This window comes from Bufo gargarizans, chromosome 3, assembly GCF_014858855.1.
Source record: "Bufo gargarizans isolate SCDJY-AF-19 chromosome 3, ASM1485885v1, whole genome shotgun sequence".
In the NCBI taxonomy this organism is placed as follows: Eukaryota; Metazoa; Chordata; class Amphibia; order Anura; family Bufonidae; genus Bufo; species Bufo gargarizans.
This window is the reverse complement of record NC_058082.1, coordinates 111,479,556-111,766,638: the sequence shown is the minus strand read 5'-3', so window position 1 is coordinate 111,766,638 and position 287,083 is coordinate 111,479,556. Positions and strand designations below refer to the sequence as shown.

The window sequence follows — 287,083 nt, the reverse complement described above, 5'->3', positions numbered from 1 at the left end:
TCTGAGATCCGTTATTTTAGATGAAAGAAAAAGTCCTTCTTGGAGGACTTTTTCTCTCATCTAAAATAACAGCTCTCAGACGGAAATGGCTAAAACAGATGCTCAAAATACAGAATCCATTATTTTCTGTTATTCTGATGGATCGGAAGAATGGAAAATGAAACTGTAATGTGACTGTCCTACCAAGAGGCCATTGAACAGCAGATGCCATGCACGTCGGAGTGAGGAATATTATTTGTAGGTCCTAATCATCCCCAAATGTTTCTAGACAGAGGGTCTGTACTCCAGGATGAGGCTATATTCATGTGGCATGAATGAGTTTATTCTTTTTGTGCAATGTACCTTTTTACAGCAATTTAGGAATTGGTAAGGAACAGCTATACTGTGCACCTATTATAAGACAACATAGCCTTCTATATAGGCATCAACAAGCTGCCCATTGCTTTGATGGGACTATTTTACCCAGACTATTTGCATGAGTTGTACAGGATAAGAAAAAATGTAACAGCACCACTTTTGTCCATGATCTGTGTCTGGTCAGTGAAGCCGAGCAACATTACCAGGTATAGACCATGGAAAACGTGGCGCTGTTTCTAGGGGGGAAAAAGGGGGACAATCCCCATAATGGTTTCTTTGGGACTTTAGGGTATGTTTGTTTAAGGGCTCATGCGCGCGATTGTATCCGTTTTACGGGCCACAAAACCATGGATCCTGGCGGTGTGCCACCATTTTTTTTAAACTGCAAAACTGCTTTAGAAATGTCCTATCTTTGTCCACAAAACAGACAAGAATAGGACATGTTCTGTCTTTTTGCAGGACTGCGGAACAGACATGCGGATGCGGAGAGCATACGATGTACTGTCCGCATCTGATCTGCAAAAAAATGGCCGTGTGCATGGTGGGACCTATAAGGAAAAAGACTGGCTTAGTATACAGTACATATATTACATTTTGCACCTGGCACCAGCTGTGTCCACATGGGATGATGTCCATGGTTACTGGTACAGAGGGCAGTGGCTTTGAATACAAATCTATAATAAAGTGTTTTTCTTTTTGGGTTTCCCCATTATTTTAATTTGGTCCCAGATAACCTCACCTTGTTGATAGTGTTTTTAGCATAGGGCTGTGGAGGACATTTGAACACTAACATTACTTTGCCACGACTACAGGCTTGTTAATATTCCCCTATACATTTTATAAAGATTGCTCCCCTCAGATTACAACTAATGCAGCTGAAATCGTCATGTACGGTTTTTTTTGCAGGTTTTGTATGATACCAGGCACATATGTTAAAGGATCAATCTTGATATTAAAGGGGTTTTCTAGGTTCCAACACACTGCACCCCCACCGATCAGCTGTTCCCTGCAGCCTCCGATACTGGAGCTAGCACTTTGAATGGAACAGGAAGCACAGCTCCGTTCAAAGTGTAGTGGTCATGCCGGGTTACTGCAGCGCAGCTCCCATTCACTTCCGTGGAAAATGAGCTGCATTTAGCACGGCCACTACACTATGAATGGAGCTCTGCTTCCTGTGCCATTCAAAGCACTAACTCCAGTACTATAGGCTTCAGTGAAAAGCCTATTTGTGGGGGTGTGGGTTGTGTGGCCCCCACTGATTGGATATTGATGACCTATCGTGAGGCAGTCTTATTCACACAGGGTGATAGTTGGGGGTGCGTGGGGGGGCTACTCATGCATCCGAAAAATTCTACCCTCCCCACCCATGCTGAGGCTGCAGCTGTGAATAATGCAGTCAGTGTGTAAATGGAAATGTGGTAAATACTGTAAACAGAAATGCCCCATTTCTATGCAATTTAATAAGGCTCTTTCACATTGGCTTCCACGATTGATGGAGCCATCTCGGCTCTGACGGATGTGCTGTGAAGCAATTCCAGATGGATCCCATTACCCTGTAATGAGGTGCGTCCAATACTTGTCATGTTTGAACCATTACCAGCCTCATCTGGTTGGCTGATAATATATCCTCTCTGGCTAGATGGTTTTGGGCATCAGGCCAGCCTCCCACAACATGAACATCCCCAGTTAGTCAGAACAAGCCTCCAATTCTCTTACCTTCCAATGCCGCCCAGATAATGTGAACCAATTTATGTCTAGTGTTCAAGTTTCGATACTAAGATGAGTTTTCACTACACATCCCATTGTAACCTCTAAAATCTCATCTACTCATCATGACTTTACTCAATTAATTTTTGTATGACTATAAATTAAAACATATTTAATGATCCTCTTTTTAAGAGATGCATAAAGCCATATTCTATTTATTTGCCCCATAATGATGGGGCACAGCGTAGCGTGACACACATTGAATCCTGGCACGCTTCATGTCTGTGCATGAATTCTGTCAATGTTTCCAAGATTCTCTTCTCAATGAATGCATTTCAGACCTCTTCAGTGGGGAGGGAGCTAATGTGTACACTCAATTATGCAAATGTATAACCTATTTGTGTGTAAATATTGTATAGTCCCATTGTCTTGTTACTTATGAGACAAAAAAAGAAACAATATGTCAGCAAAAATTCGGATTTTGTATCACTTTTTGCCTTGCCATGTAAAATATTTTCCTCCTTTAAGTTTTTAATATTTTTTTTGTACAAAATAAAAAAGGAAAAACGACAAACTTTTACAATTGTGAATTTTAGCTTTTTATATGGAAGTTGACTTTAATTTAACAGATGAAAATATTTTGAAACATTTTTAGATTTTATGTTTTCTGATCATTGAGGGGTCTTTTTATTTTGTATCAAGTATTAAAATGAAAAGTGTGGTAATGTTTAAATTTAATTTGTGTCTGTGGTTTTTTATTAATCTTGATTGTGTATCTAGACTAGCAGAATGTAATCATGTACTCGCTGGAGATCTCATTCTAAAATTATAGGCATGGAGTTGGCTCCCTCTATTAGGCTGGTTTCACATGGGCGTTGCAGGAACATGGATGATTTTTCCGTGCAAGTGCAAAACAGCATGTTTGGTACCCACACCCGAACCCGGACTTCTTCACAGAAGTTCGGGTTAGGTGTTGTATAGATTGTATTATTTTCCCTTATAACATGGTTATAAGGGAAAATGATAGCATTCTTAATACAGAATGCATAGTATAAAAAAAGTTCATAAATAATGTAACTCGCCTTAATCCACTTGATCGCGCAGCCCGGCTTCTCTTCTGTCTTCATCTTTGCTGTGCACAGGAATAGGACCTTTGATGAAGTCTCTGTGCTCATCACATGATCCATCATCAGTGACGTCACCACAGGTCCTTTTCCTGTGCACAGCAAAGATGAAGACAGAAGAGAAGCCGGGCTGCGCGAACAAGTGGATTAAGGTGAGTTATATTATTTATTTATTTTTTAACCCCTCCAGCCCTATTGTAATATGGATTTTGTATTAAGAATGCTATTATTTCCCCTTATAACCATGTTATAAGGGAAAATAATAATGATCTGGTCTCCATCCCAATCGTCTCCTAGCAACCGTGCATGAAAATCTCACCGCATCCGCACTTTTTCGCATTTTCACGCAGCCCTATTCACTTCTATTGGGTCAACGTTGCGTGAAAAAACGCACAATATAGAGCATGCTGCGATTTTCATGCAACGCACAAGTGATGCGTGAAAATCACCGCTCATGTGCCCGGCCCCATAGCAATGAATGGGTCCGGATTCAGTGCAAGTGCAATGCGTTCACCTCACGCATTGCACACGCGCGGAAATCTCGCTTGTGTGAAAGAGGCCTTACAGCTGTCAGTCTAGTAGTAAACTTTCAACTATTTAATATTTGTGGAGGGATACTAAGGAAGGTATATTTTATTAATAGCATATTCCACTCAGGGCTCATGTACACGACCGCTCCGTGTCTTGTGGTCTGCAAATTGCGGGTGCCGCCAGTGTGCATTCAGCAATTTGCGGAACAGAACAGGCCACCTAGAATAGAAATGTCTATTGTCCACAATACGGCCAAGAATAGGACATGTTCTATTCTTTTTTGCAGCCACATGGAATGGAGCAGCGGATGCGGACAGCACACTGAGTACTGTCCACAACTTGCGGCCCCATTGAAGTGAATGGGTCCGCATCCAATCGGATACGGAACCAAATCACCTTCATGTGCATAAACACTTACACAGTACCCAGAATATCTACCTAATCTCTTAGGTGCATAATTTTCTCATTCATAGGCTGTGCTATGAAAGGAACACTAAAGGTCCCTTTACACAGGATGATCGAGAAGCAGATTGTTGGGAAGGAAGCGTTCTTTACATGCAGCGAGCTCCTTCAGAGTATGGGGAGGAACTATCGCTAATGCCTCGTTGTTTACCGGCAGCAGATGCTGTTAGCACAGCATGATCTGCTGCCGGCAAATGACAATTTGTGTGTCTGCATATACTATCTGATTACCCGATAAATGAGCGTTTCGTTCGTTCATCGGGTAATCGGCAGTACATTAACAGCGCCAAATAATTACTAACAAGTGTTCCTATGAACACTCGTTAGCGATTATCTTTAGGGTTCTCGGCCCATATAAAAAAGGGCCCTTAACCCTAGAAGTGAATGCTAAAAGTAAACTGTCAGAATTTTGTGCATGATTTTGACATATACAAATTCTGCAGAGTACAGAATAGGTCATCAATATCCAATCACTGAGGGTCCAGCACTTCCACCATTCAGCTGTTTCCTGAGCTGTGGGAACAGGAATTTTGGAGCTGTGCTTCCAGCTCATTCAAAGTGCTAGTTCTGGCAGCTGCAAGGAACAGATGATCAGTTGGAGTGTGAGGCGTCGGACCCCCAGCGATCAGATATTGATGGCCTATCCTCAGGATAGATCATCAATAGCAGGAGCTTGGACAATCCTTCTAACTCCAGAAGGTCTACTAATCTTTTCCATCTTCAGCTGCTAGTGGATGAATAAGAGGGTGGATCTTAATTATGTTTTTTTCCTGCTCTACTCAGTTATCTGAAAGCCAGACAATAAGGAGTGGAGGGGGAATGCCTGATCTCCTGGGACACAGAAGATATGTATATAATATTTAGTTTCCAGTCCACTGCATGACTGGAGGATGTCCCCTTACCTATGTTGGGACAGGAAAATATAAAAGTCAACCCACCCACCAGAGTTTTTCCTGTCCCTATAGAGGACAGGTGCAGAGAAGACTTTCAGCCTAGCAGAAGTTGGACTTGCTTTCCAGAGCGGACACTTTTCTGGCCAGGGGTTGATCTGGGTCTTCTGGCTTCACTACTTCTCCCTCGGGCTGGGCATATATTCTGCTTGAGAACCGGTTCTGATTGAGTTCTTGGCTACCTCCCATGGCAAAACCAGCCTGGAATTATATCCTGAAAACTTGCTAGTGTATTCTCGTTGTGTCATGGAGAGGGGGTATATGCAGTTCTAGAGATGTGTTTCTGAAGGCACAGGCACATTTCACATCTCTGGGGTGGACCTGCGTCCATTCCAGGGTGCTGTACATAATATAAAACAATTGCAATAAGCCTGAACAATATAAGTTACACTGGTACAGAAGACCCTGTCTGCACGGGCTTACCATGTACAAGGGATGGGGGAAGGATACAGTAGGTCAGGGATCAGGTGACCATGCCAGGAAGGAACACTGAGATGTGAACCTTTTAGAAATTGTGCATTCCCAGAAATCCCCTTTTAAAGAGGCTCCGTTAGTAGGATGAACCCTATTAAACAAGACCTAAAGCGTGGTAGGGTTGATCTAGCTGAGTAAAACGATACCTGTCTTTTCTTTCTAGGTATTGGTGTTGTGGAGAAATGAAGACTTATTCCTATGCTAATAAGCCATTGGAGCACCAAGAGGCAGGCTTATGCGGTTTGAGCACTGCACCAGTGATGCCTTTGGTGCTCCAAACACGCCCCCCTCCCCTTACATTGACCGCGCTGGACTTCATGTCTAGCGGTAAGTTCTCGTGCCTGCACACTTGTTTGCAAACACCCGGAAGTGGAGGTGCTGTCCTCTACTAAATTCAAAACGAAGTCAATCAGAACAAGAATGCCATTTATAAATCCAGAAGCTCTGATTGTGTACCATCAATGTGAAAGATGCTCCATATCCCAATTCATCCAAAATATCAGAAATACCTGCAACTTGAAATTTAGGAAAAGTCAACTATCCTCCAATTTCTGTGTTTTCTGTTCATGATCTTACAGGCCCACACATTTTCACGGAAGTGGTGATAGCGAGAAAAAGCCTTTTTAAGGAAGCAGGGTGTGAACATTGTCCACTATTTTAAAAGACTTTCTGTTGACTGTGGACTCAGAAGGGAACATAAAATCAGAATCGTAACAATGTCTCTAATGCATGAATTTGGTTGGATCATCAATCTAAACAAATCAGATCTGATTCAAAGTGACAAGGTTTTATTTTTTAAGAGTTCTGCTGGGCTATCTCTAGACACAGGTGGGAGGCCAGAAGAAGCACGGAGTGCGAAACGGTCGTTGCCTGTGGCTGAGTGAGTGCCCGCACCAGCGACCATGTTTTTAACTTTGAATAAACAAGCTGCAAAGAAAATTGGGTGAGTGCTGCAAGTTTTTGTCTTCTACATATTACAATTGAATTGGGCCTACATTTTTGAGCACCGCCTATATATTACACGCAAAGGCGCACAGACTCCAGGTGCACCCCAAAAAGTGGCAGCAGTGCCGACACCGGGATTGCTCTCTTTATATATACAAAGTCAATTTCATACTCATCCTTTCCAAATCCATATTTGATTGTTGTCACAAAAGCCAAGAATCCCTCAGTAGAAAAATTTGTCTACCTCATTGGATCCTCTGCTCTGTAGATTTGTGGCTGCTCTCATCGAATCTCTCCAAAAGTATTTCATGAATTCTATATTTGTCAATTAGAGTCATGATAGTTGCGAGTCCAACAGGGGCTCAAGTCCTTGGTCTTTCCTTCCAAGGGTCTTGGTCTCCACACATAAAGCAAAGATCTTCCAATTATCAGAAGCTGAGAGCAGTGTAGGAAACAATCAGGCCTCATTCACACAACGGCTGTTTTCAGAACCAAAGAAAGCCTATGGTGCTATTCACATGGCCATTTTTTTATGGCTAGTGAATAATTACGGACAACAAAATAGAACATTTCCTATTTTTTCATGCCCAGATGGACCCCATTAAAATAAATCGATCAATTTTTAACCCCTTGACAACCAGTGATGTGTATGAACAGCAGAAGTAGGGGTTTTAAATATGGCGCCCATTCACAAGCTCAACATCTGAAGAGGTATGAGAAAGGTATGTCAGACAACATGACTACAGTAGCCTACTTAAAACAAGGGAGGTCCTTCAATGAAAACGTGTTTATAACCCTCACGCAAATGAAAAGGCAAAAGTACAGACTTACTTCTCCCTCAATCCTAGGGAGGGCACTCGGTAGGGGGATGCTCTATTGCAAAATAGGGCATGGACTTGGGAGTATGCTTTTCCCCTTTTCCTCTAATACTGCTAGTTCTCAGGAAACTTCGGAGCAATAGTTTCAAAAATCATAGTTTCTATATGGTCAAAAAAGAATGAGAGATATGGCCTTGGAGGATCTAGTCCTTATCCCAGCTCATCCATATGTTCTCCTTTGAGGACGAGTCTGGTACCTGAGGGTAGAAGCCCTAACGCTTGTTTTCTTGACCACGAAAGGCAAAAAGCTCTTGAAATGGGCTTTCTCTACCCCAGTGTTTCCCAACCAGTGTGCCTCCAGCTGTTGCAAAACTACACCTCCCAGCATGCCTGCACAGCCAAAGGCTGTCCAGGCATGCTGGGAGTTGTAGTTTTGCAACAGCTGGAGGCTCGGTGGTTGGGAAACACTGCTCTACCCAACCTAAAGTGACAAACAGGTTACTCTTTCGATTTACCTTAAAGTTTGGAGAGTATTTTGTGCCTGGAGTGGAAAAAGTAGTCTAGACCTTCTAGATCCTAATATTCTCTAAATCCTGGATTTCTTACACGGAGGGTTAGCGCTAGCACCATCATTGTGCACATAGCTATTTGTTTATTTTTCTGAAAATAAATGGGTTTAAAGGTTCCCCAAAGCTGCCTCAAGAATAACACCTTCCATTAGGAATTATTTTTTTCCTTTTTAGGATCTTCGTGTGGTTCTTCCAAAATTTATTTCCTCTCTCCCTGAACCCACTGAAGATATTTGTTTAAAAATGTTAACTTTAGAAACGTTTCCTCATAGCTATTACTACAGCTAGGATAATAGCCGAGCCCTTTCTTGTAGGGAGACCCATTTTAAAATTCTGTATAATCGGATTATACTTAAACTGGAATCCTCTTTTTTCCATAACTCTAAAATTGAAAAGTCAAAAGGGGAAAAATCTATCTTAGACCGGACTGGTCAGACATCTGTTGGGCACAGTACCACAACCACAAGAGTGATGATACGAATCTTAAATATGAATGCTGGTAAAACTGACAACTCATTCTGGAGCTCAAGGGCTCCTTTTTCACATCCGATGGAGTTAACCCTTATGATACGGAATGTTTTTTCCGTTTTTGCATTTTCATTTTTCTTCCATCTTTCTGGAGCCATAACTTTTTTATTTTTCCGTTCACATATCCATATGAGGGCTTGTTTTTTTGCAGGACATGTTGTACCATCTAATGCCACCATTTAATATGGCATATAATGTAGTGGGAATTGGAAAAAAAAAATACAATTCCTCCACAGTTTTACGGGTTTTGTCCTTACGGCGTTCCCTATGCAGCAAAACTGACCTGTGCCTTTCATTCTCTAGGTCAGTACAATTACAACAATACCACATATGTATAAGTTTTATATGTTTAAATACTGAAAAAATTATTAAAACTTATAAAAAGTATTTTACATCACCATATTCTAAGACCCCCATAATTTTTTTTTATATAGTTATGTCTCCCAAGCTGTGTGGGGGTTCATTTTTGGCAGGATGATCTGTAGTTTGTATTGATTGGAGTGTCCCTTTTTGATCACATTTTATTAAATTTTGGGGTAAGAGAAGCGATGAAAAAAATGGCGAATTGGCCATTTCGATACTTTTTTTCATTTTGCCTTTCACCGTATTGAAAAAATATTTTTATATTTTAATAGTACAGGTGTTTTCGGACACGGTGATGCCCATTATGTTTATATATTTTTATTATTTATGTACCATATTTTTCACCCTATAAAACGCATAACCCCCCCCCCCCCCCCCAAAAAAAAAATAATCTTTTGGGGCGAATACTAACAAGCGGTTCCATTATGGAAGCGCTCATTAGTACCAGAGGACCAGGAAGTAAATGCAGTGCTCCCCAGGCTCTGTGCTCACCGCTTCCTGGTCCCGTCAGGTCACAGCACAGTGTGTGGCAGGAAGAAAAGAGCTGGATCCTAGGAGCGGCGGCGTCTGGAACAGAAGTTGATTTTTTTAATTTGCTCTGAGGTATGAGGGTCTGAATGGAGGGGGGGGGGGGGGTGCCTTATTCTTATTTATATTGGGGCTCTTATCCGAGGTCTGATTGGGGGTCATTCACATTGGGGTCTGAGCTGAAGTCAATGAAAATTAATTTTTCTTATTCTCTAAAATTTAGTTGCGTCTTATGGGCAGATGCGTCTTATAGGGTGAAAAATATGGTGGTTGTTTTTTTTATCTAAGGAGAGGGGGGGGGTGATTTTTTTTGCGATTATTATTATACTTCCATAAGGAGTATAGTAATTCTCGAATTGCTGATCTCCTATGTTGGCCTGCCACCTGCTGTCTCTTGAGAGACACCAAGCCTATTAGGCTGGGTTCACACCTGAGCGTTTTACAGCGCGTACGATCGCGCTGTAAAACGCCCGACACCCCAAGACATACAGGAGCTTCTTTGGGGCGTCTTGTCACGCGTTCCCGTACATAGACTTAAGCGGGAACGCGCGACAATGCGCGTTGGCTTGTCTCTGTATGCACGATTGCAAACGCCCGTACAATCGCTCATACAGAGCGTACGTTCAGTACGCTCAGGTCTGAACCCAGCGTTAGAAATAATGACTGGCATCCTTAATCGCCACACGGGGATGCCGGTTTTAACCTGAAAGCAAGCTCTTCCGGGATTTTCACCCTTAAGATGCCATGATCACACTTGAACACGGCATCTAAAGGCTGTAAAGTCCAAGATCGGCAAGTTGCAAGTGTCTCTTTTTACACCACCTGTGAGGAATGTGGAATTATGATCTAATGCCAGCCATTTGCTGTCAGATAGCAGAGGGAGTGAACTCCGCAGGGTCCTGGCTTCCAGCAGGCCACGTGTACAAATTCACACCTCACCTGTAGGGGGGTCTCAGCCATTACCCAGATCAATCAAATCCATCAGACGTCATGGAATCGGGGATTCATAAGGAATTATAAATTGCCCATCCATCACAGGCATAAACCAGTTATACATCTGCAACCCTGGGGCCAAGACAGACATGCCCCTGGTTGTAGTTTGGGGGGGGTCAGGTGCTGGGAAGGGGAGATACAGACATCTCCCTGCAGGAACCTAATAACGGTGCCATGTTTGGTCTTCACCTGTAGCCGGAACCCAGGCGGACCCGTTGGTCCCAGAACCATCTCCCTGTGACCTTCTAGTCTGAAGGTATGGGCCCTAATGGGTTTTGTAGGTCTTTGGCTGCCAGGACCAAGAAGTAGTGAACTCTTCCCAGAGGCAGGGAGGGGAGTTGCCGACTACAGGTGAAAAGGCCCATGCAGGCCAGAGGCCACCATCTTTGTCTGAAGGGGTCACATCGAGTAATGTGTTTAGAGGGACTGTGGACAAACTGCTGACATCACTGCCCCCATGTGACTACAGCCAAGCATTACAGCACCCCAGAACTCATCATAACCCAAAGAACTACTCATCCATCTGGTAACTGACCCTTGCTCTGTTTAATTCTGTTGCATCATACCACTGTATGTATTCTCTGTGTATATCGTGTATTGGCTAGTGTACCCTTAAGGCAATTAAATATATGATTTAATCTTGTGCTGTCCTTGTATCTCGATCACGAATCCCCGCGTTCGTGCTTTGGCATAGTTATACACTACTGCGGGTTCGTTTCTCACCCTATATAATCCCGTTAGCAGACCAGGCTTATATCAAATGAGGAACTGGTGGCAGTCTACCGGGCTGAGAAAGCCGTTTCACTGGAGCAATGAAAAGGCTCTCTCAGCTTGTCAGGGTTGTGAGAGTGTGGAGTTACACCAAAGGCCGCGTAGACCACCATCCCTCACCTCCTACCTCTCTGTGCCTGTGTAAACTGTATCAAGCTGACCTTACATGCACCCAGGGAGGGCGTGACGTCATGTCTTGGAAACCAGTGATTAGACCGTATCTGACCCCGAAGTGCGGTATTAATCACACCGCCCTTGCCACTTTTCCAGAAGGGGGTGTGGCAAGGGCAAGAAACTTATGATTTACACCAGTTTTTTGGCACAAATGAAGCCAGAGATCTACAGCAGCTCAGAGCCGCTATAGATTTCTGGTTAGGCGCATGGACTATCGGAGGATGCGCCAAATTATGACGAGGCCTGCGCCTCGGATCCTATTTTTCCCCTTTTGACTCTACATTCCTTCTGTTGGTTGGCTACGGCTCATGGAGAAGACTAAAGACATCAGCTGCAATGACCATAACCACCTCCTTGTTTGCATCTACGAGTGTTGTGAGCATTAATTATCCCACTGGGGAACCGTATTACCTGACATACTTACCCTATGAGCGCCTCTCTCAGTTTTGTTGCCAATATTCCTAAAACTGAAAAATCAGAAGATCTGTATTGTTTAACTTACAAGTGCGTGAACCCAGGACAACTGACTAGAATCTTCAAAAAATTACTGCATTTTGTAATTAAGTACAAGTATTGAGTAAATTTTGACCCCTGCAGCATAACTGCAATATGTGACCCACACCCTGTGCTCACATCCCAGGCAAGACTCGCAGTGATTGTCTGTAGCATCAGGTCTCCGATTCTGCTTCCCCTCCCAGGTCAAATGTCACAAAACCAAGCCTGCTTGAAGTCCTGCTGGGAAAACCTAAGACATTACTGGCATCACGTCTACAGGTCAGGGTCCAGCAGAATGATCAGAACACTGCCCTCAGAGACAACGTCATAAAGACTACCGTGGACATATAAGCTGCACTAATCAAGCTTGTATCCATCTACAGACTTCTGTTCCTCACACTGAATCCGTCAGAGACCTTATCTGATGGCTTGATTTGTAGCCCATCTCTGAACTGGCAGTTCATAAACACTCAATTTAAAAAAATAAAATAAAAAATGTAAAGATTTTTTTAGCCCCAAACTATTAAAATGCATCTGGAGCAGGAGAGCCGAGTTGTCTTTTTTTTGGTCTGATCTGAATAACGTTGGGGGTCCGAGCCGAGTTCTATTTAACATTGGTGGTCTGATCTGAGGTCTAATTAACATTAGGGGTCTGATCTGAGGTCTGAGCTGAGCACTATTTAAATCACGTAGTAATAGATGAAGAAAAGAAGGCGGCACTCACCACTGTTGCAGTTACGCTAGTTTATTCTTTCATATACAAAGAAGTATAAAAAATAGGGCTGGGGCGGACCAGTTTTTTAATACTCGTTTGTATATGGAAGAATAAACAAACGTAACTGCAACAGTGGTGAGTGCTGCCTTCTTTTCTTCATCTATTACTACGTGATTTAATGCATCTATATACATCGGGTTGAGCACCAACTATACTGGGCATTTGACAAGGTACGAAGGAAACCATTACCCGAAAGAGGGACATCTAGCAGTGCTGCCCCCATTCATTTATTCTACTGTTGCATAGCTGGGCACTAATTAACATTGGGGGTGTGATCTGAGGTCTGATTGGGGGATTGAGTTAAAGGGAACCTGTCATTGTGATTTATGTAAAAAAAAATATGATTTGATACATCTGCAAATTAACCTGAGATGAGTCCTGTCCCTGACTCATCTCAGGGACAGGACTCATCTTAGGTTAATTTGCATATGTATAAAAAAAATATATATTTTTTTTTTACACAATTAAAGCACACAGAGCTATGGGGACTGGGTATTGTGGATGTGCTAGCGGCCATCTAGCAACCCATGTCCTCAGCTCTATACACAAAATCCCGGTGACAGGTTCCCTTTAAGGTCTGCTTGCAGCGTTCGGGTGTCCGCCTGGCCGTGCGGAGGCAAATGGATCCGTCCAGACTTACAATGTAAGTCAATGGGGACGGATCCGTTTGAATATGACACACTATGGCTCAATTTTCAAACGGATCCGTCCCCCATTGACTTTCAATGTAAAGTCTGGACGGATCCGTCTGAGGCTACTTTGACACTTAGAATTTTTTTTACAATATAATGCAGACGGATCCGTTCTGAACGGATCCACCGTCTGCATTATATGAGCGGATCCATCTCAGACGGATCCGCTCTGAACGCAAGTGTGAAAGTAGCCTTATAGAGTGAAAAATACAAGAAATAAAAAAATTGCCCCCTAAGTTGTCCATAGCCACGGATCAGACTAATTTTACAGCACCTTCCACAGAAGCGGAATCGGATTGAGATCTGTTGAATTCTGAGGCAAAGTCAAAACCGTCACCCCTTTTGCCATGTTCCTCAAACAGCCCCTAAACAAATTTTACAGGGAGCGTTATCCTGCTGAAAAAGGCCACTGCCATCAGGATATTTAGTTGCCATGAAGAGCTGTAAAATGTCAAAGTAACATCCACATGAATCCCAGGTCTCAAGTTTTTACAGCAGAACATTGCCTAGAGCAGTGATGGTGAACCTTTTATAGACTGAGTGCCCAATCTGCAACCCAAAACCCACTTATCGCAAAGTGCCAACACGGCACGTTAACCTGAATACCAATATAGTATATCTTCCATGTACTTTATCATTTAGCTATAATAGCCTGCCTGCATTCAATGCGCTGCCTGTGCTGTTCATATTGCGCCCTGCGCTGATGAATGGCAGGAAAGGTCTAAGGCATATTGGAACACCATAGACTTTTTCCAGGGTGCGGGTGCCCACAGAGAGGGCTCCACGAGACAGCTCTGGCACCCATGCCATAGGTTCGCCACCACTGGCCTAGAGCATCACACTGCCTGCTCTGACCTGCCGCCTTCCTATAGTGCATTCTAGTGCACCCAGCACTCATGTTGTAAAACAAAATGTGATTCATCAGACCAGACCACCTTCTGCCGTTGTTTCATGGTCCATTTCTGATGATCCCATGCCATTGTCTCTTGTGAGCATGGAAAATGGTTTGCATGGATACTCCGTTCTGCGACTTAACAGTTCTACATGCAGCAAGCTGTGACAGACTGCGCGTTCTGGTTAATTTTAATCATAGCCAGCATTAACTCTTTCAGCAATTTGTGCTAAAGTAGCATATCTGTGGCATCTGACCAGACGAGCTGGACTTTGCTCCTCATGGGCATCAGTGTATCATAGAGCACCCATGACCCTGCCACAGGTTGTGCTCTGCAAATGCTGTTCCAGAGGGTCCAGATTAAATGTCACATCAGCAAGAGTCACTTTATAAAGATTATTTTTTATGTAAGAAAGAGCAAGATATTTCAAGGTGGTTGGTCAGTCTTATAATTTAATTATGTTTATTAGAGGACAATTAGTGTAGAACGGATCTCCTCCAGTCAGCAATGCTGTTATAGTAAACGTGGTGCTTTGTTCAGATATACCTTAATGGACATTCTGCACCAAAGGGCATAAGAACGTACAGATATAAATAAAAAGCCTAAGAAAGTCCTCTCCTCCCCAGAGATTCCCAATCCGCGCCACAAGTACCAGCATGCAAACGCAACACCTTGGAAAATGCTATACTTCCTGAGGGCTTTGCCCATGGTAAAGCACAGGTGGCTTGTCCCTTGCATGGCCAGGTATAGGAGAAGCACTAAGCATAACCAGGAGAAAGAGCAGAGAAATGGCTAAAACTGAAGGCTGACGAGACTAGATATATTTACACAATGGTAAAACTTTCCTTATGAGGCAAAGGGAAATTGGAGGAATATCTTAGTGCGGCGTTTGCAGGAACTCATGTCTTGCACTTTGCGGCATTGAGGGTTGTAAGGATAATCTGACTTTATTTGCCCAGCTTTTTTATTCTTGAGTCAATTCCAGCAAAGTTATCTTCCACTGTGGCAAGGTTCTCCTTCATGGCCTTTTGGACCTGCAGAGAAAGGAGACACATTTATGTAGTGAAATCTAATACTTTTATGGAAGAGGGCACAAAGGAAATCTGCATTTTTCTGTCTTCACCAAGATCTAAAGTGCCACATGACTCATAAACCAGTGACACCTGTTTATTAACCTGCTTATCTGAAAGCCTCATAAGTTCTGGAGGCACGAACTGGACAGCCTGATGAGAAGGTGGCCTGAAGGATACTACAGTGTAGGCTGCAGAAAAAACACTGTACAAAGCAGGTTCCCTGGGGAGAGGCTAGCAGAAACCACTGTAATGTGCACATGTGTGACCACCATAACCAGGAGCCACTGGTGGACACAACCAGGTTTCTAAATAAAATTGTGCACATGGGGCAATGGCAGGCAAATAATTTTCTATACATTTAGACAGTGTTTTAGGAAAATCTCCAGACGGAGTTACTGAGTTCGGCTTGCATTAGTGGAATAACAGAAAAGTGTCCTCCATTAACATAGAAAACAGTTGTGAGGCGCAACTGAACAATGAGAGGTCATTAATACATGTCAGTGCATCAGAGGTGGTTACTGGGAATGTGTAGAAGGAAAACTATCCTAACCATCAACTGTACTTTCCTTAAAGGGGTATTCCAGTTCGATTAAGTTATCCCATATGCACAAGATAGGGGCTAACTATTAGAATGGTGAGGGGACTACTGCTGGGACCCCCATTTATCACAAGAAGGTGGGCCCCATACCCTTTGCAGCCCCCTGAAATGTGTGGCCGCTGCATTAATCTAATCTATGGGAATTCTGGAGATAGCCAAGTGCTCTACTCGGCTATCTCCAGAACTCCCATAGAAATGAATGGGGTGGCCCGACTGGCCACTCTGTTCATTTCAAGGGGCAGTAGGGGGTACGATGCCTCTGTTCTTGTGATCGGTGGGGGTTCCAATGGTAGGACCTTCACCGATCTGATAGTTATCCTCAATCCTGTGGATAGGAGATAACTTAATGGAACCAGAATAACCCCTTTAGAAAGGCTTTTAAGGGAAGGGGCACTTACAGTAGCGTTCTGGAAATTAAACAGACAGAATGGAAAAGAAGAATGATTACATACCATGGCCAAAGCAGTGGTGTTGTCCTTCAGAGAGTTGGAAATCATCTGCTGAGTCGTGTCCAGGTGGGTCAGTAGCTGCCCAAACTGCATGGCTGAAACAGACAGGAATTTTCACATGATAGTTTATACTATGTAAATATCGATTGTTACAATGCTATACAGGGTGATTCAAAAAGGATGGCGCCCGTGGTAAAGGCCTGTAGGTATAGTAGACAAATTGCGCACTTGAAAAATGAAAGCTGCGCTATGATAGGTTTCCATGTGCAACAAAGTCAGTTTTTATGAATCTGCCCCTTTGTGATTATGTTAAACCTGTACACAAAGGGGCAGGTTTAATCCCTTTAGGACCAAGGCATTTTTCACTTTAAAGAAGCACTCCCACAAAATGTTTTATTTTATGACATGTTAGAAAGGTACATGATGTAAACTGAAGGTAATTTTCTTACCAGTGACTATTTGTGAGTTATAACCTTCCTCCTAATCCTCAGCTGTGTCACGTGACCAGCACTCTGCCCTCCAACTGACACAGGACAGGAAGTCAGTTACTTCTCTATTCATTTCTATGAGACCGACATTGAGGCTCCCATAGGAATACATAGAAAAAATGGCTACCTTTTTTATTTGGAAAGTCAAGAGTGCTGGTCACATGACACAGCTGAGGATCAGAACGAAGGGGATAACTCAAACACAGTCACTGCATAGTGTGTCTACTTTATGTTGGCATTTTGTAAATTTCATTTTATTTTTTAGGATGTTAGAAGGCTTTGAAAAGCTATTTTTAAAATGTTCACGAAAATTTCCAAAACTGACTGACTTTTTTAGGCACCAGTTTAGCTCTGAAGTCACTTTGATGGGCTCATATAAAAGAAACTACCGATAAATGACACCATTTTAGAAACTACACCCCTCAACTATTCAAAACTGATTTCAGAAATGTTAACCCTTTATAGGTGCTCCACAGGAATTAGAGCAAAATGAAGGTGAAATATAAAATTTAACTATTATTTTTTTGCGGTGGCATGGCCAAGCCAAGCATGTGAGCGGACGCATAGAGGAGAGCTCCCACACAGCATCCTCATAATATCCTCGGCATCCTGCCCTTTTTCAGCATTCTGACAGATTACAATCTACCAGAGAGCCTCCATATCATCTCTGGTACCAGTATGACCCGCAAAAACAAAAGAGGGAGTTTCGGAAAAAGAGCCCAGGGAGGAGAGCCTTGCTAGGCCTGTGCAGCCACCCGGGAAGCATGGAGCGGAAAAAGCAGTGGAGATGGCATCCAAACTAATGTGTTTTGCCAGGACAACCAGCCAAGAACCCGGTGGTGAGGCTGCTACTGAGGATTGGGGGGTGGCAGGTGATCCTGCAGAGGACTGGCAGCTACAACATGCAGGCCCCAAGCCTAAAATGGCCGCTGACACAGCAACATCAAACTCTCAACAGCATGCAAAACAACCAGCGGAAAGAGATATTATCAGGATCATGCGACACAAGAGGTCAGTACTGTTGATCCTTGCCCCGCGGACCCCACTTTGAAAGATGTCCTTGCAGCGGTGAACCAATGTAATACCACCATTATTTCTTTGAGTAACCTTAAGCATTAATAATTAGACATGACCTACAAAAAGTCTCTGAGCGCATGACCGAAGTGGAAGGGAGGGTTGTGTATCCCTTATGAAAGAAACATGAAAAGAGTTATAACTAACATAGCTATGATTGCTGCAAAGTCTGACGACATGGAGAACAGAATGAGGCGCAATCATATTAAACTGATTGGGGTACCTGAGAAGGTGGAAGGAAGAGACCAGAGCATGGTTTTTGAAAAATGGCTGCTGGAGACTTTTGGAAAGGAGTCGCTCACCCCTCTGTTTGCAGTGGAACGTGCTCACCAAGTACCCACAGGGCAGCTACTCCCGTGACCGGTACTGATTCGGATACTACACTACAGGGACCGGGACATTATTCTGCGTAAAGCACGTGAGAAGGGTCAGATTGCTTTCAACGGCAATAACATTTCCAGATTTTTTTAGCGGAGGTCCAGCGCAGAAGGGCCCAATATGTGGATGTTAAAAAAACGCTTACATGCTTTACAAGTGCCCTATTCCAAGTTTTATTCAGCAAGGCTCCGAGTGGCAGTTAAAAGGGACTACACAGTTCTGTGATTCACCAGTAGAGGCAGTGTCTTGGCTAGACACTAACAAGGCTCACCTAAGGCAGGAGGCACAATGAAGAATGACCCCCGACTGGGAAGCCTGGAAAAGGATATTACCTGGTGAGTCAAGTAGAGAGGACTCAAGTTCAATTATGTTTCTGGCTTTGTTTTATATGTTTCATGTTTAGTGACAGAATGCCTACTGTATGTTCGCTATAGTGCGCTAAAGTGATGACACAAGAGATATTTTTCTAACAAGAAAGCTAGGCCGTATCTTAGGTCCTATATAAGCTCACGTTGCCCACGGCTGTTGGGTAAACTTTAATTCGGAAGCCCTAATCCCCGTGTTACAGTGGGGAATGTGTCTATTTGGTTTGCAAGTTTTGGAGAAACACAGCATGACCACGCCACTCTTTCTTTCTGCTATATTGGGATATTTATCTGCTACAAGTCAGAGCCGGGAAATAATATATGGAGTAGGAAGTGTGGTTTTGATGATGGGTGTTAACGTATTAGCCTGGAATGTGAGGGGCCTTGGGGACGCATCCAAGAGATAACTGGATTTTTGTACTCACCGTAAAATCCTTTTCTCATAGGATGCATTGGGGAACACAGCACCATGGGTATATGCCCAGCTGCCACTAGAAGTAAAACAAGTTGGCTCCTCCTATCTGGGCTATACCCACTGCAGATGCAGGAGCAAACCAGAAGGTATAAAAGCAGTAGGAGCACTATGGTCGGTATGTATGCCTACACTGTTTCAATCAGCATATATATTCCCCCTATGTACACAGGAGAGGTACTGAAACACTTGCTAGCCTTTGTAGCTGCGTCTCCGGGTGCCCCTACACTTCTTGTTGGAGACTTTCATATGGTGCTGGACTATAGCATGGATAGGCTCCGTCAGGTTGCTAATTCGGAGGAGGTGCTGTTGTCAAGTATGGCGAAGGTTCTCATGGAAACAGCACTCAGTGACATCTGGAGGATTCGTAACCCGCATGTTAAACAATTCTCCTGCTATTCTAGTTCCCATAACACATTGTCCTGAATTGACCTAGCAGTGGGTAACCAACAGATGCTGCGGCTTGTACATGCAGTTGAGTATATGCCTAGAAGTATTTCTGATCATTCCTTTATCAGGGTAGAGCTAAGTTTGGACCCTAAATCAGCGAGAGACAGAGGCCTGTGGAAATTAAACCCTTTCTGGCTGACACTACTACAGGACTCTGTGGGGGTTATGGCAGAGATGCAGGAATTTATGTCCTTTAATATTGGATCGGCATCTCGGACATTAGTTTGGAATGCCTTCAAAGCTTTCGTTAGGGGGATATTCCTTAAACATATTCAAGGTCACAAAATCTAAAAGTAGGGAAATATTGCAGGCGTTGTTGCAGTCCAGTCACTGACACTAAATGCAAATATGTAGAAAACCCCACAGAAGTGAACCAGTCTAACTGGACCCAGGCACAAAAGACCTACAGGGATCATCTGTTTGAGGTAGTGGACGGTAAAAGGCTTTTTTGGAAACAGAAATACTTTGAGGGGGGAGAAAGCGCAGGACACATGCTAGCCACCATTATTAGGACCCAACAGGATCCTTCCTACATAGGGTGTATCCAAGACTTGGAGGGTGGTTTGGTAACGGAAATCCCAGACTTCCTTAAGATATTTAGTGACTACTATAAACAACTATATTCCACTAGGCTGCAGCGTAGTGAAGGAGAGATTCAGAATTTTCTTGCCTGTTCTGCTGTCAATACTGACAGCCGTACAGAGAGCAGGTCTTGAAGAACCTCTAAGCTTAGAAGAACTTGAAGAGGCTGTGAAGGGGCTCCTGATTGAGAAGGCTCCTGGGGCAGACGGCCTACCAAGGGAATTCCGAAAGAAATATAAGACCTTCTTGTTACCTCAACTTTTGGCAGTCTTTGAACAGGTAGAATGGCTAGGCAGACTACCCAACTCCATGGAAGAGGCCATAATAATAGTGTTGCCTAAACCTGGTAAGGACCTTACATGTTCAGACTCCTACCGGCCCATATCTCTGTTATGAACAGATATTAAACTTTTGGCCAAAGCTTTGGCTAACAGATTAATGAAGGTCGTTCTTAACTTGGTTCATAGTGATCAGACTGGCTGTATGCCGTGTAAGTCTACTGAAATTAACATTAGGAGACTGTAACTTAATCTGCAGATGTCTAGGAATAAAGTGTGTGTGTAAGTGTGTGTGTAAGTGTGTGTGTGTGTGTAAGTGTGTGTGTGTGTGTTGCTGTATTGCCAACCGAGGGCCCGTATACGGATGAATGGGTTGTTGTCTGATGCATTCGCTTTGGGGAGGGGCACACGTCAGGGCTGTCCCTTGTCACCCCTGCTCTTTGCGTTGGCTATAGAGCCCCTGGCTCAGATGATACACATGGATCCTAGGGTGATAGGTTTAAAATACGGAAGCATCGAGGAGAAAATCATGCTATACGCAGATGATATGCTGCTATTTTTGGGTAAGGTGGAACATTCTCTATGCCCTATGTCATGAAACTAATTAAGGATTTTGGCACATATTCTGGTTTAACCATAAATTGGCACAAACAGTGACGCTCCCTATGGATCCTGTGACGGCATCATTTATGGATAAGATGGCTCCCCTACAAATGTCTACAACATTCAAATATCTAGGGGTTCAGGTGTCATCTAGACCGCAGGATTACATTAATCTGAACTTTTTCCCTCTACTTAATAAGATCACTAAGAAGGTGACCAGTTGGTGTAAGCTACCACTCTCTGTTATTGGACAAGCCAACTTAGTTAAGATGGTGCTGAAGCCACAATCTCTTTATATATTACACAATAGCCCTGTTTGGATACCAATGTGCCACTGTAATAAAATCCAGGGTTTGTTTCAATCCCTAATATAGAACAAGCAGTCTCCAAGAATCCGCTTAGAAACCCTACAAAGAGATAAGGACAATGGGGGGGGGGGGGGGGGGGGATGGCTGTACTTTCCCATGGCTGTACTTTCTGGCAGCACAACCCCAACAATGCAAAACATGGGGTCTAATGGGCAGTTTGGGGCCAGTGGGTGCCCTGGTATCTTACTTAATGGGAGGGAGCTTGGCTCAGTTATACGTCCCCAGACAATGTCCCGAGTGTGCATCTATTCTGTAAAATTTCGCAGAAGCTGAGAGATATTACTAAACTTTCGGGTTGCAGTGCCCTTACCCCACTCTGAAACAATCATAATTTTCCAAAGCTAAAAGGATTAGCTGGTTTTGGTACATGGGAGAGCGAGGGAATGTACTGGGTACATGGAATTAGACTCACTGCTGAACCATTGACATGTATATTGGGCCTACTGCAGGATGACTCCACAGAGGGACCCAACATTGGTATAAATAGATTACTGTATCAAGCCAGGAAACTAATAGCCAAATACTGGATCAATACCACTGTACCAACCAAAGAGGAGTTCATTGCACGTATGAATGTAATAATTGGGCTAGAGAGGGGAGTGTATTATAAGAGAGGCTCTATTAAAAAGAGTTTGATGATATATGGGGACCGTGGATGGCAACACCGGGATTGCCCTCCAGGCGCCTTTTAGCTCTTCAATTGGGGAGGGATATTGCTTTGTTGGACCGATATACTTGTGATAAGAAATGTATCACTATAGAACGGGAGGGAAGAGAGCTGTGGTTTAAGTGCGTTATGGTAGCGTTTAGGGGAGGGAGGGAGGGGGTTGGGCTAGGTAATTAAGTATGTTGTTTATGATTGTGGAAGTACCCAAATTGAGTCTGTATTTGTTTTAGCACATTAATCTGTGTCATCTTTATAAGAAAATGAGAGGTATCGCAGCTGGCACTGCTACACGTGTCTGTATGATCACTTGCTTGACAAAGCGCGGATTAGCGCAAAACAGCTGTTGCCGATTCACACACTAGTGCATTGTTCCATGTCCACCACCTTTTTGTTACAATAAAATAAAACTGCAATTCAAGATTGATGGTGAGTACCGCGGTACTTTTTTCTATTTTTATACTGTGTTATCTTTATGTATAAAAACCAAAGAAAATCAATAAAAAATGATTTGATAAAAAAAAAAAAAAACTTATTTTTTAATGGCGATTTTCCATTTTAATCCATTTTTTCCTGTAACAAAAGCAAGGATTAAAAGCAAAACAAACCTAAATATTTATTAGCCCGATTCTGCAGTTTACAGAAACACTCCATATACAGTCGTTTAATGCTGTTGTACGGGCACACTGCAAGGCTCAGAAGGAAAAGAGCACCATAATATAGCAAGGATATTAATCACATTAATGGGAGTCTGATAACCAGCACCCCAACCGATCAGCTGTTCAAGGAAGGCACCTAAAATTATTCACTGAATAGAGCTGGAAGCAGAAGGCTCAGTCCACTTTGTAGTGGTCATGCCAGGGTACTGCAGCTCAATTTCCCTTCAAGTAAATGGGAGCCGAGCTGCAGTATGCCTTCTGCTTCTAGGTCCATTCAATGTATCGTCTTCAGCCCGAACAGCAGATCAGTGGGGTTGCTGGGTGTTAGACCCCCACTGATCTGATATTGATGATCTATCCTGAGGATAGGCCATCAATACCCAAGTTCTGGAAAATGCCCTTAAGTGAATGGAGCAGGCAAATAAACCTCTATTCCGACAGATACCGCAAGGTATTACCACCCACAAATGTTTAATTTATTTTACGGGGTGCCCAGAAAGACAATAATCCAGTGGCTTTAATTCTGGATGGAAATCGAAGCTTCTAAAAATCAAGCAACACAAATCTAATCCCTACTGTGCCAGGCATCTGTGTTTCGGGACACATACTATGCCATCAGAATTTCCAAACCATCAGACCAATATGGAGCCGCCTGGAAAACATGGATTACCTTGCTCATGAAGCTGCTTTAATGTCACTAGTCTCTGAACAACCTGGGGGAGAGTCCCAGACATGGAATCCCACTTCTGAACAATGTCATAGAGTTGGTGAACCTGGACAGAAGAAATGAGAGCGTTTAGTGAGCTTAGAAGAAGTTTGGAGTGGACCTTTACATACAGAACATACATTCTTTATCTCCAATACACTAGATTGTAGACTATGCAAACACTGACACACTGAATCAATACACACATAGTAAAAGCCTGAGCCAACGTGTGTGTCGGAGGGTGAGGTGCCAGCAGATCATACCCTTCTGAAAAGGTGTATATCACCTAGATTTTTTACCAATTCAAAACAGATTGAGATATTCCTTTTTTTCTAATCTGATGTTATTCTAAGATTGAAGATTTGTTAAATTTTATTTTCTGTACATGACTAAGGGAGCAGCCAGCTTTTCTGTGCAGAGGTCTTTGTGCAGGGAAAGGGATCACCTTTTGTGAATTGTGGAAACTCTGATATCTACATGGGGGTGTTTTGTTGCATTGTAATCATGCCTATGATGATAATGTGGTGACTGCTGAAAGGGAATCTCTACAGAATAGGACATGGAGCCTAATATAAGACTTCGTGGCCAGTGTGAAAATTGCTGAATTTTAAGATTTTTTTTTTTAAATTGATAGTTAAACATAACCAACATTTCTTTAAAAAATATGTTTAACATTAAAACTTGATTTAAACAATAGGTCATGTTCTGGCACAGTCCCCTCGTAACCGATATGGTTTCTCCTTTCTAGCACTACCTTGCTTTCTGTATCTGCATCCTCAACAGCCGACTTCTGCTTTGCAATTTCATTCATCTTTCCGAGGACACTCTACGGAACAAAAAATTCAGATTCATTCCTTAATAGTGACATTATGAAAACAAAGTGAACTGAAGATAAAATGGTCAAAAATGACATTAAAAGGTATTATAAATGACATTTTCTCAAAGGAACTCGCAAATATCAGCAGGGATCTGACTGACTTTTCTAGGATACAGTTTGTGTTAATGGGGTTACCTGTAGCCTGGCTTCCACCTGATCAAGCGATGAAACATCCAGCATGTTCACTTTCACCTGCAAGATTTCCACAGTGTCCTGAAAAGACAAAAACTAATGTCGGCACAAGTGTACACTGCAAGTATAGAAATTATCCAAATTTACCACAGAAGAGATGCAAAATATAATGACTGTGTGCAACATAGAAGTATCAATATAATAGGAGCAGCATCAGTAACTATCTGAAAAGCAGTGACACTAAGTTATAGCATGCTGTAAAAATCTTAAAAGGGTTGTCTGAGATATTTCATAGTCTTGGACAAGACTTACAATAGCAAAAAATAAATAAAAAAAATGCAGCAGTGTAAAGTTGTCCAACGTTGAGGACAGTGACTGGCTGCAGCGGTCCTGTATCAAACAGAACCTCACTGCTGCGGTTGGGAAATAGGCAGGAGGACAGGATCAGCAGCACAGAGAACTGCACTGGAGAAAGGGGCGAGTAGAAGATCATTTTTTTCCCCCAAAAAATAGAAAAAAGCATTGATCGCACAACCACATGCTATGCATTGATCGATTATTGCTTCTCAGCGCAAATATTAATAGTATACCAAGCCCTAATCTACATAGCATACATTTTAATCAAAATGCATAGGCCCACTCACTGTTTTTGAAATAAGATCATTTTTTATTTTAGGTTGTTGCAGGGATTGTTGTAGATTTTAATTATCTTAGAAAAAAAAAACTTTAAAAAAGGTAGCTAAGACATTAGACGGTTGTCACCCAAAGATACTGATTACGGCAAACCTAGCCGACCACCTAATGTGCATTGGAGACTCATCAGGAGTATTGGACTCCCTACTGAGAAAACATGCATGCTCGGCCAAGCTGTCTGCCAAACAACAGCTAAGGTATATGGCTACCCTTACGTCTTCCAACAGATTTCATCAACGATAAGTAATGTAGCGATATGTAATGTTCAGTTTTTTCAAAATCATTTTCCCATGATGACAGCGGAGATGTCTTCTATGGTTCTTAAGCGGTCCTCATACTTAATATAGCCAAATACTCCGCTATTTCCCCGCCATAAACATGCACACTTGGCCGAGCGTGCATGTTTATTTCAGTGGGTGAAGGGAATAAGCTGCTGCCTGTTTATCACCCACAGGAGCAAAGGATCCGGTAAGATTAAATTCATCATGCCCACTCCTCCTCTCCCTCAACACCTAACTCCTAAACAAACTGGACAGACGACGGGTTTGGATGACTTATCTAATGTAAATTGGAACCTTTAAAGGGGTTGTCCAGGGTAAGGAAATCATGGCTTCTTTATTCCAAAAACAACACCACCCCTGTCCATTGGTTGTGTGTGGTACTCCAGCTGAGCTCCACTGAAGTGAATTGACGCGACCAATAGATAGGCCTGGTGCTGTTTTTGGAATAAAGCAGCCATGTTTTTCTTATCCTTTAAGGGGTTTTCCAGGCTCCTAATAAGGATGACCTATTCACAAGATAGGCCATCAATATTAGAATGGTGGGAGTCTGACACCCCCACCAATCAGCTTGCAACCTTCGATGCCGGAACTACCTCTCGAACGGAGCTGGAAGCACAGTTTCGTTCAAAGCGTAGTGGTTGTGCCGGGTTACTACAGCTCAGCTTTACTGACTTGAATGGAAGCTGGGCTGCAGCAACCTGGCATGCCCATTACAGTTTGAACAGAGCTGTGCTTCCAGCTCTGTTTAATGTGCCAGTTCTGGAGGCTGCAGGGAACAGATCATTGGATATTTGTGACCTATCCCGAGGATAGATCATCAATATTAGAAGCTCAGAAACCCCCTTTAATGGTTATACTTATAGGAAGCACAGAATAGCCTTTTCTAGTAACATGTCCACACCTTCAGATTTTGGATCAGCTATACTTACCATCAGATTTGATCCTTGTAATCCAATAGTGAGGGGATTCTACAGAAATAAAGAGAAGAAGGAGGGGGGTTATCCATCGACTGATCTCCAAAAGTCTGACAGACACTCCGGAGGTCCACAACACACCTGTGCATCCTGATCAAAGCGCACGGCAGCTTCCAGTTCACCCAGTCTCTTCTCAAGTTCAGCTATCTGTAATGCAACAAGACTATGGATAATTGTCAAATGCCTTAAAAGGGATTACCCAGGATCAGAAAAAACATGGCTGTTTCCTTCCAGAAACAGAACCACACCTGTCCACACGCTGTGTCTGGTACTGCAGCTCAGCTTCATCGAAGTCAATGGCACTGAGATGTAATAGCACCCAGAACCTGTGGACAGGTGTGCTACATGCAGGCTCTTAGAATCCTATACATCCCGCTTTAAAGAGTGGTTTCGCTATGAGCAATCTCACAATGGTTTATTATCACATAAAAAAATAAAAAATAATAATCTTTAGTTGAAGAAAAACACTTGGCTTCCACTACGCACCTTTGCAGCCTGCGAAAACTTATTTTGTTCAGGTCGGCAGTGTAATTCATAGGTCACTAGGCTTCCAGCGTCTTGGGCCGTACCCTTTGGTGGGCTTTTAGCTTCTGGGCTCTTTTTGGTTTTAGCAGCATCCAACTGCGTCATTAAACGCCTAGAGCAGAAATCAAACTTATTACAAACGTCTTCCTCAAAGCATTTTGTGAAGAATCAAGCTGGCATTATAGAAACGAGAATGTCTGCATGTGTATGGCAGCTTTACAGAGGACCTGTCACTATGACAAACCTGTTAAAATTAGGAAAAGACTATGAAACAATAAGAAACGGTAGTCTAATCACATGATCATTCACAGAGCCGATACTTGTTTGAGGTCACCCGGCACGCTGCAAGTCTATTGCGGCTACACTACTGATCTATTTTAAAAGTTCTGTCATATTTCCAGGCTCTCCACAGTGGAGCAGATAAGGGCGACAGTCCCTCTGTCAATCCCAGCGAGATACCGCAGCTGCTACGGACCGCAACCTCTAGGCGGTTACACGGCTAGAATCGGAGTCATCTCTGAACCTTGGCCGCTGTAGCAAGGTGTCAGCTGTATATTTCAGATGGCACCGACTGTTGATGGCGCCCGTTCAGCTCCTGAGCCTATGCCATTATTGCTTTGTAAATGTACGGGAACTTTTACCCCTTCTTGTCCTGTATGGCGGAGGGCGAGAAGGGGTTAAAAGTTGAATTTACATAAACGTTGAATATAGAGTTATAAAACAGAAAAAGAAACAAAATATGGGGAAAAAAAATCTTTAGGTTAACCCCTTGGCACCAGTAACTATTTTAATTTTATCGCTTAGTTTATTTTCCCCTCCCTGTTTTCCGTGAGCCATAACTTTTTTACCATTACATTCATATTCAAAAGGGGAAAAAATTCTTTCTGGGACGAAATAGAAAAAATAATGCAATTCTGCCACAGTATTTTTTTTTTTTTTTACAACATTCAACGTGCACTAAAACTGACACGTTACTATTTATTCTGCGGTCAAGTTCATATACTTTCTCATTCTTTGAAAGAAGACAAACAAAGCTGCTTTTCATCGCCATATTCGGACAGCCATACATTTCCAGCTAGAGAGCCGAGGGTGGGCTGCAGTTTTTATTGGTGCCATTTGGGAGTACATACAAATCTTCACTTTTCATTAAATTTCTTTCTAGAGGCAGAGTGACCAAAAAACAGCGATTTGGGCATTCTGACCTTTTACTGCTATGCTGGTCACCGTACACAGTAGATAGGATATATCTTAATAGGTTGGTTATTTTTGGACTCTGCGATACCAAATAAGTTTCGTTTTTATTTGTTCACATATTTTTATATGTAAAATTGGTAAAGGAGGTAATCTGAATTTTGTAATATTGTTTAATATTTTTTAGTACCCCTAGGAATACTTTATTACTGCAGTCTATTGAGATAGTGTCGCCTTCCTACTATAATAGGAAACTTTACGTGGCAAGCCTGGGAGCAGTTCACAACTAAATGGCACCCCGCAATTTTGCTGGTGGGGCCACTGGGGGTCTGTCTGACTGACCGCTCAGATGCATTGGTCGCGATTGGCTGCATGACCAGAGTTATCTCCAAACATGAACACTGCTTGTGGATGTCAGCTGTGTACCGTAGCAGTTATCCGTCAGCTATGGTTCTGATGTACAGCATATGCTGCAAAGGGGTTAAACAAGGTCCAATCAGAAATGTGTAAAGAAAAGGAGTAAATTGTTCTTAGCAAAACTTTTCCAGCTTAAAACAAGGCAGCAGTATTTTTTTTGTGGTCATCTATTATCATGCAATTTGGATTGCTTGGTTCAGACCTTGCTCTAGAGGTAAGGTGGTTATGTGGGCTCTGATGTATGCCATGGCCTAGGCATAGGCGGAGTCAAGTTTTATTATATGGCAAAAAGTTATACTGAGATATACCAGCCCTACAAAGTAGAACGAATGGGACCAATAGCTACATCTGGCATATCGCTGCTCTCCTGCCACATATGACAAATTTGCTGCCGCATGAATGTGATGTGAAAACAGCCTGAAAAGAACGTTCCTATCACCAAACAAAAACTGATGAACTGCTAGGTTCTGAAATGTAAAAAAAAAAGGCACGTTACAATAAGAACGCAGCCCAATCCATCTCACAATCCTGAGTAAGTGAAGACAAAGAGGACAACTTACTTTGCAAGTGCTCCATCGGGATCCGTCAAGTTGATGGTAGCATCAGGACCTAACAACTTCTCTAAGTGGTTGGACACCAACTGCTGTTTCAAAGCAGCTACCTGTTTAGCCAATGCGACTGGCGTCAGCTTCTCTTCCGCCTCAGATTCCTTGACTGTGCTCTGTTTGGTTACAGAAAGCAAAAAATATATATACACTGTATAAATTATGTACATTGCTCAACAGCCATATATATATATATATATACATACAGCATACATATCTTGTTTTCCCTTTCATGTGTTTTATGTAAATATTAACTTTTTATGGTTTTGGTTACAGCGCCTTTACACATTGCTGGTGGCGTGGAAGTCACAAACTGCGTGTCTCCAACATTTTTAATGCCATTTTCACAAAATATATTTTCAGCAAGTAGCACTTATCTGCCGCCCTTGGCACTTTCCAGAAAATGGGGCGTAGCGAAGGTGAGGCCAGTGGCCCAGCCTTTTTTACCTTCTGCACCCGTTTTTAGGCTAGCGTAATTTAATTTGAGGCACAAGGATTGCCGAATGCTGTGCCTGGTTTTCATAGAGTACGCCGCCAGGCTATGATAAACACCCCCCCCCCCCCCACCACTGTTTTCAGCACAGTTATTAGTATAGGAATTTCTGACAAACTTTGATAACTGAAAACCACTTCTTCAGAAAATAAAAAAAAATAAAAATAAAAAAAAGGGTGTATGTCAAGCGTCCCGCTTACCTGTATTTTTTCCACTTCTTGAGTCAGTTCCTGGACTTCATTCAGGAGCCTTTGATACTTCTGCTGCGGAGTTTCTTTAATTCCATTTCCTTCCCCCAGCTACATAAGAAGGAGATACAACCACATGAGAGAACGATGACTGCAAGCCAGTCAGAATATTGGGAACCGACTGACTTTTGATGGACAAGACTTAGGCCTCTTGCACACGACCATGTGCTGGCCGGGCCCGTGCTGCAGCCGCATGCGGACCCATTCAGTTGAATGGGGCCCGCGATCCGTCCATTCCGCAAAAAGTTCTAACCCCATGGAAGCGCTCCGTTATGCTTCCATTCCGTTCTGCACTGCATCTCTGGATTTCCCATCCGTAATGGGAAATGCACACGGCCGATGCCCCGTGTATTGCGGACCCGCCGTATGTGGGCCGCAATATGTCCACGGCAGGGCAACGGAAAAATGCGGAAAAATCCTTTTAATATATTGTTGTGCAATACAATAATTATTTAACAGACAACCCATATGAACCAGTGTGCAGTTCTAACATTAATGCCGATGACATCACTGCAGACAACTGAGAATTTAACGTATACTACCCATGTATATAAGCAAATAATATATAAAGCTTTACTTTAAAAGGACGTCGGTCAGCAGTTTTGATCATGCTAAACTAAGGACGGCACTAGTTAGGCGCTGTGGAGAGCAGGACAAACATAACTTTTGTGAAGCTTTTATTATCAGTAGTAGTATCAATATGAACTTTTATAATGCCGGATTCCCCTCTTGGAAGTGCCAAGTTGTGCTTCACTGCGACATGTTCTCTGCTTTCAGCCTGCTTCACAGCCTCTCCCTCCTGCGTGACAGATGTAGTGGTCTCCTGGTCGGATGCTACAGCTGTCCCTCAGAGCAGAAAGCTAGGGCCTGTGAAGCAGCATAAGGCCACTTTCAGACTGAGCGTATTGAAATCCGTCAGTATCCTGGCTCCAGATCCTGATGATATACCGTCAGTATTGTCATCAGGATTTACATGCGGATTTCTTCCTTCCGTAATTATTTATGCACTGCACAGACTGTAATGTGTATTTGGAAACAAATCTGCACAAAACTTGGACATGCTGCGTATTTTAAATACTGACGGAAATTATACGCCCATGTGAATAGCTCCATTAATTAACATTAGCAGCGGATTCTGGTACATTAAATACGTATTGCAAATACGCTCATCTGAAAGCGGCCTAACCCTGGGTTCACACCTGAGCGTTCTGAAAGGAGCGCTCTGTATGCACGATTGTACCGGCGTTTACAATCGCGCATACAGAGACAGGCGTGGCCACATTGTCGCGCGTTCCCGAATATCAATGTGCGGGAACGCGCGACAAACGCCCCCAAAAAAGCTCAAGAACTTGTTTGAGCGTCGGGCGTTTTACAGCGCGATCGTACGCGCTGTAAAACGCCTAGGTGAGAACCATTCCCATAGGGAAGCATTGGTTTCTCCTTGTTGAGCGTAGGAACGCGCTGTAAAACGCTCAGGTGTGAACTTAGGGTAAAGCAAAGAGCACTTCACAGTGAAGCTTTGCCTCCTAAGTAATTGCAGGTGAACAACCTGGCAGAATAAAAGTTCATATGCACACTACTCTGCACTGATCTGCTTGACATCCACTCCCCTATAGCATATAAACCAGGATCTAATGTTACTTATATCCGTGATCTCCAACCTGTGGCTGTAGTTTTCCTGGAGAACCACAGGTTGGGGAATATTGTCTTATATCAACAATAAGAATAATCTTTGAGAACAAAGTACATCTAAAAAAAAACAACAACTGTTATCTAGTAAACTTGCAAGTCACACCATAATAATTTTTGGAAACCTTAGCAAATGACAATATCAAATAATGCAATTTATCCTAAAACTCACAATTTCATATTCCCCCGATTCATATCCTGTCCTCTTTGCCTTGCTGATACGGTCAGAGAAATCTGTAACAAGGAAAATGATGTCACTTGACATAACAGTGAAATTATTGAAATACTATACATTTCTTTAAAATGGTGCGATACATGTAATTCCAGAATCTGACAGAACTACGATAGCACTCTGGGTGGACCGTTCATATCCACCATTGTACATTACCACCGTTCGTCAACTAATGGCAGGCTGTGACGGAGACGAGCCTCCCTAGCGTCACCCGCCCGCCATTGGACCACATGTAGTAACAAGACAATTGTTAGTAATATATTATGCTGAAGAGGTGTACCGAACTACAGAGTGGCCCACGAAAAAGTAGCCCGCCTCCAGCTATAGTATGACCAGATGAACGAGACAGTGAATACATTATTATAATGCTATGCGGACTCTGAATACAACGTTTAGCTGGGGGCTTTCGGCTTTGCACATGGCCTTCCACAATCAGTATTCGCCGTCTCCGGGAGAACGTCATCTTTCTAACACAATAGGCCACTTATCAAACTGCATAATAAATCAGTCTTAGTTGCCCATAGCAACCAATCAGGGCTCAGCTTTCACTTCCTACAGGGCTCTTAAAAAAATGAAAGCTGGGCTCTGATTGGTTGCTATGGACAACAAAGACAGACTTCCTGTTAGGCAGTGTGATTTGGAGATCTTGGGCCACCCTGTACACACTGTTCATTCAAGATATGAGGTCAGATACTGCGGGTACCCGAATAGAAGAATCTCACACTTACCGAGCCCTTTAGTGCCGATCTTCTTGTCTTTAAATTTGTCGTAAGCAGCATTGGGGTTGACGATAATGTGCTCGACACTGGTGCTGGTTAGCTCCTCCTACATAAGAAATGGGGATACAGTTAGAGGACTCCTTTAAGGACAACCTCCAGGTCCTTACACCGAACACATTTTACAGAGAGGGGGAAATACAGCAAAATGAATACAGGAGCAGAAAGATCAATTAAACATTTGGAAGAGAAATCAATAGTGATGCTTCACGTTAGACAACGTATGGGATTCGTCTTTTTAGGATAAATCAGGAAGATATGAAATGTTATCAGATGACCAAAAAGGCAGGATATAATCCAATAAAACAAAAAATGTACCCAGAAAGAGACTGGAATATAACTGTACTAGAGAAAACGCAATCATCAGGGGGAGCAAGACAAGGAATTCTCCGGGGGTACACAGAGGAAAGGGGGCACATCAACAAATCACAAAGTACAGCACTCCTTAATCTGGACTGCTTGCTTTGCTTGGCAAGGATGGGGGGGCTACACAGCAGCCAATTTTCTTGGTAAAAACACTGAATTTACTGTGATTACACTGAAAACTAAGGCTCTGTTCACACGAGCATCCTGGTATCTATTTACGACAGAGATTATAGCCCTACTGGATCCATGACCAAATCCAGAGGAACCCTCCCCCCCCCTCCCCCCAACTTTAATGAGGACTGACAGGGTTCTGGGATCATTCAACAAGAATAGCTCTACATACAGGCTATTCTTTGCTGAAAAGATGCTCTGAAAGCAAATGCAAAGAGACTCTTGGGCCATTTATTTATTTTAGACAGAAAAAAATCCTGCATGCAACTGCAGTTATCCTATGCGTAACGGTTCCGTTTTTTACAGGACACAATAAGGCCCTGCGCTGGTCTTAATAAATGTGCCCCACAGTATTTATCATGTTTGGGGAATGCCATAACGGAAAAGGAAATCAAAATGGCCTATTTGATGTTTTTTTAGTTGCTTCATTTCTCCAAAAAAGTGATAAAAATAAAAAAAAGACGCCCCCTAACATGGTATCAATAAGAACTACAGATTGCAATAAACGAGCCCTCACACAGCACCGTAGACACATATGTAAAAAAGTTATGGGAGTCAGAATATGGCGGGCAGTTTTACCGCAGGTGATGCTAGGGAGGCTTGTCCCCGTCCCAGTCTGTCATTGGCTGCTCCCCCCGCGACACCGGATGTTTTCATCGGCGGATGGGGAGAAGCAGCAGTGGCAGTGCGGGGAGCCAAGTAAGTATATTCCCTGTGAGGGGCCCGGCACATGGGGGGGCAGTTATTGACATTAGATAACCCCTTTAAAGGGATTGGCTACATATGTACCTTTAGTACATGAAAAACTATTATGTTAAAAAAATATATAAAATGATGCAAAAAAAATAAATAAATAGGTTGGCATCATTGCTGGAACATGGGCCACTATTAATAAAACATCCAATGACACATGCAAAACGCATATTCTGGATCATTTACAGGGCAATAAATTCTAGGCTTGCACACAATTTTCTCTTAAGGGTGAGGCCAGATGACACGCTGCCAAGCCACCCCCAACTACAGCCGCCTAAGGGCTGTACAACCTTGCAGTAAAACTGTGCAGTGATTGGGTGGGGTGCTGAACGCATGCGGTGGCGGCGTCGGGCCTCATGTGGCCTCCCCCTTAAGGGCTCATGCACACGACTGTATGTATTTTGCAGTCAGCAAAAAACGGATCTGCAAAAAATAAAAATAAAAAAAAAAATACGGATAACATTACATATTTTGCGGAACGGAACAGCTGGCCTCTAATAGAACAGTCCTATCCTTGTCCGCAATGCGGACAATAATAAGACGTGTTCTATTTTTTTGCGGAACGGACATGCGGTCATACGGAGACTGAACGCACAGAGTACCTTCCGTTTGTTTTGCAGACCCGTTAAAATGAATGGTTCCGCATACGGTCCACAAAAAACAAAAACAAAACACAAACGGACATTGAAAGAAGATCCCTGAGGCTCATGCACACGACTAATTTTCTTCAAGGTGTTATCCACATTTTTTGCAGATAGCACACTGACCCATTCATTTCTAGGGGACATGCACACACACCTGGACATGCACACAGCCGTGTGCATGAGCCCTCACAAGGAAACCTTCAGTTCTCACTACAATGTTATGCTATAGATACATATCAGCAGAGGGATGAAAGTCTCTAGGGTTAGTAGAGCGCGGACGAATGGAGTGAAGAGACAAGCAGCTACGCACAGCACAGAGAGGCAGAGGAATTACAGGCTTCTTACCAGCTCCTTGCAGGTTTCCCAAGAGGTGAATGACAAGTAAAATAAATAGTTAAAAGAAAAAAAAAAAAAGAAAAAAAAAAAAAAAAAAAAAAAAAAAGATTTGGCATTAGACAAGAACACAAGCGACAACTTCTAGGTGTACAGAACCAGAATCACGAAAAGATTTGGTTTTACAAGCTGCTGAAATTCATTCCGATCATTTATTTTACCAATTACCAGTCACAAATGGTTAAACCGCTGAATTACTACAGGTGACCGGGCCAACAAGTTACATACAATCCTATTCATCAGTGTCTTAGTCAAAAACTGGTTAACAACCATCATGGTCGCCATTACAGCCACCAAACACAATGGTAATCCAGCTTTCCCAGACTCCTGTATGGGTGGTTGCACACCTAGACTGGCGTTGATCCAGAGAACTGGTGTAAATGATAATATATGTGCTGGGACTGATGGTCCTGGCCACACCGCACCCCTTTTAAATTCCAATTTCCAACTGCACAAAGAATTTAGCGCAAATGGCGTTTAAAAAGTCACAAACCATGGATTGTGCGTTTTTAACATCCGTTTTCTGGTGTATAATGATAAGAAATCTTCCCCATGAGGCTATTTTTTTAGGAGCAAAAAAGAAAAAAAGGGCAGATGTTACATGTTGGACGGTAGGAAACTATAAAAAAAAAACTATTTTTTACAGTATTTTTTTATTTTTTATTGCAGCATGCTCTGGGTGTGGCAATTTCCCATAGATTACTCTACAGGAAAAATGTCTGGGGCAAAAAAAAAAAATTTGAAGTAAGACCCTGTGTGACAAAAATAAAAAATGCATGAATGTCAAGTAATCATTTACAAGCCCAAAAATGCCCAAAAAGAAAAAAAAAAGTCTGGAAGCACCCAATATTCTGGGAAAGCTGGGTGACAAAGTGTGAGACTGGGGTTAACATTGGTGGTCACCAGTGCTGATGAATAGCATTTCTTAAAGGGATATTCCAGTTTTTTTTTTATGCATTTGTTTATATAATAGGAAATCATACAATTTTCTAATATATATGCATTTAAAATTCTACATACATATCTTTCCAATATCAGCCAGTTGACCCCTACATGCACAGTAGAATGGAATAACCCATGTATCAGTTCTATGTAATGCATCCATGGCCTAACTGAAACATGGCATTAGTCATGCGACACTCTTTAAACCCTGACATACATGTGCTGGGTCAGCACACCTCTATGTGATAAGTAAACAGGACTCCGCTGAATCATGATTATGGAGGGTGACGACATCGCTGTGTGTAGTCACACGGCTGCTTGTCTCTAAGTGATTCGTAAAAAGGGCTGTCTCTAGGTGATGTTGTCACATGATTAATAAAGTTTAGTGGGAAAAACAAACAATACACAGACATCCGTTTCTACACAGACAATGAAAGCCATGCGGAGGTGCTGCAGGTCGTAATACCGTACATGTTCTGCTCCTCAATACACTACTATTCCTATTAGATACCTGGACAGTCAACTTCAAGCCAAAGGTCACATGACATGTGATGGTCACGTGACTAACGCCATGTTTAGTAATATCCAGCTCTCCTACTAATGCATCTGACAGGAAATGGGGCGTACCATTTTTTTTTCTTTAGAAAGAGGTTACTGGGCAGATATAATAAAGGTCTGCAGGCGATATTTTAAATAGATGTACTGTATATTAGGAAACTGTTCAACATCCTGTTCTCTAAACAAATGACTGTAATCATTAAAACCGGAATACCTCGTTAACAACTTGATGGAGGTAAATTTTTAGACGTTAACATGATCTAGCAACCTGGGGGGTCGTATTAAGAGTTCACCTGGTAAGTAATGGTATGATGCGGTAGATGATCAGACAAGCGCTCAGGGAAAGCATAGTGTTAGTGCAATGTCATGAAATCCACGTACAGACTGGTTACTACAGCTTTATGAAAGAAGCTATGGCGCAGAAAAATAACCAAAAACAGGCAGCGACTCGTAGCCCGAGATCTCAATACAAGACCGCGTCCTTTCCCGAGTACCCTGACTAGCGTTAATAAAACGGCGGTACTGACTGCCCCCCCCCCCCCCACTGCAACCTCACTTTTCTCACACAGCTCCTGGTGGTATTATACTTCGCACAGAGGTTCAGCTCAGAGTTGGGTCAGTATGATATTATTCTCCATCCTAAGGCTTTCTTCACACAATTTATGATTTTGGTAAAAAAAAAAAAAAAAAACGTTTGGAATAATCTGTCGAAAATAATTTGTGAATTTACCAAATACACAGTCGAGTCACATTATTATGACCACCGGCTAATATCCAGAGGGCTTAGGGTACTTTCACACTTGCGGCAGAGGATTCCGGCAGGCAGTTCCGTCGCCAGAACTGCCTGCCGCATCCGTCAAAAACTGATGGCCTTTGTCAGACAGATCAGGATCCTGATCCATATGACAAATGCATTGAAATGCTGTCTCCGTCTCTCCGGTGTCATCCGGAAAAACGGATCCAGCATTTATTTTTTTCACATTTTTTGCGGTCTGAGCATGCGCATGTCAATGGGGAAAAAATGCGTTCTGGCAAGTGTTTCAGAATTTTGGACGGAGATAAAACCGCAGCATGCTGCGGTATTACCGGTATCTCCGTCCTGAAAAGGCAAAAAGACTGGAACTGAAGACATCCTGAACGGAATGCTTTCCAGAACTCAATGCCGGAAAAGAATAACGCTAGTGTGAAAGTGCCCTTAGTGCAGAGGGACGAGGCTTTGTGGAGTAAAGTCTGGATCCAGCGAGTAAAAATCACAAATCTTCTTTATTCCATATAAAATATTAAAAACACCCAGTCAATAAGCAGTAGCTGACGCGTTTTGGTCAACCAAGAACCTTACTCAGTCTTCAGTCTGTGTAAGGTCTTTGGTTGACCGAAACGCGCCAGTTTACTGCTCATTGACTAGGTGTTCTTTAACTGCTTCCCGACTGCCAAATGGCTATATACGTGCCCCGTGCAGCTAGCACGTGTATAAACGTTATGGCAGCTCTTTAATCCAAGCGCTGCAAAACGCTTGGATTAAAGCTTCTGCCCCTGGACTGCTGCAGTCAGGAACAGCATACAGTCCAGTAATGCCGGCAAGGGACCAATCAGAGTGGTCCCTTACCAGCAATTGCTCCAATTTGGTTAGTCTGCACAGGCTAACCAATCGGATCACGGCAGTGATAAAATGCCGGATTCAGGCTCTGATCTGTACTCTGCACTGGCTGCTGTGTGCCCCCAATATGTTTACCCCGATCTGTGCCCCCTAATGTCTTCCTGTGGGCCGTCAGCCCCTTGATGTCTTCCCTGGTGTCCTTAAGTTGTGGCTGTCTTTACTCCATGCCCTGCGCAGGCCCCGCCCCCTAAAAACCAGTCCAGCAAAATCTGCCCTCCAAAAACCATATGGCGTTCCTTTTCTTCTGCGCCCTGCCGTATGCCCTTACATCAGTTTACGACCACATGTGGGGCGTTTCTGTTAACCGCAGAATCAGGGTAATAAATATTGAGTTTTGTTTGGCTGTTAGCCCTCAATGTGTTAAAGAAAAAAAATGGATTGAAATGGAAAATCTGACAAAAAAAGTGAAATTTAGAAATTTCATCTCCATTTTCCTTTAATTCTTGTATAACACCTAAAGGGTTAACAAAGTTTGTAAAATCAGTTTAGGAGTAACTTGAGGGGTGTAGTTTCTACAATGGGGTCATTTATGGGGGGTTTCCACTATGTAAGCCCAACAAACTGACTTCAGATCTGAACTGGTCCTTAAAAAGTAGGTTTTGGAAATTTTCTTAAAAAAAAAAAAAAAAAAAAAAAAAAAAATCGGAAGAATTGCTTCTAAACTTCGAAGCATTCTACCATCCTAAAAAAATCTAATGAAATTTACAAAATGATGCCAACATAAAGTAGACATATGGGGAATGTTAAGTAATAAATATTTTATGAGGTATCACTTTCTGTTTTAAAAGCAGAGAAATTGAAATTTTGAAAATTGCAAAATTTTTCTACATTTTTGATAAATTTGGGATTTTTTTCCATAAATAAAAGGTGAAATATATTGACTCAAATTTATGACTATCATGAAGTACAATGTGTCACGAGAGAAAACAAACAGAATGGTTTGGATAAGTAAAAGTGTTCCAAAGTGATTACCACATAAAGTGACACGTCAGATTTGCAAAATTAGACGTGGTCACAGGGGTATCAATGACCCTTGGTCATGAAAGGGTTAATATGGAATAAGGAAGATTTGTGATCTTTATTCGCTGGATCCAGTCTTTCCTTGGTTGGATTACTTTGGGTGTAAACTCACCGTGGATCCGGGCTGGCGTGCTTTGCCATCTGTGAGCTGGATTTTATTCACATCATATTTTGTTGGAATAGAGGCGAGACCCAACATGAATGATTTTTCTTCACAATTCTGGCACCACAGTTCTCTTCCAGCCTGAACCCCTGTGATAAGCCTGGTGCAGGTCTAGACAGCCTTTCTAAGCTTACTCCATCTTTAGGATTAGTAAATATGGGCCACAGCGTGAGCCCAGAAAAGCACCCGTGCAGTCCCCTGCAGCTTCATACTATGAGGCCAAAAGGGAATCTATATTCTTCGTTGTTGTTGTTTAAAGACTATGGAAACCAGTGCCTGACCACCCGTTGTCCTTCCAACACTCATCTGATCATTTTAAAGATGGCTACGCTGGGGTGTGGCCAGGCACCGGAGGGAGATGGCCACATAACTTTGATGCTCCTGCACCCAGCGATGACCTAAAGCCAGCAGCCCAGCATTCTTGCCCCGAAAAAGGGCACACACAGCAGCGATTCCTCCCCTACCTACCAGCGGTCCGACCGGGATGGGGGAAGACCCGCAGGACGCAGCACAAGCCCGACTCTGACCTGCAGCAGTATTTTGAGCCGGAGAGATGCAAAGATAGAGGCTCCATGTGCTCCTTGCTCCGCTCTCCTCCCCCGACTCCATCAGACCCAGAGCGCTCCTCGCCGGGTCCCATACAGCCAGCAACAGTGAGCGCAGCCCCAGGTATGCAGGGCCACCAGACCACATCCCCACCCCCTACTAACTGGGAGCGCTGAATATGGCTCCCAAGGAAATTGTACAAGGCACACGCCTGGCACGCCTCAACGATTCATGCCAGACCCTCACAGCCTGGGACAAGGCAAAGGACACTGACGATCTCCAGAGCCTAGCAAATGAAGAGGACATTTCCTCACCAGACGAAAGGTCAGTTGGCCATACACAAGACGCCCTAACAGCCCTGCCTGCATCTCACTGTCCTGTGTCTGAACACGCACTTAAACGCATGTTCCTAGCTTTGAAATCTTCCCTCCATGAGGACATTACTACATTACTAGCACCTATATCGGAGTCTGTACAAGCCTTGGATGCTAGAGTATCACATACTGAACCAAAAATGGGAGAATATGCAGAATCTCAAAATAATGTAATTGACGTTCATAATGACAGGCGGCAGAGCTGGAGCGGGTAAAATCTAAGCTAGCAGACCTAGAGGACCGCTCACGGCGCAATAATATTAAACTGCGGGGCATCCCAGAAACGGTTCCCCAGTCCAACATCACCTCTTATATGCAGAAGCTATTCCGGTCATTAATTCCTAATTTATCAGCTCGAGATGTAATTATAGACCGAGCTCAAGGAGTTCCCAAACCCGCACATTTAGCAGACACGGTGCCCAGAGACCCGCTAGCTAGAGGGCACTTCTTCCATGTTAAAGAGGCCATATTATCTGCCGCCCGGAAAACGTCAATCTTACCGGAGCCTTTTCAAACCGTCAAGCTGCTCTACACGGATCTCTCAGCGACTACCCTCCGGCCCAATTACAGCCACGTTGAGACAAAGCAATATCCCATATCGCTGGGGATTCCCAGTCAAGATCTTGGTAAATAAAGACGGCACTGCGCATATAATCAAAACCTTGGAAGAAGGCAGAAAGCTGCCGTTCTCATGGAACCTGAGCCTGGCAACCGCCTCAGCATCCGAAATGTTCCCGGCGCAACGGAATTCACAAACATCTTTTACACCGAGCTGACTCTATGCTACACCGCCAAGAATAATTGGTGCAGAAAGCTGCAAACCTTCCGTCTGGTAATACGCCGGGACTATATCCCCAGATTGAACTGCGTTCAGTACCCTTTAACTTTTCAAGTTTTTGGGACTCTTCTTCAATGATTCCCTTTCTTGTTTTGTTCACTCTATTTTTTATGTTTATTTGCATTCATGTATACTGTCCTGAGTCGGAGTACTCTGTATTCCTATGACAGTTAAACGGTGCTCCACTTTATGTCACTTAATGTGAAGGGTCTTAATTGTCCACAGAAACTAACTTATTTGTGGAGGGAAGCGTCGCTGCAGCATGCCGATGTATTATGCGCGCAAGGAACACATATATTGGAAAAAGACGCACAGAGAGTGAAGCACCGTTCCTTCCCAATTATTCTCCAGTCACACGTCGAAAAGAAAACAAAGGGAAATTTAATTGCCATTAAAAACACAGTTGCTTTCACAAATAACGGATACGCAAGGCCGATATGTAATGTTGGTGTGTTCCCTAAATAACATTACTTACACCATTGTCAATCTATATACAGCTAACCATAGACAACTCTCGTTCCTGCGTAAGGTAATGAAAAAAGTCAAAGTCATACAGGGCCGCCTACTTATTTGTGGGGATTTTTAAAGCATTTTAGGATCCACCTACGGATTTTAGCAACCTGCTAGGCTAGTTGACACGGGCCTATCTTCTCTTGTACACTCAAAGGAACTCGATGTATGGAGGGCACATCATAGTACAGAGAAAGATTTCACCTTTTCAGAAAGCCACAGGACGTACTCCCGTATTGCTATGTTTTTAGTTGCTTGCCCATTACTATATAAGGGGCGTGTTGGTGAAGATAAGCCATAAGGACAGGAAAGGTGGCTACATCGTCCGAGGTCATCATGGTTAGATATAACATGACTTCATGTATTTATTTAATCACAATGGTTTTCATGATCCGTGAAATTCCACACATCAAACTCTTCCGAATCCCAAAAATGATTGGTCTCAATCAGAGGCGCACGCATTTTGACACAATTCATCATTGTAAGATTTACAAGATTATGAGGCTCATAGATGAATCAGTTGAGATTAATTTTTTTTTAAATAAAAATCACAATCCATTGCATGCATTTACCATCATTAAATACACAAAACGCATGCACGAAAAGAAGCATGGGTGGTCTTACTTGTGCAAACTAGTGTCCAGGCAAGGTGGTCAAAAAGGGAGGGTGAGAGTGTTAGGAACATTTGGTGCAAGTTTCTCTACAATTAAACAGGTGGATGATTTCCCAAAGCATGAAAGTATGAAAGACTTCACTCAAAGGGTCAATCAGAAAATAAAATGGCTGCTAAAATGGCTATAGGTTTTTTCACGGTTTATAGGTGGGGTTCACAAGTAAAAAGGAGATAATCCCGTCCCAACCAGGATTTTCTGAAACAGTGTTATAGAAAACCTGTAGAGGACACGGGTTCATTTCCTGACAAGTTATCCGGGAACTTGATATTGATGACCTATCCTCAGTATAGGTCATCCATATCAGATAAGCGGGGGTCCGGCACCCAGGACCCCTGCTGATCAGCTGTTAGAAGAGGCTGCTGCGCTCAGTGAGTGCTTAGGCTTCTTCATAGGCCAGTGACCTCACCGTACATTAGTCACGTGGTCTAGGTGCAGCTTAGCCCATTCAAGTGAATGGGGCTGAGTTGCAATGCCAAGCACAGCCACTATCAAAAGGATGTGTTTGTTGAGCTGTGAGGAGGCCACAGCACTTAGCGCCTTGGCTTCCTCAAACTGCCAATCTCATATGGATGACCTATCCTAAGGATAGAACATCAATATTAAAATCCAAGAAAACCTCTTTAAAGTGAACCTGTCAAGCTCATATATATCTGTGATATCCAAGTTTATATCAGGGATGCTCAACTTGCGGCCCTCCAGCTGTTGCAAAACTACAATTCCCAGCATGCCTGCACAGCCTACAGCTATTAGAGCATGCTGGAAGTGGTAGTTTTGCAACAGCTGGAGGGCCGCAGGTTAAGCATCACTGGTTTATATCATTTGGAGCAAGATTTCTGAGTAAAAAGCACAGTAAATCCTGGCAGGACTCCTAAAAAAGACAGCGAGTCCTGCATACCCTGCCCACACAGAGATTGACAGGTCTCCCTATACCAGTGTGTGTACACAGAGGTCTGTCAATCATCCTGTGCCGATGGGTTAATCGGGAGTCTGTGTCTCCCCGAGGAGTCCTGTCAGGAATCCCGCTTAAATCCTATAATCGTATATATGAGCTTCTCTCCCTCCATCATATCCTGCTCTCGGGTTCCCTCTAACAGTCCTTGTGTCCTTCTGCAGGCAGGGCAGAGGAGGGAGGCTCCTGATGCAGGCATTTATCTGAACCCTAAGGGTCCATTCACATGTCCGTAGTGTATTACGGATCCGCAATACACCCGGCGGCACCCCCATAGAACTGCCTATTCTTGCAATTGCGGACCGGAAGATCGGGGCCGGGCTCCGGAAATGCGGATGCGGACAGCACACTGTGTGCTTTGCGCATCCATTCCTGCCCCATTGAGAATGAATGGGTCCGCACCCGTTCCAGATATAGCGGAAAAGGATGCGGACCCATTCCACGGACGTGTGAATGGACCCTTAGTCCGTGTCCCCACACAGAAGACAGGGTGGAGGCTCCAGATGCAGCCAGTTATCCTTAGCCTGGAGTCCCACACAGATTTTCTGGAAAAACATTTTAAACTCGAGGCGCGGCCGCCGTTCAAAGCAATACAGTCGCATGCATCATAGCGCCAAGTAGCAGGCGACGAGCAGACAATTTTGGCATTCATAGTTTTTGCTTTGGGATATCATAACCAGTATTAATAACACAATTCAGCAGGTTATATGGACTCTCTTCTCTGTCAGGGGAAAAAAGTCAAGAACATTACTGAACAGTATATCCAACGTAGCTTAGTCTATCTTGTGAGTAGTGTTGAGCGAACTTGTGTTTTACGTTCGGCGTCTAAAGTTCGGGTTATCGAAGTATCCCGTTATGGATTCCGCAACCACGGACCATAATGGAATTTAGAATCCATAACGGGATACTTCGATAACCCGAACTTTAGACGCCGAACTTAAAACACAAGTTCGCTCAACACGACTTGTGAGATTACGTGGCACAACTAAAACAGCAAAGTGGATTTCATTTTCAGAACTTCTACATGCATGCTGCGCTAGGATACGATGTCTTTCTGTCCTTTGTCTAAGTCCCTGTCACCACAGTGGAAACATTTGAAGAAGAAAATAGATTTAACTGGTCCCATTGGCAATTTAAGATCTCTAGGAGTATGGATGGTCTAGACCAGGGATCAGCAACCTTCAGCACTCCAGCTGCTGTGAAACTACAACTCCCAGCATGCAAACTTTCTTGGCTGTTCCTGTAACGCCCTTGGAAGTGAAAGGAGGATTCTGGGAGTTGTAGTTTCATAACAGCTAGAGTGCCGGAGGTTGCTGATCCCTGGTCTAGACATTCATCACTCACATGGCCTAGGCGCCGCTCAGTTCCTTTCAAGTGAATGGGCCTGGGTTGCAATACCAAGAACAGACGCTATACAATGAACGGCGCTGTGCTTGGTATTGCAGCCCAGGCCCGTTCACTTTAAAAGCAGTGCAACCAATGAAAGCGACGTCCCTGCGCTCATCAAGGCCTCCTCAAACAGCCAACTGGTGGGAGTCCCAGGAAAAGGACACCCACTGGTCAGATATTGATGACCTATCCTGAGGATACAAAATCAATATTCTTGTCCCAGAAAACCCCTTTAAATAATATCTAGTTCACTGGATTTTACAGTGCATTGAAAAAGTATTCATACCCCTTGAGAAGTTTTTCACATTTGTTCACATTACACCCACAAACTTGAACGTATTTTATTGAGATTTTATTTGATAGATTCATACAAAATAGCAAGTATGAGTGAAGGGAAAAGAAAATGATACATGGATTTCAAAATTTGTAATAAAAATAAAAATCTGGAAAGTGTGGTGTGCATTTGTATTCAGCCCACCTTTCGCTGCAATTACAGCTGCAAGACTTTGTGGGGGTCATGTCTCTCTTTGCACATCTAAAGGCTGAAATTTAGCTCAAGTGCAGTCAGATTGGATGGAGAGCATCTGTGGTCAGCAATATTAAAGTCTTGCCACAGATTCTCAATGGAATTTAGGTCTGGACTTTGACTAGGCCATTTTAACACATGAATATGTTTTGATCTAAACCATTCCATTGTAGCGCTGTCTGTATGTTCAGGGTCACTGTCCTGATGGAAGGTGAACCTCCGCCCCAGTCTCAAGTCTTTTGCAGCCTCTACCAGGTTTTCCTCCAGGATTGCCCTGTATTTAGCTCCATCCATCTTCCCATCAACTCTGACCAGCTTCCCTGTCCTTGCTGAAGTAAAGCATCCCCACAGCATGATGCTGCCACCACCAAATTCCAATTTGGTCTCATCTGACTAGAGGACATTCTTCCATATGTTTGCCGTCTCCCCTACATGGCTTGTGGCAAACGGGACTTCTTATGGCTTGCTTTCAAAAATGGCTTTATTCCTGCCACTCTTCCATAAAGACCAGATTTGTGGAGTACAAAACTAATAGTTGTCCTGTGGACAGATTCTCCAACCTGAGCTGAGGATCTCTGCAGCTCCTTCAGAGTAATCATGGGCCTCTTGGCTGCTTCTCTAATTAGTGCTCTCCTTGCCTGGGCTGTCAGTTCAGGTGGACGGACATGCCTTGTTAGGTTAGAAGTTGTGCCATACTCCTTGCATTTTTGGATGATGGATAGTAGTTTAGCTCTCTCATTAAGAGAAACAAAATAAGAGTATTGCAGGTTTGATACCGGCAATACTTATATTTTGTTTCTCTTAATGAGAGCACTAAACTATTTTTCTATTGGCTAACACGGTACCAGACTTTTTCCTTTTTCTTTTGACTGAATGATGGATTGAACAGTGCTCCGTCAGATGTTCAGAGCTTGGGATATTTTTTATAACCTAACCCTGCTTTACAATTTTCCACAACTTTATCTATGACCTGTCTGGTATGTTCCTTGGTTTTCATGATGTTGATTGATCACTCTAACAAACCTCATTTCAGAGGTGGACAGCATTTACTAATTAGGTGCCTTCTGAAGGCAATCAATCATTTAAGTTTGTGGGTGTAACGTGAAAAAGGTTCAAGGGGTATAAATACTTTTTCAAGGCACTGTATTAGTCTCAGGTAGGGCTGCAAAGATTAATTGATGTAATAAAATCCTCGATGCAGTTTCCCTGCATCAAGGATTCGTTTAAATTAAGTGACCAGGGAGCGCGAGTGAAGAGAAGCCTCTCACTCACTGGTGGCTTCCGCGCTGCCAGGGCCTTACGTGCACACATCGTCAGCGTGCTGGCTGATGCTGTGTGTGAGGTCAGGTCCCGCCCAGTGCATTCCGGGAAGTGGGAAGAAGATGCGGTCCGTCTCCTGCGGACTCCATGTCAGCACACTGACACTGAGGGGCCTGAATCTGCCGGGGGGGGACCTGTGATTTGAAGGGGCTGATGGCGCTGGGGGAGTGGGGGACAGGATATGGATGGCATGGAGGCACTGGGGGAGGGGGACATGGCAATGGATGGCATGGAGGCACTGGGGGAGGGGGACATGGCAATGGATGGCATGGAGGCACTGGGGGAGGGGGACATGGCAATGGATGGCATGGAGGCACTGGGGGAGGGGGACATGGCAATGGATGGCATGGAGGCACTGGGGGAGGGGGACATGGCAATGGATGGCATGGAGGCACTGGGGGAGGAGGACATGGCAATGGATGGCATGGAGGCACTGGGGGAGGAGGACATGGCAATGGATGGCATGGAGGCACTGGGGGAGGAGGACATGGCAATGGATGGCATGGAGGCACTGGGGGAGGAGGACATGGCAATGGATGGCATGGAGGCACTGGGGGAGGAGGACATGGCAATGGATGGCATGGAGGCACTGGGGGAGGAGGACATGGCAATGGATGGCATGGAGGCACTGGGGGAGGAGGACATGGCAATGGATGGCATGGAGGCACTGGGGGAGGAGGACATGGCAATGGATGGCATGGAGGCACTGGGGGAGGAGGACATGGCAATGGATGGCATGGAGGCACTGGGGGAGGAGGACATGGCAATGGATGGCATGGAGGCACTGGGGGAGGAGGACATGGCAATGGATGGCATGGAGGCACTGGGGGAGGAGGACATGGCAATGGATGGCATGGAGGCACTGGGGGAGGAGGACATGGCAATGGATGGCATGGAGGCACTGGGGGAGGAGGACATGGCAATGGATGGCATGGAGGCACTGGGGGAGGAGGACATGGCAATGGATGGCATGGAGGCACTGGGGGAGGAGGACATGGCAATGGATGGCATGGAGGGGCAGATGGCAATGGGGGAGTGGGGGATATGGCATGGAGGGGCTGATCCGATTGTACTGGGGGAGTGGAAGACATGGCATGGAGGGGCTGATCTGATGGCAGTGGGGGACATCACATGGCAATGGATTGCATGGAGGCACAGGGGGAGTGGCGGACATGGCATGGAGGGGCGGATCTGATAGCAGTGGGGGACATCACATGGCAATGGATGGCATGGAGGCACTGGGGGAGTGGGGGACATGGCAATGGATGGCATGGAGGCACTGGGGGAGAGGGGGACATGGCAGTGGATGGCATGGAGGGCTGATGGCACTGGGGGAGTGAGGCTGAAGGCACTGGGGTGGGGGAGAGCTGAAGGCACTGGGGGGAACAAAGCTGATGACACAGGGGGGGGAGCTGATGACACTGGGGATAGTGGAGCAGATGCACTTGGGCTGATCGCACAGGGGGGAACGAAGGGTGTTGGGGACTGATGGCACCTACACTCAGGGATTTCCCACATGAGTTGCACAACTAGCATTCATGTATATAACATCAGATTGGAGAACAGTGCTGCATTATTACTTGTAGGTTCAGAGTACCAAGCAATCCATGCTACATGGGTTCGGTTTATCTGAGACCTCCACTATATTATTGAATTACACAAATCTAAATGATGTTAAAGCACTGCATTTCTAAAGTGTACCTTCAACACCCAGAATGTTAAATCCTAGAATTGCCCCCTTTACCATTTTCCAATAATCACCAGTATGGCTCTGGACAAAGCCAGAGCTGAGGTCCTTGTAATCTCTGGATCATTGATGGGGTCGTACTGATCATAAAATGATGGCAAGAATTAGCATAATACTATCATTTTATAAGATGGGAATAACCCTTTACATTTCCAGATGCAGTAATATAGAGCACGCCGCTCCTGTACTGTCTGCATTAAAAATAAAACAGGTCTTACCGCATCAAACTCTGCTTGGTCATCTTCCGGCAAATCACTAGTTTCATACACGTCGGGCTCATTTCTAGCCTAAAAATAAAAATAAATGTTTTTACCAGATTCACATAGGAACATACAAACAGCCTCCTACAAGTCCATGGAGTTATACTGAAGTAGAAAAGGGGTCACCACATGATGCGCTGCCTACTATGAGGGGGCAAAACAGAGCTCCCCAATCATTCATTATGCAGGTCTGAAACCTCCAACATGAAAACACCCGGTCAGTGCAGATCCCAAATGTGGCCGGACAACTGCCCAGCACCAGTGCCCTCCAGCAGCATCAGCAGAAGATGCCCATCAGTACCAGCGGTGCCCATCAGGCTATATTTTACTCTACGCTGAGGCATTTGTGTATAGTCGTCTGTAAAAGGGGACCCTGTCGGCATTTCATGTTACCTGTGGTTCGGGCAGCATGAACTTACTGACAGGTTCACTTTCAACGGGGCACCCGCGTGCTGAAGCTCAGCTCCCAATTACTTCAATAGGAACTGAGCTGCAGTACCCGGCACAGCCACTAGACGGTGCATGGAACCTTGAGCTTCCGACTCAGTCCACTCTACAGTGCGGAGTGTCGGGATCCACCGAACTGATACCGATTACCTATCCCGAGGCTAGGCCATCAAAAATTAAATACCAGAAAACCCATTTAAGCTTAGGGTCATCTGATCTGATGGGTAATAATTAATATTCCACAATATATATATAGAAACGATGTTACTATATAATTAAAATATTGCCAGAAATGATGATCCTACATCACAAGTGGGAAACAGAAGGCACTGGGAGCACTTAGATCTTACATAAACCACACCCGGATGCTCAATATGAAGAAGGCCACAGCAAGGCAGATGCTGATTCATGGAGTAGATAGACACGAGACACAAGGGGGGCATTTATAAAATCTCGGGCACCAGTTTTCTGGCGTTTAAATGTCATAAGTGCAGATGCATGCGACTTTTTCAGCAACATTTTTTGATGTGTGGTCTCCTCCACCCCCCCCCCCCCCCCCACCACCACCACTTTCAAAAGTGGGCTGCAATTAAAGGCAACTTTGCAGATTAGATCACTTTTTAAAAAGTTGTCTTCTTCTTCACCCAGGCAGCCGCTGTGAGATGAGCACTGGATTCAGTGCAGTGCAAGGGCTTTTTCATTAAATCTGGTGACTTCCACACAGCAGTGTTCCCGGTGACGTCACTTTAGGGGATGGGCTTTAGTGCTGCCCTAGCCGTTTTACAGGCTAGAGACCACCCATTAGTGCCGGTGACATCACCGGAAACACTGCTAGGTGGAAGCCTCCGCCTAAGGGTACTTTCACACTTGCGTTTTTCTTTTCCGGCATAGAGTTCCGTCACAGGGGCTCTATACCGGAAAATAACTGATCAGGCATATCCCCATGCATTCTGAATGGAGAGTAAGGGCCGTTTCACACGAGCGGATGCCGTGCGTGGCATCCGCTCCGTGAAAGAGTGCCAAGACCCGCTGCAGACTGCAGAGGCACGGAGTATTAACAGTCATGTTAATACTCCGTGCCTCTGCAGTCTGCAGCGGGTCTTGGCACTCTTTCACGGAGCGGATGCCACGCACGGCATCCGCTCGTGTGAAACGGCCCTAATCCGTTCAGGATGCATCAGGATGTCTTCAGTTCAGTCGTTTTGACTGATCAGGCACAAGAGAAAACCGCAGCATGCTACGGTTTTCTCTCCGGTGAAAAAAACTGAAGACATGCCTGAACGCCGGATCCGGCATTTTTTCCCATAGGGCGTTCCGTTATGCGCAGACTGAAAAAAAGGTGAAAAAAATAAATGACGGATCCGTTTTGCCGGATGACACCGGAACGACGGATCCGGCATTTCAATGCATTTTTTCGACTGATCAGGCATTTTTAAGACTGATCAGGATCCTGATCAGTCTTACTAATGCCATCAGTTAGCATACATTTTGCCTGATCCGGCAGGCAGTTCCGGCGACGGAACTGCTTGCCGGATCTCTCTGCCGCAAGTGTGAAAGTAGCCTAACAGAGACCCGGTACATCACCAGATCTAATGAAAAAGCCCTTGCAGGGTATAAGGGTGGGCATGAAATGCTCCAATGCTCTACTCTGAGGGGGATGTTCGGGTTCAGAGCTAAACCCAGACAACTCCTTTAAGGGCCGCTTCACACGAGCGGATGCCGTGCGTGGCATCCGCTCCGTGAAAGAGTGCCAAGACCCGCTGCAGACTGCAGAGGCACGGAGCAGTAACATGACTGTTAATGCTCCGTGCCTCTCTGTGATCTCTTTACTACGAAATCACAGTTGTCACTGTGATTTCGTAGTAAAGAGATCACAGAGAGGCACGGAGCATTAACAGTCATGTTACTGCTCCGTGCCTCTGCAGTCTGCAGCGGGTCTTGGCACTCTTTCACGGAGCGGATGCCACGCACGGCATCCGCTCGTGTGAAGCGGCCCTAAGGCCCCTTTCACACGGGCGAGTATTCCGTGAGGTGAACGCATTGCACCCGCACTGAATCCGGACCCATTCATTTCTATGGGGCTGTGCACATGAGCGGTGATTTTCACGCATCACTTGTGTGTTGCGTGAAAATCGCAGCATGCTCTATATTGTGCGATTTTCACGCAATGCAGGCCCCATAGAAGTGAATGGGGCTGCGTGAAAATCGCAAGCAAGTGCGGATGCGGTGCGATTTTCACGCACGGTTGCTAGGAGACGATCAGAATGGTTATAAGGGAAAATAATAGCATTCTGAATACAGAATACATAGTACAATAGGGCTGGAGGGGTTAAAAAAATAATAATTTAACTCGCCTTAATCCACTTGTTCGCGCAGCCGGCATCTATTCTGTCTTCTTTTAGGAATAGGACCTTTGATGACGTCACTACGCTCATCACATGGTCCGTCGCATGATCCATCACCATGGTAAAAGATCATGTGACTGACCATGTGATGAGCGTAGTGACGTCATCAAAGGTCCTATTCCTCAAAGAAGAAGACAGAAGAGATGCCGGCTGCGCGAACAAGTGGATTAAGGAGAGTTAAATTATTATTTTTTAACCCCTCCAGCCCTATTGTACTATGTATTCTGTATTCAGAATGCTATTATTTTCCCTTATAACCATGTTAAAAGGGAAAATAATACAATCTACACCTAACCTAACCCCGAACTTCTGTGAAGTCCGGGTTCGGGTACCAAACATGCCAATTTTTTTTTAACACGCATGCAAAACGCATTACAATGTTTTGCACCCGCGCGGAAAAAACACAAACATGGAACGCAATAGCAGTGAAAACTGACTTGTTTTAGTGTCAAAATCGCACCATTTTCCCTGAACGCATCCGGCCCCAATCCGCAACCCCCGTGTGAAAGAGGCCTAAGTCTCTCAAAGGTTCACAAAAGTTGCCAAAATGTCGCAACTCCAGGCAAGGCAAGCCAAGCCACAGGCGTACTTTAAAAGATATAGGCGTATACCCATCACACTTCCGCCAAACTAATTATTACTGTGTGCCCTTTCATAAATCAGGTGCCCCCGCACAAACCAAACACCAACTTAAAACTGACACAAACAACGCAACTGTCAACACCCAAAGGTCTTATATAAATGAATGTTATGAATGATAGTACCCTGGAGGACCTGTCATCAGATGGATGCCCTAATAGCATTATATTAAAGGGGTTGTCCTTAGGATAGGTCATAAATATCAGACCTTCACCAATCAGCTGTTGGAAAGGGTCACAGATCTTGGAAGCGATGCAGCCTGCTCACAGCACACCACGCACAGTGCCGTACATTGTATAGCGGCTGTGCTGGGTACGCAGCGGACCGTGTCAGAGCCCTGGAGGAGGAGACGCTCCCTGAGAAAAGCTGCCGTCTCCTCCTCCCTGTACCAATGCTATTGATTAGCATACAGGGCGCCACAACTGAGTGGGGGGCACAGCGCCGCAACGGAGGAGCAGATCATCAAATAAAAACACAGAGGTGACATCATAAACTAGGGTATAAAGTGGTGAAAGGTGACGGAGTATGAACTGCTAGCGGTGCTTGGTCAATGATCACACAACCAAGGTGGTGCCCCCTTTTGAGTTCTGCAGCAGGGTATATGCTGAGGCAGGCTCACAGACGGCTGTATGAATGAGTCTGCATCCGTTCTGCAATTTTGCGGAAGGGGTGCGGACCCATTCATTTCAATGGGGCCACAAAAGAGGCGGACAGAACACCGTGTACTGTCCGAATGCGTGGTTCCGTTCTGCAATCACGGACAAGAATAGGCATTTTCTATTATAGTCGTGGCAATGTGCGGTCCGCAAATTGCAGAACACACGCGGACAGAATCCGTGTTTTGTGGATCTGCAAACCACTGCGGTCGTGTGAATACGTCCTAAAGGGGCATTTCCGTGCTCTGGCGCTCCCCTTGCCTTGCGCTGCATCGAACAGGGCAAGGTCTGTCTGTTTTGAACTAATGACATACCAGGCTTCACATCAGTATGCTGGGCGGAGACTTCCGCTTAGCAGGGATCCCGATGACATCACTGGCTCCAGTGGGCGGGGTCTAGTGCTAGGCGGGTACTAGCGATACTGGCTCACAACAAACAGACGTAGGGCAAGGGGGGCATCGGAGCAAGGACAAAAGCTCCCCTTTACAATCCTACATGAGTGAAGGGGAGATTATGTCCAGGTTCAGCCAGGACAACCTCTCTAAAGGGAACCTGTCACCGGGATTTTGTGTATAGAGCTGAGGACATAGGTTGCTAGATGGCCGCTAGCACATCCACAATACCCAGTCCCCATAGCTCTGTGTGCTTTTATTGTGGAAAAAAACGATTTGATACATATGCAAATTAACCTGAGATGAGTCCTGTCCCTGACTCATCTCACATAGAGGACTCATCTCAGGTTAATTTGCATATGTATCAAATCGGTTTTTTAAAGCAATAAAAGCACACAGAGCTATGGGGACTGGGTATTGTGGTTGTGCTAGTGGCCATCTAGCAACCTATGTCCTCAGCTCTATACACAAAATCCCGGTGACAGGTTCCCTTTAAGGCTCCATTCACACGTCAGTAGCGTGTTTTGCAGATCCGCAAAAAAACACGGACACCGGCAATGTGCGTTCCGCATCTTGTGGACCGCACATCGCCGGCACTAATAGAACATGCCTATTCTTGTCCGCAATTGCGGACAAGAATAGGACATGTTGTATTTTTTCGGGAACGGAATTGCGGACCCGGAAGTGCGGGTCCGCAATTCCGTATCCGGGCAGCACATCATGCGGCCCTATAGAAATGAATGGGTCCGCAATTCCGTTCCGCATGACGTGTTAATGGGGCCTAATACTGGGTGGCATCTCCCCTTGCTGCGAAACAGGCTGGTCATACACATGCTAGATTCCTCCCGTCACATCCAAGGTGGCTGTTGCCTGCTGTGCACGGGATATCTAATGCCCCATCCAGTCCCAGACATTCTCGATGGGGGAGAGATCTGACAGTGGATCCGGCCAAGGAGCCGATGGATACCCTGAAGAGCATGTTATGAGGCAAAGGCAGTGTATTGGGGGGGGGGGGGGTGTTATCTTGTAGGAACACCATGTCTCGCGAGTGCGAGTAAAAAAAAAATAAAGGGCAGTAGGACTGGATCCACTAGTATGTCATGAATATACTGTAGGCTGGTCAATGTTCTCCCCATGAATATCAGATGGGAATGTTATGGTAGCTAATGGTTTCCCACACCTGGAGTTGGTCCTGTATGTCTCCGCACCATGTATAATGGTAGTGGGCACTGCCCAGCAAACTCTGATGTAGCCATCATTAGTAACAAGACAGGACCTGCTTTCATCCCAGAACATACTCTTAGGCTACTTTCACACCTGCGTTCAGGTGTCCACTCGTGAGCTCCGTTTGAAGGGGCTCACAAGCGGCCCTGAACGCAGCCGTCTGGCCCTAATGCATTCTCAGTGGAGGCGGATCCACTGAGAATGCATCCGCCTGCCAGCGCTCAGCCTCCGCTCCGCTCAGTGAGCGGACACCTGAACGCTGCAAGCAGCGTTCGGGTGTCCGTCTGGCCGTGCGGAGGCGAGCGGATCCGTTCCGACTTATAATGGAAGTCAATGGGGACGGATCCGCTTGAAGATGACACCATATGGCGTCTTCAAGCGGATCCGTCCCCCATTGACTATCAATGTAAAGTCTGAACGGATCCACTCAGGCTACTTTCACACTTAGAAATTTTTCTAAGTTATAATGCAGACGGATCCGTTCTGAACGGAGCCTCCGTCTGCATTAATATGAGCGGATCCGTTCAGAACGGATCCGATCGAACGCTAGTGTGAAAGTAGAGTGCTGGTTGCAGTGTGAGATTGCATTTTGTGTTTTTACATTTATATCTCTATTTCGCCATAGCAATCTGCACCTGCTAGGGGTTGTGCGGGCTGAAATTTTCCATATTTTTCTCTTTGCTAGTGTGAAAGTAGCCTTAGGCTGCTTGCCCGTATTACGTCCCACATACGGCGGGTCCGCAATACACTTCACTTGAATGGGTCCCTATTAACGGATATGGGGAACGGAAGGACAGAGTGCCTCCGTGGTGTTTCTGCCCGTGCCTCCGCACCGCCAAAAAATTAGAACTTGTTCTATTTTTTTGCGGTGCGGACGGATCACGGACCCATTCAAGTTGAATGGGTCTCGATCCGTCACAGACGTTGCGGTCCCCAATGCACAACGTTCCTGTGCAAGAGGCCTCAGCCACTGATGGCCACATCACAATTAGCGGGAGGTCTCCTCTTGCTGCCTGCAGATCACGGTTCACGGTGACAGGTCCTCAGAGTTTCCATTAGTGTATATTCAGGATGGATAATAATTGTCAGACCGTCGGGAAACCCAGCACCCCTAGAAGAGCCGCCCCGATCTGTGCGGGGAGATAGGGTGCAGGTTCCTCTATGATCTTCTCCTGGAGCGCTGTCTATGAATGGACAGTGGACTGACATGAGCTCTACCGTCTCTTGGGCCCCTGTTCTCGCTCGGGATCACTGGGGGACCCATGGGTCAGACCTCCGACCAGCTGACATTAATCACCAATCCTGTGAATAGGCAAGAAATATGTATGTGTGGGATGACTACCATGAAGCCAGTGTGAACAGCGTCCAACATGGTCCTGTCTGCAGCAGGGCCCTCCATACAGGGGGTGTCTACAAATCATCTGTGACACTGGACTGCAGGCAGAGGGACCACAAGTCTCAGGATGCCTGCTACACGTCTGCTGTGGGCACTGGCACACAGTGAGGGCAGCGCCCAGGCAATGGGAAAGGGTCTGGGTACTCACGATGCCCGGCAGGTCGGCGTATTTGGGATCGGCCATGTCTGCTGTGTATGCGCTGACAGGAGGGCGCGGCTCAGGGAGGGACGGCACGGGGTCTGGGCACCAGGGACAGGCACAGCGGGCTCGGTGTCCACAACCAGCTATCGGGTGTCGGGGCAGAGAACACCGTGCAACCAGAAGCCCCTGGAAGAGCGGCCCGAGCAGTCACCGAGGTCCAATTACCGGCGGGGTGAAATCTCGCGAGAGGATCGTTGGAGAATCCCAGCAGAAGACGCGATGCCTGCCGGGAAATGTAGTTTTTTTTTAATTCTCACTTGCAAAGACCTGCGGGTGTATATAGGCGCGAAGGAGAACTACACAACGCGATTTTTTTTTCCCCTGCCTATTTGAAAAAGATGGCCTTTTTATTGTAAAATATGACAACCTGTTCATTGTGGTTTTATGTCATTTTTGTCTTCCTTCACATCATTTTTTTGTTCGCCTTATTAAACTGGTGTAAAGTAGCACCCAATCAGATTCCACCTATTATTTCCCAAAGGGGCTCTGAAAAATAAAAGGTAGTATCTGATTGGTTGCTATGGGCAACTAAGCCAGTTTTCCATGACACCAGTTTTGATAAGTCTGTCTGTTAGAGTGCCGCCACACATAATGGGCCAGATTTATCACGACTCTGACAGCTCACTCCACTTTCACATATGGCTAAAGTCAGTTTTAGCCAAGTCCGATTTATGATCGGCCCTTTAAGACTGTAATAAATGTGGTTTGACGGTAGCAGTTTATCCGTCAGTAAGCAGCTTTTCAAAAGTCGCACGTTTTTATGAAAAAGTCGCATGTTCTATTAAAAAGTCTCATAAGATAAGCATTGTCCTCACTGGAGTGAAGTTGCGACTTTTTTGCGACTTTTAAAAAAGTCCCAATAGTAAATCTGTCTAGAGATTCATTTACATACGAAAACACGCCCACTTTCAGAAAACTGGCGAGCATAGTGCAGAGCAGAAAAAAGTCGCAAATTTGTGCGCAGTTTTAGCCTTTGGGACTTTTTTGCGACTTTTCCAGTCCACAAAAGTGACTTTGCCTAATGATATATCTGGCCCTATATAGTGTTCGAGAACAAAATGTAAAAGCTTCATAAAAAAATGCCAGAGACCCTAAAACCGCCACCTCATCAACAAAAACACAGAGGCAAAAAATAACCTTAGTGTGTCCTGAGTATCATATTTTTATATTTCCCATAGACCTTCAGCTAACATCTGGAGCTGGTGTTTTTACCTAAAAAAATGCACCAAAAAATGTAGGTGAACAAAACAGCATTAAAACCACAAGAGAGCAGAATAATCCATTAAAATCCTGTGTGAACCTACCCTTAATGTTTTTTTTAAAATATATTTGTTGCTTTTTATACAGAAAAATATGTATGTGCTAATGTATGTGCCAGCTAATGGTTTCTCAAGCTAGAATTTATATTAACCCCTTTAGTACCGAGCCATTTTTCACCTCAACAACCTGGCCAAATTTTGGAAATCTGACATGTGTCACTTTATCTGGTAATAACTTTGGAACGCCTTTACTTATCTAAGGGTACTTTCACACTAGCGTTAGAGGAATCCGGCAATCAGTTCTGTTTTCGGAACTGCCTGCTGGATACGGAAATCCGTGTGCAAAAGGATACTATTTGTTTCCAGATGCGGATCCGTTTGACAAATGCATTTAAATACCGGATCCGTCTCTCTGGTGTCATCCATAAAAACGGATCCAGTATTTTTATTCACATTTTTAAAGGTCTGTGTATGCGCAGAACGAAAAAAACTGATACATTTTTCCAGAACATTTGGTACCGGATCCAGCATTAATACATTTCAATGGAAAATAGGTGTTTGGATTTTTAGCAGGAGAAAATACTGCACCATGAAGACATCCTGATGCATACTAAACGTATTGCTTTCCATTCAGAATGCATTAGGATTAAAATGTTCATCCCCTAGGACGGAACTCAATACTGGAAAACTTTAACGCTAGTGTGAAACTACCCTTAGCCATTCTGAGACTGTTCATAATAGTGTTAAATTTTAATCAATATACCGGTAAATCACGTTTATTTATAAAAAAAATCTTAAATTTCCTGAAAATGTAGAAAAATTTGCATTTTTCAAAATGTGAATTTCTCTGCTTTTAAGGCCTCTTGCACACGATGTATGATCCGCCAAAAATACAAATGACATCTGTGTGCATTCCGTATTTTGGGGAACGGAACAGCTGGCCCTTCATAGAACAGTCCTACCCTTGTCCGTAATGTGGACAAGAATATGACATGTTCTATTTTTTTGCGGAACGGAAATATGGTAATGGAATGCACATGGAGTACCTTCCGTTTTTTTGCTGACCTATTAAAAATGAATGGTTCCGTATAAGCTCCGCAAAAAAAACCTGAACGGACACGGAAAGAAAATACGTTTGTGTGCAAGAGGCCTAAGGCAGATAGTGATACCTCACAAAATAGTTATTACTTAATATTTCCCATATGTCTACTTAAGGCTGGCATCATTTTGGTACAAGGTTCTGATCTCCCACAGTCACAAACTATGGGCATCAGAACCATTTTTCCGGCAGGTCAATCCTCTGTACAGACTAGTCAATCAGAGCGATCACCGGCCCAGGACCGTCCTCATTGATCCCGGGCCGGTTTGCTAAGATCCCTGGCTGTGCGTAACAGCCGGGATCTTAACGCTGTCACTATGTCTGCCGACATGGCGACAGATTGCTGCCATGATGATCCTGTACTTCATGAAGGCTTAATGCAGTGCAGTCCATGACATACAGGTACGTCATGGGGGCTTAAGGGGTTAAAGCTTCAAGATTTTTTTAATTGATGATATCATCACTGGGGGTCCTACTGATGTCATCAGTATCTGATCAATAGGGGTTCCGGCACCTTATTGCAGCTTTGCCTTGGCCATGTGTTGACACGTTCATTGGGAAAGGAGAAGGGAGACATTGCTCCCATGTCCCGCCACAAAATTCAACTGTATCGCTGTCCTGAGGATGAGAATACAGTTGAATATAGAAGCGCTCATTTCCCTCGGACCTGCCACCGCCCCCAATAATCTCCATGGCCACACCGCCTATAGGCAATTGCCTCACCTTGCCTAATTGGCGGTGCAGACCTGGGTAACAAATAGCAATGAAACATAATTGTGCATAGGTGAAAATAACACAGAAAGCGGTACTGGAATTTAGAAGAAATTTATTTAAAAGGACATTGTGCAATCATTGTAAAAACACAGGCAAAGTCCATTGCAAGGTCAAAAAGGGGATTGTCTTTTCAGATGGATTAATTTCATCATTCCAGGTAAATCACCTAGGTTAGTGAAGATGGTATGCCTAGCACCTCAGCCACATCCATGCTGGGGGCTCCTACTTCAGTTGTTCTTACACGAAGGAAACAAAGGATCTGCAAACATTGTTCATACATGATCCTGTTTATCCAACAAGTATTGGAGGAGGCTGTGGCATTATGCTTCCTCTCAAATGGAGCCGACTGGTGCCCGTCTTCAGATATTGCTTGTAGAGTAGGTGGCATTTCCAATGCATGTTGACAGATGGAGATGTTTGGTTAGGCTGCTGTATGATGATGGTGATGACAAGTAACTGTGACATTATATAAATTTGCCTAACAAAATATTAAAATGAGAATAGGTAGAATTTGTCACAGTCTTACTTCTGGCACATGGAGAAGACGAATTCCTTACGTATCAGGACGCTGGTGGTGATGATGATGGTTTTGCCAGTAAAATACATGAAGAATTCTGTCCACCGTCCTGTCCATGCAGGCCACATCACTGAGAACATCCAAGAAATCGTTCTTCTTTCTGTGATACTTTTCTCTGTGCCTCTTTCCTTTGTCTCTGTATTCTTGGTTATTTATAAGGGCCTTTCAGCTTCATTAAAACATACTCCGAAGAGATATCAATGGCTATCCTAAGGACGTACCTTTCCAGCCAGAACATTTTTATCCAAAATAAACGCAGTCAGTCGTGAAAATCAACCAACCAAATCACCTGCTGAGCAAGAAGTGATTGAAGAACCTTGGTGATCAAGAACCCTCAGAAATCACAGCAGTGACATCACAATTTGGGTGACATCACAGGGTTGGTTACCATAGCAACCAAATAGCTAAATCTCATATTTATGGTAATCTACTTATACTCAACAGTATATTTCCTACTATCACACATTATTCTGATTTTATGTCAAATAAACATTGGTGGCTTCAATGTCTAGCCGCTATCAGTAGTATCAGAAAAGCATGGCGGGCAGCGATTCTTCCTTACCTTCCATAACAATTAATCTTTTATCAAATAAGCATATATTAGGCGAAGATGGCCTCCTTTGCTTCAAGTTCAGTCTTAGCATGGGATGTAGGGAACTGCTGTTATTATTTATTGTACATGATGGGCACCAGAGATTTCATCTTCATGTGGACAATACTTCTCCATATTCCACTCATTTTAAGCAATTTTATTTTTATATAGTTTTTTTTTTATATCCTCAGAAAACCCCTTTTGAGAAGACCTGTTGTCACAGACGTACCAAGACATACGGACGTCCCTGCGATAGTGAGTGGCAGGAGATCTTTGAGACTGGCAACACGTGGTTTGGTTTGACATGTTTACCCTGTGGATGAATAGGCGTCTGTGTTGTTTCTGGTATTGGCCACCCCCTTAAAGGGAATCTGTCACCTGCTTTTAGCATTTTAAGCTGGCACCATCGCTATGTTGACTAAAGTACCTTATTTCCAGCAGTCTTCTTTTTACTTATTTTTCGTTTTGTAGTTTTGATATAAAAGCGATTTTTATGTTATGCTAATTAGGGTCCAAGGTGCCCAGAGGGGCGTTTTTTTCACTCTCTGGTGCCCAGTGACGCCCCCTGCAGTGCCCAAGACAGTCTCCTGATAATCAAAACACCTCCCACAGCCCGGCAAACGGTTCCGCCCCCTCCCCACGTCATAGTCTACCTTATAGAAATGCCCCGTCCTTCTTCCTGCCTGAAGCCAGAAAACTTGTGCAGGCGCAGTACCGCCTGCGGCCTGCGCGATCATCAACCTCCTGAGGGCAACAGCGCTCAGGTCACATCACTGGGCTCGGCGCATGCCCAGTGAGACTTTTGAGGCTGTTGCCCTCAGGAGGTTGACGATCGCGCAGGCCGCAGGCGGTACTGCGCCTGCGTGAGTTTTCTGGCCGCAGACAGGAAGGAGGACGGGGCATATCTATAAGGTAGATTATGACGTGGGGAGGGGGCAGAACCGTTTGCCGGGCTGTGGAAGGTGTTTTGATTATCAGGAGGCTGTTTTGGGCACTGCAGGGGGGCGTCACTGGGCACCGGAGAAGGAAAAAAAGCCCCTCTGGGCACCTTGGATCCTAATTAGCATAACATAAAAATCGCTTTTATATCAAAACTACTAAACGAAAATAAGTAAAAAGAAGACTGCAGGAAATAAGGTACTTTAGTCAACATAGCGATGGTGCCAGCTTAAAATGCTAAAAGCAGGTGACAGATTCCCTTTAACTTCCAGGTGTTGCTATTGTGGTAATTTAACTTTCCCTATTTATAGTTGTCTCTCCCACAATGCTGTGCAGTTTATAGCTTCAGTTGGACCTGTGGATAGCTGGTGTTTGGATCTCGGCTGAGTTCCTGGTGCTGCCATAGCTTCTTGGAAGTTAAGTGTTACCTTTCCCTTTGTATTTTGACTTTTCTTTGTTTTGCATTTCTTTGTTGTTTTGTATTAGGCCTTAGAGAGACTCCCGTTCATCCTTTCTTTTGGAGGAATAGGATGTCTCATTCCTGTCATTAGTACCAGGGTCCTTTAGGGTTAGATAGGACTTTAGGTATTCCTGTGTATGAACTCACCTACCTTTTTTCATACTGGTAGTCAGTCAGGGCTTTGGTTAGGGTTTTCACTAGGAGGTGTCCATCTTCCTTCCCTAGTTTTCAGGCCTTATTTCATTTTCTCTTTCCCTCCTATGTTCGGTGTTGGGGTTTCCTTCCCACACTAGAGCGTGACACCTGTCTGCCCTTTTGACGTGGCAGTGAACAAATTGATGGGGTGGGGATGCCCCCTATATGTAACACCCCAGAGTGGCATTACCATCTTTTGCGCCTCCCTACTATCTGTTATGGTTAATATAATGTCATCATGTGTATTTATTGCCAAGGTCTGCAAAATGGGTATTTCAATTTCCCTGTAATGTTATGCTAAAGTGTAATGTGCCTGGTTCACCAGCAGGTGGAACCAAGCTTGGCAGAGCTAGTCTGTCTAGAATGGAACCCTCTATCAATTCTAGCCCTCTCTAGAGAGGGAGGAGTTTAGTTAGTGAAGAGCAGTCTAGTCTACCCCCTGCTTGGGGAAGGGTGTTGGCCCTGCCAAGGCCAGTAGAGCACCATCAGCTCTGCTGGAACAAGAGAGAGAGGCAAAGAGCTTCAGAAGCCAGGAGAAAGAGTTCCCTGGATTAAGATAAAGACAAAGAGAAAGATACAGAAGAAAGAGAAAGATTGAGTCAGACTACAGAAAGTGAAGTACAGCAGAAAGAAAAAGTTTCTATTTAATCCTGATAGCACATGAGAGCTAGAAAGTGACAGATGTAGCAGAGCTAAATGTGTTTGCCTGCCAGAATTTAAGCCAAAGACCAAGATAAAGCTTGAAGATTGTTCTCTGATGCAAGTTTTTTCAAGTAAAGCTGTTTTCAACTCTAATACAAGTTTGGACTCAATTATTTTCTTCATCCCCTTCATCAACCATTCACCCTGTTTGCTCTGCTGCAGACGACCACGCCTGAGGTTCCAGCGTATCCAGGTAGGAGCACCGTGACACGTGCACAGCCACACCCAAAGGAACATTGTAGGCAACCCTTACATCACTCTGGCATTCCTACACCTGGGTACCACCATCACCATCATTGCTGAAATGCAACTGGCGTCATGACAAAAAACTTTGTCCACCTGACGTCCACTGCATATGAAGTGCTAGAGGTGTACTTACTACTTTACAGCAAACACAAAACATATCTCTACATATGGTTACTACACAGGAGGGCGCTCACACTTGAACCAGTCCATATCTGCAGTTTTTACATGTCTACAGTCCATATTTACACTAGTGTTAAGCTGGCCATACTCATCACTGATGATTGGCCATCGCTCAACCATTGCATCGACAACCATCACCTTGTAATGCACCGAGCTGTTTTGCGAGGATCTCAACTGCGGAATCGTGTTGCATTAACCAGTGCCCAAGACCCAGAAGGAAAGTGAGGTTATAGATCAGGTTCAGTAGTGGATTCCCAGGCGGCTCTCTCAAACAACTGAGCGGAGAGTTAGGGATCCTGACATCATACACCTGTTCCCTGCTCTGAATGTATTATTAGCGGCGAGATGCCATACGCCCTACAGGTGGATGTAGTAATTCATTTTGATGTAGGCAACAGTTATAGTCCATAAATCTTGTTTTCCATAACACACACCTCACTTGCATAAGTTATACAGAGAACAGAGTGCCTTGAATATTATTGTTTAGTTGGAAGGTACTGATAGTCCAGGTTATATTCAGCCACTGAATTCATTATACTTGCGGTTTGGTAGAGTCCTCAGTAGCGTCCCGGATTGCCAGGGAGGTTAGCGGAGTGAGGAATAAGGTTCCCAGGGGTTCCGGGGTCCGGATCCAATGCCTATGGGGGAGGCTTCTGTAGCAGTATGCACGGTGCACACTCCAAATTAGTGGAACACTGTGCATAGCTGCCACGGGGCTTATATGGGGTAGCTCCGCCCAGTGGGAGGAGTCGCTGTGCTGCAGATGGAACCACCCTGCCGATCGTTACAGTACCCCCCTCCCAAGGGAACCCCTCCGGGGTACCCTAGAAGGGGAGGGCCGGTCGGGGAACCTGCGGTGAAACTCCCTTTGCAATTTTGGAGCGTGGACATCATCGGCCTCCTCCCAGGAATCATCTTGGGGACCATAACCCTTCCATCGTATGAGGTACTGGAGTCTCCCCCTCCTCCTTCTGGAATCCAAGAGCTCCTCAACCTCGAACTCTTCATCACCTTGGACAATGACCGGAGGTGACGGGGCAGGGTTCCTGCCCGGGAAAGGGTTAGGACGAAAAGGCTTCAGCAAAGATACGTGAAAGGTGGGGTGTACCTGAAAACGAGGAGGTAGAATGAGTTTCATCGTGTTGGGGTTGACGACCTTCTCGATACGGAATGGTCCCAGGAACTGTTTCCCCAATTTTTTAGAAGGAGTACCCAAGCGGAGGTTTTTGGTGGAGAGCCAGACGGAGTCCCCTGCTTGATATGGGGGACTCGGCCTCCTGCGTCGATCATAATAACATTTTTGTCGATCTCTAGCTCGGATAAGGTTTTCTTTAAGCTCCTTGAGGGTCTTCTGTAATGTGGAGATGTAATCTTCAGTAGCTGGCACGTTAGTAGGGATACTCATCGGAGTGAGAGGAGAAGGGTGAAAACCGTAGTTCGAGAAGAATGGAGAGTGAAGAGTGGAGGCACTTTTGGAATTGTTATAGGAGAATTCCGCGAGAGGAAGCAGGCGCTCCCAGTCGTCCTGAAGATATGAGCAGTGACAGCGAAGGTACTGCTCGAGGCATTGGTTTACTCTCTCAGTTTGTCCGTTTGTCTGCGGGTGGTATGCACTGGACATCCGATGGTCTATCTGGAGTTTCCCACAAAGAGCCTTCCAAAACTTGGAGATAAATTGTGAGCCTCTGTCCGATATCAGTTTAGTAGGCACTCCATGTAGACGGACGATGTTAGTCACAAAAACCTCAGCAGTCTCCTTCGAAGATGGTAATTTTTTCAGGGCCACAAAATGTGCCATTTTTGTTAGTAGATCCACAACAACAAGTACGGTATTATGACCATGTGAGGGAGGAAGATCAACTATAAAATCCAGTGATACCCACTCCCAGGGTCTGGAGGGTATCGGGAGATTCATTAGTAGGCCGTAAGGTTGCTTACGATCATGTTTGCAGGTGGCACAAATCTCACATGAGGCGACGTAGTCCTCAATTTCCTGTATCATGTTGGGCCACCAGTAATATCTGCGGACTAAATCCACGGTTTTGGAGATGCCCGGATGACCCGCCATGGGAGTATCATGGCATAGTTGAATTACTTGTGTTGTAACGTTTGGTGGTATATATAGATGATTTCCCTTATAATAGAAACCTTCATCATCCTTACGGAGTCCTGGAGGTAGATCGTTTTCATTTAGGGTTAGACAGTCCTTGAGTCTTTGTCGTAGAGCTACAGTGGCGATAATTTTTTTTGGTGGAATTACCCACGAAGGGAATTCTGCTCCTGGATGGGGATCATTCAAACGAGATAGGGCGTCTGCCTTTCCGTTTTTTGAACCGGGTCTGTATGTGATTTGAAAATCGAAGCGGTCGAAGAAGAAACTCCACCTCACTTGGCGAGAGGATAATGTCTTACCCGTCTTTAGGTATTGGAGGTTGCGGTGGTCTGAGTATATGGTGATTGGGTGTGTTGAGCCTTCCAATATATGTCTCCAATTTTCCAACGCGTTTTTTATTGCCAGAAGTTCTTTTTCCCCTATGGGGTAGTTAACCTCGGCCGGATTGAGTAGTCCGGGAGAAAAACCCTACCGGATGTAGGGGCGTCATTAATGATGAACGTTGAGATAAGACAGCTCCAACAGCATGTTGGGAAGCATCCACTTCGAGGACGTACAAGTTGTTAGGGTCAGGTATGGTGAGAATGGGAGCGGATGTAAACCTGTCCTTCAGTAGTTGGAATGCTTCCTGAGCTTCTCCATTCCATATGAACCTCGTGTTGATGCTTGTAAGTCTGGTGAGCGGTTTTGTAGTTGCAGAGTAATTCTTGATGAATTTCCTATAGAAATTAGCGAACCCCTAAAAACCTTTGAAGTGCCTTTCTGGATCCTGGAGTGGGCCAATTTTGTATACATTCAATCTTTGTCTGGTCCATCTGAATCCCCTCGGGGGAGATGATGTAACCCAGGAACGGTAGTGTAGTCGTATCAAATACGCATTTCTCGAATTTTGCGTACAGGCAATGGGCTCTCAAACGTGCTAATACCCAACGCACATGTCTTCTATGGTCTTGGATGTTGTCTGAATAAACCAATATGTCATCGAGGTAGACAATGACACAAACATCCAGTAGATCTCGAAAAATATCATTTATAAAATTTTGGAATGTTGCAGGTGCATTGCACAGTCCGAACGGCATCACTTGGTACTCAAAGAGTCCGTAACGGGTGCGAAAAGCGGTTTTCCACTCGTCTCCTTTTCTGATCCTTATCAAGTTATAAGCTCCTCTAAGGTCCAGTTTGGTATAGACAGTGGCAGTGCTGAGACGTTCAATCAGTTCGTTAATGAGAGGCAGTGGGTACCTGTTCTTTACCGTCACTTTATTTAGGGCTCTATAGTCGATGATAGGACGGAGGCTGGAATCCTTGTTCCGAACAAAGAACATTCCCGATCCTGCGGGTGAAGTAGAGGCCCTAATGAATCCCTTTTTGAGGTTTTCCTCTAGATACTGTTTGAGGTGGTCTAGCTCAGGTTTCGCCAATGGGTAGATTCTCCCCTTAGGTATTTCACTTCCTGGAAGTAGATCTATGGGACAGTCGTATGTCCTGTGAGGCGGAAGCATCTCTGCATTCTTTGAACTGAACACGTCGGCGAAATCCTGGTAGTGGTCTGGTACCTGGGTGCCGCCAACCAGTAGTATGGAATTTGTAGGATAACAGGTCTCCTGGCAATACCCCGAATCTAACCGTACCCTTCCTTGGTCCCATAGTAGTGTTGGTCTATGTAGTTTTAACCAAGGTAGTCCTAGTATGATAGGGAATAGAGGGGAGGGTATAATGTCAAAGGACATAAATTCAGTGTGGTTGTTTTCACAGGTCACCATTATAGGTAAGGTTTGGTTTTGAACTGGGCCTGAGGCCGAAGTAGTACCGTCAATAAAACTCACGGACAACGGGGAATTCTTTTTGATCAATGGAATTTTATTTCGCTTAATCAACAGCGTATCGATAAAATTTCCGCAGGATCCTGTATCCACCATTGCGTCAACGGTAAGACGATTTTGGTCCCACTGTAGAGTAAGAGAGGTGTATAAGTAACCCGGGGTTCTGATCTGGGGATCTACGATTTTACATAGAGAGTATCGCTTACCTTCGGACTTCTTCCGTATTACCGGGCAATCTTCTACCCCATGGCCTTCGGAAGAGCAATATAGGCAGAGATTCAGGTTGCGTCTTCTGGTTTTCTCTCTTTCTGTTAGAGGGCCCCTGAGGGCAGCTATCTCCATCTTTTCTTCAGGAGGATGCATCTCGGTTTGTCTACTGGGAGGTAGATATCCATAGGACCGCTCTGCTCTGCGTTCACGGAGACGCCTGTCGAGGATGGTGACACGTTGCATAAGATCTTCTAGGGTGAGGGGCATGTCACCTCTTGCCAACTCATCCTTCAGTGCTTCGGAAAGGCCGAGACGGAACTGGTTCCTAAGACTGAGATCGTTCCACTCAGTCTCCCGAGCCCACCGCGTATATTCCGCGATAAAATCCTCAACAGGTCGTCTGCCTTGTTTAATGCTCCTGATGGCGGATTCCGCCGTCAGCTGCTTGCTATGGTCTTCATACAAGAGGGCCATGATTGTAAGAAATTGGTGGTAGTTGTCTAGGACGGGGTCCTCCCTCTCCAAGTAGGTATTTGCCCAGGCTCTGGGCTCCCCCCTAAGAAAGGAGATCATAGTGAGGACTTTTATCCGGTCAGTAGGGTAGGTCCTAGGACGAAGCTCAAACATTAATTTGGAAGCATTAATGAAATCTCGGAACTGCTTGCGATCGCCTGAGAATAGTTCCGGAGGACTGACCATTGGCTCAGGTCCCTCCCTTGGGGGGTTTGTGTTCTGTGCGACAAGGTCTCGCAATGTCTGGTTCTCTAGTTGCAGGTTCTGAACATCCTCTGAGAGGTTCTCAACCTTTTGTGAGAGGATGACGATGTGTCGTGCTAGTTCCGCTGGATCCATTGAGGTTCCACTAATATGTAATGCACCGAGCTGTTTTGCGAGGATCTCAACTGCGGAATCGTGTTGCATTAACCAGTGCCCAAGACCCAGAAGGAAAGTGAGGTTATAGATCAGGTTCAGTAGTGGATTCCCAGGCGGCTCTCTCAAACAACTGAGCGGAGAGTTAGGGATCCTGACATCATACACCTGTTCCCTGCTCTGAATGTATTATTAGCGGCGAGATGCCATACACCCTACAGGTGGATGTAGTAATTCATTTTGATGTAGGCAACAGTTATAGTCCATAAATCTTGTTTTCCATAACACACACCTCACTTGCATAAGTTATACAGAGAACAGAGTGCCTTGAATATTATTGTTTAGTTGGAAGGTACTGATAGTCCAGGTTATATTCAGCCACTGAATTCATTATACTTGCGGTTTGGTAGAGTCCTCAGTAGCGTCCCGGATTGCCAGGGAGGTTAGCGGAGTGAGGAATAAGGTTCCCAGGGGTTCCGGGGTCCGGATCCAATGCCTATGGGGGAGGCTTCTGTAGCAGTATGCACGGTGCACACTCCAAATTAGTGGAACACTGTGCATAGCTGCCACGGGGCTTATATGGGGTAGCTCCGCCCAGTGGGAGGAGTCGCTGTGCTGCAGATGGAACCACCCTGCCGATCGTTACACACCTACAGTTATCATCAGGAGGACATTTTACCCCGTGTAGCCATCTTATCTGTAGCCGTCTTCATCGGCATGCTTTGTTGACCATCACTTACACACATGGCCATCTTCTGCTCACTGTGACTGCTGTTTCCATCCAAGCAGTGATGTGTATTAGATCTTTTTATTTTGGGTCTGTATCTTCATGAGCTGGTATGTGACCCTTCTTTGTCTGCACGCTCCCGACTCACACAACTGACTGCCCAAGATGGGGTCCTCAGAGTGCTTTATTACAGGGCCCCTTCTTCCCTCTTCATAGCTTCACTGCTTGTAATAGCAACAGGCGCCAGGTCTTTCTTACTCTACCTGAGCTGAGTTCAGTTATGGGAGGCCAAGGCTGGCATTCCTTCTACCCAGCAGCATTGGAGCGACAGTGCTGCCCGGCTTGTATATAGGGGCTACACTGTCCAGTGGCGGGGAACAGCACCACCACACATTTCATCACAGGAACAGCGACTCCTCTAAGGTGGGTGCAACCCCCCCCCCCCCCACCACCTTACAACTACCAGACTAACACTGTCCAATCAGTGCTGACAGTACCAGACTGTGAAGGGCCTTTGACAAGGGGAACAGTAACACCCATTTGTCAATTACTAAATATATTAAGGAAGAATATCAGAACTAGATGAATGGCACAATGCAGAGTCAGGCTAAATGCACACGATCAGGATTTGTTTGAGCGTCGGGCGTTTTACAGCGCGATCGTACGCGCTGTAAAACGCCCAGGTGAGAACCATTCCCATAGGGAATCATTGGTTCTTGCCTGTTGTGCGTTTTACAGCGCGTAGGAACGCGCTGTAAAACGCTCAGGTGTGAACCCAGCCTTAGGCCTCTTTCACACGGGCGTGTCCAGATTAGGTCCGGATGCATTCCGGTGCATTGCGGCAAACCTGCGCGAGTAGGAACGCAATTGCAGTCAGTTTCGACAGCGATTGCGTTCCGATGTTGAGTTTTTATCGCGCGGGTGCAATGTGTTTTGCATGCGCGTGATAAAAAAAAGACTGTGGTACCCAGACCCAGGGTTAGTTGTAGTGTAGATGTTATTATTTTCCCTTATAACATGGTTATAAGGGAAAATAATAGCATTCTGAATACAGAATGCATAGTTCAATAGGGCTGAAGGGGTTAAAAAAAATAATATTTAACTCACCTTAATCCACTCGTTCGCGCAGCCGGCATCTCTTCTGTCTTCATCTGTGAGGAATAGGACCTTTGATGACGTCACTGCGTTCATCACATGGTCCATCACATGATCCATCACCATGGTAAAAGATCATGTGATGAGCATAGTGACGTCATCAAAGGTCCTATTGCTCACAGAAGAAGACAGAAGAGATGCCGGTTGTGCGAACAAGTGGATTAAGGTGAGTTAAATGTTTTTTGTTTTTTTAACCCCTCCAGCCCTATTGTACTATGCATTCTGTATTCAGAATGCTATTATTTTCCCTTATAATCATGTTATAAGGGAAAATAATAATGATTGGGTCCCCATCCCGATCGTCACCTAGCAACCGTGCGCGAAAATCGCACCGCATCCGCACTTGCTTGCGGATGCTTGCGATTTTCACGCAACCCCATTCATTTCTATGGGGCCTGCGTTACGTGAAAAACGCACAAAGAGGAGCATGCTGCGATTTTCACGCAACACACAAGTGATGCGTGAAAATCACCGCTCGTGTGCACAGCCCCATAGAAATGAATGGGTCAGGATTCAGTGCGGGTGCAATGCGTTCAACTCACGCATCGCATCCGCGCAGAATACTCGCCCGTGTGAAAGGGGCCTTAAAGTGGTTGTGCAGCACCAGTATAATGATAACCTATCCACTAGATAGTTCATCAACATCAGATCAGATGGGTACAACTCCCAGCACCCCCACCAATTATCTGTTTGAAGAGGCAGCGACACTCATCAGAGCGCTGCATCCTCTTCATTGCTTAACTGCATCCAGTGTGATTACAACTCGTCCCATTCACTTCAATAGTATGAGCAGGTGTAATCACACCGCACCGCAGCTACAAGTTATAGGTGGTGTGCAGTTAAACAGAGAAGAGGACGCAGCGACTTCAAACAGAAGATCGGCAGGGGTGCTGGGAGTCTGACCCCCGACAATGAGGACAGATGATACTCAAAAATTCTTATTTCATAGTTATTACTAAAAAAATATATATTATAAGCAGTGGTAAGTGCACTTCAAATGGCATTTATCACATAGGAAAAGTTAACACAAGGCACTTACTAATGTATTGCAATCCAGCAGCTGTGGTCGTGCTTGCACACTATGGGAAAAAGCGCACTCCCACTGTCCTGGCCACCAGAGAGGCTGGAGGTTTTTCCTATAAGGGTCCTTTCACACGTCCGTGTGTGTTTTACAGATCCGCAAAACACGGACACCGGCAATGTGCGTTCCGCATTTTGCAGACCGAACATCGCCGGCACTAATAGAATATGCCTATTCTTGTCCGCAATTGCGGACAAGAATAGGACATGTTCCATTTTTTTCGGTAACGGAAATGTGGACCCGGAAGTGCAGGTCCGCATTTCCAGATCCGTGCGGCCCCATAGAAATCAATGGGTCCGCAATTTCGTTCCGCATAATGCGGAACAGAATTGCGGACGTGTGAATGGAGCCTTAGTACAACCACCACTGATGGATTGCCGGTTGTCCATAATCCCCGTGTGCCAGTACAAAAATGGTCCCAGTTGGGTGCCAGTACAAAAATAACCTCCTCGTAGTGCTCCCAGTAGAGCCATTGTCCTCATAGTGCCCCCATTATGTGTACGAATGCCCCTTACTTTTTGCCAGTACAAAATATGCCCCGTTAGTGCCCCCAGTAGAGCCAATGTCCCCTTAATGCCCCCATAATGTGTACCAATGCCCCCTACTGTGTGCTAGTACTGATAATACCCCCTCTCAGTAATCCCAATTGAGCTAACAGTGCCCCCATTATATGCGCTAGTATAAAATACCATTATATAGTGCCACCAGTAGATGCCCCTATAGTGCTCTTTTCTATCCCCTTTCCCCACAGTGCCCCCCATAATGTATGACAGTATATAATGCCCCTATATAATGACACCAGTAGATGCCCCCATAGTGCTCTTCCCCATATTGACCAAACAGCATGGTGTCAAATGAAAAAAATAAACTCTAATACTTACCTCCATGCGGCTGTCAGTGAAACAGTGCAGACCTCTTCTGGCCTTTGTCTCATGCTGTACAGAACACTGCCCGGCTCAGGAGGCGTGATGATGATGACATCATCGCACCACATGTGCCAGCGTCTAATAGGCTACAGGAACTAGACCTGAAGCCTATCAGAGGAAATGGGGAAGGGAGACATCGCTCCTGTGCCCTGCCGCAACATTCAACTGTATCGCTGTCCTGAGGATGGGGATACAGTTGAATATAGAGAGATGAGTGCTTCCACAATAAAAGCGCTCATTTCTCTCAGACCTGCCGCCACCCCCCTTATCTCCATGGCCACGCCGCCTGAGGCAAATGCCTCACCTTGCCTAATTGGCGGTGCAGACATGAAACATAATTGTGCATAAGTGCAAAAGATACATTTCTTGTAAGAGGAGTTGTTTTTATTTTCAGCCTTGCAACAAAACCAATTTCAGCAGAACCAGGTGACCATCTAATGCAGTGGTGCCCAATCATTTTTCATCTGAGGGCCGCACTAGACATGGTATAAATTTTGCGGGCCAGAACCAGGTAGCCTTTCCAGAAAGAAATGCAAACACTGTGAGGGGGCACGTGTGAGCATGACTACTGTGAGGGGGCACGTGTGAGCATGACTACTGTGAGGGGGCATGTGTGAGCATGACTACTGTGAGGGGGCACGTGTGAGCATTACTACTGTGAGGGGGCACGTGTGAGCATTACTACTGTGAGGGGGCACGTGTGAGCATTACTAAAATACATAATACGTAGGCCTTCAAATCTGTGTTGGAGGCTGTGCTTGGAGCCTCTGTTGCAGATTATGTCGAAAGACCAGACAAAAAAGCCTTGTATGCAGCACTTTTGTGTCCAGTAAAAAGACAGGACCCCGAACGGATCCCATCATAGTCGGTGGAGTCTGTTCAGCTTCTTCCCTGTGGGATGACAGGAGGAGGGGGAAGCAGGGTCACTAGTGGGGTGACAGGAGGATGGTGGAGCAGGGTCACTAGTGGGGTGACAGGAGGAGGGGGGAGCAGGGTCACTAGTGAGGTGACAGGAGGAGGGGGGAGCAGGGTCACTAGTGAGGTAACAGGAGGAGGGGGGAGCAGGGTCACTAGTGGGATGACAGGAGGAGGGGGAAGCAGGGTCACTAGTGGGGTGACAGGAGGATGGTGGAGCAGGGTCACTAGTGGGGTGACAGGAGGAGGGGGGAGCAGGGTCACTAGTGAGGTGACTGCAGGAGGTGGGAGCAGGGTCACTAGTGGGGTGACAGGAGGAGGGGAGCAGGGTCACTAGTGGGGTGACAGGAGGATGGTGGAGCAGGGTCACTAGTGAGGTGACAGGAGGGGGAATCAGGGTCACTAGTGAGGTGACAGGAGGATGGTGGAGCAGGGTCACTAGTGGGGTGACAGGAGGAGGGGGAAGCAGGGTCACTAGTGGGGTGACAGGAGGATGGTGGAGCAGGGTCACTAGTGAGGTGACAGGAGGGGGAATCAGGGTCACTAGTGAGGTGACAGGAGGATGGTGGAGCAGGGTCACTAGTGGGATGACAGGAGGAGGGGGAAGCAGGGTCACTAGTGGGGTGACAGGAGGATGGTGGAGCAGGGTCACTAGTGGGGTGACAGGAGGAGGGGGGAGCAGGGTCACTAGTGAGGTGACTGCAGGAGGTGGGAGCAGGGTCACTAGTGGGGTGACAGGAGGAGGGGAGCAGGGTCACTAGTGGGGTGACAGGAGGATGGTGGAGCAGGGTCACTAGTGAGGTGACAGGAGGGGGAATCAGGGTCACTAGTGAGGTGACAGGAGGATGGTGGAGCAGGGTCACTAGTGGGGTGACAGGAGGAGGAGGGGGGAGCAGGGTCACTAGTGAGGTGACAGGAGGAGGTGGGAACAGGGTCACTAGTGGGGTGACAGGAGAAGGGGGGAGCAGGGTCACTAGTGGGGTGACAGGAGGAGGGGGGAGCAGGGTCACTAGTGAGGTGACAGGAGGAGGTGGGAGCAGGGTCACTAGTGGGGTGACAGGAGGAGGGGGGAGCAGGGTCACTAGTGGGGTGACAGGAGGAGGGGGGAGCAGGGTCACTAGTGGGGTGACAGGAGGAGGAGAAGCAGGGTCACTAGTGAGGTGACAGGAAAAGGGGGGAGCAGGGTCACTAGTGAGGTGACAGGAAGGGGGGGAGTAGGGTCACTAGGGTGACAGGAGGAGGGGGGGAGCAGGGTCACTAGTGAGGTGACAGGAGGAGGGGGGAGCAGGGTCACTAGTGAGGTGACAGGAGAAGGGGGGAGCAGGGTCACTAGTGGGGTGACAGGAGGAGGGGGGAGCAGGGTCACTAGTGAGGTGACAGGAGGAGGGGGGAGCAGGGTCACTAGTGGGGTGACAGGAGGAGGGGGGAGCAGGGTCACTAGTGGGTGACAGGAGGAGGGGGAGCAGGGTCACTAGTGGGGTAACAGGAGAAGGGGGAGCAGGGTCACTAGTGGGGTGACAGGAGGAGGGGGGAGCAGGGTTACTAGTGGGGTGACAGGAGGAGGGGGGAGCAGGGTCACTAGTGAGGTAACAGGAGGAGGGGGGAGCAGGGTCACTAGTAGGGTGTCAGGAGGAGGGGGAGCAGGGTCACTAGTGGGGTGACAGGAGGAGGGGGAGCAGGGTCACTAGTGGGGTGACAGGAGGAGGGGAAGCAGGGTCACTAGTGAGGTGACAGGAGGGGGGGAGCAGGGTCACTAGTGAGGTGACAGGAGGAGGCGGGAGCAGGGTCACTAGTGGGGGGAGCAAGGTCACTAGTGGGGTGACAGGAGGAGGGGGGAGCAGGGTCGCTAGTGGGGTGACAGGAGCAAGGGGAGCAGGGTCACTAGTGGGGTGACAGGAGGAGGGGGAAGCAGGGTCATTAGTGAGGTAACAGGAGGAGGGGGGAGCAGGGTCACTAGTGAGGTAACAGGAGGAGGGGGGAGCAGGGTCACTAGTGGGGTGACAGGAGGAGGAGGGAGCAGGGTCACTAGTGAGGTGACAGGAGGTGGGGGGAGCAGGGTCACTAGTGAGGTAACAGGAGGAGGGGGGAGCAGGGTCACTAGTGGGGTGACAGGAGGAGGAGGGAGCAGGGTCACTAGTGGGGTGACAGGAGGAGGGGGGAGCAGGGTCACTAGGGGGGGTAAAAGGAGGAGGGGGGAGCAGGGTCACTAGGGGGGTAAAAGGAGGAGGGGGGAGCAGGGTCACCGGGGACCAGTCACATGAGTCCACAGCTCCTTACCTCTCCAGCGGACCTGTCATGTTTCCCAAGGTCCTCGGGCAGCGTGCCCTGCTCTCCTTACAACAGCCACCCCTGGAGCCAACCCCTCCTCTTTCCAGCTCCCGCCGGCTTCCCCTGCTGCAGAATCTGCATCGCTCCGGCGCGCGCCTATACCAACCAATAACAAAGCTCCTTGCTGTAAGGAGCTTTGATATTGGTTATTTAAGGCACAGGCAGCATCGCTGCGCTGCCTGTGCCGCTCACTGCGCTGATGAATGTGGGGGAAAAGTCTATGGTGTATTGGTACGCCTTAGACTTTTTCCAGGGAGTCGCACGGGCCGCATGACACAGCTGCGGGCCATAGGTTGGGCATCACTTATCTAATGTACAGTCAGGTCCATAAATATTGGGACATCGACACAATTCTAACATTTTTGGGTCTATACACCACCACAATGGATTGGAAATGAAACGAACAAGATGTGCTTTAACTGCAGACTGTCAGCTTTAATTTGAGGGTATTTACATCCAAATCAGGAGAACGGTGTAGGAATTGCAACAGTTTGCATATGTGCCTCCCACTTGTTAAGGGACCAAAAGTAATGGGACAGAATAATAATCATAAATCAAACTTTCATTTTTTAATACTTGGTTGCAAATCCTTTGCAGTCAATTACAGCCTAAAGTCTGGAACGCATAGACATCACCAGACGCTGGGTTTCATCCCTGGTGATGCTCTGCCAGGCCTCTACTGCAACTGTCTTCAGTTCCTGCTTGTTCTTGGGGCATTTTCCTTTCAGTTTTGTCTTCAGCAAGTGAAATGCATGCTCAATCGGATTCAGGTCAGGTGATTGACTTGGCCATTGTATAACATTCCACTTCTTTCCCTTAAAAAACTCTTTGGTTACTTTTGCAGTATGCTTTGGGTCATTGTCCATCTGCTCTGTGAAGCGCGGTCCAATGAGATCTGAAGCATTTGGCTGAATATGAGCAGATAATATTGCCCGAAACACTTCAGAATTCATCCTGCTGCTTTTGTCAGCAGTCACATCATCAATAAATACAAGAGAACCAGTTCCATTGGCCATACATGCCGACGCCATGACACTACCACCACCATGCTTCACTAATAAGGTGGTATGATTAGGATCATGAGCAGTTCCTTTCCTTCTCCATACTCTTCTCTTCCCATCATTCTGGTACAAGTTGATCTTGGTCTCATCTGTCCATAGGATATTGTTCCAGAACTGTGAAGTCTTTTTTAGATTTCGTTTGGCAAACTCTAATCTGGGCTTCCTGTTTTTGAGGCTCACCAATGGTTTACATCTTGTGGTGAACCCTCTGTATTCACTCTGGTGAAGTCTTCTCTTGATTGTTGACTTTGACACACATACACCTACCTCCTGGAGAGTGTTCTTGATCTGGGCAGCCATTATGAAGGGTGTTTTCTTTACCAGAGATAAGAATTCTTCGGTCATACCTGGCTTAAATGCCCTGTGGCGCTGAACACAGAACCCCGCCCCCCCCCCCCCCCCCCGCCGAGGAAGCAGCGCTCAGACGATTCTGCTCCCCCTGCCCGATCCTCCTCCCAGTAGAGGAGTATGGCTCCCCCCTGCAAGAGGAGAGCGCAGGCAGGAGCGCTAGAAAAGCAGTAATCCCCGCATCCCACAGATACCCCTACTGGCCTCTCGTAAGCAGCCCCAGCACCTCCAGCAAGGAAGAGGGCGCAGGCAGCAATGAGCTGCACTGCACTCTGAAGACAAGAGCACAGACAATGACCAGCCCCAGGAGGAGAGTACACAGGCTGTGCTACGAAGCAACCAGACCCCCTCTGGAATGCCAGATGGCTAAGTATCACGTGCCCTGCTTCCTAGTTAACCCCTGCAATCCCCTGCTGCTATCCCTGTAACCCCTTTAGTACTGCAGTCCCTGCACTGCAGTAGCCCCATTAACCCCTGCTGCTGCACCCTATGCCTGCCCTGCAGAGCATTCCCTGCGCTGCAGAGCATTAACCCTCGAAATAGCCCAGTATTAACCCTTTACTGGGTTACCCCTGACCCTTGCAGCAGTAACCCCTTCACTGCTGCTGCCTCATACCCCTACAGCAGTGTATCAACCCTTTCACTGCTGCTCTCCTGCTGAACCCCTCCATCCAGGAACCCTTGCATTGTTAACCCCTTCCTGGGTTACCCCTGCCCAGTTAACCCTTGACACTAACATGTAACCCATGGCTACATCCCTGTCTATATCCCTTGCAGTGCCACCATTTGTATTTAACCCCTTGTACCCCGTAGGGACAGTGAGTAGTCAGGCGGGTTGGTTGCTGATATACGTATGTGAGTGCAATGTATAGATAGTGTGTGGGGTGCAATGGGAATTGTGTATTGTGTAGTGTAGTTAGGTTTGTATCGTCATCAATCACATGACAACTACGTTGGGGTTGTGCATTGCAAGAGTACTTATAGGCAATTGGTGCCTTTACCTGAGTCCAGGTTGCTTCTTTGATGAAGTCTACTATGGAACTCAATCTTTTCAGGAGGTCGATTCCTATGATCAGCCAATCATAGGGAAGGTCCACAATGAGTGTGGGATGTCTAATTACTTTCTTGCCTATTTAAAATTTTAACCATGTTGTACCTCTTACCTGCAAAGTGTCTCCGCCTACGCTTATCAAAGAGCCATCAAACGATTTCAATTTCGGCCTCTTTGTTGTCACATCCATAACCTGTAGGAAATAATTATTTGACAATATAGTGGCTTGTAATCTTGTGTCAAGTAAACCCCTAATTGGCCCGATAAGTTAATCTTGGAGATAAGAATCAACAAAATATTGGCCTTCAACCTAAAACAAATCATATAAGAAATTAGGATGTTCACTCATCTGACGCTTTTTGACGATTTGATCCTTTAGCAGCGATGTGACTTCTGGAGAAACTCGAACATTCTTACTGCACGCGGCAGCAGACCCCATCTTTGGAGGAAACTGGATTATATCACAGCTCACAGATCGCAGCTCACAGATTGACGCTGAGATGACGGGATCACTCATTGGAGAAGACGCATTAGTGCACAAATTTACATGGTTAGACTGCACGATAGACAACACGTTAGACACCTCCTCTTTGGCCTCAATTATAGGGTCAAGACCGCTGCAAGGTAATATAGGATTAGGAATCACATTAGATTCTTCTACAACCAGCTCGATATCCTTGCATTGGCCTGGGCTCTGACCCTGCCCTGCCTGCTTTATAGGGCTGAGCTGGGACCTGCAGCTGCCCCTAAAAAAGGCTCAGGTTGTTTTTCGATGGACACCTGGGACATCTTAATAACTATTTCAGTTAATTTAGCCACTTGATCTGCCAACTGATCAAACTGATCATTTGATTTGTGCACAGTTTGGTTTTGTGGTGTACCCTTACTAGAGGTAGGAGACCGACTTAGACCTCTTCTCACCATTATTATCCCCCTCTGACCCGTTGGGGCTATGAGGCTTTGTTTGCTTGGGTCCTGCCTGTTGTCGCTGGGTTCGTTGGAAAGGTCCTGCAGACGGAGGGTACCTGGGTGGCAGCGTTTCAAATCCCAGGTTGAGGTTTATTTTAGCTTCTGCTATGTTTTGTTCTGGGGACCTTTTGTATCTTTTCTCACCTGTAGCATGGCACTCACTGATATTATACAGTGAAGTGACAGCCGTCACCAATCTGTCCATGGGAGCTTTAAGATCGAGATCTCTAGCTAGGCTAAATTTAATTTGCATAGACATTGCATCATAAAACAGTTGTTTGAATTCCCCAGATTCCCAATTTGGGGACCTATACGCTAACCCATAATTTTTAAGGATAGAGAGAAATTCCTGGGCACTTTTATTGGGTCTACAGGACTTTGATTGGGTCTACATGTGAGTTTATAAATATCATGTTTTGCAGCAGTAATAGTCCAGTAAGGGCCGAATTCTAATTTCACCTCGTGCAAAACATTCTGCCAATCCCGGATCCCCCTTTCTCTGAAGGAAATAAGTAGTGGTGATACTTATTTTCAAATGCACATTGTAGGAATCTGATCCTGTCCGCATCAGAATACAATTTTAAAGAATCCATGGAGGACTGGTACAGTTCTAAGTGATCAGCAATTTCAGGAGAACCTCTCTTAGAGAATTTAGGTACAGCGGCATTTAGAAATGTAATGATGCTTGAGGAACTCTGATCCCTTTCTGAACACTGAGCATTTTTCTTTCTAGAGTCCACCTCAGCATATGATGCAGGGCTCCAGATAGCGACCAACATGGTCGCCAATGCGACTTAGAATTTACAAATGGTGACAAGACTTTTTAGTCTTGTCGCCATTTGCGACTAGACCCGCCACGGCAGCTCTGCAGTTGAATACAGCAGCGGGGCACCGGAGATGATAGTTCTCTGCCCCGCCACCGATGTTCTTCTCAGCAGCGCAGTGGAGAAGGAGTCTCTCCCTCCCCCCTGTGCTGCCGCTGCCGCCAATAAGAAGAGAGACAAGAGGAGGAGGGGAGGGGCTGTGGCCACTGCGCCACCAATAAAGATAACTGACCTGTTAATATAAATTCAGGAGGCGGGTGCTGGAATCAAATAGCCGGCACCCGACCTCTATGCCGCACCTCAGGGGTTAGCTGCAGCGGATCGCAGCTCCCTGTCATAGAGGTCGGGTGCCGGCTATCTGATTCTGGCAGCCACCTCCTGTATTTGTATTAACAGGTCAGTTATCTTCATTGGTGGTGCAGTGCGCCCCCCCAACACCCCAATATAATAAACATTGGTGGTGCAGTGCGCCCCCCCAACACCCCAATATAATAAACATTGGTGGTGCAGTGCGCCCCCCCAACACCCCAATATAATAAACATTGGTGGCGCAGTGCGCCCCCCCAACACCCCAGTATAATAAACATTGGTGGCGCAGTGTGCCCCCCCAACACCCCAGTATAATATACATTGGTGGTGCAGTGCGCCCCCCCAACTCCTCAGTATTAAAGTAGTTGGTGGTTCAGTGGCAGTTCCGATCGGAGCCCCAGCAGTGTAATCGCGGGGCTCCGATCGGTTACCATGGCAGCCAGGACGCTCCTGAAGCCCTGGCTGCTATAGTAAGCTCCCTGCTGCTGTGTGCGCAAAGTACAGGACAGCAGGGACAGTGTGAAGTCCTATTCACCCTGATAGAGCTCTATAAGGGTGAATAGGACAAGGGTTCTAGCCCCTAAGGGGGCTAATAGTAAGTAAAACGCACTAATAAACACAAGCACTAAAATATTAAGTTTAAATCCCCCCTTTCCCAATTTTACATATAAAATATATAAACAATAAATAAATAAACATATTACATAGCGCTACGTCCAAAAAATTAAATTATGAAAAAATATCTCCCATGAGGTGAGCGCCGTAACAGAAATAAATAAATAAAAACCATGCGATTCACAATTTTTTAGTCACCTTGTCACCCCAAAAAATAGGATAGGACTGTTCTATTATGGGCTGAACATTTCATAAAATACGGAATGCACGTAGCTTTTTTTGGTGGGGTTTTTTTTCCGCGTGGTATTGAGTATCGCAATACTTTTTTATGGTGGCGAAAGTGAATAAAAAATATAGTATCGAGACAACCCTACACCGATCTGATCGGTATAGTGTTGTCACGATACCAAAATTTTGATTCGGTTTCGATTTGGCGACTAAAAATGTAATTTGGCTCCTAAATTTTTCAGTTCAGGAGCCAATGGCTATGGCTACTAGGTATTTTTTTTTATCTGGAGCACTGTGACAGTCGCCTAGCACTCTCATCCCCCTTGTGGGCAAACTCGTGCCTGTGCGGGGGGGAATAAGCCACACGCTTCTCCACATCACTGTCATAATCACTCATACTCCGCACACTTCCATCGTACTCACTTGGCACAGGTGACTTAACCCTAACATTCCTCTCTAGGGGAAGGTGTGGGGGGACACTTTTATGGCCTTTAGTGTTGCTAGAGCCTAGTAAGGCGGTTACAGCTTGAAACGCCTGATTTAATTGGGTTAATGCATCCTGTGTGATCATGCCATCACCCTCGGGTGGCTTAGGGTCTCAGATAAATTCCGCTTTAAGAGCACGTGATGATGACATATATATATTTTGGGGTGTGAGAGCTGGAGGATTCAAAAATCTCTCATTATCAGACAGATCACTTTCAACATTGACTATAGTATGGCTTGGTCCGTCTGTTTGCTAAAGTCTGCAATAATGGAGGTTCAGCTCATCTGCCTCCTTTTTTAGTTGATGATAGGCATCATGGCTGAGTTCGAGCTCACGATTAAAGTTCTCAATCGATGCTTTTGCTAACTCTGTTTCTATACAGGATATCTAGGCCTGCATGTCTTTTATATGCATATTTCTACTCATTAAGAGGGTACTGACTTCTAATATTGCATACAGGACTGGTGGCAACATCTTTAAGAGATGTTGTTCTTTACTGGTGTTACTTTTAAGCACACCAAAATAGGTTAGATGTCTCCTGACTGCACCAAGTGATGTCCATACATTCTCAATTGGCTTCTGCCTGCAGCTCACTTAATCATGCAGTTACATCCTGATCCAAACTCAACCGTGAATTTTACATATCCAACAATGTCATGGATTAACTGTTCTGGGCTAGATGGACTACCTCCTGTAGCTTCACCCTACCAATAATTAGTACACAGATAGATTAACAATCTGGTTAGCCAAGAAAATTATAGAACATTTTACTATTTGCACAAATAATTAATAAATTAACTTTATCTCAGCAGTGCCTCCAATTTTATGTTGGGGATATAAAGCAAATGCTTTATATAAATGAAAGGATCAAAGGAAATATTTCAAAGGGACATATAAATAGAGGTGGACATATAAAACACCTCAAAAAAAGATTGTTGTTAATTGAATTATGTTGTGCAATCAGTAAAACATGGTACAAGCGTCTATGCAAAAATATAAATAATTTATTATATAATGATTCTGAATACATTCAAAACTTAATCAGTAGAAAAACTCAATAATATGCAATAAAACACAGTAATATGCAGTACCCAAAATTCATAATCATAAAGATCTTTGCATGGGCTGAGCAGCCAGGAAGAGCTCTAGGGCTTTTATAGGGCTTACCCTTATTTTCCTTAGTTTGGGATCAAGTCAGTCGGATCTTTATTTGTGTTTTCTTGTTTTCTGCAACACCATCCGTGACAATATATATGTTATATACCTATGAAAAGGCACAACACAGTACAAAAAATACATCCTCTTAGTACCCCCAGTAGAGGCAATATCCCTTAAGGTGCAGCCATAATAGGTACCAGTACAAATAATACACCCTCTTAGTGATCCCAATGGAGCTAATATCCCCACGGTGCCTCAATAATGTGTGTTAGTATAAAATACCACTATATAGTGCCCCCAGTAGATGCCCATTTTCTATCCCCCTTCCCCACAGTGCCCCTTATAATGTGGGACAGTATATAATGCCCCAATATAATGACACCAGTAGATGCCCCCATAATGCTTTTCTCCCCCTTTCCCATATTGACCGAACAGCATGGTGTCAAATGAAAAAAAAAATGTAATCCTTACCTCCATGTGGGTGTCAGTGATGCAGTGCAGACCTCTTCTGGCCTTTGTCCTATGCTGTACACTGCTCAGCTCAGGCGGCGTGATGATTATGACGACATCATCGCACCGCCTATGCTGGCCTCTAATAGACTACAGGCACTAGGCCTGAAGCTTAGTTTACAGCTTAGCATGGATAAGTCCCCGTTTTTTTTAGGTACAATGTTGTCTGTTTCAGGATGGGTTGGAGAGGGCCAATGTCTGCCTGTACTAGTTTATCCTTGAGGTTTTGAGGTCTTTTATAGCACATTGTTATGGGATTTTGGAATTCTGCAATGTCTGCATATGATTGTTTTAGGATAGGCCAATATTTTTGTATTATGGATTAAATTTTTGGTATTATGAGGTGGTAGGTAACTATCAATGGAAGATGAGGAGGGGCGGATAATATACTTGGAAGAAGAGACTGTTCTCTTTTGAGTAGGGAAGTTGGGTAGGTTCTGAAAGGCATCTGTCAGAGCTTCTCAGATGTCTTGATGTAACAGTACCCCTCCCTCTACGAGTGGACTCCGGACACTCAGAGCCCACCTTCTCAGGATGGGACCTATGGAAAGCCCTGATGAGACGAGTGGCCTTAATGTCCGTCACTGGGACCCACATCCTCTCCTCAGGACCATAACCCTCCCAATGAACGAGGTACTGGAGAGAACCGCGGACAACACGAGAATCCACAATCCTAGAGACCTGAAATTCAATATTACCATCAACCATAATCGGAGGAGGAGGCAAAGGCGAGGGTACAATGGGTTGAACATAAGGTTTTAATAAAGGACTTATGAAAAACATTATGGATCTTCCAAGTCTGAGGAAGACGGTAGGCAACAGGATTGATGACAGACAGGATTTTGTAAGGCCCAAAAAAACTTAGGACCCAACTTCCAGGAGGGAACCTTCAATTTGATATTCTTGGTAGACAACCACACCAGATCACCAACATTCAGGTCCGGACCAGGCACACGTCTCTTATCTGCCACACGCTTATATCTCTCACTCATGCTCTTTAGATTATCCTGAATCTTTTGCCAAATCGATGACAAAGATGAGGAGAATCTGTCCTCATCAGGTAAACCAGAAGACCCCTCTCCCGAGAATGTCCCAAACTGCGGATGAAACCCATATGCACCAAAAAATGGTGACTTATCAGAGGACTCCTGACGACGGTTATTTAAAGCAAACTCGGCAAGGGACAAAAAATAACACCAATCCTTCTGATTCTCCGCCACAAAACAGCGCAGATATATCTCCAGATTCTGATTGACGCGTTCTGTCTGGCCATTCGACTGCGGGTGGAAAGCAAAAGAGAATGACAACCGAACCCCCAAGCGAGAACAGAAAGCCTTCCAGAATCTGGACACAAACTGCGTGCCCCTATCAGAGACTATGTCTGAAGGAATACCATGCAATTTGACAATGTGATCAATAAATGCCTGCGCCAGCGTCTTAGCATTGGGCAAACCAGGAAAAGGGATGAAATGCACCATTTTGCTAAAACGGTCCACCACCACCAGAATCACAGTCTTCCCCGAGGAACGAGGCAGGTCCGTAATGAAGTCCATGGACAGATGTGTCCAAGGACGGGAAGGAATGGGTAAGGGAAGGAGAGGACCTGATGGCCGTGAATGAGGGACTTTGGCACGAGCGCAAGTCTCGCAGGCTGCCACAAAACCCTCAACCGACTTACGAAGCGCAGGCCACCAGAATCTCCGAGCGATGAGATCCAGTGTGGCTCTTGCCCCCGGGTGCCCAGCAAGGACCGTATCGTGGTGTTCCTTAAAAATCTTGTGTCTTAAAGCGAGAGGCACAAACAACCTCCCAGGAGGACAAAGATCAGGAGCCCCTGACTGGGCTGCCTGCACCTCTGCCTCCAATTCAGGAAAAAGAGCAGAGACTACCACACCTTCAGCCAAAATGGGACCCGGGTCTTCAAAATTCCCACCTCCAGGAAAACAACGTGACAGGGCATCGGCCTTCACATTCTTAACCCCAGGGCGGAACGTGACAACAAAATTAAACCTTGAAAAGAACAAAGACCATCTGGCCTGTCTCGGGTTCAGACGCTTGGCTGACTCCAAGTAGGCCAGATTTTTATGGTCAGTAAACACGGTAATAGGGTGTCTGGCTCCCTCTAGCAAATGGCGCCATTCCTCAAAAGCCAACTTGATGGCCAACAATTCCCTATCCCCCACATCGTAATTTCTCTCTGCGGAGGAGAGTTTCTTCGAGAAAAAGGCACACGGTCGCTATTTGGCAGGAGAGGAACCCTGAGACAAGACCGCACCCACACCCACCTCAGAAGCATCAACCTCAACTATGAAGGGTAGAGAAATATCAGGTTGTACCAAGATGGGAGCGGAAGCAAAACTCTCCTTGATATTAGAAAAGGCCTTACGCGCCTCTACCGACCAGGAAGAGAAATCTACCCCCTTTCTGGTCATATCAGTGAGTGGTTTAACAATAGAGGAATAATTCAAAATAAACTTCCTGTAATAATTGGCAAAGCCCAAAAAACGCCTCAGCGCCTTCTGATTCTCAGGAAGCTCCCACTCAAACACAGCGCGGCCCTTTCGGGGTCCATGCGAAAACCAGAAGCGGAGAGAAGAAACCCCAGAAATTTTATTTCTGGAACCGCAAACACACATTTTTCCAGTTTCGCGTATAATTTATTCTCCCGCAGGATGAGCAAGACCTGACGTAAGTGTTCCTTATGAGTTTTGAAATCAGGAGAAAAAATCAAAATGTCATCCAAATACACTAATACAAATTTTCCCATTAAATGATAAAAAATGCTGTTCACGAAATGCTGAAAAACGGCTGGGGCATTCATCAAACCAAAAGGCATAACCAAATTCTCAAAATGGCCCTCAGGGGTATTGAAGGCCGTCTTCCATTCGTCTCCTTCTCTGACCCTGACCAGGTTGTATGCCCCTCTTAGATCTAATTTGGAAAAGACTTTAGCCCCAACAATCTGGTTAAACAGGTCCGGGATCAGAGGAAGCGGATAAGGGTCACGAATAGTGATACTGTTCAGCTCCCTGAAATCCAGACAAGGTCTTAAAGAACCATCTTTTTTCTTAACAAAGAAAAAACCAGCGGCAACAGGTGACTTCGAGGGTCGTATGTGTCCTTTTCTCAGACTCTCAGAGATATAAGCACGCATAGCGATCCTCTCAGGTTGGGAAAGATTGTATAAACGAGATTTAGGCAGCTTGGCGCCTGGGATGAGATTAATAGGGCAATCGTACTCCCTGTGCGGGGGCAAATCCTGAACTCCACTCTCAGAGAAGACATCCAAAAATTCAGAGAGAAAAGGTGGTACAGTCTTAGTAGAAACCTCAGAAACAGATGTCGTGAGACAATTCTCTCTGCAAAAGTCACTCCAACCATTTATTTGCCTCGCTTGCCAATCAATGGTGGAGTGATGTTTAGTGAGCCAGGGTAGCCCCAACACAAGAGGAGTAGGTAATCCGCTAAGGACGAAACATGACACATCCTCAACATGAGCATCACTCACAATTAAACGAATATTGTGAACTATGCCCTTTAATGATTTCTGAGAAAGTGGAGCGGAATCAATAGCAAAAACAGGAATATCCTTTCCCAAAGTGCATACCTGGAAACCATGAGTTATCGCAAAATGATTATCAATGAGATTGCCAGCTGCTCCACTGTCTACAAAAATCTCACAAAAAATGTTCTTGCTCTCTAGCGCCACCCTGGCAGGCAGGACAAAACGGGAACTACAAGCAAACGGAAAACCTTCAATTTCCGCCTCAACCCTGCCAATAGTAACAGATGGAACATTTTTAAAAGATTTTTTCCTTTTTGTTTCTTTATTACTCCCAGAAAACTGCCTGAATCTCCTAGAGGGACAAACATTTGCCAAATGATTTATACCTCCACAACAAAAACAAACCTTCCCATGCGGGCTGAATCTTCTATTGTCAGAGGCAATCAACCCCAGCTGCATGGGCTCCTGCTCAGAAGGGGCTGACAGTGACTGAGACCCCTGCGCACAGAATGAGACCGCTGCACTGTCCTGGGACTGAGTGTGACAGGAAGGAGAGCTCTCTCCTCTCTCTCTAAGACGCCTGTCAATACGAACGGCCAGGGCCATCTGACCCAGGGCTAAAAAGAATTAATCCACTGAACAGAGGGGCCGTGCCCCCACCGGCAGCGAAAAGGCCCACGACTGAGCGTTACCCCTGAGCAGCGATATAATGATCTCCACCCTCCGTTCCTCATCACCAGAGGAATGGGGAAGAAGGCGAAAATGGAGTTTGCAAGCCTCTCTAAAACGCACAAAATTCTCACTACCCCCGGAGAACGTATCCGGGAGCGAGATCTTAGGCTCAGAACAAACTCCACGAACGCAAGCTGAACCGGTCACTTGAAACTGAGAAAGAGTCTTACGGAGATCTGCTACCTCCAATGAAAGACCCTGGAAGCGTTCAGTCAAAAGTAAAACCGGATCCATGCTGGAGACGGTTTTGGCGGTTTATAATGTCACGGAAGGTGTACAGGAAACAAGACAACACAAAATGAATATACGACTCACTGGATCCAAAACTAAGGAACAAAAAGGGAGAGCCCTGCATCAGACCTGGCACTCTCCCTGACTGCTCAGCCTATGCGAAAATCCCAATGGTAGATGATCGCATATCCTCGTACCTCGACTGTATAACACCTGAACACCCTATAATAGTGAGGGGACACGACCACCGGCTCCCTACACTAGATACGGAGGGAGTCAGGGTCACCTGGGATCCAGCAAACAGAAAAACACAAATGAATGCACAACACTTATCTTGTAGAAGACTGGGAAGTAGGATCAGCATGCACACACTCCAGGAAGTAATATAAACCACAAACTGATGCACTATGGGGAGGAATTTAAAGGAATGCAATAAGTACAACTACATGACAGCTGAGAGAGGCTAACGAGATAAGGAACTGAAAGCAAAACAAAGGAAGCTCAAGGAGGAGGTTCTGAAAGGCATCTGTCAGGGCTTCTCAGATGTCTGGTGGTGACAGGTCGCCAACGCAGCTGGGGCACCGCCAGCACCTCAGAAGGCAGGGTTAGCATGGCCGAAATGTGGAAAAGCTTTGTCAGCACGCCACAACAACCAGCACCACCAGCTGATATGAAACGTCATAGCAGGAGGCAGCATTTCACCAACATGGTGGAGCAGTATGTCTGCACACGCCTACACGTACTGAATGATGGGTCTGCCCCCTTCAACTTCTTGGAGGTGCTGGCCTGCCCTGCAGCCAGTGTATTGTCTGAACGTTTGTTTAGCGCGGCAGGGGGCGTCATCACAGACAAGCGCAGCCGCCTGTCCACAGCCAATGTGGACAAGCTCACGTTCATTAAAATGAACCAGGCATGGATCCCACAGGACTTGTCCGCACCTTGTGCAGAGTAGACATGTATACCGGCACTAACCAGCCATTGTTATACTGCAGAGCAATTGCTCATTGTTGTATTTTTTATATTTCCCACTCTTTTCGGGTGTACCCTAATAAAAAATAAAAATAATAAATCCAAAAACCAGTGTTGGCTACCTCGTCCTCCTCCACCGCTGCTGCCACCTACACCGCTACGTCTACTGCCTCCTCAAACTCCTACTCCATATGGAACTCCACCTCATAAATCAAATTTATTTTTTTATTTTTTTGTATGTACCATATTTTTCGCTTTATAAGACGCACCCCCCCCCCCCCCAAAAAAGTGGGGGGAAAATGGCCATGCGTCTTATAAAGCGAATACTTCGCTGGCCGCTATGCTGCATAGCATATCACTGTGGAGGGGGAGGCGGGTACACTCATGGCAGGGCCCGATGCAGTGGCTTTACTCTAATACACAGGGCCCCGCAACCAGTGGCGTAGGGATCGCCATAGCAACCATAGCAGTGGCTATGGGGCCCTACGCCACTGGAAGCCCGGTAACAGCAGGCAGTGCGGGCGGCGCTCACTCACTGACGTCACGCGCCTGCTCTTCCCACTAGGCGGCGCAGGCGCTTGACGTCAGTGAGTGAGCGCCGCCCGCCCGCACTGCCTGCTGTACCGTTACCAGAGCTAAGACAGAGTAAGGTATCCAATCCAAGTAAAGAGATCAGCATTCAGCAATGTCAATGATTAAAGTTAGTTACTGATTAGTTTATAAATGTGCTCCTGTGAGCTTTGGGGAGGGGGATCTGTGGATGGCACTATTTAGGGGAGGGGGTTCTGTGGATGGCACTGTTTAGGGGAGGGGGATCCATCTGTGGATGGCACTATTTAGGGGAGGGGGATCTGTGGATGGCACTATTTAGGGGAGGGGGATCTGTGGATGGCACTATTTAGGGGAGGGGGATCTGTGGATGGCACTATTTAGGGGAGGGGGATCTGTGGATGGCACTATTTAGGGGAGGGGGATCTGTGGATGGCACTGTTTAGGGGAGGGGGATCTGTGGATGGCACTATTTAGGGTAGGGGATCTGTGGATGGCACTATTTAGGGGAGGGGAATCTGTGGATGGCACTGTTTAGGGGAGGGGGTTCTGTGGATGGCACTATTTAGGGGAGGGGGATCTGTGGATGGCACTGTTTAGGGGAGGGGGATCTGTGGGTGGCACTATTTAGGGTAGGGTATCTGTGGATGGCACTATTTAGGGGAGGGGAATCTGTGGATGGCACTATTTAGGGGAGGGAGATCTGTGGATGGCACTGTTTAGGGGAGGGGGATCTGTGGATGGCACTGGGGGAGGCCCATAAAATTATTTTTGCTATGGGGCCCATGCATTTCTAGCTACGTCCCTGCCCGCAACTGTTAAACATTCAATCTGATCTATATCTAATTGTATATGCTCTGTACGGTACTTACTGTAGTACCGTAAGTATAGCATTAAGACGGCGCAGACCAGCATCTCCCTCGGTCATGCGCCGCCTGCCCCAGCTCCCTCTGTCATGCGCCGCCTGCCTGTTCATTCATAAAGTGAGATAAGCAGGCAGGCGGCGCATGAGGAGGGAGCTGCGGCAGGCGGCGCATGACCGAGGGAGATGCTGGTCTGCACCGTCTTAATGCTATACTTACGGTACTACAGTAAGTACCGTACAGAGCATATACAATTAGATATAGATCAGATTGAATGTTTCACAGTTGCGGGGCCCCGTGTATTAGCCCTGTATTGTTATTTATCGTCACTAACTCCCTGAGTCGGGAGTGGGTAATTGCAGCGCGCCTCCTCCTTTCCTTCAATTCTTCAGTTTTAATAGCTTCTCCCACATTTCTGCTCGATCACAATTCAATTTCAACTATTGATCTCCCTTGGATGTGGTATCCCTTTCTCACGCTCCCTCTCCGGGGTGGAACCCTGATTCACCGCTAACCGTGAACAAACATGGTAGGCGCAGAAAAGAACATCGAAAGTTGATGCGACATGGTGGAGCAGTATGTGTGCACACGCCTACATCAACTGACTGACAGGGGTCAGCCTCCTTAAACTTCTGGGTCTCCAAATTGGGCACATGGCCTGAGCGTGCCCTTTGCGCCTTGGAGGTGCTGACCTGCCCTGCATCCAGTGTATTGTCTGAACATTTGTTTAGCACGGCAGGAGGGGGTTATCACAGGTTATATTTCCTTAATAAAAAAATATAAAACCAAAAAGCAGTGTAGGCTACCTCCTCCTCCTCCTCCACCACCGCTTTCACCTACACCGCCACATCCACCGCCTCCTCAACCTCCTACTCTATATGGACCTGGTCCCCCTAGATCAAGATTATTTTATTTTATTTTACGGATTTTATGTTATTTAAAGTCATTTCCCTATCCACATTTGTTTGCAGAGCACTTGCCATGCTCTTAAAGGGTTTCTACCACCTCATTTTGACCTAATTTGCTGTCAGACACTAGCGATCTGCTAGTGTCTGCTGTACCTAACCATGCTATTCTAAGACCTTTGTGTGCAGCCGTTACACTAAAAAAACTACTTTTATTACTATGCAAATGGGCCTCTAGGTGCTATGGGGAGTCTTTTCAGCACCTAGAGGCTCCGTCTACTCACCCTGTATTCCGCCCCGCTCGTCTGTCAAGCCCGCCCATCTCCTCTAGATTGCCAGCCTCCATCTCATCCATCAGCCAAACTCTCGCGCCTGCGCCGTGTGCGTCTGTATTCGGCGCAGGCGCATTGACTGTCTGACTGCTCCCTGCGCCGGCATCTCCACTGCGCCTGCTCCCATTGCGTCAGAGTGCTCCAAGGAACAGACGACGCCCGGCCGGTCAGACAGTCATTGCGCCTGCGCCGAATACAGACGCACATGGCGCAGGCGTGAGAATTCAGCCGATGGATGAGATGGAGGCTGGCAATCTAGAGGAGATGGGCGGGCTTGACGGACGAGCGGGGTGGAATACAGGGTGAGTAGACGGAGCCTCTAGGAGCTGAAAAGACGCCCCCATAGCACCTAGAGGCTCATTTGCATAGCAATAAAAGTTGTTTTTTTTGTGTAACGGCTGCACACAAAGGTCTTAGAATAGCATGGTTAGGTAGAGCAGACACTAGCAGATCGCTAGTGTCTGACAGCTAATTAGGTCCAAATGAGGTGGTAGAAACCCTTTAACCACATTTGATGCCATTTGCAGCCCTCTAGCCTTTTCCAATACATTTTTACAGCCATTTTAGTGCTCCAAAGTTCGGGTCTCCATTGACTTCAATAGGGTTTGGGGTCAAGTTTGGGTCCTGAACTCAAACTTTTTTGTGAAGTTCGGCTGAACCCAAACATCCAGGTGTCCGCTCAACTCTACATTTTATATCAAATCAGGGTAGATTCACATCTCTGAAGAAGATCCCATCAAATAAGCAGCATGGTGTCCAGTAAAATGACGGAAACCGGATGGACCCCATTATAGTCAGTTCTGTAGGGCGATGTTCGTTTTCATCATGTGATGGAGCTGGAGCTGCCATTTTATTCTTTCTGTTCCTAGATCAAAAAACACAAAAACTACGTAGATGTTAATGTAGCCTTATGTAGCAATTAGGTGTGAAGCACCCATGGACGTAACATCTACGAGGTGGTCTCCTCACACAGAACAGATCTTCAGGTTATCCTTCCGAAGAACATAATAAGGGGAATAATCTGATCTGTTGTTAACTCATAGTCCCCCACTTAGTCCCCCCTGCAGAGCATCACTTTCCTCATACAGAACTGCAAACCAGTCTCCATTGCAGAGCTTCACCCCAATATTAGTGCCCATGGGCAGAGCATCACCCTAATATTCGTGCCCATGGGCAGAGCATCACCCCAATATTAGTGCCCATGGGCAGAGCATCACCCCAATATTAGTGCCCATGGGTAGAGCATCACCCTCCTTATACACAGCTCTATCAGTTTCATCACCCCCACATTAGTACCCATGGGCAGCAGAGCATCACCCTCCTCAGAGCTCCACCAGTCACTCTTGCAGAGCATCACCCTGACACTGGTGCTCATGTGCAGAGCATCCTCCTCTTATAAAGCTCCACCAATCAGTCCCCTGCTGCAGCACGTCACCCCCAGTCGGTCCCCACCTGCAGAGCATCCCTTTCCCATCAGCCCCCACCTGCAGGGCATCCTTCCTCCTCACACACAGTCTCATCTCTGGCGCCCCTCCATAGCGCTGCATTGGGAGCCGATCACGTGACCGCCGCCCCCCCACTCCGGCATCCAGAGAGCGGAGCCCAGGCTGCATCACTCTGAAGACGGAGCAGACGGCGCCGCATCCCACCCATCCATCCATTCCAGCCAGCACCCGAGACACCGGCAGGGCACCCAGCCTGCAGATGAGAGCAGCCAGCCCCTTCCATGTGCAGCGTCTTCCCGCATCCTCAGCCTCCATCCCAGCGGTGCTGTAAGGCGGCACTCCCTGCGCCCAGTGACCTCCCGGGATCTGCCCTGCACCATCCCGCCTGCGCCGCTTCTGCTGCCCCTCACTCAGTACCGGAGCCTCCTCGCCCCCCATCATGGCCGAGACCAACGAGTGCAGCATCAAGGTCCTGTGCAGATTTCGCCCCCTGAACCATTCGGAGGTGCAGAGAGGGGACAAGTTCCTGCCCGTGTTCCAGGGCGATGACGGCGTGGTCCTGGGGGTGAGTGTCACCTGGGGTGGATGGAATGCGTGCGGGCAGGGTGTGGCAGTGCCCAGCGGTCGCGATGGCACCTACCTTCCTGTGCACTGGGGCAGCTGCTCTGCAATGCGCTGCAGTCATGTTCCTTCCCATTCCCCAGCCATTGGGTACAGCAGTGGAGGGCATTTCCTGGGCACACAAGGCGGGCCATTACATTGGTGTGAATGGTGTATTAGACAGTGGGTATATGGACACAGGACAGCCATGTCTGGGGCAGATGTTACATATATATATACTACATCATCATATATGTTGTTTATGTTTCCACCTCTGTCCTTGTTTATGTAAAGCTGGAAACAGCGCCCCCTGGTGGATCTTCTTTCTCAGCACCACCCTTCACCCCAGCCTGTCACTTCACTCTGGTCACTGTGAACAAAGCCTCCGGTAAAATGGCATCATCATCATCTAGTGTAAATGCAGCATCAGGGTGGAGGCATGAGGTCACTTCCTTCCATATTATATGGCCACCATGTCTGCTATAATAATGCACCAGTATTGCTGCACTGCCTATAGAACACAATATAGATGGGTGTACTGCCTATACCACATGATATAGATGATGTACTGCCTATAGGACACTATATAGATGGGTGTACTGCCTATACCACATGATATAGATGGGTGTAGTGCCTATACCACATGATATAGATGGTGTACTGCCTATAGAACACGATATAGATGGGTGTACTGCCTATACCACATGATATAAATGATGTACTGCCTATAGAACACAATATAGATGGATGTACTGCCTATACCACAATATATAGATGGTGTACTGCCTATAGAACACTATAGATGGGTGTACTGCCGATACCACATGATAGATGATGTACTGCCTATAGAACACAATATAGATGGGTGTACTGCCTATACCATATGATACAGATAATGTAATGCCTATAGAACACAATATAGATGGGTGTACTGCCTATACCACATATTATAGATGGATGTACTGCCTATACCACAATATATAGATGGATGTACTGCCTATAGAACACTATAGATGGATGTACTGCCTATATGACACAATATAGATGGACGTATTGCCTATACCACAATATATAGCTGGTGTACTGCCTATAGAACACTATATAGATGATGTACTGCCTATAGGACACGATATAGGTGGATGTACTGCCCATAGGACACTATAGATGGATGTACTGCCTATAGCACACTATATAGATGGATGTACTGCCTATAGCACACTATATAGATGGATGTACTGCCTATAGGACACTATAGATGGATGTACTGCATATAGGACACTATATAGATGGATGTACTGCCTATAGCACACTATAGATGGATGTACTGCCTATAGGACACTATATAGATGGATGTACTGCCTATAGGACACTATATAGATGGATGTAATGCCTATAGAACACTATATAGATGGATGTAATGCCTATAGAACACTATATAGATGGATGTACTACCTATAGGACACTATAGATGGATGTACTGCATATAGGACACTATATAGATGGATGTACTGCCTATAGGACACTATATATGGATTTACTGCCTATAGGACACTATATAGATGATGTACTGCCTATACCACAATATATAGATGGTGTACTGCCTATAGGACACTATATAGATGGATGTACTGCCTATACCACAATATATAGATGGTGTACTGCCTATAGGACACTATATAGATGGATGTACTGCCTATACCACAATATATAGATGGTGTACTGCCTATAGGACACTATATAGATGGATGTACTGCCTATAAGACACTATATAGATGGATGTACTGCCTTACTGTGATGTGCGTGTGACCTGCCCAAGGTCACTAGGCCATAGTATTGACTTGATGAATACACGGGTCCTGTGTGCTATACCCTTGCCCAATACTTATGATGGGATCTAAGACGTTAAGTTAGGATGACAGAAAGGCCCTACTGTTTGGCCTCCTGCCCCTCCCTCAGTTTGACTCCCAATCCCTAATCTACATTGTCTCCGCTGACCAGCTCCGCTTGTTGCTCGGCCTCATCTTAATTATACACCCCCCCCCCCCCATGTACATGTGCTGCTGTAATATCCTGTAAGTGTTTGCCTATTTCTCCGTCTTCCATTTGTTTTCTTGCCAGAAGAAGGAGCCTTTGTGCTCTGAAAGCTTGCAATGTGTTTTACTGTTCAGCCTATAAATGCTAAAGTATTTAACGTCACATCCTTTTATAATAGAAATACAGAGAAGTCTCCAGTGTTGACAACCAGAGGCCATCTTGCTGTGGTAGCAGGTCCAGCCCTTCACCACCATGGCTCCTGCGTGGCAAACATGACACTCACATTATTTTATTTTTAGGGTGAAGCCTCCATTTTTGAAAGTATTTCCCTATAAAACTAAAGGGTGTGATCGCACTGTTACAGTTGACATACAGATATAGTAAAAAGTCATACGAATATATATATATATATATATATATATATATATATAATAAGTTGACCAAGGCCTCTCGCACGTGACTGTATTCTTCATCTGTGTGCACTTTTGCAGATAGCACATGGCCCATTCATTTCTATGGGGCTGTGCACACATCTGTATTTTTTGTGGATCTGCAGATTACGGAAGGTGGTCTATTATTGTCAGTATTGCAGACAAGTTTACCCATTTCTGTTAAGGTATCCGTATTTTGAGGATCCATTGTTTGCGGACATAATAGTGCATGAGTCATGATGCGGAGGGACAGTTCGTTATTCCGGCGCCGCTGTACGTGACAGTGCTGGCTTAAGAATCATATCACAAGGGAAAGCCCTGCCCAGACATTGACTCAGCAAGCAATGTTGGGAGATTTCAGCTCAGCAGCCTGCAGAACTATGAACGCAGCTCTGGACTACAGTACAGACTGTAACTCAGGAGGTCTAATATATGACTGGATTTCTATCTGTAAATATGGGCCATTCTATCCTGTTATTACTTAGTTTTGTCTGTTATTAGCACAACTCTGTGACAACCAATATGGTGCTTGTGGCAGCGCCCAACGGGGTTGTCAGCCAGTTTTTATTAAACTCCTGAAAGGCAACTATGCCTAGTTCTGCACTAATGTATGATCAGTCGTAACCAGACGCATTTCTGAACTCTGGAAAAACTGGAAGGCAACCCAAAATTTATTATTAAGGGGTTCCCTGGGATTTTGATATCGATGACCTATCAATATCTGATCCGTGGGGGTCTGACTCCTGCCATCCCCTCCGATCGGCTGTACAAAGAAGCTGCGGTGCTCCATTAAAAGGCTTTTTTGATACTGATGACCTATCCTCTTGATAAGTCATCAGTATCTGATCGGTGGGGGTCCTACACTTGGTTTTGAGAAGGCAGAGGCGCTCCTGTGAGCACTGCCACCTTCTCACCGCTTACCAAACACGTCGCCGTGCATTGTATAGTGGCTGAGCTTGGTATCGCTGCCGGCCCCATTGAATGGGGTGTGCTGCTCCTAGGCAACGGGAGCGGTGAACGTGACATCACTGGCCTAGGAAAAGCTGAGAGAAGGCTGCAGTGCTCCCAGGATTACCAGTGGCTTCTCAAACAGCTGGTCGGCAGGGTCCTGGGTGTCGGACCCCCACCAATCAGATACCGATGACCTTTCCTGAGGAAAGGTCATCAGTAAAATAATCTCTGAAAAATCCTTTAATGCCAAAGCCTCTTTCTAGGCCACGTGACGTCATGTTCATCGCTAGTTGCAGCTCAGTCCCATCCCATGAGCTGCAGTACCAAGCACAGCCACTATCCACTAGACGGCACTGTGCTTGGTAAGCTGCTAGGAGGCAGCGGTGAGTGCTGCAGCTTCCTCAAACAGCTGATCGGCAGGGGTTCCAGGAGTCGGACCCCTGTTAATCTCATGTTGCACATCCTAGAGAACCCCTTTAACTAAGGATGTATAAAATATATAAGGAAAGAATGAATCTGAATTTTACTAACTTGACAAAAAAAGAACAACTCTAGGATTTCTACAATTTCTGCCGTTGATGCAAGTTAAAGGTGTATTTTATATGCAGCTGAAAACATCTGTGCAGTCTAATGAAGGTGAGCAGCTGATTACACGCAGGAAAGATGCGGAGAAGTCCCATTGAATAACATTGGGGCTTATACATGTGCAGAGCTGTTGCCACTATGACGCAAAGCGACAGACCCATTACAAGTCAGTGGTGTCCGTCATAGGACAGATCCAGCACTCCCTTATTTTCATTATCTGCTCCTATGGCAGCAGAAAACAGAAGTGTGAAAAGAGCCTAAGGCTTCATGCACACAACAGACATCATACAGCCATTTTAGGACCTATTAAAACCTATAGGGCTATACACATGGTCATTTTTTTTAATGGCCAGTGAATAGCAGCCGTCAAAAAACAGGACATGTAGTACTTTTGCCCGTTTTCACGGCTAGACGGACCCCATTAAAATCAATGGGATTGTTTTTAACAGCTGTTGATACTGGAGTGCACCTGTCTAATGGCCATTAAAAACAGGTACACTGTAAAAAAAAAAGGGCCTTTAAGGGGTTAAAACAACTACTACTACGTGCTGGAACACTCGCTCCTCACTTGAGGCAACAGGACCTGTGCTCCCAGTGTGATGAGGTCACATGATGATTCTGGGAGCACAGGTCCTGCTGCCTCCAGTGTTCTGGCACCTGCAAGTGGTTGAGATGTTTGATTTATTTATTTTTGGTCTGACCTATAATATGGAGCATTAACTATACTAGGGGCCACTAAGGGGGGCATTTGATTTCCAGGGGGCACTATGGGGGACATTATGTATACTGAGAGCACTGCCGGGGTTGGGTTGGGTTTAAAAAGAAAAAGAGTCAATGCAATATCTACTGGCTGTAAAAAAACTGATGCAAAATGGCCACTGACAGTGGATACACAGCCAGAAAATTGATGCACACACTGTTGCAAAATGGCCATAAAAAACTGTATATCCATTTATTTTTATTTTTTTCACTGTCATGTGCATGTAGCCAAAAACTGTTGAAGCATGGTCCACTGGATGTCCTGTGCAAGCCGCATGTTCCACATAGAAGGACTCCTGAAAATTTTGGTCCGTAAATCCATACAAATTCAACCTCGAAGGAACAGTCAACCTTGGATTGTTTTTTTGAATATCCCCCTAAGCAAGACCTCTCATGGGAAGCATACCCACCTGCTCCGCAACACCCAGTTCCAGCTCCATGGGCCCACTGCTGCCTTCACTGTTCTTCAGATGGGGGTCACATCTGGCATATCATGTCACTGCGGTCACATGCCTCTTGGTGGACACATCATTGCTGCAGCCACTCTTTGTCATGACCCCTGTCTATGCCGAAAGTGTACGTGAAGATAGCAGTGGACCCACGGAGATGGAGCCGAGCATTGAGCTGGTTAGCATGCTTTCTCCAAGAGGGCTCACTAGGAAGGTGGACAACCCCTTTAAGGCTGGATTCAGATGGCTGTCCCTGTTTCCTTCCATAACACACAGATGTATGTGGACGTCTGCACGGTGTCTGGGTGCTTTCATTTTTTTTCTCGACCTGTTCACGTAAATAACAGAATTTTGCATACAAAAGGGAAACGCAAATTGCGCCATTTATTTATACAGCTGGTGGGGGTGCCGGTTGTCAGACCTCCAACGATCTGATACTGATGGTCTGTCCTGAGGATATTATCTGAATCCTCTTTAAGTTTTCTGGGCACCATATTATGAGTCTGTGCAGTAAGCGTCCGTAATACAGCTGTGCGCATGACCCTATATTGCCGTGGAACGGCATGTTCATTTTATTTTCAGGATGTTTAGAGCTATTATTTACATTACTTCATTATTTCCGCATTCATTATTAATGAAGAGAAATAGCGTTATCTGTGAGGACACGAGATGTGCTGCGGTGGACGCCGGGTTCTGCAGTCTCTGCAGTTTTCCCCATCAAAGCAGTTGTCAAATGTCATCTATGTATATTCACAGTCGCATAAAGCGCATACATAAAAGTAAAAGACAAAAGTACATTCTTTACTTCTTTTTAAAAGCAAACAATGACCCTAGTTTATACGTCTGTTTCTGGGAAAGCTTGGTGACAATAATATGGTCTCCCATACAACGCATAGGGTGACATCTGCAGCAATTCCTTGAAAGACTTGCAGATGTTGTGGCATCTTTTTAGGCAAATCTACTTTATGTGTTAGAAGCATGTATACCTGCTTTTCTCTACTGTGGATATTCTAACACATTCACTAGATGTGCAACATTAGCGAATGGACCTTTATATAAATGTAAGGCTACTTTCACACTGGCGTTTTGGCTTTCCGTTTGTGAGATCCGTTCAGGGCTCTCACAAGCCGTCCAAAACGGATCAGTTTTGCCCTAATGCATTCTGAATAGATAAGGATCCGCTCAGAATGCATCTGTTCGCCTCCGTTCCGTCTCCATTCCGCTCTGGAGGCGGACACCAAAATGCTGCTTGCAGCGTTTTGGTGTCCGCCTGACGATGCCGAGGCAAACGGATCCGTCCTGACACACAATGTAAGTCAATGGGGACGGATCCGTTTTCACTGACACAATAGAAAACGGATCCGCTCTCCATTGACTTTCAATGGTGTTCAAGACGGATCCGTTTTGGCAATGTTAAAGATAATACAACGGATCTGTTCTGAACGGATGCATGCGGTTGTATTATCGGTGTGGATCCGTCTGTGAAGATTCATGACGGATCCGCACCATATGCGAGTGTGAAAGTAGCCTAAAATGTATATTCTCACATTGCAGTTTTTTTTTTATGTTGTGATTATGCGGTAATGTATTCCAGTCACACGAGAAAAAAAGCTAATTTAGGGTACTTATACACTTGCGGCAGAAGAATCCGGCAGGCAGTTCCATCGCCCGATGCCAACTGATGGCATTTGTAAAACTGATCCGTCTTACAAATGCATTGAAATGCCGGATCCATCTTTCTGGTGTCATCCGGAAAAATGTATCCGGCATTTTTTATGCCTTTTTCTTTCGTTCTGCGCATGCACAGACCGGAAGGACGGATCCGGCATTCCGGTATTTTTACATTCCTATCCGGCATTCCGGTAGGTGTTCATGATTTTTGTCCGGAGATAAAACCGTAGCATGCTGCGATAATATCTCCGTCCTGAACAGTCAAAAAGACTGAACTGAAGACATCCTGATGCATCCTGAACGGATTGCTCTCCATTCAGAATGCATGGGGATAAAACTGATCAGTTATTTTCCGGTATTGAGCCCCTGTGACGGAACTCAGTGCCGGAAAAGAATAACGCTAGTGTGAAACTACCCTAAAGGGAATCTTGCACTAGTTCCTACCTGAGGGCAACTTAAACTGGTGACAGACCCTGATGAAAATACTGGGTCCCCTAGGCCTCGAGTTTTCCGTCCTCGTGTGATGCGTGTATCATTTCAATGGGTCTGTGCACATGATGTGTTTTTCACACATCATCTTAAAAATCTCAGCACGTTCTATATTGTGCGTTTTTCATGCCCCGGACCCACAGAAGTGAATAGGGCTTGCGTGAAAAACAGCAGGCATCCGGAAGTAATGTGTTTTTCACTGATGGTTGCTAGGAGATGTTATTTTTCTGTTTTTCTTCACATGCGTGAAAAACGCACGAAAAATTGATTGCATCCGCACTGAAAAACTTAAACATAGAGAGCAATTTCAGAAAAAAGCTGATTGAACTTGCCTGCAAAATGATCAGCTTTTCCCTGAACAGATAAGTCTACCCGTACAGAGCAGGATTCCTCATATTAGCAAATAAGGAGTCACTTGTACCATATATTCCATGCAGTTCGTATCCATTTGAGTGCTGGCATACCTTTCTGACTAATTCAAGGAAGTCCACTGATACAAAAATAACTGTTGTTTAAATGGGCTTTCCGAGAATTCAATACTGATGACGCATTCTCTGGATAGCTCATCCGTATCTGATTGGTGGTAGTCCAACACCCCTGCCGATCAGCTCTTTGAGAAGGCACCAGTGCCTGCAGTAGCGCCGCGGCCTTCTCCAGCTTTTCCTAGGCCAGTGATGACACATTCATCTGTCACATGGCCTAGGTGCAGCTCAGCCCCATAGAAGTGAAAGGGGCTGATCGCGATACCAAGCACAGCCGCTATACAATGTACGACGCTCAGTAAGGGTCTCGGTGTCAGACCCCCACCGATAAGATACTAATGACCTATCCTGAGGGAAAAAAAACCACTCCCCACATGACTTCCCCCGCCTGTGCTCTTGGGAGCGTGCGCTTTGGGCTTGCGTTCCACGTGCGTTCCAACGCACGTAACGGGCAGGCGGGGCTCAGTCAGGGCAATGAGCCGGGAGGATTCAAAAGGGAGGTAAGCGCTATACAGTGCGCTTCCCCTCCCCCTTTTACAATCGGTGGTGAAACGACGGTCAGGTGGGGACACTTCCCCATGCCCACTTTGGCACAGACCACTGTCCACTCTGTGCCTCAGGTATTTTTGTAAGGAGGTTTGGGGTTTACCCTATGCTCCCGATAAGCCTTCATTTTGGTTCTCTAATTTATAAACCGTGGAGATCCAATCCTGGTCCATTTGGGCATATTTAATTTTGCATTTTTTGTCCTTATTTGAGTATTTTTTCTATGCAATTCTTCACTTATAAATCCCCTGATGAGTCCCTTTTCTCAGGATGAAACATGGCATGTTGGGATATTAGTGAGGCGCATTTTTAGGGATTAGGCCCTAGGGACAGGTTCCTGACAGGTTGTCCCTATTGGGGCGGGTCCTGTGTGTTTGCTAGGCAGGGACTACTAGCCTCCTACCCTTGCTTTTGTAGGGTTATCATTTTAGGGCTTGCTAGGTTATGTCCCCACAAGACCAGCTTTACCACTAGCTCCGGCTGCCTTGATTCCATCGTTACCACACTGAAGGACGGGCACCTGGCAGATATAAACCACAGTTTATATTCCTGGTTCTGGTAAGATCTTTCCATTTATTATCCAGGAGTCTTTGCTATCCAGGTGCATATGAGATTAGTATGTATATTTTATTATATATCCTTCTCTCACCGTATTATTTGCGCACGTTTTCTCCATTTTTATTTATATCCTTCTCTCACCATATTATTTGCGCACGTTTTCTCCATTTTTATTCTTAACAATTACAAATTACGTTTCATTGTAACAATATCCAGGTCTTCTTGAGATATTTTGGTATTGATTAGTGGGAGACTGATTACCTGCACATCTTGTGTACAGGGTTAGATTTTTATTTATTTTTTAAGATCCCAAACCCTGCAGTATCTCACTAAAGAGTGACTGAACTGAAGACATCCTGATGCATACTAAACGGATTACTCTCCATTCAGAATGCATTAGGATACAACTGAAGCGTTTTTTTCCCGGTTTTGAGCCCCTGTGACGGAACTCAATACCGGAAAACTTTTAACTCAAGTGTGAAAGTACCCTTAATTAAATATACATGTTTAAAATACATATTTCTATATTAATGTTCATTTCTCTATTGATTTCACCTTTTTCCTGCTTTAGTTTTGCCACTTATCAATTTCTCAATAAAAATAACACTGAAGCAGTTGAGTCCATGGATGTGGCGAACGTGAGAAATAATTAATAATTATGGCTGTGTTCCCTCACATTGCCCAGGGCAGCGGTGACTTAATTATTGTCATGATTCTGCTAATTAAGTTCAGCACCAACCTTATGTGCCTCCTATGAAACGAATATATGAATATGAGTAGATTTTTAGCCTAGCTTGTTAATTGCTCAAATCACCCCCTTTATAACATTAATCCCCGTACATTGAGGTCACAGATCCATTGATATTCGTTGTATTCATCATCGGGCACTTGGCATTGCCTTTCATGTCTGTGACTGGCACTTCACATGTATCCTTTTGCCCCGCTGCTACATACGATCTGTATACAGTGGTGAATACAACTCTGATGTGTTTCCACTTTATTCTAGCCAACTATTCTTTGTCTCATTCCCGCATTTAACCGTGAGCAAACACTATTTTTAGAGCCCTCAAGGGGGTAGTAAAAATGTCCTTGTGAAGTGGAAACTGAAATTGTACAAAGCAAAAAACTGCAGGCACAATGTGGCACCACAGTCCTCTTTCGATTTAAGCTTCTGATTATAAGAATATGGGGGATATTTAGTAATAGTGTCGTAAGCTGCATGGAGTTGGTGAAAATGGGTACCAAGTTTATAAAGGTAACGTACATGTACAAATACACAAATGTGTACAATACAAATATGGTATTTACTACTGAAAAATGGTGCACATTTTTAATTTATTTGGTGTATTTTATGACTCTTTTTAGCCACAACACTTTTTGTTTTCAGAAAAAATGAAAGGTCAGAACCTCAAATAATAATCTATCTGATCACAATATATAAAAACAAATACAATATAAAAAAATGTGCCTATTCCAAATTTAGGGTAAAACCTTGCTGTGGGCCCTGCAGCAATGACAATATTCTACTAGTTATTATCATCAGCACCTATACTGTATATAATATTGCTCACTACTAGGGGTGCACCGAAATTCCGGCGGCCGAAAATATCGGCCGAAAATGGGCCTAATCCATTTCGGCCGATATTGGTACATATCGGCAGAAAATATGGTTGGTTATATATGTTCGGGCGGCCGGCCGGCGGCGCCCCTCATGCTGTGCCTCCTAAATGCTTGCCGCTCTAAAGAATCTCCGGCTCAGTGCTGCGCAGCCTGCTGTGTCTGCTCTGTGCTACTGCTGTTATTAGTGTAGCGTGGCCGAGCTCTGTTCGTTCCGCGGTACAGGAGCTTTTGTTTCCTGTACCCGGCCGGACTGACAGGAAGTGCTCACTTAGTGTGCACTTCCTTTCAGTCCGGCCGGGTACAAGAAACAAATGCTCCTGTACCGCGGACCGAACAGAGCTCGGCCACGCTACACAGGCTACACTAGAGGTGACAAGGGAGGGGGAGGGGTGTAAAATGAGAGTGACAAGGGGGGGTGTAAAATGAGAGTGACAAGGGGGGGGTAAAATGAGAGTGACAAGGGAGGGGGGTAGAATGAGAGTGACAAGGGAGGGGGGTAGAATGAGAGTGACAAGGGAGGGGGGGGAGTAGAATGAGAGTGACAAGGGGGGGGGGGTAGAATGAGAGTGGCAAGGGAGGGGGAAGAATGAGAGTGACAAGGGGGGGTAGAATGAGAGTGACAAGGGAGGGGGTAGAATGAGAGTGACAAGGGAGGGGGGGTAGAATAAGAGTGACAAGGGAGGGGGGGAAATGAGAGTGACAAGGGAGGGAGGGGGGGGGGGAGAGAGTGACAAAGGAGGGAGGGGGAGAGTGACAAGGGAGGGAGGGGGGGAGAGTGACTTTTTTTTTAAAATAACCACTTTGGGTGGCATTGTGTGTATAATATCTATGTATCTGTTTAACTTTATATTTTAATTCACTTTCCTTTTTTTTTACTTAAAAAAAGTATTTTAAAAGTATTTGGGCAAAAAGGCAGTTTCGGTTTTCGGTCAAGGGCATCCTGAATTTTCGGTTTCGGTTTCGGACCAGAATTTTCATTTCGGTGCACCCCTACTCACTAGGTACTTAATGTATTATCATGTGCCAAAATGCACCATAATCAGTCCAATACATAGTGTGCACCCAGGATACTAGATGGTATGTGCCAAAGTTATGTCCAAAAAGTAATATACTTGCTTAGTGGGTATAGTGCTGACAGATGTGGATGGCACATAGCTCCTCCACCCTCACTTACAGCCACTCCTCCTGTTCCCTTGCTTGACGTAATCTTGCCCACACTAAGCATGCGTAATATTCATCTGTGCTGCTGGGAGAACACAAGCCTGAGATTACAGGGCCTGGCCCAGTCAGTCGAGGGAAGGAGTGGCTGTAAGTGAGGGCAGAGGAGGTCTAGACTCTAGAGCAGGCATCCTCAAACTGCGGCCCTTCAGCTGTTGCAAAATTGCAACTCCCAGCATGCCCGAACAGCCTACAGGTATCAGCCTACAGCAGGGCATTGTGGGAGTTGTAGTTTTACAACAGCTGGAGGGCCGCAGTTTGTGGATGCCTGCTCTAGAGCCTGTCCTTCAGTGTTCCGAAGACCTAAGAAGATTAAAAAAAATTGACATTAGCCACTTCTGGATCACTCAGACTTTATACGTCCAGGTACTCCACATTTATCTCTTCAAGGACATTTCCGAAGGTCCTTGGAGAGATCGTAGCTACACACAGATCATGCAGCTGCAAGAGCCAGGATCTTGTTGTCGGTGACAGCCAGGCTCTCCCATCCTAGCCATCCCATGATTGAGGGGTCCCGGGGAACTGCAAAAGCTGCAGGCTCCTAACAGACCCAGATCGACTCTGCAGTGCATGTCAGGAGGCTGTGTTCCCCCTGTAACTAGCCCGAGTTATAGAGTTATCAGCAATAAAATAAAAAATGTGGGCGGGGGGCAGAAAGTTTAAATTAAACAAAATCAAGACGAATAATAAAAAAAAGAACACTACTGCTGGCCCTGTTCCCGGTGACTGTAAATTATTTATCCCCTTTATCAAAATGACCCTAATGGAAAAGGGACGGAATTAGGCCTCATGCACACAACTGTATTTTTGCGGACCCATTTATGTTGGGCCCACAAAAAATAGAAAATGTCGGATAGGATATTTCTACAGAGGTAAAAAAAAATGTCGGCATGCACACAACCGAAAGCCGCGGTTTGACGTCTGTTACTTTGGCACACCCATACACTTGAGTGAAAGAGTCTCAGATGGAAGACTGATAACAGTCCACGCAGAAAACCGGATGTATGAATTGCACACTTGACAATGGGTCATTGTGCTGTCCGTGTGCAGTCCGTTGCACATACAGATAGCACACAAGATGGAAAATACGTCTGTCTGAATTAAGCTTTATCAGAACCTGTCAATTTTACTACGTCGGCTTTGGGCCTGTACGGTGATCGTATCTTAGCATAGAAGTAAGGTATAATAAAACGGTTTGCACTTTGGTTGCCCATAGTAACCAACCACAGGGCAGCTTTCATTTTTCAAGAGCAGAATACAGAATAAAAGCTAAGCTGTGATTGGTTGCGAGGAGACACGTAGACAGGTTTTCTGTTAGACGCTTTCGTAAATCTCCGCCATTGCTTTGCATCTTGCTGTGGTAGAGCTCTGTGAAGGTTACCAGGAATTGCTGTATGTAGATTAGATTAATCTAGATTTTCCGGATCAGATGATTTTCCATGGATGTGTCAATACTGTACGTACAGACAGTATAGGTTTTCAGAAAACCTTGAAGTAACCTCTGTTCCATGCTACAAAGCTCATCCATTGTTCTGGAAAATATGAGACTATAGACATGCTAATTACTTCAGAACCTTCAACGGTTTCTGCCATGATTAAAAGTTATTACCTATCCGCTAGATTCTCGTTCCCCTTCATGAAGGAGCGGCTGGTCCAGCATCCTCACTATTCATTTTCTATGGGACTGACGGAAATAGCCAAGCGCTGTTCTCATCTATCTTCAGCAGTCCCATAGAGAATGGCCAGAACGGCAGAACTACTGTTTCTTCAGGATGGGAGAATGAGAGTCTCATTCTCAGGATTGGTGGGGACCCCAGTGGTCAGACCCCCTCTGATCGCCAGGAATCTTAAAAATAATCGCTAGCGAGCGTTCAGAAGGACGCATGTTAGTGATTATCTGGCAGTGTAAATGTACCGCCGATTACCCAAAGCTCGTTCATTGGGTAATCCAATCTTTGGGTGTGCACAAAAATCGTTTGTTGGCAGCAGATTGTGCTGTGTAGCTATGATCTACTGTTGGCAAACAACGATTCGGTATGGGGAAGAGCCATGGCATTAGCATTTGCTCCTCCTCATACTCTGCAATGCAGCGGTCTCCTCCACCCAGGTCCCTACAGGATGTGTTCCTAAGTCTTAGGCCTCTTTCACACGGGCGTGAGTTTTTTTGCCCGGATAAGAGCCGGGTGCGTTGCGGGAAAATGCGCGATTTTTTCTGCGCAAGTGCAAAACATTGTCATGCGTTGCACTCGCGTGAGAAAAATCGCGCATGTTTGGTACCCAAACCCGAACTTCTTCATAGAAGTTCGGGCTTGGGATTGATGTTCTGAAGATTGTATTATTTTCCCTTATAACATGGTTATAAGGGAAAATAATAGCATTCTGAATACAGAATGCATAGTAAACCAGCGCTAGAGGGGTTAAAAAAATAAATAAAATAATTTAACTCACCTTAGTCCACTTGCTCGCGAAGCCCGGCATCTCCTTGTGCCTCCTCTGCTGATGAACAGGACCTGGGGTGAGCTGCTCCATTAAATACAGGTTAAGGACCTTCGATGACGTCACTCCGGTCATCACATGGTACGTCACATGATCTTTTACCATGGTGATTCACCATGGTAAAAGATCATGTGATGACCGGAGTGACGTCATCGAAGGTCCTTAAGCTCTATTTAATGGAGTAGCTCACCCCAGGTCCTGTTCATCAGCAGCGGAGACACAAGGAGATGCCAGCTTCGCGAGCAAGTGGACTAAGGTGAGTTAAATTATTTTTTATTTTTTTTAACCCCTCTAGCGCTGGTTTACTATGCATTCTGTATTCAGAATGCTATTATTTTCCCTTATAACCATGTTATAAGGGAAAATAATAATGATCGGGTCTCCATCCCGATGGTCTCCTAGCAACCATGCGTGCAAATCGCACGGCATCCGTACTTGCTTGCGGATGCCATCCGATTTTCACACACCCCATTCACTTCTATGGGGCCTGCGTCACGTCAAAATCGGAAAATATAGAGCATGCTGCGATTTCAACTGAACGCACAAGTGATGCTTTAAAAACATCGCTCATGTGCACAGCCCCATAGAAATGAATGGGTCAGGATTTAGTGCGGGTGCCATACGTTCGCCGCACGGATCGCACCCGCACGGAAAACTCGCCCGTGTGAAAGGGGCCTTACTGTTCAGCTGCAGCCACTGTCTCCACTGCACTCAGACTTAGGGCTCATTCAGACGTCTGTAAGTGTTTTGCGATCTGCAAATTGCGGATCCGCATAACACATGGCGGGCACTATGATAGACATGACTATTCTTGTCCGCGATTACAGACAAGAATAGTACCTGCTCTATCTTTATTGTGGGGCCGCGGTATGGAACTACGGATGCTACAATGTGTGCTGTCCGCATTTTTTGTGGCCCCCATTAAAATGAATCGGTCCGTACCATACGGTCATCTGAATGAGCCCTAACTACTGGCTCTTCTGATTGGGTCCCAACCATATTTTTTTCCAAGTCTTCTTGTTCAGTTGCATATATATGCAGCTGAACAGGACTCGGGAACACATCCAGTAGGGACCAGAGCGGAAAGGACCACAGCCAGTTTGAGAGCAGTGGCATCAGAAGATGCCTTCATATCCAACTGGCACTAGTGTGTGTCTGAAATGGAGAGTAGATTGTGAGGGACTGCTGTGAATCGTAGTACGCTCTGTGCAGAAAGCGTCGGCACCATATAGCAGCTCCCTTGACAAATAAAGAGGTGTAACTTTAGGTCGGGATTGCTGTAACCACTTGTTACATGGGCCATCCTCAGATTTCTACAACCCTTACAGCTGATTGCTTGGGCGGCTACAAGAAAGGTCTACCCATACAGGGTTTCTGGTGCGAACAATGCCGAATGCCGATCCGGGAACCTCTCAGATTGCCAGTAGAGGACCAATCATTTTTGCACACAATTACAGATTGGCCCATGCTCTTCAGTGGTGTTTTTTTTTTTGTTTGTTTTCTGATTAACCCGGGTTTGTTCATATAAAAGGTTGACTTCGATGGGCCTATATCTTGGTGCAGATCCGGATTTAGTCTTGAGGCCTCAGCCAATGAGCTGGTAAGGGCGTGTGTATTGTCAGGTTATTCAATGAGAAAATATTTGCACTCTCCCTGTGTTCTCAGCATAGGCAAGTTGCAGGGAGATGAATGAGAATTCAGTGCCAGTAATGGAGGAGATGTTGAGATTGCCAGCTGCACTCTCCTATCACATCAATTATCTCTCCGTTTCCTCTTTCGGGAATACATCAGTGTAATCTATTTCAGACAGGACTGCGCTGAATACAGATCGGTGAAGCATTTCCAGGCCTGTGTACATGAAGAGTTCTGTGTGTTTAATAGCATTTCAGAGGATATAGCATAGAACATGATACAGTTTGTATGGGAGTCGCTCATAGCTCCAGGTACCTGAGGTCTGAGGGTGGCCACACACATTAGATAGAAGTTTGATGATTGAGCAAACAATCATCTGGTGAACGTTCATTTCACCAACACGGCCATCCACATTTGGTGGTCTATATTGGCTGTGATCAATGGATTTGGGAGACAGATGAAAATCTTTCTGGGAATGTTCTCACAACTCCCATTAAATAAATAAGCAACAATGAAAGCATTTAAGGGGTATTCCCATCTCAGACAATGGTGGCATATCGCTAGGATATGCCCCCATTGTCTGATAGGTGCGGGTCCCACCTCTGTCAGTTTTGTGCCCATTCATCGTCGATGGGGACAAAACTGAACTGGACTGAAAGGAGTGCACCAGAATCCGTTCCATTGCGTTCCTGTGCCGCACACAAAAGCGCTGCAAGCAGAATATTTGGGTGCATCATGGGATATGGAGCAAGAAGGATCCGGCATAAACCACAATGTAAGTCAATGGTGACGGATCAGTTTTGTCGGACACAAAAGAAAATTGCCATGACGTATCCGGCACTAAAACCGTTGTAAGTAAATGGGCGCTGGAACCGTCATGGCTATTTTAGAGATAATAAAACCGGATCAGTTCATGATGGATGCAGCCGGTTGTATTATCCTAACGGAAGCGTTTTTGCTGATCCATGACAGAGATCCAGCAAAAACGCAGATGTGAAAGTAGCCTAAAACAGGACCTTACATACATAGAAAGAGAGAGGGGAATGTGGGGGGAGAAAAAAAATAAAGACTGCTGCAAACCCCCCACCCCACATAACTTAGTACCCATAACTTTGCTTCTAGGGAGTGTGCCGCCATGTGTCCTCCCGAGCTGTGATTGGATCGTGGCACAGCCAGGGAGAAGGAGACGCCCATTGAGAAACCCTGGCGTCTCCTCCTCCCTGTACCGATGCTGAGTAATAACATACTGGGCGGGAAACATACAGGGGGGCACAGCGGGGCGCAGGGGTGATATTAAAAAAAAACTGGCAGGGTGGCAGCATCAGCAGGGGGTACCCCGCAGGTAAAGGTATTTATCTAGAATAAAACAAAACCGGGAAAGGTCCTCTTTAAAGTATATTTTGTAGGGATAATGCAAATTGCTGAATATCTTACAGATTTCTTCTTACTTCTAAGACTCTGTTCACATCTGCATCTTGGCTTCTGTTTAGGCCTCATGCATATGGCTGTTGTGCGTCTGTTCCGTGCATTGGGGGCCGCAATTTGTGGTCCCCAATGCATGGGCAAAATCCATGCGGCGGCTGGGAAGAATCGAGACCCGTTGAATTTAAATGGGTCTGTGATCCGTCTGCACCGTGGAAAAATTTACATTTTCTATTTTTTTGCGGTGCGGAGGCACGGACAGAAACACCACGGAAGCACTCTGTAGTGCTTCTGTGGGCTTCCGATCCGTGCCTCCGTTCTGCACCGCATCTCCCGGATTGCGGACCCAATCAATGGCCGTGTGCATGAGGCCTAAAAATGTAAACCAAAAATGTAGTGTTGGGACCAACGGGCGATGAAAACCACTGGTGTCAAACAGACCGCCATGACTTAAAATGCATGAGCTACCGATATTTCACCTTTTAAATCTGATATAGTTTTGCAAATGAGGTTAATTGTGTAAAAAATTTTACCAAACCTTTAGGGAGCTACAGTAGCAAAAAAAAAAGTGATGGATAGATGCTTGTCCAGGCAGAGAAGGTGCCTGGTATATAAACCTTTTATATATGTATCCCCTCAACTATATGTAGTAGACCTGTGTACAGCGTCATACACTGCAGGTAGTTATCCCTAAAACCTGGGAACGTGTCTCAGTTCTGCTGCCATTTTCCTTTTGTGCAGCCGGCGTGTTGTGTGTTCTAGGCCGCCGGGGGATTATGAAGATGAAACAATATCCTTAGAATTAGCTGTCCGTTACATAATAGTCTCAAAAAATGAAAATCTGTATTCACGCATGATGTTATCTACTAATGAAACACTCACTAAGGGTACTTTCACACTTGCGGCAAGGGAATCCGGCAGGCAGTTCTGCCACTGGAACTGCCTGCCGGATCCGTCAAAACGTATGCAAACTGATGGCATTTGTCAGATGGATCAGAATTCTGATCCGCCTGACAAATGCATTGAAATGCCGGATCTGTCTCTCCGGTGTCATCTGGAAAAACTGATCCAGCATAAAAAAAAAATTCACAATTTTTGCGGTCTGAGAATGCGCAGACCGCAATGCCGGACCTGTTTTGCCAGAACACTCGGGCCGGATCCGGCATTAATGCATTTCAATGGGAAAAAATGCCGGCATTCCGGAAGTGTTCCGGAATATTGGACGGAAATAAAACCATAGCATGCTGCGGTATTATCTCCGCCCTGAAAAGGCAAAAAGACTGAATGCATCCTGAACGGATTTCTCTCCATTTAGAATGCATTAGGATAAAACTGATCAGTTCTTTTCCGGTATTGAGCCCCTAGGATGGAAATCAATGCCGGAAAAGAATAATACTAGTGTAAAAGTACCCTAAAACAGGCAGTATGATAACGTTACGGAGATGAGAGACAATCCCCATGCTGTGGATATCATAGGGAGGAATATGGTAATTGTAGAAGCTGAAATGATTGTTCATAGACGCCATCGGCGGAGCATCAAGCTGTGCACCCTGTTATCACCATCTGTATAAATGTAATCTATGAATACAGTAGAGCAAATTATTATTTTTCTAGCTTATAACATGAACTGTATATTTACAGATGCAGCATGATGATAAAAAGCTGATAAAAAGTGGGAAGAGTGCAAAAATATCAAACTATGACAGATACCCTTGTAAAACATAGACTATTTTTTAAAGGGGTATTCCAGAGATTAAGTTCTCCCCTATTAGATCAGTGGGGATCCTATTGCTGGGACTCCCACCAATCATAAGAATGGGTGCCCCATACCCCCTGCAGCTCCCTGAAACGAACGGAGCCGCCAGTCAGGCATGCGCGTGGCTACCCCATTCATTTCTATGGGAGATAGCAGAGCGCTGTAATCCGCTATCTCCTGAACTCCCAAAAAATGAAAGGTGGGGCCATGCGCATGTGCGACCGGCCACTCCGTTCATTTCAGGGAAGCTGCATCTTGTGGATGGGGGATAACTTAATTTAACCAAAATACCCCTTTAAGACCTCACGCACACAACCGTTGTTCTGGTCCGCATCCGAGCCTCAGTTTTTGCGGCTCGGGTGCGGCCCCATTCACTTCAGTGGGGCTGCAAAAGATGCGGACAGCTCCATAACGGAGCCCCGCAAAAAAATAAAAATAACGTCCTATTCTTGTCCGTTTTGCGGACAGGAATAGGCATTTCTACAATGGGCTGCCTGTTCCATTCCGCAAATTGCGGAAGGCACACGGGAGGTTTCCGTGTTTTGCAGATCCGCAAAAAACTGAACGGTAGTGTGCATGAGGCCGAGGGGACCTACGTTGTGGATTCTGTAAAAAAAACAAAAACAAACCTGCAGTATTTTTTCCAGTAGAATGCCGGGCTCCCTATGATGAAAAACAAAAAAAAACAACAACTGGCGCAGATGTGAACGTAGCCCAAACTGGTGTCTGTTTGTTCCATAACACATTGTGTAGAGTATTTTCCTCAGGTCTCCTATGGTTTCGAGTGAGGCTTGCTCAGTGTGACAGTATTTTGTAGCAATAAAACAATCTGAACGCGTTCCTGTCAGTTTGTCCTTGAATGAATCATCATTTACAGCTCCATTATGTTCTGGGGACGGTGTAAAAGGCTCACCTGCGGCTGCTGCCCCGCTACATCTTTTTTTATTTGGTGTGTAAATGCTATGGAATGCAATATTTTTTTTTTTTTTTACAAGCCTGGCTTTTTATTGTTACATAACCTTTTTTGCTGTTTTTATTTTTTTTCTTATAAGGCCTCCTGCCTCTCGCGCATCACGAGATTACGGCGCTCTAGCTTTGTGATGTCGGGGAGCAAGGAGGAGATACGGAGTATTCGGGGCGGTGCTGGGCTCCTTCACAGTGGGCGTGGCTGGGATCCGGAAACGTTCGTAATGGAGACTGGGTATTGCGGATGTGCTAGCGGCCATCTAGCAACCTATGTCCTCAGCTCTATACACAAAATCTAATTGACAGGTTCCCTTTACCGGGGTTCCAGGGTGACTTGGAAGTTGCCACAACCCCAGAATTGCAAAAAATACAGCACTGTTGGATTTTTTTTTGTGATTCTGGGGTCACGGTCACGTCAACTTGCGAGGCAACCCAATTCAGTTGAATGACTGCATTTCTACACAACGCTCTTTGTGCTTACAATGGGTGTAATGGCTGAGATCTCTTTGTAGCCCCAGCCTAAAATGACAGATCCATTTATTTCAGTTTGGAGGCTTGTGAGTCTACATGACTGCAAGGTACAGACGCAATCTCCAGAACATATGTCCAGAGGTGCCACCAGTGTCGCGCAACCTTTATGATTATGCCCATAAAGATTTAACCATAATAGTGCCCATAAAATAACACACAAACTTCTTTATGCAAGCTTAGGGTGTGGGGTCCGGGTCCTGAGACCCCCACCAATTGCTGAAATAGGGAGGCAGAAACTCCCAGCCGTGTAATTTTTTTCTTCGCTAGCTGAAGATAGTCTCATAGATCTTCTCTTCTGTGGGATCAAATGAGACGGTCTAGGGCTAGGCTTTGCTCCACATACCCATCCTTCCTTGGACCTCTATTAATAGGTACTGACCAGATGAAACAAAGTCTGCCACTTTGGATATGCTTTGATGCTAGTCCTCTAGCAAAAGCAATATAAGGCCTCATGCACACGACAGTATGTACTTTGCGGTCAGCAAAAAATACGGATGGCGTCCGTGTGCATTCTGTATTTTGCGGAAAGGGACAGATGGCCCGTAATAGAACTGTACTATCCTTGTCCGGAATGCGGACAATAATAGCATGACAAGTTCAATTTTTTTTTGCGGAACGGACATACGGAAACAGAATGCACACGGAGTAACTTCCGTTTATTTTTGAGGACCTATTGAAATGAATATTTCCACATACGGTCTGCAAAAAAAGCGGACACGGAAAGAAAATACGTTTGGCTAAGGCTATGTTCAAACTTGCGTTTTTGCTGGATCCGTCATGGATCTCAGGCATAATTGTGCCTTGCGATCCCGTGCATCCGATCGCCTGCGGCTGTGGCTACGGTGCTATTCACTTCAATGGATCGTCACGCCCCCTCCTGTGCCACAACATAGTGAGCCGGCCGCGATGTAGTGCATTCTGGACAGAATCATCTGGTGTGAACAAGGACTAAACTTAGACTCACCACAAAGACTGGAAGCCAAGCCACCTCCCTGCATAAGGAAGCGTGGCGGTGCATTGAAATACGGTTTTGATTTAAAATGATTTTTTGTATTAGGATAAGTAGATCAAGCCCCCGCTTTAGTCCTTCGATAAGTATTTTTTTTTTCCACACCCCTGACGGATGCCGCCCGTGTGCTTTCCGCAATTTGCGGAACGGAACGGACGGCCATTTATAGAAATGCCTGGACATGAATTATAATTTTTGCCACGGAACGGAGCAAAGGATGCGGACAGCATACGGAGTGCTATCCGCATCTTTTGCGGCCCCATTGAAGTGAATGGGTCCGCACCCGAGCCACAAAAAATGTGGCTTGGATGCGGAACCAAACCACGGTCGTGTACATTGTGAGTCATAACAGATCCATCCAGCTCCATATCCCAGAACGCACTCAAAAATGCTGCTTGCAGCGCTTTTGTGTGCGTCATGGGAATGCAATGAAACGGAGCAGGATGCATTCTGGTGCACTCCGTTCCCTTCAGTTCAGCTTTGTCACTCTTGACAATAAATGGGGACAAAACTGAAGCATTTGAGAACCTATGATGGATCTCAATAGCTGGAAGGGAAAGCACTGGTGGGAAAGTAGCCTAATTCTTGTCTTAGGCCTCATGCACACGACAGTATTTTTTCACAGTCCGCAAAACGGGGTTCCGTTGTTCTGTGATCCGTGTCCGTTTTTTCTTCCGTGTGTCTTCCTTGATTTTTGGAGGATCCCCAGACCAGAAAAGTGAAAAAAATCGAAGTCAAGTTTGCCTTGAAAATGATAGGAAAAAAACGGACACGGATAACGGACGCGGATGACAATCTTGTGTGCCGCCGTGTTTTTTCACGGACCCATTGACTTGAATGGGTCCGCGAACCGTTGTCCGTCAAAAAAATAGGACAGGTCATATTTTTGACGGACAGGAAACACGGATCACGGACGTGGATGACAAACGGTGCATTTTCCGAGTTTTCAACTGACCCATTGAAAGTAAATGGGTCCGCAGAAAATCACGGAAAACGGAACAACGGACACGGACACACACAACGGTCGTGTGCATGAGGCCTAAGTCGCTCAGATCTTTACTCTCACCCATTCTTATCAATTTCCATAATTGATTGTTCACTTTATGCCTCCTATATACTACCCCTCTGACAGGAAATTGTAATGTTATGGCTGATCAGTGTGTATATATATATTGTATATATTACGCTATTGTATTTATCTCAGTCCCAGACCTTGGAAAGTCTTTACAGTGTCAGACATAGTTTGTATGCTTGAGAACAACTAGGTCACCCACTGTAACCAGCCCTGCTGTGTTACCACAAGGGCTTACGCTAAAACGGCAATCTGCAACCAAGAAATATTGAAGCAGAACCCGCTTACAAGCTTAAACCCTGACCACTGTGTGCGGCTCTCGGCCTGCTGAAATTGAGCATTTACTCGATGCAGTGATTTGGCGACGTGCAGACCCTGACTGGTTTTGCTGAATGCTTTAAAGCAGGGATGCACAACCTGCAGCCCGGGGGCCACATGCGGCCCTCGATACCATTCTGTGCGGCCCCCAACCATCTGGTAACAGACATGTATATCTATGTCTTGTGGCTGCTCACATGTATCTTTCATGTATTTTCCCATGAGATGGGAGTACTAGAAGTGTAACTAGACATTTATGATATATACTATATGTTCAATATGCCATAAAAATAGTATTTCAGTTGGTAATACCCATTTAAGTTTTATTTTCGGCCCTTGGAATTGGTTCAGGCTCACAACATGGCCCCCAACCAGAAATGGTTGTGCACCCCTGCTTTAAAGGGATTCTGTATCAGAGCGTTGCCAAGTACCGGGCAACCACTAACCAGATAGAAACCTGAACTTGGAGATAAATCTGTCAAATCGACATACGGAGTAAAACTACTGCCCAGAACTGTGTATTTTATGTTTTCTGGTCCACGGTTCCCTCTCTTTTTTATGACTTTTAGTAAAAGAGAGCTCACATCTGCAAACTGTTGTAATTCCTCCACCGTTCACCTGATTTGGATGTAAATACCTTCAAATTAAAGCTTTCCGTCTGCAGTTAGCGTACATCTGGTTTGTTTCATTTAAAATCCATTGTAGTGGTGTATAGAGCCATAAATGTTAGAATTGTGTCGATGTCCTAATATTTATGGACCTGACTGTATTTAATACTTTGAAAATAAACTGGAATGATTTTACTGGACGACGCCGGACAAATCAGCTCCATTCAGCTTTCAGTTTCTAACCTGAAAAAATTAAATTCTTCTAGTTGCTACTGGAAATAGTCAGCAAGGTTGAGGACAGACACTCCCCTTACAGCTTCGGCTGTCTTGACATCTACAGGTCCTTCTAAAAAAATTAGCATATTGTGATAAAGTTCATTATTTTCTGTAATGTACTGATAAACATTAGACTTTCATATATATTAGATTCATTACACACAACTGAAGTAGTTCAAGCCTTTTATTGTTTTAATATTGATGATTTTGGCATACAGCTCATGAAAACCCAAAATTCCTATCTAAAAAAATTAGCATATCATGAAAAGGTTCTCTAAACGAGCTATTAACCTAATCATCTGAATCAACTAATTAACTCTAAACACCTGCAAAAGATTCCTGAGGCTTTTAAAAACTCCCAGCCTGGTTCATTACTCAAAACCGCAATCATGGGTAAGACTGCCGACCTGACTGCTGTCCAGAAGGCCATCATTGACACCCTCAAGCAAGAGGGTAAGACACAGAAAGAAATTTCTGATCGAATAGGCTGTTCCCAGAGTGCTGTATCAAGGCACCTCAGTGGGAAGTCTGTGGGAAGGAAAAAGTGTGGCAGAAAACGCTGCACAACGAGAAGAGGTGACCGGACCCTGAGGAAGATTGTGGAGAAGGACCGATTCCGGACCTGCGGAAGCAGTGGACTGAGTCTGGAGTAGAAACATCCAGAGCCACAGTGTACAGGCGTGTGCAGGAAATGGGCTACAGGGGCCGCATTCCCCAGGTCAAGCCACTTTTTTTCCAGAGTCTGGAGGAAGACTGGGGAGAGAGAAATGGCAAAATGCCTGAAGTCCAGTGTCAAGTACCCACATGTCAGCTGCTGGTGTTGGTCCACTGTGTTTTATCAAGGGCAGGGTCAATGCAGCTAGCTATCAGGAGATTTTGGAGCACTTCATGCTTCCATCTGCTGAAAAGCTTTATGGAGATGAAGATTTCATTTTTCAGCACGACCTGGCACCTGCTCACAGTGCCAAAACCACTGGTAAATGGTTTACTGACCATGGTATTACTGTGCTCAATTGGCCTGCCAACTCTCCTGACCTGAACCCCATAGAGAATCTGTGGGATATTGGGAAGAGAAAGTTGAGAGACGCAAGACCCAACACTCTGGATGAGCTTAAGGCCGCTATCGAAGCATCCTGGGCCTCCATAACACCTCAGCAGTGCCACAGGCTGATTGCCTCCATGCCACGCCGCATTGAAGCAGTCATTTCTGCAAAAGGATTCCCGACCAAGAATTGAGTGCAGAACTGAACATAATTATTTAAAGGTTGACTTTTTTGTATTAAAAACACTTTTCTTTTATTGGTCGGATGAAATATGCTAATTTTTTGAGATAGGAATTTTGGGTTTTCATGAGCTGTATGCCAAAATCATCAATATTAAAACAATAAAAGGCTTGAACTACTTCAGTTGTGTGTAATGAATCTAAAATATATGAAAGTCTAATGTTTATCAGTACATTACAGAAAATAATGAACTTTATCACAATATGCTAATTTTTTTAGAAGGACCTGTACATCAGAGGCTTTGTTTGGCGGCTCCATTGCAGATTTCTTCAAAAATATGGGACAAAATAGCACAGCATGCTAGGAAAGAATAATGTACTCATCTAAGGCTACTTTCACACTAGCGGCAGGACGGATCCGACAGGCTGTTCACCCTGTCGGATGCGTCCTGCCGCTATTTTGCCGTGCTACTGGACCGCCACTTTGCCCCCATTGACTATAATGGGGACGGGGCGGAGCTTCGGTGCAGTACGGCAGTGCACGGCGAAAGGCCGCCGGCTAAAAGTCCTGCATGGCCTCTGACCGCGAACTGCCGTACTGCGTCGGAGCGTCGCCCCCGTCCCCATTATAGCCAATGGGGACGGAGCGGCGGCACGGCGAAACAGAGGAAGGACGGATCCGACAGGGTGAACAGCCTGTCGGATCCGTCCTGCCGCAAGTGTAAAAGTACCCTAACTTGTCCAGTAAAATGCCTGGTTTTCTAACCGAAACCCGACGCTTTCTATTATAGTCAATGGAGTTTGTCAGGCGCTGTTAATTTATATTGTTTGACGTCACAGGCAATCAAGTAATTTCTATTGTTCTGCTCCTATACAGTGGAATAAAAACAGCACAGTTTTGGCAGAATTGTGTATAAGGTATTTTTATTTGATGTCTTTCTCTTTCTATCTTGGGTCTGTTACCTTTTGAAGAAATTAATGTAGCCTGCAGCTCTGTTCAGCCGAAAACCCGATGGACACCATTAAAGCGGTTATCCAACCCCTATAATGCCCCCCAAAAATGCCTGGGCACTGCATACAGGTAATACTCACCCCACTTCCCCCGTCGATCCTGATGCCGCTGCATCTCCCCATTGCGCGGATCAAAACATCCAGTGACTGGGTGGGGGGTTGGTTGGGGCAGCCAATAGCGGACCGCAACGGGGACAAGCCTCTCTTGCATCGCGGGTGACGCTAGGGAGGCTTGTTCCCATCATGGCCTGCTATTGGTTTAACCTCACCCTGTCGCCGGTTGTTTTGATCCGTCGACGGGGAGATGCAGCGGCGACTGTGCGGGCATCAGGAGCAACGTGGGGAGCGCGGTAAGTATTACCTGTATGGGGTGCCCAGGCATTTTGGGGGGCATTATAGGGTTTTAAAGGGCAAAGGGAGCCAAAAGGATTTGGTAGAACCTGTTACTAAAAGGACCCGCCCTCATAGCGGTTATGGCTCAGTTATGAGAAGAAGTTTCACTACAGTGTAAAAATCTGATTGGCCCAGGAAACAACCAAGCAGCCAGACGACAAGATAATGGCAAGCCGCTGGCCGCTTCTGTGCGCTGATTCGCTTCACATAACTCATTGTAAACCGTATTATAGAATGAGGAATACCGTGCGTAAAACATTGATTTCATGATGTTCGTAAATATTTTATCGCCAGTTATTGCATCTGTCACCCTTTCTAAGGCCATTTGTCAGTACAGTCTATAAATTGTATTTATACCTCAGTAAATACATCATCGGCCAAATGAGTTGTATTGTGCGTTGGTGATGTATAAACGATTCAAAGCGGTCAAATAAGAGGCCTATTTTTAAGGCTTCGTTCATATCAGCCTTTCCGTTCTCGGGGCAGGAAAACGGAAAGGACGGATTCGGCACATAACTGAGCGGAACGGAGCCCACGGGCCCCATAGACTATAATGGGGTCCGTTATGTTTCCGCTCAGAAGAAGATTTTGGAGCGGAGACAAAAGTTGTGCATGCAGGACTTTTGTCTCCGCTTCAAAAATCATCTTCTGAGCGGAAACCTAACGAACCCCATTATAGTCTATAGGGCCCGTGGGCTCCGTTCCGCTCAGTTATGTGCCGAATCTGTCCTTTCCGTTTTCCTGCCCCTAAACGGGGCAGGAGAACGGAAAGGCTGAACGGTGATGTGAACGAAGCCTAAGGGTACTTTCACACTTGCGGCAGGACGGATCCGACAGGCTGTTCACCCTGTCGGATCCGTCCTTCCGCTGTTTCGCCGTACCGCCGCTCCGTCCCCATTGACTATAATGAGGACGGGGGCGGAGCTCCGGCGCAGTACAGCAGTGCACGGCGAAAGGCCGCCGGCTAAAAGTCCTGCATGTCCGACTTTTTAGTCCGGCGGCCTCTGACCGCGAACTGCCGTACTGCGCCGGAGCGTCTCCCCCGTCCCCATTATAGCCAATGAGGACGGAGCGGCGGCACGGCGAAACAGAGGAAGGACGGATCCGACAGGGTGAACAGCCTGTCGGATCCGTCCTGCCGCAAGTGTGAAAGTACCCTAATATTGTGTTTGTTCATCGTTTAGTTCCACTTAGACGTCAATAGTTACAGTTGTTTCAACAAACATTGCTTACATGAATAGTACAAGTGAATAGACAAAATGTTTTAAATATATTTTATCAGAGACAAATGCCTCTTCTCTAATTATAAGCAAATTCTTTTCCTTCTCCTGCTCCCTGCACTGATCGGCCACTCTCAATTCATTACTAAAACCTGACTTGAGACCAAGACAGATTATCAGCTCACTGAGGGATCAGGTAACATGATTCCCATAGAAGTCTAAGGTGAGGGGGAGGAGGAAGCAGCTCCAGAGTAAGGGCTCATTCACATGAACGTTTTTTGCATTCCGTATACGGGCCGTTTATTGCGTTCCGTATACAGTTCGTATACGGAACCATTCATTTCTATGGGTCCGCAAAAAAAAAAAAAAACGGAATGTACTCTGTGAGCATTCCGTTTCCGTATGTCCGCATTTCTGTTCTACTACATTTTGAGTCTTGTCCTATTATTGTCTACAAATCACGTTCCGTGGCTCCATTCAAGTCAATGGGTCCGCAAAAAAACTGAACACATACGGTTATGCATCCGTATGTCTTCCGTATCTGTTCCGTTTTTGCGGAACCATCTATTGAAAATTTTTGCCCAGCCCAATGTTTTCTATGTAATTGCTGTATGTGCCATACGGAAAAACGGAACAGAAACACGACGGAAACAAAAAACGGAACAACGGATCCATGTAAAACGTTTCACAAAACACTGAAAAAGCCATACGGTCGTGTGAACCAGCCCTAAAAAAGAAAGGCAGAGAGACACGCACAGATGCTGCTGCAGCTGAGCAGGGTTCAGGGAAAACTGGAAATTAAATGGAGCCTTCAGAGGGAAACTGGTGAAAAATGCAGTATGCATTTCATATAATGTGAACAGCTTATTCTGAAAAGTCACTTCAAGCAACAGGTATTTTTTAAAGGGGTTGTCTGACTTTTACAGCAATTTTATTTATGGTCTACACAGTGCTCAAGTCACAGAAAATAATGCACTAAAACAATAGATGCAAACATAGTATATGGACTAAGCCCTCACTCTAATAATAAAATCGGAGACTTTTAGCCAATATATTTTGATCAAAGCATATCTGTGCCCTCCTACCCGCGCCACGGTGGTCTCAGTCAAGCAGTTTCTACTCTAAACTTACCTATGCTGTATGGGCATCTATATTCAGGAGAGCAGACCCTGAACATATAGCGTGTTGCTTCTAGTTACCTCTGTGTGCATCAAGCAACCGATAAGAAGAGGAGCACACACACCTACATGCATCACCTAATCAAGGTCGCCTCTTAGATAGGTGGGGCAAAAGTGCACATGAATGCTACTCCCAGGATAGAGTAGCTGTGGATGTAGTGTTTCTGAATTTTGCAAAGGCTTTTGATACTGTCCCTCATAGACATTTATTAGGTAAAGTAAGGTCTATAGGCTTGGAAAGTATAGTTTGTAATTGGGTTGAAAACTGGTTGAAGGATCATGTCCAGACAGTTATGGTCAATGATTCCTATTCAGAATGGTCCCGGGTTATAAGGTTCAGTGCTGGGTCCTCTATTATTTAATTTATTTAATAACTGTCGCTTGGGTATATTTAATCTATTTCATTTAATGTTTGTGGGTTAAAAGATATCAACACTATCTACTATAACAGTGACATCTACAGCACCCTGCCCCCTTAACAGTGACCTCCACAGCCCCTCACCCCTTAACACTGACTCCCTCACAGTGCCCTGCCCTCAAAATTGGACCTCCACAGCAGCCCAACACCTTAACTTTGACCTTTACAGCAGCCTACCCCTTTAACAGTGACTTTCACAGCACACCATCCCCTTGACAGTGACCTCCACAGGGGCCCGCCCCCTTAACAGTGGCCTTTACAGAAATCTGCCCCTTAACACTGACCTCCATAGCGGACCATCCCCTTAACTGTGACCTCCACAGCAGCCTGCCCCTAGGGTGGCCAGAGGTCCAGTTTTAGGCCGGACAGTCCGGCTTTCAGACTCCCTGTCTTCCGTCTGGCGCAGGGCCTGAACTGACACAAGGATGTCCTTTTGAACAGCTCACTCTCAGACAGCAGCACTGTGCTGTCTGAGTGTGAGCTGCAGAAAGAAAGTCACCGTCTCTCCCACCCCTGCAGCTGACAGAAGTTAATTTTTAACTTAATTTTTTAATCCCTATCAGCTGAGTGGGAGGGGGCGTGACCTAACCAGATCAGGGCGTGGCTTAGAGGGACCTAGAAGTTTATTTTTAACTTCATTTTTCCAATCCCTGTCGGCTGAGAAGTGGGCGTGGCCTAACTGGATCTGGGGCGTGGCCTTTTGAACAGCTCACTCTAAGACAGCAGCACTGTGTGAGCTGCAGGGAGAAAGTCACCCTCCCTCCCACCCCTGCAGCCGACAGAAGTTGATTTTTTACCTTAGTTTTTTTAATCCCTGTCGGCTGAGGAATAGAAGGGGTGTGGCCTAACAGAATCACAGAATCATGGGCGGGGCATGGGGGCAGGGTTTTAAGTTTGTCTTTTGAGTGTGGACACATTGTGACAGGGGGCGTGTCTGGGCTCCTTACTGGCTCATTTGCATACCAAATAAACTGGATTTTCAGAGGATAAAAACATCTTTTGCTGGAACAAAGACACATCTTGAAATAAGGTACTAAGTGCTATTAGGCCATGGCTTTACTTCAATAGCGATTACCCTGGTGACTGATTTCCTTTAAAGCTCTCCTACAGCAGTGTAAAAAAATGGCTGGGTTGTTATGGAAACCTGGAGTAAAACTGTGTATGTGGAGGCTAACAGGAGCGAGCCTCTTTTGGCTGATAAGGGTCAAGCTTCTATTGGCTAATGCATTTTTTGGGAATAATTAAGGAACAGTACGTCCTAGAGAGCTGAGACCTGACTAAAACCTCCCCGTACACCTGATGTACCCGTGTGCCAAATTTCGTGATTGTAAATGCGACGGTGCGGATTCCTTTAGCGGACATACATACACACACACACACACACATACACTCAGCTTTATATATATTAGATGATATCGAGGATGGGATTAATTGCACCATTTCTATTTTTGAAGATGACACCAAGCTATTTAGTACTGTACAGTCTATAGAAGATGTCCATAAAATACAAGCTGACTTGAACACTCTGAGTGATTGGGCATCAACTTGGCAAATAAGGTTTAATGTGGATAAAAAAGTTATGCATCTTGGTAGTAATAATCTCTGTTCTTCATATGTCCTAGGGGATGTAACACTGAGAGAGTCACTTATAGAGAAGGATTTGGGTGTTCTTGTGGATGGTAGATTAAATTACAGCATACAGTGTCAATCAGCTGCTTCTAAGGTCACCAGGATATTGTCATGCATTAAACGAGGCATGGACTCACGGGGCAGGGATGTAATATTACCACTTTACAAAGCGCTGGTGCGGCCTCATCTGGAATACGCAGTCCCGTTCTGGGCACCAGTCCATAGAAAGGATGCACTGCAGCTGGAAAAAGTACAGAGGAGAGCGACTAAAATGATAATGGGCAGGGAGGGTCTTAGATTAAAAGAATTACATTTATTTGGTCTTGAGAAGAGACGTCTAAGAGGGGGACATAATTAACCTATACAAATATATAAATAGGCCATACAAAAAATACGGTGAAAAACTGTTCCATGTCAAATGCCCTCAAAAGACAAGGGGGCACTGCCTCCGACTGGAGAGGAAAAAGTTCAGTCTCCAGAAGCGTCAAAACTTCTTTACTGTAAGAACTGTGAATCTGTGGAATAGACTTCCTCAGGACGTGGTCACAGCAGGAACAGTGGACAGTTTTAAAAAGGGTTTAGATAAATTCTTAAATGTAAATGAGATTAATGTTATGAATATGTGTAGAAATCTGAGAAGCGCATTCACACCTGAAGGTGCCCCTCCTTCAAGGCAAATCAAAAAAATCACGGAAAAAAGATACAAAACATTTGTTTTAAATCTTTTTTCCGTGATCTTTTCTACACAGTGCTCAAGCTTAAAAAAACAAAACCACTTACAGTACCTACTCACTTTTGCTCTGTTTCAACACTTCTTCTGATTCCCTGTGGATCAGAAGTACTGTATGTCTTCCCATCTGTTATGTGCACTGCTGTAACCATGTCTCTAAGCGGCATGTGACCTCTGAGGCCAGTGAATGGCTGCAGTAGTTTCACCCTCCCTAGAATTGTACTAATAGACATGTCATTTACTAAATTTTTTTGCTACAGTAGGGGAGTGGGTTTGGTAAAACCATTTATTAAAAAAAGCACAGTACTGCAATATTGTAATTTTTCCATGTAAAAGTAGAAGTAAAAACAATAATGATGTAAATCTAGAGCTTGCGTGCAGACAGATACATCATGATTAAAAAGAGGTGCAATAACTATGGTGCAGCTTGGCAGGTACATGGACCAGAAACAAAACAACTAGCTGGCGTAGACTTCTGGTATACCGTATGCCAGCAATGAATTGAGAGTAAAAGATCGGTGCAGGAAGCAGGGGGAGGAAAAGAAGTGGAGGAAGAAGCATTTTCTCTAATAACATATATTACAAAGTTTTTTTTATATTCACTTGTAATATTTATTTATGCAAAGTCACCATTGGACTCTAAATGGAAATAAATATTGGACTAAGTGCGAATGGGGAACCAACCAATCACAGCTGCTCTCTGCGGATCTTCGCTCCTGTTCTGACATTTTGAAGGAGAAGGGCACTGAAATACATTTAATTGCACAGATCTCATGCAGGGATATTTTTGCTGGTTAAGCTATTAACATAAATTACAATATTTAGAATTTAATTTACATTGTAATTAATTCTAATAGTTAAACTTGATAAAAATGTCCGCTTCTTATTAATATGATAGTTATAAATGAGCAACTATATCTTATTACTTGCAGGTAATTATAAAATTCATGGTCATTTTTTTCTCTCCAGTGAATAATCTTATCTGTCAAAGGAAAAAGGAAAAAAAAAAATTCAGGCTGCAGTGGCTACACAACGACTGCGCACGTTATATTCAGTAGCTGTATCTAGGCGATTAAAAGCCAAAAATTCAACAAAATCATGGCAGATTTTTTTATTTTATATCTCATCTGAAAAACATTTATTATCTTTATTCTTCCTATGACTAATTTATTCTTCCTATAATTGCACCCATATTAGGGTGTGCACCAGTTTCTGTTTACTGCATGTACCTTCTAACCAAATGACCACTGCAGCCGATCACTGACCACTGAGCGAAGATCCTCGGTGCACTAGTGTTGTATATACCTTTTAGATATACAGTACTTTTTATTTTAATTTAAAACATTGAAATTCATACCCTGGACAAGCTTTTAACTTTGATTTGGTCATAAATCAGCTTAGAAGGTCATTCAGGAGAGGAAAGAGAGAGAGATGAGATTTCACTATATTCTGTGATAAAAGGAAGATACAGATGCCAAACGGTGCAAAAAGTTTAATAAAACCCTGTTGAAAAACTGATTTTAAGCCCAAAATATGCGCATTTAAGCAAAGTGCATAAAAAGGTGCCCATAACCTAAGGGATTACCAGGATTTGAATATTGATATCTAGGGCTGCAACGATTAATCAACGTTATTGATAATATTAGATAACGGGGTTCGTTGTCAACGAATCTCGTCATCGAATAATCGGCCGATTCGTTGCTATGCGGGCGGTCAGGCGCTATGCCTGCGGGTCCTTGAACTTTAAATTACCGCATCTTTATTACCTTACAATGAAGCTCCAGTAACAGGCAGAGCGGGCGGCGGCGTAACGTCACTCACTCACGTGACACACCTGCTCCATTCATAAAGTGGGCGGAGCAGGCGCGTCACGTGAGTAAGTGATGTTACGCCGCCGCCCGCTCTGCCTGTTACTGGAGCTTCATTGTAAGGTAATAAAGACGCGGTCATCTAAAGTAAAACTTACTGCCGGATAAGGAATACTGCTGTGAGCGGCGGGGCCGGGGCTGTTATGGGGAGGGGGATCTGTGGATGGCACTGTTATGGGGAGGGGGATCTGTGAATGACACTAATATGGGAAGGGGGATCTGTGGATGACACTGCTATGCGGGAGATTTGTGGATGACACATGTAGCATAAGATGCTATATAGTGTCATCCATAGATCCCCCCCCATAGCATGGTCGTCCACAGGTCCCCCTCCCCATATTAGTGTCATCCACAGATCCCCCTCCCCATAACAGTGCCATCCATAGATTCTGCTCCCCATAACAGTGCCATCCACAGATTCCCCTCCCCATAACAGTGCACAGATCGCCCTCCCCATAACAGTGCCCTCCACAGATCCCCCCATAACAGTGCCATCCACAGACCCCCCCATAACAGTGTCATCCACAGATCTCCCATAACAGCGTCATCAATAGATCCCCCCTATAACAGCACCATCCACAGATTCCCCCCGATAACAGTGCCATCCACAGATTCCCCCCGATAACAGTGCCATCCACAGATTCCCCCCGATAACAGTGCCATCCACAGATCCCCCATAACAGTACCATCCACAGATCCCCCATAACAGTACCATCCACAGATCCCCCATAACAGTTCCATCCACAATTTGTTTTAATATGGCCTTTGAACTTAATTTTTCAAGTAAAATCATATAAACCCCTTTTTTTTTTGTCATTTTGGTGTTTTTTCCGATTAATCAATGAAATTATCGACAACTAATCGATTATTTAAATAATCGTTAGCTGCAGCCCTATGATATCCTTTTCTCAGGATAGGCCATCAGTATCAGATCGGCGGGGGTTCGACACCCCGCAACCTCACCAACCAGCTGTTAACCTTGAGGATAGGCCATCAATATCAAAATCCCGGACAACCCATTTCAAGTGCCAAAATAAACTAGTAATTCAGAGAATAAATAATTATCAGCCCTTTGTTGGATACAATTTTGTTCTTGATTAAATACATAATCCTTTTTTGACATAGTTAGAGAAACTATCAAACTCAAACGGTATGTAGGTCATCTTTACATAAAGATAAACAGAAAGACTAGACATTTTTTGTAATGTAATTATTACATAAAATTTGCTCTGAAATAGGTCAACAGTTATCATAAGAACACAATGGTTGCAGTAAGGCAGGCTGTAAATTCAGCTGCTTCTTAAAGGGATTGCAAAAAAAAGGCAGAAAGTAAGAGAAGGCGTTCATAGTGTGAGTATGTCAGTTAGCAGTGCTTTTTTGTGGTGATGGTCGTGTGCTCACCTTTTTTGGTTGCACCAAATTGGGTGCAACAACAGTTGAGGCCAAACGAGAGGGTTGTTGGTTGGTGCAGCCAAACTCGTCCAGTGACCTGGGGCGAGAGCCAAGTCGCCGGTCGGGTAAGTATTGGGTAGAAGATAAGCTAGACCAAGAAGGTCCAGTAGGTTTCTGGACGACATAGGGCGCAGAGTCACAACCAGGCGTGATATTGATCTTGTTTTATTAATAGACCGCGTTTCGGGGTGCATGACCCCTTTCTTAAGTCTTTAAGTAGCGAGCTGCAGCCTCAGCTCGACCACTGCGGGACGGCACGCGGAGCTTTCGCTACGTCCACTTGAGAAAGGGGTCATGCACCCCGAAACGCGGTCTATTAATAAAACAAGATCAATATCACGCCTGGTTGCGACTCTGCATCCTATGTCGTCCAGAAACCTACTGGACCTTCTCGGTCTAGCTTATCTTCTACTCTTAAAGGGATTGTCCTTTTTCTGCTTACATTTGTGAAACGCCATACATTCATATCTAAAATGCCAAAACAGCCTATTGGTTACCCCAGCACACTAATAAATTCCCCCTCATTGCCTATAGGAAGCGTATGTCAATAAATCGCTCAATCCAATATGGCAACGTCACATGACTTACCAACATGACCTCCTGTGAATCCATTGCTGTGCTGGATGCTTTTAGTAGAGGACCACTGTTTTTCTGATAAGAGCAAGACTTCGGGCTCAGATGTTATTTTAAGGAAAGAGAGACTCTTAACTGCAACTACAACAACACTTCAAATGAAGGTTAATAATATGATTTGATTAAAGGGGTTCTGCAATTTGTTTAAACTGATGATCGGCGGGGTCCGACTCCTGGGACCCCCGCCGATCAGCTGTTTGAGAAGGCAGTGGCACTCCAGGAGCGCCGTGACCTTCTCACTGTTTACCTCTGGCCCAGTGACATCACGACTAGTATCACTGGCCTGGGCGGGGCTAAGCTCTGTTCCCTTGAATGGAGATTAGCCACGCCCAGGCCAGTGATACTAGTTGTGACGTCACTGGGCCTGCGGTAAACAGTGAGAAGGCTGCGGTGCTGCTGGAGCGTCGATGCCTTCTCAAACAGCTGATCGGCAGGGGTCCCGGGTGTCGGACCCCCGCCGATCAGATGCTGATGATCTATCCAGAGGATAGATCATCAGTTTAAACAAACTGCAGAACCCCTTTAAGTATAACAGCAATAAGATATACATATAGCAATATAATGTTCTTATTTCTCGATCAGGAAAACACAGATTAGGTCCCTACGCAAGGCGTCCCTTCGTAGGATGAGCTTCTGACCTCTTCCTTGAAGGGGTACAGCTTTTATACAGATTAAAAAAAGAACTGCACTCCCTAATGGAATGTAACCAAAACATGCGCAGGATAAATGATCACTATTAACCTCATCGGTTATCATTCCGGACCCTGGAGTGGCCGACTCCAAGATTCGCAATAAATCAGACCAGTGGCGTACCTATCATATAGGCAGACCACGCAGCTGCTATGGGGCCCGTGAGGAAGAGGGGCCCGCAGTGGAGGAGAATCCCCGCCCCCGTCTATCTTCCTAACTGTCTCCCGTCTGCTAGCCCCAGCCCCGCCCCCCGTCGGCTAGCTCCGCCTCCCGCCTGTTAGCTCCATTATGCCTGATTCCTCTCTGGATTGCCACTGCCCCACCAGTAATGAAGTAAGTGACCACTTGTAGGTGAGGACAGTGGGGGGGGGGGGGGGGGGGGGGTCACTCAGCTTTCCCAGGCTATTCCTCTGCACATATGTCATTCAGAACAGGAGGAAAGCTGGGTGCTATTATGTAATGTGACTCGGCTTTCCTGATGTCCTGCATGGCACAAGTGCAGAGGCAGGAGAAGATATGAGGGGAGGTGGGAGCTGTGTCAGCTTTCTCAGGCTATTCTCATGTCTCTCCACATGTGCCATGCAGGACAGCAGAAAAGCTGGGTGCTATTACATCATGCAATGTCACTCAGATTTCCTGCTATCCTGCAAGGCATAAATGCAGATAATAAAAACATGGAAAGGCAGGGGGAGGGGGTCACTCAGCTTTCCCAGAGACTCCTGTCTCTGCACATGTGTCCTGCAGGATAGCGAGTAATGACAGTGTCTCCCAGCTGTCCTGCATGACACAGAGGATATGGGAAGGGGGGCGCTCACTTCCTCAAACTTTTCTCATGTCTATGCGCATGCGCATATGCCATGCTGGACAGCAGGAAAGTTGGGTGGTATTATATCATGTAACGCCCCAGATTCTTGTCAATATAGGCTGAACACCACCGGGACCTATCAGATCCCATTCTCTATAAGGCTACTTTCACACTTGCGGCAGGACGGATCCGACAGGCTGTTCACCATGTCGGATCCGTCCTGTGGCTATTTAGCGCGACCGCCGCTCCGTCCCCATTGACTATAACGGGGGCGGAGCTCTGGCGCAGCATGGCGGTGCACGGCGAAAGCCGCCGGACTAAAAGGTACTGCATGTCTGACTTTTTAGTCCGGCGACTTTCGCCGTGCACCATATAGTCAACGGGGACGGAGCGGCGGTCCGGCGGCACGGCGAAATAGCCACAGGATGGATCCGACATGGTGAACAGCCTGTCGGATCCGTCCTGCCGCAAGTGTGAAAGCACCCTAATGGGTCTGTTGGGATCCGGCATGAGTACTGCCATTTTGTAGAACAAAATACTTCTGCATGAGGTGGGGGAGGGGAGAAGTTAAGGAGGGTAGTGAGAGGAGCCAGGGTGCATAGTAGGAGGGACTAGGAACGGGCATGGGGGCCCAATCTAAATTCTTGCTATGGGGCCCAATGATTTCTGTGTACGCCCCTGAATCAGACCTTGAGAAGATATGCAGACGAAGTATAACTCCTTTCAACAAACAATTCCAAACAGATCTTTAGTTTATTCACAGGACACAATGGGCCAGATTTATCATTAGATCAAGTCAGAATAATGGAGTGAAAAAGTTGCAAATTTTTGCGTAATCGCTTAAACTGTGCAAAAATGTGCAACTTTTATTGGCTCTGCGCTATGCTCGCCAATTTTCTGAAAGTGGGCGTGGTTTCTTATGTAAATGAATCTCTAGACATATTTACTATTGCGACAATTTAAAAAGTCGCAAAAAAATGCTCAAAATCACTCCAGTGTGGACCATGCTTATCTTATGCGACTTTTTAAAAGAACATGCAACTTTTTCGTAAAGACATGCGACTTTTGTAAAGCCGCTACTGACGGATAAACTGCTATCGTCACACCACATTAATTACAGTCTTAAAGGGCCGATCATAAATCTGACTTGGCCAAAAGTGACTTTAGACATATGTGAAAGTGGAGTGAGCTGTCAGAGTCATGATAAATCTGGTCCAATGAACAGAAACAAAATGGAGTCCAAATGATCAGAAACTACATCTACACTTTAACCACCTCCAGAGGGGTGGTCTTATGGGTAAATTACAGGACCGCAGCCATCATGGATGCTATCGATTCAGGATTCAATTTACATGTGACACTGATTGGCATTGGGGAGTCTTCTGTGGTTTAGCTGGGGTTAGAAGTGGTTCATTTTAACCTTAACATTTTTATATACCAACAGAAAATCCCCTTTAAAATTAATTAGGCACTTGGTATGAATAGCTATTTAGTATTACATGTCGGAATCCCCAGGGTTGCCCTGATAACACCCAGCTCTTTATTTATAATAGGGCGTGTAGTATTCAAACTGAGCCCAAATCTTTGTAGTAGAAAGACCCTTTAAGGCCAAGCTGCGGGGAATTATGTAGAACAAGCTCTTCAGCAGAGCCGATAGGATGGTAGTGGGTAAGCCTTCCGTCTCTGGTTGCATTAGTCTAATAATCTTCTCCTTTGGGAGTGAGTTGCCATGACAACGGACTACGGTGATGAATAGCGGGTGACTGATGTTATATAATTGGACAAGAGTGAAATGTATCTATTACTACGCTAACATTGTTTCCCTAATATCCTAGTATTTCGAGCAGGTGTTTGGCCCGGGAGTCCCATTCACTGCTCTGTATGAATTCAGCTACGACAGCCGTAACCAAGTAGTAGAGTAGGTTGTGCTAAACCAAAACGTCTATACGTTGAGCTGCGACATTGCAGAGTCTAGAGTATTCAGCTGCGTAAAGGGAGAACAGCAGCTGAGGATCACGCACGTGAAGGGAATCCATTTACAGCAGGCGAGGCTGCTCGCTCTTTGTGCAGTCATTTGCTTTCATATTGATCGAAAGTGCTTTTAACAATTGCTATCCATTGTAGGCTGAATTGAAGCTCGAGATTCCCATATTGATTATACGTCCATTTAACATTTACATGTAACCAACCTTCCAGAATTCTGTATATGTTCAGGATTAGGATGTGTTCGGCATTGTTCATATAACCGCACTAAGAAAAGATAATGCACAGCGTCCTCAAACCACTCATTTTAAAGGAAGAAAATTCCTTCCCGACTCCAATCAGGCAATCAGAATAACTCCCTGGATCAACGATCCCTCTCTAGTAGCTATAGCCTGTAATATTATTACACTCCAGAAATACATCCAGGCCCCTCTTGAACTCTTTTAGTGAACTCACCATCACCACCTCCTCAGGCAGAGAGCTCCATAGTCTCACTGCTCTTACCGTAAAGAATCCTCTTCTATGTTTGTGTACAAACCTTCTTTCCTCCAGACGCAGAGGATGTTCCCTCGTCACAGTCACAGTCCTGGGGATAAATAGATGATGGGAGAGATCTCTATACTGACCCCTGATATATTTGTACATAGTAATTAGATCTCCCCTCAGTTGTCTTTTTCTAAAGTGAATAACTCTAATTTTTTATAATCTTTCAGAGTACTGTAGTCCACCCATTCCAGTTATTACTTTAGTTGCCCTCCTCCGAACCCTCTCCAGCTCTGCTATGTCTGCCTTGTTCACAGGAGCCCAGAACTATACATAGTACTCCATGTGTGGTCTGACTAGTGATTTGTAAAGTGTCAGGACTATGTTCTCATCACAGGCATCTATGCCCCTTTTGATGCAAGCCATTATCTTATTGACCTTGGTAGCAGCTGCCTGACACTAGTTTCTACAGTTAAGTTTGCTGTTCACTAAAATTCCTAGATCCTTTTCCATGTCAGTGTTACCCAGTGTTTTACCATTTATTATGTACGGGTGACTTGTATTATTCTTTCCCATGTGCATAACCTTACATTTGTCAGTGTTAAACATCATTTGCCACTTCTCTGTCCAAGCCTCCAATCTATCCAGATCCTCTCCAGCTCTGCTATGTTTGTCTTGTTCACATGAGCCTAGTGACGACACATTCATCGGTCACATGGCCTAGGCTCAGCTCTGCCTCATTCAAGTGAATGGGGTTGAGCGCGATTCCAAGCTCAGCCACTTTACAATGTACGCTGATGCCTTTTCAAGCAGCTGACCACCAATCAGATACTGATGACCTGAGGATAGGCCATCAGTTCTAAAGTCTTGGAAACCCCTTTTAGATGAACGAAACACAAGTTACTCTAAATCTTATCCCACAAAACTAAAAATCAATCTGCTCAGCTCCTCCAGGTCTATAACATACTTCCTTGAGATAGGACTCCTTTTTCAACGTGACAGCTCTGCTTTGAAATGGTTACTACAGATCAATGCAACTGAAGCTACCTATTCCTGCATATATAAAAAATATGTCTTATAAATTTATGGCATACCCATTCTGAAATCTGCCGCATGTTAATTTGTTTGTGTAAATTATCAGTGCAATTTTTACCAGTGTAAAAGAGTGAGAACTGGGGTAAATCCATAAGCTATATGCATCGAAAACTTTATGGAAATCCGTGCAGGAAAATCAGCATAAACTACACTGCTGTGTACAAGTACAATTAAAGCGTACCTGAGGTTTCAAAAGTTTGCATAATGGCTGTGCTTCTTTGTACAATCATAACTGTGAAGGGATCTGTGTCATTTTCAGCCATATTATTCTCTGTTTTAGCTGCACAGCTAGATGCATATCTCTCACAAGCAGGAGGAGTCTCCGTTCTGTGCAGTCTGCCAGTCCTGTACACAGGACGTTTCTAGCTAGAGTCATATCTCTAACAAGCTGGAGGCATCTACCTTCTGTGGAGTCTGCCAGTACTGTACACAGGACACTTCTATAATCTTCTAAACCTGTGTAGAAGCAGTTCTTTTTATAAGATTTAGGATCTCAGCTAGCTCTGACATGCCCCCATGTCCTCTTAGCAGTCTTCTATGTCTCTTACTAAGGATGGATCTTGCTTGACTGCAAATTAAATGGACATGAGGTCCATTGAACTTGACTACAGCATTTTTCAGGTGGGTGCAGCCATATTTTTTTTAAATGAAGTGCTTTACAAATTTGCTAGTTACACCATTGTGTATTAAATGAAATAAGATGGTGTGAAAGCTTTTTGTTATTGTACACTATTTGGAACCGATTACTCCAAATTGCAGCTGACTCCTGTATTCTGGCAGGACGGTTAGGATCCTGCAGAGAGTGAAAACAGATTTCAGCTCTTGGACAGCTCCCTAGGCTGAGCTTTTCTTAACAAATGCAGCCGAAGCCTCAAGGAATACATAAGCCTCATCAGCATCCATTGATGTAAGCAAGGATGAAAAATATGGAAGCATTACCTTGAGGAAGTGTAATCAGCAATATGCTAATTCCACCCCCAACAGACCAGTTCTGCTCTATGAAATGTTAATGAACTCTGTGCAGCTTCAAAAATAAAATCTGGGATTTAGTCGAATCGATCAGCCAAGATCTTTGGTATAGCGTCTGCTCCTATAGCTACTGTAGGTCAAGAAAAACAAGAAGAAAGGACGGAGCTAACCGTACGTCATACAGTAGTGTGTGCAGCCAAGATGAAGGCAGCTGTGTTTTTCCTTGCCTTGTTGAGGAAAGGAAGAAGCAAGATGTTCACATAAATTGGTCCCTTGGAAATCTCTGCAGTGACAGTAAAACCTACTGTATGGAATATCAGAGGAACAGATAACGTCTTCTTCCCTTGCATAGGGACATAGAAAACCCCCAAAAGATAATAGGTAATTTGTTTCACTAATGAGCTTTTTTTTTTCATCATTAAATTGAGCGTATTACATAGAACATGGGGTTTTACATCAGACACCTGCAGCAAAATTCTTCTCTAAAGGATCAAGAACTTTGTGAACGATCTACTGAAATCCTGAATTTCTGGGCATGAGTACCCGATGAAATACCATTGCTTACATGACCTGACTTAAAAGTGATTAGCCATCTAACAGTTTTCCAAGACAAAATGAAAGGGTTATATCAAGTTATTGCGCGTCCCAACTAGGGTTTCAACGGGTATCGAACTTTCGATTCCCAATCAAGGCTTTTGTACCCGAATCGATACGATACTGGGATTTACTATTTTCTGATACTAGGCTGTGCTACTGCGCAGCGTAGTATCAGTTAGAGAACATGGCACGCGCCGCCCTCAGAGTGCACCCTTTTTTTCCTGAGCCGGCACAGTGGAGAAGAAGGAAGGGAGTCCCTCCATGGTGACGTGTCACCGATGAGAAGATAATACTGAGGAGGAGGAGAGGGGTCGTTAACACTGCGCCACCAATGAATATAATTAACATGATTATAATACGGAGGAGGAGGGGAGCCCCTCCCCTCCTCCCACCCTCCCTCCTCTCGATGCATAGATGCACCCTAATTGATTAAAAGATCCCAGGTTCTAGCCCCATAAGGGGGCTTATAATTATTAAATAAAAAGTTAAAAAAAAGTTAAATAAACACAAAAATATTAAAAATTTTAATCACCCCCTTTCCCAATTTTGCATATAAAATATATATCCATAAAAAATAAACATATTAGGTATCACCACGTCCGAAAAAGTCTGAACTATTAAAAAATATCACATATGCGGTGGACGCTGTAACAGAAAAAAAAACACTCATGATTTGTCATTTTTTAGTCACCTTGCTCCCTCTCCCCCCCCCAAAAAAAAAAAATAGGATAAATATGGATTGTACATGGCTTTTTTGGTGTTTTATTTTATTCGTGTGGTATCGAGTATCGCAATACTTTTTTTATGGTATCGAAATCCAATTAAAATGTTGGTATCGTGACAACTCTAGTCCCAACAGTTGGACCCCTGAAATGAATGGAATAGCTGATCAAGCATGTGAGCACTGCTGCTCCAGGCAATCTCTATGCGACTGTCGGACATAGCCGAGTACAGCGATCAGCTATTTCCGGCAGTCCCATAGAGATGAGTGGAATGGCAGGGCGCATGCTCAAACTGCCTCTCTCATTCTCATGATTGGTGGGGGCCCCAGCGGTTGGGCTCCCACCAATCTGATTTCATGCGGATAGGGTATAATTTGATGTAACTGAATTACCCTTTGTAAGTGCAGAGTTAGGCCTCATGCAAAATGTGCAAAATACAGATTTTAATGCGGCAGTGGTCTGCATTTTGTGGCGAAGAATAGTACATGGTCTATCTTTTGTGGAACAAACATACTGATGCAGAAATCTCTCTGATCATCTGGATCCACATCTGTTTGTTCCACAAAAGGATAGAACATGTCCTATGTCCTTGGCCGCAAAATGTATGTGGACCACAGACCCAGTGAAGATAATGGGTTTGCATACAACACGGACATCACACAGAAGTCATAATGAAAAATACTGCGAGGAACCACCTCTATCAAATTAGTCGACTGTGCTGTAGATATGAACAAGAGGTGGCCTGCCACCACCATATTTTGGAAGGTGCAGCCATGTAGAATGAAGGGGAGAGGGGAGGAGGTGTGAGGACATGCAGAGCAATGTCATCTTGAGGGTCCTAATTAGCAAGAAAAAGAGTAAGAATAAAATGGTGGCAAATATAAAAGGTGGTAATGCTAGGCAACTATAATGGGTGTCTACCAGCCAAGGACTGCTCCATTAGCCTGCCCTTTTATCATTGCACATGTGTGGTCTAGTAGATTTGCCCTTAGGACTGGGCCGATAATAAAAAATAAAAAAACGCAGATGGCACTTTGCCCATGTTGGGTTTTTTTTCGGTTCGGTTATTGTGACGTCATATGGGGGCTGGGCGGCAGTGTTCATTCTAAGCTGCGCGGTCGCACAGTGGAGAAGAAAGGAGAGTGTTGCCCTCACTGCGACATGGCCAGCCACTGCCACCAGTGAAAAAGCCCAGTGGCCCTGTGGGGAAGTTTCAGGGAGGGAAAGAGGGCAAGCGAGAGGGAAAGTCGCCACGTCCTTGTGGTGCTGAATGCTGATAAGGTAAATGACCTTTGGTGATGTCATCACCATGTGACCAATAACATCCACTTGTTACTGGTCACATGTTGATGACATCATCAAAGGTTCTTTAACTTATCAGCATCCAGGAAGATCTTGCTGCAGGTGGTGCTTTATGCTGTGTGCCTGTATTAATGTGAGGCACATGGTTTTATTACATTAGTACCTCCATGTGCCTCATTTTAATAGCAAGTGACCCTATCATGTCCTCATATGATGGGCTACATGAGGTTAATGATGGGTGTCACTTACTATTAATATGAGGCACATGGAGGTTTAAAATTAATAACACCATGTGCCTCCCTTCAATGCACATTGCCTTATATGTATGGCATTATGCACATGGAATTGTATGGAGCCCGCTCCATACGTGTCGGTTGCCAGCTGAATAATACAGCAGGCACCCGGCCCCAATGACAAGGAATGGCGATCATGCCGAATTACGTCATTTAACCCCTTAGATGCCTCATTCAACAGCGCTCGCAGCATCTGGTAACCTCAAGGCCCAGCTCAGCAGGGAACGCGTCAGAATTCCATTCACCCTAATACATATCAAGGGATTAAAAGTGACCAGGTTCCAGGGGGCTAAAAGTTATTAGGTAAAAAAAAAATGTTAAAAGTTTAAATCACCCCCTTTCCCAATTTTACATATAAAAACTATAAACAAAAAAATAAACATCAGGTATCGCCACGTCCAAAAATGTCTAAACTATTAAAATATTTTTAAAAATGTTCCTGTGCAGTGAATGCCGTAATGAAAAAAAGAAAAACTATAAAAATCGATTTCACTATTCGAAAAAGTCACTTTTCAACATCTATCTTATATTGACCCAACTCTTTATCCGAATTGACACTGCCTACTGTAGTCAAAACTGTGGAATTTGTCTGCTCAACATCGAGTAAGAGGACCATCCAAATACCACCCATAGGCTATAGAATTGGGACTATAATTTATACTAATACCCATTTATGTTGGTGTGTGTTATAATTGCGATTTTTAGCCATACGATTTCATCTACGATTATATCTATGTAAATTTTTAGTCATCATATGCGATTTTATATATGTGTTCTTATCTGCGATTTTATACATACTGTATTAATTACCATAAGTGCTCTTATCTGCAATTTTATAGATTGTATGAACCATCCCACACACAATCTACTTTTACTCTACAAATAAATTATAAACTCATGGTGCCAAAGGTCGAGTGCCAGTCACTTCATTCTACATTCAATTTTCGTGTCCTTTTCATGTTTTGGAACCAGGCAACAAAGGGGCAATAATAGGAAATGCAGTAATTGGCTGCAAAGATCATGTGTGTTGAGAGGATGCAGGTCCTTCAGCAGAGGAAACAATATGGAGTCGAGGTGCTGGAACAGCGGGGGATCTAATAGAGAAGTAATGCTTCTTTTATTATTTTATGGCATTTTCCACCATTGTCCCATTTTTTCTTGGTCCTGGAAATCCCCACTTAAGACATAATTCAATTTCTAGGCAAATTAGGGCAGATGTACTGGTATTCCGAATGCCAGTCTTAGTTACAAGACCAGTGGTGTAAAATGTATTAAGAGGCACAGACCCTTTTAAGAGAATTGTGTCTGTGAGCTGTTGTATATTTGGCATATAATTTACACCAGTTTTAGGCTACTTTCACACTAGCGTTGTTTGAATCCGGCGTTCAATTCAGTCACCGGAACTGCCCGCCGGATCCGGAAAAACGCGTGAAAACGGATTACATTTGAATCCTGATCAGGATTTTGATCACAATGAAAAAATTCATTGGAAAAAACGGATCCGCCATTTATGGACTTTAACTTTTTTTTTCACATTTTTCGGGTTTAACATGCAAAAGCCGGATCCGGTTTGACAGAACACACGGCGCTGGATCCGGCTTTAATGCAAGTCAATGGGAAAAAGGCCGGATCCGGCGTTTAGTCAAAGTGTTCCGGATTTTTGGCCGGAGGTAAAAGTACAACATGCTACGGTTTTCTGAAAAGCCTGATCAGTCAAAAAGACTGAACTGAAGACACCCTGATGCATCCTGAACGGATTACTCTCCATTCAGAATGCATGGGCATAAAACTGATCAGTTGTTTTCAGGATTTGAGCCCCTAGGACGGAACTCAGCGCCGGAAAAGAATAACGCTAGTGTAAAAGTACCCTTAGGCGTAAATTATAGTAAATCTGATGGATCCTGGGAGAACTAGGCCCTTCCTGCTAAGCCCTGCTCACCTTTCTTACCACTTTTCAAGTGAAAAGTGGTAAATATACCATAATTCACGACTTCTTTTCGCCACTATTGTGGCATAATTTCGTTGATGAATGTGTGTACTATAGGATTATTTGCTCCTGAGATTTACCCAGGCTATTATCCATTAGGTCTTATATTCCAGTAATAAGAACAAAGAACCCCCCGCTGTAATAACCATGTCTAATGATTTTATTATAGCAGATGCCTTCTTTCCAGAAGCACCAATCATATTGAGAAGCTTGATGTATAAGTAGTTTTTTTTATCTTATTTGTGTACTCGAAGGCTTCTTTTTGTCTTTGCCCTTGTATCTCCAGTCTACTTCTCTCGTTTCCGCCTCTGTAACCACAGAGGGCCCAGGGCACACGTTCCAGCACTTTCTACTGTTGTGTCACTGTGAATTTCTCCTGCACATGTGTGGGCTCATCATTTCTTTACTTTGCCTATTGCATTAAGGCTGTTTTTATTCTAAATGTAAGACAGAGGTTTTGAACATAATGACAGGTTTTCAGTAAAAAACGGGTTTCATATAGTTTGTGGGGGGACTTATTAAAGGGATTCTGTCACCATGAAATGCAATCTGCAGCATATTATAGAGCAGGAGGAGCAGAGCAGATTGATGTATAGTTTTGTGGGAAAAGATTCAGTAAAACTTGTAATTTATAGATTTAAAGGGAACCTTTCATCAACTTTATGCTGCCCATACTAACGGCAGAATAAAGTAGAGACAGGTGAGTTGATTTCAGCGGTCTGTCATTTGTAAGTTAAAAGTAAGTGGTTGCCGAGAACCAACATCACAATCATTACAGACTGGGCCTGGAAAAGAGTCATGGCCACCTGAGAAGAGTCCTGGTTATCCATGAATTCCTGCTCTCCTGCCCACCTGCTGATGACTGACAGTCCTCTACCTAGTTGTCTCCCTTTCTCTCTAGCAGAGAACTGCCAGTCCTCAGCAGACGGGCGAGAGAGCAGGAGACTATGAATAACCAGGACTCTCCTCAGATAGATCTGACTCTTCTCAAGGCCTGGGCTGCAATGATTATGATACTGGTTCTCAGCAACCACTTACATTTAACTTACCAATGACAAACCTCTGAAATCAACTCACCTGTCTCTACTTTATTCTGCCGTTAGTATGGGCAGCATAAAGTTGATGAAAGGTTCCCTTTAAGGCTACTTTCACACTTGCGTTTTTCTTTTCCGGCATAGACTTCCGTCACAGGGGCTCTATACCGGAAAAGAACTGATCAGGCATATCCCCATGCATTCTGAATAGAGAGCAATCCGTTCAGGATGCATCAGGATGTCTTCAGTTCAGTCTTTTTGACTGATCAGGCAAAAGAGAAAACCGTAGCATGCTACGGTTTTATCTCCGGCGAAAAAAACTGAAGACTTGCCTGAATGCCGGATCCGGCATTTTTTTCCATAGGAATGTATTAGTGCCGGATCCGGCATTCAAAATACCGGAATGCCGGATCCGTCCTTCCGGTCTGCGCATGCGCAGACCTTTAAAAATGAGAAAAGAAAAAAAAAACGGATCTGTTTTGCCTGATGACACCGGAAAAACGGATCCGGTATTGCAATGCATTCTTCTGACTGATCAGGCATTTTTCTGACTGATCAGGATCCTGATCAGTCTAAAAAATGCCTGATCAGTCAGAAAAAATGATATACGTTTGCATACAGTTTGCCTGATCAGGCAGTCAGTTCAGGCAACGGAACTGCCTGCCGGAATCAAACAACGCAAGTGTGAAAGTACCCTGAATCTATAAATTACAAGTTTTACTGAATCTTTTCCCACAAAACTATACATTTGACTCATGAGTGACACACTGCTGAAATCAGCATTTCTGTCACTATTTTATGCTGCCCTCAGGTCAGCATAAAGTTGATGACAGGTTCCCTTTAAAGCGGCTCTGTCACTAGGATCAACCCTATTAAGGCCCCATTCACACGACCGTATTTTTGGTCCGCATCTGATCTGCATTTTTCAATGAATCAGCAAAAATTCTGGACAGCACGCCACGTGCTGTCTACATCCGTATGTCCGTTCCACAGTCCTTCAAAAAAGATGTCCTATTCTTGTCCATTTTGCAGACAAGGATAAGCATTTTTACAATAGATCCGAAAAAAATTAAAAATAAATAGATGCAACACTGATGTCATATGTATTTTTTGCGGACCGCAAAATACTTACTGTTGTATGAATGCACCGTAAACCAGATGTACTACGTGGTAGGGCTCAACATGCTGATTAAAACTATACCCTTCTATTGTATGTATGCTAAACAGCTGCAGAGATATCAGTTTGTATTCATATGCAAATTAGCAAGATAGAGCACCAGGAGGCTGAATCGTTTGAGCACTGCTTTGTAAGACCCCCTGTGCTCTGCATACTCCACTCTCCCCTTAATTGACATGGCTAGACATTCTGAGGGTTGAGCTGTGTCAATCACTGATAAGATGGCCCCCATGTACAATGAAGTCAGAGGAGTTAAAGTTATTCTGAATCCTTACCCACAAAACCATATATACAATCTGCTCAGCTCCTCCTGTACTGCACTCCTTCTGCACTTCATGGTGACAGGTTCTTATAAGACTGGCGCTCGAGAAGGTCAGCCATGTGAGAGGACGCAGCACTGAGAGGCTCCCATCCTGCCTTCTTGTAATCCTCCAACATCCTCAGTCTGCAGTGCTACTTACCGCTTCTATAGACCCTAGGAAGTTTCCCCGAGCTGTGCAGTTCCACCCTGTGCTGAAATGACTCGCACCGGGAAGAAGGAGAGGGAGCAGAGAGACGTTGGGCCTCCGGCAACCCCGAAACAAGACAGTGCTGCGGCGGAGGTGCAGGCCGCCGAGGTCACGGCCCGCCTGGGTAAATACGCTCGCTCCTCCTCTGTGCCCCCTCCGACACTAGCGGTTGACACCCCCTGTACACCCCTTAGGGGAGCCCATGTCAAAGCTTTCTGAAGGCTCTGAAAAGGTCCACTTGGCCCCCAAAATGGCAGCCTTACAGGGAAAGGTTATACAGGAAAACGCCCCATCCTGTGAAGTACCAGTCAAACTTTTAGAGTTGGAGCACTCTGTAACTACTGGAGATGAGCCCACCATTAAATATATCTTTACTGCTGTGCAACATTGCAGCAGCTCATTACATATTCTTAATACACATATGGGCAGTCTTCAGGAAAATGTCTCCCTCATCAGGCAAGACCTCAGGCAGGTGAATGAGAGGATCAAAGAGGTGGAAGATAGAGTGAGAACTATTGAGGATCAGCTAGTGAAGAGGGATCTCGGCAGAATTATACATAATGTGTCTTTATTAATGTCCAAAACTGACGACCTAAAAAACAGGTCGCGCAGAAATAATCTCAGACTGATTGGGGTCCCTGAAAAGGCTGAGGGATCTAACCCAGTGGTGGTTTTCGAAGATTGGCTGACCCTTAAATTCGGCAAGGAATCTTTGTCTCGTGTGTTTGCCTGTGAAAGAGCACATATGGTGCCATTCCGCGCTCCGCCACCAGCCCCCCCCCCCCTCCCCCATCCAGTCCTGATGAAGCTGCTGCACTTCTTGGACAGAGATACTATCCTCAAGAAGGCCAGGCAGGGGTGTGGAAATTTTAAAAAAAACCTACTTGTCGAAGGACTAAAGCGGGGTCTCAATCTACTTGTCCCTCATGACAATCTACTTGTCCTGATACAAAAAGTAATTTTAAATCAAAACCATATTTAAGTGAATCCCTTTAATGTTCATGCCATACTGGGGCAGTGAATCCCCTTGATGTACATGCCATACTGGGGCAGTGAATCCCCTTGATGTACATGCCAGTATGGGGAAGTCCCCCCCCCCCCCCCCCCTATTCATGGAGGGTGAGTGGCTGGAAGTTGGAACCTGGCAGCACCCCTATTGACACTTCAATGCCAGGGAGAAGAAGCAGAGCGGCAGCCTGACTAACGTGTGCCTCCGCTGGGAGCTGACTTCCGGCCCATGGCGCCAGACTTCCGGCCTGCACAGGAGCGCTGATAACTAGTGATGGGAAGTTCGGATCTTTTAGGTGAATCGGTTCATTTGAATCAGCTCATTCAAATGAACCGATTCATGAATCGGATCTTCGGTTCACTTGCTGAGTCACTGACTGCTGAGCTGACTCGCAAGTGAACCGAAGACTCTAGGTGCCGGTGCGCATGCGCAGATGCTATACACATTCAATTCACTTGCTGCTGCTGACTCAGTGCAGTCAGCTCTTCAGCTCTCTGAACTCTGATTAGTATTGAGTGAGTCAGGAAGAGTGATTTATTATAGTAAAGGGAAGCTGAGGCTGACGCCGGACAGGAGGACAATAGACTTGTATTATGGCGTATGGCAAAATGGAAGGCTTTAAAAGGCATTCCATTTGCTTTCCGTCCTAATAGAAGTATATGCAAATCAAAATGGATCTGTCTGGGTCCAGTTATGCAAGACGGAAAACTAAGTCCTGTCGACACGACCGGACCCAGACGGATCTGTTATTATTTTCATAGACTTTTACAATGACGGAAAGCAAAACGGAATGCCTCTTAAAGGTTTCCGTTTTGCATTCCATTTTATGGATTACGTTATTTTCTGTTATAACCCTTTTATAACGGAAAGCCATAACGGAATCCATAAAGGTGATGTGAACCCACCCTTGGTTATATAGCTACTGAATGAGATGCCTTTAACATATATCTCCTGAGAAGCCAATTTGATTCTAAAGGGTTAATTTAATTCAACCTGTAATCTAAACTCTGTCATCTGTCCCTTCTCTTATCTCTCTGCTCCTGTCCCTTAATCTTATCACTGCTGCAACAAAAGCAGCCTCAGCCTCAGTGTAAACTGTTCTAGAGTCTGACTCACGGCTCTTTTAACTCAATGAATCGAATGAGTCACAAACTAAGTCGGATCTTTAGATTCTTTTAACTTGTGACTCATTCGATTCCTTTCTGTTCTTAGACTCCCTGCACTTACTTGTGTGACTCTGGCAGCTCTCTGAATCGAGTCGTCTGTGTGCTTGCCTTGCCCCCTCAGCTCTGGTTGGTGGGCGGGGAGGGGTGGGGCTGGCAGAAGCCAGCTTCCACTCTAAGATCGTATTACGCTCCTCCCCGTCCCTCCCTCAGGCTCCCTGCTGCCAGCGTGGGGTGAGTGTCTCTGTCTGCATTGTCTGTGAACACTGCGGTAAGCAGCCCGGACTTGCTGCACTGGCAGTGGTGTATATTGGTTTTGTGCTGCCCTAGGCGAGACTAAACTCGGGCACCCCCCTAATATAAATTTGACCCACCCCTTCCTGTCAAGGCCAAACCTCTTTCTCTCTAAACCCCACCCCTTCCTATGTGCCATCCACAGATCCCCCCTAAAGAGTGCCATCCACGGATCCCCCTCCCCTAAATAGTGCCATCCACGGATCCCCCTCCCCTAAACGGTGCCATCCACAGATCCCCCTCCTCTAAACGGTGCCATCCACGGATCCCCTCCCCTAAATGGTGCCATCCACAGATCCCCCCCCCTCCCCTGAACAGTGCCATCCACAGATCCCCCCCCCTCCCCTGAACAGTGCCATCTACAGATCCCCCCCTCCTCCCCTAAACAGTGCCATCCACAGATCCCCCCTCCTCCCCTAAACGGTGCCATCCACAGATCCCCCCCCCTCCTTCCCTAAACGGTGCCATCCACAGATCCCCCCCTCCTCCCCTAAACGGTGCCATCCACAGATTCCCCCCCCCTTCCCTAAACGGTGCCATCCACAGATCCCCCCCCCTCCCCTAAACGGTGCCATCCACAGATTCCCCCCCCCTCCCCTAAACGGTGCCATCCACAGATTCCCCCCCCCCCTAAACAGTGCCATACACAGATTCCCCCCCTCCCCTAAACGGTGCCATCCACAGATTCCCCCCTGTCATGGTCTTACCTTCTTGCTGTCCTCCTTCGTTTGACATGTGCTGGCGGCCATCTTGGTTTCTGGGTTTCTTGTAGCCTCCCACCCTGCGGCTTCTCCTTCCCACTGGGAGGAGCTGGATGCCCAGCTCATATATAGGAGGTCTGTGGCTTCAGTTCCCTGCTTGGTCCTCCTGTGTTCACATGCTTCTAAGACTGCTGCTGCTTCTGGTTCCTGATCCTGGCTTCGTCTGACTACCCTTCTGGTTCCTGATCCTGGCTTCGTCTGACTACCCTGCTGGTTCCTGATCCAGGCCTCGTCTGACTACCCTGCTGGTTCCTGATACTGGCTTCGTCTGACTACCCTGCTGGTTCCTGATCCAGGCCTCGTCTGACTACCCTGCTGGTTCCTGATCCAGGCTTCGTCTGACTACCCTTCTGGTTCCCGACTTCTGGCTTCGCAAGACCCTGCTTCGGTTTAGCCATCCGCTTGGACTTTTGCCTTACGGCTTGACTTTCAATAAAGCCTTCTTATTTTCACTATCTCTTGTTGTACGTCCGGTTCATGGTTCCTTGACATTAGGACCAAGCCATGAATTCTGACGGTACAGGGCCATCCTCGCTACCTACGCTGGTTGCCAGACTTGATCAGCAGGATCACCTGTTGGGTCGGTTCGCTGTGGCGTTGCAAACCCTGCTTGAACGCACGGCTCATTTAGCTTCCGTTGCCGATGGGTCGGTTGTCGCTCCTGGGCCCGCTCCTACTGCCGCTCCGGTTGTTGCGCCAGAGTCTACCCCGACACCTGTTGCTGCGCCTGCGGTGTTTCGGGGTATGACCGGTTCTGCCCCCCTTCCACAGCGCTTTGGGGGAGAGCCAACTCAGTGCCGAGGTTTCCTTAACCAGGTGGGCATTTATTTCGAGTTGCTGCCACATGCCTTTCCTACTGAGAGATCAAAGGTGGGCTTCTTGATCTCGCTGGTCTCGGACAAGGCCTTGGCCTGGGCCAGCCCTTTATGGGAGAACAACAATCCGGTGGTTGCCGAGTTTTCCGGTTTTGTTGCTTCTCTTCGGAAGGTATTCGATGTGCCGGCTCGTGCTGCCTCTGCTGCGAAGCTCCTTATGTCCATCAGACAGGGTTCACGATCCGTAGCTGAATACGCCATTGAGTTTCGTACCCTGGCAGCAGAGGTGGGCTGGAATAATGAGGCTCTGGTCGCTGCTTTCTCTCATGGTCTCTCGGATGCCTTGAAGGATGAGGTTGCAGCTAAGGACCTACCAGTGGAGCTCGAGTCCCTTATTTCTTTCCTGATTTTGATTGACACCAGACTCAGGGAGAGACCTTCCTTTAAGGAGAGCCTGCGGAGGTCTTCTAACAGATTGGCGCCTACGTTTGCTGTCCCACCCGTGCCTCCCTCTCCTCCCACGCCTCCTGGGGATGACTTGTCTGGGGGTGAACCCATGCAGCTGGGGTTTGCTCGCCTGTCCGAGGGGGAGAGGGTACTCCGGAGACGCGAGGGCCGATGCATGTACTGTGGGCTCGGTGGGCATTTTCGGTTGGCATGCCCGAACCGCCCGGGAAACGCTCGCACCTGAGATCCTGTCGGGGGCAAATCTTGGGTGGAGTCTCCTCGTCCCCGGTTTCCCGTGTTGACAAACCACTGATTACTGTTGTCCTCTCCTGGGTCGGGGGCTCGGTGACGACCCAGGCGTTGGTGGACTCTGGTGCTGGTGGTTTGTTCATTGATAGTGTGTTCGCTGCCGCCAATTCCATTCCTCTGAAGCCTCAAGGTTCCCCACTGGCTCTTGAGGCGATAGACGGCAGACCCCTTCTGCCGCCACACGTGACTCAGGAGACCCTTCCAGTGGGGATGGCCATTGGTGCCGTTCACAGAGAGTCGGTCTGTCTCCAGGTTATTTCGTCTCCACACTACTCGGTGGTCTTGGGGTACCCCTGGCTCCAGAAGCATAATCTGACTTTCGATTGGAGATCGGCCGAGATCCTCTCGTGGTCACCGCAGTGTGGGGCTAGTTGCATCCATGGGCCTGTCAAGTTGCTGTGTACTTCCTCGGACTCTCTGTTGCCTCCTGAATACGAGGAGTACCGGGATGTATTCGATAAGGTGCGTGCGGTTGCCCTACCTCCGCACCGCCCATACGATTGTGCCATAGAGTTACAATCTGGTGCCGTTCCTCCTCGTGGCAAAGTCTATCCACTGTCGGTAGCGGAGAATGAGGCCATGGAGGAGTACGTGAGGGAGGCGCTTTCACGCGGACACATTCGCACATCCTCGTCCCCGGCAGGGGCTGGATTTTTCTTTGTGAAAAAGAAGGGCGGTGAGTTGAGGCCTTGCATCGACTACAGGGGTCTCAATCGCATCACGATCAAGAACGCTTACCCGATACCCTTGATTTCCGAGCTGTTCGATCGCCTCAAAGGGGCCACGGTCTTTACCAAACTCGACCTGAGGGCGGCATATAACCTGGTAAGGATCAAGGCGGGCGATGAGTGGAAGACCGCGTTTAACACCAGGACCGGTCATTATGAATCCTTGGTTATGCCCTTTGGGTTGTGCAATGCGCCCGCAGTCTTCCAGGAATTCATCAACGATGTTTTCCGTGACCTGTTGCAGCAGTGTGTGGTGGTCTATTTGGATGACATCTTGGTATATTCTGAATCCATGGAGGCCCACATTCTGGATGTCAGACGAGTGTTGCAACGCTTACGAGAGAACAAGCTGTTCGGTAAGCTTGAGAAATGCGAATTTCACCGATCCCAGGTAACCTTCTTAGGTTACATCATTTCCGCTGAGGGGTTCTCCATGGATCCTGAGAAGGTTTCGGCTGTCTTACAGTGGCCCCAGCCCAGTGGGCTTCGTGCCCTGCTGCGCTTTTTGGGCTTCGCCAATTATTATCGGAAGTTCATCAGGGACTTTTCCATGCTAGCCAAGCCTCTCACGGATCTGACCAGGAAGGGCAGTAATCCCCAGGTCTGGCCGCTCGAGGCCATCCGAGCTTTTGAGGCTCTAAAGTCCGCCTTTGTGTCGGCTCCGATTCTGTCGCATCCCAACCCTGGGTTGCCTTTTGTCCTCGAGGTGGACGCGTCTGAGACGGGAGTAGGCGCCCTCCTGTCTCAGCGTAGAACACCAGAGGGTCCTCTGCTTCCTTGTGGGTTTTACTCCCGGAAACTGTCTTCCGCGGAGTGCAACTATCAGATTGGTGACAGGGAGTTATTGGCCATCGTGCAGGCCCTTAAAGAATGGAGGCACTTGCTCGAGGGCTCGGTGGTTCCGGTTCTCATCCTGACGGACCACAAGAATCTGACCTACCTCTCTGAGGCCAAGAGATTGACACCACGTCAGGCCAGATGGGCTCTGTTCTTGTCACGTTTTAATTACGTGGTCTCCTACCTACCCGGTTCCAAGAACATCAGAGCGGATGCCTTATCACGGCAGTACTCCGAGCTGTCCGGGGAGGAGTCGATTCCGACTTCGGTCATACCGCCGAATCAGATCCTGGCCGCTATTCGCACCAGCCTGACCTCTCCCCTGGGTGAGCAGATTTTGGCGGCTCAATCTGGTGCTCCCTCTGGGAGACCCAACGGCAGATGTTTTGTGCCTGAGGAGTTGCGCACTCGGTTGTTGCGAACCTACCATAACTCCAAGGCCGCGGGGCATCCTGGAAAGAATCAGCTGTCCTGGGCTGTTTCACGTCTGTTCTGGTGGCCTTCTCTACGTTCCGACATCGCCGCATATGTAGCGGCATGCTCCGTTTGTGCCCAGAGTAAGTCCCCTCGGCACCTTCCGTTGGGCCTTTTGCAACCCATAGCCACCGGGGAGCGTCCATGGTCACACCTGGGGATGGATTTCATTGTGGACCTCCCTGCATCCCGAGGCCATACGGTCATTCTCATGATTGTGGATCGGTTTTCCAAAATGTGCCACTGTGTTCCTCTCAAGAAGTTACCCTCTGCACAAGAGTTGGCCTCGATTTTTGCCAGGGAGGTCTTCCGGTTGCACGGTTTGCCCAAGGAGATTGTGTCGGATTGGGGGAGTCAGTTTGTGTCCAGGTTCTGGCGCGCCTTTTGCTCCCAGTTGGGGATTCATCTCTCTTTCTCCTCGGCCTACCACCCTCAGTCCAATGGGGCCGCAGAACGATCCAATCAGGCCTTGGAGCAATTCCTTCGTTGCTATGTCTCCGATCACCAAGACAATTGGGTTGACCTCCTGCCTTGGGCTGAGTTTGCCAGGAACACGGCGGTGAACTCTTCCTCTGGGACGTCTCCCTTCATGGCCAATTATGGGTTCCAACCTGCCGTGTTACCGGAGGTATTCTCTCCCCAGGATATTCCGGCTGTGGAGGATCACCTTTCCGTCCTACGTGCTTCTTGGGTACAGATCCAGAGGTCCCTTGAGGTCTCTGCGCAGCGCCAGAGACTCCAGGCTGATCGCAGACGAGCGCCCGCTCCTTCCTACCAGGTCGGAGACCGCGTATGGTTGTCCACCCGCAACCTCAACCTTCGAGTGCCCACTCCCAAGCTGGCGCCTCGCTTTGTTGGTCCCTTCCGAGTGCTTCGCAGGGTAAACCCGGTAGCCTATGCCCTCGCGCTTCCTCCTGGCATGCGGATCTCCAACGTGTTTCATGTCTCCCTGTTGAAGCCACTGGTGTGTAATCGTTTCACTTCCTCGGTTCCTCGGCCTCGTCCGGTCCAAGTGGGCAATCGTGAGGAGTATGAGGTGAGCAATATCCTGGACTCACGCCTGGTCCGCGGTCGGGTGCAGTTTTTGGTCCATTGGCGTGGTTATGGTCCAGAGGAGCGTTCCTGGGTTCCCTCCGCAGATGTCCATGCTCCTGCCTTGCTCCGAGCCTTCCACGCACGCTTCCCTCAGAAACCGTTCTTTACTCCACGGAGGAGGGGCCCTTGAGGGGGAGGTACTGTCATGGTCTTACCTTCTTGCTGTCCTCCTTCGTTTGACATGTGCTGGCGGCCATCTTGGTTTCTGGGTTTCTTGTAGCCTCCCACCCTGCGGCTTCTCCTTCCCACTGGGAGGAGCTGGATGCCCAGCTCATATATATAGGAGGTCTGTGGCTTCAGTTCCCTGCTTGGTCCTCCTGTGTTCACATGCTTCTAAGACTGCTGCTGCTTCTGGTTCCTGATCCTGGCTTCGTCTGACTACCCTTCTGGTTCCTGATCCTGGCTTCGTCTGACTACCCTTCTGGTTCCTGATCCAGGCCTCGTCTGACTACCCTGCTGGTTCCTGATCCTGGCTTCGTCTGACTACCCTGCTGGTTCCTGATCCAGGCCTCGTCTGACCTAAACGGTGCCATCCACAGATTCCCCCCCCCCCCTCCTCCCCTAAACAGCCTCGTCTGATCAGGCCTCGTCTGACCTAACGGTGCCATCCACAGATTCCCCCCCCCCCCTCCTCCCCTAAACAGTGCCATCCACAGATTTCTCCTCCCCCTGACGCTCACAGGAAAACATTTAAAAACGAATCAGTAACCTAAACTTTATTCATTAGTGATGTCTTTACTGTATACCTTACTCTGTCTTTCAGCTCCGGTAACAGCAGGCAGTGCGGGCGGGCGGCGCTCACTCACTGACGTCACGCGCCTGCTCCTCCCACTAGGCGGCGCAGGCGCGTGACGTCAGTGAGTGAGCGCCGCTCGCCCGCACTGCCTGCTGTTACCGGAGCTGAAAGACAAAGTAAGGTATACAGTAAGACATCACTAATGAATAAAGTTTAGGTTACTGATTCGTTTTTAAATGTTTTCCTGTGAGCGGCGGGGCCCTGTATATTCTAACCCCCAGGCAAGCGTCCCTGTCACCATGGGAACGCCTGGGGGTTAGAATATACCATCGGATTTGTGTTTTCACGCTCTCACTGAGAGCGTGAAAACTCAGATCCGATGGTATATTCTAACCCCTAGGCAAGCGTCCCCGTCACCATGGGAACGCCTGGGGGTTAGAATATACCATCGGATCTTCTGAATATATCGGAGGCAGATGAGACTGATGGGACAAGGGGCAAACAAGGCATTTTGCCGCCCCATTGGCAAGTGCCGCCCTAGGCAAATGCCTTGTTTGCCTCGTGATAGATACGCCCCTGTGCACTGGGCTGTGTATTAGAGGAAAACACAGCGCAACCCTAGCCCTGCTACTTGCCCGCAGGGCTAAGCTGCCTGCACAAACTACCTGCCCGGCGCCCGGAACTGCATGTCCCGGGTGTCGGGCGATAGGATTTCCACACCCCTGCCAGGGATCATCCTGATCTCCTAATCAATGGAAATCAAATATCTATCTCTCCGGATTTTTCCGCTGAGGTCCAGCGGAGAAGAGTGAAATTCCAGGATGTGAAACTTCGCCTACGGGACTTACAGATTCCCTATTCTATGCTGTAGCCTGCTAAGCTGCGGGTGGTAGCGCATGGAGAGGTTTGCATATTTGAAACACCGTTGGATGCGGCACGTTGGTTGGAAACCAACGAACGCTCCCTCAAGTACAGGCTGAATACCTTTTTCTACAAATACGTGGGACTTTTGTGGATCCCGCTCAGTTCCCAGGATGCGTCCAATAAGTGCAATATATTTTTTTACTTACCGAATTGTTCGCCCCAAAGGGGATGGGGGGGTAATGGCAGTGCGTCTCATGGAGCGAATGCTGCCATTTTTACTATGCTAACAACACTGATACATCGCCAGCTGCGATCCTGCACAGCGCGGCGATGTAATTGCGGGAAGGAAGGAGGGGCTGGAGCCCGGCAACTGCTGTTGGAATCGCGGAGGGGCCCGGTGCAGTCACTGTACTCTTACACGAGCACCCCCGCTCACATCAGTCTTCATATCTAAACTGTAATCATCCTTAACCACTTTATTAATGAAGCAGGCGGAGCAGGCGTTTGACGGGAGTGAGTGACGTTACGCTGCCGGCGGCCCTGCATGCTACAGGAGTTTGATAGTAAGTACTAGTACACGGGATAGCGCTACTTTAACTAACGTTACCAAGAGGGTAAGGATGATTACAGTTTAGATATGAAGACTGCTGTGAGCAGGCCCTATGTATTGGGGGACACTTATGGGGGGGGATCTGTGGATGACACATATATAGCAGTGTCATCCACAGATCCCCCCCATAACAGTGTCACCCACAGATGCCCCCATAACAGTGCCATCCACAGATCCCCCTCCCCATAACGGTGCCATCCACAAATCCCCCCCATAACAGTGCCACATCCACAGATCCCCTCCTTAACAGTGTCATCCACAGATCCCCTCCTTAACAATGTCATCCACAGATCCCTCATAATAGTGTCATCCACAGACCACCATTAGTTCAAAAGCACACCTTTTGGTTCAAAATTTTTTTTTTCTTATTTTCCTCCTCAAAAACCTAGGTGCGTCTTATGGGGTAAAAAATACGGTAGTTATTGTGGTTTCTCTATTTAGTATTAGACCTCTGATAACTGAACTCTGAGAACTGTAATAATACTTACTATTGGTTCACAAGAGGTAGTGTACTTTTACTAGAGTGTATATGTCTGTTTTAGGCCACTCGGTTGAGAGGATGCACTCTATATAGTACATAATTTGTTTATCTGTTGCACACTGCAGACTGTACTGTCTAGGAGGCAGGTTAGAGAAGCAACCTTGTTTAATGTTTATTCAAAATATATATTTTTTTTTTACTATGCTGGTGCCCGGCTACAGGAATGTTTTTTGCCCCATATATATTCTTTTTGTTCCATTCTTTATGGAACGCATTTCTGGAAAATGTTTTGTGTTTAAACTGTTTATATGGGTTTGGGGATTCGGTGGGTTTAGCTTTGAGACAGGTATACTGATAATCTGGTTTTGGATGGAGCAATGGTCAGAGCATCTGGTTCCCAACACTACTCACTTGCTACACAAATCGTGGGTGGGCCACTCATATCACTCGACACTCTCCACACATTCTAGGGGGAGTGATTGTTCCTATACACAAATCTCTGCGATTTACATGTCACTCATCTCGTATAGATCCTATGGGTAGATATTTGTGCCTGTATCGTACCTGTTACCACTTCTCCTTAATCCTAGTTGCGGTATATATTCCTCCCCCCTATAGTGGTGAAGTTTTGAAAGAGATAATGGCCTATGTTGAGGAGCTCCCTCTATATCCCATTTTAATGATTGGTGATTTCAATACTTGCCCGTCCGCAAGGTTAGACAGGGTGGGCCGTCGGGTGCAGATAGAGACACTAACTTTGACACAGTACTACGAGAGCTGAATTTGCACGATATCTGGCGAGTAAGAAATCCAGAAATGCTCAGATTCTCCTGTTTCTCCAGCTTTCATCACTCTCTCTCTAGGATTGACCTAGCTATAGGATCCCTGGATATGTTGTCTTTGGTAGTACCTGCCGAGAGGTCTATCTGACCACTCCACTATTCACATAGTTCTTAAATTGGGTGAAAGGATACCTTTTGGTGTTGGTAGATGGAGGATCAACCTTTTTTTGGCTGCAGCTGGTGAATAGTGGGGACGGTATCGTGGGAGAGCAGCAGGATTTTTTTTTTTTTTTACTAACAATGAAGGGTCGGCACCTATGGGAGTGGTGTGGGATGCCTGTAAGGCATTTATCCATGGACTATACATCCAGCGGATTAGTCAACACAAAACGAGGTGTAGGGACACTTTAAAACAGCTCCAGGACCTAGTTATGGAGATGGAAAAGAGATTTGTTGAACACCCCTCACGTGAGCATGAGACGTCGTTGGTGACAGCGCAGACAGACCTAAAGACACATTTACTCTGTATCGCTGATAGACGCTTTTTTCTCAAGCAAAAATATTTTGAAGCTGGTGAGAGTTCTGGCAGGCTGCTGGCCAGAATTGTTCGGGCACAAGATGGTCCATCAAAAATACTGTCCATCCAGAGAGCTGATGGATCTTTGGTCACGGCAGACTCTGATATTCTGGCAGTATTCCACATGTATTATAAAACTCTATATAAGTCAGCGGTGGGCAGCAAATATATTGCAGATTACCTTGCTGGGATCTCTACCCCATGGCTCTCAGCAGAGCGTGCGGCCTACTTAGATCAATCTCTGTCATTGATGGAATTAGAAGTGGCGCCTAAAGGGGTTGTCCACTTTCAGTTTACTATTGACTAGTGTGTTTGCGGGATTATATGTCACTTACTAATATAGTCTCTGTTGAAATGGTACACCATTTTCTATATTTTGTAAGATATGGCCCCTTGTTTACAAAGTCTTTTGTGCTGTCCTGTCCATAAGATGGCGGCTGATGAAGGGTCATGTGACCAGGCAGATCACCCCCATGTGACGCTCCTCCATTCAAATACACTTGCCATTCACTTGTTCTGTTGGTGAGTTTAGTGCAGATGCAATGTGTGGAGGAGGCATCACTTGGAGGTGATTTGCCTGGTCACATGACCCTCCATCAGCCGCCATTTTATGGATAGGACCTCTGTGTGGACAGCACAAAAGACTTTGTAAACAAGGGACATACCTGATGAAATATGGAAATGGTGCAGAATTCGTATAGACCGATCTCCCCGTTAACATCTAATGTTAAGGTCCTGGCGAACAGGCTACAAGTGGTAATCTCGACCTTTATACCATTATACATAGTGATCAAGCTGGTTTTATTCCTGATAAATCTACTTCAATTAACCTTCGATGGCTATTTCTTAATATCCAGTGGCGGTTGGAATCGGCAGGAAGTCGGGCTATACTATCCCTTGATGCCGCCAAAGCCTTCGATAGTGTTAAATGGCACTACCTATGGGAGGTATTAAGAGTCATGGGATTTGGGGATACTTTTATTTCCTGGGTTCAACTACTATATTGCGGCCCCAAAGCTAGGATTAGAGCTAATGGTGGTACATCGGAAGCCTTTGAGTTGGGGAGGGGTACCCGTCAGGGATGCCTGTTATTCCCTCTTCTATTCGCCATTGCAATTGAGCCACTTGCATGCCTGTTTCGATCATCTAATAGAATTGTGGGGTTCCCAATGGGAGTCAGAGAGGAACATGTCTCCCTATATGCGGACGACATCATATATGTGGGGGAGGTGGAGGGGTCATTAGGCCTATTGATGTCCCTTATACAAGACTTTGGAGACCGGTCTGGTCTTCGTATAAACTGGGACAAGTCTATTCTGTTTCCGTTGGACCCGGTCCCCGCTGGCCTCTCCCTCATGTCCACCCGTTTGCAGGTTTCTCACAGTTTCAAGTATTTGGGAGTTGTGGTCTCATTGAATATTGGGCACTATGTGAAAAGTAATGTGGATCCACTCCTAAACAACATGTCTGAAAAAAATCAGTGCATGGTATAAACTCCTTAAAATGATACTTATGCTGAAACTTATGTATGTCTTACATAACTGTCCTGTTTGGATCCCACAACGGATATTTTTTAGAATACAAGTGTCACGCTTCGGTGTGGGAGGAAAACACCACACCGATCATAGTAGGGAAGGGGGTAACAGGGAATTAGGCCTGAGAACTAGGGAAGGAAGATGGACACCTCCTAGTGAAAACCCTAACCAAAATCCTGACTGACTACCAGTATGAACAGACCCCAAAGGTAGGTGAGTTCATACGCAGGAATACCTAGAGTCCTGTCTAGCCCTATAGGACCCTGGTACTAACGGCAGGGACAAGAGTACTTGTTCCTCCAAAAGGAAGGACGAACAGGAGTCTACTTCAGGCCTAATACAAACAATAGGAAAATGCAACACACAGAACCCAAACATACAAAAGGGAAAAAAAAGGGGAAAAAAAAATACAAAAGGGAAGACTTATCTTCAAAGAGGCTATGGAGGCACCAGGAACTCAGCCGAGATCCAACCACAAACAAATAAGGAAGGTTAAATGACCACATAGGCAACACCTGGAGGCAAGGGGTGTGGCCATTACCAGAAACAACAGACACCTATTGATCCACAAAGAAAACCTGTCAGATCAAACCACGTGTTGCCAGTCTCACAGATGTCCTGCCACTCACTGTCGCCGGGACGTCCGTATGTCTCGGTACGTCTGTGACAACAAGGTTTATTCAAAAGTTTGATTTGGCGCAAAAAAAAGGGCCAGGATTAGGTTGGATACTCTACAAAGAGGGAAGGATTCAGGGGGTCTTTATAGTCCTAATCCATAGTTATATTTTATTTCCTCTCAGCTGCAGCAATTGAGGGGTTGGGGGAGGACCCCTGGGGACAACGCATCTGCGTGGCTAATAGCCCACATTATAGAAAATGAATCCCCTATAGCCTTACTAGAAAATAGTGGCCTCTTTGATAAGTTGGCGGGATACCCTACACTTAATTTGATATGTAAGGTTTGGCATAAATGTCGTGACTTGCTGTCTATATGGGGCTTCACCCAGGTCACTCCTCTATGGAGAAATCCCCAGGTGCCTGAAATGTTTCACCTAGAGGGGTTCTCCTTATGGGAACGGAAGGGTGTGGTGTTTCTGTATCAACTGCAAAGAGATGGTGTGTTTAAATCTTTTGAACAATTCAGAAATGAGTTTGCCCTTCCTCATACAGCCTTTTTTCAATTTTTGCAATTAAGACATGCATTCCAGATGCAGACAAAAACAATGTCGCTTACATGTACAGTCCTATTGCTGCAACAGATTCTCACCTGTGGTTCCTCAAGTGGACTAATATCGTCCATATAAAGAAATCTGTTTGTGAAATCTGTGAGGCATGACTCCTTGGTGGTCAAACAAAAATGGGAGGGGGGGGGGGGGGGTTGGTTATATATCAGAGAATCAATGGAAAGCCGTACTGGCACTAACGCCTCAGTTATCAGTCTGCGAGGGCCAGCGTATGTCCCAATTACTTCTTGTTCACCATGTATAGCGGACTCCATCCTTTCTGTTCAAGATCAGGGTTAGGAATGCGGCCTCCTGCCCTAGATGTGGGGAGAGTCCTGCATCCCTGATGCACATGTTCTGGGAGTGTGCGGAGCTTCGGAATTTCTGGACAGGCGTGCTAACCTGTATTAAAGATGCTTATCACATTGTGGTCCCGCCTGGTCCTAGGACGTGTGTTGGGATTGTTGGACATTACAAATCGCAATTCGCGCCTGGGGTGCAACGTTTGCTCTTCCAGGCCAGGAATTGAATTGCTAAATACTGGCTTAGACTCCAACTGAATTTTTTAACAGAATGGACGAGATTCTTCGTCTGGAAAAAGGAGTATATATTAAAAGGCAGTGCTTGGCCCAGTTCACAAAAATTTGGGACAAGTGGGTATCTTATAGGATCAATGCGGCATAGTTTGTCTTATGATTGCCTTGGATGAGAGGAGTGACCTTGGAGCTGCGCTTGGTTTCTGAGTTTGCATATACGAGACCGGGATTGGGAATGATAACTATGGTGGATGATCTGGGGCAGAAGAGTTGAGAGACAAGTTTATCATGGGACGTGAAGGGGCTACGACCTTATCCAGGGTGACGTGCTGACACACGCTACCTATACAAGTGTTATAGTACCCGTCTCATTTCTGGGAGGTGGGTTGTGGGAGGGGGGAGGAAGAATTTTCTAAATGCCAAACTTGATGGTCTATACTCATCTCTGGTACTCTGTCCAATTCTGTCTATTTCCATGTGTACTTTCTGGGTAGAAACATGGTAGGTCAAGAGGTACAAATTACTGTAGACTACTGGAGGTAGAAAACAACCGACAAAAAAAAACAAGCCCAAAACAGTAGTGGAGGTAGCACTATATAATAAGCTACTTGTCATCTATCTGCCATAAAACCAATCATTTTAGGCTACTTTCACACTCGCCTTTTGTGCAGATCCGTCATGGACTGATCCGTTCAGATAATACAACCCTTTGCATTCGTTCAGAACTGATCCATTTGTATTATCTTTAACATAGCCAAGACAGATCCGTCTTGTAGAATATTGATAGTCAATGGAGGACGGATCCGTTTTCTATTGTGCCAGATTGTGTCAGTGAAAACGGATCCATCCCCATTGACTTACATTGTGTGCCAGGACGGATCCGTTTGGCTCAGTTTCATCAGACGGACACCAAAACGCTGCAAACAGCATTTTGGTGTCCGTCTCTAAAGCGGAATGGAGACTGAAATGATGCATTCTGAGTGGATCCTTTTCTATTCAGAATGCATTAGAATGCAAACTGATCCGTTTTGGACTGCTTTTAAGAGCCCTGAACGGATCTCACAAACAGAAAGCCAAAACGCAAGTCTGAAAGTAGCCTTAGGCCCCTTTCACACGGGCGAGTATTCCGCGCGGATCCGATGCGTGAGTTGAACGCATTGCACCCGCACTGAATACCGACCCATTCATTTCTATGAGGCTGTTCACATGAGCGGTGATTTTCACGCATCACTTATGCGTTGCGTAAAAATCGCAGCATGCTCTATTTTTGTGTGTTTTTCACGTAACGCAGGCCCCATAGGCCCTGTTTCAGACGGGCGTTGCGGGAAAATGTGCGGGTGCGTTGCGGGAACACCCGCGATTTTTCCACGCGAGTGCAAAACATTGTAATGCGTTTTGCACTCGCGTGAGAAAAATCGCGCATGTTTGGTACCCAAACCCACACTTCTTCACAGAAGTTCGGGTCTGGGATCGGTGTTCTGTAGATTGTATTATTTTCCCTTATAACATGGTTATAAGGGAAAATAATAGCATTCTGAATACAGAATGCATAGTACAATAGGGCTGGAGGGGTTAAAAAAAATAATAATAATTTAACTCACCTTAGTCCACTTGATCGCGTAGCCCGGCATCTCTTCTGTCTCCTTTGCTGAACAGGACCTGTGGTGAGCAGTCATTTCAGGAACAGGACCTGTGGTGACGTCACTCCGGTCATCACATGATCCATCACCTTGGTAAAAGATCATGTGATGACCGGAGTGACGTCACCACAGGTCCTGTTCCTGAAATGACTGCTCACCACAGGTCCTGTTCAGCAAAGTAGACAGAAGTATAACCATGTTATAAGGGAAAATAATACAATCTACAGAACACCGATCCCAGACCCGAACTTCTGTGAAGAAGTTCGGGTTTGGGTACCAAACATGCGCAAGTGAAAAATCGCGACGCACCCGCACATTTTGTCTGAAAGAGGTCTTAAACTGTTTAGGACCCCCCCCCATAGACTTTATATGTCGGGGCAGTCCACATTTTTCTCTGCAAGGACATTCCTTGCGGAGGTGGCAGCTGCACACAAATAGTGCAAGAGCTGGGAGCCTGTTGTGTGTGACATCCAGCCCCTCCGTAGAAAGACACAGACAGTTTTTTATCGTCCCTGCCATTCCCATCACTGTATCTTGCTGTCATGCGATTCCAGGGTCTGGAGTAACTGCACAAGCTGTTGGGTGTTAGCAGATCCAGATCCGCACTACGATGCTTTTCAGCAGATCTATATGTCAACCCCAGCTACAGAAGAAATTGGCAATAGTAACAAATGTAATGCAAACACGACCACCAATGCTGGATTGCAGGGTGGTCGTAACCATGGAAACGAGCAGTGTATAATGTGATGGAAAAATGAATCCAGCCAGCAAAGGAAGCAATATGGATAATAACGATACATTAGTAGGTGGCTTTAATGGTATAATCGCCTCAACATTGCATTTTTCGCAGAGGCCTGGCTCTCAGTAACTCCGAATTCTGTGTCTTTGGTGAGACTGATTAAACTTAGATCTCCAGTCATTTGGGAGCACTGCTAGCCCCGTCCTTTTAGTAATTGTTCATTGTGGTAATTAACAGATGTTCTTCTTTGAACATGAGGAGTAGTAATTAGGATGGGAAGATGAAAGATCCAGCTTAAAGGAACAGAAGCTTTTCTAATGGACCTAGGGCGATCAGTGGCGCCCTGTGAAGAAAACAGTGGGACTTTGTAATCTTTTCCGAATTTATAAGTTCAGACAAAGCTGAGGATGTTTCCTGTAGCAACCAGTCTGCTCCTATTTTCAGATAGGGCTTAGGCTTATTTCACACAAGTGATAAGGAACGCGCCCTAGTACTGTCAGTGAAAAACTGACAATTTTCCTTCACCCAGCATCTCCTAGCAACCATCAGTGAAAAAGGGTTTTCATCAGTTTTCAGAAATACCATCATTGAAAAATAGACTGTCTGTCAATGTGTTTCAATTTTTTTCACTGACCCATTGACTTGAATGGGCAAGTCCTGCATGAAAAACAGATGAAGGTACAGCATGCTGCGTGCAGATAGTGAACAAAACATGTAGGGATGGGGGGGGGGGGGCATTTACCAAGTGCCATTTTGAGACAAAGTTTGTCACTTTTTAGTTTTTTCAAAAAGGGGGCAGGTGGGGGTGGGAGAAGGCAGGCCCAAGTCATTTAGCAAAATGTGCGCCAAAAAACTGGAGCACACTACACTAGCAATCTACTCCGGATTCTGACTGGTGCACAGGGTGCCTCTTAATAAATTCAAAGGACCTTCCTTCTGGCGCAGGTTTTATTAAGACTGGCATTTGAAACACCGATCTTAATAAATGAGCTCCAGCGCCTTTAAAAGGTTTCTGAGAGTTTTTTTTTTGTTTTGTTTTTTTACTGATGACCTATACTCTGATCGGTGGGTGTTCGACACCCAGGACCCCCACCAATCAGCTGTTTGAGAAGGCAGCGGGGCTGGCAGTCAGTAGGCATAAGCTAAATATAATTGGTATCACCATGTTTGTTAAACTATCTTGCTATTTATCACGCACAGTGAACTCTGTAAACCCCCAAAAATCCCCAATTACAGAATTGTCTTTTTTTTTAATCTCTTTACTTTTAACATTTACATTTTTTAAGAGACCCTACAGACAGCAATTTGACCAGTAAAAAGCACCATAGAACCTCAAGTGTTTTTTTTTTTCCATATTGCTTTTTTGTGACTTTTGTGCTAAACTAATATGTGGATAGTGTTTTTTATCAGGCATTTATTTCTCTTAGGGCTCATGCACACGACCGTATGTATTTTGTGGTCTGCAAAAAACAGATCCGCAAAAAACGTATTTTGCGGAACAGAACAGCTGGTCCCTAATAGAACAGTCCTATCCTTGTCCGTAATGCGGACAACAATAGGACATGTTCTATTTTTTTGCGGAATAGACATACGGACACGCACATTTCCCGGACTGAACACTGCTCCTCTGTAATGAATTGACAGCATCAAAATCACTTATCATGCTGTGAGTTCCTGTCTGACTGTGGGTCTACTGTACTGTACTAATGGCGTTATGTCAGTTCAGTACAGTAGACCAGTGATCTGCGAAATGCTGCCATCACACAAAGTGTGTTTCCTGGACTGAACATGCCTGTGTAAACCTGGCCATATACTGTATCTAAACAAGTGTGACATATATGGATTGACGTGTGTTAATAATTTCCCATTGTAGAGAGTGCAGAGATCTTCAAAAAAGTGATGAATTGATACAGAAAGTAAATTAGAACATTTTTATACGATAAATACGAGTTATTTCCTGAAACTGGAAGCCCCCTTTAAGGACAGTGTGGGAGGGGCTACACAAATCTCAGTCCTCTGCTGAGGCAGGCCCCTGGTGGTCTTTGTTGACAGGCTCTCAACCAATATGCTGTACTTATTGGTATCACCGAGCAGTGATGCCAGTAGTAACGCATCGGACCACTGAGGCCAATGATTGACTGCAGTGGTTGTGTGCTAGATTGCTGGAAGCTTGTAAACAAAGACTGACAGGGCGTCGGCAAAGCATCTGGAATCTAAAAGTTATTGATTTTTTTTGTTATTTTATAACATTTATGGATTTTTCTTCTTTTTTTATGTTTAAAAGGAATTCTGTCACCAGTTTTTTGCCCCTCCATTAAAAATATGGTTATGTTCAGGGAGCTTTAGTGATTCCTAATGTGGTCTTATAACTGAAATCTGTAGGCTTATTTTGTCTAAAAAACGTTATAACTAACCTGTCATTCATCCAACTAAGGTGCCCAAGGGGATGTGCATGTCTTCCAGATGCCACCCGCACCCGCCGCCGTTCGTGCCCTGCTCCTCCTTTTCTGACATCAGCGCCTGTGTCTGATGCGCCCGTGCGGACTTTCGGCTTCATGGAGCGAAGTGCGCATGCGCCGGCACTTCGCTCAACCTCCCGATGACCTGAACACTGGCGCCAGCCTGTGCGCACGCGCGAGATGTTAGAGAAGAAGGAGGGGGGAGTGAGGGAGAGCCGGAGGCGTAACAAAGGATTCTGAGGCGGCGCTGATGTCAGAAAAGGAGGAGCAGGGCACGAACGGCGGCGGGTGCGGGTGGCATCTGGAAGACATGCACATCCCCTTGGGCACCTTAGTTGGATGAATGACAGGTTAGTTATAACGTTTTTTAGACAAAATAAGCCTACAGATTTCAGTTATAAGACCACATTAGGAATCACTAAAGCTCCCTGACCATAACCATATTTTTAAATGGAGGGGCAAAAAACTGGTGACAGAATCCCTTTAAGTAAGTACAGTATATGTAGAAAGATGTCAGTATTGTCCTTCTCTGTCTAAGATGAGGGAGATACAATATACATAAGTGTAAATTAAAGGGGTTGTCTCATTTCAGCGAGTAGCATTTATTATGTAGAGGAAGTTAATACCAGTCACTTACTAATGTATTGTGATTGTCCATATTGCTTCCTTTGCTGGCTGGATTCATTTTTTCATCACATTATGCACTGCTCGTTTCCATGGTTACGACCATCCTGCAGTCCATCAGTGGTGGTCATGCTTGTACACTATAGGAAAAAGCGCTGGCCTATTTGGTGGCCGGGACTGTGGGAGTGCAGCGAGGCTACTGCTTTTTCCTATAGTGTGCAAGCACGGCCACCCCTGCTGAATTGCAGGGTGGTTGTAACCATGGAAACAAGCAGTGTATAATGTGATGGAAAAATGAATCCAGCCAGCAAAGGAGGCGATATGGATAATAACAATACGTTAGTAAGTGGCTTGTAGTATTTTCCTCTACATAATAAATGCCATTTGCTGAAGTGAGACAACCCCTTTAAAAGCAATGTCATTTCGATTATGTTTTTAAATAATTAATATCCTTTTTTACATTCTAGGGAAAACCTTATGTTTTTGATCGTGTGTTTCCACCAAATACGACTCAGGAGCAAGTCTACCATGCCTGTGCTATGCAAATTGTTAAAGGTAATACTATTTATTATACATGATTTGTACCTACATCTCTGCCATACATTTTACAGTATAAGGCTAATGGGGGTATATAATAATCTGAAGGTGGACTACTCCTCTGCCACTATGCTTCCTAAGGCCCATTACACTAGACCAGGGGTGCACAACCCGCGGGCCGCATGTGGCCCCCGCCCTCCTGGACAGAAACACAGATGATCGGGTGATAAGCTGTGTTTCTGCCCTGAGTGCCGCATCACAGAGCATTACAGCTCCTGCTCCCGCACAGTAGCCGAAGCAGGACGGGTCCTCAGCTGTCAGTGACAGCACGAGACCCAAGGACAAGGCAGAAGCAGTGTATCAGCGCTTCTGCCTTCACATCAGATAGGTGAGCGGCGCGCTGTGCAGGGTGGACCCGGCTTGGGGACAGAGTAGCGTAGAGCTGCAGGGTCAGGAGACCCCGCTCAGCTCTGCCTTGTACAATGCCCCCACAGCAGGCTGGTTTCCCCTGTAACTGGGGCTACTTTGGATGCCCCAATTACAGTGGAAATAGTGCAAAAATGTCTCCTATTGTCTTTCAGTGACCACTTGTGGCCAAATCATGTGGAAAAAATATATTTAAAAAAATAATAATATAAAAACAAAAAAATATAATAAAACACAAATGAAAGAAAAATAAAGAAATTATGATGTGGCAATTTTTTTTTGAAAATTATCAAAAAATAAAATAAAACAATAAAAAGGAAAAATTGCAAAATATAAGAGTGTTCACTGTCCCCCAAAAGGGTTTTTATGATCGAGACATTCTGTGTTGAAAAAATAATTTATATATAGATATATATATAGAAAAGAGAAAAAGACAGCACTCCAAATTGTGATGAAAAAAGTGGACGGTCCACTTTTTTCATCACAATTCGGAGTGCTGCCTTTTTTCTCTTTTCTATACATTTGGGATCTTGGTGGTCCCCAGGAGGTGCTTATTGTGTGCTGCTTCTCTCTTTCTCTTTCTCTCTTTCTCTCTCTCTCTCTTTCTCTCTCTCTCTCTCTATACATATATATATATATATATATATATACAGGTGAAACTCGAAAAATTAGAATATCGTGCAAAGTTCGTTTATTTCAGTAATGCAACTTAAAAGGTGAAACTAACATATGAGAGAGACTCATTACATGCAAAGCGAGATACTTCAAGCCTTTATTTGTTATAATTTGGATGATTATGGCTTACAGCTTATGAAACCCCAAAGTCACAATTTTGAGGTCCCCTTTGCTCAGGGGGTATGGATTAATTAGCTGACTAGAGTGTGACACTTTGAGCCTAGAATATTGAACCTTTTCATAAAATTCTAATTTTAAGCCGCATTAATGCAATTCCTTTTAATTTGCATTACTGAAATAAATGGACTTTTGCACGATATTCAAATTTTTCGAGTTTCACCTGTATATATAATAATAGAAAATGATTTTTAAAAAAATAAAAAATAATAAAATACAAATAAAAGAAAAAAATTAAAAGTGTAAAATAATAGAGTGTTCATTGTACCCCAACAGTCTTTTTATGACCACTTGGGGACATATTATGTGGCAAAAATATAATAAAAAAATAAGTAATAAACCAAATATAATATATTTTTTTATAAAATACAAATAAAACAATTTACAAAAAGTGTCAGTGTCCCCCAAAGGTCTTTTTATTACCTCTTGGGGGATATATTTTGTAGCAGAAATATATATATATATATATATATATATATATATATATGAAATCTAAAATAATAAAATACATAAAACAAAAAACACCCACACCAACCAAAACCGTCCCCATTATTGCCCCATACACGTGAAATCATACATATTATATAACAAAACGACTGACACAAAATAGAGAACTAATTGTAATCATTTGTTTTCATGTCAGTTTGCATATAGAATAAGGAGCTATAGTTTGAAAAATAATACTTTTTAAAAATGTTTTGTACAGTTTTTCCCCCAAATAAAACTAAAAATTTTTTTTTAAAGGCCCTATGTGTCAAGTAAAAAATAGCCCCAACACATAAAACAAAAAAGCTCCAAACGTTTGAACCACCATGTGTGCGAAATCACAAAAAAAGTGTCTGTTCAGGCCTGGTTATTAAAGTGTTTACCAGTAAGCACTTTCCCCACTAGTAAGTGTTTACTGGTTATTACATGGCACCTGTAACTGGGGGGCAGGAGGTGGTAATAACCAATGAACGCCAGCCTCTGCAGTGAAGGAAAGCTCTGATTTAGGCCTCTTTCACACTACAGTATGTTGCATTCAGTGTTTTGCGTTCCGTTTTTCACGGATCCGTTGTTCCGTTTTTTGCTTCCGTTGTGGTTCCGTTTCCGTTCCGTTGTTCCGTTCCGTTTTTCCGTATGGCAAATACAGTATACAGTAATTTCATATTAAAAATTGGGCTGGGCATAACATTTTCAATTGATGGTTCCGCAAAAAACGGAACGGATACGGAAGACATACGGATGCATTTCCGTATGTGTTCCGTTTTTTTTGCGGCCCCATTGACTTGAATGGAGCCACGGACTGTGATTCTCGGCCAAATATAGGACATGTTCTATCTTTTCAACGGAACGGAAAAACGGAAATACGGAAACGGAATGCATACGGAACACATTCCGTTTTTTTGCGGAACCATTGAAATGAATGGTTCCGTATACGGACCGTATACGGAACGCAAAAAACGGACCGTATACGGAACGCAAAATACTGTAGTGTGAAAGAGGCCTTATGAATAGGAGGCAGGTTGGAAGGAAATGTCGCTACGTTTCCGGGTTTTTCCTGTAAAAATGATTTTTTAACAAGTTCCTGCAGCATCGCCCATGAATCAGAAGATTCATACTTACCTGCTCCATGCCGCCTTGGTCCTTTGCGCTGCCCCCTTTGCCTCCATCTTCTAGTTCCTGTGCTGTTTACACCTGGCTGTGCATGGCCATGGTCACATACACCGCTCCAGTCAATGACTGGCTTCAGTGGTGACACACTGCTTGTGGCCACATTTCCACTGAAGCCAGTCATTGGCTGGAGAGGTGCATATAACAACGGCCATGCACTGCCAGGTGAAAACAGCGCCGGGAACGGAAGATGGAGGCAACAGGTGCAGTGCTGAGAACCGAATCGGCGGAGAGCAGGTAAGTTTAACTCTTCGGTTTTAGGCGCCATGCTGCAGGAACTTGTTAGAAATTAATTTTTACTGGGAAATCCCTTTAAGCCCCTAATACACTCTGAGATATTAAGGTCAATTGCTGGGAACAAGTCTTCATAAGAGCGCTCATTCATGATAACTGGCCGGTATAACCGTGCCCCACAGCGCTCTGTGTAATCAGGGCTGTGCTACCGATAATCAATATAACTAAATGAAGGAGGAATGACTGTCATAGCGATCACCCCCCCCCCCTTCCCCCACACTTTTCATTGGCCTGTGTAATAGGCCGATGCATTTGAGCGCCGATCAAATTTTATTTATTTATTTGGGGCCCCTTGAAATAGAGCGATGTGACAATGCAGCCCCCAGACCCAAAAAGGTTGTGCACCCCTGCACTAGACACTATGACAGGCTACCTTTATATTAATTCACCTGTCATCCTATGAAAACTTAGCTTGTGACCGCTCTTATGATGTCCTATTAAAAATGAGAAAGCCTCCTCTAAATTTACAGTGCCTTCTAGTTTTGCCACCCTAGCGTCTAGGTGGTTAAGGCTAGTTTCCCTTCTTCAGCAGGGTGATCCAGCTGCCATTTATGGCAGAGAATGCTGGAAATTGGCCGGACACAAAGCTCAGCGTGCAGCATTTGTTACCCGCTGGAATAATATAAACTATATGGTTTGGAATGCAGTGACCTAACAACTATTTTCTTCTATGAAATGTGCTATTACTGTTAAAAGTAGTAAAATGTAAAAAAAAAATAAAAAATAAACAGCCTGAGCATATAAACATATAGGGTATCTATGTAATCATACCGCCCCATAGAATAGAAGAAGAGTAACGTTACTGATGCTGCATGGTCAACAGTGCAAAATTTGAATTGCAAAAAAAAAACTGGCAGAATTGGCTATTTTTCCCCATTCTGATCCCCTCAGAAATGGTGCAAGTGAAAAACACAACTTGTCCCTCAAGAAACAAGCCCTCATACAACTGGTTAATGGAGAAGTAATAAAGCTTTGGCCTTTCGTATACAGAGGTTAAAAAAAATAAAACTATATTGTTGCTTTTAAGGCCCCAAAGAGCTGGATCCTTAAAGAGGTTGTCCAAGATAGTTCAGAATCTCAGACAGGACCCCAAATGGTCTGAAATAAAAAATAAAAAAACAGGATATACCTACCTGTTTCTCCAGTGCTAATCTCTTCACGACTGCTTCGGTCTCCTGCCTCCACTTGTTTACAGACTGCAGCAGTGACTTGCCGAGATACAGCATGTGACTGCTGCAGCCAATCACTGTCCTCAGTCGTCTACCATTGGCTGCAGGGGTCATGTGCCGAACACCTGCACGTCACTGCTGCATTTTGTTAACTTGCAGACATAATGAGGACAGGAGCGAACGTGGAGAGGACAGTTCTGGAGAAAGTGGTAAGTATACCCTCATTTTAGACCATTTGTGGGCTTGACGGAGATTTTTAATTCCAGAGCAGAGAGGAATAGTTTAATATGGAAATTTACCATACTAAAAACCTGTGCAAAAAAATTTAATATTTGCATTAGTTTCCTTAAAAACAATATATTTTTACCCTGCAGATGTGCTGGCCGGATATAATGGAACTATTTTTGCCTATGGGCAGACAGCTTCTGGAAAGACCCATACCATGGAGGTACGTTTGAGGGATGTAAAGTTTTAGTTCACAGTACTGGAGAATGTTGTGTCAATAATGAGAAATGACTTCAGAACTTTGTTAGTATGAAAAGACTTGTGTCGTGTCTCAGCTATAGTGTACAGACTTTCTCTGTTTTCCCTCAGGGTAAGCTTCATGATCCCCAAATGATGGGAATAATACCCAGAATCGCCAGGGATATTTTCAACCACATCTATGCCATGGATGAGAACTTGGAATTCCACATTAAGGTAATGATCTACTGTGCACATTACTAATCCAAGTTATAGTACATCCATTTACAATCCAAATGATAAAAAGGTGGGAAGTCCACTCCAAACACAGATCCAAGAGGCCTGTCCACCTCCACAAGTGAACTGTTATAATGTTCCCTGTCCCATAACACCAAGCCCACTTGAGCTAATGACACCCATCTTAAACACCCTCTAGAGACTTTGTACATTAATGGGGACTTAAATATCGATGACCTATTTTCAAGATAATTAGAAAAACAAAAAATACCAAGGGTGTCCAAATGGAAAACAGTGTCCACCTAGTATAGCCACAAAGGGCACCCGTAGTTGTGACTCGCTACTAGCTCCCGAGTGAAACAAGCGAAAAAACAAGAGAACGGAGCTCATAGTACCAGTAGTAAAAATATATTTTATTAAGACATGATTAAAAAATGTGTATATATAAAGAAAAGAATAAATGATATGCCATTAAAAAGTGAATGGGAGCAGAAAAAGAGCGCCACCCTGGGATAGCACACGTATCAATTGTAAAAAATAGTGATCAATGGGGTAAGTATATATGGTGCAATGACCAACCAATGACCAAAAAATAACCTGAATACAGGGTGAGTCAGCAGTCAAAAATGAACCTACACGGCAAAAAAACTACTGCAGCAGGGTTTGTATTGCAAGTGCAACATGAATGAAGTAGAAAACAGACCACAGTAGAGACCAGGTGTGGAATATCCTGAGTCAAGTACCGTGTAGGTAAAGAAGGAACAGAGACTCACCAGAAAAAGACCGTGTGCTATGTCACCCTCAATTCTAGTTTAATTATTGTAAGGGAGCCGATTACATTGTCGTATAGCTTTGCAGTTTGTTTATTGTTACAGTTTATTAAGGTTATAGTGCCTGAAATAATAATGGTGGGATCTGTTCTTTCTTCAGGTTTCCTACTTTGAGATTTACCTGGATAAAATTAGAGACCTGCTAGATGGTAAGTGGTTCACAGAGATGCAGAGTTCATATTTTTTGTTGTATATTAGATACAAACATATAGTAGACTGTTTAATATTGTTTTTATGTTTTTGATAGCAGTGAAGGGTAGATGATGTGAGAGAAGACAAGCACAATGAGCTGGCATATATATTTTTCAGTAGAAAGACATGAGTTGTAGGATGCATAGATCTGCATAGACAATGGTCAATACCGGCACAAGTACCAAGTTATAGTCAGATAACAGAACCAGCAGTTCCAGCAAGGTACCATGTGTGGATCTGAATAGGCAAGATAGGAGCAGAGCCTGGAAATACCAAGTTTATAACCAGACTTAGTACAAAAGAACACATAAGGCTACTTTCACACTAGCGTTCATAGGTCCGTTCGTGAGCTCCGTTTGAAGGACCCGAACGCCTCCGTCCAGCCCTGATGCAGTCTGAATGGAGCGGATCCGCTCAGACTGCATCAGTCTGGCGGCGTTCAGCCTCCGCTCCGCTCGCCTCCGCACGGACAGGCGGACTGCTGAACGCTGCTTGCAGCGTTTAGCTGTCCGCCTGGCCGTGCAGAGGCGAGCGGATCCGTTCAGACTTACAATGTAAGTCAATGGGAACGGATCCGCTTGAAGATGTCACCATATGGCTCAATCTTCAAGCGGATCCGTCCCCCATTGACTTTACATTGAAAGTCTGAACGGATCCGCTCAGGCTACTTTCACACTTAGAATTTTTTCTAAGTTATTAATGCAGACGGATCCGTACTGAACGGAGCCTCCGTCTGCATTAATATGAGCGGATCCGTTCAGAACGGATCCGATCGAACGCTAGTGTGAAAGTAGCCTAACACTGCACAGAGACATGTACACTAACCCGGGGCTTTGTTCTTTTTCAATACATCATTCAAGGTGAAATCATCAAGGAGCAAAAGTGGGGCCCTAGAGGTGTAATCGCTGCATTTTTGGGTCCTGCGTGTACAACGAAACATCCAATATCTTTGTATTGTATTAGTTGTCCATATATACAATAACACAAAGAAATCACATACAGAATAATAAAAAGTAAATAAACATCACTAGCCTAAATGGGGTGGAGACTCTGTCGATCATGCTAATTAGCTAATCAGCTAGATATCTGCTAATTATCTGTATCCTAAAATGAACATTAATAATATTTCAAAACAAACATTATTTTTACAAATAATAGAGATCTTTTGTCTTCATACTTCAACACATTAAACAATAGCAATGCACGGGTATCTTTTTGAAGATAAACCTTTTAACCAATTATAAACTTAATAAAAACACAACATCATTAATATCATTTTTAATCATGAGCCTTCTTAAGATACCCAATGCTGTTTGGTGTTACTCTGCATTTGGTGTTACCCTTTGGCATTTTGGTTTACAGAAGTACCCAGCTTTTCTTAATGTGGAAATTAATAGACAGTTTTTTTTTCTTCAAGGAACACAGGACACCTTATCTTTAATGGGGGTGTCTTCTAATTAGAGGAAGGGCTGTCTTTGTGTTTGTGACGTCCAACTTTTCCTCCTCCCTCCCCTCTAAGTCCACCCCTTCCGGTCGGACCATGCAATCCTCCCTCTTTCAGTCAGTCTACTCTTAACTGTTCATGAGGACAGATCTCTGAAGTTATGAAAACATTTAACATATAGCATGTAACCACAAACATTGAAACAAACAGCTCTGACTATACAGACATGAACACATGAAGGACCCATGAGAAACGTTTAATTGAATTTAATAATAAATGTAGTGCTCAATCAAAAATGTTGGCACCAATAAAAACCTAAAATTTCCAAAGAAAAATTAAAAATCCCCAATGCGACTCCATCCACTTTCCCATTTAAATTTTTTCTCATAACCACACCCTTATTCCTGGAGTACAAACTGCAAACACAGCTCTGCTAAGCATCCATCAGTCTTCACTTCACACATATTCAACTCAACCACAACTTAAAGCTGCATTCATTTACATTCCATTGAATGAGTTGACTCTCGGCTACACAGTTTTTCTTTGATATTTCTGAAACTATATAGTCACACAGCTTTCCTGGATACAGATACACACACCACACCCAGAATTGCTGATGATCTCTGTTGCTGTTCTGCCATTCTTTCCAATGCCTTCTGATCTTCACTCTATAATCAATCAAAATCTTATAACAAGACAGCATACAAATTATAATCATAAACCCAAATCATCTTATATGCCACGTGGTCTTAATCCATTAGTGATGCACACATATAATAATTTTCCTTTAAGGCTGGATTCCTGCAATACAATTAGCTGCTTGGGAAAGAAGGAAGAAACATTAAATAAAAAGGTTATTACACATATCACATCACTTACTAACTCTCTTTGTCTTACTCCTCATACCCCCTCTCTTCTTTATAGACACTTTTGCATTGCCAACATCTCTTATCTAAGGAATGTTTGCCTAGCACACCATATGTCTCTTAAGGCTTCTGGCTAAAGCTGGGGGATGGAATCAGCCCACCACAGCAGTTAGCCCCCCTTTCCTGACTCTTATCTCTCAAGGATTTATCCAGCTTTCCTGAGACCTCAGCAAAGGGAAATAAAACAGAGTTAGACAATCAGGCTAGAAGGGTGATGAATGGGGCAATAACATACCACTATCTGTTTGTCTATATACCTTAACAGCCCAGACACAGGTAGGGCATTTTTCAAGGTTCAACCTTCTTAAACTTTCCTCAAGCTTTTTCAACTTTATACATCTACCAGACAATACCTTATCTTTCTGACCAACATATCTTTTCACACTCTGGAAAACACAACTATTTCAACAGAGACCTTCATATTCTTAGTGCTAGCCACACATCTATTGGCACACACTAGGTACAATACTTACTGACCATCTCTAATGCTATGGCCACAGGTTTTTCCTACTTGGACATATACATAGCTTTAGGTTAACAAAACAAAATGTAAACAGCTCATTTCTGAACATTTAACACAAGTGCCTTTCTGATTGTAGACACTTGGGTGCTTTTCTCTCTTGTTAGTGCCATAAATTAGCATCTTGACACCGCTCTGTTTTCTAACTCATCAGAACCCCCCTCAACCTCACAGGAGCTCTGATGTCCGCAATCTGCAAGCTCTAAAAATCTAAACAGATTTCCACAAGAATCTGCTCGGTTCTACAGCTTTCAAAAAAACTTTGCTAGATTTGACCAAGCCTACTACAGCTCCACTCACAGCTCATAGCAGATTTGCACAACACATGCAACCCTAATAATCCGCCTGCAGATTATTAATTCCCGTGAATGCCCGGATATCCATTCGGAGTGGTGGGTCTAAGCTACCCTATCTCTATGTAACACCCTATCAACTGTAAGCATATTCATTTGCTCAAATCCCACTGCTTCTACCATTTGTAACGTAAAGTAATTTTGAAAGATTTGAGAATGAATAAGCTTACGCAGAATACATGAATAAGTATATTTACTAAGTGATTAAATATACGATAACCCAAAAAAATCACATACAAAATAATAAAAATGAAATAAACATCACTAGCCTAAATGGGGTGGAGACTCAGTCGATCATGCTATAACCCATGGCTGTCTACCCCGTTTTAACACATGACCGACACCCCAGGGTGTACAAGAGAGATAGGGCAATCATACTCAGTGCCTACGTAGAATGGAGGGCCTGGTGGAGTCTCCTGAGTGAAGGTGGGTAGCAGAGTTTTAACCTGTTAGCCCCTCCTCCAGTGTGTAGCCCGCATGTCTCTGAGATTACTCAGGAATGTGGTCTTATCAGCACAATGGGGGATGGGTACTATCTCTAACCCACTTCATTACAAGGAAAACTTATAAACTATTGTACAGAGTATTAAACAGAATTAAATGGGAGAACCAGTCACTTAAAAATACCCTTACAATACATCCATTCTATGTAAAAAAGGAAAATTTGTCTTCAAAAGTTGCTAACGTGAACCGTGCTTTATGGTCTCCAATTCATTGAATTCTATGTTTATAATGTAATAAATGTGTCACCAGAGTTACAACAATAGACAGCTACCAGCAGATGACCTGGCTACATATTCACTGCAGTCCTGTTTATTACAAGGCATGGCATGTGTATGCAGATTAGCAATTATCGACTCATTATCTATTCAGGTAGCATGCACTAGCCTCTTATCCATTAGGGAATCAAATTAGTGCTCTCTCATTATAGATGATGATCTGTCACATGCTTGAGGCTGTGGAGATGGGCTTCTAAAATCTCATGTCCTAGACTGACTCTGTGATGGTGTCACATGCAATTCTGTAAACCCAGTTTGCTGCGAATGAAATGTGTGTCATGGAAATGTTATCATAATGAGTATATTGGAAGCCAGGTCTGATTCTTTACTTAACTGTCTCAAGATTATACGTGATTTTTAGGGACAATCATCATTTTATATCACTAACCCTAGAAAGGAATGATAAACACGAAATGTTGTTTGCAGCATATTGTGCATGTTTTGAGTTTTGACACAAACTGTTATGTAGAAAGACTGCAGATGACACAGGGGGTGATCTCTTGTTCATGTGCCCCATCTTCGGCTGGTGGATGACTGAGTGGATATTAGCACGGAGGGTGGGGCATGTCCTACTGCAGATAGGGCACAGCAGGGAGGCTCCTGTATCAGCCAGTTTTTTTTACAGCCAGACACAGGGCACTGAGCAGAGCTGCAGTACGCCTGCGCAGGATACTACATAGTGGACTAAGCCACCCGTCTAGTGCCGTAGGCTGATTGGTAGGGGTGCCGGATGTCGGACCCCCACTGATTTGATATTGATGACCTATCCTGAGAATAGGTTATCAATATCTAAGTCCTGGAAAACCCTTTTAAGCTGGAATACCTTACATAGCACATAGACAAGAGTGGCGCTATTTCTGGGTATAGAAGCAGAGCCTTTTATCTAATTCTAGAAACCCCTTTTTAAGATGTTGCCTAATAATAAAGGCGGTTACCACAATGACCTTCTTAGGAGGTTAAGTGCATCTGTAGCTCTGCCTGCCCTGTAATATATTTAATTTTAGTGGGTGAAATGAGTTGGGTAAATTATTTGACAGACAGTATTGATTTTCTTTTTATGCTTTTGAAAATCGATCCGTTCTCCTTCCTTTTCCAGTGTCTAAAACAAACCTCTCCGTGCATGAAGACAAGAACCGCGTTCCATTTGTCAAGGTGAGAGCGGACACTGCATGTTCTCTTCTTTTGATCTTCTTGCTGTTTGGCGGCTGAGTTAAAGGGTTTGTGTCACCAGATTTAACCCTATTAAGCCAGCTGACATTAGCGATGTGCTAATGTCAGCTAAACCTAACTAGCCTATTCCTAGTTTTATCTATGCCCCCGTTACGCCAGAAATCGAACTTTTATATTATGCTAATTAGCCTCGGGGGGGGGGGGGGGGGGGGGGCGTTGCTCCTAGAGGCTCTGTTCTCCCACCTTTTTTGCCTCCCTCCCAAGTATTGATTGACAGGACCAGGCAGCGCTCGCATCTGTCTGCCAGCCCTGTGCTCTGGTGAAATCTCGCGCTGTTCTGTATTCGGCACAGGCGCTATGGGGAAGCTGGCAGCCTGCGAGCGTCTTCCCCTCACAGCGCCTGTGCCGAATACTGAATGGCGCGAGATTTCACCAGAGCACAGGGCTGGCAGACAGATGCGTGCGCTGCCTGGTCCTGTCAATCAGGACTTGGAGGGAGGCGACAAAGGTGGGAAAACAGAGCCTCTAGGAGCAGGAACAACGACCTCCCCCCGCTCTTAGAGGCTAATTAGCATATTATAAAAGTTAGATGTTTGGCGTTAGTTAGGTTTAGCTGACATTAGCACATCGCTAATGTCAGCTAGCTTAATAGGGTTAAATCTGGTGACAGAATCCCTTTAATACTTGTACTGTATATCATAAAAAAAGACAGGCCCAGTTTAAGCCATATAACATATGCACGCTTATCTTTGTAATACATATACACAGGGGCGTACACAGATCTCATAGGGCGTATAGACCCCCCCCCCCTTCCCCCCATTCTCCTCCAAGCTTTCCAGTATGCATGTGTCAAATACTCATTGGCAACAGGGACACACAAAGCTCAACATCCCAGATTTCTATGTTGGTAAAAGTGGAATAGGTGCTTCATATATATGGCGCTCAGTCTGCACCCTATACTTCTCAATGCATTTTTGCCATGCAGCTGGTATAAATACATTGATAATTCTTCAACGTGCATCTCTAAATCACTGCTCCTCCTTAAACATGTTACAAAACTGTTTGCTTGGAGCCACCACTAGGAGGAGCTTAGCACACAGGAATTTGCAACGGAAGCTGTACATATCTTTTTGCACTGAGCTCCCCCTAGTGGTGGCTGCACGAAAATGCTATATGCACATGTTGGGAGCAAGAGAAACATTTCATTGCCGGGCCTCCCTTCTCCTGTGCTAACGGTTTATTCCCAAAAGTCTTCTCATTAAAATCTCATTAATAAAACCGTTCTGAATTAGAGAGAAATTCCAGAAAATTACTTAATCATACTTCATCTGGGGGCATTTTAAAAGGTGAAAAATGTTTGAGGATTTTCAGGTCCCCAGCATCCCTGTCATCATGTGGAATTAGAGCTAATTTTCACCATGGATTTCACACTTTGAGAGGCAAAAATCCACAACATAATAAGCGTCATGCTCAGCTAGTTCCATTAATTTTATAGATTTTGAATGAAACGGAAGCGACATGCATGATGGTAATTAAAGTGAGGAGGAACGAGGGACTTGAGACTTAGAATAAATTTCTGCAACAAATTGGCTATGGATGAAAACATCCATAATCAGTTTCTCCTCGACTAGAAGATAACTAAAGACCAATAGAGAGCAATAGAGGCCGTCATTCTCATAGAGAAGTAGAGAAGACATGCCTTCTGTCTCATCGTTGGTTTGCTCTCTTCTCCCTTTAGCTCTACCTTCTCAGATTTGCTGCTGTGTATTAAGGGGTTATCCCATGATTAATGTAAAAAATAAAAATCAGACCTCATATAGTAGATGATAACCTCTCTCTAACCAAGCTAGAATCAGCCCTGTACCTGACATGGATCCAGAGATCTCCCCGTTCGTTGCTCTGCTAGATTTATATTAAACTGACAGCTCAAGGGGAGTGTCTGTTCTGCTTCAGCTCAGGGGGCGTGTCCATGCCCTCCCTATCACAGCTCAAGGGGTGTGTCAATGCCCTCCCTATCACAGCTCAGGGGGCGTGTCCATGCTCTCCCTATCACAGCTCAGGAGGCAGTTGAGGGATGAAACTGAGCATGTGCGGCCTTCTCAGTGAGCAGGACAAAGAAAAAAGAAAAAAAAAAATATAGGTGGAGCTATACAGATACCTTTTATTGAATAACTCAGTGGCTATGCTAAATGTTTAATTACATGCAATTATAAAATAATTCAGATCCAGGAGCTGGTTTGAAAATTGTAGAATATTTTTTACATGAAACAACCCCTTTAACACAAGCCCATTGCCATTAGCAGGAAGTCAGTGCATGGAGAGCTGAATTCTATTATAGCAAGGCAGAATGACTTATAAAGTACGGATTACCGAACCACCAGTAAGGCCGGCTATACACTAGGGATCTCATATGGACGTTCTTTGAACAAGGATGACACACGCTGAGTCTTCCCTGCCATGATCTGTGGCTATTCAGCGACAGCAGCCAACAGCAATTGTACAAATGAGACATGGCAGATCAACTTTGCGAAAGAGATCTGCCACTTGCTAATATATTCAGAACAAAGACTACTTTTCTAGAGGATGAATACGTAGATATTGGGCAGAAGTTGTAGTCAAACAATCCATTAGAGCCATCCCCTAGATTACCTAACACTGCAGCATGCTGGTATCTGTAGTGCTGACATATATTTCCTCCATTCTTCCTCCAGTACTAATGACTGCACAGTAAATCCATATACACTTATAGCATTAGCATAGTCATTTGCCCTATGTACAGGTCTGGTAGTGGTGCAATGGGCTTCAGGTGTACTATGGTCTATGGGCTGCCGAACGTTGCGCCTTTTCACATCACGTTTTTTTTAAAGGGAACCTGTCACCTGAGTACTATTCTGTCCTCACAGAGAGCAGTATAGCGTAGTGACAAACCCGCTGATTTCAATGGTCTGCCACGTCTGTGATGGAAGTCCTCTTAAAGGGAATGTGTCGCCAGTTTTTTTTCTGTCAGTTAAAATTAGATATCTACAAATATCCTTTTTTTCTAATCTGTTTTTATTTTCTGATTGCAGATTTTTTTATTCCATTTCCTGGACATGATTGTGTGGTTGGCAATCTAGCCTGAGCTGTTCTTAACAGCATTTAGAAAGCATTAACACCTTAGTGACCACCCATACGTGTTTTTATGGCGGTCACAAAGGGGCCTTGGGTGGCCCAGCCTAAGCGCTGCATGGGTCCCCAAGGGAGCGGGGACACGGCTCTCACATGAGAGCTCAGGCCCTGCTCTAACAGCCCGGACCGGCAGGAGTGCTGATCCGGGCTGTTTAACACTTTACATGGCCGCTGCATGTACAGTGCTGACAGAGGGAGCAGTCTCCCATTGGCACCCCGCAAATGGTCTGATGTAGGCCCCAAACCAGCCTTCAGTAATTTCGAGCAGGCTGCTTTTTTTTTTTAAAAGCAATCAAAAAGCTGTCTGTTATAGTCCCTTTGTGCGACTATTAAGTGGTAAAAAACAAAAGTAAAACTTTTCAATGAAAAAAATTGCAAAAAAAAAGTCTTCCCCATATGTTTGGTATTGCTGCGTCCGTAATGACCCAGATTACATAAATAACATGTAAATTATCCCCTACGGTGAATGCTGTAAAAAAAAAAAAAAAAAAAGACAGAATTGCTCATTTATTCTTAGTTGCCACCGAAAAAACGTAATAACAAGCGATCAAAAAGCACCATTTACTCCAAAATGATGCCAATGAAAAATACTAGTTGTCCCGCAAAAATCAAGCCCTCCCACAACTCCATAGAAAGAAAAATAAAAAAGTTATGGGTCTTTGGAAGCAACCATGCAAACACATTTTTTTCTTTAAAAATAGAAGGGGTTTTATTGCAAAAAAGTTGTAAAGTGTAAAAAAAAAACGTACTGACCCAGAGAATGAAGTTATTATGTTATTTATACCGAAAATTGAACGCCGTAAAATTGCAGTGGCAATATTGCTGTTTTTCCCATCTCCCTCCCAGAAAGAGTTACCGTAATAAAATTTAATCAGAAAGTTATGTGTACCCCAAAATGGTGCCATTAAAACTACAACTTGCCCCGCAAAAAACAAGCCCTCATAAAGCTATATAGATGGAAAAATAAAAAATTTATAGCTCTTGGAATGTGGTGAAAAAGGGAAGAAAAACACTTGGTCATTAAGGCCCAAAACAGGCTGGTCACTAAGGGATTAAAGGCTATGTACATCTTCGGGGGCAATTTTTTTAAATGATTGCACTGCAAGAAAGATGAGTCCATTAAGAATCGCTTTCTCCAACTTCGGACAATGCGTGTTCGGTTTCTTTCCTATGTGGTAAGAAACCCCTCAGTCATAGACCAGAGATCGGAGGGGGCATGCCATCATCTCATCAAACGCCTTTCCCTCGCAGTGCTGGAGCACACTATGGGGTTCAGCATGTCAGTACTCTAAAACTGCCATAATAGAAGTGACATTGGGTCTGTCACTATACTGTGCCTGCCCTCAGTGACTGCAGGGGATGGGTTCCCTTTAAGTAAAAGTATTTTGTGCTTGATTTAATCCTGTATTTCTCAAAGTAAAAGCATTTGGAACGATCTCTACTGTCTTGGTCGTCTAATGGGACTATAAATCAATATACGTAAATGTGAACATGACAGGAAGCAGTGGTTCCATTATATCTAATATATAAAGCTGAGTGTATGTGTGTATGTCCGCTAAAGGAATGCGCACCGTCGCATTTACAATCACGAAATTTGGCACACAGGCTATCACATGACCTACATTAGCCAATAGAAGCTTGAAGGTCTTTCTTTTCATATGCCAACTGCCATACACACAGTGACATGTCCCTTATCAGCCAATGAAGCTTGCAGGCTCTTAGTCTCCACATACACACAGTTTTACACCAGGTTTTCACCAGGAGTGCTGTGGAGGTCACAGGTAAAGGGGCAGGTAGGGTGGCCATTCTGGCCAACCTCAAAAGACGGACTTAAAAACCCTGCTAAGCCATGCCCTCGACCCGGTTAGGCCATACCCCCTCCCACTCCGCAGCCAACGGGGATTGAAAAATGAAGGTAAAAATTAGGGCTGCACGATATGGGAATTTTGTGCGATTGCGATTAGGGCCCTAAAAATTGCGATAACGATATGCGATGCAATATTTTAAGGGAATTGTGCTAGAGGTCTATTTGCTTGGATTTTCCCATATGAGCCGCTGATGCGGCTGGGTATGACATAGTTATGGGGGATAGTGCTGTGTTGTGGGGGATCTGTGGATGGTGCTGTGTTGTGGGGGATCTGTGGATGGCGCTGTGTTGTGGGGGATCTGTGGAGGGCGCTGTGTTGTGGGGGATCTGTGGAGGGCGCTGTGTTGTGGGGGATCTGTGGAGGACGCTGTGTTGTGGGGGATCTGTGGAGGACGCTGTGTTGTGGGGGATCTGTGGAGGACGCTGTTATATGGGGGATCTGTGGAGGACGCTGTTATATGGGGGATCTGTGGAGGACGCTGTTATATGGGGGATCTGTGGAGGACGATGTTATATGGGGGATCTGTGGAGGACGCTGTTATATGGGGGATCTGTGGAGGACGCTGTGTTGTGGGGGATCTGTGGAGGACGCTGTTATATGGGGGATCTGTGGAGGACGCTGTTATATGGGGGATCTGTGGAGGACGCTGTTATATGGGGGATCTGTGGAGGACGCTGTTATATGGGGATCTGTGGAGGACGCTGTTATGGGGGATCTGTGGAGGACGCTGTTATGGGGGATCTGTGGAGGACGCTGTTATGGGGGATCTGTGGAGAACGCTGTTATGGGGGATCTGTGCTATAACACATAGGGCCATGAGGGGGGCCAGCATAAGACATATAGCATCTTATGCTGGTCCCCCTCATGGCCCTATGTGTCCCCTCATGTGTCCTAAACTGCGCACATAACTGGCTTTGCGTGTAAAGTATTTTACTAGTGTGTGAAACAATCTCTCTCCTATTGATAACAGGTCCGGCCTCTGTACTCACTGTCACTATGAATGCAATGCACTGCAGCGAGCGGCAGAGAGCTGGCCGGCCGGCGCGTGACTGACGTCACTTAGTAACGCTCCTCCCACTTCAGGAAGCAGGAGCGTTACTAAGTGACGTCAGTCACGCGCCGGCCGGCCAGCTCGCTGCCGTTCGCTGCAGTGCATTCATAGTGACAGTGAGTACAGAGGCCGGACCTGTTATCAATAGGAGAGAGATTGTTTCACACACTAGTAAAATACTTTACACACAAAGGCAGTTATGTGCGCGGGGCCCCTTTATATATAATCGCGGCATTTTCGGGTCGGCCAAATCGCCATATCGCATTTGCTGATTATCGCGATTCGATTATTTTTTCGATTTATCGTGCAGCCCTAGTAAAAATCAACTTTTGTCAGCTGCAGGGGTGGGAGGGAGGCTGACTTTCTCCCTGCAGCTCATGCTCAGACAGTACAGTGCTGCTGTCTTAGAGTGAGCTGTTCAAAAGGACATCCTTGTGTCAGTCCAGGCCCTGCGCCGGACAGAGGGCAGGGAGTCTGAAAGCCGGAATGTCTGGCCTAAAACCGGACCTCTGGCCACCCCAGGGGCAGGCTGCTGTGGAGGTCACAGTTAAGGGGATGGTCCACTATGGAGGTCAGTGTTAAGGGGCAGATTGCTATAGAGGCCACTGTTAAAGGGGCGGGGTGTTGTGGAAATCACTGTTAAGGAGATGAGGTACTGTGGAGGTCACTAATAAAGGTGCGGCCGCTGTGGAGGTCACTGTTAAGGGGGTGGGATGCTGTGGAGGTCTCTGTTAAGGGGGCAGGGAACGGTGGAGGTCACAGTTAAGGGGACGGTCCTCTATGGAGGTCAGTGTTAAGGAGTGGGGTGCTGTAGAGGTCACTGTTAAAGGGGGGGGGCGTAATTGTGGAAATCAATGTTAACGAGATGGGGTACCGTCGAGGTTACTAATAAAGGGGCATCTGCTGTGAAAACCTAATTTCATTGCCATTTTCTGAGCATATATTAAATGACAGTCCGTGGGTCCATAATTAAAGAGGACCTGTAACCTCTCCTGACATGTCTGTTTTAGTAACTACTTGCATCCCCTTGTAATAACAATTCTGCAGCATCTATTCTTATGACTCTATGTTATGGGGGATGGTGCTGTGTTGTGGGGGATCTGTGGATGGTGCTGTGTTGTGGGGGATCTGTGGATGGTGCTGTGTTGTGGGGGATCTGTGGATGGCGCTGTGTTGTGGGGGATCTGTGGAGGGCGCTGTGTTGTGGGGGATCTGTGGAGGGCGCTGTGTTGTGGGGGATCTGTGGAGGGCGCTGTGTTGTGGGGGATCTGTGGAGGACGCTGTGTTGTGGGGGATCTGTGGAGGACGCTGTTATATGGGGGATCTGTGGAGGACGCTGTTATATGGGGGATCTGTGGAGGACGCTGTTATATGGGGGATCTGTGGAGGACGCTGTTATATGGGGGATCTGTGGAGGACGCTGTGTTGTGGGGGATCTGTGGAGGACGCTGTTATATGGGGGATCTGTGGAGGACGCTGTTATATGGGGGATCTGTGGAGGACGCTGTTATATGGGGGATCTGTGGAGGACGCTGTTATATGGGGGATCTGTGGAGGACGCTGTTATATGGGGGATCTGTGGAGGACGCTGTTATATGGGGGATCTGTGGAGGACGCTGTTATATGGGGGATCTGTGGAGGACGCTGTTATATGGGGGATCTGTGGAGGACGCTGTTATATGGGGATCTGTGGAGGACGCTGTTATATGGGGGATCTGTGGAGGACGCTGTTATATGGGGGATCTGTGGAGGACGCTGTTATGGGGGATCTGTGGAGGACGCTGTTATGGGGGATCTGTGGAGGACGCTGTTATGGGGGATCTGTGGAGGACGCTGTTATGGGGGATCTGTGGAGAACGCTGTTATGGGGGATCTGTGCTATAACACATAGGGCCATGAGGGGGGCCAGCATAAGACATATAGCATCTTATGCTGGTCCCCCTCATGGCCCTATGTGTCCCCTCATGTGTCCTAAACTGCGCACATAACTGGCTTTGCGTGTAAAGTATTTTACTAGTGTGTGAAACAATCTCTCTCCTATTGATAACAGGTCCGGCCTCTGTACTCACTGTCACTATGAATGCAATGCACTGCGTAATTGTGGAAATCAATGTTAACGAGATGGGGTACCGTCGAGGTTACTAATAAAGGGGCATCTGCTGTGGAGGTCACTGTTAAGAGGGCAGGCCACTGTGGAGGTCACTGTTCAGGGAGGAGTGGACTGTGGAGGCCACTATTAAAGGGGCAGCGGGGTACTGTGAGGTCACTGTTAAGGCAGCAGGGTACTGTGGAGGTCCCATTTTAAGGAGATGGGGCACTGGGGGGGGGGGTGTTAAGTGGTGGGGGGCTGTGGAGGTCTCTGTTAAAGGGGCGGGGTGCTGTAGAGGTCACTGTGATAATGGTTACTGTCGATATCTTTTAACGACACGCACAAACATTAAATAAAATAGATTAAATATACCAGAGCCAAGCCGGGTCCTTCAGCTAGTTGTATATAGAACGATAGACAGACAGATGGCTTGTACAAGTGCTACGGGCAGCCAGTGAGTGCCCACGTGACAGGGGCCTATTACTGGAAGCAGAAAATCCATTCTTCTGTGCAGTGTTATGTGGGCAGGCACAGAGATTCTGAGCATTATTGCTGAAAGCCAAAGTATTGATTTCACGCTGTTTTGCCGAGGCTGAAATATAATACAAAATACTTAGTATCATTTCTCCGAGTCGGAACGTTCTTTGAACTGAATACTATTCACGCTGTTCCATGGCTCCATTATTGCCCTTCACAAAGAGCAGTGAATTGCCTATAAGAACAATTTAGTGATCGCATGCGAAGTAGTCGGTCGATGATAGTAATGTCTCTGCTTTTCTCTAAATGAAATTATTATGTCATCTGGTGTGACAAAGCACATGGTCCTCATTGCAATTGTCCTTTGCGCTTTTTTTTTGTGGGGGGGAGGGGTGATGATGACCAATGTTTTATAAAGAGGACACGTCCCCACTCCTGACATGACTTTTTTTTTTGTAACTACTTGCAATCCCCACGTAATAACAATTCTGGAGCATCTATTATTATGATTCTGTGTTTTGTCATTCCTTCAATATTCCTGCTAGAAGCTATGAATTAATTACTTGCAATTGCAATGAAGGATCAGATGGGGCGGTGAGTGTCCCTGCACTGTCTGATATTATCCATTCAGTGCTGCCAGTGTCAAACGGCAGGGACACCCTTCCAACTGGTAACACCACTCTGGACCGTCATTGCAAACTGCTAGTAATTCATTCATAACTTCTAGCAGGAATAATAAGGAAAGGCACAACATAGTCATAAGAATAGATGCTCCAGAATCATTATTACAAGGGGATGCAAGTAGTTACTAAAACAGACATGTCAGGAGAGGTTACAGGTCCTCTTTAATTATGGACCCACGGACTGTCATTTAATATATGCTCAGAAAATGGCAATGAAATTAGGTTTTCTAACAGTTTCTAAATGCTTGGTGTTTTTCCTATCTTACTGTCCATTAAAAAATCATAAAATATTTACTTCCTTACTGGTGAATAGAGCACACACTATAGGTTGACATTTTCTGTTTCCTTACAGCTTACATGTCAGCTTAGCTGTGTAGTCTGGGGCAGAATCAGCAGAGCACAGGCATTTAATGACAGATTTCAGCTCTGTTGTACTGCTGAAGATCTAGATAAGGCAGGTCAACACAATACATGCAGACCTCCGCTGCTGCTTCTTGGTCTCTGGGGAAAGAGCTGTACTCCATCCCTTTCAAGAAACAGTACTAGCCTATTGACTTTTTCTGACCTGTCATTTATAGTAGCTGTCTTTTAGCACAATACCCTGGTGCGCTGTGTATTGAGAGAATGCAGGAGAGCTCTGTGTGCCTCCAATATGACCGACTCCAGGAAAGCTTTTCACATATACCTACTTATATCCAGTGCTGAAAATAAAATGAAATACATGAGGAATTCCCTTTGACAGCAGATAATTATCCCTCTCTTACATATTTCATTCTTAGAGGGGTTTTGCCATGCTATAGTATTGATGATCTATCCCCTGGAAACATCATCAATATCAGACTCCCGGCACCTTTGCTGATCAGCCATTTAAAGTGGTATCAGTAGTGGCGCTAGTTGAGTGCTGCTTTCTCTTCAAAATTACCTGCCTGCCGTTCCCATGGCAGGTGTCACTACACTGCGCCTTATCTGCAAAGGAGACGATGCGCAGGTAATTTTGAAGAGGAAGCAGTGCTTGCACAAGCGCAAATACCCCTTTAAACAGCTGATCGTGGGGGTGCCAGGAGTCGGACCCCTGCCAGTCTGATATTAGTGACTTATCCAGAGGATGGGTCATCAGTATTGTAGCACTGCACAACCCCTTTAAAGATCTGAGGCTGTAGAACTGTAATGTCATCCCAGACAATGTAGACTATGTACTAAACTATTGCAAGTAATGAAATATTTGGTGTTATTGCTGATTGGTTAGGGTCCATTCACACGTCAGTATTTTGTAATCCGCATCTGTTCCGCAAATTTGCGGAATGGAATGCGGACCCATTCATTTCAATGGCCCCGCAAAAAATGCGGACAGCACTCAGTGTGCTGTCCGCATTCCGTTGTTCCGTTCAGTTATTCAGATCCGCAAAAAAAATAGAGCTTGTCCTACTATTGTCCGCAAAATGCGGTCCGTGGTCCTATTGTAGTCAATGAGTCCGCAAAACGGCGATGAGAAGTGGAATGAATCAATATATCATCGACATGTCAAATGCGGATCCGTTTCCAGGAAATAGAAAGAGTTTATTTTTTTATACCCTACCAACATATATTCCTCCTTCCGTTTGTTTTGCGGAAAAACAGAATGGATGCGGATGTACAATTGGTAAACACGGATCCGCAAAAAGCGGAATGAAAATCTGGAAAAGAAAAATTCTGAAGTGTGAATGGACCCTAAATGACATGCACTCTGCTTGTAACCCAAATGAAGATTTAATGCATTCTTCTTTCCATGTCAGGGCTGCACTGAGCGTTTTGTGTCCAGTCCTGAGGAGATCCTAGATGTGATTGATGAAGGAAAGTCCAACCGCCATGTCGCTGTCACAAGTAAGGCCTGATATAGGTTATCTGATTTCGGAAGTAAAGCGCAAGTGGTGAACTGTATGTGAGGGGGGATCTAGCTTGTTGTGATCCATACGTGCAGCGATCAGGGATGCCGGTCATTCATTCTAATACGCTGAGTCTGTCTGAAGAGACCCAGCGTATTAGAACTGCAGTTCCTATGTTGGCCAGCAGCCAACATAGGATATCTGCAAAATAAACTAATGGGAATACAGTATAAGTTGTCATCAATCTGAGTACTGTATTTTGTAGCCTCCTAGAGGGGATATAAAAAAAAATGAAAAGGTAAATTGTAAAAAAATTTCTAAATTTAAAATCACCCCCCTTTCTTTAGAATAAAGAAAAAAATATACAAAATATAAACAACATGGGCATCGCCACGTCTGAAAATGCCCGTACTATTAAAATATAAAAATATTCATCCCTAAAAAATGAGCCCCCACACTGCTCGGTAGACATAACGCTAAAAAAAGTTATGGGGGTGAGATTATGACGATGTAAAAAAAAAATAAAAAATTCTTTTCAGTTTTGATTATTTTTTCAGTCTTAAAACACAAAAAAACCTACACATACGTTGCATTATTGTAATCGTACTGACCCAGAGAATGAAGAGCACAGGTCATTTTTTCCGCATAGAGAACGCTGTAGGGACAAAACTCATAAAACTGTGGCTTAGGGTGGGTTCACACTAGTGTTATGGAGTCCGTTATAAGATGGAATGCAAAACTGAAGCCTTTAAGAGGCATTCTGTTTTGCTCCGTCCTAATAGAAGTCTATGGGAAAACAAAACGGATCCGTCTGGGTCCCGTTATGCAAGACGGAAAACAAAGTCCTGTTGACAAGACTTTGTTTTCCATCTTGCATAAGGGGAACCAGACAGATCCGTTTTGATTCCCATAGACTTCTATTAGGACGGAGAGCAAACGGAATGCCTTTTAAAGGCATCCGTTTTGCATTCCGTCATAATGCAAGTCTATGGGCAGCAAAACGGATCCGTCCTTCCGTCTTATGGATTCCATTATAATCATTTTATAACGGAAAGCCATAAGGGAATCCATAACGCTAGTGTGAACCCACCCTTAATTGAGTATTTTTTTCCAATTTCACCCCATTTGGAATTTTTTTCCCTGTTCCAATACATTATGGAAAAAATAAAAAAAATTATGGCTCCTGGAAAACTGGGAAGAAAAATGAAAACGCAAAAACGAAATCCAAGGGTTTAAACATGCATGCCTTGAGATAATTAATCCAGCACCTATTTACATCTTGTGGCGTTAGGCCCCTTTCACACGGGCGAGTATGCGATGCGTGAGTTGAACGCATTGCACCCGCACTGAATCCTGACCCATTCATTTCTATGGGGCTGTACACATGAGCGGTGATTTTCACGCATCACTTGTGTGTTGCGTGAACATCGCAGCATGCTCCTCTTTGTGCGTTTTTCATGCAACGCAGGCCCCATAGAAATGAATGGGGTTGCGTGAAAATCGCAAGCATCCGCAAGCAAGTGCGGATGCGGTGCGATTTTCACGCACGGTTGCTAGGAGACGATCGGGATGGAGACCCGATCATTATTATTATGTTCCCTAATAACATGGTTATAAGGGAAAATAATAGCATTCTGAATACAGAATGCATAGTACAATAGCACTGGAGGGGTTAAAAATAAATAAATAAATAATTTAACTCACCTTAATCCACTTGATTGCGCAGCCCGGCTTCTCTTCTGTCTTCTTCTTTGCTGTGTGCAGGAAAAGGACCTGGTAAAAGATCATGTGACGGACCATGTGATAACCGGAGTGACGTCACCACAGGTCCTTTTTCTGCACACAGCAAAGAAGAAGACAGAAGAGAAGCCGGGCTGCGCAATCAAGTGGATTAAGGTGAGTTAAATTATTTATTTATTTATTTTTAACCCCTCCAGTGCTATTGTACTATGCATTCTGTATTCAGAATGCTATTATTTTCCCTTATATCCATATTATAAGGGAAAATAATACAATCTACAGAACATCGATCCCAAGCCCGAATTTCTGTGAAGAAGTTCGGGTTTGGGTACCAAACATGCTGATTTTTCTCACGCGCATGCAAAACGCATTATAATGTTTTGCACTCGTGCTGAAAAATCGCGCATGTTATCGCAACGCACCTGCATCTTTTCCGTGTGAAAGGGGCCTTAGAGTTAGATCTTGCTGAGAGCTCATTTGCATTCCTCTTATCTGGTCCTAGAACATACCATGATTTCGCTCTTCTTATGCAGTTAGGAGGATACTACTTCACCACTAGTGCATTTTAGCCATTTCAAATGCAGGATGTACAGTAAGTGTAGTGCTATATATGTAATATTTGTTTGACCGTTTATGCACATAATATAATAATAAGTAGTAATAATTACTTAAAGGGGTATTCCCATCTCAAACAAATATGACATATCCACATGATATACTATAAATGTCTGATAGGTGCTGGAGGTGGGACCTGCATCTATCTTTGGAGTACGCTGTGCTATGCTGTTTCCATAGTTCTTGTAGTTGTTTCCATAGATCCCATTCACTTATATAGGAGCTATAGAAACAGCGTGGGACCAGGAGGAGTTTGTTGGGGAATGCCCCTTTAAAAGTTAGAATTCTCCAACCAATTTAAAGCTATTGACCGTGGAAGAGTCTCTTTGTCCTTTACTTTCTCAGTGCTCCTGATGTTGCCTTCATTATAACTTTGGTATTGGTAACACAAATCATCAAAGGGGTTATCCCATGATTAATTGTAAAAAATTAAAATCAGACATCATATAGTACATGACAATCTCTTTCTAACAAAGCTAGAACCAGCCCTGTACCTCACATAGATCCAGAGATCTCCCAATGCATTGCTCTGCTAGATTTATATCAAGCTGACAGCTCAGGGGGAGTGTCTTTTCGTCTGCAGCTAAGGGGCGTGTCCATGCTCTCCCTATCACAGCTCAAGGGGCGTGTACATGCTCTCCCTATCACAGCTCAGGGGGCGTGTCCATTCTCTCCCTATCACAGCTCAGGAGGCAGTTGAAGGATGAAACTGAGCATGTGCGGCCATCTCAGTGAGCAGGACAAAGAAATAAGAAAAAAATAAACAGCAGGTGGTGCGATACAGATACATTTTTTTGAATAGCTCAGTAGCTATGCTAAATTTTAAATTACATGCAATTACAAAAGTATTCAGATCCAGGAGCTGGTTTGAAAACTGCAGAATATTTTTCATGGGACTACCCCTTTAATGGATGCTCCTTCTTCTCATGACCTGAGTCCTGTCTTGTCTTACCCTTTTTCATATGCTCTATTACTGACCCCCATCGTCTGTTTCAGACATGAATGAGCACAGTTCCCGTAGTCACAGCATCTTCCTCATCAATATCAAGCAGGAGAATGTGGAGACGGAGCAGAAGCTGAGTGGAAAGTTGTATTTGGTTGACTTAGCTGGCAGTGAGAAGGTCAGAATCGTAACCTTGCAATGACGCGGTTGTCAATGTGTTACCCTTTCAGTGATAATTCAGTGAAAATGATGTTGGGGTATTTTTCTCTCTTATAGTAATTTATTCATATATTGACCATAGGGTGTTGACCATTTCCCCTGGTCAAAGGGGTACGTCCTGATACTGTCAGCAGTGATCGGACAGAGTGAAAATGTACTCCGGACACATACGCCCAGTTGTCAGTTTATTTAAAAACTGCTAGGAGGAGTAACAGGGAGCAGTCTAATGCAGTGTTCTAAAAAAGATGCCCAAGAATTCTTATTCCATGAATAATGCAAGTATATACTAAAAGAAAGATAAGCCAGAAGAGCCAACATAAAAGACTCTCTCATTATAAAAAGTATAACAGTTGATTAAGTGCTCAAAAGGTTGACTAGGAATTAAATATTGATGACCTATGTTTAGCATACTCATCGATAGCTCATCATTGGGGTCTGACTCTCCACACATCAGCTGTTTAAAGGGGTTGTGGTGCTCAAATGAGCACTGTAGCCTCTTCATAGTATACTGAGCACAGTGCCACACATTGTATAGTGGCTGTGCTTGGTACTGCAGCTCAATCCCATTCACTCGAATGGGATTGAGCTGCACAAAAAGGCCATGTGACCAATAGACGTAACGTAACACAGACTAAGGGCACATGCACACGACCGTATAGATTTTGCGGTCTGTAAAAAACGGATTCGCAAAAAAATACGGATGACATCCATGTGCATTCCGTATTTTGCGGAATGGAACAGCTGGCCCCTAATAGAGCAGTACTATCCTTGTCATGCGGACAATAATAGGACATGTTCTATCCCTTTGCGGAACGGACATACAGAAACGGAATGCACACAGAGTCACTTCCGTTTTTTTTTTTGCGGACCCATTGAAGTGAATGGTTCCGCATACGGTCCGTGTGCATGAGCCCTAATGAAGAGGCTGCAGCACTCATCCTAGTACTATGATTCCTTCTAACAGCTGATTGATAGGGAGTTCCATGAGTTTTAGCCCCATTGATTGGATATTGATGGCCTATTCTGAGGATATGGGCCTGAACAATTAATGGTGCAGGACAGAGCATTTAATGTTACGCTTTTATTAACATACAAAAGGTGCTCTTTAGACAGCTGTAATGGGCACCTTTTGATTTTTGTCTGGCTTGTCAGATCAGGGTTTTGTTTTTATGTGTGATCCACATAATTTTATAGTCACGGCATGCTTTATATCGAAAGGCTTTACTGATAGTCTGCACAGTCATTGGAATAATGCTCAGAAATGATAGCCTATGAAATATGCTAAAATCAATGTGAACTCCGACGGAACAATACATATTGATTTCTGCGGTATGCTCATTATATAGCCTGTCTGTAATTGCTTTAGACTGCAGAACACTACAGATAAAATTTATCGTAACGCACTTAAGTTGCGGCAGCATGATATCTTAATATAGGAAAAGTCTAGGGAGCATTTCTTGCTGCAGTGTAGATTTCAAGAACGTTACAACTGTATCTCTGCAGTCAGTAATGTTTTACAGAGCTTCTGCTTTAATCATTTTCATGAATCCAGATTTTTCTTCTTTTAGTATATTTGTTACTTTATACACATTACAGTACCCAGCAGCAGTCAATCAAAGTCTGTATTGGATGTTGTATTGGGTGAAGATGTGGTAGGCTGTCTTTCTGCAGGACAGTTTATCGTTAAAGGGGTGTATGGAATATTTTTTCCAATAGATGTGGATCCCACTCCTGTGTTAAATGGGTTGTCTCATCTCAGACAATGGGGACATATCGCTAGGATATGCCACCACTGTCTGATAGGTACGGGTCCCACTGCTCGGAGCCGCTCCTATATCGAGTACGGAGCCCCGAAAGAGGGCAGCCGCCCTCCATTCATTTCTATGGGGAGAGCGCTTGGTGGTGGCCGGACCGGAGTCCTCCAGCCACCACTTTGCGGGGCTCCGTTTAGGAGATAGGTGCAGGTCCAAGCGGTAGGACCCGCACCCATCATCCTAGCTATATGCCCCCATTGTCTGAGATAAGACAACCGATTTAAGAAAGGGGCCCCTCTGTGAAGGCAGAGGACTTCGTGCATGTGTGACTTTCTCCATTCTCTGCTATGGGACTGCTATTTTTCACATTCCCATGAGTGAAAGGACTGCCAAGAACAAAGCTGGGCTAGCTCACAGTCCCATGGAAGTAATTGGAGCACTAGTCATGCATATCCACCACATTAATGGGGGATCCTAGGGGTGGAGCTGCCGTGGTTTTCCAGTTTTCAACCATACTCTGTGTAGATGATAATTGTTTTAATGTCAGCAATTTGTTTCTCTCCTGTGCTACAACTCTAATATTATACCATAAATCTTAGATATACTATGCAAATATATTTTAGATTTTTATTTGTTTGGCGCTATCGCATCTACTCTTATAGGTCAGTAAAACTGGAGCTGAAGGGGCAGTGCTGGATGAAGCCAAGAACATAAATAAGTCGCTATCTGCCCTGGGAAATGTAATTTCTTCTCTGGCAGAAGGAACGGTAAGTAGCAGCCACCACTGTTCTACACTCTGCAGTTACCCCTCGCCTAATAAAACTTCCCAAGTATTAAGTCTTTCCTTTTCCGTATTTTAGAAAGGATACGTTCCCTACAGAGACAGCAAGATGACTCGAATCCTGCAAGACTCTTTGGGTGGAAACTGTAGAACAACCATGTTTATCTGCTGCTCTCCCTCAAGCTATAATGATGCAGAGACCAAGTCAACTCTTATGTTTGGCCAGAGGTAAGTGTTCCATTAAAGGGGGTTCTCTAAAATTTATTTTTATCTGCCCAGATTACCCCAATCACCTCATATTTTTAACCCATATACCTGTTTTTCATGTCAGCACTTCCCCTTTTCTCAGCTTCACTGCATCCTGGCAGGATGTTTACAAGAAGAACTTCCTATTTTCTAACCAAAGCCAGCATGCTTTGCTCTGTAATGACTCACAGGGCTTTCTCCGCTTAGCTAACATAGAGAGGAGAGGTGAAGGAGCGTGATAACTCAAGAGGGAACAGTGTGGCAAGCGGAGCAAGCCGTGAGAACATCATAGGGCAAAGCATGCTGAGTTTGGTTAGAACATCCAGCAGGAAGCTGAGGAAAACAGGAAATTCTTCATGAAAACAGCCTGCCAGGATGCAGTGATGACATGAAAAACAGGTATGTGTGGCAAAAATAGTTTGTTTGGAGCAAAAATCCTCTTTAAATGGGATGTTTCAGAAAGACAACTTCTTTAAAGGAGTTGTCCCTTTTTTTTAAATTGATAACCTCTTTTCAGGATAGGCCATCAATATCAGACTGGAGGGGGCCGACTGCTGGCAATACCGCCGATCAGCTGTTTGAAGAGAAAGCAGTGTGTGTGCGAGCACTTCCTTCTGTTCACTGTTTACCTGCTCACCTTCGCAATTGCAGTGGTGAGCAGGTGTAATTACAAGTCTGCCGTCCCATTGACATGCATAGGAATGGCGGAGTAATTACACCTTCTCACTGCTGCAATTGTGACGGCGAGCAGGTGAACAGTGAAGAAAAGGCAACGCTTGCATGAGCTCTGCGTTCTCTTCAACTAGATATGGGTAGGTCATCCATATAAAAAAAAACAGACAGCCCCTTTAAGGACAGGGTCAATATTTGTTTTTGAGTTTTAGTTTTTTCCTCTTCACATTCAAAGAGCCATAACTTTTTTAGTTTTCCATTCACAAAGACATATGAGGGCTTATTTTTTGTTAGATAAGTTTTATTTTTAAAATGACAGCATTTAATTCACCATATCATGTTTTAGAAAATGGGGAAAAAATTCTATGTGGGGTAAAATTGAAAAACAACCACAACTTGCCACATGATGTCCTTATTCTGCGGGTCAATTCAGTTACAGCAATAACACATTTGTATGCTTTTTATTATGTTTCACTTAAAAAAAAAACATTTTAGAAAAAAAAAAAATTCTTACACTTCAGAACTTTTATTTCTGTCTACAGGGCTGTGTGACTTTTTTTGCGGGGTGAACTGTAGTTTTTATTGGTACCATTTTGTAGTACACATTGACTTTTTGATCACTTTTTATTCCGTTTTTTGGGGCCGGACAAGGTGACCAAAAACTGACGAATCGCACATATTTATTTTTTATTTTTATATATAAAATTGGGAACGGGAGTGATTTGAATTTTTGATATTTTTTACACAAATTTTTAGTCCCCTTAGGGTACTTGAACATGCAATCTTCTGATCGCTTGTTTCCATAAACTGTAATAGAATACTATTGCAGTCTATGGGATTATGACACACTGCCTGCGAAGCTGTGTCTCAGACTGGTCTTTGCAAGCAGCTAGCCATGACAGGCCTGGGAACCTTCATATCGGTCATGGCAACCAATGAGAGCCCCCACAGATGTTGTTGTGGCTATAGACAATTGCATCTGAGGGGTTGAATGACAGGCATCGGCGTCATTGCCGATCCCGGTCACTGCCAGAGGGTGCCATGTATGGCGCGAACTCAGCATGTGAGTTTGCTCCATAGAACCCCCTGAACACTAATGCATACATGCATGTGATTATGCGTCAAGGGGTTAAATGCAGACCAGCCTGGTGATCATCTTGATCAAGTTGGATCTGGCTTTTTTAACCCCTGGTGTGAAGACGTGTCTATTTTCATTGGAGGGAAAATGTAGCATGACCTGCCTGCAGTTCAATCAAATGGCTTGTCAAATGACGCATGACTGTCTGGGTTTACTAGAGCAGAAGCCACTCTTACATTGCTCTCCTGTCCAGAGACGTTGGTTCCAGATGAGGGACCTCCTGCTTTGAAGTCTAGTAGCTGGAATATGCACATTTTATCTTCAACTTCTTTTGCTGAAGAAGCATTAAATATATACTTACTCAGTTTCTGGCAGTATCACTGAAACTTACACAATTACATGGAGCAATCAGGGGCGGATTGGCCATAGACCTTACAGGGAGATTTCCCGGTGGGCTGATGCCCAGGGGGCCGTCTGGGCCCTCCTCACGGTCGGCCAGTGGATGTTTTTGGGGATGTATTTTGTGCTGCTGGCAGTATTTTGTGATGGACTGTGGTATTTGGCTTTGTTGGGGTGGTGTAATGTGCCGCAGTATTGTATTGCTGGCCATGCCTTCCATCAATTTGGACCCAACTACAAAGTGGGACCACTTTTGGTATTTTTTCCAGAGCCACTTTATGTTTCCAGTCCGCTCCTGGGAGCAGTTGTTCTAAGGTTTAGCTTTCATTGTCTGAGGCCATTTCACTTTTATAAAGCCAACTACATATAAACTGAAGCAGAATACGCAAAAAACATTGTAAATCTTCTCTTGCTTGCAGAGCCAAGACCATCAAGAACACTGCATCTGTCAACCTGGAGCTGACAGCAGAGCAGTGGAAGAAGAAGTATGAAAAGGAGAAGGAGAAGAACAAGAATATGAAGGAAGCAATTCAGAAGCTGGAGGCTGAACTGGCTCGCTGGAGGAATGGTAAGGGGCAGCTCACCGTGCAAAATTCTGAAAGAAAGAATAATGAAACCTAGTTCAGTGGAAAAGGGGGCGAGTTTCTCAATCCCCTATAAAAATAATCAAATTACCCCAGTGCCATGACCATACATGTTTCTGCCCCTATGAAAAGCATAGCATGAGAACAATACCTTCAAGAGATATTGCAGCCTAGTGTACAAGTACTAAGGGTTGAGAACCTATGACCATAAGCACTCAGCCAGGTTCCTGTGTTATTTTACATTTACTATGGCTGTAGTTAGTTTTTTGCACTAGTTTTTATGACTCACTGACTGTATCCAGTACTTTAGCTATTATGATGCCTGCAGAAAAAACAAAAAAGTGAGCATCACGTTTCTTCTAGGAGAGAATGTACCTGAGACAGAGCAGCTGAGTGATGGTGAGCAGATTATCCTGGAAACCTGTGACGAGACACCGGTTACTGATGACAACTCCTCCATTGTGATCAGGATCTCGGAAGAAGAGAGGAGGAAGTACGAGGAGGAGATCCGTAAGATGTATAAGCAGCTGGATGACAAGGTATTGTATAATCAGTCAGTACGAGAGAAAACATTACCGTTCTGTTAGGGTGTAATCATTATTAGTTTAGGCCTCTTGCACACAGCCGTTGCCCCACTGTGGCCTTATTGCGGCCTGCATACGGCAGGTCCGCAATACAAGGGGCACCGGCCGTGTGCATCACGGATGCGGACCCATTCATTTGAATAGGTCTGCAAATCCAGAGATACGGTGCGGAACGGAACCCTGCGGTCGCACTTTCTTATGAGGCAGTTGACCCTCTATATGGCATAGCCAATGTATCAGTCCTGTGTAATGTATCCATGGCCTAAATAAAACATGTTATCAGTCACGTGGCACTCTTCACATCACATAATCCCTGACATACAGTAAGCAGCAATGTTACATGACATACATGTGCTGACTGAACACACAGGACACACCCATGTAATAAATGATTAGTACTAGTGTTGGAATAATGATCTTATTGTTGTTATTACAGGAACTGCCTGCTTGTAGGTGATGAAAAATGGCTGCCTGTCTCTAGTAGATATACTCATGTTGTTAATACTGTTTCATTTTAAAAAAAAAACACACACACATACCTGCTTCTACACCGACAGACATGACGAGATGCTGCAGGTAGTAGTACTGTATATACAGTATATGTTCTGCTCCTCAATACACTATATACCTGTTAGATACCTGGGCAGTTAACAGAAAGCCAGGTCACATGATACTTTTGAGGGTCACGTGACAGCTCACATGACTAATGGCCTGTTTAGACCTACTAGATTCCAACACAATGCATCTGCACTGAAATCCCGACATGTGCAAGTGCAGATGTGATAGAGGAGACATCACATAGAGGAGATTTGTCTGGTCTTGTGATCCTCCATAAGCAGCCATCTTATGGACAGGACTGTGTATGGCACAAAAAGGCTTACAAAGAGGCACACCGCATGAAATGTAGAAAATGGTGCAGAATTTCAATAAAGACTATATTAGTAAGTGCCATATAATCATCTTACAAACATATTGGTCAACAGTAACCAGAAAGTGGCCAACCCCTTTAATCAATTCAGCTGAGAAATCCTGTATTCTAAGGAATAGACAAAGGGCGGAACCGCTGATGAACATTCATGAGCAGTCCGTTCTATAGCGAAGAATGCATTTATTATACAGTTCTGTGATGATGGCTGCATAGACAGAAAACTGTATTTTGTTGACAGGATATTGCCCCCATTGTCTTATAGGTGTGGGTCCCACCGCTGGGACCTGCACCTATATAGAGAACGGAGCCCCAAAAGTGAAGGAGGACGCACTGCGCATGCACAGCCGCCCTCCATTCATTTTTTATGGGGCCGGAGAAAATAGCCGAGCGCTGGCTCGGCTATTTCCGTTGAGCCCATAGAAGTGAATGGAAGCGGTGGCCGGTCATGCACGGTGCGCTCCCATTCACTTTTATGGGGAGCCGGCTTGGTGGTGGCCAGACCGGAGTCCTCCAGCCACCACCTTGCGAGGCTCCGTTCCGATATAGGTGCGGGTCCTAGTGATATCCCCCCATTGTCTATGATGAGACAACCCCTTTAAGATGCGACAAGTGACAAAATGTTGCAAAGGAAGCCAACCAATATGTGAAGTTAGACAAAAGTGTCTTATTATCCAGCATGAGCCACCGAGGGACATTTATCAAAACTGGCATACCCATACGCCAATCTTTATCTCCCTGCACTGGCAGATATCTCTTAATAAATTAGGCGCATCTCCGCCCTGCCGTGCACCAGAAACTGAAGTGTACAGGCTGGAGTAGACTTCAGCTATGACTTACGCCACTTTCTGGCAAAAGTTATTGTAAATGCGGCGGGCAAAGTGAAGCCATGCCCATCCCACCAATCCCCGCTCGTTTTCTTGTCACTTTGGCAAAGGGCCTAGAAACCTAAAAGGTCTCAAATTATGATGCACATATGGTGTGTGCCTTAATTTGCGCCTTTTTTTTTACGCCACAATAGTGGTGTAATTAGCTTGATAAATGTCCCCCACAGTGTTTTTGCAGCGTAAGACACCAGCTCCAGATGTTAGCTGAACGTCTGTGGAAAATAAGAAATGCAGGAGGTTTTTTTGGTACCGGTGCTTTTTGTTCATTAGGTGGTGTCTTTTTGTCTTTCTGGCTTCTTTTCAAAAACGCAGCATGCTGGAGCTCTTGGCACTCTTTGCAGGCATTTTGACATAACCTTCTCTATTTGGGTAATACGCCGTGAAGAATATGCTAGTGGTAAGAAAAAAACACCAGAAAAAAAGGTGCTAAAAACAACAGGTGGCAAAAGAAAAAATGCTTGCGCTTATTCTGACCTTTTTTTACCCTCAAGAAACAGACAGCATTACATGCGACTAGTAACTGAGCACTAATAATGGTGTCTTCTCTGCCTACAGGATGATGAGATCAACCAGCAGAGTCAGTTAGTAGAAAAACTCAAGCAGCAAATGCTGGATCAAGAAGAGGTAATATTCATTTAACAGATGGAGGCAGTGTGTATAGGTGCTTTGATTACAGATTGCAGACTGCAGATGGTTGTCTCTGGTTTGGGTGATATCTCTGGTCATGTTTCAAGGCTCTTTAATGGGTTAAGGCCATATTACACGGGCAGATAGAGCAGACAGTTGTAGGGATGGAAGCGTTCCCTCCCGTCAATCACCTGCCCGCTAGAGGAGGAGACTACTGCTGTTACATGTATAGGGACAAGCGATCACTAATGCATCGCTCGCCTCTATTCTATCTCATTGTTTGCCGGCAGCACGGCGCAATCTGCCCCCTGCAAACCAGGATTCTTTAACATGTTAAAAGAGCCCAATCATCCGATGAACAAGCGTTTGCTCGTTCCTCAAGTAATCGGCAGCAGTATTACATCTTAATAATCTGCCCCTGTAATAGGGCCTTTAATTTACAGCAGGGGTCAGCAACATCAAGCAGTCCAGCTGTGGTGAAACTACAATTCCCAGCATGTTCCATTCATTTCTATAAGAATTCTGAGATAAGCAGAGCAAGTATGCATGCTGAGAGTTGTAGTTTCACAACAGCTGGAGTGCCGGAGGTTGCCTGCCCCTGACTTACAGGGTAGTCACCTGTAGGTGGCAATAGAGAGATAGTCTTCTTCCTTCTGGAGTAGAGTAGAGCTCATTGGCATGTGTTTCCCAGGGAGCATTGCCTTGTCAGTAAGGGCCCTTTTACACAGGTTGATTGTCATGAATGTTTGTGCAGCCACACATTGCCAGGTGTGAACATGCAGCCGATTGCATTTGTTTGTCAGGTGATCACCTCTTTTTACGTAGCATTAAACTGCTCGCTTTTCACATGTAAACAGAGGATGTGCTGCTGACACACATCGAAACCGCGTGAGGATGAATGATCATATTACCGATTATTTGCCCCCTATGCTAACTATAATTGCTGCATATAAATACAGTAACGAGCACGGATCAGGCAGAATATCTACTTGCATGAAAGGACCCTAATGGTGGATTTACACCACACAATTATCGGGCTGATTATCGGGAACAAACTTTACTACGAATGCTCGTTCCCAATAATGGGCCTCTGTAAAGGTGCCGCAGATCACCCAATGAATGAGCAATCGTCCATCGGGTGAAATTATTGTTGATGTGGACACCTGAATCATCATTTCTAAGCACTAAATTGTACAGTGTGAACAGCAATCTACTTCCCAGAGTTTGTATGAGGACGAGTGATGGCAGTCCGTACTGAGAAGGTGATCGCTGCAGCTCTTTCTGCAGGCAGTTATTGGGGAAGAACGGTCCCTTCCCAAAATTGTCTGCTCAATTGGTGCGTGTAAATGTGCCTTAAATCTCCATACAGCAACTTGACCCCTGCAAGGACAACCAGTGTCTTTCAAGAGGTAGAGATGCCTACTGAGTACATAGTGAACATTGGTTAAACTGACTTGCATGGAGATATGTTAAAGGTGCATGTACATGCGCAGAACGAGCAGGCAATTATCGGGAAGGGACCATTTCTTCTCAATAACTGCCTGTTCGTCAGTGGAGAAAAGAGATGCATTTACACACAGCAATCACCTCCACTGAATGAGGACGAGTGATGGAGCTGCTATTGCTCGTCCTGGTACAGAGACATTGTTCCTGAGTAGCAGATCGCTGTTCACACAGTGCGATCTGCTGCCCAGAGACGATGATTGAGGTACTTTCATCATCGATAATTTCACCCAATTAATGAGCGTTTCACTCGTTCATCTGGTGATCTGCGGCACCTTTACGTGGACTGATTATTGGGAACGCGCGTTCATAGTAAAACGTTCGTTCTCGATAATCGGCCTGACAATTGTGCTGTGTAAATCCGCCATTAGGGTTTATCTGAGGACAGATATGACTGGTATAAGTACCTTAGTTGTATGATGGGCACGCAGATGAAGGACTAATTCTAGTAAAGGTTGGGGCCGCTCCACTGTCTATTGTGTAAGGATGTCAGGGGAAAGAAGGATCGGCCTTGTTGGACTAGAACAGTGATGGCTAACCTTGTCACTCCAGCTGTGGTGAAGCTACGACTCCCAGCATGCTCCATTTATTTCTATAGAGTTCTGAGAGCAGCCAAGCAAGGGGGCATCTTGGGATTTGTAGTTTTACCACAGCTGGAGTGCCAAGGTTAGCCATCACTGGACTAGAACATGTCTAGTCCTTTGTTCTCAAGGGAGATAAGTCACCACCATAGGTGCCCGGCAGCAGCTTACTCCACTTTGCCCATTCAGAGCGCATGTTGGCTCGTTGGCCAATGACTGTCAAAGGTGGATGTCCACCTTTTTGTACCAAGCCATGTGATGATCACATGACCAGGGCTGGTTTGTATATTCTGGAAATAAAAAAGTCAGCTTTTCCACCTTGACCTTGACTTTCGTATCCACAGCTCTTAGTTTCCACCCGGGGAGACAATGACAAGGTGCAAATGGAACTAAGCCGCTTACAGTCCGAGAATGACTGCGCCAAGGAAGAAGTGAAAGAAGTTCTGCAGGCTCTGGAGGAGCTAGCTGTAAACTACGACCAAAAATCCCAGGAAGTGGAGGACAAAACTTTGCAGAACAAGATACTTGCTGATGAACTGTCCCAGAAAGTTGTAAGTATTCGCTGTGCTCTGGCCACAAGGTGGCGCAAGGACAGCGATGACTATATCCATGAGTTACTGCAAACTACCGCAGTATATAATGGTTGAATAGCCATTGATGAAGGTTAGTCGCTGTTTAATAATAGATTTTGATAATTTAATATTTTTTATGTCTTTGATAAGGCCACTCTCCTGTCTCTGGAAAGTGATCTCCATCGCCTGCAGGAGTTTAGCACCCATCAGCGTAAGAGAATTGCGGAAGTTCTGAATGGCCTCATGAAAGATCTTAGTGAATTCAGTGTCATCGTAGGCAATGGAGAATTTAAGTTGGTGAGTAACCTTGATACACAAAGCATGGATCAGAAGGCACTGGATAACAAAACGGAGCCCCTGTTTTCCAGTCAGTGCCCCCGCTTCTTCTATTCATTGAGTCTTCTTTGCAGCCTGTGGAGATAAGTGGGGCCATAGAGGAAGAGTTTACAGTGGCACGTCTCTATATCAGTAAGATCAAATCTGAGGTGAAGTCAGTGGTGAAACGATGCCGCCAACTGGAGAACCTTCAGGTTGAATGTCACCGTAAGATGGAAGTGACAGGACGTGAGCTGTCCTCCTGCCAGCTGCTGATATCACAGGTATGCCATAGTTTGTGCCTCTCTTCTTGCCTTCATTCATGAACTATATGTACATTTTTGTGTTACACGTCAGTACTGTATACGGTCTCATATTTTATTATTTTTTTTACTGAAAGGGGTTGTCTCACCTCAGACATTGTTGGCATATCTCTAGGATTTGCGACCAATGTCAGATAGATGGGGTTCAACCTCTGGGACTGCACCTATTTCTAGAACAGTGCCCCCAAAGTGAATGAAAGTGCACCGCACATGCGAGGCCGCCCACCATTCATTTCTGTGGGTCTCCTGAAAATAGCTTGCACTAGCTCAACTATTTCCGGCAGTCCTATAGAAGGGCAAAGAGCAGTTGCCGCGCTTGCGCAGTGTGCTTTCCATACTCGCTCGAAACTGCCATAGAAAAGAATGGAGAGCACACCGCGCATGCACTTTCGTTCACTTTGGGGACTCTGTTTTAGAGATAGGTTCGAGACCCAGAGGTGACATATCCTAGTGATATGCCACTAATCTGTGAGATGACACGACCCCTTTAAATGGACAATTTGTAATTAAAGGGGTTGCCCCATCTACGTCTTTCATGGCCAGGATGGGAATAACGCAAATAGCGTAGCTTGCTGTTTCGCGCATTTTGCATAGTTCCCAATCACTTTTTTGAGAGTTACAGAAACAATGTAGTGCTTGTTCGTTTCCATAACTTCTCCTCTCCTGCCTGGCGCTTACGCTGGGTTCACATCACGTTTTATGCCTCCGTTTGACTTATACCTTAGAACAGGGATGCCCAACCTGCGGCACCTCCAGCTGTTGCTAAACTACAAGTCCCAGCATACCTGGACAGCCTACAGATATGTAGTTTTGCCTTAGAAGAAAAAAAAGACACAAAGACTCAGCACACCACGTTCTTGTATCCTGCAGTCTGGGGAAAAAAAATTATACCTTTTTTTACAATGGAACTCTATGGTGAAGTGATGCCACTTCATGGCATCAGTCTGACGCATCCGTTTAACATATAAATTTTTTGTATACGTTAAACGGACAAGAAAAACGTTATGTGAACTCAGCCTTAGGGCTCATGCACACGAACGTACTTTTTTTTTCGTGTCCGTTCCATTTTTTTTGTGGATCGTATGCGGAACCATTCATTTCAATGGGTCCGCAAAAAAAAAAGTTACTCCGTGTGCATTCCATTTACGTATGTCCGTTCCACAAAAACATAGAACTTGTCCTATTATTGTCCTCATTACGGACAAGGATAGGACCGTTCTATTAGGGGCCAGCTGTTCCATTCCGCAAAATACGGAATGCACACGGACATCATCTGTATTTTTTGCGGACCTCAAAATACATATGGTCGTGTGCATATGAGCCCTTACTGTGAGATATTCCCATGAAAGACTGAGATGGGACAATCCGTTTAAAAGGACTTTTCCAAGATCAGTCTAAACGTTCCAGAAGTCATTCCCATGGTGTTTACATGCTTCCCTGAGGAGGATGTTAGTCCCAGCCTTTCCCCAACATTCACTGCACACTATAAACAAGTGAAGACTCCTGCTGGTCACATCCCGCCATCTTGCCTCAGGAACAAAGAATGAGTATTCATCCAGCTGATTGCACTGGACAGAGAAAACCGGGCAAGCGCTAGTGATGGAACCACGTGGCATGCGCACGTTCCCTGTTACTGTACTGACTGACCAGTTCCATCCTGTATATTGGGGAGTAACCAGCAGCTCCTTTATATTGTGATGATCGGTATATGTAATACCTGAATTATAAGCCTATTCTATCTTACGTGTGAGGCCGAGTTCACATCGCCATTTAGTTTTCTGTTCTTCTGATCTGTCAGAAGAACAGAAATATAAAGAAAGAAAACGGATCCTGTATTTTAAGCATCCTTTGGTGCTAATGCACATGGCCCTAGCTGTGGTTTTGTGGTTTGCAAATTGTAAATCCGCAAAACACGGATACTGGCTGCATGCCTTCCACATTTTGTGGAGTGTAACATTCGGCCCATAATAGAATTGTCCTATCCTTGTCCGTAATGCGTTCTAGAATAGAACATGTTCTATATCTTTGCAGGTGTAACGTAATGGAATGTCCACAGCTTTTGCAACCCCTTTGAAGTAAATGGGTCCGCATCCGACCCGTACAAAGTACAGATCAGCTGCGGACAAAAATTACAGTCGTGTGCATGAGCTCTTTATGCTCAGTTATACACTTTTGCGTCCGTTTTAGCCATTTCCATCCAAGATCCATTATTTTAGACGGGGAAAAAAAGTCCTACACTGAGTATATATTTTTTTTTATGTCAAAAATTTCGGATCTCAGGCGGAAATGGCTAAAACGGATCCAAAATGTGCATAACTGAGCATAATAGATGCTTCAAATATAGGATCCATTTTTTGTTTGTTTATTTGTCTTGTGGATTCTGGTTTTCTGATGGCTCAGAACGGAAAACTAAATGGCGATGTGAACCCAGCCTTAGGATTATTAGCAGATAAGAAAATGAACTTGGAAAACCCTAAAGACCAAGTTAAAAATGTCCCTACTGTAATGGTGTAGTGCTTCATGTGTCAGTCTTGAGAAGTTCCTGGGGTGTTTCATTCATTTCCATTACAGTTTGTGACTTGGCCTTCTCCATTGTTTTGTAGCATGAGGCCAAGATCAGGTCTCTGACTGAATACATGCACAGCGTAGAGCTGAAGAAACGCCAACTGGAAGATTCCTACGATACACTGAGCGAGGAGCTGGCCAAGATGCAGGCTCAAGGTACCGGGCAGACACCCTTCTGCATGCCAATGTTATTGGAAGCATGAAAGCAATTTGGAATATACAAAACTGCCGCAACTTTACAACGTATTGCTTTTGAACCAGTAAATAATTACCGGTGCTATTACACATCAGTATATTCTATACCATGAAAATGATTTAGACTAGAAGGCGCTTTGAAGTTGTTTAGGACCGTGTGTTGTAAATGTAGGGAGTAGGGTTGTAGCGGGTATCGAATTATCAATATCCAATCAATATTTTTGTACCGGTATTGATTCGATACCAGGATTTGACATTTACAGAACATGGCATGCGCTGCTCTCAGCACGCTTCATGTTCTCCTCAGCAGCACAGTGGAGAAGGGAGCGGTCCCTCCTCCCCCCTGTGCCACTGCTGCCGCCAATAAGAAGAGGGAGGAGGGGCTGTGGCCACTGCACCACCAATGATGATAACTCACCCATTAATACAAATACAGGAGGCGGATGCCGGCTGCAAAATCACATAACCTCTATGACAGGGCACTGCAATCCGTGGCAGTTAACCCCTCAGGTGACACAGTGCACCCTCCCTAACCCCCCCAGTATTAAATTAATTGGTGGCAGTGGCCACAGGGTCCCCTCCCCTCCTCCTCATTGGTGGTGCAGTGGCAGCTTCCGATGGGAGCCCCAGCAGTGTAATCCTGGGGCTCCGATCGGTTACCATGGCAGCCAGGACGCCACTGAAGCCCTGGCTGCCATAGTCGGCTCCCTGCTGCTGTGTGTATTATGCACAGGGCTGCAGGGAGAGTGTGTAGTCCTATTCACCCTAATAGAGCTCTATTAAAATGGATTATGCCATCAATGTCAGATAGGTGCGGGTCCCACTTCTGGGACTCGCTCCTGTCTTCAGAAGGCCTCAAAGTGAAGTAGTGCACACTTTGCATGCACAGATGTACTCCATTTACTCCTATGGGAGTTCCAAAAATAGTTGAGCGAGCACCCCCAGCTGTTTTCGAAATTCCCATAGCGGTGAATGGAGACTGCTAACGTGAGACAACTCTCCATTTATCTCTGTGGGACTGCTTGTGTGATGCAGTATCCTTCACTCCAGGAGTCCGTTCTGGAGATGGGTGCAGGTCTGAGAGGTGGGACCTACACCTATATCTGATATTGATGGCATATCCTAGCAATGTACTATTAGTGTCTGAGATGAGACAAAACCCCTTAAGAAAACCCAATTTCACATTTCTAAGAAATGATCGTCATCATTTTTGGCAACTCTGCATTTGTATTCACTAAGGGAAAGAAGATGATCTCACACTGTACATTATGTACCCGGGGAGGTGGCGTTTCCTGATTCTAATAGAATAAGCATGCAGATTATATGGCAGCAGTCGATCATTCCAGCTTCTGAAAGAAGTTTCCCTCTTCTCTTTTTACTTTACCCCCAGTACAGACCAATATGTCATTATTGTCTCTGCTTTGCACTGAAATCCTCTGGGACAGTGGGCTGCATGTTCATTTATACTGGTTCAGCCCACAATATGTCTCCCTTTGTGCGTTTGACAAGTGATGGGTAAATGGGTAAATCATCCACTTGTGTGTGGGAGTCTTCTCATCAGTGCTTATCATAGAATGACATATCTGGGGTTATGAATGTGACTGAACACCACGTATAATCAACTTTTTCTCCTTCACTTGGCAGAAAATGTGACAGACGTATCAGCAAAGGATAAGGAACAGGATGATGTGGAAGCCAGTGAGGTGAAGGTCAGCTCATTGGGTTGGGATTTGCCATGTATTGTTGATTTTAGTTTGTCCTTTTTTTTTTTACGTAACCGTGTGGATTGGTGCCATCTAAAGGGCACAACCTGGCGCATGCGGCCAGGCCACTCCAGCAGCCAATAACATGCGATTTTGTGGTAAAATCATGCGCCCATTAGTTGCTGTGGGTGGTCGTGTCTTGTGTTAGCCAGACCGTTGGGCCTTACCCAGATAACACCAGCCTATTTTCAGTAGGGTGTCTACCATAGAGACACGGCCAAAGGTGGGAGGCTGTCTATGTTGAGAGGGCTCCTGGTACGTAACGTCTTCCCTTGCTTGCAGTCAGGGGCGTAGCTAAAAGGACATGGGCCCTGGTGCATGAGTTCATCCTGGGCCCCCTTCCCTCTGTGCTTTGTGGCCGGGGCAGGGAAGCACATAGCCTTCCTGCTGCCTGAGGCAAAAATTGAAACAGCAACCCCCACCCATGCCAAATTCTTGACCTAACCCCTTTTCTCCAGCCAGAGGTGTAACTTGACCAGTATGCACTTTCTATAATACCAGTGTCTTCTTATGTGGCACAAGGGTCTTTGGGGGGCCCCCTCAGGCTCCTGGGCCCGGTAGCGACTGCTACCTCTGCACCCCCTTTAGCTACGCCCCTGCTTGTAGTCATAACAGCCACCTTCAGCAGCCACTAGATGGAGCTTGATTTGTATGCAGAGAACCCTAAAAAAACCCATCTTTTTGAGAAGACCACCCACTTATCCACACCATATTTTCAGTGACAGTTTTTCAGTTCCCCAATATATTATTCATACTGGCCCTCTTTTTGGACCCCCCCTTCCCACCACCACTTTTCGATGCAATTCTGGGTGGTCATCTCATGGTCCAGTGCTATCTGTATAGCCCCATATGCACTTACCCCTTCCACAATAGTCAGTCAACTCCCCTTAGGTATATTATAAAATTAATCAATACAGAGTTATAGGCCTGAAACCAAAATGCTGGCCATTACTTATGGCATTTATATTTGTCCATGCTGTCAGTGGGAATGGGGCCTGTTTTGATTTTTCTATGGGTTTTGTAGGCCAGCGCCAGGGGTTTTATGTAGACAAAAAGAGGAAGGACCTTTTAGATATATTTAGCGCTTCAGTGTCTTGGCTCTAGAGTGGGAATCCCATAGGTCAGTCCTCCACCATTCAGCCTTAATGGTATATCCTAGCTCTATGACATCATTGTCTTTTGGCAGAAAACCCCTTGAATTTATTTTCCAACCATTATTTACGTAATGTCTGCACCATGGTGCTTGTTATCATCTCATAGGCTTTGTGATGTATAGAGTTTGGTTGCTTCTGCGCTGTGTCATATCACATTCAGCTATTATCCTTTGTATTAGAAGGTCCTGGAGATGCAGATGGAAAGCCATCGTGAGGCCCATCACAAGCAGCTGGCTCGTCTCCGGGATGAGATTAATGAGAAACAGAAGATCATTGATGAGCTAAAGGAGTAAGAGAGTGCTCACACGCTGACCATTTGTTCCATAAGATACCAATGCAGCCACTACACGGTGGACAGACCTTTCTGCTTCCACCTCTGTTCACTGTGCGGGGCATTTGTCAATGTATTTACTTCACTATTGTCAAGTCGCAAGTTATGGTGCAGGCCATATTTGCACTCTAATTTGCGCCTTTTTTAACTTCTCGACACTTTTCTAAAGTGGTGATAAAAGGGGTAGGGTTTAGTAGATGTGACGGAGCCTGAAGGGGCCAGCCAGATTTACCATAACTTTATAGTGGAGCAAGTTATAGCTTGCTGGCGTAGATTTTAATTTCTGGCGCTAGAGATGTGCCTAATTTATTAAGAGCCATCTGCCTCTTAATAAATTAGTAGCACCCTATCCAGGGCAGGGGGATCAAGACTAGTGCATGGAAATGTCCGTCTTGATAAATCTCCCCCTGTGTTTTTTTCTGGTGACAGCTGAGCTTATCATTGAGGGTGTCCCACCGATCTGATAATAATGACCTATCCTGAGAATAGAGAACCCCTTTAAAGAGGTTGTCCAATAAATACACCCTTGTCTATATTCCCCATTGGAAAAAGAAGTCACTGTGAGCCCCTTCGGACCACTTTTCAGTGGCCAAAGTAGCTGATGTGAGTGCTACTTCAATCTGCTCTTTCTCCTTAAAGGATTTATCCGAGATGCCCCGTGATCCTGTGTGGCCACAACAGGGAACATGTGCCATACCCTGAGCACATGATCCCAACCTGGGTCTAGAACCTGCGCTTTGGTGAGAGAATCAGACTCACGCTTGCGCTGCAGGTTGTAATTCCAGGCTGGGATCACATGCCCAATGTACGCATGTGATCTTGAAAGTGGCGGCCGTACAGGATCGCGGCACATCTCGGATAACACCTTTAATTTATTAAAGATGGAAGGCCTCGTTCACATTTCTGTATCTGATGTCCGTGGAAAAATCCATCCCTGTTTCATCTGTAAAGATGTCAATGAATTAACCAATGTTTGGGCCGTGTGTTTTCTTTTTTTTTGTCATCCGTATTCCACGGACAATGCTTAGTTGAAAATTTAATTTTCAGAGCATCTCCTACCAGTGGTCAGTCAAAAATGGACCAAACACGAATGCCATCCGTGTTGTGTCAGTGATTTTCACGGAACCATAGATATTAATGGTGATGTTTTGCTTCGGTCAGTGATAAACTATTAATGTGTGAACAAACACATTAAAATCAATGGGTACATTTTCTGTCTGTGGAAAATGCGGATAGCACACGTGGGTGAGAAATGTAAATGTAGCCATGTGTGCCTCCATTTTGTCTGGCTATAGTATGATTATTTATTTAATAATTAGGCCTCATGCACATGACCGTATCTGTTCTGTGGTCCACAGATTGCGGATCTGCAAAACACGAATGCTGTCCATGTGCGTTCCGAACTTCCGCATTTTGCGGAACTGAACGTCCGTCTCTCAGTAAAGCAGTCCTATCCTTGTCCATGATACGTACAAGAATAAGACATGTTGTAGTTTTTTTGTGGACCGTGTCCGTTTTGCGGTCCACAAATTGCGAATCTCCAAAACACAATGCTGGCCATGTGAATGTGGCCATGTCCAAATGCAGCTCAGGATGTGGACCCAAACCACGGTTGTGTGCATGAGGCCTTAATATGATTATTTATTTGATAATTAGTACGTTTTCCCAAGTAGCAAAATTTTAGGCCAACCTGCTGTGCCGACTGAAGTCAGGCGCTGTCGATGGGATCAGAAGGACGAGGCAATTAATTTATGAAATGTTTCTCGTAATTAAGAGGCCCACAAATCTCTTCACTTGCATGTTCCAATTTAGTCTTTTATGAGATGATTTGGTAGTTTCCTGAATTATGTTCAGCACAAATATGAGGTATATCCATTTTGCTGAATGTCTGATCAGCATTTATCCTTTCTCCCTTTCTTGAAGTCTGAACCAGAAGCTGCAGCTGGAGCTTGAGAAGCTGAGAGCCGATTATGAGAAGCTGAAGAGTGAGGAACACGAGAAGAGCCACAAACTGCAGGAGCTGACGTGAGTGTCCATGGAAGGCATAACTGCTACATGTTGTTTTCACACATAGGTTTTGGTATATTTTACTGGCTTTTTCACAGTTTTTGGATGAGATGCAGTCCAAACATGATTTTTTTTTTCTTTACTTTCATTGTGTTTCATGGTCCATGGCATTCTTTGAAAAATTACAGCAGGTTTTTGGCTAATTTTCAGTTTGTTAGTTTTTTTTTGGTCATACACACCCATTGGTCTTTGCCTCTGCTTCAAAAAGCAAATGTCTCAATATTTGTTTTGTTTTTTTTGTGGTGTTTTAAATTTTTTTTTTTTATAGAGATCTATAGGTGTCATGGGGAAGTACATACTTTCCACTTTAAAAATATATAGCTTGCAAAAAATGCCACTAATGCATGTTCTAAAACACACGGGGGACATTTATCAAAATGGGTGCAATGGAAAACTGACTTAGTTGCCCAAAACAATCAATCAAATTCCAACTTTTATTTCTCTAAGCTCCTTTAGAAATTGAAAAGATCAATCCATTTGGCTGCTGTGGGCAACTAAGTCAGTTTTCCTTTGTAGCATACAAGATGGTCAAGCTTACAGTAAAGAGCTTTACCAAAAACTACCAAATATCAAATAGCAATAAACTAATCTCCAAGAAGGGGACAGAGGGAGATAAAACTTAACATTTAATATTGTCTTAGTTAAAATGAAAAAGCGCGCTAGAGAACTCAGAGTAATACATGGTAGACAAGCCCAACTGGGCCTAGACAAACAACAAATTGAATGGTACCAGTGTATAAAGATAAGGAACACTCTCACCCATCAATAGTTGTGATTGGAGTAGGATTCTCCCATGAGGCAGGATACCGTGAGTGCATCCCCCGGATCGATGTTGATTCAAATGGACTGGAAAACCATTCATAGAAGATGGCAAGAATACTGTTGCAGTATAGATAGGAATCAGGAGTATATTCCCTAGTATACCCTGTATCAGGGAGGGGACCAGTAATACCCTACCTATCTATGCGAAGGACTTGCATCCTATAGAGACTCCCGACGTGTCATGTTTCGTTTCACATAAACGCATCAGGGAAAATGTGCAATTAAGGGTGGCAAGCAAAAGAAAGCTTGCAATCAGGGGGAGGGGGAAGAGGATAAACAAAAATGGCAACAATTGGAGCCAGTATGGCTTAAAACACTGAGCCATAGTAGATGATAGTAGTAATAAAGTATATTGAGGTCCCTGTAGGGCCCAGGGTATTGGGTCAGTAATACAAGGCTGACAGCCTGTTTATTTATTTTTTGCCTGGTCCCACTGGCCCGGCTATTCCATCGAGCCATATTGTTTTTTTCGGTAAAATTAAATAAACGCCGAAAAAAAAAGGTGTAAAGGAAATCTTATCGGGGTATTCCAAAATTTTTATATTGATGGCCTATCATCAGGATGGATCATAGATATCTGATTGGCAGAGTTCTGATACCCGACACCCCTGCAGATCAGCTGTTCCTGAGTATCTCTTACGCGGGAACTACACATCCCCGTCCACTGTTTAGTGGATGAAGCTGGTAACCGCAACACTGCTGCCATTGAAGTGTAAAGACGGAGCTGTGTCGCGTTCCCATGCCGGAGCTACTCGGGAACAGCTGATTGGTGGGGATCCGGGGTGGCCAATCAGATAATAGGCCTTCAGTATTAAAATCTTGGAATATCCCTTTAACGATCAAATGTTATAGTGCATATACCTACAATACTGAAATATTAACAGTATGTGTTTACTTATTGGTTTTTTTGTTTTTATTTATTTTATTTGAGTTGTGTGCAGGTTATTAACTCTCTTTAATTTTTTTAATCAGATTTCTTTACGAGAAGCACGAACAGTCCAAACAGGACCTCAAAGGGCTCGAGGAGACTGTTGTAAGTAGACCTCCTATAGGCTAGCAAATTTCACTGTCCTAGCAAATCTCATTAACATCTTTTACTGAACTGTTATCTGTAACAATTTTATAAGGCTCGTGAACTCCAGACCCTCCACAATCTTCGGAAGCTTTTTGTTCAAGACGTCACATCTCGAGTCAAGAAAGTAAGTAGATTACTTATTATCTACTGTAGCTAAGGGACTTTATAGAAAAAAAAATTAATTCACAATGGGCATTTTCAGTACAAAAATGTTTAGTCTCCTGCTACTTTAAATAGGTTGTTCAATTAGGGCCATATCTCTAGCACACTGCTGCAATTCCCTGCACAGCCAGGTGGCCGCCAGCACAGCCAGCTCTTGAGGAACCGGTTCAGAGGATGAGTGGTAGTGGCCCTGATGAGGTGTGATGACAGTCTTTACTTACTGCAAAATATAACTTATGGTACATCTAGCAGTAGTAGGTGCAAAGTGCAGTTTCATTCACCAGGTGATGAGGAATGGTGGCTGTTTAGGTGCCATTAAAATGGCACTTGCAGGCACTTCTGGATATAGCTTTCCACAATATGGTACAGGCCTGGCGTTTGACTAGCCTGGAAGAGATCCTAGTGATGGGTGCCTGAGATGTTGTCCCTCACCTGCAGCAATGTAAAGCTGTGATTTTGCTTATCACTGAAGCTTCTTTGGAAGCAGTATTCTTGATTCCAGCTATTTTACTGGAATGGTAGTCTCACAGGAGCTCTCATTAAGTTCCCTAAGAGTAGGAGCTCTGGCATGGGCTTCCTTTCTCCTTGCTGTATCACTGGAACTCCCCCTCTTGGCAGGAAGTAGGAACAACTGACTCCTCCCAACAGGGGAGATACAGGGTGGTTAGCCCTGTTCCTGCCAACCATTGCCAACCATACCTCATTCACTGGAATAGACAGAAAAAATATGACATTACAATACACATAAAATAATTGCAGATACCCCCAGGTCTAGGTACTGCACCAGCAGACTCACATTGATCATAAAGTGATGGTATAGGAAGGCACTTCTATGATTGTGGTAAATGTTCTTCTGCTGATAGATATTAATGGAGATGATGCCACACATGCATTTCCTATAAGACTAAGTAGGCAGAATAGAAAACAATTCAGACTCTAGGATCCCTTCTTTGTGACAGCCACATCACATGGTGCAAATAGGGACATTTATTTCGGTATACTAGTATTCTTTCCTCATGTACTGTATGTTCTATTATGCTACCAATCTGTCTGTGTAGAGTGCTGAAATGGAACCCGAGGATAGTGGGGGGATTCATTCCCAGAAACAGAAGATTTCCTTTCTTGAGAACAACCTGGAGCAACTTACAAAGGTTCACAAACAGGTAGGTGTCTCAGTTATTGTGTACGTAAGTGAGCTGAAAACAAAGAAAAGCTGGAAATGGAAAAAATATATATATATATTTGTCGTTCACAAACCCAACACTTCATATCATTATGTGTGTAAACTGTATTGAGGTATGACATATATGTGCTGCCTGCATCTGCTTCATTGTGCGGCATGAAGACGTGACATTGGTGCTAATGCTTGGCCTGCCGAGGTAGAGCACTGCTTCTCAGCGCATGTCTGTATTCTGAGATCATTTTGTTTTTTCTTTGTCACAAAATGAAGTCTCCATACACCATTAAATACACCCACTATATGACCCATCATGGAACAAAGCCTTGCTGATGTCTGTTTAGGGCATTTAACCTGTTGACTGTGAAGTGTTCCTGCAAATGGACGTACAGTTAAGTCCATGGGATGGTATGGGGTCAAGATTGCAAACCCATCTGTTCCTGTAAAAAGTAGTAAATGTAAACCAAACTTACCAGGAGAGGAGTCCAGGACTCTTCTCTAGCAGCATCAAGCTCATCCTCACTGATGAGGGTGCACCTTGCTTCATTATGCCTGCATTGCATACAGTGAAGCGAGGTGCACCTTAAAGTTTGATGTTCATTTACTATTCTTCATGGGGATGGATGGGATTGCTGTGGACAGGTTTGGAACATTAAACCCCAGGTGCATAGCTAGCTGGTGATTTAGTGATCCGCAGACCACGAGACTTCAAGGTGGACCAGTCAGTCATTAATTAGATGGCTATACGGAAGGAGTCAAGCATTAACAGGGTTGGTGGTATTAATTTTTTTTTATATAAAGTGACCGCCACTGATCCCTGGCCACTGCTGTTTTTAATACACAAAAATACTTTATTGTGACAATCCGCATGAGAATGTACAGACAGAAGTCGAAGACAGAAGTAAAATATAAGAAATATTGTATGACTGACTTTAACAGCAATAATAAAGGCATTAAAGGGGTTGGCCACTTTCTGGCTCCTGGTGACCACTGTGTATGTAAGATGATTATACAGGGTGAGTCAAAAGTCGCAGGACACCCTTTTATTTCAGAAATGAAAGGGAAAATTTAAATATCTGCATACCCAAGCAAGTAATGAGTAAGGGGCCTGTCTTTTTTCATGTCTGGAACATGGCCGCCATCAAACTGCCATATTTGGATCAAGATGCAAATTTTTCAAATGGGAAAGGGGTCATGTCATCTCAAGGAAGACCAGCATTTTCTCAGAAATCGATTGCCACAATCAGATTTGCAATATCTCTTGTGGTTCAAAAGTTATCAACACAACTGGGAACAGTCCCTGTGATGCACAGCTATTTGACGTGTTCAGTGTGTTGTCCCCGGTGCTGAACACAGAAATTTGAACTTTGAAGTTTTGAATTTTCTGCATTGATAACTTTTGAACTACAAGAGATATTTCAAATCTGATTGTGACAATCGATTTCTGAGAAAATCCTGGTCTTATTTGATACGCTACATGACTACCTTCCAGGGGTGTTCAGATATTTAATTTTCCCATTCGTTTCTGAAATAAACTGGTGTCCTGCGACTTTTCACTCACCCTCTATATCACTTACTAATATACTAAAAAGAATTCCACAACACTCCCAAGAAAAAACTCAGTAGTAGTGTTTTTTATTCACCAATGCAACTTTTCAGTCCTCTTACTGGGAATTTTCTAAAGCAAAGACACTACTACTGAGTGCCGTGAAATTCTTTTTATTATTTCTCTGGAGGTTACCTGATCACATCCACAGGCACACCTATCTTATTTTTCTAGCAGTGCTGCTCTTCATCTTTTTCTTCACTTACTGATATAGCCTTTATTGATATGTGTGTAGTTTGCTATATTTAATGAGCCATATTAATTTGTTGAGCAGATCTTCCTTGCTGTCCACATAGAGGTCCTGTCCATAAGATGGCTGCTGATGGAGAGTCATGTGATTAGATGCTTCACACCTTATCCATTCACGCACAGTGCACCTGCTGTGTATTTGAATGGCGTAGACTGAGTGACTTTCTGGTCACATGACCCCTCTATTGGCAGCCGTTTTATGGACGGGACCTCTATGCGGATAGCACAGACTTGGCCAACAGGGGGCATACCTCATGAAATATAGAAAATGGTACAGAATATCAGCAAAGACTATATTAGTAAGTGCCATATAGTCATTTTACAAACACATTGATCAACAGTAACTAGAAAGTGACCAACCCCTTTAAGCTTATCACAAGAAAATGATGTATAGAGCTCTTCCTATTCCACACACGAAACATCATGAGCAATAGCAATTCCAGTTATTTCTGAAGTATAAAATACGATATGACCCATCTAAAAAAATCAACTAGAACAAAAAAAAGAGAGAAACCAAGATTGTGGTCTCGACCCCTACCATCCAGCCGGGCTCAATAAAGGTGTAGTTAGCTACACCCAAAGCGATGGACGCAAACATCAAATAAACCCTGGAAACACATGTCAGTTTCGACTTAAAACCAGCCGACGCTCATCAGGAGTATATGAAAAGTCATTGACATATAAGGCACACTAAATAACCATACTACCAGGTGAATTATTCCATGGGGACCAAGTGGCAGAAAATCGAGCCAATATTTCCTGATGCAGATACACTAGTTGTTGATAGGGGAGGGAGCTTGTGAAACCATTGAACGTAATTCGGTAAATCATCGTTCATCCAATGATGAGAAAAAACATCTCCTGCATCAATTGGGTGTGAGAAGAGGGAAACTGCAGTGAACCTAAAAGTCAACTCCAGTTCCTGGAGTCATGGGGACAAGAAGCCCCATAAGGTCAATAAAAAATGAGCCCAATATCCCTAATTATGTACGGACTCTGCCGTATCACATGATGCAAAGTGTCTGGCTCCGTTTTACACTTGGGACAAATGTCTGGTCTACTGGGGCAATATTTAGCGGGCCACTGCTGTTTTAACGCCGCTCTGGTCCCTGCTGTTCTTCACTTAAAGGTCCCAGTTCAACCAGTCAGTCACAGACCGTAGCTTTTATGAGACAGTGGCGCTTTAAGTGCAGGCATGGATAAGATGCTTATGATCAGTTAAGAGAGCAGGCACAGTTCATGCGGGCGGCACTTAAAGTAAAGGGGTTAGTTTCAAACTTCCTTCATGCCAGTAAATGTTATAAACTAAAAGATTCTTGAGACATTACCACAGAATCCAATCACAGTCCTCAATGGTATATGGCATGAGACTGCTGAGGATAGTGATTAGCTGTATCGGTGTGCCATATACCTCTGCGTCATCGCTGCCTTCTTGTATACAACCAGGAAGAGGACTGGAGCTGTTACACTGAGAACGTTGCTGGAGAAAAAGGTGAGTATAGTTATGTTATTTTATAATATTTCATGGCATTGGGCAAATTTGAAAATAACTCGGACAACCCCTTTAAAGGGGATCTGCTCCTTAAGGACTTATGCACATGGCCGTAGCCTTTTTTGCAGTCCACAAAACACGGATATCGGCCGCGTATGTTCCAAATTTTGGAGAACGAGACGTCCTGTCTTTTATAGAACTATCCTGTCTTTGTCCGTAAAATGGACAAGAATTGGACATGTTCAATTTTTTTTTGCAGGGCTGCAGAACAGACATACGGATGCAGACAGCACACGGTGTGCTGTCCACATATTTTGTGGCCCCATTGAAGTGAATGGGTCCGCATCCGATCCGCAAATCTTGCGAACAAAAACAATGGCCATGTGCATGAGCCCTAAAGGGGTATTCTGGTAATTTCAAGTTATCCCCTGTTCACAGAATAGGGGATAACTATTAGATCGGTGGAAGTTCCTGCTGAAGGTCCTCCCCCGATCTTGAGAACAGAGTCCCAGTACCCTACAGGGCCCTCGAAATGAATGAAGCAGCCGGTCATGCATACACACTGCTGCTTCATTCATCTCTGTGGGACTGCCGAGTGCAGTGCTTGGCTATTTCCTTCAGGTCCCTTATTGATGAATGGATAAGCAGTGCACATACTTGACTTGCTGGTCTGTTCATTTCAGAGAGCCCTTAAGGGGTACAGGGCACTCATTCTCATGATCGGTAGGGGCCCAAGTTGCCTTCACTGATCTAATAGTTATCCTCTATCCTGTGGAAAGGGGATAACATGAAATTGCCTTAATACCCCTCTAAGGAGGATTTCCATGTCGGTCAACCACTTGCCACTAATCAGGGATACTCTACGTTCATGTGGCACTGCTATGTGCCTGCTGTCCTAACTGCTCACTGGTAGAGTTGAGCGAACCTGCCTTTTGGCAGGTTCGGAGTTTAAGTGAATTACATAATGGATTCCGTTCTCACGAAATCCATCACATAATTCAATGCCGGCATGCCGCATAATACAAGTGCATGGCCAGCCCAGTGGGTTCCGTTATGCTGGCCATACACTTGTATTATGACGGCATGCAAAATGGAAAGCCTCTAAAGGCATTCCATTTGGCATGCCGGCATTGAATTACATTATGGATTCCGCTATATTTATATAGCACCTATACATAGTGCCAGCCTGTATGCAGTGTGACGTGTTTAAAGGGTTTGTTCCACCTTCAAGGTTTTATTTGTATGTGTGGTGTTCTGTGATGGGATTTATTCAGCCGTATTTCTCTAGTTATTATCATTTTGGTGTTCTGTAGCTTTGTGTACTTATTTGGTTCTGATTTTAATATATAAACTTAAATCAAGCATCCAAACTTTTGGAAGCATACTTTAAAAACTGTGTATAAAGGGGTTGGCCAAAGTAAAACAGATCTGATATTTTCCAGAATCAGCGACACATAGGTGGTGTCTGCCAGACACAGAAAAAAGTAGATCTATATTTTCTAAGCCTGGAAACTTCTTTAGGTGCTGATGAATATATACACTGGCATGCAAAGTTTGGGCACCCCTGATTCAAAATTACTGTTACTGTGAACAGTTAAAGGGGTATTCCTATCTGAGACAATGGGGGCATATCACTAGGGTCACCTCTGGGACCCCCACTTACACCGAGAACTGAGCGGGGAAGGTGGTGGCCGGAGGACCCCGCGTTTTCCAGGTTGTGGCCACCACCAAGCACTCACCCCATGGTAATGAATGGGAGCGCACCGCGCTTTCACGGCCACACCTCCCATTAATTTCTATGGGGCCGACGAAAATAGCCGAGCCACACCTATCAGACAATGGGGGCATATCCTAGCGATATACCCCACTGTCTGAGTTGGGAAAACCCTTTTAAGCAAGTTAAAGATTAAATGATCTCCAAAAGGCATAACGTTAAAGATGACACATTCCCTTTGTATTTTAAGCTAAAACATTTTTTTATTTTCATATTTTACATTTTTAAAATAACAAAAAAGGAGAAGGGCTGGAAGCAAATTTTAGGCACCCTGCATGGTTAGTACCTAGTAGCAACCCCTTTGGCTAGTATTACAGCTTGTAAACGCTTTTTGTAGCCAGCCAAGAGTCCTTCAATTCTTGTTTGAGGGATTTACATCCATTCTTCTTTGCAAAAGTCTTTCAGTTCTGTGAGATTCCTGCGCCGCTTGCATGCACTGCTCTTTTGTGGTCTATCCACAGATTTTCAATGATGTTCAGATCAGGGGACTGTGAGGACCATAGTAAAACCTTCAGCTTGCGCCTTTTGAGGTAGTCTATTGTGGACTTTGAGGTCTGTTTAGGATTAATATATATTTGTAGAAGCCTCTTATTAACTTCAGTTTTTTTTTTACAGTTGCTGTTATGTTTGCTTTCAGAATTTTATATAAATGAGTTTATTCTGCCTTTTACCCGCAAAATTTTCCCTGTTCCATTGGTTGCAACCCAACCCCAAGGCATGATTGATCCACCCCCATGCTTAATGGTTGGAAAGTTGTTCTTTTCATAAGATTCTGTGCCCATTTTTCTCCAAACATACCTTTTCTCATTGTGGCCAGAGTTCTATTTTCACCTCATCGGTCTACAGGACTTGTTTCCAAAATGCATCAGGCTTCTTTAGATATTCTTTTGCAGTTTATTTTTTGGGTGAGGATGCAGGAAAGGTTTTCTTCTATGAAGGCCATATTTGTGCAGGTGTCGCTGAAAAGTAGAACATTGTAACACAACTTCAGATTCTACTAAATCTTCCTGAAGGTCTTTTGCTGTCAAGCAAGGGTTCTGATTTGCCTTTCTAGCACTCCTACAAGCACCTGTCTGTGAATTTTTTCTTAGTCTTCCAGACCTTCCATTGACCTCTACTGTTCTTGTTAAAGGGGTTGTCCGGGTTCAGAGCTAAACCCAGACATATACCCTTCATCCCCTACTCAGCCCCTTTGACATGAGCATCAGAGCATTTCATGCTCCGATGCTCTCCCTTGCTCTGCACTGTATCGCGCTCTTTTCTGTTTAGTTTTACACTGCTGGGCGGAAGCTGAATCAGGGAAATTTCCCAGTCAGGGGACCAGGGACCGCCCAAGCCTCCCTCTCTGCCACTGGCCAGGTACATAATGACCTCTGAGTGTTAATTAATGCTGTGAGAATCAAGTACTCATGTACCCAGCCAGTGACTGCACATGTCCTCCTGAATTACACTGGTGTAGCCACATCTCACCTCCTGAGCCCCCCTGCTGAGCCCCCTGCTCCATATCTTAATCAGAGGCAACTGGAGGAGGGGAGCAGAAAATGGCAGCTTTGGATGGCCACCACAGAGGACAGCTTTTGGGGCAATATATTGTGCTGCACTGGGGTTTATGGTATTTTGCGTTATTGTATTGCTGACCCCTTCTACTTATGTTTTCCCGCCTCCTGTCAATTTAGACACTCCTACAACATGGGCCACATTTAGTTTTTTTTTTTCCAGGGCCGATTTAAGTTCCCAATCCACCCCTGAACACCATATTTACACTGTTCAGTTAATTGACTGGAAAATTTCTTCAAGGCTCCTTGGCTCTCTGAGATATGTACACATGCTTTATCGTAATTCTATTTACAGTATTACACACGCTTCTTTGCATATCCGGTTTTCAGATAGTGTTTGCCATAGAACAGGTATTACAGTATGTGTTGTCAGTGCTTCGAGACCTAGACAGAGAGCAGATGTCATCATTATATTGAGAGGTCCAGTCAATGACTTTTAGGACCTTTGTTAGACCTTGTGCATATGACCGTATTTTTCATCTGTATGCTATATGCATTTTTTCTGGATAGCACAATGACCCATCCATTTCTTTGGAGCCATGCACACATCCGTATTTTTCGACAAATGATAGAACATGTCCTATTTTGGTCCTCATTGTGGACAAGAATAGCCATTTCTATTGATGTGAGGGGGAAAAATGCAAAGTGCACATTGAAGGTATCTGTATTTTGCAGACCAAAATACGGACACGGCCATGTGCATGAGGCCTAAACATAATATTCTGTAGAGTCGGGATAAAAGCCTGCAACATCTTTTCTTTTTTTCTTAATAGACTTGCTGGACCTGTTCCAGGTGCCAGCTCCATATAAACTCAATTAGGAATTGAAATGATATTGCTATATTTAGTCAGAATTCTCTGCAACGGTATCTGTCTTCATTATAAATGCATTATCACCCCGCATCCATTATTTCTATTTGTTCCACATTCTGCTTTTTTCAGTTTGCACGCTCACTCTATATAGGAATAAGCATTCTTTTTTCAATGACTCCCATTTGTATCCCCCATTCCCTCCCTGCTGCCTTCCATTTAGCTGGATGACTGGGTTTCCAAGGTACTGAAAGATATTAAAAGAGATGTTTGCCTAATTCCAGGTCCGCTGGCCTCTATCATCCCAGATTTTATGCTTACAACCATTCATCCATTTTCCCTGTCTCTAATGGAATGATTAAATCTTGATGTATTCAGCTGACATGGAGTTAGAGGAGCAGCTCTGACATGAATCATCACATGTGGTGTTAGTAAATGGGGCTTGCAGGGCTCAGCACGCCGTTCCACACCCTCCACCCTCCGGTTTCGGATTATAAATTAATAATAGATTTTCCTTGTTTGCATCTCTTCAGAGCTCATGCATATGGCAATGCACACAAGAAGTTCCCTATTTGTCAGCAGATTCTACCTATTATGTAATATGGTGAAAATAAGTTACATTGCAGGAACCATATCCTGGTTTCTGATGGCTTTGCCACAGCAGCATTGTAAATAGTGTAACTTGAATTCAAAGATTCAAGACTAAATAGGCTTACACATGCTAAATGAATACCTTTATTTACTAAATGTGCTTAAAAAAAAATATATGCATACCTACAAACAAATTACATTCAGAAATAATAATCACCTGGCTTGCAACAACAATTGGGGCAGCCACCATCAACCAGTTCTTTGGAACATGGCCGACGCCCCATGGCAATAGAAGAGAGAAATAGTCAGCCACAGCATCCTGCCTGAATGATGTCCTCGTTGGAGCTGAGTTCTTTGTCTTGTGCACTGAACTTTTCTAACTTAATGACCTCTTCTACTCGGGATGTCCAGTGTACAGTAGGCCTGTCCTGAGCTATCTAACCAAACAGAAATGCAGCCTTCACAGAACAATAGGGGTCTTGTATACATTTTACTAACTAATTCACTACATTAGAACTAATATTTTTACATTAAAAGGTAAATAAATTTTTTTAGAAATTAAAGGGAAAGAACCAATAAGAATAATAAAAAAAATACACTTCTAACACATGATCAAAAACGCTTGAAATGGCCATGGACCTACAGATAGAGGATAAGCGTTTTTCATGGGTTAAACCCTTTACATAATCCATAGCCTGTGTGAACATAGCATAATGCACCATACACAGTACAACAATGCTGCCGTATTGAAGCCTTGGTTAAAAATTCGGAATGGTTCATGTCCTACTTGGTGTCCAGCATAAACCAAAGAAGCTGCAAAATCTTTCAAATACTGTATAGAAGAAACTGCATATGAAATATATTTTATACTGCACATAAGGGCTCACGCTTATCCCTAATACGGCACCCATAGACTACCATGAGCCTCTACTGTACCTCTGTGTGCCTAGAACTTTACTAAGAAATTTTATATGAAACCATTACAACAAAAAAAAATTAACATTCTCCATCACATGTTGTATCGGAGGCCTTCAGAGGAGCCATACCGCAACACACAGACACATGTACAAAACTATATGGATCCTGTGTATTAGTGAAGATCATTAAAAAAAATTGCTACTGGGGTAATGTACATTTTATATAATGTGAACATGTAAAAGTTTTGCCATGCAATTAAAGGGGTTTTCTGGGAGTAGAATATTGAATACCCATCTTCAGGATAGGTCTCCAATATCTGATCAGTGGGGGTCCAATCAAATCTTGATGACTTATCTGTAGGATAGGTCCTTAGGACAGGTCATCACTCTTCAATACCTAAAAAATCCCTAAGCAGAAATTCAAGGGTAGCATGTTATGTGAATATGTCCGCTATACTATTAGGCCAAATGGTACAAAAAAACTCTGTGCCATTTTGCTAATAACGCCAAACAAAGGGGTTGTCCCATTTCTGGAAAAAAATTGCCTTGGGGGTAAAAATTTGATAATTATAAGCATTTTTGACCTGTTTATTCCCTCACGGGACCAGTGACGGCATTGTGGTCCTCTTGCTAGTCTCTGTCTACTTGGCTGTAGTGGTGATGTGCTCTTGTACGCATACGACCACTGCAGCCAATCCCTGGTTTTATTGGTATACAGCATGAGACTGCTAAGGCCAGGGAATACCTGCAGTGGTCACGTGTATATCGGTGTATGGGCAGCAAATAAAGCAGCACCAACCTATTTTCACGCCACACAGGTAGCAAGCCTTCATCCAGACACAAGGCTCCCAGATCTCAACAGAGACCTAGCTTCTGAGCCCAGCTGCCTTTTTAAGGACAGCCAGGTGCTGCCAAAACCCAGACCGGCATTTAAAATCCGGTCCGGTATTTGACCTCATCTGGCTGTAAATAAGCCCAGCAGCACATACTGGGAGGAAAATATAGTACCTGTTTTCCCAGACCAAACCTCTCACTGTGTCACAATATATTTAATATATTTAATATATAAAGCTGAGTGTATGTTTGTATGTATGTCCGCTAAAGGAATCCGCACCATTGCATTTACACACAGGTACATCAGGTGTCTGGGAAGGTTTTAGACCAGGTCTCAGCTCTCTTAGCATGTACAATTCCTGAGATATTCCCCAAAAATGCATTAGCCAATAGAAGCCTGGTCACATGACCCTTATCAGCCAATAGACGCTCGCAGGCCATTAATCTCATACACACATACACAGTTTTACACCAGGTTTCCATAACAACCCAGCCATTTTTCTTCACTACTGTTGGTCAGCTTTAAAGGGGCAGGGTGCTGTGGAGGTCACAGTTAGGGTCCATTCACACGTCCACAAAATGGGTCTGCACCCGTTCCGCAATTTTGTGGAACCCGGTGCGGACCCATTAATTTTTAATGGGGTCACAAAAGATGCGGACAGCACACTGTGTGCTGTCTGCATCCGCATTCCCGTTCCGTGGCCCCTTAAAAAAAAAGAACATGTCCTATTCTTTTCCATAGACACAGACAAGAAAAGGCATTTCTATTATAGTGCTGGCCATGTGCTGTCTGCACATGGCCGGTGTCCGTGTTTTGCGGATTCGCAATTTGTGGACTTGTGAATGGACCCTTAAGGGGGCAGGTAGGGTGGCCATTCAGGCCACCCTCAAAAGACAGATTTAAAAACTTTGCCCCCAGGTCCCGCTAAGCCACGCCCCCTCCCCCACCACAGCCGACGGGGATTGAAAAAATGAAGGTAAAAATCAGCTTCTGTCAGCTGCAGGGGTGGGAGGGAGGGTGACTTTCTCCCTGGAGCTCACGCTCAGACAGCACAGTGCTGCTGTCTGAGAGTGAGCTGTTCAAAAGGACATCCCTGTGTTCATCCAGGTTCTGCGCCAGACGGGGGACAGGGAGTCTGAAAGCCGGACTGTCTGGCCTAAAACTGGACCTCTGGCCACCCTAGGAGCAGGCTGCTGTAGAGGTCACAGTTAAGGGGACGGTCCGCTATGGAGGTCAGTGTTAAGGGGCAGGATGCTGTAGAGGTCACTGTTAAGGGGCGGGGTGTTGTGGAAATCACATTTTAAGGGAACGGAGTTCTGTGGAGGTCACAGTTAAGGGGCAGATTATTGTGGAAATCACTGTTAAAGAGGACCTTTCACTACTCTACAAACGAAAAACTAACTATACCTGTGGGCAGAGCAGCGCCCAGGGGTCCCCCTGCACTTACTAGCAAGTCTGGGCGCCGCTCCATTCGCCCGGTATAGGCTCCAGTGTCTGCGCTCCCTCTGACTGTTTTCTTGTAGGAGGCGTGTCCCTTGCTGCACTGCTGGCCAATCGCAGCGCACAGCTCATAGCCAGGCTATGAGCTGTGCGCTGCGATTGGCCAGCAGTGCAGCAAGGGACACGCCTCCTACAAGAAAACAGTCAGAGGGAGCGCAGACACCGGAGCCTATACCGGGCGAACGGAGCGGCGCCCAGACTTACCAGTAAGTGCAGGGGGACCCTCTGCCCACAGGTATAGTTAGTTTTTTGTTTGTAGAGTAGTGAAAGGTCCTCTTTAATGAGACAGGGTACTGTGGAGGTCACTAATAAAGGGGTGGCTGCTGTGGAGGTCACTGTTAAAGGGTAGGGCGCTGTGGATGTTACTGTTATAGTGGATACTGTCTATCTTTTAACGATACACACAAACATTAAATAAAATAGTATATAAAGTATATTTCCCCCTCAGACAACATACCATATTACTCTTTCTTGATTTTTCGGTGGTATAATGATACCACATGGAACATGGAGTAGACTGGAAACTCAGACGGGCTTGGAACTCAGTTGCACATTAGTTATAGTTCTTATATGGTATATTTTTAACTTTGAGTTGCTATCTTATTATTACCATGAGGCATAAACCTCTCCTCACACGTTGGTTGGGAATGAGCAGAATCTTGCAGACAGCATGCACTTTATATTGGAACCATGTACAGCGAGGTTATATTACAGCAGTAGCCATGCATAAGTATCTACATTTTGTGAAGTTTACTAGGTTATTAAAGAGGAGCTGTCACCGCTCCTGACATGCCTGTTTTAATATCTTCATGCATTCCCAATGTACTAACAATTCTGGAGCATCTATTCTTATGTCTCTGTGTTGTGCCATTCCTTTATTATTTCTACTAGAAGTTATGAATGAATTGCTAGCAGTCTGGTTGCCGAAGAATTGTTAGTATGTGGGGAATGCATGAAGCTATTAAAATAGGCATGTCAGGAGAGGTGAAAGGTCCTCTTTAAGGCAGCAGAGACACTTTTTGATGTCTCCATGCAATGTTACAATGTATCTTATTCTCATCTAACCATCAATTATAGGACTATATCAGCACTGTACTACAGTAGTTGACGGCCATGGATGTTACATCCGTAAAGTAATTTTATTATTGGTTGTTTTTGTGTCTTTTACTGATTTTATATTAGTTATATTTATTCTTTAACTATCACAGAGATTTTGACCCTCAGGCTGGTATCATCTGAACTCACCAGCTTCTTGAAAACCCATTGTTATGCCTCCATGCTATACACAACATAAAAATCAGTGCATGTTAAATACACATACTACATCTAAAGTCACGTCTTCCTGCAATCCATAATTCTGCAAAGGTAGCTCAACTCATAACAGTCTATATATAATCTTTATGACTACATATGTAAAATACCATTAGGTTGGTGTCGCTGGTGTTTTTTTATGCATTTTTCCTTACGTTTTTCAGCAACAAAAAGCTGCAGCCAGATGTTTGCTGAAAGCCAGTAGGAAAGTATAAAAGTGACTACAGCTGTTTTTGTGTCATTTTTTCTCACTTTTGGAACACCTTTTGAGTCCCTCTGGATCATTAATGAAGGGCCTAAACCACAAAACTGGTGTAAAAAAAAAAAAAGTCACAAACTTGCAGGCCTAAAAACGCATCACCAGAAGGCTAGTTTCACACTATTGTTAAAATCTTCCAGCAGGCAGTTCCGGCAGAGGAACAACCTGCCGAAGTTCATCGTATGCGACATAGCCGAATACTGCCTTTCTCTCCAGAGACTATTGGGTTTCGGAGGGATCCAGTCTGTTTTCGAAATTAGTGCTGGGATTTGGACAGAAAAAAAAATACTGCAAGCACCAGTTTTTGTCCAGCCAAATCCGGACACTAATGCCATAAACAGACTGGGTCCCATTACAGTTAACATGGCCTGGCGGTGCGCCAGCACTTTCTGGCTATACTGGATACGATGAACTACAGCAGGCCTTTCCTCTGCCGGAACAGCCTGCTGGAAAATTTTAACGTAAAAACTCAGTGGCTTTATTGCTGGTTTTTATTCCATCTCCCTCCCAGAAAGAGTTAATAAAAGTTAATCAGAAAGTTATGTGTACCCCAAAATGACACCATTAAAAAATTACCACTTGAGTTATAGAAGGTGATGATGAAAAAATGAACGCTTAGTTAGTATAGGCTGGTCCCTAAGAGGTTAAAAAAGCAGCATTGAGAACACATGGAATTTTGATACGGATTCTGTATGGACATGCCCTTAGGAAGATTTCACATTCTGTGATTTTTGGAAAAGTGCTGCAATTTTTTATGCCGATTTTTAAAAATAGCATAAATGGTCCTTCTTTAATGGAGGGTTTTTTCACTATGTCTTTCTGAGAACCAAACGTCAAAAATATCACTTTCAACTGTATGGGGGATGTTGGTCCATGAAAACGTTGTTTATTCACTGGCTGTCAAAAACTACCCATGTGAATAACCCCATAGACTACCACTGTCCGATAGGTGCCGATCGCTCTGTGACCCTGGCCTATCTCTAGAACGGGACCCCCCCCCCAAAAAGAAAGAGGGCACACCGAGCAAGCGTGGAGACCCTCCATTCACTTCAATGGGAGTGCTGAAAATAGCCAAGCGCCATAGAGGTGAATGGAGGGGGGCTGCACTTGCGTGGTGCCCTCTCTATTCACTTTTATGGAAGTTCCAAACATAACCTCGCTCAGCTGTTTTCAGAGCACTCATAGAAGTCATTGGAGAGAATGCTGCGCATGCGCGATGCGCTCTCCTCCTTTCTGAGGGCCCTGTTCTATAGATAGGAGTAGATCCCAGAGCTAGCCATATGCCACCAAAGAGAGGAGCCAACCCCTTTAATATACAAGTATGCATTGATGAGTGTCAAGGAGGAAGTCTGTTCCGCTCGTTTAGGTTGGAGCTAAAAATGTGAAATGTGTTGTGGAAAAACAAAATTTGTGCAGCTTGTCTGTAACTATTATGTGTGACCATTTTAGAGCTGTGATTTGGATGTACACTAAAAACACAGAAGAATTACAGGCAAGTCGCTGTCGCATGTCACTTGGATTGTATCTGTGGTGTCGGAGTTTCTTGCGGCCGTTGCGTTGCAGTTGAGTGTAGCATTGCAGTCTCACTGACAATCATTAGGTGCCTTGTTGCAGTTCAACATCTTCATGTCGTGTTACACGTCACCTATATGCCCCAGCCTAAGGGCTCATGCACATGAACGTATTTTTGGTCCGCGTCCAATCAGCATTTTTTGCGGGTCGGATGCAGACCCATTCACTTCAGTAGGCCCTAAAAGATGTGGACAGCACTCCATGACGTCCATTTTGTGCTGTCCGCAAATTAGGGACGAGGATAGAACTGTTCTATAATGGGCCGGATGTTCCATTCCAAAAAATGCGGAACGCACAAAGCCAGTATCCGTGTGCTTGAGCCCTAAAGGTACAGTAAGATTCTCAGCTCTGAGATCGTCTGGGGCCTAGATCATTTGTGACACAGCTGGTGGGATGAAACGCCTGCGCTGACTGGAGGCATGGATAGTCTCGGATATCCACAGTCACATAATACGTGATGCAGCTAGGGGACGTTATCACGAATATTATCTAGAAGAAGTAGCATGAGAGGAAGGACCAAAGGGGTGAGGCTTAGACACTGAGGGGGGAGATCTATCATCTCCTCTGTGCCTGAAAAGTGACATTAAAAGGTTGCAGACTATGCCAGTATCTTTGATTGTTTCAGAATTGATGAGATAAGCCAGAACAATGTATGTGATATTAAAGATGACTGACATGTCTGTTTTAGTAGTTACTTGCATTCCCCATGTAATAACACATCTGGACTCTTATGTTGTGCAATTCTTCTATTATTCTTACTAGATGTTTCTGAATGAATTGCCAGCAGTCTACAAGAAAGGTCCAGCAGGGTGTTACCAATTGTGGGTGTGTCTATGCACAGTCTGACACTAATCAATCAGTGCTGCCAGTGTCCTACTGTTCAAGAACACACCCCCAACTGGTAACACCCATCTGGACCTTCAGTGCAAGCTGCTAGCAATTCATTCATAACTTGTAGTAGGAATAATGGCTGAATGTCACAGCATAGCATCATATGTAAGAATAGATGCTCCAGGATTGTTATTACATGGAAAATATACATGGTTACTCAAACAGACATGTCTGGAGAGGTGACAGGCCACTTTTGTGTAATAAAAGGCAGGTCTGCAGAGTCAGTAAGCTAGATTTCCATCTCTTTTTTAACAGTCCAACTCCAGCCATCCAAAACTGACTGGCTCCACAGCTTTTTGGTTATCGCATTTTTTCATAAATAAGGGCCTTACATAGAAAGAACATTTGCAGTTTCTGATCTTTCCTATATTCATATGAAAGTCAATATGCAACAAGCCATGCTTTTAATACATTTAATATACAATATTAGTAATGCCTACTGTGTCCTTCTCCCATACCATGTAGATTGGAAGCCCTCACGGGCAGGGCCCTCTCTCCTTCTGTACCAGTCTGTAACTCGTCTTGTTCATGCTTATTGCAATTGTCTGTATTATGTATGTATACCCCTTATCATATGTACAGCGCCATGGAATGAATGGCGCTTTATATTTTTATTTTGAAGTTGGAGTTGGTGGACTTCTGCTGACTCCAGCTTTGGCTCCAGCCAAACCTGCCTCCGACTCCACAGTCTAGACAAAAGTATTATAGAAGTGATAGGAAAATTATAATGGTCTTCCTTTAAAATCCATTATTGCAATTGATTCCCAAGTGACTGAAGCCTTAGAGTGAAATATAGATCCTCTCTGGTCCTTTGTGTCTGAATATTCCGTTATATACCTTATATAATTGATAGTATCATACCTGTATGAGTGAGATATTGCTTTAAATTATGTCTCAGAACCCATACCATTAAAGGGGTTTTCTGGGATGGTATAGGTCATCAATATCAGATCGACACCCGTGTGAGCGCAGCCCTCGTAGTTGACATTGCAGTGGTGAGCAGTTATAATTACAGGCCGTCCCATTCACTTCTATGGGACAGCTCGTTCCTATTCAAGTGTATACTACAGATCCGTTCCATAGAAGTGTATAGGGACGGCTTGTAATTACACTTGCTCGCCGCTGCGATGTCGACAGCAAGCAGGTAAACAATGGACTTGCTCGCACGGCACGCTCCTTCTCTTCAACCAGCTGATCCCCGCCGATCTGATATTGACGACCTATCCTAAGGGTAGGCCATCAATATCAAAATCCCGGAAAACCCTTTAAAAATAACTACACAAGTATATGACCAAACCGATTAAAAATCCATTATATTTCTTGCTGTGATTCTCTCATGGTCATACTTCCAATCTCTCACTTTCTTCGGTGCCTTCCAGTTGGTTCGTGACAATGCAGATCTTCGTTGTGAGCTTCCTAAACTGGAAAAACGTCTTCGGGCTACGGCTGAGAGAGTTAAGGCCCTGGAGGGTGCACTGAAAGAGGCCAAGGAAGGGGCTATGAAGGACAAGAGAAGGTATCAGCAAGAGGTGGACCGCATCAAGGAGGCTGTACGCTACAAGAATACAGTGAAGCGCACACACACTGCACAGATTGGTAAGACATGGCCAGTTCTGGTTTTGTGCTATGTTCTTCCCTGTCTGTCTCAGCATATTCCTGTGGTCAGCACCGTTCATATATATGTAATGTATTCTTTATGTAGTTACCATCTTATGAGTTTTGGGAAGAGGGTCTGCAAGTGAGCTCTTAGCAAGCTCTGCCTCTGATGCTACCAGATGTAAGGTAGCTATCTTTACAAGCCAATGTTAAACCTATTAACCAGACTTCAAGACGTGACTTGGATAAAAATTAAACCAGTAATTTTTTCCAAGTCATGTCTGACGGTCGAACATTGACTTAGGCCCCTTTCACACGGGCGAGTATTCCGCACGGGTGCGATGCGTGAGTTGAACGCATTGCACCTGCACTGAATCCTGACCCATTCATTTCTATAGGGCTGTGCACATGAGCGGTGATTTTCACGCATCACTTATGCGTTGCGTGAAAATCGCAGCATGTTCTATATTCTGCGTTTTTCACGTAACGCAGGCCCCATAGAAATGAATGGGGTTGCGTGAAAATCGCAAGCATCCGCAAGCAAGTGCGGATGCGGTGCGATTTTCACGCATGGGTTCTAGGTGACAGTCTATTCACTGTATTATTTTCCCTTATAACATGGTTATAAGGGAAAATAATAGCATTCTGAATACAGAATGCTTAGTATAATAGTGCTGGAAGGGTTAAAAAAAAATAAAAAAGTTAACTCACCTTATCCCCATGATCGCGTAGTTCCCGGTCGGTCTGTTCTTTAGCTGTGGCTAAAGGACCTGTGGTGATGTCAGATCACATGCTCCATCACCATGGTGATGGACCATGTGATTGGAGCATGTGATCTGACATCACCACAGGTCATTCAGCCCACAGCTAAAGAAGAGACCGACCGGGAACTACACGATCATTGGGATAAGGTGAGTTAACTTTTTTATTTTTTTTAACCCTTCCAGCACTATTATACTAAGCATTCTGTATTCAGAATGCTATTATTTTCCCTTATAACCATGTTATAAGGGAAAATAATAGAATCTTCAGAACATCAATCCCAAGCCCGAACTTCTGTGAAGAAGTTCGGGTTTGGGTACCAAACATGCGCGATTTTTCTCACGCGAGTGCAAAACGCATGACAATGTTTTGCACTCGCGCGGAAAAATCGTGGGTGTTTCCGCAATGCACCCGCACAGTTTTCCGCAACGCCCGTGTGAAACCAGCCTTATAGGATAGCTGTCTTGCATCTGGTGGCATTAAAGACAGAGCCTGCTAAGAGCTCATTTGCAGACCCTCTTCCCAGAATTCCATAGAAGAGTTGCTTGGCTTATAAGACTCCTCACGTCGTTTTGGCACTCTCCATAAGGATATATGGTATGCCCCCGATTCCTGAGGTTTAGCACATACTTTATTCATTATTAATCTGTATAAAAGCGATCTTCCTAATTGTGTTTTTTTGTTTTTGTTTTTTTGCAGCAAAGCCAATCAGGCCTGGACACTACCCTGCCTCCTCCCCTACTAATTCCTATGGAGTCCGCAATTCTGACTCATTAAGTTACACTAATAACATCTTTCAGCAATACCAAAATATGTACATGCATTCATCCAGCCCCACCAATGACACATTGTAAGTATCGTAACTATAATTGTGTCTATGAAACTAAACAGCAATCGGTTCTGCTTCGAACATATAATTCATGCATTGAAATTTTGAAGAGGGAATCCACCTAGAATTTATGCTTTGACATGCCACATCATGGAGCACCAGGGGCATAGCTATAGGGGGTGAAGAGGAAGCAGTCGCTACCGTACCCAGTTGACTGAGGGGGCCCAAAGACCCTTGTGTCACATAAGAAGACACCGGTATTATAGAAAGTTCATGCTGGTCAAGTTACACTTCTGGCTGGAGGGAAGGGGTTAAGTCAAGAATTTGGCGGGGGGAGAGGGGTGCTCCTTTAATTTTTGACTCAGGCAGCACGAAGGCAATGTGCTTCCCTGCCCCTAGCCACAAAGCACTGAGGGAAGGGGGGCCCAGCTGAACTCTTACACTAGGGCCTATGAGCCTTTAGCTACGCCCCTGCGGAGTGCCCAAAGTAGAACATCTCTGATACAAGATCCTGAGCAAGGATTTGGGTGGCCCTTCGATTCTTGTGAACTTCATTGGCCGGCACATATCTGACATGTCTGAAGATTAATTTTGGGTGGATTTCTTCTTTCACAATTAGTGGTTTGTGGAGAAAGGCCAGCATACTATAGTTCCTATTATATAAATATTTCTCCATTTGGATTTGGCAGAGTAGGATAGAGATTTGAGCCATATCTTGCAGCCTTAGGCTATGCTCACACTTCAGATTAGCCTCTGGCATGCATTTTCCTGGCAGAGGCTTTACCTTCGGCTTTAGATTTTAACATATGGTAGTTGAAATGCTAAAAACAGCAAAGGAAATCCCTGTAGAATACAATAACAAAGTCATGCTGTAGTACCATAAAACATGCCAAACATAGATAAATAATGAAACCATACCGTAGTACAACATTTCCTATGCCGACCATGTGAAAAATTAGATAAGTACATCCAGAGGACTTGCTGATACAACACATGCATACTATAGACTCCCTGAAGTAACCGTGTACGGCAGGGAAGCTGCTGGAGTAAAGAAGATGGAGAAACCAGTCATGTCGTCTGGGCATCGTCTGTAGAGAGGATATCAGGGAGAACAGGGACACCAGGTCCCAGAAGGTGGCCAGAGCATAAGGAGATAAGAGAGGCCAAGCTCCCCCAGGAAGCCAGAGAGCGCTCTGCTCTACAAAGAGGTAGCCAAGACCAGGACACCAGGCCCCGACTGGTGGCAAGTGCGCGCCTTACTGACTCAGAACAGAGCAGCGCCCTGTGTACAGAGTTTACAATAGGACACTCATCACATAGATAATAAATGGCACGAAAGGGAAACTGTTTACAAAAAGGAGCATTAGAGGAACATGCAACATGTTGGATACAAGAAACAATAACCGTTAGGTCCATATAATGATGAAAACTATCCATCAAATAATCAATAATGACAAAAGGTTAGTAAATGAGATTAACCCAGGAGGGACAGTCACTTACTCTGTCAGTAGTCTTAGCAAGTCTAAATATTAATTAAAATAGATCCATCGAAAAGGCAAAATGTCGAGATCAAAAACAGTAAGGACAAGAAAATCGTAAGTACACATGAAACTCTCAGCTTAGACCGTCAGGGGTCAAGGTTTGGAGCTGATGAATCCAGTTAGACTCATTTTTTGTGCATGTGAATAGTTAATGGATCTCCCCTGTAACAAGACTTTTTTCAGGTTGACTTCATCCAATTGATAGTTTTAAACTATATATTTATTTTTCTCTCTTTCTAAGGGATTAAATGGCATCTGTCAGCAGATTTGTACCTATTACAATGGCTGACCTGTTGCAGCTGAAGGCATCTGTGTTGGTCCCATGTTTTAATATATGCAAATGAGCCTCTAGGACAGGGATGCCAAACCTGCGGCAGCTGTTGCAAAACTACAACTCCCAGCATGCCCGGACAGCCTACCGCTATCAGTCTACAGCAGGGCATGGCGGGAGTTGTAGTTTTACAACAGTTGGAGGGCCGCAGGTTGGGCATCCCTGCTCTAGGAGCAATGGGGTTGTTGCCATTACTCCTAGAGGTTCCACTCTCTCTGCAACTGCACTTTGATCGACAGGGCCAGGTGTGATGACGTTTTCACTACCTTATCAATCAAAGTGGAGAGGTCGCAGGAGTTGCAGAGAGAGCTGAGCCTCTAGGAGTAAGGGCAACGCCCCCGTTGCTCCTAGAGGCTCATTTGCATATATTAAAACATAATTTTTCTCAGCAATTTGGGCACGTATGAATATGGGACCAACACAGATTTCTTCAGCTACCAAGTGCACATGTAACAGGTCAGCCAGTGTCATAGCTACAAATCTGCTGCCCTTTAAGATTTTGTTGTTGTTCCTAAAATGTTTAGTTTATATATTTATAGCAGGATTTTATTCCGCATCTTTCGTTATCTTATTTAGCAGCATATTAAGTAGAGCGCGGTGACTACATACTGCTTTAACACTGCTGACTTTATTTTTCACTAGTTTCACCAACCCATGTTCCACTGCAAGAAGCAGTTCTTCCACTAGCAGCTTGCTTCCCTACCAGAAGATGAATGTGGACAATGGTAAGACAACTCCGTAGCAGGACAGAACAATATTAGACTGGGTTCACACCACCCTTAGCCTAGCCCTCTACTGGGCTTTTCGTTGGGGGTTTAGGTTTGTATACCCGAAAAATGTTATTTGGACGTATACTGCGAAGGACCCTTTCACTTTATTGAGGCAAATAGAGTCTAAAGGATTAAACCTTGGACTCCATTTGACCTTTCCGTTTATTTCTGCCAGACATAAATGTATTGGGTGTATAGTGGTGCTCTTCATTTTAAAGACGGCTTTGGTTGATGGTTGAACATTAGTAGAACAATCATCTGGTGAAGGTTTGTTTCACACATGGCCATACACATTTTAGTCCATATTGACTGTTACAGTTGTTACAACTGCCCATAAATGTTAAATGAATGCAGGCAATCAACAAAAGATCTTTCTGGGAACCTTCTTTTAAAGAAAGATCTTTTGTCCAACTATTGGACTAAAATAGAAAATGCAGTTGACTTGTTCTCAGACCATAATGGTCTATTATTGGCCGGCTGAGTGATCTTTTGTTGACCTGGCAAACGTTCGTTTTCGTTGATATCACCCATTTTGATCAACTTTAGACTAATAACTATGGGTGCGTTTAGAGTCTATTCACACTGTGTTTACAATGTACATCAAGAGGAATTCCAGACAGACACACTGTGCCATTGCATAGGTATGAAACCCATAGGTTCCCATCAGCTCAGTATACCTTTTTTACCAATATACTGCTTCTGCCACTGTCCTTTAGCAAAACAGGTACAGTATGTATTACCGTACTACTAGGGTATGTCTCAAGCTGCTAGAAACCTACAAGCTGATGTTTTGATCTGATCACAAAACTTCTAGATGAGTTCTAGTATTTTAAAAAAAAAAGGGGTTCTCAACTAAGCTGTGGAAGGGAGTTTCTGCAGCACTTACCATTCTATCACTCCTCTGATTCCACAATATCGGATGTGACCGCCAGACTGGCTGCAGGCTTTTCTGCTCAGTTCTCAGCCGAATGTGCTCCACAGGGGCGTAGCTATAGTGGAGGCATGGTAAACAGCTGCTGCGGGGCCTAAACTGAGAAGGGGCCCTCCCAGGAAGAGGACTAAAAGATTTTATTGTCACGGCCCCCTCAACAGTATTATACAATGACATTATATACAGTGACATTATATACAGTATATACGTGTAGGAAACGGACAGAGTGACCGCCTAGCCTGGTCTGAGAGAGCGATCTTAACTAGCCACAGGAGTGGGGGGGTTGCATGGGGGGGGATTCCCTAGTCAAAAATTTGCTGTGGGTCCCAGTCAGTTCTAGTTACGCCACTGGTGTTACTGTTTCTTCCTGTTCAGCTTTATGTACATTATACAGCTGAACAGGACGAACCAGGGACTCATCCGGTCAAGACCTTGGCGAAAGAGCCCACAGCCAGTCGAGCGGTCATGTGATTACAGCCGAGATTGCGGAATTGGCGGAGCGACAGAATGATAAGTACTGCGTAAAGTCTCTTCCTCCCACAAATAATAGCTGAAGCCCAAATTTTGTTAAAGCCTCAGAAAACCCCTTTAACATGCCAGAAAGGCATGCTAGATACTCTTATAGCTTCTACAGCAGGGAAAAGGTATAGGGTTGTGGAGGTTATTACTGCTCAGACCTAGAATGATTGCTATAAGGCTTGTAAAATAATAAACCACAAGATAATGTGTCTGATAGTGCGTGTTCTCTAGTATTTACTAACACGCTGCTTAATGCAACACGACATGCTGCTTTAGGCCTAGTTCACACAAATGGGGACGGGACGTTTTTTTGTGTTCCGTATACGGTCCGTATAGGGAGCCATTCATTTCAATGGTTCCGCAAAAAAAAGGAATTTACTCCGTATGCATTCCACTTCCGTATTTCCGTTTTTCCGTTCGGTTGAAAGATAGAACATGTCCTATTATTGCCCGCAAATCACGTTCCGTGGCTCCATTCAAGTCAATGGGTCCACAAAAAAAACTGAACACATACGGAAATGCATCCGTATGTCTTCCGTATCCGTTCCGTTTTTTCTGAACCATCTATTGAAAATGTTATGCCCAGCCCAATTTTTTCTATGTAATTACTGTATACTGTACATGGCATACGGAAAAACGGAAAGGAAACGGAAACACAACGGGACTCAAAAACGGAACAACGGATCCGTGAAAAACGGACCGCAAAAAAACAATAAAAGCCATATGTTCGTATGAACTAGGCCTTAGGCTACATGAACACGACAGTAAAAAAAAACCATAAAAAATATTGTTAAAAATTGACACGTTTTCAGTTTTTCATGGACATTTTTTGCATCCATTATCTGGCCATGTATCCGTTTTTAATTTTAAACATATTTTTATTGAAAGCACTTATATATGACATTACATCACAAAACCGCAAATCCAATGAGTCAAGTGCCATTTTAACATACAGTGTCAAGTTAGCATATAAAATATGCACATAAACAAATGATTACAAAGTGGGAGAGGGGAGGGGGGGGGGAGGTATAGTAAGGTGGGGGTAATCCCAAGTTGCAGAGAAGACTTCTCTAAATCTAAAACACAATCACATCAAGAAGGAAAACCACGAAACTCACACCATGATCTCCATATCCTTGTGAATTTGGCTGTACATCTGGTCTCCCATCCTACAATCTGTTCCAACCTGTAGATGTCGTCACATTTTGCTAACCAATTGGCCAATGGGGGTAGTAAAATCTTTCCGCCAGTGTGAAGAAAATGATAAAGCCGCCCTAAATTAGGGCATTTGAGATGCACTCTGGTGCTCCAAATATATGTACCCCCCCCCCGGGTTAATATCCACGCGTGGCTGAGAGACTAGACGCGTACACATAGATGGTCAATGCAATCTCTAACTTTTATTACATGGGGTAAGCGTATATACATCTTCAGAAGAGGGCAGTCCTCACTGAGGCTTAAAGGGGTTGTCCGGGTTCAGAGCTGAACCCGGACATCCCTCCATTTTCACCCAGGCAGCCCCCCTGACATCAGCATCGGAGTAGTTCATGCTCCGATGCTCTCCTTTGCCCTGCGCTAAATTGCGCAGGGCAAAGGCATTTTTAGGAGTTCCGGTGACGTACCAGGGCTCTCCATGGGGCTGACAGGAACCCCGGTGACGTCACCGGCACTGAAGGGCGGGATTTAGCTCTGCCCTAGCCAGTAAAATGGCTAGGGCAGAGCTAAAGCCCGCCCCTCAGAGCCGGTGACGTCACCGAACACACTGCCGGGCGGAAGTTACCGCCTGGCAGTGTGTTATTGAAAACAAAAGAGCCCGTGCCCTGCGCGATTTAGCGCAGGGCACAGGAGCGCATCGGAGCATGAGATGCTCCGATGCTAGGCTCAGGGATGCTGCCGGGGTGAAAATAACGGTATGTCCGGGTTCAGCTCTGAACCCAGACAACCCCTTTAAACATTGTTTCATTGGTCAAAAAAGGAAGAAGAGATAAGAGAGAGGAGATAGCACCCTGGCATCTGCGCACTGGGCCCTACTTTGGAATGTGAACTAATGTAAACATCTGGTTACAATCGCCATTTTGTAATGGCTTCTATTCTAACAATAATACTGCATACGTCATATGTGACACTTCAAAGAGGTGCTTCTCTATAGGCAGTGAATAATATATACATATCATCGAGCCATATAATTGGCTTATGCACTCCTTCACTCTCTATATACCTCCCTTGTTGGGACACCTGTACAAGGATGAGAAATCAGACACTTCTCACAGCACAGCTCTTTGCCCTCCCTCTCTCTTCTCCAGCCTTGTAACAAAGAGGGGGTAGGTGGGCACTTGGAGAAGAAAAAAGTTAACTCATTACAATCCTAGATATACAAATATATAAAATAAAATTCACACATCTTTAACACAAATAAGGATTCTACCTACTGCAAGAAGCTGTGTTAACAGAATTTTTGTATGGACTGGGCATTTGATTTGATCAGTTAAACTTAATAGGCTCAATTTTGGTGAAGGGGTGATTGTGACCTCCCAGACACGGGAGAGGACCTGACACACCTCGTTCCAGAAGGGGTGGATAACTCGACAGCTCCACCAAATATGTATATAGGAGCCTATCTCTGTCTCACATCTCCAACACAACTGACTGACCTCTGGGTACATCTTGTGTAGAGTCTCAGGGGTGTAATACCAGCGAGTAAGGACTTTATAATAATTCTCTTGCAATCTGACAAATGTTGAGATTCTGGGGGTCAAAGTGATGCAACGCTGGAGGGCTTTCTCTTTGGGTGATACTTGTAGATCATCTTCCCATTTTTTAACATAGTCAAAGGTTGCCAGCCTGGCCTGGAGAACCAAACAAGTGTATAGGTTCGTAATTTTCTTAGCGGGTTCTCGTGTCAAACTTGGTAGGGTGCTTCCATGAAAAAGGGAGGAAATTATTGAGGTAATATTTGATGTGTAAACGATGGAACATAGTTAAAGAGGATATATGTGGCTTAGTGGCTACCAGAATAGTGCTGACCAAAATAAAAATAAAAATAATAATACTTGCCTCAACCACTACACACACCGAAACACTTGTCCTCACTTTACATCATGTTATCACACTCGGAGTGCAAGTTCTGCTGCCTCAAGTGACAATGAGTGTTCTAGTGCGTGGTATTCTTCTTCTTTTTTTTTTTACCCAAAAAAGGACCTTTTTCACACTGTACCTGTTTTTCATGTCCTTTAGATTGGTGCATTTATATCTATACAGTCAATAAAAACCGTCCCATTGATTTCACTGGAGTGAAAATGGCAAAAATTGGACGCCTTGTTTTTTGACGAGTGCTATTCACTGGCCATTAAAAAATCGCCCACAGACTTTAATTTGTTCTAAGAAATTTTCACTGTTGTGTGCATGTAGCCTTCTACTGTATTACACTATGGCATGTAGCAGTGACGTGTCTACAGTTCATAGATAAATGGTGTCATATTAAGCGAATGTTTAACAAACTGCTCTTTTTGCCCATTGTGCTGACAACAGGCAATGCTACAGACATCAATGATAACCGGTGAGTCAGGGGAATACGTCTGTTGTAGGAGGGACTCTTTTCACTATTCTGCATGACCCGTATGCGCTAGATGTGGGTGTCACCGGGCTAGAAACTGATGATGTGGACCGATGTGGACTGCCAAATGGAGTTTTCAAGGCTTCCAATATTAATGACCTATCATCAGCATAGGTTAAATATTCACTAAGGCTGCATTCGCATCACCGTTTAGCATTAACTGTTTTTCTGATCCGTCAGAAGAAGAGAGAGAGGAAAAAAAAAAACAGGATCCCGTAAAAAAACTGTTGCATCAGTTGTCGTCAGTCTAGGCCATTTCCGTCTGAGATCCGTTTTCTAGATGGGGAAAACAGTACTTTTTTCCTGTCTATAAAAACGTCTCTCTCTGAAGGAAATGGTTCAAACGGATGACAACTGATGCAACATGATCGTTTTTTGTTTTTTTTTACAGGATCCTGTTTGTTTGTTTTTTATTTCCTCAAGGCCGACCTTTGTTTTTTGGCGCTAAATGCATGCCAGATTCGTGGGGCAAAAACCTCTGTGTGAACTAGCCCTTATATGGGTAATTTTTTTTTCATTGTATCTATTTGCAGAAGTGATTTGCCATGCGGCTGTGAGGCGGATGAACAGTCACAGTTATTTCCCCTTCATCAGGAGACTGCAGCCAGCTAATAACAGGGTTCACTAGATAGGTCTTTTCACCTGCACTTCCAGGTAAGTCAGCGGTATTAAAGGGGAATTACGATCTTACACATTTATGGCATGTCCACAGGAAACGCAGTAAATGCCTGATAGGGACAGGTCCCTCCTCTGTCTATTAGCAGTCGGTCCTGTAATCCCTATTCATCCATTCAGCACAAGATTAATTTTTTTATTGAAATCACTAGAGAGGTAGAAACGATTTCATGCACCTCTCTCCATTGAAGTCTGTTGGAATTAAAGGAAACCTATCAGGTTGAACATGGTGTCTGATCTGTAGGCGGCATGTTATAGAGCAGGAGGAGCTGAGCAGATTGATATATAGTTTTGTGGGAAAATATTCAGTATAACCTGTACTTCATTCATTTAAAATCCTGCTCATTCTGGGCTTTGAAGTCCAGGGGGCGGTCCTATCAGTGATTGACAGCCTTCCCTCTATGACTGTGTATAGAGATAGCTGTCAATCGCTGATAGGACCGCCTCCTGGACTTCAAAGCCCAGAATAAGCAGAGATATAAATGAATAAATTACAAGTTACTAAATCTTTCCCCACAAAACTATACAGTAGATATAAAAAGTCTACACACCCCTGTTAAAATGTCAGGTTTCTGTGCTGTAAACAAATGAGACAAAGATAAATCATTTCAGAACTTTTTCCACCTCTAATGTGACCTATAAACTGTACCACTCAATTGAAAAACAAACTGCAATCTTTTAGGTGGAGGGAAGAAAACAAAAAAAACTAAAATTAGGTGGTTGCATAAGTGTGCATGCCCTCTTATAACTGGGGATGTAGCTGTGTTCAGAATTAATCAATCACATTCAAAATCATGTTAAATAGGAGTCGACATACACCTGCCATCATTGAAAGTGCCTCTGATTAACCCCAAATAAAGTTCAGCTGCTCTAGTCAGTCTTTCCTGAAATTTTCTTAGTCGCATCCCACAGCAAAAGCCATGGTCCACAGAGATCTTCCAAATCATCAGTTGGATCTGATTGTTAAAAGGTATCAGTCAGGAGAAGGGTACAAAAGAATTTCCAAGGCATTATATATTCCATGGAACACAGTGAAGACAATCATCATCAAGTGGAGAAAATATGGCACAACAGTGACATTACCAAGAACTGGACGTCCCTCCAAAATTGATGAAAAGACAAGAAGAAAACTGGTCTGGGAGGCTACCAAGAGGCCTACAGCAACATTAAAGGAGCTGCAGGAATATCTGGCAAGTACTGGCTGTGTGGTACATGTGACAACAATCTCCGTATTCTTCATATGTCTGGGCTGTGGGGTAGACTGGCAAGACGAAAGCCTTTTCTTACGAAGAAAAACATCCAAGCCAGGCTACATTTTGCAAAAACACATCTAAAGTCTCCCAAAAGTATGTGGGAACAGGTGTTATGGTCTGATGAAACCAAGGTTGAACCTTTTGGCCATAATTCCAAAAGATATATTTGGTGCAAAAACAACACTGCACATCACCAAAAGAACACCATACCCACAGTGAAGCATGGTGGTGGCAGCATCATTCTTTGGGGCTGTTTTTCTTCAGCTGGAACTAGAGCCATAGTTAAGCTACAGGGAATTATGAACAGTTCTAAATACCAGTCAATATTGGCACAAAACCTTCAGGCTTCTGCTAGAAAGCTGAACATGAAGAGGAACTTCATCTTTCAGCATGACAACGACCCAAAGCATACATCCAAATCAACAAAGGAATGGCTTCACCAGAAGAAGATTAAAGTTTTGGAATGGCCCAGCCAGAGCCCAGACCTGAATCCGATTGAAAATCTATGGGGTGATCTGGAGAGGGCTGTGCACAGGAGATGCCCTCGCAATCTGACAGATTTGGAGTGTTTTTGCAAAGAAGAGTGGGCAAATCTTGCCAAGTCAAAATGTGCCATGCTGATAGACTCATACCCAAAAAGACTGAGTGCTGTAATAAAATCAAAAGGTGCTTCAACAAAGTATTAGTTTAAGGGTGTGCACACTTATGCAACCATATTATTTTATTTTTATATTTTTTCTTCCCTCTACCTAAGCTATTTCAGTTTGTTTTTCATTTTAGTGGTACAGTTTATAGGTCACATTAAAGGTGGAAAAATTCAGAAATGATTTATCTTTGTCTCATTTCTTTACATTTTAACAGGGGTGTGTAGACTTCTTATATCCACTGTATATCAATCTGCTCAGCTCCTCCTGAATTATATCATGCCGCCTTCAGCTCAGACAGCAGGTTCCCTTTAAGGAAAGTGGCAAACACTAATTTTTCCTTGATTTCAGTGGGAAAAGTGGCCGCATTAAATAGGCAAATGGGAGTCACGTGACATGCCTATCCTTCTGATCGTTGAAGGTCTTAGAGGTGTGGTGAGATCCACACATCTTGTGAATGTGCCTTACGTGTATAAGATAGGTAGACGTGTATACGTAAATGTCCAACTTTAAATAAGAAGCAAAGATTATTTCCAAAATGTCAGCAATTTCATGTAGGATCCTTCTTTGGTGCTTTGCATTGGTCTGCAGACGTTAGCTCAGACACATAGCAGTCAGAAGTAGGTCTGTAGGCGTAGACCAAGCACAGCGCAGTTTCCGCCCAGTAATGCGCCGCGGTTTTTTTCACCTCTAATGCACTAATCTATTGATCTCTCTCTGCTTTCTCTTCCTTCTTTTCCACTTCCAGTCTCCAAAGGAACTGAAGCTTATTCCCAGCATGCTGCAAGTTAGCTTCCTGTGGCCTCTGCTGCCAGCCATTATCTTCCCTGTATGACTCTAGCTCAATGTCTTTCTACTGTGCTCTGTTAACGTACTGTATACTAACAGCTGCTAATGTTTATTCTACACCTTTGCAATGCACTCAATGATGTACCCACTTGTGTTTTCAACTCAGTCCTCTAAACAAACTTAATGTATACCTGTCAAATCACACACCGTGTTATTTACCTGGGGTTAGTTATGTATCCAAAGGAATGGAATAAAATGTGACAATTAAAATGTATGTATAGTTGTCTTTTCAGTGCTATGGCCTCGACAGCATGCTGGGTGAGAAACATGGGTAAAGGGAAATTTTCATGAAAAACATCATGAGGTATGAACTGTAGAAATCACAGTTTGCAAGCCTTCTGCGTCCAATCCCCAGTATTTCAGCTGATGCCGATATTGACCTCAGGGGAAGTTTTAGAGCAGCAAACACAGCAGCATTGTATTACGTGGTCGAGTACTCAGCAGAGTATAAATCAAGAATAAGGCCTCATACACACGACCGTATTTTGTTTCCGTTCCATTTTTTTTGCGGATAGGATGCAGACCCATTTATTTCAATGGGTCCGCAAAAAACGCGGACAGCACACCGTGTGCTGTCCGCATCAGTATGTCCGTTCCGTTGCTCCGCAAAAAAAAATAGTGCATGTCCTATTTTTTTCTAGTTTGCGGACAAGGATAGGCATTATTACAATGGATCCGCAAAAAAAAAACGGATCCGCCAAAAAAACGGATGCCATACGGAACATCATCTGTTTTTTTGCGGACCGCAAAACACATACGGTCGTGTGCATGTAGCCTAAGGCTTGCCATATTAGGTAGCTGTCAGCTTGACCGAGCATGCATGTAATAGGGAGCAGGGAATAAGCCACTGCAAGACACCTCTGGCAGCAGCTCATCTCTCTTGGAGAACAGAAGGATCGGGCATGTTGAAACCCAGATGCCTGATCTTTTTATCCCACCGTCATCTGCTGTCGAGTTGCTGGAAGCAATGAGGCCCCATACACATTAGCTGGTGCTGTAAATCTGCAAATTTGGCCGACATATATGTAATGTGTATGGGAACCAGAAAACTGTTAAAGGGGTTATCTTATGATTAATATAAAAAAAAAAAAAAGCAGACATCATATAGTAGATCCAGAGTCTTCCTGTTCATTGCTCCAATTACTCTATTAGATGTATATCAAGCTGGCAGCTCAGGAGGGTATGTCCTTTCTGTTGCAGCTCATGGGGAGTGTCCTTTCTGCTGCAGCTCTCTCCCTATAAAGGATAAAACTGAGTATGTGCGTCCATTTCAGTGAGACAGACAAAGAAATCAGAAAAACAAAAACAGCAGGTGGTGCTATACAGATACATTTTGTTGAATAACTCAGTGGCTGTATTAAAGGGGTTGTCTAAGTTATTTTTATTGATGGCCTATCCTCAGGATAGGTCATCAATATCAGATCTGCGGGAGTCCGACACCCAATCTGATATTGATGACCTATCCTGAGGATAGGTCATCAATTAAAAAAATACATATTTGATGAATATTTTAAATATTTAATTAAATGCATTTACAAAATTACTAGATCCAGGTGCTGGTCTGAAAACTGTAGAATACTTTTGTTGGGACAACCCCTTTAAACACACATCAATATCTAATAGCTATGCTGTTCTGTTTCAATTCCAAATTATTTCTATTTTCCTTAGAATAAAAAATAACCTTTATTATATTTCTTTAAAATAAACAGAGAGTGAATTAATATCTCTCGTTTGGCGTATTTTATATTCATCTGTGTTATATTCTCAAAAAGCCTCTGGTGATATTAAAAGACAAAAACAACTATTATTGGTGGTACTGATAGCTGGGTACAGGATTTTATAATAATGACGGTGGTTGTGTTAACTCACACACACCACTGCTACATAATGCTGTATGCTGAGAGTTAGGTTACTTTCACACTCGCCTTTTGGGTGGATCCATCATGGATCTGCAAAAACGGATCCGTTTGTATTATCTGTAATTTAGCCAAGACGGATCCGTCATGAACTCCATGGAAAGTCAATGGGAGACGGATCCTCTTTCTATTGTGTCAGAGAAAACGGATCCGTCCCCATTGACTTACATTGTGTGCCAGGACGGATCCGTTTGGCTCAGTTTTGTCAAGCGGACAGCAAAAAGCTGCAGACAGTGTTTTGGTGTCCGCCTCCAGAGCAGAATGGAGGCAAACTGATGCATTCTGAGCGGATCCTTTTCCATTCAGAATGCATTAGAATGCAAACTGATCCGTTTGGACCGCTTGTGAGAGCTCATGACGGATCTCACAAACGGAAAGCCAAAACGCGAGTGTGAAAGTAGCCTTAGTCGCTTATCTTTAACAACATCCTTGTTGCCAATGTAGCAGATTATTTCAGTATCCTACGGTATTAACTTTGTTTCAAGTAGCTCTTAGTATCAGCTTCAATGCCAATATTTTTTCTTGCTCTGACAGAGCTATTATGTTGCTAATAATTCCCCTCCCAGCTATCCTCCATCAACATTTTTTCTCTCACTGCTGGGGACGCCTGCAGGTCGACCCCTCAGCTTTCTCAGACATTAATGTTTCTTGAGTTTAAAGGGCTTCTGTCACCCCCCAAAAGTCATTTTTCATTTTTGGGCTAATTAAAATCCTTATAGTGCGATTATTCAATATATAGGGCTCTTACCTTTTTCTGTGGCTTTGTTTCTTTAAAAATCGCACTTTTATAATATGTTAATTACCTCGCTAACAGCAAGTAGGGCGGTTACTTGCTGGTAGCCGCCGCATCCTCCTTTAAACCCCCCCCCCCCCCCTCCTGCTGATTGACAGGGCCAGCGAGTGCTCTCCTCCTCCGGCTAGCCCTGTCTGCAATTCAAATCCCGCGCCTTACATGTTTTCATTCGGCGCAGGGGCTCTGAGCGAAGGACGTTCGCTTCCTCAGCACTCCCTCAGTGCGCCTGCTCCGATGACGTCACCTCTAAACCCGAAAGGAAGTGCTGAGGAAGCGAGCGTCCTTCTCTCAGAGCGCCTGCGCCGAATGAAGACACGTAAGGTGCAGGCACAGGATTTGAAATGCTGACATGGTCAGCCGGAGGAGGAGAGCGCTCGCTGGCCCTGTCAATCAGCAGGAGGAGGGGGCGTTTTTTTGAAAGGAGGATGCGGCAGCTACCAGCAAGTAACCGCCCTACTTGCTGGTAGCGAGGTAATTAACATATTATAAAAGTGCGGTTTTTAAAGAGACTAAGCCACAGAAAAAGGTAAGAGCACTATATATTGAATAATCACACTATAAGGATTTTAATTAGCCCAAAAATGAAAAATGACTTTTGGGGGGTGACAGAAGCCCTTTAAACTCAAGAAACATTAGTGTCTGAGAAAGCTGAGGGGTCGACCTGCAGGCGTCCCCAGCAGTGAGAGAAAAAATTTTGATGAAAATTATGGAGGATAGCTGGGAAGGGAATTATTAGCAACATAATAGCTCTGTCAGAGCAAGAAAAAATATTGGCATTGAAGCTGATACTAAGAGCTACTTGAAACAAAGTAAATACCGTAGGATACTGAAATAATCTGCTACATTAGCAACAAGGATGTTGCTGAAGATAAGCAAGTCCATTGCGGGAATCACGCTCCGTGTGTGAGTGTGACCCTCCGCTCTGGACTTGCAGGAGCGCACGGCATTATCATGATTTATAATGCTATGTGTCTCTGTTTGGCCTTATTTCTACAGAATCATACTGACAGCTTTATGTCACTATGATTCTGTTTAAAAAAAGGCCAGAGGCACATAGAATTATAAATCATGATAAGGGTCCATTCACACGTCCGCAAGGGTTTTGTGGATCCGCAAAACACGGACACCAGCAATGTGCATTCCGCATTTTGCAGACCGCACATTGCCGGCACTATAATAGAAAATGCCTAATCTTGTTTTGCAAAATTGCGGAACGGATGCAGACCCATTTTGCGGACGTGTGAATGGACCCCAATGCCGTGCTCTCCTGCAAGTCCAGAGCGGAGGGTCACACTCACACACGGAGCGCGATTCCCGCTATGGACTCGCTCGTGTGAAACGGCCCTAACTCTCAGCATACAGCATTATGTAGCAGTGGTGTGTGTGAGTTAACGCAACCACCGTCATTATTATAAAGTCCTGTACCCAGCTATCAGTACCACCAATACATTGAAAAGATCTGAAAAAAAGAGAAAAACACTAATAGCTTTTTGGTCTTTTAATATCACCAGAGGCTTTTTGAGAATAAAACACAAATGAATATAAAATACGCCAAACGAGAGATATTAATTCACTCTCTGTTTATTTTAAAGAAATATAATAAAGGTTAATAAAGATAATTTGGGCCTGAAACAGAATTGGCATAGCTATTAGCTATTGATGTGTGTTTAGTTTCAAAATAATTTCTGGGCCAATAAGGGTAAATTTTTGCTATAAACAACCCCTTTAAGCTACAAAAATCAATGTAGAAGAGAATCTAACCTCAGTCACTGGCCTTAAAAACAATATAAGTAACGAATCTTTCCCTTTTCGTGAGCATGGTCCATTGCACTGTTCTGTCTCCAGTGTACGTCTGTGTCTTGAATTTACAGATACTATTTATTAATGTTTTATTTTTTAATGATCGAGTAAATTGGGCAATTTACAATAAAGATAATTCAACTCCTATTTTGTTTTATAACTTTTATTTTTAAAAGCGACGTAGTTTGGGAAACTAAAATAAACGATTGACACGTTCTTTGAAAAATGTTACCTGGATCTCATGATCCAGCTAGAGGGAAGATTGGGAATGAAAAGGGCATATTGGTCTGCAAGCGATTGAGAAAGGTTTGGTCGATATTGGATTGATTTTCAGTTACAGCAAAAACTTTCTTCATCCAGTCAGTGTTTGGTTGACTCCTATATATAACTTTCAGAAGGTTGCATTTCTAAATTAGTTTTAGGGAATGCAGTCAGGTTTCCACCATTTCAGCCGGATGATACTGACACATAATGTACAGATTTCAGCCATAGAGAAGGTACATGTTCAGTACTTTCCAGTCAGTGTCCCCATCAAATGCATAATGAAGTGGGTGACTACCATCAAGACAATATTTGGTTGCTACAGTTTTTACCGTTCTCTTACCAGCAATCTAGCCTATTAGGAAACAGAGGTGAGAAACAGGATATCCATTTAAAGCTATTGTCTCACTTCAGAAAATGGCATTTATTATGTATAGGAAGTTAATACAAGGCACTTACTAATGTATTGTGATTGTCCATATTGCTTCCTTTGCTGGCTGGATTCATTTTTCCATCACATTATACACTGCTTGTTTCCAAGGGTTATGGCCACCACTATTGCACAGATACGAGGTGGCTGGGTTGAAGGCTGCTGCACATGCATGTTTATGTGTGCTTATGTGGCCCAGGCTACCATAGAGCCCAGTGCCTTTTCCTATAGTCTGCAAGCATGGTCACCACTGCTGGATTACAGGGTGGTCGTAGCAGTGTATAATGTGATGGAAAAATGAATCCAGCCAGCAAAGGAGACAATTTGGACAATAACAATACATTAGTAAGTGCCTTGTATTAACCTTCTCTACATGACAAATGCCATTTGCTGAAGTGTGGCAACCCCTTTAATTTAAAACAACGAAGGGTGGATTTGCACTAGCGTAATGCCATTCCGTTATAGGTTCCCTTTATAACAGAATATGACGGAATGCAAATAAGGAAGCCTTTAAGAGGCATTCCGTTTTGCTCCGTCCTAATAGAAGTCTGTGGGCATGCATAACGGATCCATCTGGTTTCCGTTATGCAGGACAGAAAAAAAAGTCCTGTCCACTTTGTCGGAAACTGAGCCCCACAGAGTGGTGGCTGGAGGACTCTGGTCTGGCCACCACCAAGCCCAATCCCCGTAGAAGTGAATGGGAGAGCACAGCACATGACCGCTCCCATTCACTTCTATGGGCCCAACGGAAATAGCCGAGCCAGCTGGCTTGGCTATTTTCGGCAGCCCTATAGAAATTTAATGAAAGGCGGCTGGGCATGTGCAGTGCACACGCCACCACTTTCGGGGCTCTGTTCTCGATATAGGTGCGGGAGCCTTTTGTTTGTGATTAAACAACCCCTTTAAATAGTGTCTAACAAGAGGCTGACTGTAATGTTTCTCAATGGAATTACTATTAGGAAGTCCAAAAAATATCTGCCCTATGATCAGTACTTTATTGTATCTTGTATGTCTCCAGGTCTGAAAACTTGAATGGTTTCAGAAGCTGAGCTTTTTAAAACTTTTATAAGATTTATACTTTAGGTGTAGGCCGCTTTAAAAGGGTTTCTCTGGTCTAGAATATACCTTGCTAAAGAAAAACCAAGACAAGAGGTATAGGGAATTAAAACTTAACCTTTACTAGTGATACAATAAAAAATCATGCCACACCAAAAAGACATACAAATCACATACAAATCACAGTTGTATAAGCAATCACCTACACTGTAACAGATTGTGGCACACTACACAGTGTCATCGGGCCCATAAAACACAATGAAGGAAAAAAGAAAAAAAAAAGGAACAATCTCACCAGTCCAGACGAAATGGGTCCTTAAAGGGATGTAGATCATTCACAAACTCCAATGACAAGGTGGTGCCCTGGTGTGCTCACTTGGGTACGTAGTCTGTATACAGCTGGGCGGTTTGGATCTTCTTAGTTGCAAAACAGGCAAGCGGACGGGTAGCTCTTAATTTCTTGCATCAAGGCGGCAACAGGAACATCTAGCCCTATATCACCCTGCGGTAAGGGGAGGGACTAGGAATGCGGTTATTCCAACTAAATGTTGCACGTCAGGAACTTCTATTTAGGGTGCACTAGGGATTCTGCCCTGGTTTATGGACAGTTATATGGATGCGATCGCCCCTTTTGGGGCGAGTGCTTTGTATAGACAGGTTGGACATTCCTAGTTCCTCCCCTTACCCCAGGGTGATATAGGGCTAGCTGTTCCTGTTGCCGTCTTGATGCAAGAAATTAAGAGCTACCCGTCTGCTTGCCTGTTTTGCAACTAAGAACGTCCAAACCGCCCAGGTGTATACAGACTACGTACCCAAGTGAGTACACCAGGGCACCACCTTGTCATTGGGGTTCGTGAATGATCTACATTCCTTTAAGGACCCACTACGTCTGGACTGGTGAGATTGTTCCTTTTTTTTCCTTCATTATGTTTTATGGGCCCGATAACATTGTGTAGTGTGCCACATTCTGTTACAGTGTAGGTGATTGCTTATACAACTGTGATTTGTATGTCTTTTTGGTGTGAAATGATTTTTATTGTATCACTTGTAAAGGTTAAGTTTTAATTCCCTATACCTCTTTTCTTGGTTTTTCTTTAGTTTAGTATTGATTTGGGAGTGTATAGGAGAGACACTATTAGTCTCTCCTTATCTATTGGTTTTCTAGAATATACCTTGGACATCAATAGGACAGAGCTACAGTACCAAACAAAGATATACTGTATGTACAGATGTGCCAAAGTGATGTTTTTCCCACCACATTCCTTTGTTCCACTGATCTATGGGATCCTGAGAGTTGGAACCATAAGTTGATGGCGTATCTTGTGGACCATTAGTGTTGACATGAGATCTACCTGGATAGTGGATCCTCATGGATGCCACCAATGGACAGTCTGGTTTTGAATCCGTGGCCAGTTAATAGTCTCAGAATCAAGAGACAGAATACATATTCAATCAAGCAAAAGATCAGAGCTGGCAAGTTCATGGAATACAACCATCCAAGTAGATAAGGATAAAGGAAAGCAGCAGAAGTAACGAAATCCAAGTTAGTCCACGCACTACAGCAGATACAGAACCTGTTTGCTCAGGCAAGGAAAAAAAAGGGGGGTTCTTAACCGCTTGCCGCCACGCTAACGCCGAAAGGCGTCATCGCGGCGGCTCTCCCAGGTCACACTAACGCCAATAGGCGTCATCTCGCGAGACGCGAGATTTCCTGTGAACGCGCGCACACAGGCGCGCACGCTCACAGGAACGGAAGGTAAGCGAGTGGATCTCCAGCATGCCAGCGGCGATCATTCGCTGGCAGGCTGGAGATCCGAATTTTTTAACCCCTAACAGGTATATTAGACGCTGTTTTCATAACAGCGTCTAATATACCTCCTACCTGGTCCTCTGGTGGTCCCTTTTGTTAGGATCGACCACCAGAGGACTCAGGTAGGTCAGTACAGTCGCACCAAACACCACACTACACTACACTACACCCCCCCCCCCCCCCGTCACTTATTAACCCCTTATAAACCCATGATCACCCCATATAAACTCCCTGATCACCCCCCTGTCATTGATCACCGCCCTGTCATTGATCACCCCCCTGTCAGGCTCCGTTCAGACGTCCGTATGATTTTTACGGATACATGGATCGGATCCGCAAAAAGCATACGGACGTCTGAATGGAGCCTTACAGGGGGGTGATCAATGACAGGCGGGTGATCACCCATATACACTCCCTGATCACCCCCTGTCATTGATCATCCCCCTGTCATTGATCACTCCCCTGTAAGGCTCCATTCAGACGTCCGCATGATTTTTACGGATACATGGATCGGATCCGCAAAACACATGCGGACGTCTGAATGGAGCCTTACAGGGGGTGATCAATGACAGGCGGGTGATCACCCATATACACTCCCTGATCACCCCCCTGTCATTGATAACCCCCCTGTAAGGCTCCATTCAGACGTCCGCATGCGTTTTGTGGATCCGATCCATGGATCCGTAAAAAATCATGCGGATGTCTGAATGGAGCCTTACAGGGGGGGTGATCAGTGACAGGGGGGTGATCACCCTGATTACCCTGATCACCCCCTGTCATTGATAACCCCCCTGTAAGGCTCCATTCAGACGTCAGCATGCGTTTTGTGGATCCGATCCATGTATCCATGGATCCGTAAAAAATCATGCGGATGTCTGAATGGAGCCTTACAGGGGGGGTGATCAGTGACAGGGGGGTGATCACCCTGATTACCCTGATCACCCCCTGTCATTGATAACCCCCCTGTAAGGCTCCATTCAGACGTCCGCATGCGTTTTGTGGATCCGATACATGTATCCATGGATCCGTAAAAAATCATGCGGATGTCTGAATGGAGCCTTACAGGGGGGGTGATCAATGACAGGGGGGTGATCAGGGAGTCTATATGGGTGATCACCCCCCTGTCATTGATCACCCCCCTGTCATTGATCACCCCCCCCCCCCCTGGTAAGGCTCCATTCAGACATTTTTTTTGGCACAAGTTAGCGGAAATTTTTTGTTTGTTTTTGTTTTTGTTTTTTCTTACTAAGTCTCATATTCCACTAACTTGTGTCAAAAAATAAAATCTCACATGAACTCACCATACCCCTCACGGAATCCAAATGCGTAAACATTTTTAGACATTTATATTCCAGACTTCTTCTCACGCTTTAGGGCCCCTAAAAAGCCAGGGCAGTATAAATACCCCACATGTGACCCCATTTCGGAAAGAAGACACCCCAAGGTATTCCGTGAGGGGCATATTGAGTCCATGAAAGATTGAAATTTTTGTCCTAAGTTAGCGGAAAGTGAGACTTTGTGAGAAAAAAACAAAAAAAAATCAATATCCGCTAACTTATGCAAAAAAAAATAAAAAATTCTAGGAACTCGCCATGCCCCTCATTGAATACCTTGGGGTGTCTTCTTTCCAAAGTGGGGTCACATGTGGGGTATTTATACTGCCCTGGCTTTTTAGGGGCCCGAAAGTGTGAGAAGAAGTCTGGGATCCAAATGTCTAAAAATGCCCTCCTAAAAGGAATTTGGGCCCCTTTGCGCATCTAGGCTGCAAAAAAGTGTCACACATGTGGTATCGCCGTACTCAGGAGAAGTTGGGGAATGTGTTTTGGGGTGTCATTTTACATATACCCATGCTGGGTGAGAAAAATATCTTGGTCAAATGCCAACTTTGTATAAAAAAATGGGAAAAGTTGTCTTTTGCCAAGATATTTCTCTCACCCAGCATGGGTATATGTAAAATGACACCCCAAAACACATTCCCCAACTTCTCCTGAGTACGGCGATACCAGATGTGTGACACTTTTTTGATGCCAAGGTGGGCAAAGGGGCACATATTCCAAAGTGCACCTTTCGGATTTCACCGGTCATTTTTTTTACAGATTTTGATTGCAAAGTACTTCTCACACATTTGGGCCCCTAAATTGCCAGGGCAGTATAACTACGCCACAAGTGACCCCATTTTGGAAAGAAGACACCCCAAGGTATTCCGTGAGGGGCAAGGCGAGTTCCTAGAATTTTTTATTTTTTGTCGCAAGTTAGTGGAATATGAGACTTTGTAAGGAAAAAAGAGAAAAAAAAAAAAAATCATCATTTTCCGCTAACTTGTGACAAAAAATAAAAAATTCTAGGAACTCGCCATGCCCCTCACGGAATACCTTGGGGTGTCTTCTTTCCAAAATGGGGTCACTTGTGGCGTAGTTATACTGCCCTGGCAATTTAGGGGCCCAAATGTGTGAGAAGTACCTTGCAATCAAAATGTGTAAAAAATGGCCTGCAAAATCTGAAAGGTGCACTTTGGAATATGTGCCCCTTTGCCCACCTTGGCAGCAAAAAAGTGTGACACATCTGGTATCGCCGTACTCAGGAGAAGTTGGGGAATGTGTTTTGGGGTGTCATTTTACATATACCCATGCTGGGTGAGAGAAATATCTTGGCAAAAGACAACTTTTCCCATTTTTTTATACAAAGTTGGCATTTGACCAAGATATTTTTCTCACCCAGCATGGGTATATGTAAAATGACACCCCAAAACACATTCCCCAACTTCTCCTGAGTACGGCGATACCAGATGTGTCACACTTTTTTGCTGCCAAGGTGGGCAAAGGGGCACATATTCCAAAGTGCACCTTTTGGATTTCACCGGTCATTTTTTACACATTTTGATTGCAAAGTTCTTCTCACACATTTGGGCCCCTAAATTGCCAGGGCAGTATAACTACGCCACAAGTGACCCCATTTTGGAAAGAAGACACCCCAAGGTATTCCGTGAGGGGCATGGCAAGTTTTTAGAATTTTTTATTTTTTGTCGCAAGTTAGTGGAATATGAGACTTTGTAAGAAAAAATAAAAAAAATAAAATCATCATCATTTTCCGCTAACTTGTGACAAAAAATAAAAAGTTCTATGAACTCACTATGCCCATCAGCGAATACCTTAGGGTGTCTACTTTCCGAAATGGGGTCATTTGTGGGGGTTTTCTACTGTTTGGGCATTGTAGAACCTCAGGAATCATGACAGGTGCTCAGAAAGTCAGAGCTGTTTCAAAAAGCGGAAATTCACATTTTTGTACCATAGTTTGTAAATGCTATAACTTTTACCCAAACCATTTTTTTTTTGCCCAAACATTTTTTTTTTATCAAAGACATGTAGAACAATAAATTTGGCGAAAAATGTATATATGGATGTCGTTTTTTTTGCAAAATTTTACAGCTGAAAGTGAAAAATGTCATTTTTTTGCAAAAAAATCGTTAAATTTCGATTAATAACAAAAAAAGTAAAAATGTCAGCGGCAATGAAATACCACCAAATGAAAGCTCTATTAGTGAGAAGAAAAGGAGGTAAAATTAATTTGGGTGGTAAGTTGCATGACCGAGCAATAAACCGCTAAAGTTGTGGAGTGCCGATTTGTAAAAAAGGGCCTGGTCACTAGGGGGGTATAAACCTGTGGTCCTTAAGTGGTTAAATAGCCATAGAGTTAATTACTGACAGATTTAAGAGGACTGTTTAGTTGCTGGGTCGTGTGTGGTCCAGTAACATAGTAGAGATAGCAGAGCAGACTTTAAAGTATGGCATCCTGTCAGCGACGATGGACATAGTGAGCACAGTGCGTGATAAATGTTTTCTATTTTTCGGAGGAGAAGCTTATGTCATTCGCCATAATTACCTGTTGTAACAGGCAGTGGGTGTGGTCCCACTGTACCGTGTAACTGGTTTGGCTTTGGGCTATATCACAGGGCGTTATCCTGGTATTGACACTTTAACCCCTATGCAGGGATCTGATCTTCTCTGCAGGAAAGCCACCAAGCTGCTACCTCCTGAGGTGTCCCAGTATAATTGATGGCTGACCCACGAGAGTCAGAGACACTGGTGCAAAGTACTGAGGGATAAGACAATACTCTTAGTCTGCTAACAGGCCAAGGTGTGGCTAGGTAGCATATAAACAAACCCAGTAAATAAGTACAATGTCAGGGCAAATGGTAATGAGGCAATACGAGAAAAAAAGGCTAAGGTCAGGGCAAGTGGCTTGGAGTCAGTTGTCAGGCAGGAGTTTGTTACACGAGTAGTCAGACAGAATATCACACCTTCACTGGTAATTACAGACTAGGAACCTAAGCTTTTGCACCCTTCCACTAGAGAAGGTGCCTTAATTACCCAGGGACAGCCAGCCATGGGCTGGAGAAGAATTTGGACAGGGTAGGCAGGCCTAAGCCTTCAACAGAGGAGGAGGAGAGCAGCAAGCACATGGAGCGCTGGCGCCTGCAGCATATGACAGAGGAGTATGCATGGGTCTGGACCGCCGGTGAAGCAGAGTGCAGGGCCAGGTAAGAGACGCCTCGCCTGTGCCTGTTCTGGGAAGTAGAGCAGCGGCGGGCACAGGCCACTACTGAACACCTGTTTACACAACTGAGGTTTTAGTGTTCCATTTCAAGGGATCCCAGCATAACCCACCATGTGTTCCTTCTACTGGGAATTAATTCTTTTTTTTTTTTTTTGGACCAAAAAATGGAAGGTGACACAGATTTCAGATGACTATATTTACTTATGTAAATGAGCACTACATCAGGAGTGTCAATAGGAAAGACCATGTTGGTTGTAATGTTTCAGCCATGTATTAACATCATGGACCTCGGAAGAAGTCATCTGTGTCAATGTTTTCTTATCACATATTCAGTCGGCGGAGTAGAAGTACCCGAATTCACAATGCACCTCTATAAATACATCAATAACTACAGTAGCACTGCATCCTCTTCATTCTTCAGATCACTAGGGTTCATAGAGATTGGACCCCCACTGATCTAAAGGTGATGCCATATCCTAGAAATATGCCATCACTGTATAAGTTTGAAATACCCTATTAAATACATAGGTTTAGAAATTGTTAAATACATAGGTTTAGAAAAACTGTGTTGTGGTGTGTATTTTCAGTTGGGAAATATAAAGGAGACGTTGGCCAATAAAGTAGTTTTTATTTACAACTAGCTGAAGGACCCGGCTTGGCTCTGGTATATTTAATCTATTTCATTTAATGTTTGTGTGTGTCGTTAAAAGATATCAACACTGTCCACTATAACAATGACATCTACAGCACCCCGCCCCCAAAACAGAGACCTCCACAGCCCCCCACCCCTTAACATTGACTCCCCCACAGTGCCCTGTCTCTTAAAATTGGACCTCCACAGCAGCCCACCCCCCTTAACTTTGACCTTTACAGCAACCTTCCCCTTTAACAGTGACTTTCACAGCATACCACCCTCTTGACAGTGACCTCCACAGGGGCCCGCCCCCTTAACAGTGGCCTTTACTGGATCGGGGGCGTGTCCTTTTGAACAGCTCACTCTAAGACAGCAGCACTGTACTGTCTGAGTGTGAGCTGCAGGGAGAAAGTCACCGTCCCTTCCACCCCTGCAGCTGACAGAAGTTGATTTTTACCTTCATTTTTTTCAATCCCTGTCGGCTGAGTGGAGGGGGCGTGGTCTAACCAGATTGTAGCGTGGCTTAGCGGGACTGTCATGGTCTTACCTTCTTACTACTCTCCTTCGTTTGACATGTGCTGGCGGCCATCTTGGTTTCTGGGTTTCTTGTAGCCTCCCACCCTGCGGCTTCTCCTTCCCACTGGGAGGAGCTGGATGCCTAGCTCATATATATAGGAGGTCTGTGGCTTCAGTTCCTTGCTTGGTCCTCCTGTGTTCACATGCTTCTAAGACTGCTGCTGCTTCTGGTTCCTGATCCTGGCCTCGTCTGACTACCCCGTTGGTTCCTGATCCTGGCTTTGTCTGACTACCCCGTTGGTTCCTGATCCTGGCTTCGTCTGACTACCCTTCTGGTTCCTGACCTCTGTCTCCGCAAGACCCTGCTTCGGTTTAGCCATCCGTTTGGACTTTTGCTTACGGCTTGCTTTTCAATAAAACCTTCTTATTTTCCACTTATCTCTTGTTGTACGTCTGGTTCATGGTTCCATGACAGGGACCTAGAAGTTGATTTTTAACTTCATTTTTTTCAACCTCAATCAGCTGAGTGGGAGGGGCGTGGCCTAACCGGATCAGGGGCGTGTCCTTTTGAACAGATCACTCTAAGACAGCAGCACTGAGCTGCAGGGAGAAAGTCACCGTCCCTCCCACCCCTGCAGCTGACAGAAGTTTATTTTTACCTTCATTTTTTCAATCCCCGTCGGCTCAGAAATGAGAGGGGGCGTGACCTAACCAGATCAGGGCGTGGCTTAGAGGGACAGGGCGGGGTTTTAAGTCTTTTGAGGGTGGACACATTGTGGCAGGGGGGTGTGTCTGGGCTCCTTCCTGCAAGAGTGACGCCCCTCTGGCCACCTTACTGGCTCATTCGCATACCAAATAAACTGGATTTTCAGAGGATAAAAACATCTATGGGTTTCCTACTTACTTCAATTAATATTTTCCAGAAAGATATCAAGCACGGAAACATACAGATAATTCCAGGCTATCTTCTTTCTTCCTGCTCCAGCTGAGGTTTTGATGATTGTCAAACTTGAAAACCACATGTTCATCGCTCTATATCCACACCCCTTGTGGTCTGATATTTTGTTTTTCTTTACGCCATTGCTCTGATGAACAGTTGAGTAGACTAAGGCACCATGCTAGGGATCAGTTGTCATTAGTGTCAGAGGAATCTGATCCCCCTACATCTTTTCTTAAAAAAAAAAAAAAAAAAGAACTTACACAAGAACCTTCCAGAACCAAACCGTCCCATCAGAAGTGTTGTCTCTGGTTGCCTGTTTAAAATTCAGTTCTGATTTTTGCTTATAAAAAGGTGCACAAAGCAGATACCACCAACCCAAGTGGGATATCATCCTTGTTAATGCATAATTCATATAACTCATCTAATCTTAGCTTTTGTGGATTTGTGTTGTTAGTCTTTATCTTACTTAGAGTTGTGCATTTTTAGTCAGTGGTCAGTTTTGGGTAAAACTTATGAGCAGTAGACTGATACATAAGCAGAGGTGGACTTTACCACTGCCGGCCACAAACAGCGGCTATACCACCTGTGCAACCAGTTAGGCTTGTTGTAGAAATATTAATAGTTGTAATCAGCTCGCATCAAAGTTTGTGTAAGGAAAAAGGTAAATCCCTTTTCCCTCAGCCCCAGTCAGAGACAGACCCAGGTGCTACCATCTTGATTGAAATTCTGAGCAACTCCTCCCAGGGCTCAACCTGTGTCTTTTATTTACTAACCAAAGGTGTAAAAGGGGCTGGCCCAAGGCAAGGATACAGGAAGTGATGACCTATCAAAGAACAGGGAGGGGCAATCAATGTGGCTGGGCAGACAATGCACACACCCCATCCCTGTATAAGGAAGAATGAGTCATGCCCATTACCTGACCAGCCAGGTGGCCGCCCACCCCCCGTCACTGCCAGCATGGACCTCATTCAATACTGCTCCAAAGTGATCAGTATCGAATAAAGATCATTCTAGTGGTTCAGGTTTGAGATTATCTGCGAGGCATTGCTACGGCTATTGTCAGTATACGGTACAAGTATACCGACAAGGCAGATATGCATGTCTTAAAAACAGATATGGGCTCATGTATAGGGCTATCTATAGCTTTAATATACCCCCTCATCCAGCTAAGCCAGACAGAATTACGAGTTGCCCGAAGTGTGGGATAGGGTTCTCCGACTTATTTCATGGGATATGGACCTGTCCAAAAAGTAAAAGGCTATGGATGAAAGTGGGAACTTTGGTTAGGGGAATTTGGGGACGTGAGTTTCCGTTGCCAGCTAAATTGTACTTGTTCCACTACGAGGAGGGAGAGGTAGGACAGGGTGGGATACCTCGCCTGTTCCATACGATATGCATGGTAGTGAAGCGTGGTCTCTTGCAGCAATGGCTTCAGGATGATACCAGGGTTACAATCTATAATAGAGAAGCTAAAACATGTTTTTCATGTAGAAAGGTTGAATTCTCTCGCGGAGAAGGAAAGACAGGCGAAAGGGTTATTTCAAAAATGGAAGCCATTTATTGTGCATTGTATGTCAAATGAGGAGATACAGCTGATCATGCAGCCGTTTACACTCACGGAATGGTATTTGATGTGTCAGCTGAAAGGGACACTGGGTCGTCTGCAGCTTACATCGGCCAGCTCCCCTTGATTCTGTGTAAAGGTATGGTTGTGTATGCTTTGTACATTAATTGTGAAGTATGACCGCTTTGTACCGAGGAAAACATATTGCCCTATGTTTGTGATTGTATTGTCTGCGGCACCTGTAGTGCCTTACTTTGTTTTTGTTATTTAATGTGTTCAGAGATGTACACTCTGAATTTATTGTATGTCCTGTCGAAGGAAAATAATAAAGAATTATTTTTTTTAAAAAACAAAACAAAAAAAAACAGATATGTATCCAGAAAGGGATAGCGAAGCCGCAGCAGAGGTATAATATGTATCTCTCGTTATGCAGACTTCACTTCTCTAATGTGTATAGACATTTGAAGGGAAGAAGCCCAGTGCTTGCACTTAGTCCTCACAAACCAGCAAACGCCCCCCCCCTACCAACTGAGAACACGTCTCCAAGCCCATGAGAAGGTTTTCATACTGACGGTTTTACCACTGGTCCCGATTCAGCCAAAGTACCCTCTGCTAGAGTGTTCTCTGGCTAAATCCAACACAGGGAGACAGATGACAATCTATAAAAACACACACACATCCTAAGATAAAATGTCCGCATAATAAAATTTCCACAACAGTCCCTCCTCTTTGTCATATGCTCCCCAGTGTCCCTCGACGGATCTCGATCTTCTTCTTTGAGAAAAAACAGTCTTGTCTACGAAAAGTCCTGAATCCATAAAACAAAACAGATGATATTAAACAGAAAGTCAATCTTGACACGTAGCTTCTTTTCTTCGGGAGGTGACTTAGGAGATGGCGTTTCGCGTTGGTCGCCGGCTGGTTTGGGATCCTCTGCATCTGGTCCATGGTTTGGTCTTCAGGGCGTCTTGTCTGTTCGGGCTTCGGTAACTCAGTCGATTAGACATCAGGAACATCTCACTCCGGCGTATAGAAGGAATGGAAACAAAAAAACATAAGTATATGTCCCATTTGCTTTCGCCTGGATCCAATGGAAAACCAGTGAGCCCCAAGACCTCCCAAAGCTTTAAAAAGGATTCTGACCCTCACTAGTCATAGCTCCGCCTCTGCCCTGCTCCTTTCAGTATGGGCCTGACCCTTGTCAATGGTGTCTGCTAGCCAGGCATATCTTCCTCACAACTGGAGGATACCACATCTACGGGTAGCCTAGCTGCCCGGACACCCATACAGGATTAACAAGCGAGGAGCAGGAGCCAGAGCTAATATTAATATTACCCTCTGGGAATGTATCGTCTATCAACAAATGCCTCCTTATAATAAATAAACAAAAGTGATACTCTGCATTCTTTGACTTAGTTGAGCAGCTTCTTGCAGTGACCGGTGTGGATCCAGTTGTCTCGTCCCTCGAACTTCAGAGAGGTTGGCGTCATCAGCAGCTCCTGGAATGGCCCAAGAATTCTCGGCTCTAGTCCCATCCTCGGATGTTTCTTTAGCAGGACCCAATCACCTGGTTGACTAGAATGAACACTGGTTATTGAGTCTGGGTCGGGGAGAAACTCCCGAACCTGGTGGTTGACATCGGGTGATAACCCGTGGGGCTGCCTGGGGGCATACCTGATGGAATAAAAGGGTTACAGCGGAATATTCAGGCCATGGATCGGCCGTGATTTTTACCTTCTTTGCAAAAATCTGACCCAAGTACCAGCAAAGAAAAGGCAGTTATGATGGTTTAGAAATTGATTGACATTTGAGAGGTTAGAAAGTTTGAAGATCGTTGTTTTCTGCACCACTTTCCCCCCTTCTCATCGTCCTTAAAACCAGGACGAAGAGAAGCTGGATTAAACATGGTGCATCGTCTCAAGGTTAGATAGAGAGATGACAGAGGGATGAGAGATAGAGAAAGAGAAAAGTGCTTCTCTGTCATGGAACCATGAACCAGACGTACAACAAGAGATAAGTGGAAATAAGAAGGCTTTATTGAAAACCAAGCTGTAGGGCAAAAGTCCAAACGGATGGCTAAACCGAAGCAGGGTCTTGCGAAGCCAGAGGTCAGGAACCAGAAGGGTAGTCAGACGAAGCCTGGATCAGGAACCAGCAGGGTAGTCAGACGAAGCCTAGATCAGGAACCAGCAGGGTAGTCAGACGAAGCCAGGATCAGGAACCAGAAGCAGCAGCAGTCTTGGAAGCATGTGAACACAGGAGGACCAAGCAAGGAACTGAAGCCACAGACCTCCTATATATATGAGCTAGGCATCCAGCTCCTCCCAGTGGGAAGGAGAAGCCGCAGGGTGGGAGGCTACAAGAAACCCAGAAACCAAGATGGCCGCCAGCACATGTCAAACGAAGGAGAACAGCAAGAAGGTAAGACCATGACAGTACCTCCCCCTCAAGGGCCCCTCCTCCGCGGAGTAAAGAACGGTTTCTGAGGGAAGCGTGCGTGGAAGGCTCGGAGCAAGGCAGGAGCATGGACATCTGCGGAGGGAACCCAGGAACGCTCCTCTGGACCATAACCACGCCAATGGACCAAAAACTGCACCCGACCGCGGACCAGGCGTGAGTCCAGGATATTGCTCACCTCATACTCCTCATGATTGCCCACTTGGACCGGACGAGGCCGAGGAACCGAGGAAGTGAAACGATTACACACCAGTGGCTTCAACAGGGAGACATGAAACACGTTGGAGATCCGCATGCCAGGAGGAAGCGCAAGGGCATAGGCTACCGGGTTTACCCTGCGAAGCACTCGGAAGGGACCAACAAAGCGAGGCGCCAGCTTGGGAGTGGGCACTCGAAGATTGAGGTTGCGGGTGGACAACCATACGCGGTCTCCGACCTGGTAGGAAGGAGCGGGCGCTCTTCTGCGATCAGCCTGGAGTTTCTGGCGCTGCGCAGAGACCTCAAGGGACCTCTGGATCTGTACCCAAGAAGCACGTAGGACGGAAAGGTGATCCTCCACAGCCGGAATATCCTGGGGAGAGAATACCTCCGGTAACACGGCAGGTTGGAACCCATAATTGGCCATGAAGGGAGACGTCCCAGAGGAAGAGTTCACCGCCGTGTTCCTGGCAAACTCAGCCCAAGGCAGGAGGTCAACCCAATTGTCTTGGTGATCGGAGACATAGCAACGAAGGAATTGCTCCAAGGCCTGATTGGATCGTTCTGCGGCCCCATTGGACTGAGGGTGGTAGGCCGAGGAGAAAGAGAGATGAGTCCCCAACTGGGAGCAAAAGGCGCGCCAGAACCTGGACACAAACTGACTCCCCCGATCCGACACAATCTCCTTGGGCAAACCGTGCAACCGGAAGACCTCCCTGGCAAAAATCGTGGCCAACTCTTGTGCAGAGGGTAACTTCTTGAGAGGAACACAGTGGCACATTTTGGAAAACCGATCCACAATCATGAGAATGACCGTATGGCCTTGGGATGCAGGGAGGTCCACAATGAAATCCATCCCCAGGTGTGACCATGGACGCTCCCCGGTGGCTATGGGTTGCAAAAGGCCCAACGGAAGGTGCAGAGGGGACTTACTCTGGGCACAAACGGAGCATGCCGCTACATATGCGGCGATGTCGGAACGTAGAGAAGGCCACCAGAACAGACGTGAAACAGCCCAGGACAGCTGATTCTTTCCAGGATGCCCCGCGGCCTTGGAGTTATGGTAGGCTCGCAACAACCGAGTGCGCAACTCCTCAGGCACAAAACATCTGCCGTTGGGTCTCCCAGAGGGAGCACCAGATTGAGCCGCCAAAATCTGCTCACCCAGAGGAGAGGTCAGGCTGGTGCGAATGGCGGCCAGGATCTGATTCGGAGGTATGACCGAAGTCGGAATCGACTCCTCCCCGGACAGCTCGGAGTACTGCCGTGATAAGGCATCCGCTCTGATGTTCTTGGAACCGGGTAGGTAGGAGACCACGTAATTAAAACGTGACAAGAACAGAGCCCATCTGGCTTGATGTGGTGTCAATCTCTTGGCCTCAGAGAGGTAGGTCAGATTCTTGTGGTCCGTCAGGATGAGAACCGGAACCACCGAGCCCTCGAGCAAGTGCCTCCATTCTTTAAGGGCCTGCAGGATGGCCAATAACTCCCTGTCACCAATCTGATAGTTGCACTCCGCGGAAGACAGTTTCCGGGAGTAAAACCCACAAGGAAGCAGAGGACCCTCTGGTGTTCTACGCTGAGACAGAAGGGCGCCTACTCCCGTCTCAGACGCATCCACCTCGAGGACAAACGGCAACCCAGGGTTGGGATGCGACAGAATCGGAGCCGACACAAAGGCGAACTTTAGAGCCTCAAAAGCTCGGATGGCCTCGAGCGGCCAGACCTGGGGATTACTGCCCTTCCTGGTCAGATCCGTGAGAGGCTTGGCTAGCATGGAAAAGTCCCTGATGAACTTCCGATAATAATTGGCGAAGCCCAAAAAGCGCTGCAGGGCACGAAGACCACTGGGCTGGGGCCACTGTAAGACAGCCGAAACCTTCTCAGGGTCCATGGAGAACCCCTCAGCGGAAATGATGTAACCTAAGAAGGTTACCTGGGATCGGTGAAATTCGCATTTCTCAAGCTTACCGAACAGCTTGTTCTCTCGTAACCGTTGCAACACTCGTCTGACATCCAGAATGTGGGCCTCCATGGATTCAGAATATACCAAGATGTCATCCAAATAGACCACCACACACTGCTGCAACAGGTCACGGAAAACATCGTTGATGAATTCCTGGAAGACTGCGGGCGCATTGCACAACCCAAAGGGCATAACCAAGGATTCATAATGACCGGTCCTGGTGTTAAACGCGGTCTTCCACTCATCGCCCGCCTTGATCCTTACCAGGTTATATGCCGCCCTCAGGTCGAGTTTGGTAAAGACCGTGGCCCCTTTGAGGCGATCGAACAGCTCGGAAATCAAGGGTATCGGGTAAGCGTTCTTGATCGTGATGCGATTGAGACCCCTGTAATCGATGCAAGGCCTCAACTCACCGCCCTTCTTTTTCACAAAGAAAAATCCAGCCCCTGCCGGGGACGAGGATTTGCGAATGTGTCCGCGTGAAAGCGCCTCCCTCACGTACTCCTCCATGGCCTCATTCTCCGCTACCGACAGTGGATAGACTTTGCCACGAGGAGGAACGACACCAGATTGTAACTCTATGGCACAATCGTATGGGCGGTGCGGAGGTAGGGCAACCGCACGCACCTTATCGAATACATCCCGGTACTCCTCGTATTCAGGAGGCTACAGAGAGTCCGAGGAAGTACACAGCAACTTGACAGGCCCATGGATGCAACTAGCCCCATACTGCGGTGACCACGAGAGGATCTCGGCCGATCTCCAATCGAAAGTCGGATTATGCTTCTGGAGCCAGGGGTACCCCAAGACCACCGAGTAGTGTGGAGACGAAATAACCTGGAGACAGACCGACTCTCTGTGAACGGCACCAATGGCCATCCCCACTGGAAGGGTCTCCTGAGTCACGTGTGGCGGCAGAAGGGGTCTGCCGTCTATCGCCTCAAGAGCCAGTGGGGAACCTCGAGGCTGCAGAGGAATGGAATTGGCGGCAGCGAACACACTATCAATGAACAAACCACCAGCACCAGAGTCCACCAACGCCTGGGTCGTCACCGAGCCCCCGACCCAGTAGAGGACAACAGTAATCAGTGGTTTGTCAACACGGGAAACCGGGGACGAGGAGACTCCACCCAAGATCTGCCCCCGACAGGATCTCAGGTGCGAGCGTTTCCCGGACGGTTCGGGCATGCCAACCGAAAATGCCCACCGAGACCACAGTACATGCATCGGCCCTCGCGTCTCCGGAGTACCCTCTCCCCCTCGGACAGGCGAGCAAACCCCAGCTGCATGGGTTCACCCCCAGACAAGTCATCCCCAGGAGGCGTGGGAGGAGAGGGAGGCACGGGTGGGACAGCAAACGTAGGCGCCAATCTGTTAGAAGACCTCCGCAGGCTCTCCTTAAAGGAAGGTCTCTCCCTGAGTCTGGTGTCAATCAAAATCAGGAAAGAAATAAGAGACTCGAGCTCCACTGGTAGGTCCTTAGCTGCAACCTCATCCTTCAAGGCATCCGAGAGACCATGAGAGAAAGCAGCGACCAGAGCCTCATTATTCCAGCCCACCTCTGCTGCCAGGGTACGAAACTCAATGGCGTATTCAGCTACGGATCGTGAACCCTGTCTGATGGACATAAGGAGCTTCGCAGCAGAGGCGGCACGAGCCGGCACATCGAATACCTTCCGAAGAGAAGCAACAAAACCGGAAAACTCGGCAACCACCGGATTGTTGTTCTCCCATAAAGGGCTGGCCCAGGCCAAGGCCTTGTCCGAGAGCAGCGAGATCAAGAAGCCCACCTTTGATCTCTCAGTAGGAAAGGCATGTGGCAGCAACTCGAAATAAATGCCCACCTGGTTAAGGAAACCTCGGCACTAAGTTGGCTCTCCCCCAAAGCGCTGTGGAAGGGGGGCAGAACCGGTCATACCCCGAAACACCGCAGGCGCAGCAACAGGTGTCGGGGTAGACTCTGGCGCAACAACCGGAGCGGCAGTAGGAGCGGGCCCAGGAGCGACAACCGACCCATCGGCAACGGAAGCTAAATGAGCCGTGCGTTCAAGCAGGGTTTTCAACGCCACAGCGAACCGACCCAACAGGTGATCCTGCTGATCAAGTCTGGCAACCAGCGTAGGTAGCGAGGATGGCCCTGTACCGTCAGAATTCATGGCTTGGTCCTAATGTCATGGAACCATGAACCAGACGTACAACAAGAGATAAGTGGAAATAAGAAGGCTTTATTGAAAACCAAGCTGTAGGGCAAAAGTCCAAACGGATGGCTAAACCGAAGCAGGGTCTTGCGAAGCCAGAGGTCAGGAACCAGAAGGGTAGTCAGACGAAGCCTGGATCAGGAACCAGCAGGGTAGTCAGACGAAGCCTAGATCAGGAACCAGCAGGGTAGTCAGACGAAGCCAGGATCAGGAACCAGAAGCAGCAGCAGTCTTGGAAGCATGTGAACACAGGAGGACCAAGCAAGGAACTGAAGCCACAGACCTCCTATATATATGAGCTAGGCATCCAGCTCCTCCCAGTGGGAAGGAGAAGCCGCAGGGTGGGAGGCTACAAGAAACCCAGAAACCAAGATGGCCGCCAGCACATGTCAAACGAAGGAGAACAGCAAGAAGGTAAGACCATGACATTCTCTTGGACTCTGCAGTCTTAGTGGGACGGGAGTACATGACAGTGTTAGTTCGCACTCTCTGGGACTTTTGAATGCCCTGTTGCTGGAGATCGATGGATTCGTTCAGCCACAGTTCTGCTTTCTGGAGGGAACCATGGCTTTGGAGTCTAGTGGGGAATTTACGGACAAACTTTTTCCCAATCAAGACCTCAAAGGTCCCTTCTTTGGGGATGGTCCTCTCTGAACCTACAGTCCCTTGGTGCCAATCTTTGAGGGGCTTAACAACTCCTCCTCCATAGATAGATTTCATGTACTGCTTGGCTGTCCTATAGTCAGAAGTGGTACCCTTCTGTTCCCTAAATTTCCCTAAACCCATGCTCGAGCATACAGTTTCCTGCGACCTACACAAGGAATTTTCCCGCGACCTACGCAAGGAATCGTCCCGCGACCTACGCCAAGGACGGCTGCTACTCCCCTTCATTCGCCTCTGAGTTGCCCTAGGGTTTCTGACACCGACACACGGACTCCTTTCACCCTAGTTAGACGTCAGGAAAAGGAGTAATCAGTGTGAGGAAAAGGGCTCTCGCCGACACACGGCGGCCCTCTGAGTCTCCTAATGAGATATACCAGCCTCGGTTTTGGCTCTGAATAGTGACCTGACCACAGGATAGGGCTTCCAATTGACCTGGAGTGGAAAAAGGGGTGCATAGAGAACACACAGTACCTTCTGTGGGGACGAGGGGTACACAGAGAACACACAGTACCTTCTGTGGGGACGAGGGGTGCACAGGAAACAAACACACAGTACTCCTGTGGGGAATGGGGTTACTCACACAGCTATTGGTATGCCCGGGTGATATATATCACCTTGTCTCCTTAAAAAACAACAACTCATCAACTCACTTTCCTTTGCCGATATGATTCTATATAGTCAAGCTAAACAGCACACAAAGCCCTTTTTGCAGTGACTGATCAAAAACCTCTCACTCAGCAGCAATCCTTGAATTCAGACAGTAGTTCCCACACAATATCATGAGACCCCCAGTAATCCTAACCAAATCTACAGAGAAAAGAGAGGGAAAGAAAGAGAAAAAGAAAGAAAAAGAGAAAAGCACCAAAATACGAGAAAGGAAAAAATTTATTATAGACTAAAAATAAAAATGGGTTGGTAAATAAGGAAAACTGAAAGAAACTTCAATAAAAACCTAAAAAATAAAAATTGATTAGTAGAAGAAGACCTGTAAACAGGAGAGTAAAACAAACAACATAGAAAACTTCAGTTACAGTCTTGTTACATACATTAAGATTCAGTAAAAAGTTAATTTTAACTTAAAACCCAAAACTCATACAAAAACTAAAACCTTAGGAACACATACAATTGTATAGGACTGAATTAACAAATCAATATCCTGGAGGGTTCCCCTGAAACCATACAGGAGAAATTTCTACCCACCCAGTCATTGAAATGCTAATTTGCCCAGCCCCAAACAGCTTCAGATTCATTTTACCAGAGAAGCAGGATTTAACATCACAAGGTCCCAAAACCGGTTTCTTTCCTCTGAGCTTCACATTTTCACATTTGAACCGTTCATATTGTGATTTAAAATCTGCTTCACTGATAAATGACCTTAGCGGTCCCTGGGTTCTCTGCCTTTGCAAAGAAGCATGTCTGGGACCATTACCCCACCTTGCTGAATAAACCACTTCACTTCTAGGTGTGGTTCTGGGGTACCTAACATACCTGTGTCTGTTGCCATTAGCAACGTCACAATATCGTGCAATGTGCCCGTATTCCCTGCATGCGAAACAAAGAATAGCTCGCCTCCCTGCACAATAACTTGCCTGGGCAAATGGCGATTTGACTTGGCGCACAACATTAACCACCCTAGTATGACTAGATCCCACACTACTATCTGTATTGAGTCCACTTACCACGGACTCATCTGAGGAATCTTCTGGCCTTGTGTTAATACATCCAACTCCAGGGTCAGACACATTGTCAATCTCCATCCCTGAGTCGGTTCCACTATCTGAACCACAGTCCTCAGACTTCTCCATACTTACAGCCCATACATTGCCTCTAACCCCAGACACATTACTCTCCAACGGTTGTTTCAATAACTCTGGCAATTCCCTTACAGCACCCTGTGCATGCGTCAGACTTTCAGATAAACATTCATTCTCCTTGCGCAGCTCAGTATTACACCTCACAGTACATTCATAATTAGCGTTAACTTTAGCTGCCTGCTGGACAAGAGTTCTCAATTTAAGAATTTCCACTTTTAAATCTTCCACTTCTCCTTCCAAACTTAGCTTCAGCCTACAAGACTCCTGATATTTATCCGCTATCCACCCAGCAGCAAAAATCAGAGCATACTTGCCTTTCCTTTTGCGACATTTTTTTGTACCAATCAGGTTTGCTACACAATTCTGAGCCTGCAGCCATGGATCAGTAGATCCCTGCATAGCCTGAAGAATGGCCGCCGTGTCCTTCAACTTTGCTACTTCTTTAAAAATACTTTCCATTGCACAAGAAAAAACAATCACCACAATGGTTGCTACAAAAAAATACAACACACTAGTACCAATTTCTAGGAGTTGTCCCAATACTTTTGGCAGAGAACCTTTCTACACTGTAGTACCAGTATTAATTATGCCAAACAAGTCTACAATTCAGTGTAACAGCCACAGATATACAAACATTAAGCAGAATCATCAACTATAGGACGATTTCACCACTAAACTGCCACTAATGCTCACACAATGATTCCTGTATCAGACTGGTCACTGCGCTATACCATAGCCGAACACTCCACTGATATCACAAAACTTATCAAAACAAAATCAAACTGTACATAGAAAGGTTACAAAAAGACAAGATAACTATTCGACAAAACTAACATTTCAGGCAAAAACAATCAAATCGCTTTCCATAGCAAACTAACTAAGATGGCCGACAAACTTAAAGATGGCCGACAAGCATGGTCATAAAGATGGCTGACAAGCACATGGTCGTCACACAAAGGAAATGAAGAGTATCATAAAAGTTAAGAATTTACAAAAAAACACAATACCCTGTACTACTCAGCAGACAAAGGAAGTGATGACATCAAAGAACAGGGAGGGGCAATCAATGTGGCTGGGCACACAATGCACACACCCCATTCCTGTATAAGGAAGAATGAGTCATGCCCATTACCCGACCAGCCAGGTGGCCGCCCACCCCCCATCACTGTCAGCATGGACCTCATTCAATACTGCTCCAAAGTGATCAGTATCTAATAAAGATCATTCTACTGGTTCTCATAGGTTTGAGATTATCTGCGAGGCATTGCTACGGCTATTGTCAGTATACGGTACAAGTATACCGACAAGGCAGATATGCATGTCTTAAAAACAGATATGTATCCAGAAAGGGATAGCGAAGCCGCAGCAGAGGTATAATATGTATCTCTCGTTATGCAGACTTCACTTCTCTAATGTGTATAGACATTTGAAGGGAAGAAGCCCAGTGCTTGCACTTAGTGCTCAGAACACGTCTCCAAGCCCATGAGAAGGTTTTCATACTGACGGTTTTACCACTGGTCCCGATTCAGCCAAAGTACCCTCTGCTAGAGTGTTCTCTGGCTAAATCCGACACAGGGAGACAGATGACAATCTATAAAAACACACACACATCCTAAGATAAAATGTCTGCATAATAAAATTTCCACAACAGTCCCTCATCTTTGTCATATGCTCCCCAATGCCCCTCAACGGATCTTGATCTTCTTTGAGAAAAAATAGTCTTGTCTGCGAAAAGTCCTGAATCCATAAAACAAAACAGATGATGTTAAACAGAAAGTCAATCTTGACACGTAGCTTCTTTTCTTCGGGAGGTGACTTGAGAGTTGGCGTTTCGCGTTGGTCGCCGTCTGGTTTGGGATCCTCTGCATCTGGTCCATGGTTTGGTCTTTAGGGCGTCTTGTCTGTGCGGGCTTCGGTAACTCAGTCGATTAGACATCAGGAACATCTCACTCCGGCGTATAGAAGGAATGGAAACAAAAAAACATAAGTATATGTCCCATTTCCTTTCGCCCGGATCCAATGGAAAACCAGTGAGCCCCAAGACCTCCCAAAGCTTTAAAAAGGATTCTGACCCTCACTAGTCATAGCTCCGCCTCTGCCCTGCTCCTGTCAGTATGGGCCTGACCCTTGTCAATGGTGTCTGCTAGCCTGGCATAACCATATACCTTCCTCACAACGGGAGGATCCCACATCTACGGGTAGCCTAGCTGCCCAGACACCCATACAGGATTAACAAACGAGGAGCAGGAGCCAGAGCTAATATTAATATTACCCTCTGGGAATGTACATAAGTAGCATGCTAACATTGTTACCTATGTCAAAAAGGGTGTAACTGCCATTATTGGGCTTAGATACTGAGGTCACCACTCACCAGGTACCAATTCAGACATGGATTTTGACTGTTATGGACAGCAAGAAATCCAATTTTGTAAGCAGGAAAAATACAACGCTATAGTACATGATTATATATGAGAAGTTCACAGAAATCTGGGCTTTTATATGTACAGTAAATACCTTTGCTAGTAACATGAATGGCATGCTGTACTAACATCCCTACAACTAAAGAGCCAATTAAACATTTGATATAAAATATATCCATAAAGGGATTAATAGTAAGTCACACCAAGATGGCTGCCAGATGAAGCCTGTGCCGAAACACGTGTTGGATTTGGTTTCATTCTCCTGTTTGGCCAGCAGGTTGCCTGTTTAAGTAGGCCATGCTTCTTGGTCACATGATGTGCCTTGACTCTCATGACCTGTGACCTCAGCATGCCAGCATAGGTTCAGATTGGCTGCCACAACAGCCTAGCTACCATGCCAACCAGACGCCAGTGGTGCTGTCTGCAAAGAAGCATGCCCGCCGGGCAAAGGTGCATGACAGTACTGTACTGAGATTAAACGATGCCTAGTGAATAAAATCTGCCACCAAATGTGTCACACATCTCTCATTACATCATATGTGTAAGGAAGACTTCACTAAAAAGGCTTCCGTATTCAGGCATTACTCCGCACGCCCGGGGCAGTAGAGTCTATGAACGAAAACGGGTTTTCACCAAAGCCCATCACAAAGCAGGGTAGAGTTAGCTTCTAGCCATTCAGTCCCAGAGGAGAACAAGAGGGCAAAATAGAGGTAAATCCAAAAAACAGCCAAGGAATAAGGTCACCAGAAATCAGACAAGTGTAAATCCAGAAGTGGTCAGGAGCAAAGCTATTGTAAAAATCACAGAATATCAACAGTGATTAGCATAACCAGGCTTGGACTAACCCATAGGGGAACAGGTAAATCCTGAGGTGGGTCCCTGAAGAAGGAGTGGGCCCTAAGTCCCTCACATGAGTGGTGGCTTGCTCAATACACAGATAAGGCCTAATGCACACGACCATATGTATTTTGTGGTCCGCAAAATATTGACGTCCGTGTTGCATCGTTTTTTTGTGCACCCATTGACTTCAGTGGGTCTGTGGTTTGCATTTTGAGGCCAAGTATAGGATATGTTCCTACCTGCTTGCGGAACGGACATACGGATGTGGAGAAGACACGGATCATCCGTTGTAATCGTACTGACCCAGAGTATGAAGAGCATTGGTCAGTTTTATCACATAGTGGACGCCCCAAAAACAAAACCCATAAAACTGTGGCGGAATTGCATTTTTTTCCCCAATTCCACTCTATTCTGTTATTTTTTTTCCAGCTTCCATCATCATGCAATATTAAATGGTGCCATTAGAAACACAACTTGTCCCGCAAAAAACAAGCCCTCATACGGTAATGTGAGTGGAAAAAAAATAAAGACGTTATGTTCCGGGAAGGCAGGGAGTAAAAAATGAAAACACAAAAATAGAAAATCGCCATGTCATCTTATATATTAGAAGATATATATCCAATTTTCTAATATATAAAGCTGAGTGTATGTGTGTGTATGTCCGCTAAAGGAATCCGCACTGTCATATTTACAATCATGAAATTTGGCACACAGGTACATCATGTGTCCGGGAAGGTTTTAGACCGGGTCTCAGCTCTCTAGGAGGTACCGTTCCTGAGATATTCCCAAAAAAATGCATTAGCCAATAGAAGCTTGGTGACATGAACCTTATCAGCCAATAGAAGCTCGCAGGCCGTTAGCCTCCACATACAGTTTTACTCCAGGTTTCCATAACAACCCAGCCATTTTTCTTCACTGCTGTAGGTGAGCTTTAAAGGGAACTTGTCATCAACTTTATGCTGTCCATAAAGTAGAGACAGGTAAGTTGATTTCAGCGGTCTGTTATTTATAAGTTAAAAGTAAGTGGTTACTTTGAACCAACATCACAATCAATGCGGACTGGGCCTGGAAAAGAGTCACGGCCACCTGAGAAGAGTCATGGTTAGGGTCCATTCACATGTCCGTAATGTATTGTGGATCCACAATACACCCGGCTGGCACCCCTATAAAACTGCCTACTCTTGTCTGCAATTGCGGACAAGAATAGAACATGTTCTATTATTTTCGGGAGCCACGGACTGGAAGATCGGGGCTGCACTCCGAAATGCGGATGCGGACAGCACACTGTGTGCATTCCGCATCTCTTCTGGCCCCATAAATAGAGAATTAATGGGTCCGGACTAGTTGCAGAACGGATCCTGACCCATTCTATGGACGTGTGACTGGACCCTTATTCATGAATTTCTGCTCTCCCTGCCCACCTGCTTCTACCTAGTTTTCTCCCTTTCTCTCTAGGAGAGAACTGACAATCATCAGCAGATGGGCAGAAGAGCAGGAGATTATGAATAAGGGTCCATTCACACATCCGTGTGTGTTTTGCAGATCCGCGGATACGCAAAACACGGACAGCAGCAATGTGCGTTCCGCATTTTGCGGACCGCACATTACCGACACTATGAGAATATGCCTATTCTTGTCCGCTATTGCGGACAAGAATAGGATATGTTCTATTTTTTTTCAGGATCGGAATTGCGGACCCGAAAGTGCGAGTCCGCATTTCCGATCAGGGCCGCACGTCGTGCTGCCCCATAGAAATGTATGGGTCCGCAATTCCGTTCCGCAAAATGCGGAATGGAATTGCGGATGTGTGAATGGACCCTAACGCTGACTATTTTCAAGGCCTGGGCTGCAATGTTTGTGATGCTGGTTCTCAGCAACCACTTACTTTTAGCTTATGAGTGACACACCGCTGACATCAGCATTTCTGTCACTATTTTATGCTGCCCTCAGGGAAGTCAGCATAAAGTTGATGATAGGTTCCCTTTAAAGAGAATCTGTCACCAGGATAATCGCTATTAAATTAAAGCCATGGCCTAATAGCACTTAGTACCTTATTTCAAGATGTGCCTTTGTTCCAGCAATAGATGTTTTTATCCTCTGAAAATCCAGTTTATTTGGTATGCAAATGAGCCAGTAAGGTGCCCAGCGGGGCGTCACTCTTGCAGGAAGGAGCCCAGACACGCCCCCTGTCACACTGTGTCCACCCTTAAAAGACGAACTTAAAACCCTGCCCCCATATCCCGTTAAGCCATGCCCCTGATCCAGTTAGGCTGCTGTGGAGGTCACAGTTAAGGGGATGGTCCGCTATGGAGGTCAGTGTTAAGGGGCAGATTGCTGTAGAGGTAACTGTCAAGGGGGTGGTGTGCTGTGAAACTCACTGTTAGAGGGGAAGGCTGCTGTAAATGTCAAAGTTAAGGGGGGTGGGCTGCTGTGGAGGTCCAATTTTAAGTGACGTGGCACTGTGGGGGGGGTAGTGTTAAGGTATGGAGGCTGTGGAGGTCACTGTTAAGGGGGCGGTGTGAGGAATATGGATTAATATTTACTGTCAGCCATGTCCTCACACCCCCTGACAGATAGCGGAAGTAGTGAACTCCACAGGAGGGCACTGCTTCAAAGCCCCAGTCCTGATTGTCATTTGATTCACCTCTTGGCATGTTCAGTGTACATGCAAATACGTTTCCACCCCACCTCCCCAGCCATATTAGTGTCAGTTGACAAGGAAAAAAGCCCCAGGGGCTCCAAACTGGTGGACTGTGACCTCAGTCCACCAGTTTGGAGCCAAGCTAAATCCTGCAGGAAAACCCCCAGCATGGGGTATTCGCCCTTGCCCAGGATCAATGAGACCTCCAATACATGTTGGCACCTACCTTGAATCGCCTGGCCATCGCAGGTGCAAACCAGATACATATTTGTGTCCCGGTGGCCACAATGTACGTGGCCATGGTCTTTGTTTAATGGGACGAGGTCAGGGGAGGGAGATATCCACATCTCCCCATAGAAACCACATAACGGTACCAGGTTTGGACTCTACTTGTAGCCGGACCCCAGGCATGTCCATTGGTCCCAGAACCATCTCCCTGTGACCCTCTGGTCTGGAGCTATGAACCCTAAAGGGTTTTGTGGGTCATTTGCTGCCAGCCCAGAAGAGTGGGAGTGGACCCCTCCCTGAGGCCGAGAGGCGAGGGGCCGGCTACGGGTTTAAAGTCTGGTGCAAGCAAGCAGGCGGGTCTTTCTCTGAAGAAGGGTCACGATCTTACAAATGTGTTTAGGGGGACCCAGGAACTCGCTGAGATCACAGCCCTTCATGTGGACTCCAGCAAAGAACATCTCCCAACTAAAAGGAACTTTCATCTTACCCGGTAACTGACTTTTACACTGCTTAACCCTGTTGTCACTATAAAACCTGTAATCTGTAACCTCAGACCACTGTATATATTCTCTGTGTATATTGTGTTAAATCTAGTGTGCCCTTACGGCGATTAAATCTATAACTTAATCTTGTGCTATCTGGCATCTCGATCACAAATCCCCACGTCCGTGTTTTGGCCTAGTTATAAGCTACCGCGGGTTGGTGTCCTATATAATCCTGTTAACGGACCAGTTTATATCAAACGAGAGCTGGTGGCAGATTTCCTAGGCTGAGACAGCACTGTTTTCACTGCAGGAGTTGAAAGGCTCTCTCAGCTTGTTGCCTCTCTGTACCCGCGTGGACAGGAGGTGTGTTTGTAAACTGTACCAACCTGACCTTACGTGCTCCTCTGGAGGGCGTAACTTCACTTTTTGGTAAACCCGTGACCATACCGCTTCTCGTGAGCTTGACGTAGTTGACGTCAAGTGGGCACGAGGTGTTGTATTCGTCACAGTCGGGGTGCTGTAGATGTCACTGTTATAGTGGATAGTGTTGATATCTTTTAACGACACACACAAACATTAAATGAAATAGATTAAATATACCCAAACAAAGCCGGGTCCTTCAGGTAGTGTATATATATATATATATATATATATATATATTGTGAGACAGTGACAGGTCTCACGCAGGTTGGAGGCAAGGAAGGGGTGGATAGGGCGGTCCACGCCCCTATTTCACCACAGGTGAGACCAGCTGGATGTAGTCAGGCTGGCATAAAGCACCTCCCAGAGTGTCAGAAAGGGGCAAGTGTGTTACCCGTAGACAGAGGCCTGGAGGCTCTGTCTGTGTGGTCTTAGCCGGGCTAGGCTGAGGGACCACGAGGCTAAGGGACAGCCTGGAATTTGGGGGATGCAGTGATGCCTGCGGCACAAGGTCAGAGTCAGGAGGACTGCTGGACCACAATTCCCCAAAGAGACTTGTATTTGCTACAGCCTGGACGCTGCTTGACTATTGGGCTGAGAAAGCCGCATGTTGTGACCGTGTGTGAACGGTCCTTTAGGTGAGTCAGGTTATTATATGTTTAGTTAGAGCGCAGCCGGGCAGGTGTTTATTTTGTATCATTTATGTTTGGTTTGCTGAGGTGCCAAATAAAGTGATGTTTGAACGTGAAACTTGGTGTCTGGTGTCGATACTTGAGTGAATGACACCCGGAGAAGAGCTAACCCCCCCACAATATATATATATAGATCTGGATCTATATATATATGTATATATATACATATTTATATAGCTTTTTCTTCCACGTGGGTGAATACTTTTTTTTTTTTGCTTTTTCACTTCTGGAGTGCTGCCGGTTTTTATTTTTTTGTATTTTGGGACTATGCTGGTCTCTCATTTGAGCATTGCACCCGTATTTTCTTTGGGCGGTGCTGCCGCTGGTTTTCGTATTTCTTTATATTTATAAAATCGGAAAAATAGGACTGCACTCCTGGATTATAGTGAAATAAGAAAACTTTTTATTCACCCATTGTATGGCAAACTTGCGATGTTTCGGCTAACAAGAGCCTTCCTCAAGCATAGAAGCAGTGAAAATTAGGGCATATAAAGACATATCCTGAGTGACCAACCAATCACAATGTAATTACAATCATAGTTAAATTGAATACATCTGATACATGTGCAAAAAGTGACATGTGCCATGAGATCCACAATACAAGAACAATATCCCTGCTCGTAGATCAAATAAATGTATGGTATGCAAAACTCCAAGTACTTATATATAACATCTTTAGTAAGTTTATAATAAAGTGACTTAGTGTAACGGATGAAGATCATAGAAATCACACCTCTAAAAGTCATGGCGCCCGCAAAGATCATCGCGCTCCATTGAGCGTCTCCATCGGTTCATTGCGCATGTCCAGACCAGCGTCATCATGTATGTCATAGCGCATTCATGTGACGCATGCGTTCATCACAATAGTACTGAAACCGCCATTTTACTTGAAAGCAAAACTGCACTACGGTTCCATAAGTGTTTGTTGCAAATATATTGATTGTGCAAAATGCCTCCTCGACAGTATATCAAGCCACGGTACGTGAATCCTACGTTGTCCAGCATATGAGGAGAGCTCCAACCCTGCCGAGATGGACCCCAACCCACTAGGTCGCATATGTCAGAGGGGGACACATCAATGAACCCCGCTGGCATTGTCTACCTAATTGCCGGCAATAACGCAGCCCTGGGGGGATTCTCCCTCAGTTTTCTAAGGAAAGCACTACACAAAGATTACAAAAAATTACATGTCTGGAATTGCGCAACGAGAGAACACAGATGTTATTGCTGGGCGTCATCACACTCAAAGAGGTTTAGTTCAGGGATCCCCATCCGATCATGTGAAGGTTAACATTTCTAAAAGGCAAAGAGAAATTAACAAATTAATTACAAATTCGATGATATATTTCATATAAATTGCAAATTGTACTTTCACCATTCCTTGGCACTATTATACAAAATTGAAACAGGAGGACCGCAAATACAAGGAAAATCAAGTTCAACCCCAAATCACTGGTCTCTCACCTAAATTCCACATTAAGCCCTCTAGGATGCAAGCTATCCAGAACATATATCCATCGCAGCTCTCTTTTTTTTCAAAATTGCTAAACGGTCATCACCTCTTCTGGGTAGCGCAATATGATCGATGATCCAGCATCTTAGATCCCGTTCAGTGTGATGAAGGGATCCAAAATGTCTGGAAACCGGTAGATCAGTGAGCTTTTTCCTTATTGAATTTCTGTGATTATTTAACCTTAATTTCAGTTCCGTTGATGTCTCCCCTACGTATATTAGGTTGCAGGGACATGCTAGCACATAAATAACATATGATGAGGAACATGTAAGATGGAATCTGATGGGGTACTCTTTTCCTGAAAATGGGTGTACAAAAGATTTAGATTTGCAGATATAGCGACAATTGACGCAGTTGAGACACGGGAAGCATCTTAGTCCCGCCTGCGTCAATGATCGCTGTATACTGCTTCTTTTGGAACCTACATCTGCTTTAGGGTCCATTCACACGTCCGTTGTTTCTTTCCTGATCTGTTCCGTTTTTTGCAGAACAGATCTGGACCCATTCATTTTCAATGGGTCCTGAAAAAAATGAGACAGCACAATGTCCGATTTTTTTCAGGACCCATTGAAAATGAATGGGTACAGAACTGGTCCAGATCTGTTCCGCAAAAAACGGAACAGATCAGGAAAGAAACAACGGACGTGTGAATGGACCCTTAACCTGATAGTCTCTAATATTTTTATTCTTTCGATATGATAACAGAGGAGGGGTTTTAAATTCAGGGACATCTTTAATGCCTCTACTAAGAATGTTCCAGTTGTTTTTCAAAATCTGTCCTATCTCCAAACTGCAATCAGAATATGTAGACATAAACGGTATCCTTTGAATTTTTTGAGGAATGGGTTGCACCCTTTCTGTATTTGTATGAAGGATTTTACTTTTTTGTTCATTTAACAATTTACGAGGATAACCACATTCTTTAAATTTACCTACCATCATATCCTATGTACTTGGAGTTTTGCATACCATACATTTATTTGATCTACGAGCAGGGATATTGTTCTTGTATTGTGGATCTCATGGCACATGTCACTTTCTGCACATGCACTTTGTTTATTTTTGCACATGTATCAGATGTATTCAATTTAACTATGATTGTAATTACATTGTGATTGGTTGGTCACTCAGGATATGTCTTTATATGCCCTTATTTTCACTGCTTCTATGCTTGAGGAAGGCTCTTGTTAGCCGAAACATCGCAAGTTTGCCATACAATGGGTGAATAAAAAGTTTTCTTATTTCACTATAATCCAGGAGTGCAGTCCTATTTTTCCGATTTTACATTATTTGGGTATTGTCGTTACCCTTGTTGGACATTGCACCCGTCTTTTGGATGGTGCTCCCGCTGGACTTTCTCTTCAATCTATATATTTATATATATATATATGTATGTATTGTTTCATAAATCGATTTTAGGTATTCAGGAGGTGGTGACTTCATAGATCTTAATTAACCTATTAGATTACAGATGAGTTATCATTTTAAGATTATTCTAAAATATATATTAACTGCTGAAAGTCAGTGGTGAGAACAGAGCTCAAGCCCAGAATCTGCCTTTTCTTCATGAAGTGCTTCATTCCAATGTGAAGCTGGTGGCCACCATGTCATTGACTTGTGGTGGTAAATTCATCTCCAGCTGCTGATTTTCCAAACTCCAAGACCTTTCTCTGTTTTGTGCTTGTGCCTATTGTATACATAGGGACACCAACGCTTGACATGCAGAGGAGAAGACAGCGGCCATGGACGCAGGTGATGTTCTTACTTGGACTTATCACTCTATCCAAAATAAACAGTTTGAGTATCAGGAAATAGAAAGTTCACAAATAATCTGCATGTCAAGTGCAACATTACAGCAGATAAAATATGGTGCTCACAGTGGCGGCAGTAGAACCCGGCCTTCGCCTGCCAATACATACACAGTAATGATTATTGTGGGGCAGGATGCGCTCCATTCATTGGGGAAACGGGGCCAGGTGAGTATTTTAATTTTATGAACAGTGCAGGGGCAGCACTACTGTAAAGAGGGCACTAAGGGGGCAAAATGACTGTGTGTGGGCACTAAGGGGACATCTACTGTGAAGGTGGCACTTAGGGAGCATATTACTGTGGGGGGGAGCCTACAGGGCCTAGGTGACATAATATACAGTAAACCCTTTAGTCCTCCACATGTCCAAAGCGAGGCTAGTACCCAGTAGCAGGGTGTGCGGGGAAGTTGGTGAGGGGTCTTTTCTAGTTATGACCCTGTGAAGAACTACAATCTCCCTGTATATCAGCTGCTAAGAGACCATTTTGAATCTTGAGAGAACTTAAAGGGATTCTGTCACCAAGTTTTGGGCTATAGAGCTGCGGACATGCACGGCTAGCCTGTGAAGGAGCCCAGCACCGCCTATGTCCTCTGAATCTCCTCCTTTCATCAACTATAGATTGCCGTAATCTTGCGATGCGCGAGCTTGCGCATGCGCAGTTCTTTCCCTGAGGCTGATGCCAGCACAGGGAAAGAACACTATACCGGCACCGCGCATGCGCGAGCTCGCGGCAATCTATAGTTGATGAAAGGAGGAGATTCGGAGGACATAGGCGGTGCTGGGCTCCTTCACAGACAGGCACGGCTGGGCTCCAGGAAGGTTAATACAGCCCCTTGAACACATACAAGACTACTGTATATTCCTGCGTATAAGACTACTTTTTAACACATGAAAATCTTCTCAAAAGTCGGGGGTCGTCTTATACGTCGGGTGTCGTCTCATATGCCGGTATACAGCGTGCTGAAACTTACTTCCTAGCAAGACTGGAGAAGCTGTCCTTCTCCAGCTTCAGGGACAGGAGCTGTGTGCTGCATCCCGGCCAGCCGCTCCTGAAGCAGCCCCCTCTTCCTGCTCTCACTGGTTTTCTCATGCCGGCAGTATCACATTGCGTACTCAGATCGTCTTGAAGACAGGGAGGGCTGGGCAGGCAGGGAGAGCTGACCCACCCAATCCAAGCAGGCTTTGTATGCAGTGTGCACAGAAAATACCGGTACATCGCTTGCTGTGATTGGCTGGTTGTTGTATACTGGGTTGGATTGGCGATTCTGAGGGAAGGCAGGGGGGGAGCAGGAGCATCTGCACTTCAGCCAATTCTAATGTTGGCGGATCTCTAATGAAGTTTGGTGTGCATCTTCTCTGTGGTGAAAAAACAGAGTCTATCTGGGGAGCAGATACATATGGTGGTGAATACAGTACAACACCAGTATCTGCATCGGTTCATACAGTATAGCACCAGTACATACAGTACAGTATACAAATGGCTAACAGTCAAGACCCCATCATGGCTCTACCAGCAAGAAGAAAGAAATATGAAGCCAGTTTCAAACTTAAAGTTGTAAACTTTGCCATGGAACATAATAACTGCGCTGCTGCAAGACAATATGGAGTAACAGAAAAAATGGTTTGCGACTGGAAAGCAAATTAAAAGCATTAAAGAGTATGCCAAGGGGTAAGTGTGCATTAAGGAGAGGCACCCCACATTGGCCAGAACTCGAAAAACATGTAGCAGACATGGTGAATGAGCATCGCCAAAACGGTTATGTAGTGACACAAAATAAAATACGTTTGTTTGCACTTCAGTGGGCCAAATCTAACCCAGATCACAGCAACAGATTTAAGGCCACTGCATCCTGGTGTACTAGATTCTTGGAAAGGCATAGTATGGTACTGAGGAAAAAGACGAAAATTGCACAACAATTACCTGCAGATCTTGATGCCAAAGTAAATGTTGTTGGAGGGGTAGTCTTAGGCTACTTTCACACTAGCGTTCGGGCGGATCCGTTCTGAACGGATCCGCCCATAATAATGCAGACGGAGGCTCCGTTCAGAACGGATCCGTCTGCATTATATTAGCTAAAAAAAGCTAAGTGTGAAAATAGCCTGGGACGGATCCGTCCAGACTTTCAATGTAAAGTCAATGGGGGACGGATCCGCTTGAAGATTGAGCCACATTGTGGCATCTTCAAACGGATCCGTCCCCATTGACTTACATTGTAAGTCTGGACGGATCCGCACGCCTCCGCACGGCCAGGCGGACACCCGAACGCTGCAAGCAGCGTTCAGCTGTCCGCCTGTCCGTGCGGAGGCGAGCGGAGCGGAGGCTGAACGCCGCCAGACTGATGCAGTCTGAGCGGATCCGCCTCCATTCAGACTGCATCAGGGCTGGACGGCTGCGTTCGGGTCCGCTCGTGAGCTCCTTCAAACGGAGCTCACGAACGGAAACCCGAACGCTAGTGTGAAAGCAGCCTAATACAGCGAGTATAGCCCAAACCCTATATTTCAACTGGAAAAGTTGGGGGTCGTCTTATACGCCCAGTCGTCTTATACGCCGGAAAATACGGTAATTTACATATCTATAAAATCCTTTTTTTAAGAAATTAAAAGCACACAGCCCTATAGGACAGGTATATTGCGGACATGCTAGCGGCGATATAGCCGTGCATGTCCGCAGCTCTATAGCCCAAAACTTGGTGACAGAATCCCTTTAAGTTATTAGGGTCTTGCGAGTGTATCCGATGCGAAACGCTTCTGATCTAAGTTACATGGCTAGAGTTGTTCATTTCATACTTATTTTGGAGAAAAACATAAAAAAGGATGAACGTTAGACATCTTCAAAGGGTTAATTACTAATGACATAGTTAATGCGATGTTTCTTGAGTTAAATGTTGTGACTTGTTATGTACATGCAGTTACTGGCAATGTATGGAAAACATATGCTTATCAACTAACACATTGTGTTAGGTTATCAGGAGACAGACTAGGTTCCGCCCCTGACTAGTTAAGGTTGAGGGAGTCTAGTTTGAAGCAGCCTGAAGGGAAACGTCTGTTCAACCTCCTGCACAGCTAGGCCAATTCAGAGAACATTATTCTCTGACCCTACAACTGCCCAGAAAGCAGCCATATTAACAATGTAGTCCAGAGACAAAGAAAAAACTGACATCTGAGAAGATTCAGAACCCATAAGGCCATGCATTGGACTCAGACAGCAAGGTATTGTGCTAAAGCATACTCCATACTTTGAGATAGATTGGCCACCCATACCTCAGTTCTGAACCCCTCAGTCTGAGAACTGCAGAGTGACTTAACAAGTGTGGAGATTGCCATGATCTGTGAGTACTACCACTACACTGACCCTGGTGTGTGTGTCTGAGATATGGAAATCAAGTAGTAACAGAGCACCACGCCTCGTGTATTGTCAGATACCGGGGAAGAAAAGTAGCCGCTTACTAAATAGAGATGTGTGATGCAGGCACAACACTGGCATGTGAGCGGATCAGTCCCATGTGGCAAGCAGCACCCTCCTGCTGCGGGAATACCACCTGGATCCCGTGTAACAGTAAAAGAAAGAAGGAGCATGAGGGGCGCTAATAAATAGGCTTAATATTAAAACTGATACATTAATTAATAAACAGTGCGATACCTTTGTGCCTGAAGAAGGCAGTAGCCCGCCAGCGAAACGCGTTACACTGTTTATTATTTTATGATCCAGTTTTAACCCCTTCAGGACCCTGCCATTTTTCACCTTAACGACCAGGCCGTTTTTTGCAAATCTAACTAGTGTCACTTTATGTGGTGATATCTTTAAAACGCTTTTACTTATCCAAGCCATTCTGAGATTGTTTTCTTGTCACATATTGTACTTCATGACAGTTGTGAATTTGAGTCAAAATATTTCATTTTTATTTATAAAAAAAATACAAAATTTAGCAACAATTTTCCTCAATTTCTCTTTCAATTTCAAAACAGATAGTGATACCTCCTAAAATAGTTACCGTATTACTTTACATTTCCCATATGTCTACTTCATTTTTGAATCATTTTGTAAATGACATTTTATTTTTTGGGACGCTAGTAGGATTTGAAGTTTAGAAGCAAATCTTTAAATTTTCTCAGATAATTTCCAAAACCCACATTTTTTCCAGGTCTGAAGTCACTAGAAACCACCCATAAATGGCCCCATTTTAGAAACTGCACCTGTGAAGGTATTTAAAACTGATTTTACAAACTTTAACCCTTTAGGTGTTCCACAAGAATTAAAGGAAAATGTAGATGAAATTTCATAATTTCACTTTTTTGGCATATTTTCAATTTTAATCAATTGTTTTCCTCTAACAAAGCAAGGATTAACAGCCAAACAAAACTCAATATTTATTACCCTGATTCTGTAGTTTACAGAAACACCCAATATGTCGTCGTAAACTGCTGTACGGGCACACAGCAGGGCGCAGAAGGAAAGGAACGCCATATGGTTTTTGGAGGGCAGATTTCACTGGGATAATTTTAAGTTGCCATGTCACATTTGAAGACCCCCTGATGCTCCCCTAGAGTAGAAACTCCAAAAAAATGGCCCCATTTTGGAAACTACGAGATAAGGTGGCAGTTTTGTTGGTACCATTTTAGGGTACATATGATTTTTTGTTGCCCTATATTACACTTTTTTGAGGCAAGGTAACAAAAAATAGCTGTTTTGAAACAATTTAAAATTTTTGTTATTTACAATGTTCATTTGAGAGGTTAGATCATGTGGTATTTTTTAAAAAGCAGGTTGTTACTGACGCGACAATACCAAATATGACTGTGTCCTTTTTGGGATCTATGTGTCTACGTATTGTAAGGGATCGTCTCTTTTCAGGTGGTCACACTCACAGATATCTCACCAGACAACGGATTTTCATGTCCAAACTGTGCATTTATTTTGACAGTCTTCTTATAAAGGATAGTTCAGTTATACATTACTGGTTGGGGTGAGGTTCCCGCACCGCCAAAACTTAAAACACAAATAAACTCCTGCCTGTCTAGGCGCTACCTAAACAAAATACGCCCTTACCTCACTCATAGAGCTCAGTTCACACATGGACAACATATGCGGCTTTCCTCAGCCAACATCAATACTGCAGCCACAAGGCTGTGGCAACTCAGTATCTTTTTGGAGGAGTGTGGCCCAGTAGTCCTCCAGACGCTGGGCGTGCAACCCTCGTTCTTTAGGTGTCGCTAGGTCCTCCAAACCTCAGGCTATTCAAAGCCTTGTGGCCCCTCAGTCCTCCTGACTGAGACCACACACAGAGCCTCTGCTTCACAAAACAGTCTCGCTCTCCCTCCTCAGACTGACCTACTCTGAGGCGCTTTATGCCAGCCTGATTATAGCAGGCCTCACCTGAGATCACCTCAGGTAGAAAGGAAAACCCGTACTGGAAGGGTGTGGACTGGAAACTCCCTCTTCCAAGCCTAGCCACCAGTCCAAGTAAAATCCAGCCCAGAAAATGTATACAAAAATGTCTCAGCAAACTATGCTTTGCTGAGACTACTGCCACTCTCTGGATTTTATCTGTCTCACCCATCTGAGGTACCTGAAGTGGGACAACACACCTTCCAGCACTCCTGAGGAACCCAGTGTTTTGGGGGAAACGCGTCGGGGTGCTAGGACCTGTTGAGGGCCAGTTAGGGTGTTATAGCCCAGGCACGAGGACAGAGAGTCCCCACCATTAGTGTTCGTCTCTGGGCTGAGGTATATCATAGGGTGATCATTAGGGAAAGATCTTCTCACCCTAGAGTGATATTATATCTGGTCATTTGTTACATGTGGTCGTGCATCTTTTTGCAGGGGACTGCGTGTTAGCTATATTATTATTTTGTATTGTCGGATGAACTGATCACTTATCATCTACACTATAGGGTAAATGTTTTTTAACCAATTATAATAAAGTATATTGTTTTTAAGGGTTTTATACTGTTCAGGAATTAGACCCACAAAATGGTACCAATAAAACCGTCACCTCATTCTGCAAAAAATGAGCCCCATCATAAGAAAATTGCTTAAAAAAAAACAAACTATAGCACTCATGGAGACATTAAAATATCACTTTTTTGTTTCAAAAATGCTATTATTGTGGTAAAGTGAAGTAAAATAAAAAAAAGTATACATATTAGGTATTGCCACCTCTGTAACAACCAGCTCTATAAAAAATATCACGTGACCTAACCCCTCAGATGAACACCGTAAAAAAATAAAAATAAAAACTGCAAAAAAAAGCCATTTTTTGTCACCTTACATCACAAAAAATTGCAACACCAAGCGATTAAAAAAGCATAGGCCCCCAAAATAGTACCAATCAAACTGTCACCTCACCCCGCAAAAAATTAGATCCTACCTAAGACAATCGCCCAAAAAATAAAAAAGCTATGGCTCTCCTACTATGGAGACACTAAAACATAATTTTTTTGGTTTAAAAAATGCTATTATTGTGTAAAACGTAAATAAATAAGAAAAAAGTACATATATTAGGTATTGCAACGTCCGTAACGATCTGCTGTATAAAAATGTCACATGACCTAATCTCTCAGGTGAACGCTGTAAAAATAAATAAAAACTGTGCTAAAACAACCAATTTTTTGCTCACCTTGCCCCATAAAGTATAATAATGAATGATCAAAAAATCATATGTACCCAAAAATGGTACTAATAAAAACGTCAACTTTCTGCAAAAAACTAGCTGCTGCACAAGACGATCGGCAGAAAAATAAAAAAAATAGTGTTCAGAAAATGGAGACACAACATTTTTTTCAAAAATGATTTATTATGTAAAACTAAAACAAACAAACAAAGTAGACATATTTTTTTTATAATTGCGTCCCTGAGACCCTGCTCTATAAAAATAGCACATGATCTACCCTGTCAGAGGAATGTTGTAAAAAATAAAAACAGTGCCAAAACAGCCATTTTTTGGTTACCTTGCCTCACAAAAAACATAATATAGAGCCATTAAAAATCATATGTACCTCAAAATAATACCAATAAAACTCACCTTATCCCCTAGTTTCCAAAATGGGGTCACTTTTTGGGAGTTTCTACTGTAGGGGTGTATCAGGGGGGCTTCAAATGGGACATGGCATCTAAAAACAAGTTCAGCCTTCCAAAATCTGCCTTCTAAAAACCATATGGCGCTCCTTTTCTTCCACGCCCTGCCGTGTGCCCTTACATCAGTTTACGACCACATGTGGGGTGTTTCTGTAAACCGCAGAATCAGCGTAATAAATATTAAGTTTTGTTTGGCTGTTAACCCTCGTGTTAAAGAAAAAAAAAGGGTTAAAATGGAAAATCTGCCAAAAAAGTGAAATCTAGATATTTAATCTCCATTTTCCTTAAATTCTTGTGGAACACCTAAAGGGTTAGCAAAGTTTGTAAAATCAGTTTTGAGTAACTTGAGGGGTGTAGTTTCTACAATGGGGTCATTTATGGGGGGTTTCCACTATGTAAGCCCCACAAAGTGACTTCACACCTGAACTGGTCCTTAAAAAGTGGGTTTTGGAAATTTTCATAAAAATTGCACTTCTAATGCCCTAAAAAAAATAAAAATTATATTTACAAAATGATGCCAACATAAAGTAGACATATGGGGAATGTTAAGTAATACATATTTTATGAGGTATCACTTTCTGTTTTAAATAAAGGTGAAATATATTGACTCAAATGTATGACTCTCATGAAGTACAATGTGTCACGAGAAAACAGTCTCAGAATGGCTTGGATAAGTAAAAGCGTTCCAAAGTTATTACCACATAAAGTGACACATGTCAGATTTGCAAAATTAGACCTGGTCAGGAAGGGGGTAAATGGCCCGGTCTGGAAGTGGTTAGGTCACATCCACCAGCGCCGTACATGTACAGCGCAGGTCCTTAAGGGGTTAAAAGGTTTATCCGGGAAATAATATTGATGACCTATCCACAGGATAGGTCATCAATATCACATTGGTGGTCTGAGTGCCGGAACCTCCGCCGATCAGCTGTTTGGGAAGCCGCAGCACTGACTGGGCTCTAGTGAGCACGGCAGCCTCCTGGGCGCTTACCAAGCGCAGCGCCGTACGTCACATACTGGCAGTACTTGCTATTGCAGCTCATCCCCATTGACTTGAATAGGACTGAGCTGCAACTCGGGCAGTGATGGTGAATCTTTTAGCGACCGAGTGCCCAAACTGCAACCCAAAACCCACTTATTTTTTGCAAAGTGCCAACACAGCAATTTAACCTGAATGCCAATATAGTATATCTTCCTTGTACTTTATCATTTAGCTATAATAGCCTGCCTACATTCAATGCGCTGCCTGAGCCGTTCATAGCATACTCTGCACTGATGAATGGCATTAAAAGTCTAAGGCATTTTGGTATACCATAGACTTTTTCCAGGGGGCGGGTGACCACAGAGAGGGCTCTGAGTGCCGCCTCTGGCACCAGTGCCAGGGGTTCGCCACCACTGGCCTAGGGCTGCGATCAATGTACTGTGATTTCATTGGCCTAGTAAGAGGCCATAGCAATCACAGAGCCCCACAGAGCTGATATTGATTACC

At 44.8% G+C, this 287,083-nt stretch overlaps 2 protein-coding genes across 5 annotated transcripts; one reads left to right on the top strand and one right to left on the bottom strand.

Annotated features, from left to right (window-relative positions):
- Positions 1 to 14,573: 14,573 nt before the first annotated feature.
- Positions 14,574 to 55,837, bottom strand: DCTN2 (dynactin subunit 2). 4 transcript variants are annotated; one of them, XM_044286311.1, is made up of 16 exons: positions 55,597 to 55,837; positions 48,248 to 48,316; positions 42,049 to 42,057; positions 34,769 to 34,774; positions 32,442 to 32,538; positions 31,654 to 31,715; positions 29,745 to 29,843; positions 29,007 to 29,167; positions 26,800 to 26,950; positions 26,395 to 26,460; positions 26,269 to 26,307; positions 24,369 to 24,446; positions 24,111 to 24,182; positions 23,321 to 23,423; positions 16,273 to 16,364; positions 14,574 to 15,183 (listed from the first exon to the last, which is right to left on the bottom strand). In XM_044286311.1, exons 1-16 carry the CDS (start codon positions 55,630 to 55,632, stop codon positions 15,097 to 15,099), a joined length of 1,227 nt encoding a protein of 408 aa, XP_044142246.1. In that variant the 5' UTR covers positions 55,633 to 55,837; the 3' UTR covers positions 14,574 to 15,096. The 4 variants fall into 4 exon arrangements, with proteins under 4 accessions (XP_044142246.1, XP_044142247.1, XP_044142248.1 ...); XM_044286312.1 differs by lacking the exon at positions 34,769 to 34,774; XM_044286313.1 differs by lacking the exon at positions 42,049 to 42,057 and having other exon boundaries at positions 55,597 to 55,836.
- Positions 55,838 to 92,351: 36,514 nt separating this feature from the next.
- KIF5A (kinesin family member 5A) lies at positions 92,352 to 242,166 on the top strand. Its single transcript, XM_044286264.1, has 30 exons — positions 92,352 to 92,477; positions 94,778 to 94,780; positions 162,997 to 163,084; positions 167,835 to 167,908; positions 168,055 to 168,159; positions 169,090 to 169,138; positions 174,300 to 174,355; positions 185,482 to 185,569; positions 188,923 to 189,047; positions 191,505 to 191,609; positions 191,703 to 191,851; positions 194,438 to 194,586; positions 194,966 to 195,141; positions 197,554 to 197,622; positions 200,054 to 200,260; positions 200,432 to 200,578; positions 200,692 to 200,880; positions 203,523 to 203,640; positions 205,324 to 205,388; positions 206,776 to 206,885; positions 208,851 to 208,952; positions 210,789 to 210,849; positions 210,944 to 211,015; positions 212,112 to 212,216; positions 228,972 to 229,188; positions 230,650 to 230,800; positions 233,294 to 233,376; positions 238,400 to 238,427; positions 239,018 to 239,138; positions 241,805 to 242,166. Exons 1-29 carry the CDS (start codon positions 92,352 to 92,354, stop codon positions 239,094 to 239,096), a joined length of 3,096 nt encoding a protein of 1,031 aa, XP_044142199.1. The 3' UTR covers positions 239,097 to 239,138; positions 241,805 to 242,166.
- Positions 242,167 to 287,083: the final 44,917 nt, after the last annotated feature.

Bases quoted from the DNA above. Each gene is read 5' to 3' on its own strand.
- DCTN2 (XM_044286311.1), bottom strand. From the start codon at position 55,632: ATGGCCGATCCCAAATACGCCGACCTGCCGGGCATC. The intron at 26,308-26,394 runs GTGTGTTGTGGA...TTATTTCTGTAG, and splicing joins GCTTTGATCAGGATGCACAG to AATCCCCTCACTATTGGATT. The intron at 24,447-26,268 runs GTAAGTATAGCT...TTGTCTTTTCAG, and splicing joins TACAAGGATCAAATCTGATG to GACACTGTGGAAATCTTGCA.
- KIF5A (XM_044286264.1), top strand. From the start codon at position 92,352: ATGGCCGAGACCAACGAGTGCAGCATCAAGGTCCTGTGCAGATTTCGC. The intron at 174,356-185,481 runs GTGAGAGCGGAC...TTTCCATGTCAG, and splicing joins ACCGCGTTCCATTTGTCAAG to GGCTGCACTGAGCGTTTTGT. The intron at 197,623-200,053 runs GTAATATTCATT...TCGTATCCACAG, and splicing joins AAATGCTGGATCAAGAAGAG to CTCTTAGTTTCCACCCGGGG.